Source organism: Vipera ursinii, assembly GCF_947247035.1.
Source record: "Vipera ursinii genome assembly, chromosome: Z".
Taxonomy (NCBI): Eukaryota; Metazoa; Chordata; class Lepidosauria; order Squamata; family Viperidae; genus Vipera; species Vipera ursinii.
In genome coordinates, this window is record NC_139517.1 from 20,284,096 (window position 1) to 20,572,453 (window position 288,358).

Sequence of the window (288,358 nt, forward strand, 5' to 3'; positions counted from 1 at the left end):
GCAGGGAGTGGGTGAGGGGAAACGGCACGGTGGTGGCGGCACGTTGGGGGGGCCTTACCTGACTGAGCGACGGGCAAAAGGCCTTGTAGGGGAGGGGTGGGGAAGTTATAGAGAGTGGGAGGGCGGAGGCATGTTTGGGTGGAGTTTGGGTGGGGTTTTCAGGAGTGTATATAGCAGCGTTGGATGCAGGTAGCAGCCAACGCTGGCTTTGTTTCTCGTTGCGGTTGTTGCTCTGAAGAATAAAGCGCTTCTAGACTGCAGCAGAAGTCTCTCGTTCCTGTGTTCGGCATCTACCCTGCTTGTTGCAGGACGAGTCTTGACAGTAGGCTGTCTTGGGAACGGTTACGGCAGACCGCTGCGATGTGGCCTGTCTTCCTGCAGGCCCGACATGTGGCCGTCTGGAACTTGCAGGCCGCCCTCATGTGGTTCCTGCTGAAACCTGCACACTTTGGGGAGGTTGCGCCACAGCTGGCACACTTGGGGAAGGTTGCTGGCTTCCGCTGGCCCCCCTGGTTGCTGCGACGTTGCTATGGTTGCTCTGGCTTCCAGTGAACCAAGTCGATTTCGGTCTCCCCGTCTGCTTTGCTGCTCCCGCCATCTGCAGCATTCCCCAGGTGGATGGATCCTTATGGGCTGCTGGGTCAGGGGGAGTTGGACCGCGTGTACTGCACCACCAGCCTAGACCTTGTCCTGAGCGTCTTGGAGGGTCAAGTTGGGCCTTGCAAACAGTCACTGTTGTAGGCGCTTGTCTCGTTGGCTGCACACGAGCTGGTCGTGTAGCCTCTCGTCCAGGTTGCTGAACTTGCACAGGCATGCGGCCTCTCGCAAGGCCGCGATGAATTTTGACGCTGACTCACCCGGCCGTTGAAACCGCATTTCGAACTGACCCCGCTAGGCCAGCTCGGACATTCGTGGCTGAAAGTGAGCATTCAGCTTCTTGGCTAGGTCTCAGTACATGACGGTCTCTATCGATGTTGGTGCGAAAAGGCTGACGGCCAAATCGTAGGTTGCAGGGCCACTCATGCAGAGCAGGGCCACCACTTTCTGGCTGTCTTCTGTGATCCGGTTGACCTGGAGGAACCCCTCGACCTGCCCCAGGTGTGAGGCCCATCGTTCGGGGTGGTGGATGTCGAATTCTCGGATCTGGCCGATCTGTGCCATTCTGCTGTGTCCGGTTTAGGAGTCCTGCTTTGGAGGTGACCCCTAGCGTGATGACTAGCCTGTCGTTGATGGGGGGGGAAAGATGCCTCTTTCCTCCAGCAAGCGATGCCGTCCCTGAGTGAATTCAGCTCTTAGGTGAAGCTGGATCCCACCTTCGTTGCCATTATTGTGTAGTGGGTTCTGGAACGCAGGACAGATGCCAGGCCGATGAGTACAGCATAGGGGTTCTTTATTGCTGGTAGAAACTGTACTGGGGAAATAGGGGTTACCTGTACCTTTATATACCTGGCCAGGTATGCCCTCAGCCAATCAGTTTAAACCTTAGTTTCCCACCGAAAACTAACCAGCCACAGCAGTTTTGGTACAGTGCCACCTGGTGGTATTGGCTATGCTGCAGCTTACTGTATCTCTTAAACCCCCATACATAACAAATATCATTTAGTCCCATGTTTTCAGCCTATGAGGCAGTCCATTGAGGAAGCATACCCAGATGAATTAATTCTACTTTATTTTAAGATTATATTAACAGAATCTTGCAAGTCTGAAAGTACATTTCTCCCCTGTTGCTTTTACAGCCCAAGAAGCTAGGGAGAATTCCTTCTGAGACATTTGCCTTCCCTAATTCCTGCTTTGGGCTAAGCTGCCTCTTAGCTCACCATTCCTCTGGCTGTGGCTGTTTTAACCTGTCTCCCAAAATTATTCCTATACAGTGATGCCTCAGTACTCCACTGCTTCAAAACTAGTTTCCATCAACACATTTTGACATGAAAATATCATCTCAGTACTCAGCATTTCTCTAGTAGTTGACATGCTGCAATAGGAAGAGGGTAGGGGCAGCTGTGAGGTTGCTACAAAAGGCCGGGGACAGCCTCAGAGGGTGAACAGGAAGTTGGCCATGCTGGGAAGGTTGCTGACGTAGGAAAAGGGAGAGACAGAAGTTATTTCCAGCCAAAACAAAGGCTCACATGGTAATTCACGTGGTTTGTTTGGGACTCGTCCTTTTTAATATTCATTGCACTTCCTGGAACCAATTAACGTGTACAGAAGTACCACTGTATACCATTACACATGCAGTTGCACCCTGTCATTGTAGCAATACTCTGTAAATCATGCAGACATAAAACCAACTTGTTATGGCCTGTCTGTAAATTCATGAGTTGGAAGAAATTCCAAATTAATGACAGAAGCTATCTGTAAAAATTTACCATAAGTATTTGGAAATAAGAAGGAGAAATTTATTTTGGAAGAATAATCATGCTAAATGGTGCACTGTAAAACCAAGCATGTTGTTTAAATGCAGTTTTTTTTAAAAATGTTCCTCAAGTCTTGCATTGCTTCTCAGTAACTTATAAGCACTATTTTAGTTGATTGATGGCTCTGAAGATCACCAGATAGGACTGTATTCTTTTCTCCCCTTCCCCCTTTAATACGATCTGGGAAATAAATAAGTTTTAGTTCTGCATAGTTCATATTGCAACAATAATAAAGAACAAATATATTCTTTCCCCTAAGTGAACATTAGTTCCAATGCAGGCTGGCAGAATCCCAGAATTATTCCACTGAATGCCCCAAAGGCATTGCAGTGAAAGGATCCTCAAACTAGGTGAACTAGGGCTGTGAAAAGTTTTGCTTCACTGATACTTTTAGCAGAGTACTTTTGTGAAGTTGTTTATAAAGAAAAGGAATGAGTAAATCATTGTGTTGTTGGATATGCAACCAAAGTAACACTGTGGTAAATTATATGTCTTTGCAATATTCTAAAGTTATGATGTTCTAGGAAATAGTCATATGATGTTGACTAGATGTATAGAATGTTAAGAGCTAAGGTGTTCTCCCAGTTGAATAGGCTACTCCAATGTGGAATTGTAACATAAGAGAAAGCAAAGGTAAGCTCATAGTTGGCCACACTTACACTTTTTAGAAATAACAATAAAATAAAACTCAAATTTATCTTAATCTTGCTTCACCCAAACAGGTCTGTTAGGAAAGTTTAACAAGATGAGAACTTTTACTGGTGGACTGCTCATGTCAATGTTAGAATGCCCATCACTCCGGTCCCTCCAGTTTTCTTTATATATGGAACTGATATACATCTCTATAGCTCTATATTTCTACATGTCTATAATTTATATCTCTATACTTCTATCGCACTTGCGTGTGAGACAGAGACAGAAAGAGGCTGAAACTTTGTCAAACTAGATCATCCACTGAAATTTGTCAGAACCTTAATGATAAACATATATGTCTAAAATCAGGGAGATGTAGGTTTATGTCTATTATCAACTACAGAATATGTCTGTTACTTTGGGCCAGTTGTTTAGCTCAATATCTTACAGAGGTTTTGTGACCCAGAGATTGGGGACAGGTCCTGTTTGAAAGAAATGTCATGACTTTAAATTAATAGTTCAAGAGGTCATTTTTTATTATGTGGACAGAGAGCAGCATACAATGAACTTGTTATATCCAAGTTTGTTCTGGATAAAGACAGTTTATTGCTGCTGCTTGTCTTTAGATGAGGTTGTGCTATCACATACATGTTCAAATAATTAGGCTTTCTTTGTCAACAGTAATGCAACTTGAAGAATTCAATGCCAAAAATTAAAAGAACAGTAGCATATGAGATTTATTAAGAGGTTCTTAAAATAAGCAGGGGAAAAAAATCCTTTCTTGTTTTTCTTTTGGCAAATCTTTATTCAGTTTTTTTGACTAGGGAAGATTTTGAGGCTTCCAGAAAGTCTACTTGAGAATATCTTAAGAAACTGTTGAGACAGTTCAAGATTAAAAAGAAGGGTAGCTTCTGATAAGGAATAGGATTAAATTCTTCAACATTTTTTTCTCATTATTTGCACCTTGTTCAATTTAGGCCTTAAGACAATGATATAACATTTTGGAAAAAAGATACAACCTAGCAGTCCAGCACTGGAGGCTAAGATAGAAAAGATCTCCACAGCAACTGTATATTTTCCCTTGGAACTCAGGTAGGTTGGAACAAAAGAGAGCCAAACACTACAAAAGACCAACATACTGAAAGTGATGAACTTGGCTTCATTAAAAGTATCTGGTAACTTCCTGGCAAGAAAAGCCACAGCAAAACTGACAATGGCCAGGAAACCCAGATAGCCCAACACAGAGTAAAACATAACCATAGAACCTGCACTGCATTGCAGTACAATTTCTTCAGCTGCTGAATGCATATCCATGTCTGGAAATGGGGGAGAAATTGTCAACCATCCAGTGAAGAGGCTTGCTTGAATAAGGAAGCAGGAAAGAACAATGGAGCTGGCCAGTCTTTTCCCCAGCCACTTCCTCATCCTGGATCCTGGTTTGGTGGCCATGAAAGCCAGAACCACTGTGATGGTTTTGGCCAGCACACAAGAAACAGCCACTGAAAAGATGATGCCCAAGGCTGTTTGTTGGAGAAGGCAGACCACTTTTCCTGGTTTCCCAATGAATAGCAATGTGCAAAGGAAGCTGAGCAGGAGGGAGATGAGGAGAGTGTAGGTAAGGCTCTGGTTATTGGCTCTGACAATGGGAGTGTGGTGATGTGTCATAAATATGCCGAGCACCAGAGCTGTCATCGAAAAAAAGAGAAAAGCCAGGAAGGTAAAAGTGATTCCCAAAGGTTCTTTGTAAGATAAAAATGTTATAATCTTAGGGTAACAGAAATCTTGATTCTCATTTGCATAATCTTTGTCTGAACATTTCTTACACTCATTCATATCTGGAAAAAAAAAAGAAAAGACAGCTTTTAACTCCTGCAGTTGTCATAATTCTCTGCCTTAATTACAGGTAGTCCTCCAGTTATGACCACAATGAGCCTAACATTTATGTTTCTAAAGATGTTGAGACTCTAGAAAGGGTACAGAGAAGAGCAACAAAGATGATTGGGGGACTGGAGGCTAAAACATATAGGGAACGGTTGCTGGAATTGGGAATGTGTAGTTTAATGAAGAGAAGAGTGAGGGGTGACTTGATAGCAGTGTTCCAATATCTCAGGGGCTGCCACAAAGAAGAGGGAGAAAAGCTATTCTCCAAAGCACCTGAAAGCAGGACAAGAAGCAACAGATGGAAACTAGTCAAGGAGAGAAGCAACCTAGAAGTAAGGAGAAACTTCCTGACAGTTAGAACAACTAACCAGTGGAACAACCTGCCTCCAGAAGTGGTGAATGCTCCAACACTGGAAGTTTTTAAGAGGAGACTGGCCAGCCATTTGTCTGAAATGGTATAAGGTTTCCTGCCTTAGCAGGGGGTTGGACTAGGTGACCTCCAAGGTCCCTTCCAAATTATTATTATTATTATTATTATTATTATTATTATTATTATTATTATTATTATTATTATTATTATTATTATTATTAAATGAAACATTTGTTAAGTGAGTTTTTCCCCATGTTAGGACCTTTCTTGCCACAGTTGTTAAGAGAATCATTGCAGTTGTTAAGTTAGGAACACCAGTGGTGGGATTCAAATATGTGAACAACTGGTTCTCCACTTCCAGAAGTCCATTCTGGGCCTGGGGAAAAAAAAGCTACCGGTTCTGCTGAAGTGGTGTGAACCGGCTGAATCCCACCACTGAGTAACATGATTGTCAGGTGAATGTGGCTTCCCCACTGACTTTGCTTGTCAGAAGTTTACAAAAGGTGATCACATGACCCTGGGACCCTGTAACGGTCATAAATATGAACCAGTTGCCAAGCATCTGAATTTTGATCATCTGACCATGAGGATGCTGCAAAGGTTGTAACTGTGAGAAACCGTCATAAGTCACTTTTTTCAGTGCCGTTGTAACTTTGAACGGTCACTAAATGAACTGTTGTGTCAAGGATTACCTGTATTCCTCTCAGACAGCTAAGATCAGTGCTTTTTTTGTAAAAGAAAAAGGTGCCGGAACTCACACATGTCATACAACCCGCCTTGCCTACCCTACAAGGTTCCATCCAAAAAAGGTGCCGGAACTCCGTTCTGAGCGTTCTATGAGGAAAAAAAGCCCTGGCTAAGATTATTAACCCCACTAAGTCTTGATGTATTTCTTTTCATTTTGGATTAAGCACATTACCTAGCTACTTTGGTTGAATATAGCATATATACTATACCACACATATACTTCCACCATAGTTTCATCAGTCTGCTAATATATTTCTGAAAGAGGCATTTAGTTATCCTTTTGCAGAAATCTTTCTCTGCAAATTCCTTTGACATTTGGCAGAAGGATAAATTGCACTGAATATTTCATTTGATCTACTTGAAAAAGTGACCACACTTTTTAAGAAAAATGAAAAGTTTTCTGTTTTCTGAAGCAAGGCTGGAAGCAATTCTGTGACAGTGGCCTTTGTGTCCTTAGAAAGCTATAGCGTACTTTGCAAACTTCATTCATTTGAGCTGAAAATATAAATGTTAAAGCAGTTTGGATTTTTTTCCATAAGAGAGCAACTCTTTTTTTATGAATCATATCCCAGATCTCTCCATGAAGTCCTGCTGTACTGCCTTGTCATAGCAAGGGCAGGACAGGCAGATGTTTCTGGAAGGGATGAGTGCGGAAAGTTGGGAGTATGTGCCAGAAGTATATACTCCCAGAAGGCTCACCCAAGGTGTGAAGGTCATCCCAGCTGCTCAGCCAAAGTATTCAGGGACCTACATTGGGCAACAGCAATAAAGAAAAATGCTGGAGGTGGCAAACAGATCATTTCATACTGTATTGGAGAAGAAAATGGTAAACCACTCCAAGAAAACTGCATGGACAGAAAATCATCTTGGAGAAAATGTACCTATGAGATTGCTAAGGGTCAACACAGTACAGCAGTGTTCCAATACTTGAGGGGCTACCACAAAGATGAGGGGGTCACCCTACTGCATTTTACCAAGCAAAGGTTTTAAAGGATTAGGAATAAGAAATTTTCTAATGGTGAGAACAATTAGCCTTGCCATAAGTGCTCCATCGCTGGAAGCTTTTAAGAAGACACTGGACAGTCACTTGTCAGAAATGGTATAGAGCAGTGATGGCGAAACTTTTAGAGACCGAGTGCCCAAACTGCAACCCAAAGCCCACTTATTTATCGCTAAGTGCCAGGGCTTCATCAGCATTGTGGTGCCCTCAGGGTGGGTAGGGAGGCGTGACCCACTGGGTGGGCATGGCTGCAGTGGTTACAGCAGACTGGGTGAGCATGGCTGGGGCCAGTCCCTCGCCATCTCCGGGGCATCCCTGGGGAGCCAACGCCACTTACTCACTCACTTCCTGCCCTGTTGCTTCCAAATGCCACGTGGCTACTCTGGCAAACTCTGCTGGGGCAATGGCATGCATGCCTCTGGCACACATGCCATAAGTTCACCACTACTGGTATAGGTTCTCCTGCTTGAGCAGGGGGTTGTACTAGAAGACATCCAAGATCCCTTCCAACTCTGTTATTCTATGTTCTAAAATTAACTTGTTGGCACATAACCATGGATCCCAGATCTAGTCCTCACGTTTCTATCGTAATAAAGCCTGCCCATCATGGTCATGATGGTTGTAAAATGGATCATTCCATGACCAGATCAATTTCAATTACTTTTTTTTTGCAGTGGTCATTAAGCGAACATCTCAGTTGTTAAGCAAACCAATGGTTTGCTATGGGACATTTTTGTGGAAAACCAGAAGTAAATGCCAGTTTTCAGCAAAAAAAGAAACCCATTGTAAAATGTGGTCATGTGAATGTGGGATGTCCTAAACAGCCATAAATGTTGGCCAGTTTCTGAGCATCTCAAATGTGGTCATGTGACCATGGGGTGGTGGTGGGGAACGCTGTCTATTGGAAGTTCAGAACTGAGTCATAAGTACCACAGGGAGGTCCTTCAGAATTTTGTAACTGGATTGTAAGTACCCTCAGGGGAGTCCAGCATAACTCTGAACAGTTGCTAAGTGACTGGTGATATGTTGAGAACTAACTGTTAAGTTCAAATAGTCCAAGGGAAGCTTGGAGCATATGTGACCATTTCATGCAATCTAACTTGGCTCTCCAAATGAAGTCACCTTTCTCCTATCTGTAAACTACTGTTGTTGTGTTTTTACCTTCCTTGTCTGAAATCTTCCCTTCAGGACACCGGACACAGTCATAACAGCAAAATTGCTCCCCTTCCCTCACTTTTTTGCTAGAGCCAGGATGGCAGTGTTCACTACATAGTGATAAGGGTCGAGTCTAAAATAAAAGAGGAGATTAATATAGAAAATGAGATAAAAAAGCTTAGTTCTTGGGCTTTTTTGGACAGGTGAAACTTGAAAAATTAGAATATCGTGCAAAAGTTCATTTATTTCAGTAATGCAACTTAAATGGGGAACTAATATATGAGATAGACTCATTACATGCAAAGCAAGATAGTTCAAGCTGTGATTTGTCATAATTGTGATGATTATGGCGTACAGCTCATGAAAACGCCAAATCCACAATCTCAGAAAATTAGAATATTACATGCAATCAATAAAACAAGGAGTGTACATAGAACAATATCGGACCTCTGAAAAGTATAAGCATGCATATGTACTCAGTACTTGGTTTGGGCCCCTTTTGCAGCAATTACTGCCTCAATGCGGCCTGGCATAGAAGCTATCAGCCTGTGGCACTGCTGAGGTGTTATGGAAGACCAGGATGCTTCAATAGCAGCCTTCAGCTCTTCTGCATTGTTCGGTCTCATGTCTCTCATCTTTCTCTTCGTAATGCCCCATTGATTCTCTATGGGGTTCAGGTCAGGCGAGTTTGCTGGCCAATCAAGCACAGTAATCCCATGGTCATTGAACCAGGTTTTAGTGCTTTTGGCAGTGTGAGCAGGTGCCAAGTCGTGCTGGAAAATGAAGTCAGCATCCCCATAAAGCTCATCTGCAGTGTTCTGTACCAGCCTGCTACCGGCCCTGCAGCAAAAGCAGGGACAACCCCTTTACAAACAGCAAGAGGCTGGAATAAAGCCTGCCAAATTTATTAACATAAAACAGAGCAAGACAAGACACCAACCATGAAACAGGAGCTATGAAACAGGAACTATCCAAGTGGTTGCCTTCAGCAAACCAGCCCTCCCACACATTCCCCTTAAATACAGTTCAGGGCGTGGCCTCTCTCTGCCTCCTTCCGAGGTGCCCCATTGCCTTCCTCTTGTTTACTCCTGATTGACTGCCTCCTGCGTCGGGCGTCCTTGAACAGGGCCAGCTGTGGGTCATCTTCATCCACGCTGTCAGGCTCACACAGCTGGGTCTCCGTCGTGACCAGGTGGGAGGGGCCCAGCTGAGGGCTCTGCGGAGCCTCAAGACCATCATCAGCAAGCTCTTCAACACCCCCCTTCCTCCTCTGAGTCGTCCGACCCAACTGCCGAACCCACAGGCTGACCCTGAATCACAACATGCGGAAGGAAGCATGAAGTGCTCCAAAATCTCTTGGTAGATGGCTGCATTGACCCTGAACTTAATGAAGCACAGTGGACCAACACCAGCAGATGACATGGCTCCCCAAATCAACACAGACTGTGGAAACTTCACACTAGACTTCAAACATCTTGCAGTGTGTGCCTCTCCATTCTTCCTCCAGACTCTGGGTCCCTGGTTTCCAAATGAGATACAAAAGTTGCTCTCATCAGAAAAGAGGACTTTGGACCACTGAGCAACAGACCAGGTTTGTTTTTCTTTAGCCCAGGTAAGACGCTTCTGATGTTGTTTGTTGTTCAGGAGCGGCTTGACAAGAGGAAAACGACATTTGAAGCCCATGTCCAGGATCCGTCTGTGTGTGGTGGCTCTTGATGCACTGACTCCAGCCTCAGTCCACTCCTTGTGAAAGTCCCCAAAACTTTGGAATGGCCTTTTCCTGACAATCCTCTTCAGGCTGCGGTCATCCCTGCTGCTTGTGCACTTTTTTCTTCCACACTTTTCCCTTCCACATAACTTTCTATTAATGTGCTTTGATACAGCACTTGGAGAACATCCAACTTCTTTTGCAATTACCTTTTGAGGCTTTCCCTCCTTATTTCTTACTAAAGAAATTTGCTGGCAAGATTACTAGGGTAGAAACCTCTGTGCTGTCACATATCTCTACCTGAACTCATATATGTACCTGTATCTGTACAGGTAGCCCTCTACTTAAAACAGTTTATTTAGTGACCATTCGAAGTTACAACAGCAGTGAAAAAAGTGACCTATGACCATTTTTCACTGTTATGTCTGTTGCAGTGTCCCCATGGTCATGCGATCAAAATTTAGATGCTTGAAAACTGATTCATATTTATGATGGTTGCAATGTCCCAGTGCCATGTGATTACCTTTTACAACCTTCTGACAAGCAAAGTTAGTGGGAAAGCCAGATTCACTTAACATTGTTTCTAACTTAACAACTGCAGTGATTCCCTTGACAACTGTGGCAAGAAAGAGTGTAAAATGGAACAAAATTCACTTATGTCTCACTTAGCAACATAAATTTTGGGTTCAATTGTGGTCGTAAGTCGATCTGTATCTGTATCCATATATATATATATATATATATATATATATATATATATATATATATATATATATATATGTGTGTGTGTGTGTGTGTGTGTGTGTGTGTGTGTGTGTGTGCGTTTGTGTGTGCGTGTGTGTGTGCGTGTGTGTGTAAATTACTAACAAAGAATTAAGGGAGACTAAGATGCATTTCTGACTCTTTAGTCTTCATTTAATTTTAATTTTAATTTAATTTAATAACATTTATATACCGCCCTTCTCCCTGAGGACTCAGGGCGGTTCACAGGGCAGAATAAAATAACCAATACAAACATTAAAAACAGATTAAACAATTGCCCTAGTTAAAAACAATATGATACAACGCTAAAAACCCCCAGAAAAATTAAAAAACAAAAAATAAAACAACCCCAACACTCCCCCTCAGGCTAGGCCGGCTTGTACAAACAAGGAACAAACAGTCAGTCATACCCTTCTGAGATTCGAACCTGGGCTGATTGCATATTAGGCAGTGTTTTAACCTCTTGAGCCACAGGATCTCTCTCGCTCTCTGTTAGTTTTCTGCAAGTGGAGATATGAGTCAAATGTTAATATATATATTGTTAGCTGCGAAGTCGTGTCCGACTCATCACGACCCTATGGACAACGTTCGTCCAGGCCTTCCTGTCCTCTACCATCTTCTGGAGTCCATTTAAGCTCACGCCTACTGCTTCAGTGACTCCATCCAGCCACCTCATTCTCTGTCGTCCCCTTCTTCTATTGCCCTCAATCTTTCCCAGCATTAGGCTCTTCTCCAGTGAGTCCTTCCTTCTCATTAGGTGGCCAAAGTATTTGAGCTTTAGCTTCAGGATCTGGCCTTCTAAAGAGCAGTCAGGGTTGATCTCCTCTAGGACTGACCGGTTTGATCGCCTTGCAGTCCAAGGGACTCGCAGAAGTCTTCTCCAGCACCATAGTTCAAAGGCCTCAATTCTTTGGCGCTCAGCCTTTTTTATGGTCTAGCTTTCACTGCCATACATTGCAGCTGGGAAGACCATATCCTTGACTATACGCACTTTTGTTGACAGGGTGATGTCTCTGCTTTTTAGTGTGCTGTCTAGATTTGCCATTGCTTTCCACCCCAGGAGTAAGCGTCTTTTAATTTCTTGGCTGCAATCCCCATCTCCAGTGATCTTGGAGCCCAGGAAAATAAAATCTGTCACTACCTCCATTTCTTCCCCATCTATTTGCCAGGAATTGAGAGGGCCGGATGCCATGATCTTGGTTTTCTTAATGTTAAGTTTCAACCCAAGTTTTGTACTCTCCTTCACCTGCAAGAAGAGGCTCTTTAGTTCTTCTTCACTTTCTGCCATTAGAGTGGTATCATCTGCATATCTTAGGTTCTTGATATTTCTTCTGGCAATCTTAACTCCAACTTTTGATTCCTCTAACCCTGCCTTTCTCATGATGTGCTCTGCATATAAGTTAAATAGACAGGGCGACAGTATACAGCCTTGCCGGACTCCTTTCCCAATTTTGAACCAATCAGTGGTTCCGTGTCAGTTCTCACTGTTGCTTCTTGGCCCACATATAGGTTTCTCAAGAGACAAATAAGATGGTCTGGTACACCCATCTATTTAAGAACTTGCCACAGTTTGATATGATCCACACAATCAAAGGCTTTAGCATAGTCAATGAAGCAGAAGTAGATGTTTTTCTGGAACTCCCTAGCTTTCTCCATGATCCAACATATGTTGGCAATTTGATCTCTAGTTCCTCTGCCTCTTCGAAATCCTGTCTGTACTTCTGGTAGTTCTCAGTCCACATACTGCTGGAGTCTAGCTTGTAGGATTTTAAGCATAACTTTACTAGCATGAGAAATGAGTGAAATGGTGTGGTAGTTTGAACATTCTTTGGCACTGCCTTTCTTTGGAATTGGAATGTAAACTGATCTATACACACACACACACACACATACATACATACACACACACATTCATATATAAGTATGTACTTTAAACATTTTTTTAAAAAAATGTACAATTCTCCAGTGGAATTCACTCTAGAATTCGGTGTTAATCACTGCACTCATCTGCTGTCTTTCCTACCTGGTTAAACCAGCTGTGCCAGGTAATGGCATCATCATTAATGGTGAACATTTGATCTGGAGATGCCAGGGGATCTACATTCCCAACTTTCACTCTCTGTAAAGAGAGGTTGGAAAAAATAATCCAGTTGAAGACATCAAATCCAGTCACCAGCTCTCCTTTCTGGTTGAAGGTGATCCTGTCTTGAGCAGTATTGTTAAATGAGACACATCTTAGAAAGTGGTGGAGCTACATTAGAAAGAGAAATAGGACATTTTAGAGAAGAGTGAAATTTTACATTCTAACTGATGGTTGGAGCAAAATAATGGTATTTGATGTTCTTCAACAGGGAGAAGCATATTGGAAGAAATTATTTAAATATAACAAGAGGGGAATCAACCCACATTACAGTAATCAATTCTGTTCTTCTAGAAGTAATTTTATTAGTCAGAAACATGTTAAAGTATTCTCTGTTCCTGGCTGTGAGGAACATATAGCTGTGAGGCTTGGCTATATTCCTAAGACTGGGGCACTGAATGTGTCAAGGATCCCATTTCCTGGCTATATTACTAACAGGCCAAGTATCATTGTTCCTATGTATATTTAATTTGGATGTTTTTAGTGTTTTTATTGGTTTTAAAATGTTTTCAATATTTTTAATTCTAATTTTTTAAATTGTAAGTTGCTAAGAATCATGACTGAGATGGGTAATAGAAATTGATTGAATGAAAGAATAAAAAGTTGCTTCTACCATACAACAGTCAGTCCTAGAGGAGATCAACCCTAACTGCTCTTTAGAAGGACAGATCCTGAAGCTAAAACTCAAATACTTTGGCCACCTAATGAGAAGGAAGGACTCACTGGAGAAGAGCCTAATGCTGGGAAAGATTGAGGGCAAGAGAAGAAGGGGACGACAGAGAATGAGGTGGCTGGATGGAGTCACTGAAGCAGTAGGCGTGAGCTTAAATGGACTCCAGAAGATGGTAGAGGACAGGAAGGCCTGGAGGAACATTGTCCATAGGGTCGTGATGGGTCGGACACGACTTCGCAACTAACAACAACAAACCATACAACAAAAGACTGTAGTATTTTTTGATGTTTGCCATAGGCACTGAGCATATGTCTGAACCCCATTTTGCCTTTCAAATCCAGATTAACTGCCCATTCCTAACAGTTACTCATTGTATAGTCCTGTGCTTTGGAAATGATCTCATGGTCAGTATAATTGGATCATAGGAATATTAGGAACATGGTGGTTTGTGTGGTTAGGACTCTGGGTTGGAGTTAGCAAGCCTATGTTTGAAACCCAAGTGCTGCTGTGGGGCAGGGAGAGCTCTTGTCCTTAGCTCCAGCTCCTGCTGGGGACATGAAAGGAGCCCTCAACTGGGTGTTCCCTGGGCAACAGTGATGTCACAGTCTAATCTGAAATTCAATGGTGAAAAAAGTAAGGCAGGAAAAATCAGATGCACAGGTATAGTATAGGTGGTACCTTGCTCAATAGTAGTAACTGTGAGAGGGATCTCGGAGTCCTAGTAGACAATCAGTTCAATATGAGCCAGCAGTGTGCTGCAGCTGCCAAAAAAGCCAATACAGTGCTAGGCTGCATTAACAGAGGGATAGAATCAAGATCACATGAAGTACTAATACCACTTTACAATGCCTTGGTAAGGCCACACCTGGAATACTGCATCCAGTTTTGGTCACCACAATATAAAAAAGATGTTGAGACTCTGGAAAGGATACAGAGAAGGGCAACAAAGATGATTGGGGGACTGGAGGCTAAAACATATAGGGAACGGTTGCTGGAATTGGGTATGTGTAGTTTAACGAAGAGAAGGGTGAGGGGTGACATGATAGCAGTGTTTCAATATCTCAGGGGCTGTCACCAAGAAGAGGGAGCCAAGCTATTCTCCAAAGCACCTGAAAGCAGGACAAGAAGCAACTGATGGAAACTAGTCAAGGAGAGAAGCAACCTAGAACTAAGGAGAAACTTCCTGACAGTTAGAACAATTAACCAGTGGAACAACCTGCCTCCAGAAGCGGTGAATGCTCCAACACTGGAAGTTTTTAAGAGGAGACTGGACAGCCATTTGTCTGAAATGGTATAGGAATTCCTGCCTGAGCAGGGGGTTGGATTAGATGACCTCCAAGGTCCCTTCCAACAACAACTTCTTCTTCTTCTTCTTCTTCTTCTTCTTCTTCTTCTTCTTCTTCTTCTTCTTCTTCTTCTTCTTCTTCTTCTTCTTCTTCTTCTTCTTCTTCTTCTTCTTCTTCTTCTTCTTCTTCTTCTTAATTCTTAATTATTAATTATTAATCCTTTCACACAGAAAGTGTCTCGGTGCTTCTGACATGAGTGCAATGCAATAGGAATATTCATGGTCACCAAGAATGTAACAATAGAGCAATAGAAGCTCTGCATACTGAAACCAGTAATCTGACCTTTTTCATATTACAACATACTACTTAGAGCTGAAAACAACAGAAACGTTTTATAAATTATGACACAACAGAAGAAATCTTTAATATCCTCTGATCTTTTAAATTACATGCTACTTTGCTTTATTCTTTTTTCCTTTCTTTTCTCTTTTTTGTTGTTTGGCTTTGTGTATTTCTAGTGCTCTGTAAAAATTAATAGAGGTATAAGTGATAAAACCCCCACCATTTTGTGTAAATGATGGTCACAGATATCCAAAAGAGAGCAGGGAAACAAATGAAATACAGGCTGTTGCATTTAACTGGTAGAGAGAAGAAAGTAAACAACTGTGAGGTAATGAAAAAGTTGTAATAGTTGTATGTACATGTTTTGTAGGATATAAGTTATAGTTCATAGTTCTGTAAAGACTTTTGGAACATTACCTGCCAGTGTTCTTGACTTTGCAGCTTGTGTCCTTGAGCATCCCTCTTTGCTCTGAGTTTGATGTTAGAGAAAGTCATGTCATGGATAGCATGGGCCACAGCTTGGACAGCATTGTAGATGCTATAACTGGGGGTAGTCATGACCATTTCAAAAAATGCCCCAGGGAGGCTCTCCAACTTCTCTTTCCCAGTGCAAATACTCCCAACATTGTCTTCCATGGAGTTTGGGAATACACAAGTGAAAACCTGTTGCCAAAAGTCACCAATGAAGCCATCTTTTGAGTCATAAGGACTTATGCTTTCAAGAAACCACCTGAATTCTGGTATGTCATTGGAGTGAGTTTTGAAAGATAGGGCCCCGTAGAACATGTCTGCTTCCCAATTCCTTTGCAAAGCAAGTGATAGAAACTCTAGCTGAGTTGTTGCTATCCATACTTTACCTTTCAGCCTTTCTGTCTGTATTTCATAAAAATATAGAAGCCAACCATAAAGTGCCATAGAATATGATTCTCCATGAGCTAGTATTACATTAGCTGTGCTGCTTATCAATTTATAATATATTTTTGTCCCCTGTTCCAGCACGTAACTGATGTGAAGGAAATAAACGAATACCCTTTCTACGAAGGCCAAGCAGATACCATTCTTGGAAAAAATCAATGAGATGGCTTGCAAAAATCTTTCTCCATTATCATTATCAATAGCAATGACTCCAACCCAAAACCACTTGAAATGCAGAAACAAAGAGAGAATTCCTGGGTATTGGAGAGATTCCGGAGGAGTGGTTTGGTAAAAGAAAAGGCCTGGAGTTTTGTCATTCATGACTGGAGCAGAGCCATAGGTGAACTAAGGAGAGATAACAGGTGATGATGATGAAAACAATAAGTCTATGTATCTTTTATCTTTTAACTTCCAGTGTAATTATTATATTTAGGTGGCACAAAACTGGCAAACTGAAATATTGCTTTAATTTCTGGAAATAAAGTGGTGAACTAAAATTTTGGACTTGTGTAGAGGTTCTGGATGCACGAGAAGTCCTGGATGTAACAGATATGATAAGAATTAACCACAGTAGAAAAAAATGGTACTTTCAACTCAGAAAGCAGCTTCTAACAAGTTATAGGTAAACAGTGGAGGGTCCTAGTCTCAGAAATTGTAATAAACAAAAGGAGAAATTGTAACAGAGATGTACTGGTTAGTGGAATAAATATTAATTTAGATCCAGGCTGAATCAGAATGAAGCCAGTGGGATCATTCTAGTGGATGCACTTAGAAATCAGGGATCTAATAGTTTCTGATTTTATTATTTAAAATAGAAAATAACAATGCTAACAGTAATAATTGCCTCATCAATAGAATAATGGTACAGGAAGCTTAAGCAAACTCATTTTACTGATAGAAAAGAACATTTGTAGCTCAGAATTGAAATGAGGGGTCTTTGGTGCTCTCTGAGCTTGTTTGTTTTCCTATAGTGATGCTGTTACTTATTTTGGGTAATGAAAGGTCTGCAAGAAAACAGCTCAAACCAAGCTCAAAAAGCACCAAGGACCCCTCAAACTCTTTTTAAGACTCTTCATAGCAAGTTTAAAAAATATCACTGGGAAAGTTTTAATATTTTCTGCATAACACAGTATTAGATTTCCCTACAGTTTAATATTATTCTCTAACATTAGATTATTTCTAGCTTCCTAAATTTCTAAAGTAATTTTTAAATATCGATTTCAGATCCTTTATATTGGTTTTTTAGGGTCAGGAAAATGGTATGCCTAACCATCTAACACTAAATCAATTGGAACCTAGTCAATATTATTTAAATTCCTAGCATATCAATCGACTGAGCCAATTTACATGCTTTTTTGCTTCTGTTCTATGGTTTGTATATTCTAAATTTTCTAATTATGTATAAATGAAATTATTTTCTCTGTAAAACAGAAATTCAGAAGCAATAACATTGGGAAATTTGAAACAAAAATAAAATTTGTGGAAGAACAGTAATTTTGAGTGCATCTGATAATTACGGCATCCTTGTTAAACTTGACCAAAAGAAGGCAATAGTTCTATTTCTTTAATTGACTAGATCACAGGTCTGCAACCCGCGGCTCCGGAGCCGCATGCGGCTCTTTCAGCCATCTCCTGCGGCTCCCAGTCCTCTGCCATGTGCAGTCCAAAAAAAAAAGTGGGACTAAAAAAGTTCAACCAATCAATTAAAATATGCAGGGTAGGTGCATATCTCGCCTTGGCTCCACTCTTCAGGCAAACCTTGTTCTGCGCATGCGCGCATGTACGTGCAAGTGCACACATTTTTTTGCGGCTCCCAGTTTTTACTTTTGTGAGGGAACCGGTTCCGAGTGGCTCTTTCACTGTTTCAGGTTGCTGACCCCTGGACTAGATGACCTCCAAGGTCCCTTCCAACTTTATTATTATTATTATTATTATTATTATTATTATTATTATTATTATTATCCAATCTTTTGCAATAATTATTGCTAGTTCTACCTATCTGGACTTATATGGATTAGTAACTTGAAGTCATCAGGAATTTGTTTTGTTAATGATAATTAACAGTACAGAGAACTTGTCAAGTGTAACTTCTCCTGAATTAGATGTATTTAATTTCAATTGCTATAATTTTACAATTCTATATTTGTTATTTTTCTATTGTTTTGCTGCAAGCACAGTTCCATTTTCCCCCAAACAAACTGAATTGGGTTGCAACAGGAACTGAACCACAGGCTTAATTACCTGAGCCTGATGCTATGGGCTGGAGAGAGAGATACTGGCCCAAAGTCATCCAGGTGGATTTCATGGCTAAGGCAGGACAAGAACTCATACTCTTCTGGTTTCTAGCCTGATGCTTTCACCACTAGATCAAACTGGTTCTCCATTTTGATATTTTGACATTTTTATAAAGATATACTTTTAACTTTATTATAATGACATCATTCTAAATATCCTATCAAAAACAGAATGATGGAATGTGAAAAGCAGTTTTTAAATTATGAAAGAAAACAGCACCAGGTAATATTAAGATTTTGAATATAAGCTGGATAAAGGTAAGCTTGGCTGGATGTGTAAATAGAGTATACCTGGCTGAAAACGATCAGTTTAATGAAGAAAACAACAAAATAGAAAACCTGGATTACACTTTCCTGTTTCTGAAAAAGTAGGGTATAAATGGGCTTTACCAAATTATTTGGTAGAGAAGAAAAAATTGCTGATACAATATTCATCTAGAAATAGACACAGTTTTAAATTTAAATGCCTTAATTCTCTTGAATATTCAGTGTGGGAAAATGAGTTCTTTTCACAGACAGGGTTTTGAGGTAGATACTAAATAGAGCATATGAAGTTTATCTACAATAATAAGCCACAAAATAATCAATTGTTGCAACTGATGAAAGACTTAAATGCAGTATCCTACTAATTGTGGTTCACATGTATGATCATTAAAACTATTGATCTTGGTTCTGGAAAATTATACAGAAGGAGCACTTTCTAACAGGAACCAGAGCTATGTCAACTGGCAGCCAAGCCATGCTACATGTGGAGCCAAGCTCTTGGCTCAGCCGGTACTTTATCATGAAATAAAATGGATTGAAAAGGATCTTTCTGAATACTGAGCACTATTCAGAAAGTGGTTCATGGAAAGAAGTAGAGATTTATCTAGAAATATAGCATAAATCCCAGAAAAAACTATAGGTAAGAATTAACTATAGGTAAGACCACAATGAATCCTGTTGAATTTCTTAAAGCAAATTCTAGAGAACACAAAATATGTAGAATTCTTGACAACCAAAAAATGCAATGGATACAAATTCCATTGGATAAAAACTTTAAAATACTTACATATTCTGTGTTTTGCCTTGGATAGGTTAGAATTGGATGATAGGCTTTATGTACAGCAAAAAGCAGAAGGCTTAAAAAAAAGCCCCTCAAATATATTCTTTGTGATTCTGTTGATGCCATGAACTCTGACATCAGTTAAGAGGTAATCATGCATTTTTGCTTAATACAAATAAACAAAAAATGTGTAAATATATATCCCCAGCTTTCTCATGGATAATTATCCTACCTGTGGAATTTTATAGATATCCAAAACAGCTGCTATTGGACGAGAAACAATGGAGTCAAGACCCCCAATAACTGCTATCAGGTTGTGTTGGTGGTCACATATATAGTTGGGAATCAACCTCTCTTCTGATGATAGAAGGAGCAGGGTGGCTTGATAGGTCCTCTGGGCATTGTCATAGCTGTCATAGATATGGAAGCCCAAGGTGAAATTGGGTAAAATCTGTGGGTTTTCATTGATCTCCTTTACTGCAAATACCAAGGCCAGGATGTGCTGGTAATTCTTAGGTATCAGGCTATAACAGGAGTTACATTTGATATCAGAAAGATGGCTAGCATTTACAGAAAAATCTTCTATGTACCATGTATATTCAGTTGTTTGTATTGCTTGTTTCCATGATTGTCAGTGTGATTTGGATATTACTACAACATTGTTATCTTTCCTGAGGCAGCAAGGAAAGAAACCATATTACAATTGTAGCCACCATCTCCTCATAATCAAAAGAAAGCATATTGTGCATAAGCATGGTTAAGATAAGTGATCTTTAGGTAGAGCCTTGGGATCTGGAGAACTGCTCCCATGAGCAATAGATCTTTACAGCTTGTAGTAATTCCATATAAAAACTATAACATATTTTCATTAAAGAAAATTTCTTACAAAATTATGTGGTTTTATTTTTTTTTATTTTATTTTTTTCTATTTTTTTATTTTTTTTAAATGCCTATTTGCTTGCTGGGAAAAATATTGCTCTTCAAAGGGGACGAAAACTAGGAAGATTTTGCCATGGCTGTGTTAGATACAATGGCACTAAGGGGTATTTATGTGCAGAACATCTTTTTTCTTCTCTCCTGAGGATCTGCCTTATTCTTGACTTTCTATAATTTCATTCAATCCCAAGGGAAGATATGAAGAAACTCTTCACTTCAAGGTGTCTTTAGATAAGAAAACATGAGCAGCCCAGAAGTTCTAAATGGAAAAATAGGCAGCTAAAAAAAGACTATTAGCAACTTTGCTGTCTGGCATTAATAAACTCAAAATTATCACCAGAGGACTTGCCTCCAGAAGTTGTGGATGCTCCAACACTGGAAGCTTTTAAGAAGAGATTTGACAACCTTTTGCCTAAAATGGTATAGGGTTTCCTGCCTAAGCACAAGGTTGGACTAGAAGACCTCCAGGTCCCTTCCAACTCTGTTATTCTTTTAAAAAATTCTAAAATATCCAGAAAATTAAGTAGACTTAATTTTATAGATTTAACAGAGGATGTCAATAGATTATATTTCTGTATGACAGTACTTAACAGCTATGTTCATAGGGAACACTCCTATGACTCTGAAGAGAAAATAATGCTTGTGCAATACTATTTATAGTAGAAATAGCTGATATATGAATTGTTCAATGCAATAAAAAAAATGAGTCACTAGAGTCACAAGGTGAGCAGAACAGACAAAATGGGAATCTGTGGTGTAACAGAATGAAGTGAGGAAAGGAGCAAACTGAAGAATATTCAGTTACAAGTTACACAAATGTCCTAAAATATGTTCCCTTTAGTGTTTCATTTCCCCCCTCTTTAATATTACTTTAACACTAAAAACATGCTTTGCAGACTGAGTTAAAATAGTCAGATTTGATGAATAAATCTTTTAGCGACACATCTTGCATGGGATGGTACTCAGTACCCCAGACTTTATTTGGAGCTCTACAGTGGATTCCTCTAAGGACATAAGAAAGCCAAATAAACACATCCAAAAATTTAAATCCTTACAGAATGTCTTCAGTCAATCGCACAGGAGGTTGTTTTCTGAAGGCTATTGACATTGGGACCAAGCCAGAAAGAGTAGGTACACCACCAAGGATAAGATCTCCTTGCTTATTATATTTATGAAGTGGAGGATGAAGATCACGGATAATGCATTTTACTGTGCGAGCTTTGCCTACCATATTTGGAAAAAAACTCACCAGCAAAATCACTAAAATTAACATCCTCAGTACAAATACAAATCCTCTTTCAATACACAGATCCATCTATTTTCATCTGCAGTGCTCTTAGTTTTGTTTGCAGGCTTATATGAGTCAAATCTGTATTTCTCAGGGGACTGAAAAATGCAATTAATCCTAGTAAGTGCAATATACAAGTACACATTCCCACTCACTCTCTTTAAGTGTAAACTGTGTGGGTTATATTTATAACATCCTTATTTTTATTTTTAACTTTGATATTGTTCACTGAAATTCAACAGAGGTTTGGAGAAGAAGGAAAATTACTTTACATAATTATAGAGCAAGATAGTCAGCAATCCATAGTAGCAATTTCTCTATAGGACAATTGAAAAATAACAGGGTTTTGCCATATATGAAATGACATTGCCTCTAATCATCAAGCAAAAGTATTGGTCAGTTTAATGTTTGAAACATTAAATCTGACTAATAGTGCCTAAATATTTACATGCAACTGCATGGTTAAATATGTACAGAAGGTTCATTTCTGGATTTTGGCAGAGGATACTAATGTATCTTCAAATGTGATAGGCTTTGATCTCAAAATTTGGAAGAAAACATTGTCCAAAGAGATGAGAATTGAGAGAATCCCATTTCAGTTACTAGTTCTCCCTTTTCTAATAGTGATTTTTTAAAAATAGAATGTGTTAACTTGATGCACTGATGGAGCTCCAGCCCTAACACAAGATGAATTGGTTTTGGGTTATTCAGTATGAAAGTAAGGCCTAATCTCAGGCTGAGACAAATTATCTTCCATGCAGAGCAAATTTAGAAAAAAAGGAGGCAGCCATTTTGAGCAGGAGAATAGAATGAAAGACAAATTTGGGGTCAATCATTTTAACTCTTCCAATCTTCGAACAGCTGCTTTATTGGGCACAAGTTGTTCAAATTTCTCGACAACCTATATGCGTTACTGTGAAAAGATCTTTGGAATGGCATTCATAAGGCAGTCAGGTTTATGTCCACTCTCAAAATGTGTTGCTAGAGGACTTTTCGAAGCACTTGAATCTATAGCAGCCAGCCTGCTGGTGGATTAATGGATGAATGGAAGTCCAAGATATATGCAGGAATGAGCAGCAGAGGGAGAGGTAACTCTTGGTAGCTTGAAGATGGCCTAGCCTGTTCCTCCACAGTTTACAGCTGGAGTCCTTGAGGGCACAAATTTAAATTACAGATACTTCTTACTTAATGACCACCTTGTTTAGTGACCATTTGCAGTTATAATGGGAATGAAAAAATAACTCTCTGATCAATCCTCATATTTATGATCTTCACATGTTTGTACAGGTGGTCCCCAACTTATGATTAGTTGCATACTGCAGCAGACCCCTTGAATGTTACTTATGACCTAGTTGCACAGTCATTCATCTTATGACCAACCACAGGAATACTGCAGTGGGCTCACCCACCTATCTCCCCCTCCAATTCCCCCAGGTACCTGGTAGATTCTGCTGTTTCAGAAGGGAAATATAAAATATCTTATAATGATGGGCTCTTATAATGATGGATCAATTTGGAATTGGTCAGTTGAAACAATTCCTTATTTTTTCTGTAAAAAGGTAAAGGTAAAGGTTCCCCCGCACATGTGTGCTAGTCATTTCCAACTCTAGGGGCCGGTGCTCATCTCCGTTTCAAAGCCGAAGAGCCGGCGTTTGTCCAAGGACGTCTCCGTGGTCATGTGGCCGGCATGACTAGATGCCAAAGGTGCACGGAACGCTGTTACCTTCCCACTGTAGTGGTCCCTATTTTTCTACTTGCATTTTTACGTGCTTTCAAACTGCTAGGTTGGCAGAAGCTGGGACGAGTAACAGGCGCTCACTCTGTTAGCATCCTAACCCACTGACCCTTTAATCATGCATATTGTCTAAATACCATTAAGAATAAATTACTCAGGCCATTGATGTAGTGTGGTCTTTTTCATCTGATAGAAATGGACTCTTGTGAAATATTGCTATATTGTCCATAGATTTTGAAAGGGAATAGCTGTTTGACTAATTGTATGGTACAATATCTGTACTTTGTATGTTTTAGATATAATTTGAGTAGGTTTTGCAAATTGTACAGTATACTATTTTTATTGTTTTATAGCATAAATGTACGTAAGTCCAAAATTTTTAGAATAATCAAAACTTTTAATACATTTTACAGATTCAGCCCCTTTGGTGTAGTGGTTGATATCAAGCCAAAAACCAGGAGAATGTGAGTTCTAGTTCTAGTTTCTAGAAACAAACAATCAAATAAATAAGCAAGCTTACAGGCATAATTTTATAGCTCAGTGTAAACAGATCTTAGGTTCTGTTAATTTATACATTATTAGGGTTTTATAGGACTATACACTTAGTGATTCAGCTTGCTTTTATAGATTTTAGTCATATTTTATTTATATTATCTTGACTGTTTTATTTTACTGTATTATATTCTAGTTGTTGACCAAATTGTTTCTTCTTTCTCTCCTGGTAGTTTCTTCTATTGACTTACCAATATACATTTTAAAGCAGATTTATATAGTCAGGAAATCCCAAAATGAAAGTATTGTTAATTTATATTGATTGGGATCTAAGAGTTAGTTAATATTCACCACACCACAAAGAAATCAAGATGCACATTTGATAAAGAAAGTACAGACTGTTTTTAATCACTCTTTTCTTCTCATTAGTTGTTCCTTGTTGTTCATATCTGGCCGAAACACAATTATATAACATTTGGGGAAAAAAGATGCATCCCAGAAGCCCAGCACCCGAAGCAAAGATAGAAAAGATCTCCACAGCCACTATGTATTTCCCTTTGGAACTCAAGTATGCTGGCACAAAGGACAACCAAACACTGCAAAAGTTCAACATGCTGAAAGTGATGAACTTGGCTTCATTGAAAGTGTCAGGTAATTTCCTGGCAAGAAAAGCTGTGATGAAGCTGATAAGAGCCAAGAAACTCACATAGCCAAGGACACAATAAAACATGGTCACAGAGCCTTCATTACATTGCAGGATAATTTCTTCAGTCACTGAGATCATATCAACATCTGGAAAGGGGGGACCTATTACCAGCCCGAGAGCACAAATGCCTGCTTGAATCAGGGAACAGGAAATAACAATGGAATTAGTCAATTTTTTCCCCACCCATTTTCTCATTCTGGATCCTGGTTTGGTGGCCATAAAAGCCAGAACTACTGTGATGGTCTTTGCCAAGACAGAAGAAACAGCCATCGAAAAAACCATTCCAAACATTTTTTGTCTGAGAAGACAACTTAATTTTCTTGGTTGACCAATGAAGAGCAATGCCGAAAGGAAACAGAGCAGCAGAGCAATGAGGAGTGTATAGGTTAGGTCCCGGTTGTTGGCTATGACAATGGGAGTATTGTGGTACCTCATAAATGCTCCAAGAACAAGAACAGTGGATAAAGAAAAAGAAAGAGCAACACAAGCTAAACTGACCCCTAAAGGTTCTTCATAAGTCAAGAAACTAATAGTTTTGGAAATACAAAACTCACATTTCTTGTTTGGATAGAATTTGTCTTTGCATCTAAAACAGACATGTCAAGCTCATGATGTCACGTGATGTCACGAGACGTATCGGGACACTTTTGCCATTGCTGGCAATGGGGTGGGCACGGCTTCCGGATGATGTGTCTGGCCTGCGGGCCGGCAGTTTGACACCCCTGATCTAGAACATTCATTTCCATCTGGAAAAAAAAAGAAATGATATGATGGTATTTTCATGCAGGTTATGTAAAACTGTTCAGCATTGCCTCTTCATCATAGTATAATCATAAAGCTAATTTATGATTATAAAGTTATAAACATTAGATTTTTTATAATCTTTATAACATATTTTAATTAGCAAGATTCCTGCTAAATTTAATTGGCATGCAAAATTTATTTTATTTAACAATACTTAATTTGTTTCAATTGACAATATTAACCTGACCTCTTCTGAAACCAAGCAGTAGATTCATAGGGTACGGGTAATTAGTGCTTTATATTTTCAAAATATAGAAAAAACACGTATAATCATCCACATGCACAGGAATACTTATAGTAGTTGTTTTGTCTAGATGCACAGATGAACCTTGTAGTTTGTATATTGATAAAAAGTTAAATTGTTAAATTTCTATTTCAGTTGAAGATGAAGCAAAACTGTTCAGATATTTATGCACCATTTAGATTTACAGATGTTTGTGAGGTTTATTTTATTGCAACATCTTTGTTTTCCTAAGAACAAAACATGGCTTTGATTTTTCAACTTACCCAAACATGGCTTTTTGAGCTCTTGTGTCAGGTTCTGTTAAGGTTTCTACCAGGATGACCTTTTTTTTTTATTGAAAAGTTTTAACATACAATTTTTCTTTAAACCCCCCTCCCCCTCCCTTCACCCTCCCCCTACCTCTCCCCCCTCCCCCCCTCCCCCCCCGACTTCCCAGAGCTAAATACAAGGTATATATAAAAAAACCAATCATAAACAATCATATACTAACAACTATAAACTATAAAATCCATCACTCTCTAGCTTATATAGGATAAAACAAACCTTAGTAATATTAAATATATATATATAAAAAAAACTAAAAGAAAAAAAGAAGAAAAAAGAAAGAAGACTTATTCAAATGCTACATAAAACTTCTTAACCCTATACTTATTCTGGATAAACTCAATCCATTTTCTCCATTCCATAATATAGCGTTCTTGCAAATGATCTTTCAAATAGGCCGAAATCTTCGCCATCTCTGCCAGGTCGGAAACCTTTAAAGTCCACTCTTCTATAGACGGCAATTCCTCTTTCTTCCAATACTGACCTATCAAGAGTCTTGCTGCCGTAATTAAATTCAACATCAACTTAGTGTCCACAACTGTAGCATCTGTAATTATTCCCAACAAAAAAAGTTGCGGACAAAACTTTATCCTCTGTTTAAAAAGCTTCTGCATGTTCCACCAAACTTTTATCCAAAAGGCCTTAACCTTTTTACATGTCCACCATATATGAAAATATGTTGCATCTTCATCACCGCACCTCCAACATTTAGGCTGATAATTCGGATACATACTTGCGAGCTTTTTAGGATCTAAATGCCATCTATAAAACATTTTGTAAAAATTCTCTCTTAGATTTTGAGCTTGTGTAAATTTTACGTTCCTCACCCAAATCTTTTCCCACGTGTCCATTGTAAAAACTTCCTGGATGTTTTGGGCCCATTTTATCATACAATCCTTAACAAGTTCTGTTTCTGAATCAATCTCTATCAACGCAAGATATATCCGTTTAATATATGCTGGTCCCTGGTTTCTAATTTGCTTTATCAAATTTTCATCAGTCATTGTAAAACCATTTTTCTGATCTTCTTTCCACCTGGCCCGTAACTGAGTATATTGAAACCAGTTTTGAACAACCTTCCCTTCTCGCAAGAGGCTATATGATTTCAAACACCAGACATTTCTTTCCAAACTTAGGATCTCCTTGTACGTAGTCACATCATGTTTGAAACCAGCATGTATATTTTCTATTGCGTGTTTTGGAATTGCCCACAGTGGTATCTTGCAATCTAACTTATGTCTGTACTTCTTCCAAACTCTCAGCAATGCCTGTCTTAAAATATGCACTCTAAACACATTGTCTACCTTCTTGTCATACAACAAATATGCATGCCAGCCAAACAACAAATCATGGCCCTCAAGATTTAATAATCTCTCTTGTGTCAAATTAATCCAATCACTTATTCCTACTAATGCAGCAGCTTCATAATATAGTTTAAGATTGGGCATTTTAAGCCCACCTCTCTCACGAGTATCCTGCATAATCTTAAGTTTAACTCGTGGCTTTTTCCCTGCCCACACAAATTTATTGATACCTCGCTGCCATTCCTCCAAATTAGAATCTTTCTTAAGAATCGGTATCATTTGAAATAGAAATAAAAATTTAGGCAGGACATTCATTTTCACTGCTGCAATCCGTCCCAACAAAGACAATTGCAATTTTTCCGAATTCTCCAATTCCTTTTGAATTTTCCCCCATAGTTTTTCATAATTATTTTTATATAACTTTGTATTAGAGGGCGACAAAAACACCCCCAAATATTTAACCCTTTTAACAATCTCAAATCCAGTTAGTCCTTCTAAAAGAGCCTTTTGCAAAACTGTCATATTTCTGACCAAAATTTTGGTTTTCTGTGTATTAACTTTAAATCCAGAAACCTTCCCATATTGTGTTATTATCTCCATCAGGTCCACAACAGAGTTCTCTGGCTGGGTCACTGTAACAACCAGATCATCTGCGAATGCTCTCAATCTATAATCCTGATCTCTAATTTGTATCCCCTTAATTTTTTCCGAATTCCGTATTTTAACCAATAATATCTCTAATGTTAACACAAATAACAAGGGCGATAACGGACACCCTTGCCTTGTGCCCTTCTCAATATTACATGCTTCTGTCAAGCTATTATTAACTATAATTCGGGCAGTTTGTTTTTGATATAATGCCCTAATCGGTTGCAAAAAATTTTCCCCAAAATCCATTTTGTCTAAAACTTTCAACAAAAATTGCCAATTCAATTGATCAAAAGCTTTTTCAGCATCTAAGAAAATTAGCGCCGCAGAGATCTGGTTGTTCCTTTCCAAAAACTCTAACACATCAACTATATGCCTCACATTATTTTTCATTTGCCTACCACTAATAAACCCCGTTTGGTCCCCATGAATCACCTGTTGCAGAACCCTCATCAGTCTATTAGCCAAAACCTTAGCAAATATCTTGTAATCTGTATTTAAAAGCGATATCGGTCTGTAATTTTTAACTTGAGTAGCATCTTGGTCTTCCTTCGGAATCAAGGAAATAAAAGCTGTTCTCCAAGACGGTGGCACCTTTCCCCCCCTCTGGATTGTCTGGAACAGTTCCTTTAACGGTTTTATCATCTCTATTTGTAGATTTTTGTAATAGGCCGCAGTCAAACCATCCGTACCTGGTGCTTTATCCACCTTCAATTCCTTAATTGCTGTAACAATTTCTTCTTCTGTAATCAATTGATTAATCCCTTCTTTTTGTACTTGCGTAAGAACCGGGATGCTAGCATTCTCCAAATATATATTAATGTCTTTTTCATTAATTTTCTCCTTAGCATATAATTTAGAATAAAAATCCACAAAAGCGTCCTTGATAAGGTCCTGTTGAAACACAACCCTTCCTTTATACTCAATCTTGTCTATATTAGAAGCCCTTTGTTTTTTCCTCAATCTATAAGCTAACCATCTACCTGGTTTATTAGCGTTGCAAAAAGTATTATGCCTGGCAAACCGCAGATTGGTTGCCACTTGGTCAGCCATTAATTTATCAAATTGTCCTCTTAACAATTTAATAGCCTCCTTAGTCTTCACATCCTCTGAGTTCAAAATCAAAGCCTTTTCTTTTTCCTTTATTTCATTCTCCAGTTCTTTCCTCCTAGCTTCCACAGCACGTCTATGTTTATTATTCATATATATCAACACCCCTCTCATGTAGGCCTTGCTAGCATCCCACACCATATCCATAGAGGTACCTTTGTTCATATTAGTTTCAAAAAAATCCTTCATCCGCTGTTTGCATTCTTCCACATTTCTCTGATTTCTAAACAAATTCTCATTTACGCGCCACGAGCGCCTGTCTCTTTTCTCCTTATCAATCTCTAACCAAACTGGACTATGATCAGAGATAGTTCTTGCACAAATCTTCACCTTTTTAGTCCTCAAAAAAAAGTCATTAGTCACCAAAATAAAATCAATCCTCGAAAAAGATTGATGTCTATCAGAATAAAAAGTATAATCCTTTTCCTGCAAGTGTCTCTCACGCCAAATATCTCGCAGTTCCAAGTCATCCTTCATTTCAAAAAAAGATTTAGGCAGTCTAGCATGACTTGGAATGCGCTTAAAAGCTCCAGCCTTATCCATCTGTACATCCAAAACACCATTCCAGTCCCCCATAAAAATAAAAGATTTATAATCCAACTGGGTAAGCTTTGTATGAAGTAAACTAAAAAAGTCAGCCTGTTGTTGTTGTTGATTAGGGGCATACAGTCCAACTAAAAGCGTCTTTTTGCCTTCTAGCAACAAGTCTATCAGTACGTATCTTCCATGCTTGTCTGCTTCAATTAAGTCCGCTGTTATGGCACTTTTAATATAAACAACCACTCCATTTTTCTTATTCATTGCAGAGGCAACAAAGTGCGTACCCAGTCTTGAGTTCAATAAAAGCTTTTGGTCCATAGCCCTAATATGCGTTTCTTGCAAACATATAACATCTATCTTGAATTGTTTTAAATATTGAAAAACTTTCTTTCTCTTCTGTGGTGAATTTAGTCCATTAACGTTCCAAGTCAAAAATTTAGTTGCCATGCATATCCTCCCAAAGCTCTTGAAGCACTGCTTTGATAGGACTATCTTCTTTAGGCCGTGCTCCTCCCACTGCTTGGCTATGAGTACGTTGTGAAGATTCCGAAGACTTTTGCTGGTCTTGTTCTTTTATTTTCTTTGCTCGTTTTAAAGCAGCACGCGTTACCCTTTGCTCTCTAGGATCATCCAAAGAAGTTATAGCTTGATCTCCTCCAGCACCGTTTTCCTCTACTTCAACCTCTTGATGTTCTCCTTCTCCAGATCCCTTTACAGCTTCCAGAAGTGTTAATGGGGTTGCTTTTAAAACGTTATTATAGAAATCACGCGCTTGCTTCACAGTAATCAGCCGGTACCTTTTGCCTTCATACATCACCATCAACCCATCTGGAATCTCCCATCTGAACCTTATATCTCGTTGCTTAAGCTCTTGCACAAGAAATGTGAAGTCTTTCCTTTTCCTTAAAATCTTTGGAGGAATTTCTTTTAAAACCAAGACTTCTTGATCAGCAATCACAACTTTAGCATCATAGGCAGCTTGTATAACTTCATCTCTAATTTCTCTTTTTGCAAAGTAGACCACCACATCTCTAGGTAGCTTTCTCTGTCTAGCAATCCATGAATTCACACGGAACACTTTATCCATAGCTTCTCTTATTTCAGATGCTGGCTGATTCAATACCACTTCGAGAGCCTCAGAAACCAGCTGCTTTAAATCTTCCTTAATATTCTCTTTTAAGCCTCTGATTCTAACAGCAAACTGCATCTGGTAATATTGAGCAAGACTTAATTCCCTTTCCATTTTGTCTCTTAAATCTTCATTCTCCCGTACTTTTGCTTCTAATATGGCATTCTTTTGAGTCAAGTCATCCACTTTTTCATCCAAATCATCCACACATTCCGCCACTTTATGCACTGAAGACAAAATGTCTACCTTCATCACGCTGAACTTCTGTTCCATCCTCTCTTCTATTCTCTCCTCCAGTTTCTCCAATTTCTCCTCCATCTGTGCAAATTTATCACCCATTGATTGATTGATTGATTCCAAAAGTACCTGGGCATGTTTATCCAGAGCATCTCGTAAGTCCTTCGGTGTCAATACATCAGGAGGGTGCAACGCCTGTAATGATGATTGTTGCACCGGAGAAGATCCACCACTCCGAAGAGTTTTAGGGGGAGGTTTAGCCGCCATCTTTCACTTTCAATTGTGACGCACTTTCACTTAAAGTTTAAAAAATCCATCAAGCTCGAGAGTAAAATAAAATAATCCTCTTCACCTTTTCCTCTTGTACCGCTCTGCCTGCTCCTTTTAATCCATAGTCGTTTCCTCAGGCAGGGGTGGTCGCAGACGCCTGGCTCTGCTCCAAGAAATCCGGAGCAAAGACGCCGGCCAGCTGGGAGCAACCCAGGCTTCGGGGGAGTTCAATCCTTCAGCCGCCCAAGCTCCAAGCTCAGGCGGCCCCGGAGAACTCTACCCCTACCTGGGGCCTCACCCCCTCCTCTTCTCCCGAGGAGGGGGCTTCAAATTCGCCCGAACAGCTGATTGGCGCTGTTTCGGGCGAAAAAACACACAGCTAAGCCGCGGGCAGCCCGAGAAGGCTGTACCAGGATGACCTTTATTTCTACATACATTCATGCCTTGACACTAGAAGCAACTGAGACTTGTACTTGAATTCTATCCTTGAATTCAAGATATCAAACTGAGCCTGTTTCATGCTTTACAAAGATCCAAAGGAGAACCAGTACAGTTTTTAGCTTTTCAGTTTCTCTGAATTATTGCAGCTTTCCTTTAATACTTCTGAGAAATTCTCCTCTTCTTTTCCAAAATCTGATTGGTGTTTTCTTGGAAGATGGTTTGTTTATCCCAGTCCATATACTTTTTTCCTCATCTTTCTTGAAAAATGTTTAATGACTTGTAGGATAAGTTTACTGGTCTAATTTCTTTCTTGTCTCCTATTTATTCCTTTTCCATTCTTGTCATTCAAATACTAAACCTGTTCTTCTTGTTTCTCTGTCCTTTTATAATGAATTAAGAGACATTTCATGCTATTAGATTATTACCTATTTACAGTATATCTTTCTATCATATCCTTTTATCTATGGAATGGGAATAATAGTGTAAACATTTTTTGCTATAAGAAGATTTTATTCCAAAAACTATCTGTTTTTTCTAACTAGCTGTTCTAATAAGGGCTCAGCCTAGGAAACCTGAACAGAGTGCATGATGGACTCTCAAATCTTTAGAAAATGAATTTACTTTTCAAAGAATTCTTGAAAGATTTTATATTTTAGTTGGGGAAGAACAACTTTCGCATTATAATTTCTGTGTAAATTATAAAATTGTGCTGCCCTTTCCTCTCCCCTTTCCTTACTGCTTTAAAGGGATATATCCAAAATGTATTACAGAGAAATCTTTGAAGGTATTTGATTGAAAAATTACAAGATTAATTATGCTTTCAAAGATTCACTGCTCTTTTTATCTTATTCCACCAAATAATGTAAGAGTTGTAAGGATCTTGATTTTACTGCATTATAATCAAGTCTTCCATAGAAATTAATCTTATATCTGAAATCCCAGGTGAAAAATGCTATTTTGACCTTCAATCTGTAATGAATATTGTTAGATCTGCCTTCCTCCCCTAGATCCTGTATGAAGGGAAATTTGGAAATCAGTTCCACCAAACAGTTGTTAACATTATTCTGTAAATTTCATATGTAATTGGGGATTACATGTGCAGAAAAAAATGTACTTTGTATATCTAAAAATTTTAATTACATATTAATATGTAATTAAAATTTATATATACAAAGTACATTTTTTTCTGCAACAGTTTCTCATAATAGGTAAAAGGTAAAGGTAAAGGTTCCCCCGCACTTGCGTGCTAGTTGTTTCCAACTCTAGGGGCTGGTGCTCATCTCCGTTTCAAAGCCGAAGAGCCAGCGCTTGTCCGAGGACGTCTCCGTGGTCATGTGGCCGGCATGACTAGATGCCAAAGGCACACGGAACGCTGTTACCTTCCCACTGTAGTGGTCCCTATTTTTCTACTTGCATTTTTACGTGCTTTCGAACTGCTAGGTTGGCAAAAGCTGGGACGAGTAACAGGCACTCACTCTGTTACACGGTACTCGGGATTTGACCCACCAAGCTGCCGACCATCTGATCGACAAGCTAAGCATCCTAACCCACTGAGCCACCGCATCCCAAAAAAATTTAGCAAAATTATTTCTACATTCAGAGCTTTGATTCACCTAGATTAAAGGAAACAGAATACTGTATGTGGTTGAGTTCACCATGGAATTTATTACTGTGAAGGATTTAAAATCATGCTAATGTCAATGCACATTAATTTGCTGAATGGTTTCTTTGGTATCAGTGAATCATAAATTAATGAGTGTTATATCTTATACTGATTTCAGATGCATCTCATTCCTTAGCTTAAACTACACACTTAATGATAAAGTTAGGTTAACAAATCCCAGTTGTAATATTTATGAACATGTTACATCCATAAAAATGAACCATATTGTTACTGAATATGATGGTATGATTTAGGCCAGGGGTGTCAAACTCAATTTCACTGAGGGCCACATCAGCATTGTGGTTGCCCTTGGGGGGCCGGGTGGGTCTGGCCAGGGTGGGTGTGGCCTACTGGGTGGGCGTGGCTGGAGTGCGTATGGCCTACTGGGTGGGCGTGGCCAGCTCTACATCGTTCGCATCAAGGGTGCCTATGGGGGCCTGGGCAGGAGTGGGACAGATCTGAGGGTCTCTGGCAGAAGGAGGGTCTCTGGGCCAGGGCCAAGGCAGTGGGGGCCGTTCCCTCACTGTTTCCAGGATGGCTTCACGGGCTGCATGAAACCACTTCGTGGGCCGGATCCGGCCCCCGGGCCTTGTGTTTGACACGTCTGATTTAGGCTATTTTTTAAACTTAAAATAGAGTCAGACTTTTGAACAAATAACTAAACTATAAACTTTAAATACCATTTTTGTCCCATCAAGATTGTTGTTTAGTGCCAGCCTACAACTTTAGATTCACTTCATGAAGATATCAGTAAGGAAACAACTAATTCCCGCCCCACCATGTTTTACATTTAATAAATGAAAGAAGTGAGATTTATAAGCCCTATTTATTATAAAAGAAATCATACAAAGGTTAAAGAGTTAATAAGAAAACTCTTATTTATCTTTAGTGATACATATTCTGCTAGGTTCAAGGGATTTAGTTTCATATAAATGGATGTAGCATTGCATGCTAAATGGATCATTTCTCAATATTTGATTCTAGGAATTTTACAAGAGCTTTTTTTTACCGATGCTACTGTGAAACTATTTAAAATTGCAATATGAAATTGCTTTGTGAAAGTAGGACAGTAAAAATAGCACAGAATTTACATGGAAACAATGTCTTACTTGTGGAATATTGTAGATATCTAAGATAGTTGCCACAGGAAGGGAGATTTGGGTATCCAGTCCTCCAATAACAGCAATGACAGTATTCTTGATGCTGCATAGGTAGTTGGGGACCAGTCTCTCAGTTGCTGATAGACGTAGCATGGCGATATGGTAAGTCTTTCGAGCATTGCTATAGTTATCATAGATATGGAAGCCCAGGGTGAGATTGGGTAGGATTTGTGAGTTTTCATTGATTTCCTTTACTGCAAATGCCAGGATGTGCTGGTAATTCTTAGGAAGACCAGTACAATGAGAGTTGCACATGAGAAGGATATTCTACCAGTTCATACGTTCTAACCAGTAGTTATGCAAATAAGTAAATTCAGCAGGCTGGTTTCATTGAGTTATCTTATATCTCTGCTAGTATAAGTGATGTCCCTTCTGTATGTGAATTAATATGTACATAACACAGACATTTCAAAAGGAAACTTGTGCATGTTTTGATGTTTTGGCTTGCTGATAATAGAAATTGGATGATCAAAGAAATCAGCATGGACAGACCTGAATTTTATGTAAATAAGGGATCATTTTTTTAAAAAAAATGTTTTGTTGATTTTTAACACAATCACCTTAATATTTGGTAAACAGCATGTTGTCTGGGTTAGTATTTAAAAACAATCAATAACAATTAATTTCTATAATTCTATAGTCCATGCACTGACTTTGCTTGATTTTCTCTTCTTCCAATAATATTTTCTTTTGCCAACCTTAAATTAATACATTTCTTATTATCTGAATAAATGACAATTAAATATAGACATTTTCTACAAATAATAACCACATCAATATAAAGCTTCTTTTCTAATTGATCATCTTGATTGCCTTGTTATAGATCCTGTTTACAAAATTCTTATTTAAATTTGTTTTCCCCACAATATTCAAAGCATTCTTACTGGTTAAAAGTTTCTCAAAATTAGTTACACTTGAGATATTTACCGGTAAGTCTTTTTTTTCATATAAGCCATCCCAACACTTTTATATTTCTCATATCTTAAAAAAAACACAAAAAAACAAAGAAAACATTTCTTTTATAAAAACCATCCCAACATTTTTATATTTATCATGTCAAAAAACAAAACACAAAAGAAAAAAGAAAGAAAAAATACTGTATTACTTTACTTGAGGGGTTCATCCCTCTTAAATTAATCTTCATTTATATCCAAAATCTTTCTATTCCTTTAACCGTATTCGAACAGATGTTTATTTTTCAAATATTCCCTCTGGTAAATCCCATCATCTAATTTCTTAAGGGATCATTTTATTGTAGTGCAAATAGGAAGATTATTTTTCATTAAACAGGAATAAAATGTATGGAGTCATAAACAATTCAGTCTAGATGACTAGTTGATTTCTTCAAAAGTAACTGCAAACACATAGAGACCCAAAGGAAGAAGATATCTGAATGTATTCAGATAGGGGTTTTTATGCTGAATGTTAAATTTTACCAGCAGAAATTAATCATTTTCTTGACATAATCAGGGGTTTTGGGTGACCCTGCTGTAATACTACTTTATATATGAAAAGTGGGCTTCTTCTAGGGCCTTTTTCAGTTGAGATACATCACTTTCTCCATAAGGAGAAAGGAAATAAATGTTAGAGACAGTTCCATAGATGTCCAAAACAGTCAGATAGCTTGACTAGAAGACCTCTTGATCATAGGGCATACTACAATTCCATCAGAGGTGATAGAAATAATCCCTCAGTCAGAGTCTATGTTCTACTGCTACTTTATGGGAAGACTTCTCTTTCTTTAGAAGAAAATGAACCACCTTTAAAAATCAACTGGGTGGTATTTATACAGCTTTATAAGGGTGACAATATTTATTTATTTGATGTTGTAGTTATCACTATTTAGACATACATACACTTGTATCAGTGAGATGAGTCTTCTTCAAGTGGCACTATAGCATGTTTTATCTTTCGAGTTCTTGAGCAAATGAAAGGGTCATAGTGGATCTGAGATAACTGTGATTCAATCCAGTTAAGCACTTTCAATGTCCCTTTATTCCACAAGAAGATTAGAATCTTGAATGAACTGCCCACCAAAGATGCAGGAAAATCCCCAAGACTCCTCTGAATACTCACAGAATCCATCACGGTCCACTGTTTTAACAGATCCTCTCCCACTAGCGAGAGAGGTCATAGCTCAAAACTGTCAAGAAGGCAGAGAATGATTTGCAGATCAAGGGGCAAAATTCATGGAGCATTGGTGCTGAGGATACAGTTAAGCAGTTACCAGTTTAAAGGCTAAGACAGAACATCTAGGCTACAGTAACCAGTGTGCCATATTGTAGTTGCCATAGCTGCAAGTGACATTTTCTCTACTACTGAGAAAGTAAGGGGGGGGAGTACAGGGAGATAATTCTGACCCATCTGTAATGCTAGGTGATGCAGACTTGTAGCCAAAAGATCCATTTGCATTTACATTTCTTTTTGAAGTTGAAAGTAGAGATGTAGCTAACTGGCTGATAACGATCAATGGTCTATTTTCTGACCATACCCTAATTACATCTCACAAGGTCTTTCACTCGTACCATTACAGGTGGAACTGTAGTTACCTGACTGATTATAATGACTGTCAGTCTCTTTGAATCTGGGAGCAAGATGATAGATCCTCCATATGGAAGAAAGGCATTGCTAAGCAGTTGCCCAACTGTCAGGTTGTCACGCAGACAAGGACAAACATTATTGATAATATAGGATTGTCCATCCTGACTATATTCTAGCATGCTAGTTGTGTTTCATAGCTGATACAGAATTAGTGAAAAAGATAGGTTAGAATTTAAATCTAAATCTTTTGCATTCCTTTGAGAGCCATTTAGCACTAAACATCCTATAGTTTATTGTTGACAAATACTTCTTCACAATTCTCCTGCTCAAGTAAGCTCACCAATCTGTGGTGTAATCATCCAGCCACTAATTGATCCCTGAAAATATTAGAACTTTTATACACTGGCTTCCTTCAAAATTTACTTATTCATGTTTCTATCCCACCAACTGATTTCTGAACAATTCCAAAAAAGTGGTACATGATTGTATATTATAGGGGTGTCAAACTGCCGGCCCACAGGCCAGATGTGTCATGCCGAAACCATGCCCACCCCAGCTCCAGCAATGCTGAAAAAGTCACAATACATCACGACACGTCACATGATGTTGTGAGTTTGACACCCCTGGTATATTAGTAATGCAGCTGTTGTTATCAAGTAAATAATAATAGAACAGAAAGTGAATGTGCTTCAGAAAAGATGCTGAAAAAAACGGATAATGTCTCAAGAACTGATATAAAGAAGGAGGCTGCATACTTTCCTTTTAGTTAAATCATTGATTGTTTGGAAAATGGAGAAAAGTTATATAACTGATGTGAGATGGATATTTCTATGAATATTCTATATTATTTACAAATGCAAAAATCTAGATAAAAAACTTTTGACTGAGGGTGAAACAGAGTGATTATTAATCACTTTTTTCTTCTCATTAGTTGTTCCTTGTTGTTCAGGTCTGGCCGGAAAACAATGATATAACATTTGGGGAAAAAGATGCATCCCAGAAGACTAGCACCCGAAGCAAAGATAGAAAAGATCTCCACAGCCACTATGTATTTCCCTTTGGAACTCAAGTATGCTGGCACAAAGGACAACCAAACACTACAAAAGACTAACATGCTGAAGGTGATGAACTTGGCTTCATTGAAAGTGTCAGGTAATTTCCTGGCAAGAAAAGCTGTGATGAAGCTGATAAGAGCCAGGAAACTCATATAGCCAAGGACACAATAAAACATGGTCACAGAGCCTTCATTACATTGCAGGATAATTTCTTCAGTCACTGAGATCATATCAACATCTGGGAAGGGGGGACCTATTACCAGCCAGATAGCACAAATGCCTGCTTGGATCAGGGTGCAGAAAATAACAATGGAATTAGTCAATTTTTTCCCCATCCATTTTCTCATTCTGGATCCTGGTTTGGTGGCCATAAAAGCCAGAACTACTGTGATGGTCTTTGCCAAGACAGAAGAAACAGCCATCGAAAAAACCATTCCAAACATTTTTTGTCTGAGAAGACAATTTAATTTTCTTGGTTGACCAATGAAGAGCAATGCCGAAAGGAAACAGAGCAGCAGAGCAATGAGGAGTGTATAGGTTAGGTCCCGGTTGTTGGCTATGACAATGGGAGTGTTGTGGTACCTCATAAATCCTCCAAGTACAAGAACAGTGGATAAAGAAAAAGAAAGAGCAACACAAGCTAAACTGACCCCTAAAGGTTCTTCATAAGTCAAGAAACTAATAGTTTTGGGAATACAAAAATCATGTTTTTTGTTTGGATAGTATTTATCTTTGCATCTAGTACATTCATTTTTGTCTGAAAAAAATAAGAAATGAGATTGAATTCTCATTAATATTCTGTATAACTCTACAGCATGACATTGTAATATATAGAACAATTTGAGTTTTTAAAAGTGTCTGGAAACCCGATGACCCAAATTTTGTTTTCTGCATTTAATGTTTGATATGTTATTAATTTTTTTATTTTTTATTTTATCATTAAAATCCATATGTGGGTTTCCATCTCCAGAGATGGAAAGGACAAATAATAGTAAAGCATTAGAATAACAAATCTGTTCCTTTTATTTTTGAGTGTATTAGTACACAGTATATGTATCCAACAGGTAGTCATTGACTTACAACCATTCATTTAGCAACTGTTCAGAGTTAAATCAGCTCTGAAAAAAGTGACTTCTGATCAGTCCTCAAATGTACCAAAGTTGCAGCATTTTGAATTTATTTAAAATATAATATTTATTTAAAATATATATTTTATTTAAAATATAATATTAATTGGGTAGATTGATTCAGAAAAAGGTGGTTCTGAGCAAATACACATTTCATTCCATCCATTATATTTATTGACATTACAGAACTCTCAGCTAAATATAGTGGAGTTCTCTTTACTAGTTTATTAGAACTTTGTTTATTAATCACTGTTCTACAATAGCTAAGGAAAGTGCAGGTGGCCTGGGTATTAATCTTCCTCAGACCTTGCAGATACTATTACTAAGGAATGAAACAATATTAAAAATACGTGGTTTTGCAGTTATTTCATAATTTTCCAGATCGTTAAATTCAATAGAAAAATGTTCTCTGTTTGGTTTTAAAAAATAATCAGGAAACTCTTATTTTTTAATTAACAAACTGCTTGAATACTGCACTGTCTAAAGCAACAATTACCAGCTATTGGAAATGTTTTCTCAAAATATCAGAGCCTCCTATTACTTTGAATAACTCAAAATGTAGTAAAGGTTGTTTAGATGGGAGCAGAGCAATGTTTTCATACCTTTTTCAGTTGAAATCCTCCCTTTTGGGCACGGAATGCAATCATAGCAACAAAACAGCTCCCCTTCCTTCACCTGCTTGCTGAAACCAGGATAACAACTCTCACTGCAGACAGAAATCGGCTGGACCTGGGAATAAAGGAAAAAAATTTTTTTTTTAAATTCCTTTTTCTATCCCGCCCTTCTCCGAAGACTCAGGGCGGCTTACAAGCTTAGCAGTAGCCTTCATTCTATGTATATGCCTGCTTATTAGGGCTTTCACACACACCCACCCAAGCGGCATTATTACAAAGTCAGCTTAATTGCCCCCAACAATCTGGGTCCTCATTTTACCTACCTCAGAAGGATGGAAGGCTGAGTCAACCTTGAGCCTGGTGGGATGCGAACCTGCACTAATTGCAGGCAGCTGGTGTTACTTAAGGAGGCATTAGCCCACTGCTCCACCAAGGCTCCTGGAGAAGAAATCAAATGATTTTTTTTGTCCAAAGAGCAAATGTTTGCTTATTTCCAAATGTGCTTAATTCCAAATTTTGTAGCCTAAGGAGAATTATATTCTGGAGTAGGTATATTCAAGTTTTTTGACTCAACAGGTACATAAATATGAAAATATGAGAATTTGTCACAGGCACCTTCTGAGTTTAGTAACAGAAATAATAACTTGAAACTCATTTTTCAACTAGAATGGTCATAATACGAGAGCAATTCAGAAATAAACCTCCATTTGGTTATCAATGACAGATACTCGCAGATACAGAACGTTTTGTTATGCACATTAGAAAACTACAACATTACATTACTTTTTTACATAATCGCCATTCAAATTGAGGCACTTGTTATAACTTCCTACAAAGTTTGAAGTTCCTTAGTAATGGTCGCTAAGTGCAAAATCTGGGCTATGGGGGGTGGTGATCAAAAACATCCCAATGGAACTGCTTCAAAAGTTCTTGGGTGTGTCTAGCAGTGTACAGGTGAGCATTATCGTGAACTAACACCACACTGGAAATCAGCATGCCCCAGCGCTTGTTATGGATGGCTCATCTGAGTTTTCGTAACATTTCACAGTAGACATCTGAACTGATGGTCGAATCACGCTCCATGAACTTTACTAGCAGTACTCCTTTGGCATCTTCACATTTGGTGGGATTTTCTATGGCACCACTTCCGGTGTGGTGTTGGTTCACGATAATGCCCGCCCGCACACTGCTAAATATACCCAAGAACTTTTGAAGCAGTTCCGTTAGGATGTTTTTGATCACTCCCCCAACCCAGATTTGGTGCCAACCGACTACTACTAAGGAGTTTCAAACCTTGTAAGATGTTATGACAAGTGCCTTAATTTGAATGGAGATTATGTCAAAAAGTAATGTAATGTTGTAGTTTTCTAATGTGTATAATAAAAGTTCTGTATCTGTGAGTGTTTGTCATTTATAACCAAATAGAGGTTGATTTCCGAATTACCCACATATAAAACTCAGTCAAATCTCATTGTTTTTAAATTAAATATTTTGAATTTAATAGCGCTTCCAATTAGTAGCTTTATCTATTAATAATGTCCATCTCTTAGTACTTGAAAAAAACCCTGCAAGCACTGCTTAAAAATCAGAATAACTAAGGATGGGTGTAAACTCAATTCACAGTGGCTTGGGGCTGAGCCAGATTGCATCAAGAGGACATGTCGGCTCACTATTTCCCCCCAAATACTATTAAAGGGTCATCTTTATGCCACAGTTAATTGGGCCTGATGATGGGCTCTAAAATTGCTTATGGGGGAATAACTTGATGTATGAATTTACTAATGCCCAATATAAAACAATGATATCAGACTAGAGAAACTAGTCCTAGTTCAGATTCAGGAATAGTAATTCAGGTTTACCTGGTTAAACCCACTATGCCATGTAATCATCTCATCACTGATAGTTAATATTTTATCTGGGGGAGCTGAATGATCCACACTTCCAACCTTCACATGAAGAAAAGATTTGTTTGGGAAAGCAATCAAGTTGAGAATATCAAATCCAGCTGCTAGAATCCTGTTCTGGTCAAAGAAAATCTGTTCCCCAGCACTATTGTTAAAAGCAACACTTCTCAAAAAGTAGTGGAGCTAAATTTAAAAAAAAAGCAAGATATTGGAAAGACTAAATTGCCAGTCTCCATGCTGGTAATTTTCAAAACAAAAAAATACACATTTGAATTGTCTTCTAGGCACTTTCATTTTTGTTATATCTACACTACAAAAACTCTTGTGTTTGTTCATTTATAACTTTCAACTGAGCAAAATTTGATAGTACAGGGTAACAATTATTGAACTGAGGTAGCTCAAATGGGTTAACTTACAAAATGATGGGACCCTTAACTCTTTAGGAATACTAGTGAGGTAGGATTGGCTGGGAGTCACCAAGGGTTATTAGGTGAGTCCTCTTTCTCCCTAGGGAAAGGGGCCTCTGGAGATATATTTAACTGGGAATGGAGATATAGTTTTCCACATGAGTCGTAGCTCCCTTGGCTACTAGCAAAATGGCAGGTAGTTCCATGGGTAAGCTGAGGAGGGGGGGGGGAAAGGAGAAATCTGCACTGGGGATGTTTTGAAGGTTGAGGGGGGTAGGAAATGGTAGAAGGCTATATAGTATGTGGGGAAAAAATGACCCAATGGACCATAGGTTGTCCTGTGAAATTAAAGAGAACATGAGTCAAAGGATTAGTAGATTTATTCATTTGGATTTATATGCCCTTTCCCGAAGTAGATGAAACCAAAATATTGTTGGTTCAAAAAGAGATAAATAGAATGAATGTGAACCATTTCCCTAATAGTTTGAATTATACTTCCAAAAAAATGATTGGACATTTTTTGTCTTTTGGAGTCAGACAATCATACAACCATACATGGACAGATATATTTCCATGGGGGATTCAGGAGGAAAGGAAGTAAAGCTATAGATACAATATAACAGAATCATAGAGTTGGAAGGGACCTTGGAGGTCTTCTAGTCCAATCCCCTGCTCAGGCAGGAAAGCCAATAATATTTCAGACAAATGGTTGACCAATCTCTTTTTAATAATTTCAGTGTTGGAGTACCTACAGCTTCTGAAGACAAGCTGTTCCACTGATTAATTGTTCTCACTGACAGGAAATTTCTCCGTAGTTCTAGGTTAGTTCCCTCCTTGATTAGCTTCTACCCATTGCTTCTTGTCCTGCCTTCAGGTGCATTGGAGAATAGGTTGATCTACTTATTTTTGTGGCAGCCCCTTAGATATTAGAATACTGCTATCATCTTACCCCTAATCCTTCTTTTCACTAAACGATATGCAATGCACATACACATACAAAATATATGTACATTATGATATATTAAAGGAATGGAGTCAAGAAAAATGAAAAATTAGATCTATTACCTGCCAGACATCTTGATTATGAATTTTCCTTCCTGTTCTATTAATCACTGACTTGTCAGCATTTCTAGAAGAAAACAGAGCATGTAAGGCATCAGCTATGGCATAAATAGCATTGTAGACACTGTAGCTATGGCCAGTCATGTCCATTTCAAAAAAGGTCCCAGGAAGACTCTCCAAATTTTCTTTTCCATTGCAAATATTCTCATGCTCATAACTCAAAATTGTATATGGGAATATACAGTCAAAGGCTTCTTGCCAGAACTGTCTGATAAATCCATCTTCCTTTGCGCTGAAGGGGTTTTGTTTCTCAGCAAATGATTTGAACTCTGGCAGAGAAGGGGAATGAACTGTGAAGGAAAGGGCACCATCAATTATTTTGATACTCCAAGCACGTTGAAAAGGGATTAAATTGAATTCCATCTGTGCAGTCATTATCCACACAATACCTTTTGGTTTACTTCTCACCTCCTCTATATTTGGAATATATTGTAGCCATAGGAAATAGCCCATAGAAAAGGATTCTCCATTGAATATCAATACATTAGCTTTACCACCCATTACATAATCATAGATTTTTGCCCCCTGTTCAAGCATGCCATCAAGTCTATTGAAATCAGTTAATTTGTGAACTCGTTGAACGAAAGAAACACAAACCCCTTTTTTGGAAAAAAGAGGAATCACTGTTTCTACAAATTTTTCTCCCAGCTCATTATCCATAATGAGGATTCCAATCCATGTCCAATTAAAATGTAGGAGCAGAGAGACAATCCCGTTATGCTGAAGAGGTTCTGGGGGAACCATCTGATAAAATGAAAGGCCTGGGGTTTTATCATTCATTATTGGAGCAGAGCCACAAATAAGCTAGACAGGAACAGGAAAAGAAGATAAGAGCAGCATCTAGAGAACACTTTCAAGTCTTCGTAGTGATCATCATGTACTAATTCTTCATTTTATCCCAACCTTTAAGAGAGCTTTGCCTGCCTTGCTGAGATGAGAATTCCCTGAATTTCTATTCCTGGATTTTGTAGTTCTAAAAGGCATAACAACAAAAATAGTATTAGAGGTCTGTTGAATTAAATTTCAGTGTTGCTATGGATGAGGAGTAATTTCTAATAGAATATTATGGAACCTGACCTCATCTAAAACCAAGCAGTACATTCATAAGGTATGGGTAATTGGTGCTTCATATTTTCAAAACAAAAGCATTTTATTTTCCAGACAAAAGTAAATTTGCCCTCATGTACAGGTATATCTAGTCATATCTAGATGGATAGATGAACATCCTGAATTTTTAAATTGTTCAATTTATGCTTCTGTTGAAGGTGAAACAAAAGTTAGTTCAGAGATACTTATGAACCATTTAGATTTGCACTGGTCAATGAAGTTTTATTTTTGCAACATCTTTTGTTTCGTAAGAACAAAGGGGAGATATGATTTTTTTTTCTAATTCCCAGAGATGGCTTTTTGAAGTCTTGTATCGGGTTGTACTAAGTTTATTTCTAGATAAACTCTTGAGACTGCATTAGCATTGGAAGCAACTGGATACTTGGATTATATTCTGGAATTCACCATGTCAAATGAAACCTTTTTAATGCTGAAAGAGATTGACTTGGAGAGCTAGTGTGCCTTTTAGTTTTTCCAGTTTCTCTGAATTATTGCAGTTTTCCTTCAACACTTCTGAGCAGTGCTCCTTGTCTTCTCTAAAGCCTGATTGGTGTTTTCTTGTACTATGATGGTTTTTTCCCCCAGTCTATATCCTTTCCCCCCTCATCTCTCTTTGTTGACTTGTAGCATAGGTCTACTGAATCAATTAGCTTCTTGTCTCCTTTTTATTCCTCTTCCATTCTCTGTACTCAAACAATAATGCTGTTTACCTTCTGCCACTTCTCTCTTCCTTTATAATGTGTTTGAGATACTATTCTTGCCATTAATGCCCATGAATTATTAGCATACCCTACCATCTATGTAATTGGAATAAATCTTGTAAAATCAAAATAACTAGGTTTTATTCCCAGAATTGTCTGTTCTTCCAGCTAGCTTTTTAATAGGTGAGTTAAAACATTAAAATTCTTAAAAATAAGAGCTCACTTTTTAAAGAATTCCTCAGAGGGTTTTGCAAGCTCAATGGATGATTTCTGACTATTCAACTCTAGAAATTTCAGGGGGATATTTTTTTCACCCATTCTGCCTCAATATATTTAACATTTCAATATGACGTTGCCTTGTGAAACTGAACGTAGCATGAAATTTACATTGAAATGATGTCTTACCTGTGGAATCTTATAGATATCCAAGATAGTTGCCACAGGAAAAGAGATTTGGGCATCCAGTCCTCCAATAACAGCTATGACAGTATTCTTGATGCTGCATAGGTAGTTGGGGACCAGTCTCTCAGTTGCTGATAGAAGTAGCATGGTGGCCTGATAGGTGCTTCTAGCATTGTTGTAGCTATCATAAATATGGAAGCCCAAGGTGAGATTGGGCAGGATTTGTGGGTTTTCATTGATTTCCTTTACTGCAAATGCCAAAGCCAGGATGTGCTGGTAATTCTTAGGAATGCCACTACAACGAGATTTGGACATCAGAAAGATATTCTACCATTCTTACATTCTCATCAATAGTTATATATATATATATATATATATATAAGGGGAATTCAGCAAGCTAGTTTCACCAACTTGTCCCATATATCTGCTGCTATAAGTGATCTCCCTTCTGTATATGAATTAATAAGAACATATTTACAATTGAATATGCTTCAGTAATATTCATTATCAGACAACTTTGAAGGACAATTGTGCAAGAAAAAAGTAAAAGAGCTTTAAATCAGCCCTCCTCAAGCTGTGGGTATGTCACCAAGGAGTCCTTCCCAATCACCACAGCAATAGTGGAGAATTGGAAACTTGGAAGCCCATTCAGGTGGCAATGCTCTGATTTGGTAAGCGTGCTTTAAACATAGAATATCACCACATAGATGGGCTTCCCCATTCCCTATAAGTCCATGCATAATGTTCTCTGAGAAAATAATGCTTTTCTTAGCATCTACTTATATTGACCCCAGTCAATCATCTATTATTCTTTGATGGATTATTTCAGCAATCAGAAATATCTGAAAATATAAACCAATAATAATAATAATTCCATTCCTTACACATGTTGTTCAGGTAATATTGGAGGGGGGTGTTCTTCGAAAGTGACTTCATCTGAGACCGGAGCAATTTGAGATGGAATGCCTCCCACCATAAGGTCTCCTGGCTGATGATACTTGTGATATGGAGGATATGGGTGAAGGATGCTGCACCTGTGAGTTTTGCATGCCACATGAGGGAGCAGCACTAGCAGCCAGACCAGTAGAGCTGCCATCCCTATTACAAGGGCAGATTTCAAAGATGCTCTGTTTGTTCTTACAGCATGACCATTAGCATTTTTGTGATTAACATTTTATAATATGAGCGGTAGTTTGTCTAGGATTGGACTTGGGGATCCTTACTCATCCCTAAGCCTACCATGTTTCTCTCTAGCTCTAAACTGTACTGATATTTTAAGAGAAAGAGAAGTAACATCTTACATTAACCCTTTTTTATTAATCTTTCTAATGAACACTGAAATTCAGTGAGATGTTGAGAAAAAGAAGAATTAAAAATAGTAATTTACATGCACAAACAAGAAGATGATTATTAAATCAGAGTTCAGTTTCCCTTAGGGAAGTCCTACAGAAATCATCTGGGTTTTTTTCTCTCTCTCCTATTCTCATAGGAACTAGGATTTTTTTTTTGTAAGAATCATGAATGGGGAATATGAGAGTGATTGAAAGCTATGTTCAGGTTCTGGGAACAATTTGATGGTGATAGTGGGCAAAGAAATGATGCCCAGAGATGAGGTGTTCATGGGTTTGTTTGAGACGATATTCTGCAACTGACTGGCTGATAAGAAGTTAGCATGGCCAGACCAAACTTTACTTAAATTAGGAACAGCAAATGATTTATTGTAGTATAAATAGGAAATTACTTTTTAAAAAGGAATAAATGGGATGGGGCTTTAAACTATTTAGTCAAAATCAGTGCTTAATTTCTTCAAAAGTGAGAAGAATATAAAAATGGGATAGCTATTTTATAACTTTGCATTTTAGATATTCAAAATGAAAAAAAAACAAAAAACAAAACCCCACTTACTTCAATTGAACAGAAGAAATTAATAATATCTTTTTATCTAGTTCTCTGACAAAGGAAATTTCCTGCTAATACAGTTTAGGAGAAATAATCTGCAGAAAACATCTATAATGCTATCAGAATGGACTTTGAGAAGCTCAGAAAGAATCTCAAGTCTCTGGGCACTTAGTATTTTTATGAAAGCTGAGAGAGTAAGGAAATCCCTGATCCTGGTCTCTCCAAGGTTGATATAGTTCTTTTATTGTATCCTCACCTAAACCTAAAGGTCTTCTAGAGACCTTTGAAGTTGAAGTACCATCACTTTCTCCCTAACTTTTCAAAGAAAAGAAATGTTGGTGATAGATCTGTAGTTGTCCAAAACAGTCAGATCAGATGAAGGCCTCTTGATCATAGGACATACTACACCTCATTTTGAGGTAACAGAAATATTCTGTCAGTCAGAGATTGATAACGTTCAGATTCAATCTCCTACTACTTCATTTGAAGCTTTAATCAAGCATAAGCATAATCCAACTGAAAAGCACTACAGCTAATTTTGGTCATGGTCCTCACCCTCTAGAATTCCAACCCTATTGAGATTGGTACCAATCCTGCCAGCCTTTAATAAACATGGGCAATCTACATGTGTTCCAAGGCATAGTAGTCAGGAGTCTAGATGGTCCATGAGATGTCATTGTTTTGTTGTGTGTTTTTTGAGTTTGTTTCAGGGAACTATAATAGCTTTCAATGCTTTGTTGATATTGCTCTATTTATTTAATGTGTTGTTGGCTGCCTAGAGTTGCATCTATGAGCTGGTGGAGAAATGAATCAATTCAATTAAACAGTATATAAATAATTTTTTTTCAAGAGGTTGCTATCCATTTCCTTGGAACTTGAAGACTTAAAATATTCTAAATTCATTTTATTAGATGAGATCCCAATCTTATCTATTGATGCTGTCCATCTGAAGTTCACATTTTCACAAATCTGAATCGTTTTTGTCCACCAAATGCACAGTGGTGGAATTCAGCCAGTTTGCACTGGTTCAGTAGAACCGGTAGCTATTTTTTTGTTGACTTTGGTGAACAGGCTGATGCCCTAGCCCTTTTTCGCAAGGCCCAGTATGGCTCACTGGAAGTGTGTGAACACCACTTCTGGAAGTCCATTCTGAGCCAGGGAGACTCCCAGGCCCACCGGGAGTACGTGAATGCATCCCAGTCCCAGAATGGCCCACTGAATATGCATGGACACTACTTTAGGAAGTCTGTTCTGAGCTGGGGAGGAGTCCTAGGCCCAGAATGGTCCACCAGAAGTGCATGGACACCAGGTCACCATGTTCATGTATTTAAATCTCACCACTGCCTCAAGGGAATGAATCATCTTAAGAAAGATAGCTGGATGGCATTCTGTCAATGCAATAAGAGTGCAAAATATTTCTTTTTGCTAGTGTAATTACCACTGTGTATTCATACATGTACTTATACTTGTGCAAGTCTTCAAATGGTTGCTTTATCTAGATTGCTTTATCTCCCTGGCCTCTTGAATAAACCAAAGGATTGCAGTGAATTAGAGAGGCCACTCTGATTTAATCTATTTAGGCATTCTGTCTCTTTATTCCAGGTGGTGACTAGAGTCTTGAATGAACTGCCCACTAGAGGTGCAGGAATGGACTCTTCAATAGATCCTTTTCTACATGGGAGAGGGGTCATATCTCAACACTCTATGGCAGTCAGATCTGCATGTCAAGGGGTAAAGTTCATTGCCATGATCTGAAGATAGACTAGATGTTGTGTGTGTCCTCTGATATGTGTAGGTGTCCTGTTCCAGTCCACACACATGGAGAGCTTTAAAGACTTCATTGAGAACCACAAGCCCCGGTTAGTATTTCCCACTCATACCAACTGCAAAGTTCTACTGAGTCCAGGTCTGCTCAGCATAGGCAGAGTTACAAAGTCCACAGGCAAAGGCACAAGTCCACAAGTCCACACATGCATAGTCCAAAATCCAGGCACAGATCAGAGTCCATACATGGTAAATCCAAGCCAAGTACAGGTCCAAAGTCCGAGAAGCAGGTCTAAAGTCCAAACATGAGCTCACACAAAGCATGGTTCAAAGTCATGAGAACCAGAGTCATGGAGTTGGAGCACACTCATGGCAGAGAAAATGGGCAGTTGTTTCTAACATTGTGTTGCTCCATGTGTTGGACTAAGTAGGCATGCACTGGTGAAACTCATTAGGAGGGGCAAGACTACCCTTGCTGAGCTCCATTGAGCCTCCCTCTCTTCAACTCTACATCCTGACATCCAGTGAAGGATGCAGTTCTTTATCAGCCCTATTCATGGGTTGCAGCTGTGATTCTTCACCATGTGCTTCTAACCAAATCCTCTAGCTGCAGCTACATCTTTCCCTTTTCCTCTCCAGCCAAACTCTCATCTGATTGTTCCCCTGAGGGCTCCTTTGGGACTTCCAGCCTCACTTCTTCCTCTATCCCTTTCACTTCTGTCTTGGAGGCCTTGGTATCTTCCTGATGCTCCTCCTTGCCTCCCTCTGAAGTCCCTGGAGCCAGCCCTTCCTTGTCCTACAAGCATCCAGGGAAGCCATCACAGTAGAGCCCTTGATTAGTTGGGTAAGTTTGTGGTTGGCTGTGATCATAGAATCCTGGACCAATCAGACTCATTAACCAGGGAAAAGTGTGATGAACTCCTTCAACCTCCTATAACCCCCCTTCCCCCCCTCTGGTGATCACAGAAAATGATGTGCAAGTCTATTTCACAGATAAAAGCCTGGAAAAGCACCAGACCCAGACAAGGTAACTCCTTCTTGCTTCAAAGCTTGTGTTGTCCAACCCATCTTAAGTCACTAGAGATGTATTATGTTCCTTCTTGCTTCAAATGCTCTACTATCATCCCAATGCCAAAGAAATTCTCCATCAAGGAACTGAATGACTACAGACTGGTTGCTCTGACATCTGTAATTATGAAAACCTTTGAAAGGTTAGCGCTGGCCCACCTGAAAATCATCACGGATCTGCTGTTAGACCCCTTCCAATTTGCCTACAGAGGAAATAGATTGGCAGATGATGCTGTTTATATGGCTCTGCACTACTTCCTACATCTTAAATTTTCAAGGACCTATACAAGGGTCCTTTTTGTAGACTTCAGCTCAGCATTCAATACCACCATTCCAGATATTCTTCTAACTGAATTGATTCAGCTAGCCGTGCCTGACCATACTTGTAAATGGACCATAAGCTTTCTAATACACAGGAAGCAGCAGGTGAAGCTAGACAAAATCTCATCAGATACTTGCACAATTAGCACCCCCCCCAGAGGACTGTGTGCTCTTTCTACTTCTCTCTCTATACCAATGACTGCATCTCAAAGGATCCCTCTGTTAAAGTACTAACATTTGCAGATGATACAAAAGTGATTGGTCTCATTTGAGAAAAGACAAATCTGCATTCAGATGGGAAGTTGAACAACTAGCCTTGTGGTGCAGCCAGAACAATCTTGAATTGAACACACTCAAAACTGTTGAAATAATAGTAGATTTTAGGTGAAACTCTCCTATTCTACCACCTCTTTTGACACTAGACAACACAGTATCAACAGTAAAGACTTTCAGGTTTCTAGGTTCTATAATATCTCAAGACTTAAAATGAACACCTAACATCAAAAATTGCATCAAAAAAGCACAACAAAGAATGTTCTTCCTGCGCCAACTCAGAAAGCTCAGACTGCCCCAAAAGCTACTGATACAGTTCTACAAAAGAATTACTGAGTCTGTCATTTGGCACTGCAACCATACAAGATAGACACAGACTTCAACAGATAGTTAGACCTACAGAAAAACAATTGCTACCAGCCTCCCTTCCATTGAGGACCTGTATATTGCACGAGCCAGGAACAGGGCTGTAAAAATATCTACAGACCTCTCACATCCTGGACGTAAACTGTTTCAACTTCTTCCCTCAAGATGACACTATAGGGCATTGCACATCAGAGCAGCTAGACACAAGGACAGTTTTTCCTCCATGCCATCACTCTGCTAAAAAACTAATTCCCACAACACCGTCAAACTACCTAGTAGGGCTGTATTACTATGATTTTTCTCATCTTCCCTATTACCTATCTCCTTATCTTCTTATGACTATAACTTTGTTGCTTGTATCTTATGATTTATATTAGTTGTTTTATTTAGTATCTTATTATGATTTATGTTGATTGCTTATTTAGTATCCTATGACTATCACAAAGTGTTGTATCTTATGATTTATGATGAATATATTTTTATTATAATTATGATCATTATTTTTGCTTGTATGTATACTGAGAGATTATGCACTGGATACAAATCCCTTGTCTGTCCAATCACATTTGGGTAATAAAGAATAATACCTTGCTATTATTTTATCAACTAACATGAATACCTTAAGTTGTTGCCAGTCTATAGGCTAGTCTAATGGCTAATACTGAGCTCCTAGGATATAATAGCCAATGTCTCACATTGCATTCCCATAGATGCAAGTGCAGCTTGAGTTCCTTCTGAGAGGTGGAGTGGAGCATAAATTGTACAGATGGATGATTCTGATCTATCTGTAGAGATAGACAAAGCTGAATTGTAAAGAAGATATCTGTTTGAAATTGTAGCAATGGTGGAGCTATAACTAACTGACTGATAATGATTGGCAGCCTTTTTGAACTGAGAGCAAGATGCCTAGTCCTCTTAACTACTGTATAAGGAATGGAGATAAAGTGTTGCTGCTGAGAAATTGTACAGCTATCTAGCTGTCACTGAGACAAAGAGAAGCACTACAATATGATATTGCCTATGTTGATTATATTTTAGGAATGCTAGCCATACTTTATAGTTGATGGTTACAGAATTAGTAGAAATGATAGAGTAGACTTTAAATCTAAATCTTAAACCTTTTGAGCTCTTTTGAAGGCCACTTCTCACTAAAAATCCTGGAGTCTATTGAAGGCAGTTACTTCTTCACAATACTCATCAAATTCAGACTCCTGAAAATATTAGAACATTTATTCACTAGCCTCCTTTGGCATTTACTTATTCTTTTTTCTATCTCACTAACTGATTTTTGGCCAATTCCAGAAAGGTGGTAGATGATTGTACACTAGTAATTTAGTTACTGAGATTCCTTTTAATCAGCACGTAATAATGGAACAAAGTGAGAATGTTTTTTCAGAAAACATGCTGAAAAAACAGGACAATATCTCAAGAACTGATATAAAGAAGTAGGATGCATACTTTCCCCTTAATTAAATCTTAGACCAGGGGTAGGCAAACTTAGCTCTTTAATGACTCCTGGACTTCAACTCCCAGAATTCCTGAGCTAACCATGGTGGCTCAGAAATTCTGGGAGTTAAAGTCCATGAGTCATAAAAGAGCCAAGGTTGCCTACTCCTGTCTTAGATGTTAAGAAAATGAAGAAAAAATATATAAATCAAGATCTGAGGTGGATATTTCTATGAATATTATATATTATTTAGAAATGCAAAAATCTAGACAAAAACTTTTGACTGAGGATGAAACAAAGTGATTATTAATCACTCTTTTCTTCTCATTAGTTGTTCTTTGTTGTTTAGATTTGGCCGAAACACAATGATATAACATTTGGGAAAAAAGATGCATCCCAGAAGCCCAGCACCCGAAGCAAAGATAGAAAAGATCTCCACAGCCACTGTGTATTTCCCTTTGGAACTCAGGTATGCTGGCACAAAGGACAACCAAACACTGCAAAAGACCAACATGCTGAAGGTGATGAACTTGGCTTCATTGAAAGTGTCAGGTAATTTCCTGGCAAGAAAAGCTGTGATGAAGCTGATAAGAGCCAGGAAACCCATGTAGCCAAGGACACAATAAAACATGGTCACAGAGCCTTCATTACATTGCAGGATAATTTCTTCAGTCACTGAGATCATATCAACATCTGGGAATGGAGGGTTCATTGATAGCCAAAGAGTACAAATGCCTGCTTGGATCAGGGAGCAGGAAACAACAATAAAATTAGTTAATTTTTTCCCCACCCATTTTCTCATCTGGGATCCAGGTCTGGTAGCCATAAAAGCCAGAACCACTGTGATGGTTTTTGCCAAGATAGAAGAAACAGCCACTGAGAAGACCATGCCAAAAGTTGTTTGTCGGAGAAGACAGGTAAATCTTCCTGGTTGACCAATGAAGAGCAGTGCCGAAAGGAAGCAGAGGAAGAGGGATATGAGGAGAGTATAGGTCAGGTCCCGGTTGTTGGCTACCACAATGGGAGTGTTGTGGTGCCTCATAAATGCTCCAAGCACAAGTACAGTAGACAAAGAAAAAGAATGTGCAAGACAGGCTAAACTGATCCCTAATGGTTCTTCATAAGTCAAGAAACTAACAGTTTTGGGGATGCAAAAATCATGTTTCTTATTTGGATAGAATGTTTTGTTGCATCTAGAACATTTGTTTCTGTCTGAAAAAAGAAGAAATGATGAGATGTTATTTTCATACAGCTTGTATATTTGTTCAGAATGACATCAATTATCATATAACAATCATAAAGTTAATTTATTATTATAAATGTATAATCATTAATTTTATAGTTTTATAAAATATTTTGTTTACCAAGATTCCTGCTAAATTTAATTGGCACATGACTGTCTTCATTTACTGGGGAGAAATAGGGAATAATTTTTCCTCAGTGTATTTCATAGTGGAAAGGGAAAGTGAGTCTAATGAGCGAGGAAGTCTTGGCCTCACAGGATAAACTAGGTAGGAACCACAACCAGATGAGCTATTTCCACTTTATTGTAAATCTACATTCGCAAAATCTTGCAAGTATGGAAGTAAAATTCTTTCCTGCTCCCTCAACTCCCTCACACTCTGAAAGACTAGGGAGGGTCTCTTTCGAGCTTCTTGCCCTGCCTACTATTTGGCTCCAGGCTATGCTGTCTCTTACTTTACCATTTCCTTTGCAGTATCTCTTTGCCCAGTATGGCAAGATCTTGTTTTACATACTATTATAGGTAGCATGGTGGAATATCTAATAGACCTTGAAACAAGGAGGGAAGGAAAAAGTCCATTATAGAAGAGATTCTGTGGTCCAAATAAGAAAAAGAGCTTAGAGTAACTTTGCTTTAATTTTTGTAGGTACAGTATATGCTGATATGGAGAATTATGTTGACAGGCTTTCAAGATTCTATTCCTTTAAGTAGTAGTGGTAAATATCATTCCGGAAGTTCATGTGGTTTTCAATTGGCCTCTCACATTCTCAACTGACAGAATGTGAACAAGAGAGATTATCTTAAGTTTGTTCATTTATAGGAAGTATATGATAAAAGGTTGAAGAATTACACAAATTTGGAGTTGAGGGTTGGTTGCTAAATGTGATAATAGCATTGTATGATTGAAGTGATGTTTGTATGAGAATAAACAGAATGCTCAGCAAAACATTTAGCATAACTGAGGGAGTAAGATGTATGTGGCTGATATAATTTGGATGTTTAGTATGAATAAATATATGAACTGTTTGTAGCAATGTTAGAGGAATATTAGTTTAGGACCATAATTTTATTTACTTAAGGACAACTATAAATATTTTAAAAAGTGGTCATATTACAACACATCACATTGGAAACAAAAATTATAGCTTAAACAAAAAAGGCTGAAGCAATTAATATTGCAAAGAAAACGTCAGAAGATTTCTACAAGCTATGGTTATTGCTAAAATTTAAAAAGATTATTGGAAAGATGAAGCGCTTTAATTCTTATTTTAACTATAAACATTTTATTTTTATGTTTAAAATTAATATAAGAATTAAAGTCTATCTGCTGAAGCTTGATTATCAAGAAGAAAAATGAGAACCTCCTACTCAGAGAAGCAATGAGGAAATCTAAAAATTGGTGTTTTGAAGTCTGTTTTCCATTTGTTTTCAAGAGAGCATTCTAGTAGTACATTTATTTAATAGATTTTTATCCTGTCTCTATTACTTCACAAGGATTTCAAGAAGGTAAACATACCTAATATTCCTTCCTCCTCCTATTTTCTCAACAACAATGACAACCCTGTGAGATGCATTGGACTGAGAGAGTGTGTCTAGCTTAAAGTCACTTTGCTGGCTTTCAAACCTAAGGCAGTACTTGGATTCACTATATCCTGGTTTCTAGGCCAGTAACTTAACCAGTATACCAAACTGAAACATATTTTCATGTGAAACAGAAACAAAGTATAAGAAGTGGAAAGAGGGGCACATAACTAAGGCAGAATATCAGCAAACAGCCCGTGCCTGCAAAAATGAAGTGAGGGAAGCTAAGGCTCAAAATGAACTAAGGCTTGTGACCAAAGTCAAAAATAACAAAAAAAGCTTCTTTCAACATATAAGAAACAAGAAAAAAGTTAAGGAAATGATTGGTCCATTAGTGGGGGAAAGTGGCAAGAAGGTGACAAGCAACAGGGAGAAAGCAGAACTATTTAACTCGTTTTTTGCATCTGTCTTTACACAAAGGGAAAAAACAGTCCAACCTACCAAAACCAGTGCCATAAAAAACAGAATAGAAACACAAGTTAAGATAGGCAAGAAAATGGTAAGTGAGCACCTGTCCAGCCTAGATGAGTTTAAATCACCAGGACCAGATGGATTACACCCCAAGGTTCTCAAGGAACTGGCAGACGTGATCTCAGAACCACTGAACTATATTTTTCAAAGATCCTGGAACACTGGGGAACTACCAGAGGACTGGAAGAGAGCTGATGTAGTTCCCATGTTCAAAAAAGGGGAAAAATAGATCCAGGAAACTACAGACCTATCAGCCTGACCTCAATACCTGGGAAGATTCTGGAAAAGATAATCAAACAACAAATCAGTGAACACCTTGATGCGAACAAAGTCATCACTAAAAGCCAACATGGGTTTGTCAAAAACAGATCATGCCAGACAAACCTTATTGCATTCTTTGACCAAGTGACAAAACTAGTGGACCAGAGGAATGCTGTAGATATAATTTACTTGGACTTCAGTAAGGCATTTTATAAAGTAGATCACAACCTACTACTTGATAAGATAGAAAAATGTGGGTTAGATAGCATCACCACCAGATGGATTCGTAGCTGGCTGACAGGCCGTACTCAGCGTGTGGTCCTCAATGGAACTGCATCTACATGGAAGAAAGTGTGTAGTGGGGTGCCCCAGGGCTCTGTTCTGGGCCCAGTGCTCTTCAACATCTTCATCAATGATTTGGATGAGGGGATAGATGGGGAACTCATCAAATTTGCAGTTGCAATGTATGGCAGTGAAAGCTGGACCATAAGAAAGGCTGAGCGCCAAAGAATTGAGGCCTTTGAACTATGGTGCTGGAGAAGACTCCTGCGAGTCCCTTGGACTGCAAGGCGATCAAACCGGTCAGTCCTAGAGGAGATCAACCCTGACTGCTCTTTAGAAGGCCAGATCCTGAAGCTAAAACTCAAATACTTTGGCCACCTAATGAGAAGGAAGGACTCACTGGAGAAGAGCCTAATGCTGGGAAAGATTGAGGGCAATAGAAGAAGGGGACAACAGAGAATGAGGTGGCTGGATGGAGTCACTGAAGCAGTAGGCGTGAGCTTAAATGGACTCCAGCAGATGGTAGAAGACAGGAAGGCCTGGAGGAACGTTGTCCATACGGTCGCGATGGGTCGGACACGACTTCGCAGCTAACCACAACAAAAAGTTGCTTGATGATGCTGAGTTTTGAATTTTAAAGTCAGAAAATTCCATTTGTAAATTTGTCAACACAGGAGGGGACTCTTTTTAGAAGAAGTGGCATATAAAAAGTAGTGGATCCAACCTCCATGCTTCTGTTGATGCTTCAAAATACACAAGCCTAACATATCTCTTCCTCTAAATGTATCGCTACCAGGGAGCTCAACATATAACATAGATAAAGAGCTTACAAAAATATGTTTGTGGTAAACAAAAGTGACATAAACATTGTTCACCAATACATATATAGAGTAATTACAATGAAACTTCATAAATGATTGGATGATAGCCCTTAGTATGTAAATGAAGATCAGATAACTTAATTTCATCATCATTACTATCATCACTGAAAATTAAGGATCAAATTATGCTAGAATATTCCTGAGAGTAGAAATGATTCATCTCATGGTTTAGAAAACATCTTGTCCATATTCGAGATCCCACACTATGTTGAATTTAATGAAAATACATTAATTAATAGATGCACATCTCTTACCATTCTCAGTTGAAACCCTCCCTTCTGGGCATGGGATACAGTCATAGCAGCAAAATGGCTCTCCCTCCTTCACTTTTTTGCTGAAACCAGGATAACAGCTCTCACTGCAGACAGAGATGGGTATAACCTGGAAATTAAAGAAGAAAATTATACATATGGAAGCTTTTTAGTTTCTCATTTGAAATGATGACAGTATGTCATGGGCATCTTCCCAGTCTAGGGCTAGGAATAATAGTTTGGAAAAGATGTTTACATTGTAAAAGCATAAAGCTAGTATACAGCTCAGTTAAATATACTTCTTTTTAGATTAAACAAGTGCTATCATGAGTTCTTGAGAGAGAGAGAGAGAAAATAGGACTTCTAAGGATAAATGTGGCATGGACCCATAATGGGCTGGGAATGAGACAAATTTGATTACAAGGAAATAACACCCCACTTAGTTTCACCTAAAAACTGTTAGCATGTCATATTTATGCTACAGATAATCAGATATATTGTTGATTTCTATAAGTTGCTCATCTGTACATCACCTTATATAAGAATTTACTATTGTCCAACATGATGAATTTACGTATGACATTATTTGTTGTTGTTGTTGTTGTTGATAATAATAATAATAATAATAATAATAATAATAATAATAATAATAATAATAATAATAATAATAATAATAATAATAATAATTGCACAGTCAGCCAGATGTTCAGACTGGATTTGGCATTTTTGTCTACCTATCAAGTCCTTACCAAGGACCTGGGATAAGCAGATGTGGATGTTTGATGGTATTATAGAAGCAGTTCCTAGTAAGGCCACCTTTTGCAATTGACTAATGGTGAATTTGTCAATGTCAATGGTGTTCAAGTGGTGTTCCAGTTGTTTTGGGATTGCACCCAAGGCACCTATGACTATTGGTACTACCCTTGCTTGCCTTTGCCACAGTCTTTCTATTTCTACTTGTAGCTCTTTGTATTTTATTATCTTCTCCAGTTCTTTCTCGTCTATTCTGCTGTCTACAGGCACTGCCACGTCCACTATCCAGACTTTTTTTACTTTCTTATCGACAATTGTTAAGTCCGAGAGCAGTTGAACATTATCATTTTCTATGACTTTCTCTATTTTATGATCCCACCAGTTCTTGCTTACAGGGAAATGATATTTCTTGCAGATCTTCCAATGCACCATTGTTGCTACTTTGTCATGCTGCTGCTTGTAGTCAGTCTGTGCGATCTTCTTGCAGCAACTTACCAGATGGTCCACTGTTTCTTCAGCTTCTTTGCATAGGCGGCACTTACTGTCTGTTGCTGTCTTCTCAATTTTGACTTTGTATGCATTTGTCCTTAAGGCTTGGTCTTGTGCAGCCAGAATTAGTCCCTCAGTCTCTTTCTTCAACTTTTCTGCTCTTAGCCATTGCCAGGTCTTGTTATTATCTGCTTTCCCAGCTATTTTTTTTAATGTACTGGCCATGCAGTGCTTTGTCTTCCCATGTCTCTATTCTGTTTTTCATTTCGTCTTTCTTGTAGTCCAGTTTGGTCTCTCCAGTAGGTCAGTAAGCCTTCCTGATATACTAACTTCAGTGCATCTTCATCATTGTCCTTCAGATATTCTTCTAAAGCCATGTTTTCTTCTTCAACCATCTGATGTACTTGCAGCATTCCACACCCACCTATTTGCCTTGGGAGATAGAATCTGTCAATGTCACTGTGTGGATGAAGGGCATGATTCATTGTCATTATTTTTATGGTCTTCCTATCCCTTGCTTTTAGTTGTGCTTGAGTCCAGTCCACTATTCCAGCTGTGTATCTAATGACTGGAATTGCCCAGGTGTTGATTGCCTTGATGCACTGAGGAGTTGGTCTTTTGTTCCTCTGCTATTAGGGTGGTTTCCTTTCTGCTCAGGTGGAAAGAGATTGTTTTTAACTACATGCTGTTGGACTGCATAAGCTACCACACCAGTTAGCAATTTGAAAGTTGTTGGTAAGCAGGTAATTGGCCGGTAGTTGCCTGGTGCTGCCACTTTTGCTGTATCTTTCATTATCAGGTAGATTTTCCCAGTTGTTAGCCACTTTTCAATTTCTCCTCCTTGTAGTATATTGTTGAACTGTTTGACAATGAGTGGGTATAGAACAGTTACATGTTTTAACCAAAAACCATGCAGTTCATCTTTACCTGGTACTGACCAATTGTTGAACTTCCTTGCTCTTTTCTCTACCATTTCTGCTATTGTTACTAATTCTTTCATTTCAACTTCTGTTTTATTTGCACCCACCTCTTTTAACCAAGTTGTATTTCTTTGGGTTATCCCATATCTGCATCCAGAACTGCACTGTTTCTTCCTTGTCAGGTACTGACTGATTCATTGCAGTTTCTCCATTGATGGATTGGTAGAAATGTTTCAGATTGGATTGAAATGGGAGATTCTGCCTATAATTTGCAATTTGAGCTTAGTGTTTGCTGATTTTCCTGACTATAGCTGTTATTTGCTGCTTTATTATTTCCAGTGCTTCTTTGCTCTTTCTTGTTTCTAAGTAGTATTTCTTGATTAGTATTCTTTGGTCTTCTTTTTCTTCAGCTTCTTTTCATTCATCTTTTCTAGCTTGCTTGTATCTGATCTTAACTTGCTGATCTTATTTTCTAGTCTAGCCTTCCATTTTTGTGGTGTACTTTTTGGTTTTCTTTCTTCTTTGTTGACTTTGCATCCCAGGTATTTAGTTATGCAGTTATACAGCTGTGCCGTACATTAGTTGGTTTGTCTCTTACAATGAATTGATACTTATACTTGATACTGCAGTATTTGCATCTTTTAATGCTTCTGCTAGCTGTTTCTTTGGAAAAAGCTTCAATGCAGGCAGCCTTATTCTGTTGGTTTTGTGCTGTTCTAGATACTCGGTTATTCTTTGTTTCAATTCTTTTATTTCTTTAGTTAGAGGGCTTTGTTCTTCCTGAGGAAGAGATGCCTGGTTTCCAAAATAATTGTATATCTCTGCTGGATTCCTTCACTGCCAACTCCCCCTGGTTACATTCTGAGTTACTTCTGGCAAGGCTTTGATTTCTTTGCCCTGGGTAAACCTTTGTAGTTTGTCCAATTCTGTTTCTGTGAATACTTTATTTCATATTATAAATTGATATTGATCCGCTAGTCTCTGTTCTGTTATTTCTGATTCTAGATGTTGTTCTTTCCAGAACTGGTGCATTCATTTCAGATATCCTCTTCTTGTTGGACTTGATCTGTAATAACAGATCATTATTTCTTTGTTTTCAATCACTGTGTATTTGCGACAGGTAAACACTGTGAGAGGGACCTCAGAGTCTTAGTAGACAATCACTTCAATATGAGCCAGCAGTGTGCTGCAGCTGCCAAAAAAGCCAACACAGTGCTAGGCTGCATTAACAGAGGGATAGAATCAAGATCAAGTGAAGTACTAATTCCACTTTACAATGCTTTGGTAAGGCCACACCTGGAATACTGCATCCAGTTTTGGTCACCACAATGTAAAAAAGATGTCGAGACTCTAGAAAGGGTACAGAGAAGAGCAACCAAGATGATTAGGGGGCTGGAGGCTAAAACATATAGGGAACGGTTGCTGGAATTGGGTATGTGTAGTTTAATGAAGAGAAGGGTGAGGGGTGACATGATAGCAGTGTTCCAATATCTCAGTGGCTACCACAAAGAAGAGGGAGTCAAGCTATTCTCCAAAGTACCTGAAAGCAGGACAAGAAGCAATGGATGGAAACTAGTCAAGGAGAGAAGCAACCTAGAACTAAGGAGAAACTTCCTGACAGTTAGAACAATTAACCAGTGGAACAACCTGCCTCCAGAGGTGGTGAATGCTCCAACACTGGAGGTTTTTAAAAAGAGACTGGACAGCCATTTGCCTGAAATGGTATAGGGTTTCCTGCCTGAGCAGGGGGTTGGACTAGATGACCTCCAAGGTCCCTTCCAACTTTTTATTATTATTATTATTTATTATTATTTATTATTATTATTATTATTATTATTATTATTATTATTATTATTATTATTATTATTATTATTATTATTATTACACCTTTTCTTCCCGTAGTTGTGCAGCTGCTGGCCCTAGTTGCTCAGCCAACAGTTCTGAATCCTGTAGCCCATTTTTCACCAGATATCCGGGAACTACCATATCTAGCATGAATCTTGTTAACCTGAGCGACATCTGAGAAGGTATGGCTTTCTGAAATTTATGTCTTATCATATTTTTAGGGAGAGACATTCTTTGTCTGACTCCTCCGATGAGACCTGTTCAGTATGGTTGAACATCTGGCATAACTCTCATCTTCCTCAGAATACACAAGCCCCACAACCACATCAAAGTAGTACCTCACTGGGGTACTATTATTATTACTATTACTACTACTGCTACTATATTATTATTATTATTATTATTATTATTATTATTATTATTATTATTATTATTATTATTATTATTATTATAAAACTTTTATTCATAAAACATAAAACTCAGTCATCTGAACACTCAAATTGACTGGCACTAATGGTTGACACGGGTTGCTGCCAGCATCCTAGGTATCAACCAGGTATCTCCTTAAAATGTAAGATGTTCTGAGTAGTGCAGTTTTTTGTAGCTTTGCTGTAGTTATTGCAGGAAGCTGCAATTTCTTGATGTGTTTTGCAAAGCTTTTGGACATAGTTCCCAGTGCCCCGATGACAATGGGTATCACTGTTACATGTTTCATCCATAATCACACAGTTTCGATGGCCAGGTTGCGGTATTTTGTAATTTTTTCCAGTTCTTTTTCTTCGACTCTGGCATCTCCTGGTACAGCGATATCAATCAACTGTACACTTCGGTTCTCTACAACTGTGATATCTGGCATATTGTGTTCCAAATGGCGATCTGTCTGTATTCAGAAGTCCCACAAGATCTTCACCCTCTCATTCTCGACAACTATTTCCACCCTATGTTCCCACGACTTTTCGGACACAGGCAAGTCATATTTTTACACAATGCGTAGTGGATTAGTTTAGCAACTCGGTCATGTCTTTGTAATCAGTTTGCGCGATTTTGCTGCACTCACATATTAAATGTGAAACAGTTTCAACTTTGTTGTTGCAAATTCGGCAATTTGGATTGTCAGTAGATTTTTGTATCTTTGCTTTCATGGCATTAGTTTGTAGTGCTTGTTCTGAGCAGCCAGTATTAAGCCTTCCGTTTCTTTCTTGATGGTTCCCATCTTAAGCCATGCCCATGTCAAGTTGTTATCACATTTTCCTTCAATGTTTTTCAAATGTTGTCCATGCAAAGCTTTGGTTTTCCATCTATTTAATCTATCATCCAGCCATTTTTCCTTATATTCTGCCTTTGTTTCTGTTATTTTGATAATGCTCTCTTTTTTCACAGCCTGCAGCAATTTTTCTGTACTTTGATTCACATAGTCATTCAAACTTCGTTTTTCTTCTTCTACAGTTTGGTGGATTTGCAGTAGCTCTCTGCCCCCTATTCTTCTTGGCAGGTACAATCTGTCAATGTCACTTCGTGGATGTAGAGCATGGTGCATGTTCAAAGGTTTACGCATTTTCTGGTCTAGGTGTTCCAATTTGGCCAATGTCCAGTTGATAATTCAAGCTGGGTAGCGTATCACTGGGACTGCCCATGTATTAATGCCTTTAATTATATTTCCAGCATTCAGCTTTGATTTTAGTATTTTGCGGACTCTTCTGATGTATTCCTTTTGTGTTGACTCTTTGACTTTTCCATTCAAGATGTTATCTACTTCCAATATGCCTAGGTATTTGTAACTGTCATCCTTTGCTAATGCTTTCATAATACTTCCATTACCCAGTTCTATTCCTTCTATTTTTCCCATTTTTCCTCATTGCATGGATAATATAGCACATTTTCCAAGTTCAAAGTCCATTCTGGTGTCGCTGCTAAACAGTTGAACTGCATTGAGTATTGATTCAAGTTCAGTGTGGCTTTTCGCATACAGTTTTAAGTCATCCATGTATAGTAGATGGTTTATCTTGCCATGCTGGCTTGAGATGTGGTATCCCAGTTTTGTGTTTCGTAATATTATTGTCAGTGGAATTAATGCGATGTTGAACAGTAGTGGTGAAATTGAGTCCACTTGGAAGATTCCTTGTCTGATGTTGATTTCACCAATGTTCTCCCCGTTTGCTGTTAGAACTGATTTCCATTTCTGCATATTTGCTTTCAAAAATGTACAGATGTTTTTGCTGATTCCAAAGTTTTCCAAACACGCATTAATCCAACTGTGGGGTAATGAGTCAAATGCTTTCTTGTAATTAATCCACGCCATATTTAAATTTGTTTTTCGTCATTTTGCATTTTTAAGTACCATTTTGTCAATGAGCAGCTGATCTTTTGTTCCTCTTGATTTTTTATAGTATCCTTTTTGTTCTGCTGTATACAAATTGTTTTCCCTCAGATGATTGAATACTGAATTTGCCAGTATTCTTGTAAAAAGTTTGAACATTGTTGGCAGACAAGTAATTGGGCGGTAGTTGCTTGGTTCTGTGTTCTTTTCAGGGTCTTTCATTATCAAGTATGTTCGACCAGCTGTTAACCATTCTTCACTTGTGGCATTTTGAAGCATTTCATCAAACTGAGTGGCCATGTGGTGATGGAGGCTGGTGAGGTATTTCAACCAGTATCCATGTAGCTCGTCCAGGCCAGGTGCACTCCAGTTCTTGACCTTCTTTACCGTATTTTCCAGCGTACAAGAAGACTTTTTAACCCATGAAAATCTTCTCAAAAGTTGGGGGTCATCTTATACGCCGAGTTGTCTTATACGCCGGAAAATACTATTCACCTCTCTGATCTTTTCTGTTGGACGGCGGGATCGCTGGGTGAATGGAGGTAGGCGATGGCGAACCGTGGTTAAGCGGCCAACAGCGAACGGGTGATGGAGGGCAAACTCTCGTCAGATCATGGGGCGGCTGCTGCAGCCACTGCCATTGCTCTCTCTAGGACTGGCCATGCTGGTGCTTCCAATGCTGGCTGTCAGGTCCCCAACGAGAGGACGGGCAGGCGGTCCCCAGAGGTGCACCGCTCAACAGTAGGAAGGGAGCACCTTTGCTCCTGCCGAGGCACCGCCTGACCCGCGCCAACCAGAAGAATTGCTTGCCCGGTCACGGAGTGCGGAACTGAGAGCAGCAGCGCACCAAGCGAGAAAGCTCAGAGGAAAGAAGGCCCATTTGGCAGGGAAGGAGCAAAGCTGGGCAAATCACAGAGCAGGCAGAGCAAGGAAATGTTACAGGGGAAAAGGGGGCGGGATTTAAAAGGCGAGGTGGGCGGGACATGGAGACATTCGGTTAGAAGTAACGAAGGAGCCTCCAGGCGCTTTCTGGATCAGATTGTGCGAACTGAGGGTGCCGCTGCAGTCCTCGTGTTTCCCAGGGTTGCCTGTCATGCCAGAGATTTTCCCTGTAGCCCCAGATTCTTTAGCTCCCCACTTTCCTTAATTCAGGTGAATTTTGTGCTCCGTGGAGAATTTATTTATTTATTTATTATTTATTTATTAATTTAATTTGTATACCGCCCTTCTCCTGAAGGACTCAGGGCGGTGCACAGGGCAATACATATTAAAAACAAGATACAAAAATTAAAAACGATTAAACAACAATGCCCATAAATAAGTTAGAACACATTAAAAAAGGTTAAAACAAATTTATAAAACCCAACCCCATCCCATCAGGCCAGGCCAGCTTGTTCAAAAAGGTAGGTTTTGAGATTGCGCCGGAAGGAGCGGAGGTCAGGCGCCATCCGGAGCTCGACTAGAAGATGGTTCCATAAATCTGGCATGCCCACAGAGAATGCCCTCCCCCTGGGGGCCACCAGTCGACATTCTTTGACCGGTGGCACCCTGAGGAGGCCCTCTCTGTGGGAGCGTACTGGGTGAAGGGAAGTTGACGCCGGCCGCAGGTGCTCCTCAAGGTATTCCGGACCCATGCCATATAGGGCTTTGTAGGTCATTACCAACACCTTGAATCTCACCCAGAAGACAACTGGAAGCCAATGCAGCTCGCGGAGCAGAGGTGTAACATGGGAGTTAATACACAAATGCCATTTGTTTAACCGCGCAAAACTCGGGGGAAACCTTGGTATTTGGGAACGGAAAGGCTTAAGACTTTTCATTTCTGTTTTATGCATGGGCTGGGAGGGTCACGAAGTTTACCTCTTTTATTTTAGCAACATCGTGGCACTTATAAAAAAAAGGGTACTAACGCTAAACGAGTTGTTAATATGCAGATTGTGTGTCAGGAAGTGAAATATTGAGTTATTAGCCCAAACCCTATAATTTAACAGAAAAAGTAGGGGGTCGTCTTATGCGCTGGGTCATCTTATACGCAGGAAAATACGGTACTTGTTTTGCAACCATATCAGTGATTATTACAATATTCTCCATTTTGTTTTGTGTTGCTTGTTTTTGGATATCTTTGATCCAGGAGGCAGTTTTATTATGTTCCACTGGGTTTTCCCACAGTTCTTTCCAAAAGTTTAAGGTTTTTTCTTTACATGGTAGAACAGCAGTTTGGACTTTATTTTCATCAAGTGACTGATAGAAGAGGTGTTGGTTTCTTCTGAACTGGACGTTTTCATGATATTGTTTTATTCATCCTTCATACCTTTCAATTTTCTTTGCTGTTGCTATTACACACTGTTTTAGGTTTTCCATAACTTCTGTTATTGTTTTTTCCTCCAAGTTATATTTTTTGTATAAACTATTTTTCAGCTTTTCGTTCTTTAGTTTTCCTTCTTTCAGGTATTTCAATTTGCTGACATCTCCTCATAGTTTTTTTGTTTTATTTTCAAGCCAAATTTTCCACTTTGGTGTTCCAGTGGGTTTCTTTTTTGGCATTTTATAACCCAATTCTGCAGTTATAACGGCGGCTGTAATGTACATTAGTTGATTTGTTTCATACAGTGTGCTGGATGGGATGGAAGTTAAAATGTTGTTCACAACATTTAGTAAATCTTTCACTCGTTTGCTATGCACTTCACGGATGGCAGGCAATCTTTTTCTTTCTGTGTTTTCTTTGATGTGGTTTTCAATCTTTCAGCATTTTCACTAGATTACTTAGCTCTACACTTTCGAGTTGTTGCACAGGGGAGTCTTCATCCTGTATGGCAGCTTCTGCTGCTGGTTGGTCAGTTTGTTGGTCAGTTTGTTCAGGTATTGGAACAATTTCTTCAGCCTGTTCATCATCATTGCTTGTTATTTTCTTTTTAGCCAATGTTCCTAGATGTTGAATTTCCACATCTGTAAAAACTTTATTATGGATGATGAAACGTCTTTGATCCATTAATCGTTGTTCAGTTACATCACTTTCTGGGTGCTTTTCCTTCCACAGTTGCATCATTCTTTTTTGAAATCCCCTGGCTGTTGGTTCTGCCTGGTAGTAGCATTGGATGATTTCTCGATTTTCTTCGGTTGTCCAGGTTTTGTGCTTTTGTTCCAGTTGCTTTACAGTTGTACGCTCTGGTTCCCCAGCAGTAGCAACTGAGCCCTGTGGCCCATTTTTTGACAGATGTCCAGGAGCCATAGCATCTGACGTGGTCCTTGTTGACCCGGACAATGACCAATCCAGTATGGGAGGTGCCTGGGTTGGTTTATGGTGGCTAAGCCACTACCAATCTGAAGACCAGTAATCCCATAACCATAGGGACCACACCCGATAGCCATCCAGGCCCAGCCATGGGATTATTATTATATTTATTTATTTATTTATTTATTTATTTATTTATTTATTTATTTATTTATTTATTTAATATTGTGATGCCCTATTTCAGGGCTTTTCAACCTTTCACCCATTATACCACTTTTAGGATATGGCAGCATCCGAGTACCACCAGTTGCATAGCAAGGTGTCAAAAACTTGCTGACAAAAAAAGGAAAAAAGTGATGTAGTTCTCAACTTACAACAGTTCACTTAATGACTGTTTGAAGTTACAATGGTACTGAAAAAAGTGCCTGCCAAGCCACAGCCAAGCAAGACACCTGCCTGCCTGCCCAGTGGCGCTCTTTCTCCTGTTCGAGGTTTTCATTGTTGTGAGCATTTCTGTTGAGGATTGGCAGCAGGGGTGGGGTGAGGGGTGTTTGGTTTTTATTCCCCCTATTTGCTGGGTGGTTGCAGCAGGTTTTGGTCACTTCACATGACCATGGGACACTGTGACCATCATAAATATGAATCAGTTGTCAAGCATCTGAAGGCAAATCACAAGACCCTGGAGATGCTGCAACATTCCAGCTGATCGGCATTTCTTGTGTGCTCAGAAGTGCCAGGAACAGTGCCGAGCTCCATCTGGAGCCTGGTGCTGATCCTGGCGCTTCCGCTGAGCCCTGACAGCCCTGCAGCTCCAGCCATCTCTCACTCAGGCTTGTTTGGTGCTGCCACCAGTTCAGCTCATTCCCCTCCCCCACTACCACTTATCTAGGATGGTCGCATACCACCTGCCAGGTGCCAATATACCACAGGTGGTACCCATACCACTGGTTGAAAAGCCCTGCCCTATGTTGATCCAGAATCAAGGACAATAATTAAATCCTACCTGGTTAAACCAGCTGTGCCATGTAATCATCTCATCATTGATGGTTAATATTTTATCTGGGGGAGCTGAATGGTCCACATTTCCAACTTTCACACGAAAAAATGAATTGTTTGGGAAAGCAATCAAGTTGAGTATATCAAATCCAGCTGCTAGAATCCTATTCTGATCAAAGGAGACCTGTTCCCCAGCACCATTGTTAAAAGCAACATTTCTCAGAAAGTAGTGGAGCTAAATTGAAAAGAAAAATGCAACTGGTTGAAAGACTAAACTTCCAATCTGCTTGCTGATAATTTTCAGAATAGAAAAGTAGATATTTTGTCGCATTCTAGGCATATTTTTCTCACTGTGTTGTAATTAAAGGGAAGATGGAGTCAAAGGTAGAAATTAAAAGGACCAATAGGAGAACCCTGGTTATTTTTGGGGACAAATGGTATAGAACTAAGGGAATTAATATTCCCCTATTTTACCTCCAATAGCTTGCTTTATAGAAAAACTTGTTTACCAACTTAGAAATATTCTAACTTCTGGAGCCAGGCAATCATAAAGACATAGAGAAACAGATAAATTCCCATGTGAGGAACAGACCCAGCAAAAAACAATGGATAATAATAATAACATAATAATAAGACTTAGATTATCAATAATTAAAGAACCACAGCTTTCTGACTCAAGCATGATTTTTTTTCCAGTCTAGGACATGGGAAGATAGTCAAAATACAAATTCATGGTTCCTATCAAACTTTCATAGTGTTTTTACTAACAAGGGTGTTACCTGCCAGAAATCTTCTCTATGAAGCTTCCTTCCTATTCTATCCAAAATTGATATTGCAGTATTTCTTGAGGAGGAGAGAGCATGTAAAGCATGAGCTATGGCATGAATAGCATTGTAGATACTGTAGCTGTGGCCAGTCATGTCTATTTCAAAAAAGGGTCCAGGAAGATCCCCCAGTTTCTCTTTACTATTGCAAATGTTCTCAACCACATCACTCATAACAACATTTGGGAATACACAGTCAAAAGCTTCTTGCCAGAACTGTTTGATAAATCCATCTTTCTTTTCACTGAAGGGATTTTGTTTCTGAGCAAATAATCTGAACTTTGGTAGAGCAGTAGAATGTACTGTGAAGGAAAGGGCACCATCTATTATTTTGATAGCCCAAATTCGTTGAAAAGGGATTAAACTGAACTCCATCTGTGCTGTCATTATCCAAACAATGCCTTTTGGTTTACTTCTCACCTCTTCTATGTTTGGAATATACTGCAGCCATAACAAATAACCCATAGCAAAGGATTCTCCATTGAACACCAGTGCATTAACTTTACTACCCATGACATGATTATAGATTTTTGCCCCCTGTTGAAGCATGCCATCAAGTTTAGTGAAATCAGTTAGTTTGCGAAACCGTTGAATGAAAGAAACACAAACCCCTTTTTTGGAAAAAAGAGGAATCACTGTTTCTACAAATTTTTCTCCCTGATCATTGTCCATAATAAGGATGCCAGTCCATGTCCAGTTAAAATGCAGGAGCAGAGAGACAATCCCGTTATGCTGAAGTTCTTCGGTGGGAACCATCTGATAAAAGGAAAGACCTGGGGTTTTGTCATTCATTACTGGAGCACAGCCATAAATGAGCTAGAGAAAAATACAAAAAAAAAACCCATAAAGAGAAACATCTAGATAACATTTGCATGGCAGTAAATGTATTTTTTAAAAATAATCTTATAGGTAGCCTCAATTTGCAACCATAATTAAGACCGGAATTTCCACTGTAAATCATTTTAACCATAGGTTTTGTTGGTCTTGATTTTACAATATTTTTTGCTTGTTGTTAAGCAAATCTTCACAGTTATTAGGTGACTTCAGCTTCCCAATAGGTTTTTTTAAACTGTTTTTTTTAAAATAGAAATTGGCAATAAAAGGTTGCAAATTGTGAGCATGTGACCACAGGATGCTGTAAACAATTGTAAATGTGAGCCAGTTGCCAAGCGCCTAAATTGAAATCACTTGTTAGTGATCATATGTTAGGGTACTGGTTGCAAGTCATTTTTTTAAGCCATTGTAATTTGAACAATTATTAAATGAATGGGTATTAAATGAACAGCTTTTAAAAACATCTTTGCCTGCCTCACTGAGATGAGAATTCCTTGAATTTTTATTCCTGGAATTTCTAGTTCTGGAAGGCATAACAGTCTGGAAGGTGTTGGAAGTTTGTTGAATTACATTTCATTGATGCTCCATCTCTGGAGGAATTACTTACATGAATTAATCTAAAATCAAGCAGCAGATTCATAGGTGATGAGTAATTGCTGTTTCCAGGGCTTTTTTTCTAAAAATAAGGTGCCGGAACTATCATCTTGGTGGGCGCAGGAGGTGGGGGGCAGCGCTGCTGCGGTCATGGGTGCGAGGGGTGTTGGTGGTGGGCTGCCCCCCGGGGCTGGAGCTGGCATGGCTGGTGCTGTGGGAGCAGCAGGGCCCACTCTATATGGCGGGGCGGGCGGTGGAGGCGGTGCGGGCCAGGCGATGCACGGAGGCCACTTAGGTGCGCAGGGCAAGGCGACGGTGGCACAGGTCCAGCACTGGGTAGGCCACCAGCCTGGCTGACACCGGTGAGCACAAGGAAGGAGTGCACATGGACTCTGCAGAACCCACCTCCCACTCCTTGTCCTCTCTTACTTACCTAGTTGAGATGGTGTAGTTGGGCAGCAGGGAGGGATGCAAAGTTCCTGCCAACTCACCTTTGCTGCAGACAACTTGCCGGTGCAACGTTTGCCGGCCGGGTCTTTTGGCGTCCTCAGCAGCAATTCCTATTGGCTTTTGAAAGCCAATAGAGGGAGTAGCATAGCTTGTGCAAAAGTTTTTTTTTGTGCAAAAAAAAAGGTGCTGGAACGCCATTCTGAGCATTCTATGAGAAAAAAAAGCCCTGCTTTTATGTTTTAATCTTATGATTTTAAAAATATATTTTTTTCTATTGTAAGTTGCCCCAAACCTCGCCATGTGGATTGCATAGAAATATTATATAATTGGTAAATAAAGGTAGAACATATGTTAAATATACATTAAATGATAATATGCTTCCCTACAAAGTCAATTCTTGCACAATGACAGACCAAGGAGTTAACTTGGAAAGGCAAGAGGAAAATCTAGAAGAGGTCTGTGCAACTTGTAGAAGGGAAAGGCCCACACTGATAAATTAAAAATCTTTGTGGTCTGCAAAGGAATGCTGGTGGGCTAATCAATGATTTGGTGACTAGAGGAGCATCTACAGCAGACATGTCAAACACAAGGCCTGGGGGCCGGATACGGCCCGCAAAGTGGTTTCATGTGGCCCGCAAAGCCATCCTGGAAACAGTGAGAGAACAGCCCCCACTTCCTTGGCTCTGGCCCAGAGACCCTCCTTCTGCCAGAGACCCTCAGATCTGTCCCTCTTCTGCCCAGGCCCCCATAGGCACCCTTGATGCGAACGATGTAGAGCTGGCCATGCCCACCCAGTAGGCCATATGCACTCTAGCCATGCCCACCCTGGCCATACCCACCCGGCCCCTTGAGGGCAACCGCAATGCTGATGCGGCCCTCAGTGAAATTGAGTTTGACACCCCTGATCTACAGTGTTGGAGCTCGTGGTCATGGTAAGCCATGGAGGCACTAGGCAACATGACTTTCAGGGCAGTGGTGGTGATTTTATTACTTTTTTTTTTAAAAAAAGTCTGTGCTCTGTCCAAGGGTGCTTGGTAGGCTGCATGGACAGACCTGGTCTAGAATTTATTTACTCAACTATCTAGAGCAGGCATGTCAAACTTGCGATGTCCTGTGACATCGCACGATGTATCACACATTTTCCCCATTGCCGGCAATGGGGTGGGTGTGGTTTCGTTGTGACGCATCTGGCCCACAGGCCAACAGTTTGACATGCCTGATCTAGAGACATCCATTTTTTGCATTGCAAAGGGCCTTTCATCTGTTGTATATATGGTTTTACTTTTGTGTGCAAAAAGGATTCTAAATTAATTGAGTCATATCCTGGTGTGAAGTCTGATAGCTTGAGTTAAAGAGCCTATAAAATCTCAAATGACTCCAGTTGTTTTGTTCAAGTATGCTAATGTTCTAAGGTAAATATTATTCATACTATATAATATCCAGATGAGCACCTCAGTAGCATATTGTAGTTCTATGAGGTGTGGTGGGCGTCATAATTTGTTGACTGAAGAAACCACCATGCCATATGTATATATGCAACTGCCATTATTTTTCAAGCTACATTACTTGAACACATGGCACACATCACAAATCAGATTCCTCTGTAATGCACTATTCCTTTGCATGACCGTAGGACATTTAGAAAAGCAATTATGTTCTTATGCTTCCAAAGCATTCTTCCTTATCTTCCTGTTACATTGATAACAATAAAAATACTCAAGGTCTCTTGGGATAAGATAGAATAAGTATGGTATTTAAGGAATGCAATAGAAAGCATTCACAATGCACAATGTATTTATATTTCATTTTGTTTGAGGCAACTTCTTATAAAAGAATTGCCATAAATTAATTGTATTGGTTGACTGAGATTTTTTAGTACAATTGCCAAATGCAATAAACTGGTTTTAGCTATATATGTGCACTAATTATTTCAACACCAATACATTTTAACAACATATTTTATTTGTAAATGAATGCAAATGCAAATTATACAATTTTTGTGCAAAAATAAAACAAAATAACAGATTTAAGAGCTGTTATCATTAGTTATCCTTAGATAAAAAATAATTCCATCATCCAAAACTTTGTTATACTGTATTTAACGAACAGATGCTTTGGGATTAAAAAAAAAAGACTGACTACATTTGATTGTACATCACCATGGCATTAAAACAAAAGTTGAACAGTGTATGAAAAATAAAGGTTCCCTAAACGTCTGCAGGCTATATCTAAACATTTTCCTTGATAGCACTCTATTGCCTTCTTTTTAGCATTTTTTTCATCTTCCCAGCTTAAAAAAGGCAAGGCGTCCCGCACCAGGAGCTGAAAGTTTGTTTAAGCAGGTTGCTAGGCAACCTGTTCACACTCGGCCCTTCTTACCCTCCCACTTTTGAATTAGCCTGTACGGATTGCATTTCCTTCAATTTGAGCCATCTGAAGGTCCGTCGCTGTGATGCATTCTGATGCTCTGCAACCTGGCTGCCTGAGGAGAATTTGGTTCTCCGGAACAGTTTCCTTCAGTTTTTTTTGTGTGTGTGTGCAAAAAAAGGTGCCAGAAAGCTGTTCTGAGCATTCTATGGGAAAAAAAAAGCCCTGGCTGTTTCATATTTTCAAAATATTGAATGAGTAGATATAATCCTTGTTTGTCTACATGCATGGTTATATCTAGTAGTTTTGCCTATATACACAAATGGACAATACGATTTGCACATTAATCTAAAATTTAAATTTTTACAGTTGTAGGTTAAACAAAAGAGTTACTTCAGGGAGAGTCACAGAGTATTATCAGCAGACTTCAATAAATTTTGTTTTTTTTAAACATCTTTTGCTATATAAGAATGCAAAATGTTACTTTATGAAGAAATGTTTAGCCACATAACCAATCACAATGCATTTGAAAGGATGAAAATTTGTCACGGGTCGGGCACCTTCCCAATTTAGTTATGGCAATAATAATTTAGAATATCGTTTTATGCTATAAGAGCAGCAGTGTAAAGGCTTAGTTAAATATAATTGTTTGAAGGTTAAACACATGCAGTCATGAATTGGAAAAAGAGAAAGTAATCTTGGCAGGTCTGTCACTCTCCCTTAGTTGTTACATGAAAGAAAATTTCGGGAGTCAAGTCCACCAACACTTTGACAGTATTCTGGATATTTTGTATCTAGTTGGAGATAATTATTTATTATTGTGCAATTAAATTTTACAGATATTGAAAATGATTTTTATCAAAGTAGTTATTCTCTTACAATATCAATATGCCCTACAAAAAATGACAAAAACCTTCCTATATGCAGAACTAGATTCACCTAGGTGAAAGGAAACAAGATGTATGCATGGATGAATTTCTGTTGGAATTTAACATAGAAAAACATTGCAGATTACACTAATCACTTGTAGATTGGTTCCTTTAGCAACAGTGTATCTTAATTTATCAAGGATTAAGTTTTGAGATTGATTTAAATTGGATCACGTTCCAATCCATTGGCTATTTGTACAACATGCTTAACACTAAGCCCAGGTTAACAAATTCCAGGTATCCTTTTTGAATAATGATAATGCATCCAAATAAATGAAACAACTAATAATGTAATATGATGGTATGATTCATGCAATTACTAAGAAAATGGTTATGGGTTTTTTTTAAAAGAAATCACTGAACAATAAAAAATTGCATGTCATTTTGCTCTAATCCATAAGGATTAATCACTGAGCTACTATACATAACACTAAAAAACAAAGCTCCATTGTAAAAAAGGGACACTAAAAGCAGAATGATCTTTGCATGCAACCTACCTGTGGAATCTTATAGATATCCAAGAGAGTTGCCACATGAAGGGAGATTTCAGCATCCAGTCCTCCAATAACAGCTACGACTTTATTCTGGATGTTACATAGGTAGTTGGGGACCAGTCTCTCAGTTGCTGATAGAAGCAGAATTGTGGCCTGATAAGTCCTTGGAGCATTATCATAGCTATCGTAAATATGGAAGCCCAAGGTGAGATTGGGTAAGATTTGTGGGTTTTCATTTATTTCTTTTACTGCAAATGCCAAAGCCAGGATGTGTTGGTAATTCTTGGGAACTCCACTACAATGAGAGTTGCATTACACATCAGAATGATATTCTATCAGCTTTTACATTCTAATTAATAGTTATAGCATAATAGCCCAGCCCCATCAATTAATTCGATTTTTCCAGTACAGAAAACTAACAGCTATTGGGTTGCAGAATTAATATGCAAATACGTATCAGAATTCAATATTCATTGTCAGAACACGTTCATTTCTGTAGGAAAACTGCAAATAATTTCAGACCTAAAACACAGGGAATGTCTGGAATCCACATACATAATGTGCCTTTCAAAAAGAAAGACACTCAATCATCTGGCACAGAACCAGGTTTGCAGAGATTCTTGAATTGTTAATTGGAAAAGAAGATTCTGCAGTGTGTTTGAAGGAGTTGCGTTTTGATATGATACAAAGCAAGGTAATGTATCTATGTAGAACAGGCATGTCAAACTCGTGATGTCATGACATCGTGCGACGTATCGTGACCTTTCCCCCATTGCCGGCAATGGGTTGGGCGTGGTTTTGGCATGATGCATCCGACCTGTGGGCTGGCAGTTTGACATGCCTGATGTAGAACAATGCAAAAGAGCTTTAAACCAGCATTCCCCAAGCTTTCTGCCCCACAGTATTGCCCAGGCTGTGTAGCAATAGCTAGAATTATAGATGTGGAAGCCACACCTTTAATTTTGAGAACTTTGAGAACTTTGCTTTAAATAGTTAATTCTGTTCCACACTATATGTTGCCTGAGAAAAAGAATTCTGTACTTAGCATCTCCTTAATTTCACCTAGTCAATCATCTATTATTTTCTGATGGAAATGTCATCATTAATTATTTTAGCAATTGAAAAGACAGGAAAATATAAACAAATAATAATTACATTCCTTACACAAACTGTCCAGGCAATACTGGTGGGGGATGAACTTCAAAGGTGACTTTTTCAAAGACTTGACCAACTTGAGATGAAATTCCACCAACCATAAGGTCTCCTGGTTGATGGTACTTGTGATATGGAAGATATGGATGAAAGATGCTGCACCTGTGAGTCATGCACACCACATGGGGACTTATCACTAGCATTAAGACCAATAAAATTGCCCTCTCCATTACAAGGGCAAATGTCAAAGAACCCCCTTATTACATTTCTAAATCTCAAAGAACCTTCTTATTCCTAGAATAAAGCTATAAAGCGTTTCTGCAATTAGCACATCCTGACTCTAAGTCTTATTCCTGGTGTATCCTAGCTCAGACTTGGTACTCCTTACCTATCCACAAGCCTGTTGATTTTCTTTGCAGCCCTAAATGGTATTAATAGTTTAAGAGAAAGAGAGAAGGAACATCCTACATTTGTCTTTTTATTATTCTTTCTAATGAGCACTGAAATTCAGTGGGATTTTGAGAAGCAGCAGAATTAATAATAGTAATTTAGTGCACAGATCAGAAGGTAACTATTAAGTCTGAGTTCAGTTCTCTAGGGAAGACCTGAAGAAATCATGTTTTCAGAGTTGAATTATTGTTTGATGGTTATTGTAGACAAGTGATGATACCAAGGTTTGTGGTTAAGATATTTATGAGTTTTTTTGATGTGGCGTTTGAAGCTGGCTTGCTGATAATATGAGTAAACCTTGGAATATCAAAGAGGTTAGCATGGCTAGACTTAAACTTTACATAAATGAGGGGGGTACCAAATTATTGATTTAATATAAATATGAATAATGTCTGCTTAAAAACAAATGAAAGGCACAGATTCATAAACTGTTCAGTCCAAATGACTGCTTATTTTTTTAAAATGTGACCTCCAAACATTCATGGAGATACAGATGGACCCAAGGAAAGTAGATATTTTTAGTTGAGACGTGTTTGAATACTAGTAGCTCAGGTTGGTAGTTGGGTTGTTAGCTTGATCTCCAAATCTGGCAATTTGGCTGCAAATGTTTCATTCCATTTGGGGGACTTCTTCAGTGTGCTTTGAGTTGTGCTCGTCTGTCAGAGCACTGGCCTTTAAATACCTTTTTGTGTGATGTAAATTGGTGTGGCTGTTATTTGTCTGGATGTTTATGAGTCATGGTCTGCTTTCAAGTTGTTTGATTGGCTGGTTGTTTCTGCTGGGCAATAGTCTTTGCTGTTTAAGTATTGTCCGTGTGATTCAAATGGTGTTTGTTTGTTGGGTTGCCTCCAAGTCATGATCTGGTTTCAGGTTCTTTGGTTGGCTGGTTGTTGTTAAGATGTGGTCTGATTTCTTGTGAGTGGTTGTGATTTTTGTTGCTGTGTGGTGGGGTGCCTGTTTGTTCATTTTAAATGACTTCAACCAGGATTGTGGTTGAAGTAGTTCTTTTGTTCTCAGTGGTTGGTAGATTGGGTTGATGTCAATGTGTCTGTTTATTGACTTATTGGTGGAGAACCAGGCTTCAAGGAATTTTCTTTCTCTCCTTGATTTCACTTGGGTTACAACTGGGGTCCCAGTTAGATCAAACTTGTGTCCTTCTGAGTCTTCATGGACAGACATGAGGGATAGTGGGTCATGTCTTTTGATAGCCAGGAAGCATTCATGCAGTCTGGTGAACGCTTCCTGGCTATCAAAAGACATGACTCACTATCCCTCATGTCTGTCCATGAAGACTCAGAAGGACATAAGTTTGATTTAACCGGGACCCCAGTTGTAACCCAAGTGAAATCAAGGGGAGAAAGAGAAGGGGGACTAATGGATAAACAGCTGTAAAAAGTAATAGAACTTTGTTTTTATATAAGACAAAAATAGGAAGCTCAAGAAACAAACTAACAGAAAGGCACAAGTCTCTTAATCTCTAAATCCTTTGACTATACATATAATCCCCATTTAGTGATTCAATTGGGACAGGAAACTTTGTCACTAAGTGGAAAATCATATGATTGGAGCAGACATATGATCTTACTTCCCATTCAATTGTTAAACAAAGTGACACAGATGCTAAGGAAAAAAAGGAGAAAAAAATACTGCTGGGTTCTCCATTAATTTTGTTTGTTGCAAGCTAGTTGCAAAATGCCTAACTGGCACGCCTGTGCCAGTTCTCCAACGTCAAAGAGAGACTACGGGACCGGCTTGTCTGCGGCCTTCGCAACCGAGAGTTACAGCAGAAGCTTTTCACCTGAGAGGTCCTATCGTTTTCGGATGCACAGAAGGAAGTCATGGCAGACAAAGCTGCTGGTGAGGCTGTACGAGCTATTCGGCCCACCAAAACTACACAACGTGAAGAAGCCGTCCACCACGAGGATGCCGAACACACAGAAGACCCTGAAGAAGACACAGAAGTCAACAAATTACACAGACAACCCAACCATCAGCGCTGCAGCAACAAGCAGCAAGAGACTACTTACAAGGCAGATCCCTTACCTAGATGTCCAGGTTGTGGTGGCCACCACCAGTGTTTGGACTGTAGGTTCCAGACAGCCACATGCCAGGCCTGCAGGAAGACCAGCCACATCGCATCCTTCTGCAGAGGTTGCCAGAGGGACCGGCCAGCGAATCACGAGTCGGATGATCTGACCAGGAGAGGTACCGGGCCCCCGGGACCATACAGGATGGGGTTTTGCTCCAGCCACAGAAGTGTTCGCCGTACCGGGGCCCTCTGCCCAATTAAGCCCAAGTATAGACTTCAGGTGGAGCTGCAAGGGGTCCCCTGTAAGATGGAGCTGGACACAGGCTCCGCCATTTCTATTATTTCCCTTGAAACATTTAATTTTGTTTGTAGTCACAGTAAGAGATGGGCTAAGCTCAGGCCCCCTGACATCATTCTAACTGATTTTCAGAATGCCAGAGTCACAGTCAAGAGTGAAGCCTCTCTAGGCATTAAATTTAAGGGGTTTTCAGGGCACCTGGATGTTGTCGTAGTAGGGGGACAGAGAATGAGCCTAATGGGGATCAATTGGTTTAATGCGCTAGGCATCCAAGTAACCGGAATCAACCGAACACAAGTCGTGAGTCTACCGACAGTATGCGAGGAATTTGCAGATGTATTTGATTCAGCTCGGGGAACATACACAGGCCCGCCAATAGCATTCAAATTAGACCCAAATGTAGCGCCAGTCAGGATCAAGCCTTGTAGGGTCCCATTTGCCCTCAAGCACAAAATAGAGACTGAATTAGATAAACTTGTTGAACAGGGCATGTTGCAACGTAGATGGTGGGGAGTGGGAAACTCCTATTGTAACACCACTAAAAGCCAAAGGGGAAATCAGAATCTGTGCAGATTATAAATGCACAATTAACCGGGCCCTCAAACAACATGCATACCCAGTCCTGGTAGTAAGCCACATCCTGGTATCCTTGCAGGGTGGCACCATTTTTGTGAAATTAGATTTGGCTCAGGCCTATCAGCAACTGCCTGTTGATGAGGCCACCACTGTAGCACAGACAATTGTGACCCACGGGGGGGCGTTTAAAGTAAAGTGCCTGCAATTTGGGGTCAGTGTAGCCCCAGGCATTTTTCATGGAACGTACACTCAAGGGCATTCCAGGGGTTTGCCCCTATTTTGGTGATATGTTTATTGCCAGAGAATCCACTGAGGTGCTAGCCAGGAGGCTCAGAGCTCTCCTGCAAAGGCTGCGAGAAGCAGGCCTCAAACTTAAAAAGAATAAGTGCAGTATTGGAGTCCCTTCAACTGAATTCTTGGGGTTTTGCATTGATGCTGATGGCATCCACCCTGCTGAGTCTAAAGTAAAAGCCATTCAGATGGCACGTAGCCCTAAAACAAAAGGAGAACTGCAGGCATTCCTGGGCCTCCTCAATTTTTACCACGCGTTCCTTCCTAACAAGGACGCAGTGATGGAGCTGCTTCACAGGCTCTTAGATAAAAATGCTTCTTGGAAGTGGACTAGCATTCACGAAAAAAGTTTTCAGGAATTGAAGGCACTTCTGTCGGTCAGTTCCACTATCACTCATTTCAAGGAGTCTAAACCAGTTTGCTTAGCATGTGACGCATCCCCATACGGGGTGTGTGCAGTCTTGAGTCACTTAGAGAAAGATGTAACTCAAGCCCCAATTGCTTTTTATTCAAGGACACTGTCCTCAGCTGAGCGTAATTACACTCAAATTGACAAAGAGGCATTGGCCATTGTAGCTGGAATTAAAAAATCCCATGACTACTTATATGGCAGGGATTTCACGGTCTTCACAGACCACAAACTGCTATTGAGGTTATTCACTACAGACAGACCGACACTCCACATATTATCCCCTAGAATGCTGAGATGGTCTATTTTTTATCAGCTTATACGTTTAAGCTGATTCACAAACCCAGCAAAGAAATGGGCCATGCAGATGGCCTGAGCAGGCTTCCACTGCCACAAGTTGAACCGGATCTGGCCCCAGTGGCCCACATTTTGTCCATTCAGGACTTGCCAGAGTTTCCCCTCCATGCAGGGGACATAGCTACAGAAACGGCAGCAGACAAGACACCAATGGGAATCCAGCTTTCTCTGTTTGGGGTGGCCTTTTGCCTCTGGTCATGGGCATGTTCTATCACCTCTATGTGGGGCTTCCTAGCTGACCACTTCATCTCCTTCATGCTGGGCAGGTCTGTAGCTCTGGGTGGTAGCCTAATGGACCTGCATGAGCAGCTGGCAGCCATGGTAGGTAGGGGAGGGGAATGAGCTCCACCTGCAGTCCAAGGGCAAGAACCTTGAGTGGCCGTGTGTGCCAACAGATAGGGCTCTGAGTGTTACCTCTGGCACGTGTGCCATAGGTTTGACACCACTGAACTAGGACATTTGACAAGGATCTTGAATAGAGAATATTTGAATGATTGAAAGTCACAATCATATTTTGTGAAAAAGGTTGATGGTGACATTGGGCACAATGATGAAGCCAAGAGATGTACTTGAGATTTTAATCAGTTTATTTGTGGTAGTATCCTGAAATTAGTTTGCTGATAATATGAATCTACCTTGGAATAGCAAGACTCAAAATTTACATAAATGGAGGAACCACCACACAATTTATTATAGGATAAATAGGAAGCATTTCTGTTAAAACAGTAATAAAAGGTACAAAGTCATAAAACACAGTAAGGTCTAAACATACTATACACAGAGACACAGAGAAGGACCCAAAAGAAATAGATTTCTGAAGGTATTCTAATAGGCCTTTTTTACTGAGGTTTTGTCATAAATTCTACCAGCAGCAAATTAATTTCTTGATATAGCCACTGAAATGTCAGTCAGTTTCTCTCCTCTCAGGAACTGCTTCAGTAGTTTAACACATCCCTTTGTAAATCCAAGATAAAACATTTTTCTAAATCACTCTTCCTATTTTTTTTGAGTGTCTCTTTTAATTAAGACATCAATTGGTTTCATTTGTAAATCTGTTGTGGAAACATATTACTTGTGTAGTCTGGCATTTTTAAATCCATTTTCAAACCTACCTCAGCCCCAGTCTCTATTTTGTCTGGGGTTTTTTTTCTTGCATAACATGAGTGGGGAACCATGGCATTTTTATGACTTGTGAACTTCAACTCCCTGAATTCCTGAGTCAGCCAATTCCTGAGACAGATAATATTAAAAGTAATTTGTGAGTACATTGTTCCTAAATAGCCTTAATATCTTCTATTGTCAAAGAACATAGTTCCACCGTATTAATGGGTCTCTTCTCCTTTAATTGTAATCTTTCTTTCTTTCTGCTTTCCTTCAGTCAATCAGCTATATTTTTCAATTTACAAAAGTTACCCATGGGAATATTTCTTAAAATTCAAAATCTTCATATATGCTTTTAACAAAATTTTAAACAACCCAAACCATAGGAAGTAATGTTTCAAATCCATTTGGCCCTTTAATTTTCCAAAATGAATGTTCATTTCCCCTTTTTGTTGTTTTGCAAAAATTAAAATTTGACCAAGTAATCCCTAAAATTACATGAAACGTCTTTGATCCTGGAAACAAGGACACTCCTAGTTTTATAAAAGTTGTCCTTCATAACACCCTTAAAACATAATAAGCATTTCCCCAAGTTTATTATAAAAGGAAATAAGCAAAGGCACTGTCCAAATATAGGCATCGAACTCAGACCCCTCCCAGCTCTGAGAGCTCTAAACTCCACTAGAGATTGCTATTTTATGATCTCTTTCCAGGGACCTGTGTATGAAGCAATCTTGTGAGGGATCCTAGTTCTCTACTTCATATGGAAAAGAGTTCAAAAGCTGACCATTTCCCCCAGCTTCTCTTTCTGCTGTAACCATCATTCTCATGGGGTCTTCTTCAGCCCACCTTTGCTTCTCCCATATTTCCTTCAAACATATCCTTAATTTCAGCATACCTTTTGTTTTTCGTTTTTACAAATTCTTCCAATGAAAGTTAGACAAAGTGCAGCTGGCTCTCCTAATAGGGGTGGGGGTAGGAACTGTACAGCTAGGTGATAAACATTTATAGGCAAGAGATCCATTTGTATTTCTTTCTGAAATGGTAGGAAGTAACCAAGTAAATGATAATGATTGGCAGCCTCCTTGAATGATAGAACATGCCAGGTGCTCCCGATTACTGCAAATGTAAGGAGGATATTCTATTGGTACTGAGCAATTGTCAAACTGCTAAGCTTCCACAGAGACAAGGACTAACATGATGAGATCATCTATGTTGATTATATTCTAGGCATTCTATCTGTATTTCATAGTTGACCATTACAGAACTAGTAAAATTACTAATTTAGAATTTAAATCCAGATATTAAATCTTTTGCACTCCTTCAAGGCCCACTTCTCACTAAGAATCTATTGATGACAGATATTTCTTCATATTCTTAAATATTTACATTCCTGTTCAAATAATGATCTTCCAGTCACAAACTGAAAATATTAGAGTATTTATCCATTACTCTCATTCAAGATTTGCTTACTTGTGTTTGTTTCTCATCAGTTAGTTTCTGACAATCTCCAGAAAGGTGGTACACAATCCTTGGTTAATACATTTAAGATAGGTGGCTGTAAAGTCTTGTTTAAAAAAAGCTCCAGCACTTACAACATCTGAAGGCAAGCTGTTCCACTGGTTAATTGTTTTCACTGTTTCTCCTTAATTAATTAAGTTTCTCCTTAATTAATCCTTAATTAATTTCCATCTATTGTTTCTTATCTTGCCTTCTGGTGCTTTGGAAAATAAGTTGACCCCCTCTTCTTTGTGGCAGCTCCTCAAATATTGGAATACTACTATCATGTCACTCGTATTCCTTCTTTTATGTAGACTGGCCATACCCAATTTCTGCAACTGTTATTTATATGTTTTAGTCTCCAGGCCCTTAGTTGCTCTTCTCTGCAGTTTTTCCAAAGTCTCAACATCTTTTTTGTAATGTGATGACCAAAACTGGTTGCAGTATTACAGGTGTGGTCTTACTAAGGCTTTATGAAGGGTATTCTTCATGTGATTTTGATTCTATTCCTCTGTTTATACAACCCAGGATTGTATTAGCTTTTTTGGCTGCTGCGGCACAGTGCTGGCTCATGTTTAAATGATTGTCCAGTAGGATTCTCTCACAGTTACTGTTTTTCAGCCAGGTTTTGCCTAATCTGTACTTGTACCTCTGGTTTTTCCTGCTTAAGTGAAAAACCTTGCTTTTTTTCCACATTAAATTTCATGTTGTTGGATAGGGCCCATTGTTCAAGTCTGTTAAGATCTTTTTGGATCCTGAGGTTGTCTTCTGAGCTGTTGGCAATTCCTGCCAGCTTAGTGTCATCTGCAAATTTGACTAGTTCCCCTTCTATTCCCTTATCCAAGTCATTTATGAAGATATTGAAGAGTACAAGGCCTAATATATAGAAAACATCACATCACATCACTACATCACATCACATCACAACATCATGATGGAAATCATCACAGAACAGCATACAGATCACCCAGAAGAAAAAGGTGGGGGGGGGGGGAGAAGGAAAACTACCCCTTCTCACCCAACAACCAATCATAACACAGATTGCCTCATGCAGAAGCCAACACTCTTCAACTAATAAACTATAACTGTGTGTTCTGGCCCATTATACACTACTGTTCCAGCTATTAAATTAAATATTTAATATAGATAGATATAGATATGTAGATATTTAATAGCTGGAATAGTAGAGTGTATAATGGGCCAGAACACACAGTTATAATTTATTAGTTGGAAAGTGTGGACTCCTAAATGAGGTAATCTGTGTTATGATTGGTTGCTGGGTGAGAAGGGGAGTTTTCCTTTTTCCCCATCTTATTCTTCTAGGTGCTTTGCATGTTTTTCTGTGATGATTTACCTCATAATATAGTGATGTGCCTGACTATCTTGCTTGCTATAAATATAGATATTAAATATATTTATTTATATACAGTAAAACTAAAAGTTAATGTCAACATCTTTGACTTCATTGGGACACCTGCACAATTTGCTAACTAAATATAAATATAAAAATCAGGCTCTGAGATATTTTCACAAATATTCTACATTGCATAGAAATAAAAATGTAAATGTATTTATTTATTGAATTTATTTACCACCCATATCATAATGAAATGACTCTGGTTGGCTTTCAGCATTAAAAAATTAAAATCCTAATAAATAAATATCTCAAAAACAATAAAAAATAGAAATTCCAATCAGGATAAAATTATAGTTAAAAGATGGGGACATAAGGAATAGAATATGTGAGGCACTGGGATTGAATTTTAATTCAATAAATACCTCGAGCGTGATGCTGCCCTGTTAGAGCCCAAAGCTATCTGGCAGAGCCAGGTCTTCAAACACCTATGGAAGGTCAAAAGAATGGAAGCCAATCTCTCCTCAGGGGGTACAATGTTACAAAGAGCAGGAGCCATGGCAAAGAAAGCCACTCTCCTGGACCCCAAGAGCCAGAATTAGTTGAGCAATGGGAATTGCAGCATGCCTTCTCTGCTGGTGTGAATAGGCTGGGCCAGTCTCAGTGGGGTGAGACAGTTCCTCAAGTAACCTGGACCATGCTATGCAGAGCTTTAAAGGTAATAACCAACACTTTGAAGTTAAAAATTTTGACAGAGGAAGAATGAAATAGATAATTAATCAACCCTTTTTCTCATTAGTTGTTCCCTTTTGTTCAGCTCAGGCCGAAAAATAATGATATAACATTTGGGGAAAAAGATACAACCCAAAAGCCCAGCGCCTGAAGCTAAAATGGAGAAAATCTCCACAGCCACCATATATTTTCCCTTGGAACTCAGGTATGCTGGGACAAAGGTCAACCAAACACTACAAAAGACCAACATGCTGAAGGTGATGAACTTGGCTTCATTGAAACTGTCAGGTAATTTCCTGGCAAGAAAAGCTGTGATGAAGCTGATAAGAGCCAGGAAACCCATGTAGCCAAGGACACAATAAAACATGATCACAGAGCCTTCATTACACTGCAGAATAATTTCTTCAGTCACTGAGATCATATCAACATCTGGGAATGGAGGGTTCATTGACAGCCAGAGAGTACAAATGCCTGCTTGGATCAGGGAGCAGGAAATAACAATAGAATTAGTTAATTTTTTCCCCACCCATTTTCTCATCCTGGATCCTGGTTTGGTGGCCATAAAAGCCAGAACCACTGTGATGGTTTTTGCCAAGACTGAAGAAACAGCCACTGAGAAGACCATGCCAAAAGTTGTTTGTCGGAGAAGACAGGTAATTTTTCCTGGTTGACCAATAAATAGCAAGGCTGAAAGGAAGCAGAGTAGGAGGGCAATGAGGAGAGTATAGGTCAGGTCCCGGTTGTTGGCTACCACAATGGGTGTCTTGCTGTGCCTCAGAAATGCTCCAAACACAAGAACAGTAGTCATAGAAAAAGAAAGTGTAGTACAGGCTAAACTGATCCCTAAAGGTTGTTCATAAGTCAAGACACTAATACTTTTGGGAATACATAAATCATGTTTCTTGTTTGGATAGTATTTTTCTTTGCATTTAGAACATTCATTTCTATCTGAAAAAGAAGAAATGATGCATTGCTATGATGTCATAAATATTCTGTATATCTCTCCTTCATAGAACAATCATTTTAGACATAAAGCTAATTTATGATTATAGATATCTAATCTTTTTTAATAAAATGCTATGATTATCAAAATTCCTGCTAAATTTAATTGGTACACAATTTTCATTTGTTTTCATCAACATTCTCTCTTTCTCCAGTTCTCATCTCTCAGCTGCCAAAAGAAATTAAACAACTATAGTCCTGGTAAATCATGGGATGAATGATTGAGAAAATTAGTAAAGATAGAAGAGAATATTTGTATCTCAGAGTTGAACTGTGGGTTCCTTAGTGCTCTTTGAGCTTGGTTGTTTTCTTGCTGATATTTGATTTCTAAACTAGGTAACATCATCAGTGCTATAGGGATTCAAGTTTGTTTCAAAATTAGTGAAAGGTATTGAGTGTAGGATTATGTTTTGGGAATATGAGGTAGATGTTAGAGAAAAATGGATCTGGTTGAAAAAGAGAAAAAAGAAAAGTAAAATTAGAATAATTACAGAATGGTTTATACAATTACTATATGCAAAACTGTTACCAGAGAGATTGTTCACCAAGAGAATTAATGGAAAGTGAAAGAAAGTTATTTCACAGAGTGCCACAGAAATGTGTGGACTTTCCCTTGGAAAATAGGACAAAGGATATTTGAGATAATAATACGTGAAAGAAATGTTAGATAGAAGAGAGTGCTGAAAAAAATAATTGAGATGAAGTTACTTTTTATTGTGTAGGTAAGGAATATAGTTGCAAAGAATGTAATGAAGGGAGGAAAAAAAAGCAGATCCACTCTGATGGAAGTAAAACATGCTGTGGATAGTGGGAAAGAGATCAAAACAAGGAATTTCTAGCAGCGTAAATGGAGTTAAAAATCAGTGTGAAATGATTTCAGATAAATCTGAGTTGGGGGAATGTTTGGAAGAGTATTTCCTAGATTTTTATGGGAATAAGTGTGATATTTTGAAGTCTCAGAGGTGCTTTTTCAAAAGGCAAACTCTGCTTTTCCTTGAAGATGTTTCACTTCTCATCCAAGAAGCTTCTTCAGTTCTGACTGAATGGTGGAAAATGGAAGGATTTATATTCCTTGCAGTAATCCGGTCAATGAAATCTTTCCATCATTCACCATTCAGTTAGTACTGAAGAAGCTTCTTGGATGAGAAACAAAGTCCAGTTGCCTTTTGAAAAAGCACCTTTGGGACAACCAGGACATGAATGACTAAAAATTTCCATAATCGATATGTTGAAGAATAGACTTGAAATGAATCTAATAAAATGGAAGTAAAATAAATTTTGTGGGAATTTAAAAAAAGGCAAGGATGTAAATGTTAATGTTAACATTGCTACTAAATGTTAAAATACAGATGCAGATTGCATGTGGAATGGTTACACAGCTTGTTTCTCTTTGTGTAAGGTTGTATATATGAATAATAATGGGAAGAACATCATTATTGTTCAGCTACATGGGGAAAAAATAAAAGTGAAAGAAAAATTACTGGATGTAATGGTATGTGGGAATGACTTTGGGAGACTGAACCCAGAGTCTGTACCTAGGGTCAGATAAAAGTCAGCATAGTCCACAGCTGTATAGTTGGCAGGGCAGTAGGGTCAGAAGGGAATTTCCCTAATTCCTTGGTCTATAAAGGTAAAGGAGGAAGAACTCTACTTTCAGAGTTATGAGATTCTGTTAATTAAGCCTTGCAATAAAAAAAACCGTCAAATAAAGCTCTGGATTATTTGTGTTTGTCCTGAGCAGGATACTTCTCTAAAAACTCAATAAAATGAGAATCATTTTAGTCTGGAAAGAGAAGTTATGAAAAAGAAGAAGGGACTGGATTAGGCTGGGGGATACAGAGAGAGGTGTTTGTCCAAATTCATCCATTGCATCCCTAAGGGAGACACATAGGGGCAACAAGTCATAATGTGAGTGAATCCTCCATTATAAGTCCCTCCCTTCTTGTGAACTATTTTTAAAGGATTAGAAAGAATTATGGAAGCCATGCTCTGTACACTTTCAGTATTCTGTTTTATTGAATAATAGACCTCAAAATTATGAAAACAAAATGAATAATATTCTGCTGAAGTTCCTATTGAAAGTTCCAAGACTCCAAATCCATTGGACTGCAGAAATTTTCATTATATTAGTTGTGTCCATTAGATCAGGATAGTAGAAGATACGAAAAGATTATCTAAACAGTGTTCAAAGATAGATACACAATTATAATGATGGTTCATAGATGGCAGGATGAGTGGTCTAGAGTGTAAATGAAGATCTAGTGACTTAATTTAGTCCTCATTATCATTCATCATCATCATCATCATCATCATCATCATCATCATCATCTTTTTCTTCATCATCATCATCATCATCCTCATCATCCTCGAATGACTAATTTATATTTGACTCTTCCAGACAGCAGAAATAATTAATCCTCAGGTTTGGAAAACATATTATTCGTATTTTAGAGCCCATATCATGTTGAATTTAGTAAAAATATATCAACTGTTGTATGTACTTATTTGTAATTGGTAAGGAGGTGATGAACATCTCTTACCATTCTTGGTTGAAACCCTTCCTTCTGGGCATGGGATGCAGTCATAGCAGCAAAATGGCTCTCCCTCCTTCACTTTTTTGCTGAAACCAGGATAGCAACTGTCAGTACAGACAGAAACAGGTATCACCTGGAAATTAAAGAGGAAACTTATACATCTGGAAGCTTTTTAGTACTCATTTGAAATGATGAGAATATGTCATGGACATCTTCCTAGTTTAGGTATAGAAATAATAGTTTGAAAAATTTTGTAAAAACAGTATAAATCTCAATTAATTATACTTGTTAAACAATTAAACAATTGCTATCATAACTTCAGAGAAGAAAGAAATTCTGGACTACTATGCTTAAGTGTAGCATAGGCCCACAGTGGACTGAAACCAATTATTGTTTCTTTATTATATTATATAATTATATTGTATCATGAGGTCATTATGCTCCACTTTAACCTAAAAACTGTTAATGGTTAGTGGATAATGGATAATCAAATATTATAATTGTGCTCTACAAGTTGGTTTTAATGAGATAACTTTACATTAGAATTTCCTTTTGTCCAATAATATGAATTTATTTATTTATTTATTTATTTAGTTTTTTATACCGCCCTTTCCCGAAGGACTCAGGGCGGTTTACAGGATATTTAAAAGAAAATCAATACAAAAGTTAAAACAAATTTAAAAAGATTAAATGAAACCCTGAGAAAAAAATAAAAACCCCAGTTAAAATTAAAAATAAAAATTAAAAATTCTCAGCCTGGGCCAGAGAGCTTGAAGAGCCAGGTCTTCAGGTCCCGGCGGAATGAACGGAGGTCGGGGGCAGTCCTAAGCTCCACGGGCAGCTGGTTCCAAAGGGCAGGGAGGCCCTACCCCTGGGTGTTACCCACCGGCAATCTTTAACCGGCGGCACCCTGAGAAGGCCCTCTCTGTGGGAGCGCACTGGACGAAGGGAGCTTGATGCTGGCAGCAGGTGTTCCCTCAGATATCCCGGACCCTCGCCATTTAGGGCTTTATAGGTCATCACCAGCACCTTGAATCTCACCCGAAGGGCAACCGGAAGCCAATGCAGCTCGCGGAGTAGAGGTATTACATGGGAGTATTGGGAGACCCTCATCACGACTCGCGCGGCCGCGTTCTGCACCAGCTGAAGCCTCCGGGTGGTCCTCAAGGGCAGCTCCATGTAGAGAGCGTTGCAGTAGGTCACGAGCGCATGATATGTCAAATTAAAAAAGGATGTTTGTTCAGAATCAAGGACAATAATTAACCTACCTCATTAAACCAGCTGTGCCATGTAATCATTTCATCATTGATGGTTAATAGTTTATGTGGAGGAGCTGAATGGTCCACATTTCCAACCTTTGCATGAAGAAATGAATTGTTTGGGAAAGCAATCAAATTGATAATGTCAAATCCAGCTGTTACAATCCCATTCTGATCAAAGGAGACCAGTTCTCCTGCAGTGTTGTTAAAAGCAACTTTTCTCAGGAAATAGTGGAACTAAATTGAAAAGAAAAATGAAAGAATTTGGGATTACCAGACTCCATGCCGATAGAGAACTGAGACACAGATATTTAGTTGCATTCCATGCACTTTTTTCTCATTGTATTGAAATTATATAGAAGATAGAATAAAGGATATAAATTAAAAGAATTTTTTATTGATATAAAACATTTCTGTAGCCACCCATCTCATAATGAACTCTGGGCAGCTTCCAATGTAAATTAAAACAGCATGCAAAATAATATTAAAAGTATAAAAACACATTAAAAACATTTAAAATAACAAAAACATAGTGCCAAGTCAAACCTCTCATGTACAGTCATCTAATCTTGTCCTAATGTTTGTGGGGGAAGCTTTATTGAAGCTAGGATGGCAGTGGTGGGATTCAAATACCTGAACATCTGATTCTCTGAGTGGATGCAGGCCTGGGACTCCGAGGCCGAGGACAGACTTCCGTAAGTGACATCAATGCACTTCCTGTGGGCTGTTCTAGGCCTGGGAGGTCTTCTCCAGGCCTCTGAGGCCTAGAACAGACTTCTGGAAGTGACATCAATGCAATTCCAGCAGGCTGTTCTATGCCTGGGAGGCATCCTCCAGGCCTTTGAGGCCTAGAATAGACTTCCAGAAGTGAAATCAATGCACTTCCAGTGGGCCATTCTAGGCCTAGGAGACCTCCCCCATACCTCTGAGGCCTAGAATGGTTGTCCAGAAGCAGCATGGGTTCAGCCAGTTCTCCAAACTCAACAAAATTTAGCTACCAGTTCTACTGAATTGGTGCAAACCAGCTGAATCCCACCACTGTTCTATAGGCCAGGTGCTGGCATGGAAAAGGCATGCTGTCTAGCTTTCATCTGAAGGCAATATTTAGGGGAAGGAACTAGGAGTGTTTCCACCCTATGTGACCTGGTAGAATGGATAGAGGTCCTTAAGGAAAGGCAGTCCTGTAGAGAACTTTGCCCTGTGTCACATCATGCTTCAAAGTGATGACCAGCATTTGAATTGCAACCGGAAGGAAACTGGAAGCTAGTACTGGTCGTGCAATAAAGATGTTACATGACCAAAGTTATGGGTCACTGTTATGGAGGGTTCTGCTGCATTCTGGACTAATTGAAATCTGGGCATACCCATGTAGTGTATATTGCAGTAAATTAAAAGGGAATGAGTGTCCATGAGCAAGGTCTTCCAGGCTAGGAAAGTTCATAACTGATGAACTTCACAAATGTTTGCAATGGTCCCCTTAGCCATGGTGCCATCTCCTCCTCAAACCGGTGCTGTGAATTCAGGAAGACCCCAAATTGTGTACCAACTAAGTCCAAGGAAGTGCTACCTTGTCCAGAGTCAAAGATGAAGTGTTATCTGGGCAGAGGGTGGGGGAAAACCAATAGCCATTTCATACAGAGAGGGTTAAGTTAAAATTGCTTCTCCCCACCCATATTGTTACAGTTTCCAAGCACTCAGCAGGCACTGCTACAGCATCAGTTTTCTGATTACAAGTGGAGATATCAATAGTAGAGCCAAGATTATTTTTTGTCACGTGACCTCCCGTTTAGACTACTGCAACGCTCTCTACATGGGGCTGCCCTTGAGGACCACTCGGAGGCTTCCGCTGGTGCAGAATGCGGCCGTGCGAGTTGTGATGGGGGTTTTCCGACACTCCCATGTAACACCTCTACTCCGCGAGCTGCATTGGCTTCCGGTTGCCCTCCAGGTGAGATTCAAGGTGCTGGTGATGACCTATAAAGCCCTTAATGGCTTGGGTCCGGGATATCTGAGGGAACACCTGCTGCTGACATCAAGTTCCCTTCATCCAGTGCGCTCCCACAGGGAGGGCCTTCTCAGTGTGCCACCGGTTAAGGATTGCCAGCAGGTAACACCCAGGGGGAGGGCCTTCTCTGTGGGTGCGCCTGCCCTCTGGAACCAGCTGCCCGTGGAGCTTAGGACTGCCCCCGACCCTCGTTCATTTCGCCGGGACCTGAAGACCTGGATCTTTGAGCTCTCCGGCCCAGGCTGAGAGTTTTTAATTGGGGTTTTTATATTTTTTAGGGATTAAATGTAATTCTTTTTAATTTTTCTATCAGTGTTTTAAGTAACCTGTAAACCGCCCTGAGTCCTTCGGGAAAGGGCGGTATATAAATCCAATAAAATAAATAACTAAATAAATAAATAACTAAATAAATAAATAACTAAATAAATAAATAAATAAATGGTGATAGAACTAAGAGAATTAATAATTGGTCCCCTAACTTTTTCCCCAACATTCCATTTAGTAGAATAAACTAGAAACATTCAAACTAGAGTGATTCTGACTTCTAAAGTCAAACAATCATAAAATCTAGAAAAACAGATATATTTTCAAATGAAATTCATGCAGGCTGTTAAATAAGCTTTCTGAAGTTATAATTATGAATTAAGTAACATTAGAAAGGTCCCAAGAGAAATCCATGGGCCATAATATAGTAATCAATATCGGTGGAAATTCCAAATAGGAGAGCACAGATTAGTTTTGGTGAAAAATTAGATGGAGTTAAGGGAATTGTTTTGTAACTTTACCACAATCTCTTGGTTCATATAAAGAAAAAGAAAAAACAAAACAAAAACAAAGTAGAGCAATTATGACTTCTAGAGCCAGACAATCATAAAGATATAGAAAAACAGATATATTTCCATATGAGATTCACGTGGGATGGAAAATAAGCTTTCTAAAGTTATGGGTTGGTTAATATACTGTAGGAACAATAGACATGTAGTAATGAATAACTAAGATAGAGGAAAAAAATGAAGAAGCACAGCATTCTGACTGAGGCATGATATTTTTTTTTCCAATTCTAGGACATCAGAAGTCAGTCAAAATAGAGATTCAGGGTTCCCTTTAAGCTCACGCTCAAAGTATTTTGCCTAATGAGGATATTACCTTGCAGAAGACTTGACTATGAATCTTCCTTCCTACTCTACCCATTACTGATCTCTTAGTATCTCTAGAAGAGGACAAAGCATGTAAAACATGAGCTATGGCATGAACAGCATTGTAAACACTGTAACTGTGGCCAGTCATCTCCATTTGAAAAAGAGTCTCAGGAAGGCTTTCCAGATCCTCTGTACCACTGCAAATATTCTCAGGGACATCACTCATAAGAACATTTGGGAATACACAGTCAAAGGCTTCTTGCCAGAACTGTCTGATAAATCCATCTCCTTTTGCGGTGAAGGGGTTTTGTTTTTCAGCAAATGATCTGAACTCTGGTAGAGCAGTAGAATGCATTGTGAAGGAAAGGGCACCATTGATTACTTTTACATCCCAAGTACGTTGAAAGGGCATTAAACTGAATGCCACTTGTGCTGTTATTATCCACACTATGCCTTTTGGTTTACTTCTCACCTCTTCTATGTTTGGAATATACTGCAGCCATAATAAATAGCTTATAGCAAGAAATTCTCCATTGTACACCACTGCATTAACCTTACTACCCATGACATGATCATAGATTTTTGCTCCCTGCTGAAGCATGCCATCAAATCTAGTGAAAACAGTAAATTTGGGTAATCGGAGAATGAAAGAAACACAAACCCCATTTTTGGAAAAAAGAGAAATTACTGTTTCTACAAATTGTTCTCCCTGGTCATTGTCCATGATAAGAATCCCAGTCCATGTCCAATTAAAATGCAGGAGCAGTGAGAGAATCCCTTTATGCTGAAGAGGTTGTGGGGGAACCATCTGATAAAATGAAAGCCCTGGGGTTTTATCATTCATTATTGGTGCAGAGCCATAAATGAGCTAGAGAGAAACAGGAAAAGGAGATAAGAGCAGCATCTAGAGAATATTTTTAAGTGTTCAAAATAATCAACCTACTGTATGTTGAATTAATAATCCTTACACCAACCCTTCAAAACTGTGTTGGCTGGCTCAGTGAGATGGGAATTCCAGAAAGGAATTTGTTGCCTTGTTGATATGGGAATTCCATTGAGAGAGTAGTTCTGGAAAAAATAACTGCAAGAAGTTGGAAGTCTGTTGTTTGTCATTTTGTGATGCTCCAGATCTGGAGGAAATACTGATATAAATTTATCTAAAACCAAGCAGTAGATGTGTAGGTGATGGATAACTGCTCTTTCATATCTTCTAAATATCAAAAGAGTATATATCATCTATCCTTGTCTTCATGCATGGCTACAACTGGTGGTTTTGATTACACACACAGGTAGACAAAAGGATTTGTATGTTGAATATCAATTTTTAAATGATTACATTTCTACAGTTGAAGGTGAAATGAAACAGTTACTTCAGCAATAGTCACAGACCAATTTGCAGATTTTACCTAAATTAATTTTCTTGCAACACCTTTTGCTATATAAAAAGACAAAATTTTATAAAGAAATGTCTAGCCACACAACTAATCATAATCTCTGTAATCACAACCATGGGGGAAACATCTCTGCCATATATCAAAACTCTAGCACTGAGGATGTTACCTAATTTGGATAATGAAACATCTGCAAAAATAACCAAGCAAGCTCAGAGAGCACCAAGGACATCACATATCAAAAATGTTTAGGAAACAACTTGAAGCTTAGTATAACTGCCAGCTCAATAATGTATAAGGCAACAAACTGAACACATTCAAAGGTTCATAAAGATATGCAGAGACTCTTTAAGTTCAGAAGACAAGGCTTTCATGTACAACACATAGCTTAAGGACTGATCTATGACAGTAATAAAGTTTTTATTTGACTTGATGTAGGACAAAGAGATGTAAGATTTATAGAAAATATCCAGTGTCAATTGGTAGTCATGAAATTACCTTAATTTTGCAACAGAGATGATTTCACCAGGGAAGTGGTACACATTTTACATTATGCCAGGTTTAATAAACTAAGAGAATTTCTAGAAGACTGACACTGACAAATTAGCCATGCTAAAGACATATACAATACAGTTCAAAGCGTTTGTGAAATATGATGCATTCAGATTAATGGACCACCTAATTATGGCATGGTTCATGCAATATTTATTAATATGGAAAAAATAGGACCCAGAAAGGAGGAAACCCAGCTCCTTTCAATAATTGGCAATAAATTTAATAGTTGGGCATAGTAAGCTCAAGGCACAGCACAACAAAACTGCATTGCAAAAATAGAACTCTCCAGGTAGCATAACATTTGAATGCAAGGATGTCCAACCTACCTGTGGAATCTTATAGATATCCAAGAGAGTTGCCACATGGAGGGAGATTTCAGCGTCCAGTCCTCCAATAACAGCTACGACTTTATTCTGGATGTTACATAGGTAGTTGGGGACCAGTTTCTCCGTTGCTGATAGAAGCAGAATTGTGGCCTGATAAGTCCTTGGAGCATTGTCATAGCTATCGTAAATATGGAAGCCCAGGGTGAGATTGGGTAAGATTTGTGGGTTTTCATTGATCTCCTTTACTGCAAATGCCAAAGCCAAGATGTGCTGGTAATTCTTAGGAACGCCACTACAATGAGAATTGCATTGCACATCAGAAGTATATTCTATTAGTTCTTACATTATAAGGTAAAAGTAAAGGTAAAGTTTTCCCCTGCAGATGCGTGCTAGTCATTTCCAACTCTAGGGGCCAGTGCTCATCTCCGTTTCAAAGCCGAAGAGCCAGTGCTTGTCCAAGGACATCTCCGTGGTCATGTGGCCAGCATGACTAGATGCCAAAGGTGCACAGAACGCTGTTACCTTCCCACCGTAGTGGTCCCTATTTTTCTACTTGCATTTTTATGTGCTTTTGAAGTGCTAGGTTGGCAGAAGCTGGGACGAGTAACAGGCGCTCACTCTGTTACGTTGCATTCGGGATTAGACCTGCCAAACTGCCGGCCATTTGATCGACAAGCTCAGCATCCTAACCCACTGAGCCACCGCATCCCTTCTCTTACATTATTGTCAGTAGTTATAATATGATATGCCATCTCCATCAAGTAATCCTACCTTTCTGATATGATAAATTAACAGTCATCAGGATGCATAAGTATATGTGAACCAAGAATTCAATGTAAAACAGGGGATGCCTGGAATCCATGTATATAATATGACTTCCAAAAAAGAAAAAAGAAAAGAAAAGAAAAATTAAAAAAGGAAGACAGTCCTCTGGCACAGAGCCAGGAATCAGATACTCTTGTATTGTTAATTGAAGTGGAAGATGTAGTTTTTTTGAAGGGATAATTTTATTAGATACAAAGCGAGTTAATTTATCTTATGTAGGAGGACTATGTAGAAAAATTGAAGAGAGCACTAAATCAGACTTCCCAAAGCTACCTGCCCATTGTAGTGCCCAGGCAGAGTAGCAATAGGTGAGACTTATAAGCATGGAAACAAGCTATTTGGAGGTGCTCAGTTTTGGAAGTTTGCTTTAAACATTTCATTATACCCCACACTATATTTTGCCTGACTGAGAAAAGAACGCTGTTCTTAAAATCTAATTTCAACCCATTCAGTTAACCATTGTTTTGTGATGGAAACACTATAATTAATTATTTGGGCAATCATAAATGCAGGAAAGTACAAGCAAATATAAGTACATTCCTTACAAGAACTGTCCAGGCAATACTGGTGGAGGATGAACTTGAAAGGTGACTTTTTCAGAGACTGGACCAACTTGAGATGAAATTCCACCAACCATAAAGTCTCCTGAATGATGGTACTTGTGATATGGAGGATATGGATGAAAGATGCTGCACCTGTGAGTTATGCACACCACATGCGGACTAAGCACTAGCATTAAGATTAGTAAAAATGCTCTCCCCATTACAAGGACAAGTTGCAAAGAACCCCCTTTATCCCTAGGATAAAGCCATTAGCAGTTCTGCAGTTAACACTCCTGATGTGTTGTAGCTGAATCTTGGTCTATCTAGAATCAGACTTGGGGATGTTTATCCATCAATAAACTTGCCCTGTTTCTCTTGAGCTCTAAGAGGAGTTGATATTTTAGGAGAAAGAAGGAGAAGCAACATCCTACGTCAGTACATTTTTTAGTCTTTCTAACAGACACTGAAATTCAGTGGGATTTGAGGAAACAACAAAATTAATAATAGTAATTTAGATGTAGAAAGAAGGTAATTATTAAGTCTGAGTTTAATTCCCTAGGAAAGACCGGAAGAAACTGTTTTTCAGAACTGAACTATTGTTTTCTCTCCTATTATTATATGGACTAGGATATTGGGCAAGATTAGGAATAGGAATATCTGAGTGACTGAAAGCCACATACATATTTTGGGAAATAATGATGATAATGGGCAATTGATGAAACCAAGAGCATGCTTGAGATTTTCATCAATTTGTTTGAGGTGTTATTTTGAAGCTCGCTTGCTAATAATATGAGTTAATCTTGGATGATCAAAAAATTAGCATGGCCACATTTTATGTAAATAGGGGTCACCAAATAATTTTTTGAAATGTAAATGGGAAGTATTTCTATTTAAACTTAAATGTACAGTTTGAGAATACTCTTCTTGCTCTTAACAAATAGCCAAAATACCTAGGGGTTATTCTCTACAGAATATTGGCCTTCAAAGAACATTCCGTCCAGTATGAACTGCCTGCAGAGTCACAGAGTCCTCTGAAAAACTCAGGATCCATCAAGATGAACTTTTTAAATAGATGCTTTGCCACTAGGCAGAGAAGTCATGTCTCTAAATTCCTCAGAAGTCAGAAAAGATCTGCATGCCAATAAGTTCCTAAAATATAGGCCCAATAAAAACCAGGGTATTGTATGTGCATTCTCATATGTGTTGTTGTTAGTTGCAAAGTCATGTCCGACCCATCGTGACCCCATGGACAATGTTCCTCCAGGCCTTCCTGTCCTCTACCATCTTCTGGAGTCCATTTAAGCTTACACCTAGTGCTTCAGTGACTCCATCCAGCCACCACATTCTCTGTCGTCCTCTTCTTCTCTTGCCCTCAATCTTTCCCAGCATTAGGCTCTTCTCCAGTGAGTCCTTCCTTCTCATTAGGTGGCCAAAATATTTGAGTTTCAACTTCAGCATCTGGCCTTCTAAAGAGCAGTCAGGGTTGATCTCCTCTAGGACTGACCGGTTTGATTGCCTTGCTGTCCAAGGGACTCTCAGGAGTCTTCTTCAGCACCATAGTTCAAAGGGCTCAATTCTTTGGCGCTCAGCCTTTTTTATGGTCCAACTTTTACTGCCATACATTGCAACTGGGAAGACCATAGCCTTGACTATACGCACTTTTGTTGACAGGGTGATGTCTCTGTTTTTTAGTGTGCTGTCTAGATTTGCCATAGCTTTCCTCCCGAGGAGCAAGCATCTTTTAATTTCTTGGCTGCAATCCCCATCTGCAGTGATCTTGGAGCCCAGGAAAATAAAATCTGTCACTACCTCCATTTCTTCTCCTTCTATTTGCCAGGAATTGAGAGGGCCGGATGCCATGATCTTCACTTTCTTAATGTTGTACTGTATGTAGGGCCCTTAATAAGTTCCATCTATCCATGGTTGCGTGGGGGCCATAGAATCCTGGACCAATCCAAACCACTTACCAAGGGAATGTAAGTTGAAGTCTTCCAACTTAACAAAATGGTAGAATATCACCAGCAGCCAGCAAATGGGTATGGTAAAAGTAGGGTAATGACAGAAGCAGCAAAAAAATGGCCCTTTTGACTTGGCTGTACAATGAAGGTCTGTATCTATTTGCCTGTGGACTAGTAACACAGCTGATGCTAGCAGATTGAACATCTAATACAGGGGTGTCAAACTGATGGCCCACAGGCCAGATGCATCATCCAGAAGCCACACCCATCCCATTGCCGGTAATGGCAAAACCGTCCCGATATGTTGCGTGATGTCACGTGATATTGCGAGTTTGACATGTCTGATCTAATAGACCCTGGGAATATGGATAAGAGAGAAAGAATTACTGAAGAAATTCCTTAGTCCAGGGAGTAGGGAAGATGAGAAGGAGGTTCAGCCTACTTTGTGGCTCTTGCTTTTAAATGATTACCTCAATAAAAACTTGGATATTGTATGTGCATTCTTATATGTGTAGGGCCCTTAATAAGCTTCATCAATCCATGGTTCCATGGGGACTTTAGAATCCTGGACCAATCCAAACCACTTACCAGGGGAATGTAAGATGAAGTCTTCCAACTTAACAAAATGGCGGAATATTACCAGCAGCCAACAAATGGGTATGGTAAAAGGAGGGTAATGATACAGAAGCAGCAAAACTGATGGCCCTTTTGACTCGGCTGTACAATGAAGGTCTGTATCTATTTGCTTGTGGACTAGCAGCACAGCCCATGCTAGCAGATTGAACGTCTAATAGACCCTGGGAATATATATAAGAGAGAAAGAATTACTGAAGAAATTCCTTAGTCCAGGGAGTAGGGAAGATGAGAAAGAGGTTAAGCCTACTTTTTGGCTCTTGCTTGTAAACAATTACCTCAATTTTATGAGTGTTCACAGCAAAAGAAAGTATGGAATTCCCTAGAGCAGCTTGCAGAACCTAAGTGCATGACATAAGATGGGTCTTGCTTCAGCTGCAATACTGGAGAGTGTCCTCCTCTGAATTTGCCAAGTTTTTGGCAAGTAGTTTTAGGCAAGAAATACATCGAATTTGTGTTTATTTCTGAAGTTGCAACAAGAGTGAGGTCAGCTTTACCAGTAGGTCAGAGAGGAAAACACAGCTAGATAAACTAATTCTATTTTATTATAAGACTGCATTAACAGAACTTTGCAAGTCTGAAAATACCATTCTTTCACCATCATTTAGGGAAGGTCCCTTCCTAGCCTCTTGCTCTGCCCACTGTGCAGCTTATCTGACCATTCCCTAGGCAGCATTTCTTTGCCATATCTTTCAAGATCTTTTTATATTCCAAATACAGCTGTAACTAAGTAACTAATAATGATTGCCAATCTCTTTGAATCTGAGAGCAAGATGCCAGGTCCTTCCAACTACTCCATATAGAGAGAAGACACTCTGTTGTTTCTGAGAAATTATCCAGCTGTCAAGATGTCACTGATACAAGGACAATCTTATATCATATTATATTGATTATACTCTAGGCATGCTTGCTGTGCTTCATAGTTGATACTTATAGAATTACTAAAAATGATAGGTTAGACTTTAGATCCAGAACTTAAACCATTTCTAACTCCTTCGCACTTCTCACTAAACCTCCTGGCATCTATTGTCAGATACTTCTTCTCAGTTCTCCTGTTCAAATAGCCCCACCAAATTTAGGTATGATCGTCCAGTTACCGACTGACCCCTGAATATATTAGACCATTTACCCACCAGTCTCATTCAAGGTTTACTAAGTCATGTATCCATCTCAGAAATTGGTTTCCGGCAAATTCCAGAAAGGTGATACATGATCCCACACTAACAACACCATTATTGAATTTCCTTCTCATCAGTAAATAATGGAACAAAAAAATGTTTGTTGTTCAAAAAAGATGCTGAAAAACAAGAACTGATAAAGGGTTAGATGCATCATTCTCCTTTAATTAAATGTTGAAATATTTGGAAAATGCAGACAAATTATATAAATCATTATCTGAAAGGCACAGTTCATGAATATTCTACAGTATATCATATAGGAATGAAACATCTATATTAAAATTTGAAAGAGAATAAAAGTGATTATATTAGCAGTCCTTTTTTCTCATTATTTGTTCTCTGTTGTTCAGGTCTGGCCGAAACACAATGATATAACATTTTGGGGAAAATATGCAACCCAAAAGCCCAGCACTAGAGGCTAAGATGGAAAAGATCTCCACAGCTACCATGTATTTTCCCTTAGAGCTCAGGTATGCTGGGACAAAGGACAACCAAACACTGCAAAAAACTAACATGCTAAAGGTGATGAACTTGGCTTCATTGAAACTGTCAGGCAATTTCCTGGCAAGAAAAGCTGTAGTGAAGCTGATAAGAGCCAGGAAACCCATGTAACCAAGGACACAATAAAATATGGTCACAGAGCCTTCATTACATTGCAGGATAATTTCTTCAGTCACTGAGAACATATCAACTTCTGGGAATGGGGGAGCAAAAATCAGCCACAGAGTACAAATGCCTGCTTGGATCAGGGAGCAGGAAACAATAATGCAATTAGTTATTTTTTTCCCCATCCATTTCCTCAACCTGGATCCTGGTTTGGTGGCCATAAAAGCCAGAACCACTGTGATGGTTTTTGCCAGAATAGAAGAAATAGCCACTGAGAAGACCATGCTAAAAGTTGTTTGTCTTAGAAGACAGGTAAATTTTCCTGGTTTACCAATGAATAGCAGGGCTGAAAGGAAGCAGAGCAGGAGGGCAATGAGGAGAGTATAGGTCAGGTCTCGGTTGTTGGCTACCACAATGGGAGTGTTGTGGTGCCTTATAAATGCTCCAAGCACAAGAACGGTAGTCAAAGAAAAAGAATGTGATAGACAGGCTAAACTGATTCCTAATGGTTCTGTGTAGGTCAAGAAACTAATACTTTTGGGAATACAAAAACTGTGTTTCTTGTTTGGATAGTATTTGTCTTCACATCTGGAACATTCTTTTTTATCTGAAAAAGAACAAATGATGTGATGCTTTTCTCATACATAGTCTGTATATCTATCCAGAATGGCATAATAATTAAATCAATTTATGATTTTAAACATATAATCTTTATATCTGGTAATCTGTATAATATTATCAAGATACCTGTTTAATGTAATTGGCATACTAATTTCATTGATTTTATTTAAAAGTATTTGATATTTATCATTGTTTTTATCTACCTATCATTTGCCAAATAAAATAATTGCAGAATGAGAAATACAAATTCGGTATGCAAAAGTGATAGAAGAGAGTTTAATGGAAAATAGAAGAAAATTAATGGAAAATGAAGGAAAATGCTGGAAAGAGCAGTAATATAGTTATGTCACAAATTGCCACAGAAATGTGTTGCCTCACTATTGAAAAATTTGAAAAAGGAATGTTAAGTGAAAAAGTATAGTTGGGAACAAACACATCCAAGAGATGGCTGAACAAATGAGCTTGACAGAAAGTTAATGTATATCATAGAATGCAGTATGAAAAATGTGTTGAAAAAGGGTAAGGAATAATTAAGATTAATGTTGCAGGTCCTGTATCACTAAGGAGATGCATCTGGTGGGATGAAGAAAAAGGGCCTTCTCTTTTATGGCTCCCTCTCTTTGGAATATCCTTCCTTCAGAAATTAGACTGGCCCCTATTTTTATACTCTTTCATAAGGCCCTGAAGACTTTTGCCAGCCATCCAGGGGAAGCCAGAGTGAAATGGCTCATTTGACTGTGTGTTGTTGCTGGGGGTGGGGGTTATTGTTTTTTATGTTTTATTATTATTTTTTATTTTTTTTATTTTATGTGTTGTGATTTTATTGCTTGTAAGCTGCCTAAAGTCACTGTGAGTAGTGTTTATTTTAACAAACTAACTAACTAAGAATAAATAAATAAATGAAAGTGCAAACTAATTCTGTAATAAAACAGAAGTAAAATACATTTTGTGAAAAAGTTAAAAAGTGATAAGGATGCAGATGTTGATATTCATGTTAACATTATTATTAAATTAAGTTACAGGTGTGGGTTGCTTGTTTCTGAACTGTGTAATATTGCATCTGTTACTGGCAATTTGAAAAACACCATTATTATTTAGCTATAAAAGGGAAAAATAATAAAAGTGAAAGGAAAAATACAGGGAGATGGGAGATGTGCCTGGGAAGGTATTTTGCAGAATTCTCATAAATTGGGGACTCTACTCATTCTGGTCCAAAATTGGAGATAAGCCAGATCTTTAAGGCCTGCACTGTCCTGTGCCTCTCATATGGTGAGGAAAGATTGTTCCAAACTTCCATCTGTAATTTCCACCCAAGCCTCATTCTCCTTAAGTGCCTGTTGCCTTGCCAGATTTTGATCACCAGGGAGAAGTGGTTACTTTACTCCCTGCCCTGTACATCTTATAAGTTGCTGTTTCAGATCAGATTATAATAGCATCTTTCCTTTCAGTCTTGTCTGCTGTCATTCAGGACATATACTGTATGTACCTCTCCCTGTGCTATGGAGAACAGGGAATCATAAAATTCTTAGTGGAAATTGAGTAATGAGAGAGGAAGTATGGTAGAACGTTTAACAGACACTTGAGTACAAGGGAGAGGGAACAGTCCGTTACAGAAGAGACTCCATAGTCCAAGGGGGCGGGGAGAAACACGACCAAGAAGCATAGAGTAATTACAGTAGGTATAAACTGATGTGGAGAATCATGTTGGTAGGCTTTCAAGATTTTATTTCTTTAACCTATTAATGATAAACATCAATTCAGAAATTCAAGTGGTTTTAGTCTTCCGATTCACATGGCCTCTAAGGGCTTGACAGTATGTGAACAAGAGGGTTTATCATAAGTTTGTTGATTGAAAAGAAGTATATCGTGAAAAGGGTGAAGAATGAAACACAATTGGAATTAAAGTTTGGTCACTAAATGTGGCAACAGCAGTGTGTGATTGAAGTGAAAATAAAGGGTGAAAATAAATGGCTGTTTAGTGAAAGGTTTAGCAAAATCCAGGGATTAAAACTGGTGTGGTTTATGTCTGTTTGGCTGTTTAAAAAAATAGTCTATTAGGAATGTTTGCACTGTTGGTTTTTTTCAGGATACAAATTTATTTATTTAGGGTCCAAGATAAATATCTTTTAACATGGCTATTCTACTGTAATTTTGTTTCAAAGTTATACTTTTTTATTTTTTATTTTTATTTTAATCCCGTTTATATCCCACCCTTCTCTGAAGACTCAGAGCGGCTTACAATCTAAGCACAAATCAATGTGCTTAGCAATAGCCTTCATTCTATGTATATGCCTGCTTATTAGGGCTTTCACTCCCCCCCCACATGGCATTATTACAAAGTCAGCTTATTGCCCCCAACAATCTGGGTCCTCATTTTACCTACCTCGGAAGGATGGAAGGCTGAGTTAACCTTGAGTCTGGTGGGATGCAAACCTGCACTAATTGCAGGCAGCTGGTGTTACTTAAGGAGGCATTAGCCCACTGCTCCACCAAGGCTCTTACTTCAGATCTACTGGATTTCAGTTATTTTCATAACATTAATTGGGTATGATTTGAATTACAGTCCAACAGATCAAGACCCTAGACGATGGGAAAAATGATATAAAGAGGGGTCAGGTATCAATACACAATTGCGGTGATACTTCATAGATGGCTGGATGATAGCTCAGTGTATAAATGAAGAGCTGGCAACTTAATTTAGTCATGATTATGATCATCACTGAAAATTAATGATCAATGTATAATTGAATATTCCTAAGAGGAGAAATGATTAATCTCCAGTTTCAGAAATATATTCTGCATATTACAGAGCTCATGCCATGTTGAATTTAATCAGAATTTATTCCTTTTTTTAGAAAAAAAAATCAGGAGGGGATGAAAATCTCTTACCATTCTCCGTTGAAACCCTCCCTTCTGGGCATAGGACACAGTCATAGCAGCAAAATGGCTCTCCCTCCTTCACTTTTTTGCTGAAACCAGGATAACAGCTCTCACTGCAGATAGAGATGGGTATCACCTGGAAATTAAAGAGTAAAAGTGTATATCCGTAAGTTTTTTATTCCACTGATCACATTTGAAATGATGAGAACATGCTGTGGACATCATACCAGATTAGGGATAGGAGTAAGCATTTGAAAAACATTTTTACAATGCATAAATTCAGTGGAATATACTTGTTTTTAAATTAAACAACTACAATCATGAGTTGGGAAAAGTGAAAAAAAACCTGGATTCCTAAGAATAAGTTTAGCATGGGCACAAGTGGGCTGGGAATGAGACAGGATTGTCTTATTATTATATCGTGAAACATGATGCCCCACAAACTAACACCTAATTAATCTTTATGTCACATATAATCATATCTGATAATGAGACTTTGAAGTTGCTTATATGAAAAAAACTTTATATAAGAATTTACTATTGCTCAATAATATGAATTTACATATCAAACTGGAAAAACATGTTAATTCAGAACTAGGAACAATAAATAAATCCTACCTTTTTAAACCAGCTGTGCCATGTAATCATCTCATCATTAATGGTTAATATTTTATCTGGAGGAGCTGAATAATCCACACTTCCAACTTTCATATGAAGAAATGAAATGTTTGGGAAAGCAATCAAGTTGAGAATATCAAGTCCAGCTGCTATAATTCCATTCTGATCAAAGGAGACTGGTTCCCCAGCACCATTATTAAAAGCAACATTTCTCAGAAAATAGTGGAACTAAATTGAAAGGAAAAATGCAAGTATTTGGAAAGACTAAATTGCCAGTCTCCATGCTGATATATTTTACAACAGAAAAGATTTAATAGATTTGAGATCCTTTTCCACCTCATTGTATTGCAACTGAAGAGAAAATAGAATCAAATAGAATTAAAAGGATCAATTACTTTTGTTCAAAAATGAGGTTGAGCTAAGGGTTATGATTAACACTCCCCTAACTTTCCCCTAAAATTTGGCTTAACAGGAAAAAAAAACCACGATTCTGACTTCTGGAGTTGGAGAATCATAAAGACATAGAAAAACAGATATATTTCTAAGCAAGAATCATGGGAGTTGAAAAATAAACTTTCTAAAGTTATAATTATGAGTTAACTAACATAGGAAGAGTCCTAAAATAAATCAGTAGGCAATAGTCATATAGTAATCAATACTTAAAATAGAGAAAATATATAAAGAAGTTCAGCATTTTGATAGAAGCATAATTTTATTTTTCAATTCTAAAGCAGGGACATCAGTCCAAATAGAATATGGCTCTCATCACTCATAATATTATGCCTAATGTGGATGTTACCTGCCAAAAATCTTGATTATGAATCTTCCTTCCTACTCTACCTATCATTGATCTCGCGGTATTTCTAGAGGACGACAGAGCATGTAAAGCATGAGCTATGGCATGAATAGCATTGTAGATGCTGTAGCTGTGGCCAGTCATATCCATTTCAAAAAGAGTTCCAGGAAGGCTTTCCAAATTCTCTTTACCATTGCAAATATTCTCTTCTACATCACTGACAGTGATATCTGGGAACACGCAGTCAAAGGCTTCTTGCCAGAACTGTCTGATAAACGTATCTTTATTTGTGCTGAAGGGATTTTGTTTCTCAGCAAATGATCTAAAGTCGGAAAGAGCAGTGGAATGAATTGTGAAGGAAAGGGCACCATCGATTATTTTAAGATCCCAAGCACGTTGAACAGGAATTAGACTGAACTCCATCTGTGCTGTCATTATCCAAACAATGCCTTTTGGTTTACTTTTCACCTCTTCTACATTTGGAATATATTGAAGCCATAACAAATTTCCCATTGCAAAAGATTCTCCATTATACACCACTGCATTTGCCTTATTCTCCATGATAATATCATAGATTTTTGCTGCCTGCTGAAGCATGCCATCAATTCTACTGATATCAGTTACTTTTGGGAATCGGCGAACGAAAGAAACACAAACCCCATTTTTGGAAAAAAGAGGAATTATCGTTTCTACAAATTTTTCTCCCTGGTCATTGTCCATGATAAGCATCCCAATCCATGTCCAATTAAAATGCAGGAGCAGTGAGAGAATCCCTTTATGCTGAAGAGGTTCTGGGGGAACCATCTGATAAAATGAAAGCCCTGGGGTTTTATCATTCATTATTGGAGCAGAGCCATAAATGAGCTAGAGAGAAACAGCAAAAGGAGATAAGAGCAGCATCTAGAGAACATATTCAAGTGTTCAAAACTATCAACATACAGTATATTGAATTAATAATCCATAAGGCCAACCCTTTTAAAGAGCCTTGCCTGCCTTGTTGAGATGAAAATTCCCTGAATTCCTATTCCTGGAATTTGTAGTGGTAGAAGGCATGACTGCATGGAAGGTGTTAGAAGGCTGTTGCTTGCCACTCAGTGATGCTCCAGATCTGGAGGAATTATTGATAAGAATATATCTAAAACCAAGCAGTAGATTCATAGTTGATGGGTAATTCCTGTTTCATATTTTCAAAATATAAGAGGATATATAATTTTATTTGTACACATGCACAGGTATACCTGGGAGGTTTGTCTACATGCAGAGATGGACAAAGGGATTTGTATGTTGATGTAAATTTTTAAAAGGGTATATTTCTATAGTTGAAGGTGAATCAAAACAGTTACTTCAGATTAGAGAAGTTCTGTTTCTTGTGATATCTTTTGCTATACAAGAACAAAAATTTTAATTTCATAAGGAATTGTGAAATTAAACCCATAAAAAAATCTCTGCCATACATTAAAACCATTTAAGAATTAATAAAAAGTTTACTAAAATCTTCTGGCATCTCTGTAGTGCACAAAATAACAACATATTTTCAAAACCTTCTATGCATTCCCAAAGATTCTTTAGCTGAGTAAACAAAGTGTTTATTTACAACATATAATTTAAGGATTGGCTTATGAAGGTAATAAAGATTTGATCTGATTGATTTGACTTGACCATGCATGACAAATATGATAAAGTATAAGATTTCTAGAAGTATAAAGATTTCAGCTGGTAGTCAAAAGATGTGAAATTCTTTTAATTTCACAACAGAGATAGTTTCATTTGGGAAGTGGTACACCTTTTATATTATGCTAAGTGTAAGAAAGCAAGAAAACTTCTAGAAGAAATTAGTGATAAATAGACGTAGAAACAAATTCTACTTATATACTATTAAAAGCAGCAATTGAAAATTCAAAAAAAGAAAAAGAAAATCAGCCTTAAGAATATATTTTCTTCTCTTGTTCCTGTTAAGTAACATTCAGATAAGTAACAACTAGCAAAGATGAGCAAGGACAATCTACTAAAAATTGATAGGACAAACTGCTATATATAAAAATCCACTAACTCTCCCTTCATAACTATACCTTAATTGCTGTCACTGTATGTTCATGTATGTGTGTGCTTGAATTACTGAAATGAGGATGATAGCTCTTGCTACACCTAGAAACAGGTATCATCTGGAAATTAAAGAGGAAAATGCTTTTTCAAAAATGTTTTGAAAAATGTGATTCCTTAAAAAAAGGCTTTTTGATCTAAGAATCACATTTAAAAGGATGAGAGCATGTCATAGGGATTTTCCAAATTTAGGAAGAAGAAGAATAGTTTAGAAAATGCTTTCACATTCTAACAATTTAGCTAAATATGTTTATAGATTAAACAATGCAATCATCAGTTGGAAAAAGAGGAAAACAAAACCTGAATTGAATCATGGCAGATCTGTTATTTGGGAATCATGTCCACCAACAAAAACGTTGACATTATACTGGATATTTTGTATTTAACTGGAGATAATAATTATTTATTAATGTGCAATTAAATTTTACAGATATTGAAAAAACTGATAGTTTTCCAAAATAATTGTCTTTAACCATATTAATAACAAAAATATTAATGAACATTGCATAAATCTTTCTATATGCAGAGCTTGATTCATCTTGTTTAAAGGGAATAAGATGAATTTCTCTTTAAATTATCACTGGAAAACATTACGGATTATACTAATCACTTGAATGTTGGTCCCTTTGGTAACAATAGATACTAATTCATTAAAGATTAATTTCTTTAATGATACTAATTCATTAAAGATTAATTAATTGATTTTGATGAAATATTATTGAAACTCAAAACCTTAACACAAAGACCAGGCTAAAAAGATTGTTGTACTGTTTGTGAAATATGGTGCATCAAACTAAATCAATCAACTATTTATGGTATGGTTCATGCACTTTGCTAAGAACATAGCAAATACTGAACCACAAAAATTTGCATATTATTGTAGTCTAAGCCATGAGGTTGTTTAGAGACAGAAAACCAACCTTTCCCCAATAATTTCAAATAAATAAAATAGTCCAATCTCTGTAACATACTGAAGAAACACCTAACAGCTAAACCTGCTACAAAAAGAGCCCTAGTAGGTAGACCTCACTGGTTTGATCCTGATTGCCAGCGACTGCAAAAGAAATTGAAGGCAGCCATGAGGCTTGCCCAGAGGAATCCTACTGCCCATATACAAGCTAACATGCTGCACACAAGAAGGGAATTTAAAAAAACTATAACATTAAAGAAAAAAAGTTTTGCCATTTCAATCTGGTCAGAACTCGAGTTGGCTGCCAGAAGCCATAAATCAGTATTATTTTGGCACTCTGTAGCAGGTATCCTGAAGGAACAGAGATTTGCATTCGACATACCAATCTCTGCTGAGGACTGGGAGAGTTATTATCAGTGCTTGTTTGCTCCCACCAAACTGGTAAAGAAACTATTTTTAAACAGTGATTTAATAAACCTTAGAACTCCTCCCCCCACCCTTGGCCACCAGTCTCAGAAAAGGAGATACAGTTCATCATTAAAAGCTTAAAGAGCAATAAAGCCCCAAGTGAGCATTTTTTACCAGCAGAATTATTTAAGAAATTTCCCAACTGGTGGGGCCCTGTATTAGCAGGTCTTTTTACACACATGAATAACACCTGCCATATACCAGATGGGTGGAAGATGGCAATAGTTGTCCCCATATATATAAAAAAGGGAATAAAAAGGATCCTAGTAATTACAGGTCCATCAGCCTGATTGACATTGTAGCAAAAATATATGCTAGGTACCTTTTGAACAGAATTGAAATCTGGGTAGAGGAAAACAACATCCTCAAAGAAGAACAAGCAGGTTTCAGACAAAACAGATCTACCATTGATAACTGCTTTGTCTTGAACCATCTAATTGCCAAATACGCCTATAAGAGGAGATCCCTGTTTGCTGCTTTCATAGACCTTACAGCAGCATTTTATATGGTAAATAGAGAAGTACTATGGAGTAAACTCACATCTCTTAAAATAGAACCCAGACTCCTGGCTTTGATTAAAGCCCTTTACACAAGTACCTGTTTGAGGGTGCGGTATGGGGTTAATGGGGCCCTGACTAACAGGATTCACACAAATAAAGGGATAAGGCAAGGGTGTATCCTGGCCCCATTATTATTTAATTTATACATTAATGACTTCATTAACCCTGGCAAGTCATTGGTACATACGCCGAAGATCCTAAATACTTACTGTAACAGCTTGTTTTATGCTGCTGATGATATGATTTTATTATCGTACTCACAGGTAGGATTATGCAGGCTATTAAGAAGATTCAGCTCTTATTGCCAGGATAACTCCCTAATCATTAGCAAATTTAAATAAAAAATAATGGCGTTTGGAAGAAACCATCAGAGACATAAGTGGCAATTAAATGGTGAACCAATTGGGCAGTTAACACCTTTGTATATTTGGGCATAACTTTTTCCAAGACTGGATCTTGGGCCTGCCATCATCAATGGAGTACATTTAGAGCAAAAGCCCATTTGAATTTACTGCTCAAACTAAAGAACCATAGTTACCCAGGGTCCCTAGCCCCATTAATTAAGGTTTATAAGGCTAAGGTTACCACAATGCTCTTGTAGGGAGCAGAAATTTGGGGTCTTAACCACAGTCCTAGAACAAACACAGTCTCAGCATTTGAGATCTATTTTGGGTGTAGATCCAAGAACATCTGCTGCAGCAGTTAGAGCTGAATTGGGAATTCATACAATTCAGGTATTATCTAAAATTAGAGCTTATAACTACTGGTGCAAAGTTAATGAAATGGAGACTGATAGACTCCCCAAGTTATGCCTACTAGAGCGAATAAAACTACAAACACAAATCTCCTGGATCACCAAACTAACAAATTTTGTAAGAAGCTGTGGCCTTCCTGTCTCTTGCGTAACAGAACAATCCAAAAAAAGAGTTGCCCAAAGAATTAAGGATATAGAAGCACAAACTGATATAGCTATCCTTAGTAAGGTGGGTAACTTGAAATGGCTGAGTAAATATAAATGTACTTTTCAAGTAGACAATTATTTGAAGTTACAACTCCCAAAACATCTTAGGGAGATATTTATGCAAGTGAGATTCGAACAGCTTGACACAATGGTCAGATATGGGAGATTTCATGCTATACCCTACAATGAGCATCTCTACATTTGCGGAGCGGCAGAGGTAGAAGACCTGGCTCACATCATATTTGACTGTTGCCTGTATAAGAGGGTGAGAGACAGGTATCTTGGTCTATATACCAAACAAATGACCCATTGGTACCCCCATATCAAAATAACCTACCTTATGTCCAGCCAGAACCTGAAAATAACATTTAACGTAGCACAGTACTTAAACAAAATGGTTCAGTTGAGATCTGCATTTGGGACTGATTGGGGTAGATTGCAAGGGCGACTTCGAAATGTAATTTTATCATATTTTATCTATATCTTAAATTATTGTTCACTATTACAATTTCATTTTAGATTGTATTTTATTACCATTTCATTTTAAATTGTATTTTATCAAATTCCATTTTAAATTTTAGTAACAATTTGTTGCTGGAACTTTGCACTTTGATATGGCCCAAGGGCTAATCAATAAAGACTTTATTAAATAAATGAAATAAATGGGCAATGTGAACCTAAGTCCAGCACAAAAACAAATAAATTTGTTTTAAGGCATTTTTTTTCAACTTCTGAACTATTTAAAGTAAAGGTAAAGGTTCTCCCGCACATGCGTGCTAGTCGTTTCCAACTCTAGGGGCCGGTGCTCATCTCCATTTCAAAGCCGAAGAGCCAGCGCTAGTCCGAGGTCGTCTCCATGGTCATGTGGCCGGCATGACTAGATGCCAAAGGTGCACGGAATGCTGTTACCTTCCCACCGTAGTGGTCCCTATTTTTCTACTTGCATTTTTATGTGCTTTCAAACTGCTAGGTTGGCAAAAACTGGGATGAGTAACAGGCGCTCACTCTGTTACGTGGCACTCGGGATTCGACCCGCCAAACTGCCGACCATCTGATTGACAAGCTCAGCGTCCTAACCCACTGAGGCACTATTTGCCTGTTGCAAAACAAGACTGCATTGCGAAAGTAGGTCAGTATAAGTAGCATGACATTTGCCTGCAAGGATATCCAACCTACCTGTGGAATCTTATAGATATCCAAGATAGTTGCCATGTGAAGGGAGATTTCAGCATCCAGTCCTCCAATAACTGCTATGACTTTATTCTGGATGTTACATAGGTAGTTGGGAACCAGTCTCTCAGTTGCTGATAGAAGCAGCATGGTAGCTTGATAAGTCCTTTTAGCAATGTCATAACTGTCATAAATATGGAAGCCCAGGGTGAGATTGGGTAGGATTTGTGGGTTTTCATTGATCTCCTTTACTGCAAATGCCAAAGCCAGGATGTGTTGGTAATTCTTAGGAACTCCACTACAATTAGAATAGTATTGCACATCAGAAGGATATTCTACCTGTTCTTATATTATAATCAGTAATTATACTATAGCAGGCAAACCCCATCAAGTAATTCTTTCTGATACAGTAAATTAAAAGCCCCCAGGATGTAGATTAATATAAGTACAAGTGTACATTGATAAAGAAGTCAATATTTATTGTTGGAACTCAGATATTTCTGCAGAAAAAATGTGCAAATGATTTTAGACATAAACACATGGAATGTCTGGAATCCACATATATAATGTCACTTTGTAAAAGAAAGATACTCAGTTCTCTGGCAGAGAACCAGGCTTCCAGACACTCTTGTATTGTTAGTTGAAGATCTTGTAGTGTGTTTGAAGGAGTTATTAGGTGCAAGACTAATTAATGTATATTATTTAAGAGGAGTATGTAGAAAAATGCAAAAGCGTTCTAAATCAGACTTCCCCAAGCTATCTGCCCCACAGTAGTGCTCAGGCAGAGTAGCAATAATTGAGACTTATATGCATGGAATCCCAGCTATTTGGAGGTGCTCAGTTTTGGAAGCTTGCTTTAAACATCTCATTATATTCCACACTATATTTTGTCTGGTTGAGAAAAGAATGCTTTTCTGAGGATCTCCTTAACTTCCACCCAGTCAATTAACATTTTGGAATGTCAATGCTATAATCTATTATTTCAAGAGATACAAATGTAGAAAAATAAAAATAAAAAACAATAAAATCCCTTACATAAACTGTCCAAACAATACTGGTGAGGGATGATCTTTAAAGGTAATGTCTTCAGAGACTGGACCAACCTGAGATGAAATTCCACCAACCATAAGGTCTCCTGTATGATGGTACTTGTGATATGGAGGATATGGATGAAAGATGCTGCACCTATAAGTCATGCACACCACATGGGGATTCAACACTAGCATTAAGATCAGTAAAATTGCCATTCCCATTAAAAGGGCAAAAGAACCCCTTTTATTCCTAGAACAAAGCCATTAACATTTCTGCAATTTACACATCTTGAGTCTTTAAATCTGAATCTTGATCTATTGAGGATCAAACCTGGGGATCCTTATCCATGCAGAAGCCAGCAATGTTTCTCTTGATCTCTAAATAGTATCCATATTTTAAGAAAAAGAGAGAGAAGCAACATCTTACGTCAGTCTTTTTTTGTTAGTGTTGGGCATTGAATTTCCATGGGATTTGGATTGACGGTAGAATTAATAATAGTAATTTAGATGCACAACAAGAAGGTAATTTTTAAGTCAGAGTGCAGTTCCCTAGGGAAAACCTGAAGAAATCATGCTTTTTAAAGTTCAACTATTGTTTTCACTTAAATTCTTAAAGGAACTAGGGCATTTCGCAAGGATGAATGATGAGGAATATTTGAGTGATTGAAAGCCACATTCATATTTTTGGAACTTTGATAGTGATATTGGGCCAAGTGATCACACCAAGAGATATGCTTGAGATTTTCATGGTTTTGTTTGAGATGGTATTGTGAAGGTGGCTTGCTGATAATATAAGCCAACTTTGGATGATCAAAGAAATTAGCAGGCCAGACCTAAACTTTATAAATGAAGAGCCATCAAATGATTGATTGTAATATAAATATGAATCATTTCTGCCTAAACAGGAATAAGTGGAGTATAGTTATAGACTGTTCAGTCCAAATCACTGAGCACCAAACACATTCAGAGACACAGAGAAGGACTCAAAAGAAGTAGACTGCGGATATTATAATAAACCTTTTTATACTGAACATTTGTTTTAAATTTTGCCACCAGAAATTTTCTTGACATAGTCAGCAGTATTTGGTGTCCCTACTTTGACACTGATTTACATATGAAAAGTGGGCTATTTATTTTATAACTCAGCCTTTTAGCCATTAAAAATTTTAAAAAGCAAAATAAAAATAACCCCTCATCTACTTCAATGTTTCTTTTCTTTTTAAATGAGAAGTAGTTCATTTATTGTTTCTTTCACAAAATCAGGTAGCAGCATTAACATAAAGTCCTCGACTTACAACAGTTCATTTAATGACAGTTCAAAGTTACAATGGCACTGAAAAATGTGACTTATGACCATTTTTCATACTTACAACCGTTGCCGCATCCTCATGGTCATGTTATCTAAATTTGGACAATTGGCAATTGACTTATATTTATGATGGTTGCAATATCCAGAAGTCATGTGATCACCTTTAGCGACCTTATGACAAGCAAAGTCATAAGGAAGCCGGATTCACTTAACAACCGCATTGCTAACTTAACAATTGCAATTAATCACTGGCAAGAAAGGTCTAAAATGGAGAAAAACCAATTTAGCAATGGTCTTGCTTAGCAAAAGAAATTTTGGGCTCAGTTGTGATCATAAATCAAGGATTACATGTATACAGGAAAAATATAAAAAAAATACAGAAAGATATCTCCTAGCACATAAATAAAAAGTCACATATTTTATATGTGAAAATTTTATCCTATATAAGAAACACACCAGATTATAATTTATTGCTATTAAAATAAATGATAAAATGCAACCATGTTTGATAAAGCTGTTTCTGTTTCTGAAATCTTCAATTCTTTAACTTTCTCTGTGATTTTTTTTTCTAATGTGGCAATTGAAGATGCTAATTGCTAATCCCTAATTTAGCTGTTGTATCATCTAAAGTTTTCCAGGGTTGCAAATTATTGTTTTGGCTGCTATAATTAAATAAATAATTTTATTTTTAAGCTTTTGGATTGGGTCTGTAAATAAGTGTAGTAAGCCTAACCCTGGTCAGTTCTTTCTTTAATGATGATACTGATCTCTCCAAAACTTTATGACAAAGCCATAAATGAGCTACAGAGAAGAAAAGATAGTAAAAGCCATATCTGTATTGTGTTTTCAAGTATTGATAGGAATGTGCATACATAGTATTAATAAGCCTTATATACTGTAAATCTTGTAAAACACATAACCATCTATCAGAAATTTAACAGAAGACTAAAGTTAAGCATTGATGAGGAGTTCTATTATGTCCTTAAATTCCTTTACCTTAAAGATGTTTTTCCCCTTTACTGACAAAGCTAATTAAAATTATGTTTGAGATGTTACTAAATTTCTATGTCCTTTATTCCTACAAAAAATCTATGAGGTATTGCTGCTTTGAACAGAATCTTTGAATTTAATCAGAGAGGTCAGAAGCTGGATGGAATTGGGTCCCTTTTAAAATACCTTGGAAATTTGAAAGAGCTGGAGATTCAGTGGAATTTCTAGCTTTGAAGAGAATGAAATATGTTTGCAATTTTCCTGCATGCATTAGAGACCAAAGAAGAAATGTGGCTCTGGTGTTTATAGCTTACTCTTTTGCTGGAACCTATTTAGGCAGGTTTATTTCAAAGATTTGTCTATATTTCTCTTTCTTAACTGATAATTTCACTTTTGGCATTCTCAGATCATTTAATTTGCTAAAAATTTAAGTGTATGTATCTTTAAAGATCTAAATTCCACTGAGTTCAAATGTCTTAACCTCTAGTAATGGGAAAAGGATTATAATCTCAAAATGAAAGTGACATTATGTGTTAAACAATATCCCACATTTAACTGCTCTTGTGTTTTTAATCAGGAATAATAGAAGTAAACTCAGCAGGCTAGCTATACTAGATATGCCCATATTTCTTAAATTGGCAGCCAATCTTATAGTACATTTGACATTGCATACATGGCCATGTGACAATGGGATGCTGCAACCAGTTATAAATGCAAACTGGTTGCCAAATGCCTAAAATGAAATCACATAACTACAGGGTTTGTATGCAGAAGTTGGAACTTCAAGGACAGGTTATAGGTAGCTTTTTTGAAGTCTGTAGTAAATTTGAATGATCATTAAGTGAGGTCTATCTCACTTGGTACCACATTGGCCCCAGAATGGAGAATAAAAACAAAGTTCCAGTTTAGTTACATTACAGGATATTTCTTTTGGTTTTGTTTTTAGGTTTACCCTTTCATATTGGTAGTTTTCTAACTGACTTATGATTACTTAATTATGATTAATTCTAAACAAGTGCCCTACTGCCCTAACCCCCCCTCATGACTGTTAGATTGTTAGTGCCATTTGTTTCCTTCTATCCACTAATAGGAAGTGAAGCAGTTTAAAAAATAAATGTGCTTTGGGAAAAGATTCTGAAAAAAAGACTAGTTTCAAGAAATGATTAGAAGAGATGACATACATGCAGGTTCATTTCACTTTGCCAAAATCTGATAACTTTCCATAAATATCTTAGATTGCATGCAGAGAAAGAAGTCTAAATTAAGAACATTGAGAATAGAGGGAGAGACTTATTTTTGTCTTATTAGTTGTTTTCTGATATTTAGGCCAGGCCTGAATACAATGATATAACATTTGGGAAAAAAGATGCAACCCAAAAGCCCAGCACCAGAGGCTAAGATGGAAAAGATCTCCACAGCCACCATGTATTTCCCTTTGGAACTCAGGTATGCTGGGACAAAGGACAACCAAACACTGCAAAAGACCAACATACTGAAGGTTATGAACTTGGCTTCATTGAAAGTGTCAGGTAATTTCCTGGCAAGAAAAGCTGTGATGAAGCTGATAAGAGCCAGAAAACCCATATAGCCAAGGACACAATAAAACATGGTCACAGAGCCTTCATTACACTGCAGGATAATTTCTTCAGTCACTGAAAACATATCAATATCTGGGAATGGGGGAGCCATTGCCAGCCACAAAATGCATATACTTGCTTGGATCAGAGAACAAAAAGCAACAATGGAATTGGCTAATTGTTTCCCCACCCACTTCCTCATTATGGATCCTGGTTTGGTGGCCATGAAAGCCAGAACTACCATGATGGTTTTTGCCAAGACAGAAGAAACAGCCATTGAAAAGATAATGCCAAAAGTTGTTTGTCGGAGAAGACAAGCCACTTTTCTTGGTTTACCGATGAATAGCAGTGCTAAAGTGAAGCAGAGCAGGAGGGAGATGAGGAGTGTGTAGGTCAGGCTCTGGTTGTTAGCTTTGACAATGGGAGTATTGTGGTTCCTCATAAATATTCCTAATATAAGGATTGTAGATAAAGAAAAGGTAAGTGCAAGAGATGCTAAACTGATCCCTAAAGGTTCTTCATAAGACAAGAAACTTATAACCTTGGGAATACAGAAATCCTTTTTCTTGTTTGGATAGTATTTGTCTTGGCATCTGAAACATTCATTTTTGTCTGAAATAGAAGAAATTGTATAACATTAGTATTTCATGCATATCATAAATCTGGCCAGAGTGTTATCATATGATTGCCTATACTATTAGGCAGCCATTTTGATTAATGCATATATAGGAAGGCCTACAGATATCATATAATCATGCTTGGTCTGATACTCAATATGATCTTCTACTCTTGCAGATTGCATTTAATATTAAGATTAGAAGCTTTGTATGTGATTAGACAAAAGGTGTAATAAAGATAAATTGCTTTAGTAAATGTAATCATTTTTTCACTTTAAAACTATTAACAGTATTTGGATTTTTGAAGTTACAACAGTCCCCCCACAAAAGGTAGTACATACGACCCAGTTTCAAAGTTGCATCCGCTACAGCACCCCTGCAGTTAGTCATCCTTATGACCAAAAACAGAGATGTTGCAGTGTGTCCCCCCTCCCCATCCTGCCTGGCCAGAGTCCTGCAGGTGCTGGGCCTGCTTTGTCACTTCAATGGGTTTTTCACACTTCTGTCTACCTTGGTCATCAATCACTCAGTTACTTTTTGAAGATTTCCTGTGTCCAGGAGGTCAGGGTATGGAAGAAGGACAAGCTGCTCTATTGTTGGGCCACACAGCACAATCCCACACGTGACCATCTTTTTTTCTTACAGCCACAAACCGCTTCAACCCAGCAATCCATGCAACCTGGCAGATAATCAGTTTGTGGATATGTGGCATGATTGTAGAAGCACAAACTTGGAAAATGATAGCTGCATATAGGACCCAAGCAATGGAGCAGTTTGTTTTTCTTACTAAACCTAGTGTTAACTTCACCAGCATTAATGAGGAAAAGAAAACCACCCATGGTCTTTCCCACTCTTGAACCTCCCACTCCCCCATCTTCCACTTAATAATTCGTACATGTGTTTAACAATTGTATTGGGGACAGCAGGGATGGGGTTTATTAATTGAGTCAGTTCACTTAATGGCATCTCAATTACTGATATAATGGGGAAGCTCCATTGTGACTATAACTTGAGGACTACTTATATTATCCAGTATATATCTATCTGCCCACCAAGATTGGAAGGCAAGATATATTGCAGGTTCCATCTGTTAAGGAAGTACATCTAGTGCTATATAAATATGTTTCATAAATTAATTAATAAAATATTTCTTATCATGTTGGGTATTAAAAGATGCTGCATCCTATTATTTTACATATCTAAAAACTTCTATTCACTTATGTTAATATACTTGTAATTTTATAATTTTGAGATTCAAATTTAATATAGAAAAAGTGAATCATAATGTAAAATGAAGCTATATGAAGTATAGCAATTCCCAATGGATAGCTTCATATATAAATGAGGACTTTATTTGATTATTTATCAGGAAGCTGTTTTATTAAATAAAATATGAACTGTTTTTCAGGAATTTTTTAAGGGTGAAATGTGAATTAAAACCTGAATAAAATCAGTAATTATGTTCTGATCTTGCCATTTTGTAATCTGTTTGTAATCTGTTTCCTAGATGCCATTTTTGGTCTAAAGGATCTTCTGTTCCCTTCAAAATTACTTCAGTGGTGTTAAAGACTCCAGATGAGAAAAAGTTGGAGAAAACTGATGAAAAAAGTGTTTAGAGACAAGTTAGTAATAATATTTGATAGATACTTTAATGGCAGTTGTTAGATCTATAAGAAAGGTGTCAACTTCTCTCTCTCTCTCTCTCTCTCTCTCTCTCTCTCTCTCTCTCTCTCTCTGTGTGTGTGTGTGTGTATACATACATACATACATGGATACAAAATTAGGTAATCTCTGTTGTTAATGCATTGAGACAGCTTGACATTCTGGTAAATAGAAGTTTTTAATCCTCACATCTTAAAAATGCTTTCTAAAAAATCTACTTGTTACATTACAATATTCTTTTATTGCCTGAATTTATTTTGAACAAATGGGAGAGGATTACCATTCTCAGTTGAAATTGTCCCTTCTGGGCAGGGAATGCAGTCATAGCAGCAAAATGGCTCTCCTTCCTTCACTTTTTTGCTGAAACCAGGATAGCAACTATCACTGCACACAGAAAGAGGTCTCACCTAAAATGAAAGAGGAATGTTTTACATTGGAGAATGATACAAGAAAAGCTACAATTTGACACCAATTTAAGTTCAAAGGGCCTACTCAAGATGACTTAGTTGATACACTAGAAATTATTGTTACAGATGGATAAACTGCTCTATTTCGTAGCCATTTCACTTTTGCATATCTTCACTCTGTGTACTAAGGTGACAAGTTGCCTTGAAATTGTGAGTTGTGAATTATTTTCTCCCAAATGTTCACATCTAAATGTATTTTCATCTACAATAAAGTATGTCTTTGTCTAAAAATATATAGGTTTTTGTTCCTTTGGAAATGTAAGTTTGAATAACTGCAATCCATAACTAATAGGTAAGCTTCTCAGCTTTTCCATATATCCATTTGGGGAAGATTATAAGAATCATAGAATTGAAAGAGGCAATGTAAGCCCTCAACAAAAAAGCAATGCTTTATGAATCAACAGCAAGATGTTTACTTGACCTGTTCAAAATGTCTCTCTGAGACAATAAGTCTATTTCTGATCCTTATCAATTTGCATATATGCATTCAAAATACCATTCTGTTTTTTTCCTGGACTTCAAAGAACCCTGTTAAATTGTATGCATCCATTCACAGAAACTAGGAAAATTGTATTCAACTACAGAAATATTTACCCTTGCATGATTTGATATTCTACATTTCATTTTAAATTGGGATTTTAATTCATTATGTGTATTAATAAAAGAAGATAGTGGCCACTGGATGTAATGAATAAATTTATGCAAAAACTTCTCTCTAGAAATTAAATCAAATATACTTTTTAGATTAAGAAATGCAGCACATTGCTTTCTAAATTTTGTAGCATATTAATGCTGTTGCATTAATAATATTTGCAGTCTTCTATGAATTTCCCATCATCAATTCCTTACTTAAAATTTTAGCATAATGATTAATTGCACTTTTTAGCAGATTAAAAAGAAGTAGTTTACAGGCATATCTGATTTATAAGAGAACTATCAATGCTATATCTCTCTACTTTGCCCCAACGGGTGATGGTATCATTTGCAAAGAGTAGAGGGTTAAGCACAAGTACCACATAATTCCTAATTTATCCGATCAATGGAGTCATCAAGATTATGACAAGCTAGACTTTTTGAGATTAAATAAAAAAAATCATTAATTTGATTATTTCTTGGGGTTCACAATACCTATCCATTTTATGTTTTATATTATATAACCACCCATTTCACATACGGGTATGTGACCTTTTGATTTGATGACCAATTTCTGATGTTAGAGGTGACCATTTTCAACAACTCTGAATTTTTCAATCCCAATTGTCAACAGTCCTGGATTGTTTAACCCCACTAAATTGCTACCAGACTTGACTAGAAAGAAACAAAACCCATTCCTTATGAAAGGGAATTTCCTGATTCTAGCAAGTACAGTAAATATGTTCTAAGAAATGTGAAATAGCAGCAACTTCCCTGATAAGTAAATGTGCCTCTCCAAATATATTTCTATAAAATTTAAAAGGAGAATAACTAATACAGTGAACAATTTAGTTATATCCTTTTTCTTTACCATCTAATTCTACCGGAACTGGAGTTATCAAGAAACCATGGTACAGAAATTACATCTCAGCAAAACATAAATATTAAGGACAGTTTTCACAATAAATGAAATAAGAGAGAAAACAGAAATGATAGTTAACATGTATACAAACAACAAGTAGTATCCACTAATGTGAATTCTCTTTCATGAGGGAAGTTCACTTTTCCCTAAAGTTTAATTTAGGAAATGTAAAAGTATCTGAATTTTTAATTTTCCACATGACCTAAATATTTTCCTTTCCAGCAAAGAATCCTAGGAAGCAAGCATTCTCAATATCGTAGAATTGTAGAATAGACAGTAAGTGACCTGATGGCTTTCTGTGAACTGTCAGAAATGGTTTTTGGCATTGGATCAGGACTTTAATATAAATCCATCTTTACAAAATTATGGATATTGACAGATGTGCTACCCTTGTCTGTGATGTGTTATGTTTCTTGTTCTTTTTATGATTAATTTTAATTGTTGTTCATCATCTAGAGTCATAGTCTTCCAACACTTTTTACATAATAAAGAGAAAACCCTGGCAATTAGAGTAGACATTTGTAGATCAGAGGAGCAATTATTCTATAAATTCATATACTAAAATTAATTTACCTACTTTTTCAAGAGACTGTTGAACATGACGAATTTCCATATCATAATAGAGACACATAATTCAAAATCATGATAATTAGATCTGATTATTAGGCTGATAATTAGATCCTACCTGGTTAAACCAACTGTGCCACGTAATGACCTTTTCATCAATGGTTAAAAGTTCATCTGGAGGAGCCAAGTGATTCACCTTCCCAACTTTCACACGAAAAAATGATTTGTTTGGGAAGGCAAGCCAGTTGATGATATCAAATCCAGCTGCTACTATTCCATTCTGATCAAAAAATACCAGATCTCCAGCGCTGTTGTTAAAAGAAACGCCCCTCAGAAAATAATTGATCTAGAGCAAAAAATTAAATGCCAGTTTTGAGAACATTTTCCTCTTCATGATGGTATTTTCTTTTGAAGTTAACCAAAAAAGAACTTTCTAGACTTCTCTCTCTCTCTGACTGGAAATCATTTATAAGGCTCAGTGGGAGAAGCCAGATTGGTGTGCATTAGGGAAGAAACAAAAGAATGAATTACTACTATTCCCTTAAGTTTACCACAAACTCAGAATGGTGGTTAATAGAAAAGTAATCTGATTCTATTACACCCCAAAATATCTAAATTCTAGAGTTAAACATGTGTTTATTATAATCATATTAATAGATACACTATTAAAATCCTAAACACGGAAAAGTGCCCAGCACAAATCAGTGTACAGTATTGTATTTATATCGTCTTTTCAATAATAATTAAAAGGAATTCTGATAAAATTCTGAGCTTTTGTTACATTGCTAAGAGATGGGAAAACTACTGAAATTCAGACCTATTGTAGTTTTGCCATCACACCTGCGTACATGATGCTCTATCAGATGAGGGTGGTGCCATTACCTGCCAGAAGCCTTGATTATGTATCCTCCCTCCTTTTCTCTCTGCCATAACTTTGTGTTTATGTTTAAAAGAGGACAGAGCATGTAAGGCATTAGCTATAGCATACAGAGCATTGTAACTGCTGTAACTATGACCAGTCATTTTCATTTCAAAAAGAGATCCAGGAAGGCTCTTCAGATCCTCTGTTCCATTGCAAATATTGTCAGACACATCACTCATTGCCATATTAGGAAAAACACAGCTGAAGGCTTCTTGCCAGAAGAGACTGATAAACCCATCTTCCTTTGCACTGTAGGGATTTTTTTCCTGAATAAATGATTTGAATTCTGGTAGCTCAGCAGAGTGCATTGACAAGGAGAGGGCACCATGGATTATATCTGTATCCCAATGGAGTTGAAAAGCTGATGAAGTGAATTCCATCTGGGCTGTCATTATCCACACAATACCTTTTGGTTTACTTTTCACTGGTTCCAGCTTTGGCATATATTGTAACCACCTCAAGAACATCATAGAGAAAGATTCTCCATAAATCACAAATGCATTAGCTTTACTACTCATGATATGTTCATATACTTTTACCCCCTGCTGAAGCATACCATCAAGTTTAGTAATATCACTAAATTTTGGGATTCTTTCAATAAAAGAATAACAAAAACCCTTTTTCGAAAGAAGTGGAATCATAGTTTGTGCCATTTTTTCTCCATGATCATTGTCCATGATAAGAAACCCAATCCAGATCCATCTGAAATGCAGGAGCAGTGAGACAATTCCTGCATATTGAAGTGGTTCTGGGGGAACCATCTGGTAGAAAGGAAGGCCTGGAGTTTTATCATTCATAAGGGGAGGGAATCCATAAATCAGCTAGATAGAAGTGGATAAAAATAATGGACACATGTATATAGTACTTTCAACTATTATCACAATCTGCATAGATTATATTAGCAAACTCATACTATTTATTTCTTTGGTGTATGGCCATTTCCTAGCTGGAGTCATGTTGGTGTTCATGTTGGTATATATAACAATTTCAACATTGCTACTTGAAATGATGTTTGTCGTTTTACTAAATTTACTATATGCTTCATTTCTGCATAAATCCTATGGGTCATTTGAACCATTCCTTTAAACTGAATTGAATCACTGAAGTGATTTAATGTATAAAATTCACTTATGTTCCTTTGGAGTAATTTGAAGAGATTTCAAATGTGGGATTCTCTCTCTCTCTCTCTCTCTCTCTCTCTCTCTCTCTCTCTCTCTCTCTCTCTCTCTCTCTCTCTCTCTCTCTCTGTGTGTGTGTGTGTGTGTGTATTCCTTGGATTTTCTGACTTTGTTGTATCTTAAACATTTTACATATAAGAACACTTGAAGAAATAACCTCCACTATAAGTAATATACTTTTTTTGTAAAAATATCCCAGGGATACATTACCTGTTGACCATCCCCTAACTCTGATGCATGACACAGATACATTATCACACCTTATACTTCTTTTCTGACAATTAAAACATCAAAACACAAAAAGGTAAAAGTAATTCCAATTGTGTAGTCTCCTGGCAATTACTATAGAAGAATTCTATGTAGAGAATTCAGCCCTTCTCTCCCTTTTTGGAAGATAACAAATGTCACAAGTGAAAATAAAATAAAACTTTATTTAAAAAAGCTGAATTCTAAACTCTTGTTAATTATAGTATGCACAAAAAAGAATAATTACAATTACAGTTAACAATTGTTCAAATCATGGGTCAGAGAAGCTGCAAAGGAATTAGACAAGAAAAATCTACAAATGTCTGTTCCATGAAAATATATTGGAAAGGTTTTAAAAATATTATTATAGGACAGTTTTTCAAATAATGAATTTTATGAACAAGTCTGAGGTTTGAATAAAAAGTTGAAATTATACTGAGCTTGAACAAAGAATTTAAAATCCCTCCCCAAGACATAAAGGTAAAGGTTCCCCTGCACATGCGTGCTAGTCATTTCCAACTCTAGGGGCCGGTGCTCATCTCCATTTCAAAGCCGAAGAGCCAGCGCTTGACCGAGGACATCTCCGTGGTCATGTGGCCAGCATGACTAGATGCCAAAGGTGCACGGAACGCTGTTACCTTTCCACCATAGTGGTCCCTATTTTTCTACTTGCATTTTTACATGCTTTCTAATTGCTAGGTTGGCAGAAGCTGGGACGAGTAACAGGCGCTCACTCTGTTACGCGGCACTCGGAATTCGACCCGCCAAACTGCCGACCTTCTGATTGTCAAGCTCAGCGTCCTAACCCACTGAGCCACCACGTCCCCCTCCCCAAGACATACATTGCCCTAATTCCTTTTCCTGAACTTTTTTTGTGATGGATGGTTGGTGGGTAGGAGGGACTCAAAATAGTATTCAGAAGCCCAATTCTTTCCCAAACTCAGTTCATACATGTTTCCCAATAGTATAAGAGATGCAACATATATCTCTTATTAATCTTGCAAATTTAAATTGATACTGGCAATCACTAAATCTTGAACCTAAGATTAAATCTGGCAAATTTGCACTTTAGTGCTAATTAATATTAATGCTATTAGTGCTAATTAATAATATTGAAAAGCTTGGCACCTTGACTAAAAAAAACCACCAAAAAATGTTCAGCAGAGCTATATATTATTTATTTATCATGCTCTCCCAATCAATAGATTTGCCTTGATGAAATGATAATTAAGATCAAACTTAAACACAGAATATAACTGTCAGATGCAATGCATTATCTTTGATGCAACAAGCCATGGTTGACTTCTTTAATTAACTAGAAGTACAATAAACCAATCTGACTGTATAAGAGGTAGAATACAAAAACAAAAAAAAATGGTTATGAAATATCTAAAAGTACATAACACCATTTCTAGGATATCTTCAAAGATATGCATTCCACTTACAAAATGCACTGTAAATGGATGGAGGATTGAAACTAAGTAGTGATATTTACAAGAATGTGACTCTTGGATTTGCAGGGATAAATCCTTTTTTTCCATTCCAGGACTTTGTAGTGCAGTGTAGGACTGGAATGCAATACAATATTCAAAATATTTTTTTAAAAATAAAAATTATGTTAACTTGGCATGCAGATAGATAAATATATCTCACCTGTGGTTTCTTATAGGTATCCAAAATAGTTGCCACATGAAGAGAAATTTGTGCATCCAGTCCTCCAATAACAGCTACTATATCATTCTGGATGTTACATACATAGTTGGGGACCAATTCCTCCATTGATGATAGAAGTTGCAGGGTGGCCTGGTACGTTTTTTGGGCATTATCACAACTGTCATAGATGCAGACACCTAAGGTGAGATTGGGTAAGATCTGTGGGTTTTCATTGATCTCCTTAACTGCAAATGCCATAGCCAGGATGTGCTGGTAATTCTTAGGAATTAAGCTACAATGAAAGTTGCATTCCATATATCAGAAGGCCATTCCACGTTGACCAGCTTTTGTATTTTAAAGAGGAATTCAGCAGGCTGGCTGCACCATTTTTCTGACCTTGTCAACTCATAGCTACCTGCATTTACTGTTAAAATGCATGGAGATGATTTACATTTTTGCACAAACCTTGCCTACTATATTTGGATTTTTTTTCCACCATGCACATTAGGGAAGGGAAATATGTGAATTTTAGATTCTTCAAAAAGTTTCTTTTTTTGTAGGTCATGGTATCCAATTCCAAACTATTCTCAGATTCTAAATTAAAAATAACCTTAGAATTCTGTATAGTATTTTTATATGCATTTGTCCAAATATTTTTTTACTTGCAAATTTGCCCAATGTACATAATTTTGAAAAGACTATGCAAATTCACATTCATGTTTACTTTAGTATTCAGACAAATACAGATATCCTTAATACAAATGTCTGGATTATTCTTGATTTACAAAATGATAGAGATGAGATTATATAATGGCAAGTTTACTTATTTTGTAAAGTAATAGATTTGTGATAGAACTGAAATCAATTTTAAACATTGTTACTTAGATGAAAGCTATACAAATAAAACAGTGACTATTTTTAACATTTAAAGGATGAAGGAGATAAATTTATTGATCATTCTTTGAAAGAACAGGAAAATTACAATGTTTTAATGTTTAATGTTTCATTGAAGAAGAAATTACCACAAAAACTGCAAAATAAAAGCGTAACAGACCAAACATGATCAAGACCATGCATGAAGTGGAAGGAAGGTTGTCAAGGATAAAACTGGCTTAATAAAGTGATTTGGCAGGTGAAAAACACTGAAAGGAAGATAGTGAAAGTGAAATAGAAAGAAGTTACAGTAGTCTTGAAACCAGCTTTCCCCAATGTGGGTTCTCTGCAGGAATGGATTCAATTCCCAGGGTTTCTCAGCTGGCTAGATATTTCAAAGAATTATGACAGTCAAAGGCTACACTTTGGAGGAGGGAGGTGGTGGTGGTTTCCTGAATTTCAGGAATGCTGCTTTAAAATTCTGAATATCTGCCATAATATATTCTTCCTCAGATGATCTTTCCTCAGCATCTTACTATCACCCAGGCAAAGTATTGTATTAAGACAACATTGCTCATTTTGCTTAAAGAAGTGCCCAAACTGATTGAAAAATGAAGCAATTATCCAGTTTCTTACACAAACTCTCCTGGCAATACTGGTGAGGGTGTTTTAGTGAAGATGACTTCTTTTGGGATGATGCCAGTCTGCGAAGCAATGCCACCAACAATGAAATCTCCTAGTTGTTGGTACTTATGATATGAAGAGTATGGATGGGTGATGCTGCACCTACGAGACTTGCAGACTATGTGAGGAAGCAGCACTAGCAGCAAGATCAGTAAAATGATATCCATGCTCTGGATATCAAAAAACTCTTTTGCTTCTATAGCACATTAGCATTTCTGCAATTAATAGTATCTGGTCTTGAATGGTGGTTTCTGAAGTCTGAATCGTGGACTTTGGGAATAGTATGGGAAAATAACACTCTTCATCAGTCTTAATTATAAGGTTCACTGAAATCCACAGGGATTCGGAAAAGCAGCAGAATTAAACACAATCATTAAGATAGACAAACAAGAATTTAAGTTATCAAAGTTTGATTCCTTATGGAACTGCTGGAGAAGCAATGTTTTCCTGAGTTGAAAAGTTTTTTCCCCTCTTACTCAGGTAAAAGATGATACAGAAGGATCTTGACAGACTTGAACATTGGGTGCTATCTAACAAAATGAAATTCAATGGTGAAAAAATATGGTTCTGCACTCAGGCAAGAAAAACCAAATGCACAGGTAGAATATAGGTGGTTTCCTAGCTCAATAGTGGTAGCTGTGAGAGGGATAATAATAATAAAGTTGGAAGGGATAGGAGCTCATCTAGTCCAATCCCCTGCTCAGGCAGGAAACTCTATACCATTTTGGACAAATGGCTGTCCAGTCTCTTCTTAAAAACTTCCAGTGTTGGAGAATTCACCGCTTCTGGAGGCAGGTTGTTTCACTGGTTAATTGTTCTAACTGTCAGGAAGTTTCTCCTTAGTTCTAGGTTGCTTCTCTCCTTGATTAGTTTCCATCCATTGCTTCTTGTCCTGCCTTCAGGTGCTTTGGAGAATAGCTTGGCTCCCTCTTCTTTGTGGCAGCCCACGAGACATTGGAACACTCTGCTTGTCCTTCTCTTCATTAAACTAGACATACACAATTCCAGCAGCCGTTCCTTATATGTTTTAGCCTCCAGTCTCCTAATCATCTTTGTTACTCTTCTCTGTACTCTGTACTCCTTCTAGAGTCCTAGTGGACTCTTGGGGTCCTAGTGGACAATCACCTATATATAAGCCAGCAGTATCCTACAGCTGCCAAAAAACCCAACACAGTTCTAGGCTGCTTTAACAGAGGGATAGAATCAAGATCGTGAAATTATAAGGTTAATATCACTTTATAAAGACTTGGTAAGATCCAGTTTTAGTCACCATGATGTGAAAAAGAGTACAGAGTACAGAAAAAGAGTACAGAGTACAGAGAAAAGCAATGAAGATGATCAGTGGACTGGAATGTAAAACATATTAATTATGGTTGCTGGAATTGGGTATGTCTAGTTTAATGAAGAGGACAAGCAGTGTTCCAATATCTCAGGGGTTGCCACAAAGAAGAGGGAGTCAAGATATTCTCCAAAGCACCTGAAAGCAAGACAAGAAGCAATGGATGGAAACTAATCAAGGAGAGAAGCAACCTAGAACTAAGGAGAAATTTCCTGACAGAACAATTAATCAGTGGAATTACTTGCATGTTCTGGCTGTCTGCTAATAATTGGCCTTAGTTATGTGTCCATCTTTCCATTTTTTGTATTTTTCCTTTTTGTCTTTCAGTTTTTCAAAGAGATCTTTGTGCAGCTATTCTGGTTTCTTCTTGAATTTCTTGTCTTTCTTTTTCAGTGGTATTGTGCTGGTATGGGCTTTTATGATCACATTTTTCAGAGTTTCCCACACTTCTTTTCCCCTTTAGGATTTTCATCCATGTGCGAATCTGGTGTGCATCACGGAGACTTGGTTGGGCTCGGAGGGAGGGGTTCCTCTGACCGAGTTATGCCCTCCAGGTTTCCGTGTGCTACACCAGCCACGGGCTCAGGGTAGGGGTGGTGGGGTGGTGGTGGTTGTCCGGGAGACTTTATGCCCGCGGGAGACCACCATTGTCCAGATGGCCGGGAGTGAGTCCCTCCTCCTGAGATGTGGCCCTAGGGCTCAGTTGGGCTTGTTGCTCACATACCTGGCACCCAGCTGTGTGGCAACAGCCCTGCTCGAGCTGCTTGACACCCTCTCAGGGTTGGCGGTGCAGTTCCCCAGGCTTATAGTTCTGGGGGACTTCAACTTGCCTTCACTGGGAGGGCCATCTGAGTTAGCTCGGGAGTTCATGGCTTCCATGACGGCCATGGGCTTGATCCAAGTGATTCAGGGCCTGACTCATGTGGGGGCTCACACTCTCGACCTGGTGTTCCTGTCTGGACAGTGGTTGGATGATCTGGGAGGGGGTTCACCAACCATTGTTCCCCTGTCATGGTCAGATCACCATCTCCTGTGGCTGGTCTTCCGTTATGCCACCCCCCGCTGCTGGGCTGTGGAACCGACCAGGTGGTTCCGCCCCAGGCACCTAATGGACCCGGAACGGTTCCAGATGGTGCTTGGGTCTATACCCATCGCCCTCACCCACAGCCCAGTCGATGCCTTGGTGGATGCCTGGGAAAGGGCGGCCGCCGGGGCACTTGACTGTGTGTACCCTTGCAACCTCTGACCTGGCGCAGATCCCGTTGGGCTCCATGGTTCTCTGCGGAGCTCCGGGAGATGAAGCGTCAGAGACGGGGTCTAGAGAGCAGTTGGAGGTCCAGCCGATCCGAATCTGATCGATTGCAGTTAAGAACCTTTATAAGGTCTTATCTTGTGGCGATGAGGATGGCGAAGTCTAATTACTGCTGCCCTGTTTAGGGTGACTTGCTCCCTCCTTAATCAGGAGGTGAGGGAGGATCCCTTACAGGGACAAGCCGAGGAGTTTAGTCATCATCTGGTGGACAAAATCGCTCAGATCCGGGCCGGTCTGGACTCTGACTGGGCAGAGTCTGACATGGAGGAATCGGATGGTCTTGAGCATGTTATCTGGACTGAGTTCGATCCTGTTTCCCCTGATGATGTGGACAGGATCATGGGGAGGCTGAGCACCACCACTTGTTTGTTGGATCCGTGCCCCTCCTGGCTAGTTTATGCGGCCCGGGAGGAGACACGAGGCTGGTTCCAGGCATTAATAACTGCTTCTTTGAAGGAGTGTGTCTTTCCTGCCGCCTTGAAGGAGGCGGTGGTGAGACCCCTCCTCAAAAAGCCTGTCCTGGACCCAGCTGTTTTAAATAACTATCGTCCAGTCTCCAACCTTCGCTTTTTGGCGAAGGTTGTTGAGAGTGTGGTGGCGCATCAGCTTCCTCTGTTCCTGGAGGAAACTGATTATCTGGACCTGTACCAATCGGGTTTCAGGCCCGGATACAGCACGGAGACGGCATTGGTCGTGCTGGTGAATGATCTCTGGCGGGCCCAGGACAGGGGTTATTTCTCTATCCTGCTCCTATTAGATCTCTCAGCGGCTTTTGATACCATCGACCATGGTATCCTACTGCAGCGTCTCAGGGGGTTGGGAGTGGGAGGCACCATTTTACGGTGGTTCTCCTCCTATCTCCTGGGCCGCTCGCAGTCGGTGTTGATGAGAGGGCAGAGATCTACCCCGAGGCCTCTTATTTGTGGAGTTCCTCAGGGGTCGGTTCTCTCTCCCCTCCTGTTCAACATCTATATGAAGCCGCTGGGTGAGATCATTTGTGGTTTTGGGGTGGGGTATCATCAGTACACTGATGATACCCAACTTTTTCTTTCCACCCTGAACCAACCCAGCGATGCCCTTGCAGTGATGTCCCGTTGCCTGGAGGCAGTCCAGGTCTGGATGGGGAGAAACAGGCTTCGTCTCAATCCTGCCAAGACTGAGTGGCTGTGCATATCGGCATCTCGGGTTAACCAGACTATTCCACCTTTAACAATGGGGGGTAAGATGTTACCCCCCGTTGATAGGGTTCAGATCTTGGGCATCCTCTTGGATTCACGGCTCAATTTTGAAGACCATATAGGAGCCGTGACCAGGGGGGCTTTTGCCCAGGTTCGCCTGGTGCACCAGTTGCGACCCTACCTGGACCAAGATGCCCTACGCACAGTCACTCATGCGCTCGTGACCTCCCGTTTAGACTACTGCAACGCTCTCTACATGGGGCTGCCCTTCAGGACCACTTGGAGGCTTCAGCTGGTGCAGAATGCGGCCACGCAAGTTGTGATGGGGGTTTCCCAATACTCCCATGTAACACCTCTACTCCACGAGCTGCATTGGCTTCTGGTTGCCCTCCGTGTGAGATTCAAGGTGCTGGTGATGACCTATAAAGCCCTAAATGGCGAGGGTCCGGGATATCTGAGGGAACACCTGCTGCCGGCATCGAGCTCCCTTCGTCCAGTGTACTCCCAAAGGGAGGGTCTTCTCAGGGTGCCGCCGGTAAAAGATTGCCGGCGGATAACACCCAGGGGGAGGGCCTTCTCAGTGGGTGCGCCTGCCCTCTGGAACCAGCTGCCAGTGGAGCTTAGGACTGCCCCCGACCTCCATTCATTCCGCCGGGACCTGAAGACCTGGCTCTTTGAGCTCTCTGGCCCAGGCTGAGAATCTTAATTTTAATTTTAATTGGGGTTTTTATTTGTTCAGGGATTGATATAATTTTTTAAAATTGTTTTTAACTCTTGTATTTTTTGTTTTTAATCACCCTGTAAACCGCCCTGAGTCCTTCGGGAAAGGGCGGTATATAAATACAATAAAATAAATAAATAAATAAATAAATAAATAAATAAACTTTCCTAGGTTCTCTCTGAGTTTGATAAAGTCAGCTCTTTTGTAGTTCGAGACATTGATTGGATTGTTTTCTGTTGCTAGTGTTTGCATTATATTAAATTCCAGTATGATGTGGTCACTTTTGCCCAAGGTTCTGGGAACTTCAACTCCCTCTATACGTCTTCTCTATTAGTTAGAATTAAGTCCAGTATGGCTTTAAATCTAGTTCCCTCCTCCACCTTTTGGATGACAAAGTTGTCAGCTAGATTGGTTAGGAATCTGTTTGATCTCTCGCTTGTTGCAGAGTTTGTCACCCAGTTGATATCTGGATAGTTGAAGTCTCCATTACTACTGCGGTATGCTTCCTACATACATTTTTTCTCTTACATGTAGTGTTCTCTTACATATAGTGCAACTCCCCCACCTCTTTTTGTAGACCTGTTTCTTTTGAGCAATTTGTATCCATCCATCAGTTCATTCCATTCATGGGTTTTGTCCCACCAGGTTTGTTATTTCAATTGTGTCATGCCCTCCCTTGTGTACTTTTGCTTCTAGTTCACCCTGTTTGTTCCACAAGGTTTGAGTATTTGTATATAAGCATTTACGACTTTTATGCTCAACAGTATACTGTAAGAACTAGTTTGATATATAAAAAAATCAAGATAAGAATTAAGGGAATTAAGTCACACATCATTCATTTAGAATCACTGCTTAGAGTTTGACTAAAAATACACTCACACACTCCACAAACTCCTTTTATTCTGAGTAGTCATTTTTATTCTCTGTTAGAAATTAATTCTTTTCCCTACATTGGCACTGCTTTCTCAATGAAAGGTGGACTACATTTTTTATAAATAATCACCATCTTTTCAAATCACCAATGTCTTATAAAAACTCAGATATATGCTCATTTCTTATTCAATTCTGCCCAAACAAGTTGAACTGTCTTACCTGCCACAAAAATCATAGAATACCTACTACCATTAGAATTAAGTATTTGCTAGGATCTCCAGTTGCAGTTATTTTCCTGGGCTCCAAGATCCAGTTATTTTCCTGGGCTCCAAGATCACCGCAGATGGGGACTGCAGCCAAGAAATTAAAAGACGCTTGCTCCTGGGGTGGAAAGCTATGGCAAATCTAGACAGCACACTAAAAAACAGAGACATCACCCTGTCAACAAAAGTGCGTATAGTCAAGGCTATGGTCTTCCCAGTTGCAATGTATGGCAGTGAAAGTTGAACCATAAGAAAGGCTGAGCGCCAAAGAATTGAGCCCTTTGAACTATGGTGCTGAAGAAGACTCCCGTGAGTCCCTTGGACAGCAAGGCTATCAAACCGGTCAGTCCTAGAGGAGATCAACCCTGACTGCTCTTTAGAAGGCCAGATCCTGAAGCTAAAACTCAAATACTTTGGCCACCTAATGAGAAAGAAGGACTCACTGGAGAAGAGCCTAATGCTGGGAAAGATCGAGGGCAATAGAAGAAAGGGACGACAGAGAATGAGGTGGCTGGATAGAGTCACTGAAGCAGTAGGCATGAGCTTAAATGCACTCCAGAAGATGGTAGAGGACAGGAAGGCCTGGAGGAATGTTGTCCATGGGGTCATGATGGGTCAGACATGACTTTTAATCTAATAAAAATATTATTAGGGCACTTTTAATGTTGATATAATATTAGACCTTTATGACCTTTATTGGCTTTGTTGATAAGTGAATTACTGTAGTTGTTAAGTTAGTAACATGGTTATTAAGTGAATCTGGCTTCCCCCTTGACTTTGTTTGTCAGAAGGTTGCAAAAGGAGATCACATTTATATAAATTTATATAAATCAGAAGCTAAGAGAGACATTTTTGTAAATATTTTACAGTGCCTAGAAAGAAATCTAGATTTTAAACTTTGACAAAGGACAAAGCACTTATTTCCATCAGTCTTTCCTTCTTATTAGTTGGTCCCTGTTGTTCAGTTCAGCTCTGAACACAACGATATAACATTTTGGGGAAAAAATGCAAAATAGAAGCCCAGCACCAGATGCTAAAATAGAGAAAATCTCCACAGCCACCATGTATTTCCCTTTGGAACTCAGGTATGCTGGGACAAAGGACAACCAAACACTGCAAAAGACCAACATGCTAAAGGTGATGAACTTGGCTTCATTGAAACTGTCAGGTAACTTCCTGGCAAGAAAAGCTGTTGTGAAACTGACAAGAGCCAGGAAACCCATATAGCCAAGGACACAATAAAACATAGTCACAGAGCCTTCATTACACTGCAGGATAATTTCTTCAGTGACTGAGATCATATCAACATCTGGGAAAGGGGGAGCCATTGCCAGCCACAAAATACAGATGCTTGCTTGGATCAGGGAGCAGGAAACAACAATGGAATTGGTTAACTTTTTCCCCACCCATTTTCTCATGCTAGATCCTGGCTGGGTGGCCATGAAAGCCAGAACCACTGTGATGGTTTTTGCTAAAATAGAAGAAACAGCCACTGAGAAGACCATTCCAAAAGTTGTTTGCCGGAGAAGACAGGTCACTTTTCCAGGCTGGCCAATAAATAGTAGCGCTGAAAGGAAGCAGAGCAGGAGGGAGATGAGGAGAGTGTAGGTCAAGTCCCGGTTGTTAGCTTTGACTATGGGAGTGTTGTGGTTTCTCATAAATACACTTAGCACAAGAATTGTGGTCAAAGAAAAGGAAAGTGCAAAAGAGGCTAAACTGAACCCTAAAGGTTCTTCATAAGACAAAAAACTAATTATTTTGGGTAAACAGAAGTCCTTTTTCTTGTTGGGATAGGTTTTCTCTTTGCATTTAGAACATTCACTGCTGTCTGAAAGAAACAGAGATGTAATATTAATTTAACATGCAAATCATAAATTCATCAGTGTGCTATTATTATAATTCTAAGGGAAACTTAAACTTTTAAGATTTTGATATGGAAAGCCTTCAGTGCTCACAGGAGCCACCTTCATTTGGCTGATTTCAAAATACACACATTTTTTAGATTTTATTAAGAATTAAATTTAGATTTTATGTAAGCAAATAAATAAGAGAGAAAATATGAAACCAAAGTCAGGCTAAATCTATAGTAATATGTCCCTTTGCTTTATTAAAGTAAAAATATCTTGTTTTAAAACAAATATTACCATATATATTCTGACTATTAAAATTTATATTTCTTATTTTTCCTTCAAGGTTGCCTCAAATAAATAATGCTATGTCTTATTTGATGTTTCCAATATGAATCTCCTTTATTCCTCTTCATTTAGATGTATGTAATTGTGGAATGGGTTAGGTTAATGTATATGGTGAATTAAATCTATTAGTTTACCTCATAAAATTTGTAATTTCTATATACCATATTTAAATACCACTTAGACTTATATACCACTTCACAGTGCTTTACAGCCCTCTCCAAGCAGTTTACAGAGTCAGCATATTGCCCCCAACAATCTGGGTCCTCATTTACCGACCTTGGAAGAATGGAAGGCTGAGTCAACCTTGAGTTGGTCAGGATTGAAGAAATCAAACTCCTGGCAATGTGAGCAGAATTAGGCTGCAGTACTGCATTCTAACCACTATGCCACCAAGACTCAGATAAACCACAGTTCAGATGAAAGTAGATTTATATAAATTTAGGTTATAATAATGAAGAACTTAGATTACCAATCTCAGTTGAAACTCTCCCTTCTGGACAAGGGATGCAATCATAGCAGCAAAATGGTTTCCCTTCCTTCACTTTTTTGCTAAAACCAAGAAAACAACTCTGACTGCATGCAGAAATAGGTTGCACCTAAAAATAAAAGAGGAAAAGAATGTCTGGAGGAGGGATTTTGAAACTGCTTGTCCAATTAGAAAATTTAATAACCAATTGTAGGCATTTTCAAAACAAGTATAGAACTTTTAAAGTTAAGCAGTCAATTCAACATCTGATGATAAAGTAGTAAAGGCATATCAGAATAGCCTACCTGAGGACATTGCTGCAAGATGGGCCCTGGGGAATGAAGCTCCCTTCCCCAGGCCCGAGAGAGTCCAATAGGACCCAAAGTTGCCCCCTAGAGGCGACTGGTCAAAGGGTGAAACTTTGCAGATCGCAGGCCAGTGGTAGCTGGCCTGCTTGATCTAAAGGAGCCCTCGGGACCAGCAGGAAGAAAGGCTGACTGCACCCATGTGATCTGCCAGAAGCAGCTGATTGTTGGAGATAACAAATTTTAAAAGCAGAAGGCAAAACAGCTGATCCGGGGGAGACTACTATCCTTTTCTCTCTACAAGTGAAAATACAGGTTCTGGGAAAAAGCATTCCAAAGCAAGAAATCCCCAAGCTTTGGGGGGGGGGGGCTTTTTTTCTTTACCCCTCCCTCCTGAACTATAAGCTGTGGTTTAAGCTTTGGGGGAATTAAAACTGACTTATAATAATACTGTGAAGATAACTGGGGCATAAAAGAAGCCTAAATTGGGGAAACCTTTGGATTTATAAAACTTTTTTTAAATTTTTGTTTGTTTGGAAACCATTTGTTTTAACTTTTTAAACTTTTTAAAAGTATAGTGGAAATGGACATCTAATGACACCTACTGGCAAAACTGAGAACTACATTTAATTTTGTATTTTTTTTCTCTTTTCTTTATCTTAAGTAGTTGTTTTGACTGGAGTCTTAAAACTTGGCTGTATGCCCAGACATAGCTTATAGTTTAAACATTTTGCTGTCCTTGGAATTTATAGTCCTGAAGATTGTGGCTGAAAAAGAAAAGACTCTTTTTGGATTGCCCTGTCCTACAGAATGAATTACAATTATAAATAAAAACTGTGTTTGAAGTCATTGGACTTCCCTGGATTACAAATACAGCTTGACCTAGAATTTTTACAAGCTGTTTTGAAAGAGTTAATAATAAGAAATCACTTCAAACAGAATACTTTGGATTACAAATTTTGGTATATTTTCTTTTTCTTTTTTCCCTTTTGCTCTTTTTTTTACCATTTACTATTTTTATTATTTACCTCTCCTATTTGTTAGGAGCCTATTGGATTATAAATTTTGATTTACTTGGTGGATTACAAAGTATGATTTAAAGATAAAGATGAGTGCCTCCAACCTATCTAAAGTTGGAAACAAAGGATCTTTTGCTCCCTCTTCAGCTTCAGCAAGTCCAGTTTATCAGAGATCAATTGATACAATGCTTCAAAAGGCTAATAACTTCCAAAAGGAAACTCAGGTAATCCTTTAAGCAATTCAAAAGGCAATCGCTATTCACATGGAGGTCACAATGAGAAACCATGAGGAGTTAAAAAGTGATTTTGATAAAATGAATAAAAGAATTAACAATATGGACTCTCAATTTGAACATTTTAAACAGATGGTTACAGAACATCAACAAAGAATCCAAAAAATAGAAGATAAATCAACCAAGGTTGACCAGAAACTAGAAGTTTTAAAAGATGAAAATCAGAAGTTGACATTATGCTGTTTGCTAAATATTGAGAATGTTATTTGGAAAAACCCCAAACCCAACCCTAATCCTAACCCTAACCCAAATCCTAACCCCAACCCCAACCCCACCTTATTCCTAACCCTACAAAAACTATTGAAATTTATACAAAAAAATAGCCTACTTGTTATGATAAAGCTTATAGGTAGACAAATTAGTTTATTTCTCAGCTATATTATTACAACATATATTGTGTCATAAACTCATTGTGTCCTCTTTCAGTACTTAAAAGACCCTGGAGAATATTATTGCTTCACACATAATGGAATTAGTTGAGATTATTGAATAACAACAGCAACAAATTTCAATGAGTTTTGTTGTAGTATTTCCTGAGATGTCGGTAATAATGTTCAGTTTGACATGCAATGCATCAGAGTAGGCCAATGAAAGTGATCTGTTGTATTTCTTTTCAAGACATTCTGCTGGTTTTAAAAAATAGATTTGACTTCTCAAAAAGGGGGGAAAGTTTAGTTAAGAGATATCTATTTGTCAATCCATACTTAGGCACTTATTTATCGTTACCTATTCCATTAAAACAATGAACTGACCATAGTAATGTAGTTACTTCTGCAATTAGCATTTACTTCTAGATGGAAAATTATCCAATAATACACGAATTTCTAAATTTCTCAGAGAATATATTGTCCATGATTGATCTATAGTGAGAAAATAAATGAGGATTGAATTTCATTTCAAACACCTAAAGAAATAATGAATTGAAAGCATCTGGATGATGGAAAACTTGTATTGGATAGAATTGATGAGATCCTCAGAAACAGGGAGTTGAGAAATTTAAAGAAGAAAAGGCAGTATATGAATTGGTCTATGGATGTGGTAGAAGCAAATACAAAATGCAAAAAAGAAAGAAACAGAAAAATAAAGTGAATGGTATAGATGAAAACTAGATTTAGCTACAGAGAATTATGTTTTCGCTTAAGTCATGCCTTTAATTTATTTTGCTTATTGATTGTCAACCCTTTTGTTGTGCTTTAATCTGAAAGAAATAATCTGATGGCTATACTCTTCAGGTATGAAACCTATAGAATTACATGCAAATTAAAGCATAGTGACATAAAAGTGTAACCTTGTCTGATTTTTCTATTGATTGAGATTTCTGTTGTCACAAGATCTGATCTAGGACAATTCACTTTAATATGGAATTATTATTAATTAAAAGTCACCCAACTGCAAGTTGTAAGAAAAAAATCACATACAAAGCTTGCTTAACTCTCCTAATATTTACTAAATGAAATCAAATTTTTGAATAGAGAAAAATATAATTCATATTATGAATTAGAAATCAAATAAATATATAAACAACATCTGTACATAATATTTTTACTGGAAGTAAATAAAATCAACGAATTATTCAACCAATAAATAAAATTCAGTATTACCTGATTAAACCATTTGTGCCACATAATGTTTTCATCATTGATGGGTAATAATTCATCTGAAGGACTTAAGTGATCTATATTTCCAACTTTCACTCGAATAAATGATTGGTTTGGGAAAAAAATCCAGTTGATAACATCAAATCCACCTTTTACTATCCCATTCTGATCAAATGAAATAAGCTTTCCAGCACTGTTGTTAAAAGATACACTTCTCAGAAAGTAATGGAGCTAAATCAAAAGGAAAACGCAAGAGTTTTGGAAGAGTTAAAATATTGCTTTTCATGATGGTAATTTTCAGAAGACACAACTGGATATATAGTTGCATTCTATGTATGTTACTTCTCTTTTTACTAGAATTAAAAGAAGAAGAGTTGAGAGTATAATTTATAAGGATTATTTGAAGAAAATTAGTATGACAGGAGAGATGGAAGATAATGGATCCCACTAAGATTTTGCTAACCACTCTTTTATCATTTGAATGCTACTTAAAATAAAAACAACAAGATCCAATAAATTAAAATCTGCATGATATTCAGAGTCAAACAGTTACACATACAAATACAGATCCATGTGAGATTTGTGAGGGACAGGAATTAAGGAAATGGGGATCAACTCTGCCATTATACAAGTACTCTTGCTATGCAACCAAATAAGGACATTGGGTCCATTACCTGCCAAAAGTCTTTTTTATGGATCTCCCCTCCTATTCTGTCTGTCATACCTCTTCTTTGATATTTTGAGGAGGACATGGCATGTAAAGCATAAGCTAAAGAGTGAATAGCATTATAGATGCTGTAGCTGTGACCAGTCATTTTCATTTCAAAAAGAGGTCCAGCAAGGGTCTCTAAATTCTCTGTCCCATTACAAATATCCTCAGGCACATCACTCGTAACTATATCAGGCAAAACACAGGAAAAAACATCTTGCCAGAATAGATCGATAAATCCATCTTCCTTGGAGTTGAAGGGATTTTTTTTCTTGAGAAATGATTTAAACTCTGGTAGGTCAACTGTTTGCATTGTGAAAGAAAGAGCACCATTGATTATTTCTGTGTCCCAATTGCGTTGAAATGCTGATGAAGTAAACTCAATCTGGGCATTCAGTATCCATACAATTCCTTTTGGTTTACTTGTCACCTTTTCAAAAGTTGGTAGATATGTGAACCATCTCAAAGTCCCCGTGGTGGTAGATTCTCCAAAGACAATTGTCACGTTATTTTTATTGTCCATGATAAGCTCGTATACTTTTACTGCCTGATCAACCATACCAGGCAATCCACTTACATCATTATATTTTGGGAGCTTTTCAATAAAAGAATAACATATTCCTTTTTTGGAAAAAAGTGGAACCACATTTCGAAAAATCTCTTCTCCATGTTCACTATCCACTGCAAGGAGCCCAACCCAGGTCCAGTTAAAATGCAGGAGCAGTGAGACCATCCCTGCATGTTGAAGGGCTTCTGGTGGAACCATCTGGTAAAAAGAAAGGCCTGGAGTTTTATCATTCATCAGTGGAGTGGAGCCATAAATGAGCTGATGAGACATGGAAGAGAAAATAATAGTCAAAGCTGTACAGCTTTTTCAGATTGTCATAACAAGCTACATACTGTAGATGATAACAGTGACAATTGCATCAGTCATATAAAACAATCTTAAACACTATTAATGCAAATAATGTTTGAAGATCCTCTACATTTTCAATCCCCTTCATAGATTACTGCCTTGTCGTGGCGAAGGGGCTTGCATAGTTCAATGAAGCTATGAGCTATGCCGTGCAGGGCCACCCAAGACAGACAGGTCATAGCAGAGAGTTCTGACAAAACGTGATCCACTGGAGAAGGAAATGGCAACCCACTCCAGTATCTTTGCCATGAAAACCCTATGGACAGTACCAAAAGGCAAAATGATATGATGCTGGAAGATGAGCCCCTCAGGTCGGAAGGCATCCAATATGCTACTGGGGAAGAGCAGAGGGCTAATACTAGTAGCGCCAGAAAGAATGAAGCGACTGGGCCAAAGCCAAAAGGACGCTTAGCTGTAGATGTATCTGGTGGTGAAAGGAAAGTCCGATGCTGTAAAGATTTTTTCTCCATAGGAACCTGGAATGTGAGATCCATGAATCAAGGAAAGCTGGATGTGGTCAAACAAGAGATGACAAGACTGAACATCGACATCTTAGGAATCAGCGAACTAAAATGGATAGGAATGGGTGAATTTAATTCAGATGACCATCAGGTATACTACTGCAGGCAAGAATCCCTCAGAAGAAATGGAGTAGCCTTCATAGTCAATAAAAAAATAGGAAAAGCAATAGTGGGATACAATCCCCAAAATGACAGAATGATCTCAGATCAAATCCAAGGCAAACCATTCAATATCACAGTAGTCCAAGTCTATACCCCAACCACTGGTGCTGAAGAGGATGAAATTGACCAGTTCTATGAAGCCCTACACCACCTTATAGAACTAACACCAAAAAATGATGTCCTTATCATGATGGGGGATTGGAATGCTAAAGTAGGAAGCTAAAAGATAACCAGAATAACTGGCAAGTTTGGCCTTGGAGTACAAAATGAAGCAGGGCACAGGCTGATAGAATTTTGTCAAGAGAATATGATGGTCATAGCAAACACTCTTTTCCAACAACTCAAGAGACAGCTCTACACATGGACATCACCAGACGGTCAACACAGAAATCAGATTGACTATGTGCTCTGCAGCCAAAGAAGGAGAAGCTCTATACAGTCAGTAAAAACAAGACCAGGAGCTGACTGTGGCAAAGACCATGAGCTTCTTGTTGCAAAGTTTAGGCTTAAACTGAAGAAAGTAGGGAAAAGCACTAGGCCACTCAGATATGAACTGAATCATATCCCTGTTGAATATACAGTAGAGGTGACAAATAGATTTAAGGAATTAGATCTGATAGACAGAGTGCCTGAAGAACTATGGACAGAGGTTCACAACATTGTACAAATTGTTGTTGTTGTTAGCTGCGAAGTCGTGTCCAACCCATCGCGACCCTATGGACAATGTTCCTCCAGGCCTTCCTGTCTTCTACCATCTTCTGGAGTCCATTTAAGCTCACGCCTACTGATTCAGTGACTCCATCCAGCCACCTCATTCTCTGTCGTCCCCTTCTTCTATTGTCCTCCATCTTTCCCAGCATTAGGCTCTTCTCCAGTGAGTCTTTCCTTCTCATTAGGTGGCCAAAGTATTTGAGTTTTAGCTTCAGGATCTGGCCTTCTAAAGAGCAGTCAGGGTTGATCACTGGTTTGGTTGCCTTGCAGTCCAAGGGACTCGCAGGAGTCTTTTCCAGCACCACAGTTCAAAGGCCTCAATTTTTTGGTGTTCAGCCTTTTTTATGGTCCAACTTTCACTGCCATACATTGCAACTGGGAAGACCATAGCCTTGACTATACGCACTTTTGTTGGCAGGGTGATATCTCTGCTGTTTAGTGTGCTGTCTAGATTTGCCATGGCTTTCCTTCCCAGGAGCAAGCGTCTTTTAATTTCTTGGCTACAGTCTCCATCTGCAATGATCTTGGAGCCCAGGAAAATAAAATCTGTCACTACCCCCATTCCTTCCCCATCTATTTGCCAGGAATTGAGAGGGCGGGATGCCATGATCTTGGTTTTCTTAATGTTAAGTTTCAACCCAACTTTTGCACTCTCCTTCTTCACCTGCAACAAGAGGCTCTTTAGTTCTTCTTCACTTTTTGCCATTAGAGTGGTATCATCTGCATATCCTAGGTTGTTGATATTTCTTCCAGCAATCTTAATTCCAATTTTTGATTCATCTAGCCCTGCCTTTCTCATGATGTGCTCTGCATATACTTTAAATAGGCAGGGTGACAGTATACAGCCTTGCCGGACACCTTTCCCAATTTGGAACCAATCAGTGGTTCCGTGTCCAGTTCTTACTGTTGCTTCTTGGTCCACATATAGGTTTCTCAAGAGACAAATAAGATGGTCTGGTACACCCATCTCTTTAAGAAGTTGCCACAGTTTGTTGTGATCCACACAATCAATGGCTTTAGCATAGTCAATGAAGCAGAAGTAGATGTTTTTCTGGAACTCTCTAGCTTTCTCCATGATCCAGCATATGTTGGCAATTTGATCTCTAGTTCCTCTGCCTCTTCGAAATCCTGCCTGTACTTCTGGTAGTTCTCAATCCACATGCTGCTGGAGTCTAGCTTGTAGGATTTTAAGCATAACTTTACTAGCATGAGAAATGAGTGCAATGGTGCAATAGTTTGAACATTCTTTGGCACTGCCTTTCTATGGAATTGGAATGTAAACTGATCTTTTCCAATCCTGTGGCCACTGTTGAGTTTTCCAGATTTGCTGGCAAATTGAGTCTAGCATTTTTGCTGCATCGTCTTTTAAGATTTTTTTTTTTATTGAAAAGTTTTAAAATACAATTTTCCTTTGAAAAACCCCCCTTCCCCCTCCCTCCTCCCCTCCCTACCTCCCCCCTATCTCCCCCCCTCCCCCTCTCCCTCCTCCCTCCCCTGCCTCCCACCCCTCTACTTCCCCTCCTCCCCCCCTCCCCCCCCCGACTTCCCAGAGCAAAATACAAGGTATATATCTAAAAAGCAATCATAAACAATCATATACTAACAATTATAAACTCTAAAATCCATCACTCTCTAGCTTATATAGAGTAAACCAATCCTTAACAATACTAAATATGTATAAAGAACTAAAATAAAAGAAAACTAGCATCATTCCCATCTATGTTCTTCCACAATTCACTATTACCTAGACATATTCTCACTTACACATCACAAGCACCTATCCCTATTAAACTCTCTAGCCAAAATAGGCTATAATAGATAGTTCTTACACAAATTAACCCGCATTAACCCACAAAACTTTCTTCCTCTTCCTCTGTAGTAAATTGTCCATTAATTCCAAATTGAACATTCTGTTACCATACATATCATCCCAAAACTCTTAAAAACACAACTACCACTTGACTATAAGTATATTGTGGAAGTTCCATAGATTTCTACTGGTCTTATTTTTTAATCTTTTTTGAGCGTTTTAAGGCAGCACGCGTCACCCTCTGTTCTCTAGGATCATCCAAAAGAGTTGCAGCTTGATCTCCTCCTGTACCCTTCTCGTCTATCTGTCCATCTTCATCCTCTTGATGTTCTCCTTCTCCAGATCCCTCTGCAGCTTCCAGAAGTGTTGATGGGGTTGCTTTTAAAACATTGTTGTAAAAATCATGCGCTTGCTTCACAGTACCCAAACAGTACCTTTTGCCATCATACATGAAGCTCAACCCAGCTGGGATCTCCCATCTGAACCTTATATCTCTTTGCTTGAGCTCTTGCACAAGAAATATAAAGTCCTTCCTTCTCTTTAAAATCTTTGGAGGAATTTCTTTTAGAACCAAAACTTCTTGACCATTCTCCAATTTCTCCTCCATCTGTGCAAATTTAACACCCATTGACTCCAAAATTAACTGGGTATGTTTTTCAAGATCCTTCGATGTCAATACATCAGGAGAATGCAACGCCTGCAGTAATGATTGTTGTTGCACCGGAGAATTTCCAGCACTCCGAAAAGTTCTAGGGGGAGGTTTAGCCGCCATCTTTTACTTACAATTGTGACGCACTTTCACTTTAAGTTTTAAGCATAGTCCATCAAGCTTGAGAGTAAAATAAAATAATCCTCTTCATCTCTTCACCTTTTCCTCTTGTACCGCTCTGCCTGCTCCTTTAAATCATAGTCCTTTCTTCAGGCAGGGATGGTTCGCAGACGCCTGGCTCTGCTCCAGGAAGTTCGGAGCAGAGACGACGGCCAGCTGGGAGCAACCCAGGCTTCGGGGGAGTTCGATCCTTCAGCCGCCCAAGCTCAAAGCTCAGGCGGCCTCGGAGAACTCTACCCCTACCTGGGGCCTCACCCCCTCCTCTTCTCCCGAGGAGGGGGCTTCAATTTCGCCCGAACAGCTGATCAACGCTGTTTCGGGCGAAAAAACAAACAGCTGAGCCGCGGGCAGCCAGGGGAGGCTGTCTTCGGCGCCGCGCCGCCAGCGGAAGTCTCGTCTTTTAAGATTTTGAATAGCTCAGCTGGAATATTGTCACCTCCACTAGCTTTGTTGTTGCTCAGCTTTTCTAAGGCCCACTTCACTTCACATTCTAGGATGTCTGGCTCGAGGTCAGTGACCACCTCATTGTGATTATCAGGGATGTTAAGCTCATTCTTGTATAGTTCTTCTGTGTAATTTTGCCACCTCTTCTTAATCTCTTCTGCCTGTGGTAGGTCCCTGCCATTTTGGTCCTTTATCATGCCCATTTTTGCATTGAACATTCCCTTCATCTCTCCAATTTTCTTGAAGAGATCTCTGGTCCTCCCTATTCTATTGTTTTCTCCTATTTCTTTGCACTGTTCATTTAATAAGACATTCTTATCTCTTCTAGCTATTCTCTGGAATTCTGCATTCAATTGGGCGTATCTTTCTTTTTCTCCTTTGCCTTTTGCTTCCCTCCTTTCCTCAGCTATTTGCAAAGCTTCCTCAGACAGCCATTTTGCTTTCTTGCATTTCTTTTTCTTTGGGATGGCTTTGGTTGCTACCTGTTCTACAGTGTTGCGAACCTCTGTGCATAGTTCTTCAGGCACTCTGTCTATCAGATCTAATTCCTTAAATCTATTTGTCACCTCTACTGTACAAAATGGCAGAAAGTGAAGAAGAAATAAAGATCCTCTTGTTGCGGGTGAAGAAGGAGAGTGCAAAAGTTGAGATGAAACTTAACATTAAGAAAACCAAGATCATGGCATCCGGCCCTCTCAATTCCTGGCAAATAGATGGGGAAGAAATGGAGGTAGTGACAGATTTTATTTTCCTGGGCTCCAAGATCACCTCAGACGAGGAGTACAGCCAAGTAATTAAAAGATGCTTGCTCCTGGGGAGGAAAGCCATGGCAAATCTAGACAGCACACTAAAAAGCAGACACATCACCCTGTCAACAAAAGTGTGTATAGTCAAGGCTATGGTCTTCCCAGTTGCAATGTATGGCAGTGAAAGCTGGACCATAAGAAAGGCTGAGCACCAAAGAATTGAAGCCTATGAACTATGGTGCTGGAGAAGACTCCTGTGAGTCCTTGGGACTGCAAGGCGACCAAACCAGTGAGTCCTAGAGGGGATCAACCCTGACTGCTCTTTAGAAGGGCAGATCTTGAAGGGGAAACTCAAATACTTTGGCCACCTAATGAGAAGGAAGGACTCACTGGAGAAGAGCCTAATGCTGGGAAAGATGGAGGGCAATAGAAGAAGGGGACGACAGAGAATGAGGTGGCTGGATGCAGTCACTGAAGCAGTAGGCGTGAGCTTAAATGCACTCCAGAAGATGGTAGAGGACAGGAAGGCCTGGAGGAACATTGTCCATGTGGTCGCGATGGGTTGGACACAACTTCGCAGCTAACAACAACAACATTTTCTATATTACTCTTTCTATGTGAAAACAGGAGGATTGCTTTAGATTTAATAATTGCTTAAAATTAAATACTGGGCATTCAGTCAAAACTGGGCATGGCTAGTCTAGTGCAAAGAAGGACCAGAGGCAAATTGATAGCAGTATTTCAAATATGAGGGTTTGTCACAAAGTGGAGGAGGACAACTTATTTCCAAAGAACCTGAAGGCCAGGCAAGGAACAATGGAGGGAAAATGATCAAGGAGAGATTCAACCTAGAAATAAGGAGAAATTTTCTGATAGCAAGAACAATCTATCAACGGAACAGCTTGCCTTCAGAAATTGTGGGTGTTCCATCACTGGAGGTTTTCAAGAAGAGACTTGACAGCCACTTGTCAGAAATTGTATACGGTCTCCTGATTGAGCAGGGGATTGGACTAGATGACCTCCAGGGCCTGATCCCCACTCTGTTATTCTATCATCTGAATGTTTGGGTAATTCAAGATGATGTATTGAATCAAGTGCCTTGAAAATGGTTATGATTTGAAGCTTCAGTGAGTTTCCAGGTTCCTAATGTCTTAAGCATTATTTCCAATGTCTTTCTATAAATTGGAATGTACGGCAAAAGACTTTTTTGTGTCACTAATTTATCCTGTAACTTTTTTTAAAAAAAATGTGCTGTCAAAGCAGGCACTTTTATAAGTAAGTAAGTAAGTAAATAAAGTTGATATTTTTTATGTGGATGGTCTCTTCATCTTTAAATCCACACCCTTTTATTTCTTCTCTTTCTTTATTTCTCAATCTATTGTTTGGTCCTTAGCTTGTCCTGTTGGCTCTGTCCAATCTGTAGACTCATTACTCCCCAGTTTCATTTTCTGTGCTCCCCTCTCAAACTAAAAAAAAATGTTTTCTTTCTATTATTTGTCTGTTTCTGACTTGTCTTATTGTGGCCCAAGTGAGCCTTCATCATTGTGTGGGTAAATGTGAAGTTATGGACTTGCTGCAATTGCATATAACACAGGCTGCTTCTTTACATACTGTATTATACAAATGATAGCGCATACTATTTCCAAATATAGTAACACCAGAATATAAAAAAAAAACACCTGTTTCAGGACATCACAGGACAAGATCTGCCATTTCTTAATTGTATTACAATATCACATCCACATTTGTATGTGATGGATGGAGCTTGTGTGGTGATGTTTCAATCCATATTCCACTACTTGCCAACTTTATACCTCCATTATTGCTTATATGCAATAATGATTGGGATAAGCTTCCAGACTTTTTAAAACTGATACAGAAGCACAAAAAGAAAAGAAAAGAAAAGAACAGTTTTTCCATACTGATGTCACGAAGTGATTGGACAATAGCAGATTGTTCAATCTCTAATAAGAATTTTCAGTTTAAGAAGATTTTTTGCTGTGCTTCCTTTCCTTATCTGTGCTATTTCTGTTTTAAAATGGGAAAATAGTTCCAAAAATGTTTTGACATATACCCATTGAGAATACTTGATTAATAATTTGCAGGTTTATTGTTTTCTAAAGGATCTATTATCCTTGCCATTTCCCCCCATTCTGCTACAAAATAAAACAAATGTAGTTGCAGGGCTTTTTTTCTCATAGAATGCTCAGAACGGAGTTCCGGCACCTTTTTTGGATGGAACCTTGTAGGGTAGGCAAGGCGGGTTGTATGACATGTGTGAGTTCCGGCACTTTTTTCTTTTTACAAAAAAAAGCACTGTGTAGTTGTATCTACACCAAATCTTTTATTGAATTGAATCTCAACTTGAATCTTGGCAGATTTGTATCTCTGCTAATCAGTGGTTTTTTTGTAAAAGAAAAAGGTGCCGGAACTCACACATGTTATACAACCTGCCTTGCCTACCCTACAAGGTTCCATCCAAAAAAGGAGTTTAATTAATTTAAACTCCTAATGTATCATGGGGAAAAAACATAAAACAACCTAATATTATACAAATGTTATATAAGCAAGAAAGACTGTGTGCACATATTATTAATATACACAGACTATGCATATTTTGCACAGCATGTAGTTTATAAAGGATAAGATAATATCAGCAACACAGATTTTTGGTATACAGCCTAAATCAAAAAAGACATTTAATTTAATGCATCTCAAATTGTTCAGTATGAAAGTGCATTTATTTGCTTAGTTCATTTATATGTACTCTTAAGCAACAGCCAGTTAATAAAATGCAAGCAAACCATTCATTCAAGTAGAAGAGATCTGAACAGTTTTTGACTGCTGGTGACTGTTTAAACCAGTCCCTGCAATTTTCTTGGCAAGGTTTTTTTGGAAGTAGTTTGCCATAGCCTCCTTTCTAGGTAGCGGAAGAGAGTGGCTAAAAGAGAGTGGCTACATCAAGGTCACACAGTTGGCTTTGTGCCCAAGATGATAGTAGAAATCATAGTCTCCTGGTTTCTAGCCCAGTGCCTTGCTTTAACCACTACACTATACCAACTGGCTCTACCCAAGCCATACCCCTTAAATTTGGAATGGCGAACAAGTGAAATCCAGAGCAGGATTTTTCTTAAATTGTAAACCTGATTTATGGAGGAAAAATACTTCCATTTGGGACAGATGTACTTATTGATTGAGAATAACCTTGTGATCTGCACACTATTAGGCTTGTCTAGATTCATTTTCAATCTAGCCTACCAATCCAGACCACAATCCAATGCAAAAAGGACCAAAACACAAAGTTTAGCATTCCTGATGATCTGTTATTATGAAAAGAGGACCAGGGATAATATGATAGTAGTTTTCCAACATCTAAGGGGCTGATACAAAGAAGAGAGGGTCAACCTATTCTCCAAAGCACTGAAGGCAGAACAAGAAGCAATGGATGGAAACTAATCAAGGAAAGAACCAACTTAGAACTAAAGAGAAATTTCCTGACAGAACAATTAATCAGTGGAACAACTTGCCTCCAAAAGTTGTGGGTGCTCCAACACTGGAGGCTTTTAAGAAGATATTGGATAACCATTTGCCTGAAGTGGTTGGACTAGAAGCCCTCCAAGGTCCCTTCCAAGTATGTTATTCTGGTACCTACACTGAGACACCTGCCCCACAGTACTTGATTATCATACCAGTGGCTTCCTAAATAGTATAGGGAGCAAAATTGATTCCTATAGCCTTCTATATATAATCAATGTGGAATAGAACAGAAATCTCCCACTAGTACTTTCTGAAACCCATCCTTGAGATAGGAGTAACATCATGAGAGAGCCATACAGACTATTTTGCATTCTCTAAGGCATTCCAGAAAAAACCTTAGTTGGTGGTACTAATCACCACTGAGATATCCACAAGTCTGATCTGGGACAAGTTGTCCATCTTCTGCTTCTTTCAGTGTACCAAAGCTATCTGTACACCATTCTCAAGTCTGAATCTGAACTGAAATATATTTAAACAATTACCTTCAGAATCACTTGTAGTTGTGGGTAGATAACATTATATGTAGACTTATTTGGAATTTTGTTTATTCTTGCACTGATTTCCTACGGCTCTCATTGAAACTAAAGGACTAGGTTAACACAGTTAAGCAATTGTTAGTGTGGGCAAAATTGCTCTGCTCATGAAACATGCTTTATCCAACTAAATAAACCATATTATTGCTTAATGTAATGGTTTGGCTCACACAGTATGCTAAGCTAATGTTTGGCTTTTCCATTACACACTGAACCATGAACTACCCAGCTGGTTTTAGTTTAAGCTGGCAGGTTATGTGAAAATAGCTAACTAGTTTGTATCCAGTGCATAAAATATACCTTCTGAGCCTGCACTCATAATAAGAGGAAGAATAGGAATCAGAATAATTCTTATTGAATAATTCTGTTCATTAAATAGAACAGGCCTGTTATATAGAAATTAAATGCAACAAAAAGCAATTAATGTCATGCAGTAATTAAAAGTCCAGTTTGACATCTCTTAATGTCTTTACAAGTACATATGTCATGAATTCAGTGGGCATAACTCCAAGTAAATACATGAAAGATTGCAGTTCATATGGATTACATATGATATTATGACTGTTGGAAATACAGAAATACTCAAGTATAGTTTGGAGTGCAATACAACATTGAGAATACTCAAGGAATTGAAAACATTATTAAATTGGTATATAGATAAAAGTATCTTACCTGTGGAATCTTGTAGATATCCAAGATAGTGGCCACATGAAGGGAGATATGGGCATCTAGTCCCCCAACAACAGCTATTGCGCTATTCTGCATGTTACATATGTAGTTGGGGATCAACCTTTCCATGGATGATAGAAGCAGCATGGTGGCATGATAGGTACTGTGAGCCTTGTCATAGCTGTCATAGATGCGGAAGCCCAAGGTGAGATTGGGTAAGATCTGTGGGTTTTCATTGATCTCCTTCACGGCAAATTCCAAAGCCAGGATGTGCTGGTAATTCTTAGAAATTAAGCTACAATGAGATTTGTGCTTCATATGAGAGTGCTATTCTATATTGAATTACTTATGGTTTCTAGACAAGAATTATTAAGATAGAAACAAGCACCATTTCTCTGACATTGTAAACAAATAGCCACATGCATATGTTGTTAGAGGGACGCGGTGGCTCAGTGGGTTAGGATGCTGAGCTTGTTGATCAGAAGATCGTCAATTTGGTGGGTCGAATCCTGAGTGCCGCATAGCAGAGTGAGTGCCTGTTACTTGTCCCAGTTTCTGCCAACCTAGCAGTTCGAAAGCACATAAAAATGCAAGTAGAAAAATAGGGACCACTACGGTGGGAAGGTAACAGCGTTCTGTGCGCCTTTGGCATCTAGTCATGCTAGCCACATGACCACGGAGACGTCCTCAGACAAGCGCTGGCTCTTCGGCTTTGAAACAGAGATGAGCACCGGCCCCTAGAGTTGGAAACGACTAGTACGCATGTGTGGGGGAACCTTTACCTTTACCTTTATATGTTGTTAAGATGCAGTGGAGTGGCTTTCATGTGAGTGAAAACAGTATTTTGACTTTCAAGTCCAAAAATATATAGTATATAATGACAGAGCCTCTTCCATATAAATTAGTAATGGACAAATATTAATTTGGGATTCTCTGAAATTTTTGTATATAAAGTTTGGTTATTCATTACCATATTACTTAGAAGTTACTTTTTAAAAATATACACACATTCTCTGCATGTTTGTAAAAAAAATACATATTTAAAATATATTCATCAAAAATGCATTTTGTGCTTTTCTTAGCAATTTTGCCTAGTGTGCATACATTTGTAAAGAATTTAAAATTAATTTTGCATTGAAGTTCACATTTCAATAATACAAGTATACATTATTTAAATGTATATACTGTATAGGTTCTTCTTTTAATCTAACATATCACTAATAAGTGGATAAATATGAAGTTATAAATTTGCTTACTTAAAAAAGTTGAGTATTGCTAAACAAAATATTTGTTCAAATTCTTGGTACAAGACACTCCCCTGTTCTGGTAGTAGCTCTTTTTGAAATATGGCAACTCAAAATTAACACTGTGATCCAGCATAGTTCTTACATATGCATTTAACATAGACATACACATAGTTGTGCACACAAGCATGTAACACTGAGAACCTTCATGAAACTTGATTACCAAGTAATTTATATTTCAATATTGTAATATTGGAAAAAAGGCACAGTTCAGGATAACAAACATCAACTTATCTTTTAAAATATAAAAAATGTAAGCAATAAATGTTCTCATATAGAAAGTATTCTTTCAAAATATGTTAAATCAGAAGAATAAACAGGACAACACTGACAGTACTATAAGAAGTTTCTGAAGGAAAAAAATATGAGACAGAGAGAGATAGACAAGTCTGAAAAGAGCTCAAAATTCAACAATAGTGGCATTTGCAGGGTTAAATATTCAAACTGCTGTCTTTTAACTCTACAAAGATACCTGATATCTCTCTCTCTCTCTCTCTCTCTCTCTCTCTCTCTCTCTCTCTCTCTGTGTGTGTGTGTGTGTGTGTGTGTGTGTGTGTGTGTTATTTTATTATGAAAGAGGATTAAATCTCTAAGTTATCACCCAGTATTTTCCAAAAGGAAAACAATGATGAAGCACAATATTTTGCAAATAATTCTAATTAGTAATACAAATTCTAGATCAACCTTTCCCAGACAGATACTAAAGTGATGAATATCAGCTCTGGGTTTCGACTCACCAAATAGCAGAGTGCTGCAGGAAGGAAATGGTACAAGTTGAAGTCCACATAAGAGTGCATTCCATTAGAAAAGGACTACTGTAAATTCAGTTTCTGGAAACACCCATGACATTATAGAAAGAAAAAAAACTTGCAATGATCTAAGTGGGGGTGTCTCTGAGGAGTGGTAAAGCAAGGTCCCCTATCTGGCAAGTTCAAAGACAGTGTTATATCAAAATAATAAAATGTACAGTCTTTTTATTAAGGATTATACAGGATATGAGAAATGGATTTCTTTATCCTTCCTTCAAGGTATAAGTGAAATTTCAAGTTCACATTTTTTAAAATTAGAAATGAGGGGAAATTTTATGGACTATTGTAACTGGAAGACATATGTGAGTAGACAAAGTCCAAAGCATGAAGAGGAGAGAAACTATCATGATGAGAGAGTTGGTAAGACAAAGCAGTGGTGGAACAGTGGGCTAATGCCTCCTTAAGTAACACCAGCTGCCTGCAATTAGTGCAGGTTTGCATCCCACCAGGCTCAAGGTTGACTCAGCCTTCCATCCTTCTGAGGTAGGTAAAATGAGGACCCAAATTGTTGGGGGCAATAAGCTGACTTTGTAATAATGCCGCTTGGTGTGTGTGTGAAAGCCCTAACAAGCAGGCATATACATAGAATGAAGGCTACTGCTAAGCTTGTAAGCGGAGTAGGGCGGGATATAAATGTAATAAAAATAAAAAAATAAAATAAAGCATCGAAAAAGGAACAGAACAGTACAAGAACTTTAAACTAATTCTCCTCAATCTCAGAATCTTCAAGCTGCATATATTGCATTTCCTAGCATTCCCCAACCAGAATAGGTGTTTTTTTTTTTTAGAATTCTGGTAATGACACTTTAGGTGGCCCTTGTTTGGGTAATGCTGCTTTCCATATTGGAATATATACCATCCTATTTTCTTTCTGTTTTCTTGTATTCATAAAAACAGCTTTCCTAAGCATCTCTTTTATGATGCTCAAGCTAATCAGGGATTATTCTATATGGCAGTGCTTCATTTGATTATTCCAGGGATCAAAAGCCTGGAAGTATTAGCAAGCAGTGATTTAATTCCTTACACAAAGTCTCCTTGCAATGCTGGTGGGGGGAATTCAGTGAAGGTGACTTTCTTGCTGAAGATGCTAGCTTGAAAAACAATGCCTCCAATCATAAGGTCTCCTAGCTGATGGTATTTGTGATATGGCGAGTGTGGATTACTGATGCTGCATCTGTGAGTCTTGCACACCATATGAGGAAGCAATGCTAGTAGTAAGACCAATAAAATTGCCATTCTCAGGACAAGACATTAGTCAAGAATCTTGTGGGGTTTTTTCTTCTTAAGGCATAGCTATTAACATTTCGATGATTTTCGCTGCTTCACTTGAAAGACTTTCATCTGCTAGAAAAAAACTGAACTTTAGACTCTCCTGCATAGATACAGTTGATCTTACCTGCCCATACTCCCACCCTCTCCACCTCTAAATCGTATTATTTGTATATATATATATATATCTCCATATATATCAAAGGTGAAGAAGCAATTATCTCACAATTAAAAGTTTTGCTATTGGGGATATCCACAGGGATTTGGAAAAAGAGGAGAATTAGTTATTTAGACTCCTGAATAGGAAGTTAATTATTAAGACCCAGCTTGATTCTCTATGGAATTGCTAGAGAAATTGTTTTTTCTTACAGTACAGCAAGTATTTTCTCTTTCACTCAGTTAGGAAAGGCTATTTTGGCCTAATTCAAAATGAACATTTTTTTTATTTTTTTGCCAGTTGAAGGACCACAAAGCATCTGTGAGAAGGTTGAAGTTGGTAGACAGATACCGTAGTTTGGATTGGGGTTTGTGTTGATGTGTTTCCTTTTATTTGGAGAAGAAATTTACGGATGTTTATATCAAAGTGCCAGCAGAACTTGTTTTGGGTTGTTTTAAAATTGTTTTCTTATGATTGACTTTGCTTTACTTTCTGAATTGCAAAGTATTGTATAGCAAGAGGACATTTAAATGTAACAACAAAACAAATAAAATTGAAATATATTATTCTTGGTCACAATAGAAACATAGAGCATAAAATAACAGAATTGGAAGGGACCTTGGAGGTCATCTAGTCCAAACTTAGGAGAGTGGGTTATCATTCTATCCTGCAGCTATTTTTTTTTTTAAAAATCTCAGTGTGCTATCAGACGTAATCTTCCTTAGGGTACTTCTTTGAAATATTAAGAAAACCTGAACATGCATAATTAAGTGACACAGGCAAATCTGAGAAAGTACTGCTATTTACACAGACTTTCTGATATGAACATTTTTGATAAAGGATAAATAATTTATTTCCATGAATCTATTCCTCCTTATTCAATTCATGTCATATTATAATACATAATTGAGAAGGGCAATCTATTATCCCTGCACTTGAAGTTGAGATGGACAAAATATCTCTAGCAATCATGTGTTTTCCACTTGCTAGAACAAAGCATAGCTAAGCTTTGCAAAGTATCAAAATATTGGCTTCATTGAAAGTGTCAGGTAGTTTTCTGATAGAGAAAGGTAGATGAAAGAAATGAAAGAAAAATTGCCAAACATAAAATAGAATTACTTGATTCATAAGAAAATAGGAAAGAACAAAATAAATTGACAATTTTTTTCTTATCCACAACCTCATTATGGACTCTGGTTTGATGCCCATGAAAGCTAGGATCACCATGATAATTTTTGCTACAAAGGAACCAGGAGAGAGTGATGATGCAAAGGCTTTCATTCAGAGGAACTAATTTTCAGAAGAAGCAGAGGAGGAGGAAAAACAAGAATTCAAGTGAAGTCCTGGTTATTAGGTAAAATGTTAAAAGAGTGTGTGTTTCATAAATGTATCCAGAACTAAAGCAGCAGTCAAACAGAAACAAAAAAAGAAAGCTAAACTGTTCACTAAACATTTCTCATGAAAATAAGAATCTTATCACCTTGGCAATACAGAAATCCTGCTTGGATTTCTCTTTGGGTAGTTTCTTCTAGAACATTCATGACAATCATTTTTATTTGTCATCTACTGGATTTTTGAGAATTCCAGAATTTGATAGTGGTTATTATACTGAGGCACTGCATCTTTCAATTGAAGATTGCATTGTGCAGTTGTCCTTAGCTGTTGATTCCTGAAGAGCCTTTCCTAACCTACCAAGCCATTATATCCTCTTGGTATACTGAGGAACTACAGTTACTGTAAGCTAGTAGAAAAGTAGAGCAAAAGAAACCGATGAGTTTCAGTACAGTTTAGGGTCTGTGGGGACACTTTATTGATATATTTCATTGGCCAAATAATCAATACTTTTTTCATGCACAAGGAAAAGGGCATTTGAGTAATCTGGCTAAATGTTCTGTACCAGCCTGCTACCGGCCCTGCAGAAAAGGCAGGGACAACCCCTTTACAAACGGCAAGAGGCTGGAATTAAGCCTGCCAAATTTATTAAGATAAAACAGAGCAAAACAAGACACCAACCATGAAACAGGAGCTATGAAACAGGAACTAATCAAGCAGTTGCCTTCAGCAAACCAGCCCTCCCACACATTCCCCTTTCATACAGTTCAGGGCGTGGCTTCTCTCTGCCTCCTTCCGAGGTGCCCCATTGCCTTCCTCTGTTTACTCCTGATTGACTGCCTCCTGCGTCGACCGTCCTTGAACAGGGCCAGCTGTGGGTCATCTTCATCCACGCTGTCAGGCTCACACAGCTGGGTCTCCGTGGTGACCAGGTGGGAGGGGCCTGGCTGAGGGCTCTCATCAGCAAGATCTTCAACCCCCTCAGCAAGCTCTTCAACACCCCCCTCCTCCTCTGAGTTATCCGACCCAACTGCCGAACCCACAGGCTGACCCTGAATCACAACACATACATGAGATAGGACAGAAAAGGAGGAAACTTTCTGACCATGTTAATACTAAGAATACTACAATAGGTACCAGGAAATGCATTACAATTTACAGATATTACAGCACTTATCAATCTTTTTTCTCTAATCTTGGTCTGTTCATAGATCATTTTAGAGAGCTGGTCCACAGCTTAGGTTTAATAACATAGACATAGAAATTTATTTATTTATTTATTTATTTATTATTAATTTAATTTCTATACCGCCCTTCTCCCAAAGGACTCAGGGCGGTGAACAGGGCAATACATAAAAAGAAGATACAAAAATTAAAAAATATTAAAAAGTAATTAAACAGTGCCCATAATAAATTAATACAGATTAACAGTTAAAATCCATTTATAAAATCCAACCCCATCCCATCAGGCCAGGCCAGCTTGTTCAAAGAGATGGGTTTTAAGATCGCACCGGAAGGAGCGGAGATCGGGCGCCATCCGGAGCTTGACCGGAAGATGGTTCCATAGATCCGGTGCACCCACAGAGAACGCCCTCCCCCTGGGGGCCACCAGTCGGCATTCTTTGACCGGTGGCACCCTGAGGAGGCCCTCTCTGTGGGAGCGTACTGGGCGGAGGGAAGTTGACGCCAGCCGCAGGTGCTCCCCAAGGTATTCCGGACCCATGCCATGTAGGGCTTTGGAGGTCATTACTAACACCTTGAACCTCACCCGGAAGACAACTGGGAGCCAATGCAGCTCGCGGAGCAAAGGTGTGACATGGGAGTGTCGGGAAACTCCCAACAGAACTCTCGCGGCTGCATTCTGTACCAGTTGGAGCCTCCGAGTGGACTTCAAGGGTAGCCCCATGTAGAGAGCGTTGCAGTAGTCGAGACGAGAGGTCACGAGCGCATGAGTGACCGTACGTAAGGCATCCCGGTCTAGATAGGGCTGCAACTGGCGCACTAGGTGAACCTGGGCAAAGGCCCCCCTAGTCACAGCTACTATATGGTCTTCTAAGGAAAGCTGTGAATCTAGGAGGACTCCCAAGTTGCGAGCCCTATCTACAGGGGGTAATGACTCACCCCCCATAGTGAGGGGTGGGATATCCTGAATATCCCGAGATGCCGGTACGCACAGCCACTCAGTCTTTTCAGGGTTGAGACGAAGCCTGTTCCTCCCCATCCAGACCCGGACCACCTCCAGGCATCGGGACATCACGTCGAGGGCATCACTGGGGTGGTTTGGGGTCGAAATGAAAAGCTGGGTATCATCAGCATACTGATGATACCCAACTCCAAAACCACGAATGATCTCACCCAGCAGTTTCATGTAGATGTTGAACAGGAGAGGCGAGAGGACCGACCCCTGAGGAACTCCACAAATGAGAGGCCTCGCGGTCGACCTCTGCCCCCCTGCCAACACTGACTATGAGCGTCCCAGGAGATAGGAGGAGAACCACTGAAGAACCGTGCCTCCCACTCCCAATCCCCTGAGGCGCCGCAGCAGGATACCATGGTCGATGGTATCGAAAGCCGCTGAGAGGTCTAATAGGACTAGGACAGAGGAATATCCCCTGTCCCGAGCCCTCCAGAGATCATTCACCAGCGCGACCAATGCCGTCTCCGTGCTGTACCCGGGCCTGAAGCCCAATTGGTATGGGTCTAGATAATCCGCTTCATCCAGGGCCAGAGGGAGCTGATGCGCCACCACACTCTCAACAACCTTCGCAAGGAAGCGAAGGTTGGAGACCGGATGAAAGTTATTTAGCACAGCTGGGTCCAAGGCAGGCTTCTTGAGGAGAGGTCTTACCACCGCCTCTTTCAAGGCGGCGCGAAAACTACCCTCACTCAAAGAGGCAGATATAACCGCCTGGAACCAGCCTCGTGTCCCCTCCCGGGCTGCATAAACCAGCCAGGAAGGGCACGGGTCCAATAAACATGTGGTGGAGCTCAGCCTCCCCATAATCCTGTCCACTTCCTCCAGAGTTACAGGATCGAACTCCTCCCAGGTAACATGGACAAGACCGCTCGTGTCCTGATCGTCCGACGCTGCCCAGTCGGAGTCCAAACCGGTCCGAATCCGAGCGATTTTGTCTGACAGATGTTGACTAAACTCCTCGGCACGCCCCTGCAAGGGTTCCTCCCTCACCTCCTGATTAAGAAGGGAGCAGGTCACCCTAAACAGGGCGGCCGGGCGATTATCTGCGGACGCGATGAGGGCAGCGAAGTAGTTAGACCTTGCCACCCTTATCACTGCGAGATAAGACCTAGTATGGGTTCTTAGTCGCAATCGGTCGGATTCAGATCGGCTGGACCTCCAACCGCTCTCTAGGCCCCGTCTCTGACGCTTCATCTCCCGGAGCTCCGCGGAGAACCATGGAGCCCATTGGGATCTGCACCGGGTCAGGGGCCACAAGGGTACAACTCAGTCAAGTGCCTCCATGGCCGTCCTTTCCCAGGCTTCCACTAAGGCATCTGCCGAGCTATGAGCAAAGGAGGCAGGTGGGGACCCCAGTGCTGCCTGGAACCTCTCAGGGTCCATTAAGCACCTGGGGCGGAACCATCTAGTTGGCTCAACACCCCCACGGTGGGGAGTGGCAAAACGGAAGACCAGCCGCAGGAGATGATGATCGGTCCATGACAGGGGCATAACAATTGGGGAGCCCCCACCAAGATCATCTAACCACCATCCAGATAAGAAAACCAAGTCAAGGGTGTGGCCTCCCTCATGAGTCGGTCCATGAATTACTTGCGTCAGGTCCATGGCCGTCATGGAAGCCATGAACTCCCGAGCTAACTCAGATGCTCCTCCCAGGGATGGTAGATTGAAGTCTCCCAAAACCATAATTTTGGGGAACTCAATCACCAGCTCTGAGAGGATATCGAGGAGCTCAGGCAGGGCTGCTGCTGCGCGACTAGGCGAAAGGTACACCAGCAGCAAGCCCAACTGCGCCCTAGGACCAAACCTCAATAAGAGAAAGTTTCAATGAAGGAATAGGGGTAGAGTTGGCAAAATGTATACAGACAATTAAGTAAAGATACTATTTTTTAAAAAACTTCTATTATGAATACAGAAACAGAATTCTACCCTTAGAAAAATTGATCAAGAGTATAAAAATAATTTTTATCATTCTTTTCTTCTAATTAGTTGTTCCCTGTTATTCAGCTCTGGTCGCAACACAATGACATAGCATTTAGGGAAAAAAATGCAACTTAGAAGCCCAGCACCAGAGGTTAAGATGGAAAAGATCTTCACAGCCACCATGTATTTCCCTTTGGAGCTCAAGTATGCTGGGACAAAAGACAACCAAACACTGCAAAAGACCAACATGCTGAAGGTGATGAACTTAGCTTCATTGAAACTGTCTGGTAACTTTCTAGCAAGAAAAGCTGTTGTGAAGCTGATAAGAGCCAGGAAACCCATATAGCCAAGGACACAATAAAACATGATCACAGAACCTTCATTACATTGTAGTACAATTTCTTCAGGCACCGAGACCATATCAACATCTGGGAAAGGGGGAGTCATTGCCAGCCACAAAGTACATATGTTTGCTTGGATCAGGGAGCAGGAAACAACAATAGAACTGGTTAATTTCTTTCCCACCCACTTCCTCATTCTGGAACCTGGTTTGGTAGCCATAAATGCTAGAATCACCGTGATGGTTTTTGCCAAGATAGAAGAAATAGCCACTGTGAAGACCATTCCAAAAGTTGTTTGTTGCAAAAGACAAGTCACTTTTCTAGGCTGGCCAATGAATAGGAGTCCAGAAAGGAAGCAGAGCAGGAGAGAGATGAGGAGGATGTAGGTCAGATCCCGGTTGTTGGCTATGACGATGGGAGTGTTGTGGTTCTTCACAAATATTCCTAGCACCAGAACTGTGACTAGGGAAAAAGAGTGTGCAAGACAGGCTAAACCCAACCCTAAAGGTTCTTTGTAAGTTAAGAAACTGACAATTTTGGGAACACAGAAGTCTTTTCTTGTGTTGGGATAATAGTCATCTTTGCATCTAACGCATTCATTTTTGTCTAAAAAAGAAGAAAATATTTTATGTTTATCTTGCAAGCATGTCATTAATATGAACAGTGTCCTATAACAGTAATAAAACAACTTTTTAAACAAAAAAGTTGGTTTATAGAAAGTCTCTGAGCTCACTGATTATTGATAAATTTTGCATATAATTATCTTTTTATCTTTTGAAGTTTATTTTAAATTAAGAATTTGTCTACATGAAGAGTAGAAGCATAGGCATACTATAACAACAACATTGGAAGAGTGAAACAATGTTCAAACTCAGTGAAAGAAAATAATCAAGGCAATTAACACCTAACAATTCCAGATATTAGATACACAGCTGGACTGGTGGACTAGATTAAAATTGAACTAGAAGCCCTGGACAGGGAGTCCAGAAAAATAATGATACTGACAGAAGAGAATATTTGAAGCCCAGGGTTGAACTGTGGGGTTCTTGGTGCTCTCTGAACTGTCAGAGTTGATAATTCCTTGTTTGGGTATTGTTTCCTGCTTAATTGTTGGTATAGTATTAATGTTGGTGTTAATCTCTTCTGGGTGTTGATTGATGGCATGGAGATGTACCTTTTGAAATGGTATATAGATGTTGTTTATCTCTATGTGCCTGTTGATGGCTGATTTGTCTGGGTGCCAGGTTTCCAGGAATTCTCTATCATTTTTGGACTTAGCTTGCTCTGGGATGTTCATGGTTTCCCAGTTAAAACTATGATGAAGTCTGTCCATGTGTTATGCAATTAAGGAGTTTTCATTATGTCTTTTGATTTCTAATTGGTGTTCATGGATATGCTAGTCTTCTACCTGTCTGTCCTACATAGGATTGCATTACAATCCTTACACTGTATGTTGTAGGTATCTCCTGTTTTCTTTTCTTAGGCTATGGGTCTTTTGGTTTACTTAAGATGTTTTGGAGGGCTTTAGTTTGTTTGTGTACTATTATGGTGCCATGTGGTTCTAATAGTCTACTGGTTGTTTCTGAACTGTTTTCATGTACCCTGTTCACAGATTGTATTGGTTGTGCTATAGTGGGTTAAATGTCAGACAGTTTTTGATAAAGTTGCATGGGTCTACGTTTTGTTGGAAGATGTAGAGATGATCTGTTTCTTTTTCCTGATGTTCAGGGTTGCTGCAGTGTATTCATGCTCATTTAATAGTGTTCTTACAGAACTTTTCTTGTGGTAATTTGGGTTGCTACTTTAGTAGTGGAGCATTTGATCAATGAAGGTGGTTTTATGATAGACTTGTGTTTCTAATTTGCTGACATTGCCTCTGCTGATGACAATATACAGGAAGGGGAATGCATTGCTGCTTTCTTCTTCCCTTTGAAGATGTTGTTGATAGTTTCATGTGTCCAAATATACCAAATACACTAAGATGTAAATACCCAGAATCATGGATTTCATCAACCTTTGCCTTAACACCTACTTTCAGTTTGATGGACATATATACTAACAAATTGCAGGAACACCCATGAGATCAGCTCTCAGGACTCATAGCAGAGATCATAATGCAATGCATAGAAATTCCCATGCAAACAACCCAAAATACGGATCCAGTATGTAGATAATACCTGTATCATGATGGAAAAGGAACAACTTGAAAAAACACATGAAAGTATCAACAACACCTTCAAAGGAATATTTCTAAGAAATATCATTTGCCTGCAAGCAAGAACTGGTGGGAACAACAACATAAACAAAGTATTAGAAAATAAAGTCTGGGACTTTAGAATACAAACAGACAAGCACCTGCCACAAAACACCACACACTTAACTGTCAAGAATAGGGGTCTTCAAACTTGGTCCTTTTATGACTTGGGGACTTCAACTCCCAGAATTTCTCAGCCAGCATGCAAGTCATAAAAGGGCCAAGTTTGAAGACCCCTGGTCAAGAAGAAACACAAAAAATAATGATCTAAATAGTGTTCACAGAGAGGACCATATATGCAAGTACATTTCATAAATTCCTCAATGACAGATGTTAATTAAAAAAGATTGATTCTTGAAAGTAGGAAATAGTTACTCATGATTCATGAGCAAACTATGTCTAAACTTCTATTGAACAGAATCTATTAATCCATTGGTTTGAGAAGTGACTTATTAACATATCACAGCTTCCTACTATCTGGATTAACTCAAAACACAGTATACAGGTAGTCCTAGACTTACAAACATTTTTGGTGACCATTCAAATTTACAACAGCATTGAAAAAACTATTTTTCACACTTACAACTATTGCAGCATCCCTGTGGTCACATGATCAAAATTCAAATGCTTGGCAATTGGCATGCATTTATGATGGTTGCAGTATCCTGAGGCCATGTGATCCCTTTTGTGACCTTCTGACAAGCAAAGTCAATGGAGAAGGCAGATTTACTTAACAACCTTGTTACTAACTTAACTGCAGTGATTCATTTAACAACTGTCACAAGAAAGGTTGTAAAATTGGACAAAACTCATTTAATAGCTGTCTTGCTTAGCAATGGAAATTTTGGGCTCATAAGTTGAGGATTTTTAAATTGTGTTCATAAGTTGAAGACTACATGTACTTTATTTTTATGCAAATTCATTTCAGATAACCCAGATCAAATGATTTTTTTTACCTTTCTCAGTTGAAATGCTCCCATCTGGGCATGGGATGCAATCATAGCAGCAAAACGGCTGTCCTTCCTTGACTTTCTTGCTGGAACCTGGATAACAACTCTCAGTACAGACAGAAATAGGCTGCACCTAGGAATGAAAGAAAATAACAATAGTCTGAAGAAGGCATACATTTTTTGTCATCATTTAATGTACACATTAATTTCTTTCTGTTCCATAACACTTTTGCTTGTGTTTATCCATCAATGTACTTTGAAGAAAGGCTCCCCCATTAATTCCTTTAAAGGCAATAAACAAATATAGTAAACCAGGTCTCTAACAAAATTATTGTCTTGCAACAAAAGAGTTAACTTCCATTTCTCAAATGGCAACTAAGTAAGGCAGTTGCTAAGATTGAGTCATGTCAATTTGTTTTTGCTACAGTTTTTAAGTGAATCACTTTAGTTGTTAAGTAAATCAAGTGGTTGTTACATTAATCCAGCTTCCCCATTTGACTTTGGTTGGAAGCTGGCTGGGAAGATCACAAATGGTGATCATGTAACCTCAAGATCCTGTAATCATTATAAATACCATATCACATACTGTAACCATCATGAATACAATATCGGATCCTGTAACCATCATAAATACCATATCAGATCTGGTAACCATCATAAATACCATATCAGATCCTGTAACCATTATACATACCAGAAAATCAAATAAAAAAAGAAATCAAATAAACAAAAAAAAATACCAACTGCCAAGTGCCCAAATTTTGCTCATGTGATCATGGGGGAATGCAGCAGTGATTGTTAGTGTGAGGACCGATTGGCACTGTATCTTTGAACAGTTACTAAACAAAGTTGAGGACTACCTGTACCTGCCAGTATAGATGAAATCACAGATTTCAAATTTAAAAGAGCAAAGGTCCCAATATTAAGAAAGTTTAAACCAACATTTACAAGTGTAGAACAACCCAATTGCATTTCATACCAATTTTCAGTAATAGATATAATAATATACTTTTGTTTCAGACATAATTAGCAGAGGTAGCCATCTAAGCAGATATGAGTAAGATCTCACCATATGAACTGACATAAAACTTATCAATATCAATGTTTCATGTACATCAAGCATCGTCTAGAAAATGAACATCAGAATACAAGTCAGAATTAATTCAGAACCACGTGGGATAACTGGACCTTACCTGGTTGAACAAAACATGCCATGTAATTAGGTCATCATTGATAGTTAAACCTTGATCTGGAGGAGCTAGGTGATCCACCTTTCCAACTTTTGCCCGAAGAAATGATTTGTTTGGGAAAGCAATCCAGTTGATAATATCAAATCCAGCTCTTATTATGCCATTTTGGTCAAAGGAGATTTGGTCCCCAGCACTATTGTTAAAAGACACTCCTCTTAGAAAGTAATGAAGCTAAACAAACAAACAAACAAACAAAATGCAAGAGTTTTTGCAAAGTTAAACTACTCATCCCTATGATGGTAGTTTTCATAGCAGAAAAAAAAGATATACAACTGTATTCTTTGTTGATATCTTTTACATTTATTGTCACTGAATCACACACACATAGACCATGGAACAATAGAGTTGGAAGGGACTTTGCAGGTCTTCTAGTCGAGCAGAAGACCCTATACCAGGGGTGTCAAACTGCCGGCCCCCGGGCCAGATGCGTCATGCTGAAACTGCACCCACCCTATTGCTGGCAATGGAAAAAAAAGTTGTGATGCATTGCGACATGTCACATGATGTTGCGAGTTTGACACCCCTGCCCTATACCTTTTCAGATAAATGATTTTACAGTCTCTTTTTGAAAGCCTCCAGTGATGGAGCACCTACAACTTCTGAAGGCAAGTTGTTCCACTGTTGATTGCTCTCACCATTAGGAAATTTCTCCTTAGTTCTATGTTGCTTCTCTCCTTGGTTAGTTTCCATTGATTGTTTCTCATCTTGTCTTTTGGTGCTTTGGAAAATAGTTTGATCTTTTATAAGAGTTAAAGTGCGATAGATTTAATAGCTTATTGTTGTTTGCATAAGGTAGATTATGATTGTTTGTACTTTTATACCTTGTATTTAGCTCTGGGAAGTCGGGGAGGGGGGAGGGGGGAGGGAGGTGTTTGGGAGGGTCGGGGAGAGGGGAGGGGGTTGGGAGGGGTTTTGTTTTGTTAAAAAATGTATTGTAAAACTTTTCAATTAAAAAAAAGAAAATAGTTTGATCCTGTCATCTTGGCAGGAGCCCCTCAAATATTGGAACACTGCTGCCATGTCTCTCTCTCACACAGAGTGAGACACACACGCACAAACATACAGAGACAGACAGACAGATACAGACACAGGCATAGACAGACAAACACAGTTCAATGAGACATTCAGTAGAGTGAGTTTTCTAATGTTATTCTCACAAACATAACTTTAACATCCTAAACTTCATAGAGAGGGACTCAGTAGAATTCAAAATAAAACATTCAGATAGTAACAATGGAAAGGAACTATTGTGAGAAAGCTATGAGCTGTTATTTCATATTCAGGAGATGGGAAAGCAGATGAAATGCAGATGCAGGCTTACCAACATACTTAGATGGATGGTGCTCTGGCAAATGAGGATATTGATCACCTGTAACACCTGTATTACCTGTATGATATCTTGTTTATGATTTTTTTCTCCTCTTCTGACCCTCATTGCTCTGTGTTTATATCTAGATGTGGATATGGCATGGAAAGCATGAGCTATTGCATAAATACCATTGTAGATACTGTAACTATGGCCGGTCATGTCTATTTCGAAAATAGGGGCAGGAAGGCTCTTCAGGTTCTCTGTCCCAGTACAAATGTCTTCAGGCACATCACTCACAACCTCATCTGAGAACACACAATTGAAAGCGTCTTGCCAAAACTGACTGATAAACCCATTTTCCTTTCTACTGACGATGGGGTTTTGTTTTGCAACAAACGACCGAAACTCTGGTAGGTAAGCAGAGGGAATTGAGAAGGAGAGAGCACCATGGACTATTTCTGTACTCCAGGAGCGTTGAAATGCTGAGGAAGTCAGTGCTATCTGGGCTGTCATTATCCACACAATACCTTTTGGTCTAGTTCTTGTCTTTTCTATAGTTGGTATATATTGCAACCATCTCAAAAATATCATGGTGAAGGATTCCCCATAGATCACAAACGCATTGGCTTTACTACCCATGACTTGATCATATATTTTTACTCCTTTATGAAGCATATCATAAAGTCCACCTATATCACTAAATTTACCAATTTTTTCAATGAAAGAGTAGCAAATCCCTCTTTTGGAAAAAACTGGAATCACAGTTTGTAGAAATTTTTCACTTTGGTCATCATCCATGGCAAGGATCCCAATCCATGTCCACTTAAAATGTAGGAGTAGTGAGACAATTCCTGCATACTGAAGTGGATCTGGGGGAACCATCTGGTAAAATGTGAGCTCTGGAGATTTTTCATTCATCAATGGAGCCGAGCCATAAATAAGCTAGAGAAAAGTTGGGAAAAATAAGAACAGCATGTATAGAATATAAAATATAATAAATGTAAAATATATTAAGAATCCTACCAATACTTATATAAACCGACCTTCAACATGCTTAGTTGAAATCCTATTTCAGTTCCTGCTGTATTTAGTTATGCATTGTTTGCTCATAAATCTTAGGATGGTGCCTTAAATTTAGAACTCATTGAAACATCCTTTTAAACTCATCCTGATGATGTTAAATTGTGTAGGACAATTCTGAAATGTTTTACTGAGAGTCAAAATGATTTAGAGATGCAGTATATTTTTGATCCCCTGATCCATGAAAGAACTTGGATCCTTCTTCCTTATTTCAGTAGAATTTGGAGATATTCACTGAGAGGCAAGGAAAGATGCATTCTGCTTCCATTTTTTTAATCTGATTTTCAGCAATATTTTGGCTGTTACCTCATTTTAAGTCTTAGTTGCTTTATCTGACTTGTAGGATATTCCTTTCAGCCTTCCTGTTCTGAGTATTTATAGATCTGTTCCTGTTGATTCCCAATTTCCTGTATCTTTGTTCCTAAGAAAGCCATTGTTTCCTTTCTGTCACCTCCAGTTTCTGCTTGCCTTGCGCTCCACAAATGTAAAGTGTAGTCTGGAATCAATATGTCATGTAAGCATGTAATTTAGACTATTTATTGATATAATATATGCCCAAAGAAAATGGTCAGATTTTTTAAATAATATTGTAGAAATGGAATGTAAGTTCATTTTCAGAAGGATCAAACCTTAACAATGAAACTCTGTGAATGAGACATTAGAGGGTGAAAGGTGTTTCTATCTTTAATAAGAGCAAACTTTTAAAACCTTTTTTTAGTTTGAGGAGAGCACTGCCAGTCATTGGTCCCTCCTTTTATAAGCACTGCCTTGAAAGGGATATTTAAATTTAATAATATTTTGTTCTGTAGCAATTGAAACTACCTAACTAAAAGTTTGCAGGATTTATGTATGTTAAATTTCATATATGTTGTAAAAAAATCCTACCTGTGGAATTTTATAGATATCCAACATGGTGGACACATGAAGAGAGATTTCAGCATCTAATCCCCCAAGAACAGATACTAAATTATTATGGCTGTTGCAGCTGTAATTGGGAATCAGTCTCTCCATTGATGAAAGAAACAGCATTGTAGCCTGGTATGTCCTTTGAGCATTGTCATAGCTGTCATAAATATGGAAACCCAAGGTGAGATTGGGTAAGATTTGAAGGTTTTCATTTATCTCCTTTATAGCAAATGCCATAGCCAGGATGTGTTGGAAATTCTTAGCAACGGGGCTACAATGAGAGAATATGAACAGAGGTAAATAATACCAGACTTCTTTCTCTGCATCTCTTGAAGTAACAATATTGAATTAGTACAAATTGACAGCAATATATAACTTTTTCCCAGATACCATATTCAGGTATATATATATACACACATATGGACAGCATCCATGGAACTTTATTAGGCAACATACAAAAGGATGGGGATAAAAACATTCATATATGTAAATGTTTTTACAATTATTTGTACTGATTATATAAATGAACTGAATTACATTTAAAATAAGGAACTGAAGGAATCTGAAAAGTACTTAAAACTCAGAATAAATGGTTTTCAAAGGTACAGCTATTTAAGCTCCTGCAAATAGCTAGGATTACGCATATTAGCATTTCTATAAAAGTTTCTGGATTACTTGTGTTTCTGTGAGAAAGAAGATTGCTTTTCCAGGGGATTTTTTAAATTATCAATAAATATTTCCCAGACAGAAAACCATATTGAAACTGGAAGGGCATTTTTTTTAAATATATATATGTAAGAAGGTAGCATCATGAGAGACCAGGCAGGACAAAGCAAGGAAGACAATGGAAATATTACAGGAAGAAATAGGTTTAAATTAGACTTCTATTATCTAAGCATCCTCTTATTTAATTCCTACCCATCTTCAAAAAACTGGGAATCAAAGTCACAAATATGGAGGGCCTTAAGATTTTGGAATGTTGCTTTAAATGTGTGAATACTTCCCAAACTATATTTCTCAGTATCTCCTTAGTGGTAGCCAATAATTAGGGCCAGATATTACTATTTCAGTGACTGAAATCTCTGAAAGACAATTAAATGGACAATTCCTTACATAAAATCTCCAGGCATTGCTGATGGGGGAGGTTTGGTTAAGCTGATTTCTTTGAAGACAATTGCAGCCTGTGAAACAATGCCACCAACCATAAGGTCTCCCAGATGATGGTATTTGTGATATGGAGTGTGTGGATTATGCATGCTGCATCTGTCACTCTTGCACACCATGGGAGGAAGTAGTACTAGTAGGAACACTAATAAAAATGCCATCCTCAGTGCAAAGGGAAATGATAAAATTCTCTTTTCTTCTAGGTCCCAGCCATTACTGTATCTGTGGTTAATACTGCCTGACTTGAATGGTGCCTCAATCTCCTGATAGAGTCTGAACCTTGGACTGCCTAGTATTAGTGTTATGGATCCTTACCTGTCCATAATCTTGTCTCTTCTCTGTAGCTCTAAATGGCATTAGTGTTTATGCATATATATCTCAAGAGAGAAAAAGTAGCAACAATCTTAGTTGTAAGCTTTGTTTTGTGAGCAGTGAACTCCATAGTGAAGAAGCAGAATAAAATGCAAAACTTTAGATTCAAAACAGAAAAGCTATTATTAAGTCGTACTTCCATTCCCAAATGATTTGCGGATGAAGTAGCATTCCCCTTAGGTTAGCAAAGAGAAGTATGTTAACAGTATACAGGTTCACAGTACATTTGAAAGATTCCCCCCTCCCAATTTATTAATTTGGGAATAGAAAAATACTGCCTTACCTGGACAATTTCCATATACATGATTGTGCCAGTCATTCATGTCTGCAATAAATAAATAAATAAATGTTTTTATCTCAGAAAGATGATGAAATAGAATTCAGAACTTTGGTAATATTTGGTTTTTCTAATTCTAGGACATTGCTGATATAATCTAGACTGTACAGCTTGCACGGTATGGGATGCTCAAAGATTTACCAATGTTATGCCTTGGTTGCACAAGCTGTATTGACTCCCAGTTTCCTTCTCAATTTGATACAAGATGCTGGTTATCAGCTCTAAAAACCTACATGACATGGGACCTGGTTATTTGCAGAATTAGCTCTCCCTAAGAATATCTGCCTGTGCCACTAGATCTGATGGAGTATGCATGCACCAAATCACTTTCCTGAAATCCTGCTACCTGGTGGGATTTTGGAAATTGGCCTTTTCAGGGACTGCCTTAGCTTATAGAAAAACTTCATTTGGGTCCACATCCTTTAAGCCTTTTGGAAAGCCATTAGAACCTGGCTTTTTAGCAAAATGCTGGGGAAAGTTTTTATAGATCAAGAGTCCCCAACCTTTTTTGGTTCTGCAGACTGGCGGCAGTGGCTTCAGCGGCACCCACACCTAAATCCCGCACATGAGCATATGAAGCTTCGTGTGCTTGCCTGCCACTTTGGCAACCCAGTTCCCAATGGGCCGTGGCCAGGTAGCAGGCCAGAGCTGGGAGGGTTGGAGATCCCTGCTATAAATGGAAAGTAAAAATTCTATAAAAATAAAATATGGATTTTATATAGAAAGTATGGAATGAGGGCAACTGGAGCTTGCTGCAGTGCCTCTCAAGGGGACATTTAAGGTGCAAGGTTTTTGTTTTATTGTTTTTACTGTTTTATGGTTGTTTGATTCTATTTATTTATTTGTTTGTTTATTTATTGGTTGTCCATCTTACCACAGGGTAATGCTGGACAGTTTCATTGTTGCTACTGTTTTATAGTTGTTGATTTATTTATTTATTTATTTATTTATTTATTTATTTATTTATTTATTTATTTATTTATTTATTTATTTGCTGTCCATCTTACCACAGGGTAACTCTGGACAGTTTTATTGTTACTGTAAGCTGTCCAGGGTAGCTTTAGATGGGCAGCTATACAAATTTTATGAATAAATAAATGGTCTTTGGGCGGATTGATCTCAGTGCATATGATGCTAAGGATTAGGTGAAGACAGAGTCATGCATACCATCCCATGTCTTATTTTTTATCATCTTAATGTGTTAAGGAAAGATGACTAAAGATGATTGAGGACAGACACTAGCTTTCCTCCCCTGAATGGAAGTCATGTTCTTCATATGAACTTGGATCTTACTTTATTAGTGCCCAAATCATGTATATAGCTTGCATTCAAGTATTATGAATTCAGCTAACCCATAGAATCCTTAGTAGAATGAATAAAAAAGGAACAAAGTCATTATATATACCTCCTTTGCCCAGCTGCTTCAGTGTCTTGCTTTATGCAAATTTACTTTTTGTGAGGCTTTGGGAGAACTTAACTCTAGCATATAATAATAGAAACCGACATTTGAATATAGTTTAATTCAGTGGTGGGATTCAACACTGAGTCTTCTTTTTCTTTTATCTTTAAAGTCAATCTATCCATTTCTCCACACTCTAAAATTTTCTTAATTAATTCTTCTTCAGTTGGTAAATTTTCATTTTTCTAATGTTGGGCAAATACAATTCTTGCTGCAGTTAGTACATGTAAAATTAAATATATACAGTCTTTCTCATAATTTGCTCCTATTATTCCTAACAAAAATAATTCTGGCTTAAAGTCTATTTGTTCAATTTTTTCCAACCATAAGTGTATTTTTAACCAAAATCTTTTTGCTTTAGGGCATGTCCACCAGATATGATAATAAGTACCTGGTCTTTGTTTGCATTTCCAACACTTGTTTGAAGTATTTTTAAACATTTTTGCTAATCTCACTGGTGTCAGATGCCATCTGTAAAACATTTTATATATTTAACATTTCTTTCCCATAACTTTTGCCAGTCTTCTAATTCTATATTATATCCAAAGTTCTTTGCCCATATTATCATTGTTTCTTCTACTTGTTTTTCCTCCATCTTTAAGCTTAACAGATATTTATAGAATTTCTTAATCAACTTTTCATCTGTTTTTAACAGTATCTGGTCAAATTGTGTCTGTTCTTTATAAAATCCCAGTGTTTTAACATCTTTTTCATATTTCATTTGGATTTACAAATATGGCCACCATGCTAGATCAATACCTTGTTCTTGTAAATCTCGTCTGTCTTTCAATTTTCCTTCATTGTCCAAGTTATCTTTGTGATTAATTAAATTTGGGTAAGCAAAAGCTTCCAATGTTGAAAGCCATCCAGGTATCTTGATATAAATTTTCACTTTTATTTTTTCCTGCTTTTATAAGAAAGTGTATTTCTTATAAAATGGTTTTAAAAGTATCTATGCATTTTATTCTTTCCATATCACAGAAAGGCATGCCAACCAATTTGTAGGTCATGCCCCTCTAGGTATAATAATTACACTACATTTAATTCATTATTTAAGCCATGTTAAAATAGTTGCTTGGTAGTATAACATCCAGTCCAGCAGTCCAAATCCTCCACTTTATTTTGCTTCTTGTAGCATTTTCAGTCTAATTCTAGATTTTTTCCCCTTGCCAGATAAATTTCAGTATTGTTGTATTCAGTTCATCAAAAAAGACTTTTCCCAGTCTTACAGTTTGAAATAGAAAGAGTGTTTTTGGTAAGATATTCATTTTCACTGTTGCTATTCTCCCCAGCATTGAAAGTTGTAACTTTTTCCACTTTTCCACATCCAATTTTATTTCTTTTAGCAATATTACATAACTATCTTCTTTTATTGTTACACATCTTGCTGTTAGATAAATTCCCAAGTATTTAACTTTTTTTAATTATTTGAAGATTTGGGGTTTTTTGCTAGTTGGTTTTTTTTGTTTTTTTGTTAATTTTTTTGTTAGCACTTTAGTCTTTTCTGTTTATTTTCAACCCTGCCACTTCTCCAATTTTTTCTATTTTCTCCATAAGTTCAGTGTTTGTTTCAAGTGGATCTTCCAATATAAAAACCAAGTCATCTGCAAATGTTTATAGTTTATACCTTTTGAATCTTGCAGCTTATTCATCAGTTTTTGTCTTTTTTTCAATTTTTATTCTAACCTTCTCTCCAATTTTTTGGCATTTTCAAAAGAAGTTCTGTTTAGCCCTTTTAATCTGTTGAGCTATTATTTCTATCTCAGCTAGATTTAATTTTTGTTTTATTATCTCCATTTGTTTCTGAAGTATTTTCTTTTGTGGGGCATTGTGTTGTTTATTATTTATTAATCTGAAAGATTTCTTTCTGTCATTTATTCTTAGAGTTCTAAACATGCTATAATATCAACAAAGTACAAATGGATTTTTTTAAAAAAGGGTGACATGAAAATGTTGTTAAAAAGTGGAACTATTTAATATTAAAATTATAGCATCTGAAAGAAGCAAGGAACTTCAGCAACTTTTGGATAGTTGTCAATGAGGAAATGGAACTGATCCCCTCAAAAGAGTTTTTTAGGATTTTGAGAAACCATCATGTCAGACTGGAATGGGGATTAATCTGTTTTTAAGGGATGATGTAGGTTTTTTGATTTGGAGTATTGGGTTTTGTGAGGTGAACGAAGATCTTGTTGATAAGATCAGGATCTACTTTCAATTATTATTATTTTTTAATTTTATTTATATACCGCCCTTCTCCCGAAGGACTCAGGGCGGTGAACAGGGCAAATGTATAAAATACAAAAAATACAAAAGTTAAAAGGGATTAAACATAATGCCCAGGGTAAAAAACAATAAATACAAATATTAAGAACAATAAAAAACCCAACCCACCCCCCATCAGGCCAAGCCGGCTTGTTCAAACAAATGCGTTTTCAGATCGCGTCGGAAGGAGCAGAGGTCGGGCGCCATCCGGAGCTCAACCGGCAACCGATTCCATAGCTCCGGGGCGCCCACAGAGAAGGACCTATTCTTCATCTCTCACATAAGCTGGTTGTTTCAGGATTGTAGATGGCTGGCTATACCTGTTATGTATTGGGATAAGTTGCTTGTAAACTGTGTGTGCAATGGTTAACAGCCATTACGGTTAAGCTCCAGACAGCTTGTCTCCAGAGTTGTTACTTGCATTTCAGGTGGGAAGTTACTGTTTAAACTCATTGGCTGCCGACTAGTGGCAGACCAGATAAATAGAAGCCGAGCACCATTTGGGGCTACTTCTGTCTTTACTGAATAAATGTGTTGCTCTTTCACCATTCTGCCTCATTAATGCCTCACCAAACTGAGAACATAACAGTGGCAATGAAGGTGAGATGTTATGCTTAAGAGAAGACAGAAGTCACTAGGGGGTGAGACCAGCACCTGAGCCTGGCTGAAACTACGGACCCTCCCCTCGGTCTGCCAGAAAGTCATGCTGGAGACCACCATGCCCTGAGGATCCATCCTAGGGCTAGCACAGCAGCACAAGGCATTGCCAGAGTGAAGAAAAACTCACCATGGCCAAGGTCGGAAAATTGGCAGAATTCCATGTGACACATCCCAAGAGGTAGAGTTCTTACATCTCCTGTATCAAGAATTATCTGCGTGCTAACCAGGTTAGCGAAGATGGCTTGAAGGCTGCAACACTCCTATGCATGTGTGGCCTGGCTACATTTGACATAGCTGAGAAACTGGTAGCCCTAGCTGCACTCGAGTCAGTCACCTATGCAGATCTTAAGAAGAAGCTCAAAGACCATTTTGAGCCAAAACTCTCTGTAATCACATGACGGCATGCCTTTGAGCAGTGGGAGCAGCAGCCAGGAGGGTCTGCCACCGAGTTCATAGCCATCCTACGTCAGGCATCCCGGCTATGCAACTTTGCAGATCTTGAAGAAAGACTGCAAGACCGATTAGTCTGTGGATTGTGGAATCGAGATCTCCAACAGAAATTATCTGCTAAAGAGACTCTTACATTCCAAGGTGTCCTGAAGGAGGTGATGGCTGATGAAGCTGCCGGAGGAGCTGTCAAGTCTTTACAGCCCTCCAAGATTGCTCCCAGCCCAGAAACTGTCCACCACGAGGACGCCGAAAGAACAGAAGACACCGACACAGATCTTGAGGTTCACCAGCTTCAGAAGAAGCCAGAGAGGAACCAGCAGCTGTTTGAGAAGGCAGTTCCCTTCACTTGATGTGCGGGCTGTGGAGGCCATTATAGATGCTCGGAGTGCAGGTTTCACACAGCAAGCAAGGCCACATTGCCGGCATCTGCAGAAATTTCCAGGGGGACATACCACATGAAGAAGTATTCAGGAAAGGTACTGGGGCCCCTGAGCAACACAGAGTCAGCTATTGCTCCAGCCGAAGGAGCGTGTTCAGAACTGGCACCCATCGCCCCCTTAAAGAGAAGCTTAGGCTAAAAATCAAGCTTCAGGGAGTTCCATGTAACATGGAACTGGATTCTGGGTCAGCCCTATCTATAGTTTCCCAAGGTACCTTTAACCACATATGTAGTCACAGCGGCAAATGAGTAAACCTCAGACCATCTAACCTGTTGCTGATGGATTTCCAAAACTCCCGCATAGCTGTTAAAGGAGAAGCTATGCTCAATGTGCAGTTCAAGGGGTTTGATAGTCCATTGGATGTTGTGGTTGTTGAGGGTCATTGCACAAGCCCCATCGGCCTAGACTGGTTTGATGCCTCTGGCATCCAAGTAACTGGCATTCACAAAATGCAAGCTGTGGACCTGTCGGCAGTTTGCCAAGAGTTTGCTGATATGTTCAGCCCAAATGTAGGAAAATACAAAGGACCTCCAATTGCCCTCCACCTTGATTCTACCGTAATCCCAATACAGATCAGGCCTCATAGAGTGCCTTTTGCCCTCAAGCCCAAAATTGATGCAGAGCTGGAAAAGCTGGTGCAACAGGAGGTATTGCAGCCAGTAGATAGTGGGGTGTGGGAGACCCCCATAGACACATCACTTAAGGCCAATGGAGAGGTGCACATATGTACAGATTTTAAGTGCACTATTAACAGAGCAGTTCAACAACATGCATAACGGGAGCCTGTAGTCAGCCACATTTTGGCATCACTACAGGGAGGTCACGTATTTGCCAAATTAGACTTGGCACAGGCCTACCAGCAACTGCCTGTGGATGAGGCCATGGCAGAAGCTCAAACCATTGCCACCCACAGGGGAGTTTTCAAGATTAGGCGTTTACAGTTTGGGGTCAGTGTAGCCCCAGGGCTGTTTCAGGGAGTGATGGAGCATACATTTAAGAACATTCCAGGTCTGTGCCCCTACCTCGATGATGTCCTCATAGGGGAGTCAGAGGAGATTTTGGCTGAACAGCTCAAAGCTGTCCTTCAGCATTTCTGCAAAGCGGGGCTGAAGCTAAAAAGAGAAAAGTGCAAGATTGGGGTAAATTCAACAGAATTCCTCAGGTTCCGCATAGATGCCACAGGCATTCATCTGGCAGATTCCAAGCTTAAAGCAATCCAGCAGCCTCCCAGTCCTAAGTCTAAGGGGGAGCTTCAGGTCTTTCTTGGACTTCTGAATTTTTATCATGCATTTCTTCCACACAAGGCCACAGAGGCAAAGCCATTACACCATCTCTTGGGCAAAAAGGCAAAGTGGCAGTGGACGAATGTCCATGAGAAAAGCTTCACGGCAGTCAAACCACTGCTGTCTTTGAACTCAGTACTCACCCATTTTCAGGAAAAGCTGCCTCTTTGCATCGCTTGTGATACATCTCCGTATGGGGTAGGGGCTGTGTTAAGTCTCTTGATGGCAGACGGGAGACAGGCTCCCATCACTTATTATTCTAGGACACTGTCTTCAGCGGAATGCAATTACATGCAAATAGACAAGGAGGCACTGGCCATAGTGGCCTGTATTAAGAAGTTTCATGATTACTTGTATGGCCCCCACTTCACGGTCTTCATGGACCACAAGCCATTTGTGGGGTTATTCACCATGAACAAACAGACACCTCAGATCTTATCCCCATGAACGTTGAGGTGGTCTATTTTCCTCTCAGCTTATAGTTACAGCCTGATTCACAAACCAGGCAAAGAAATAGACCATGCAGACGGCCTCAGCAGGCTTCCCCTGCCATAATTAGAGCCAGATCCTACTATGGCTGCTTGCATCCTGGCTATCCAGGATTTTCCAGAGTCTCCCCTTCATGCTGGGGGTGTAGCTGTGGAAACAGCCACTGACAAGATGCTTAGCCACGTCTTGAACTGGGTGTAAACAGGAAAGCTTGAAAAATGTCAGGAGCCAAACTGCCAGAGTTTTTTCATGAGGAAGGATGAGCTTTCTGCCCATAAGGGGTGCATCCTTTGGGGCAGTAGAGTCATAATCTCAAGCTATTTGAGACCCAGGGTTTTAGAGTCTTTGGACGAGGGCCATCCAGGAATAGTCTGGATGAAGGCTCTCACGAGGAGCTACCTTTGGTGGCCTGGGCTGGATAAAGATATTGAGGCTCAAGTTCATATCTGTTTCACATGTCAGCAATCAAGGCCAGAAATGCCACAAGCTCCTGTCCACACACGCTCCATGGTCAAGAATCCACATTGACTTTGCCGGGCCCTTTCAGGGACAACTGTTGCTAGTGGTGGTGCACAGCCACTCTAAGCAGTTAGAGGTCACACCAGTCCCAAATATGACTACTGCCAGGACCATGCAGGAACCGCTCAGGATCTTTGCAACACACGGGCTACCCAACATGCTAGTCTCAGACAAAGGGGCTCAGTTTACCGCTACAGAATTCCAGTCTTTCCTGAGGGCTAATCTGATAAGGCCTCCTTAAAGAGAATTGTAACCAGCGACTGGCAGCACAGACTAGCAGATTTCTTACTTTGCCAATGCACAGTGCCCTGCACATCAACAGGAAGAAGCCCAGCTGAACATAGATGGGGTCAGCACTTAATTACTAAGCTGTTTTGGCTGCATCCAGAGTTGTCTCCGACACTGCACAGCTAAAAGCACCGCGACGCTTGCAAGTTGACGACTGGGTTTTGGCATAGAACTATGGTCTTGGGGAACTTTGGTCTTGTTCTGAACCAGCCCTCTTCTGGCCTTGTAAAGGCAAACCCCTATTTAAGAAGAAGAGACTGGAGAGCTTCCAAGGCTAAAAGGCATCTGCCAAGATTTAATTACGCAGTTAACAAAAACACAAGAGCTTGTCTTCTCAAGCGGAAAAGTTGCTTTCAGCAACCAGCCCCTCCCCAAACACTCCTTTTATAGAGAGCTCAGGGCGTGGTCTCCCTGTGCCTCCTCCCGAGGAGTCCCATAGCCTTTCTTTTTTTGTTCCTGCTCGACTGCCTCCTGCGTCGGGCGTCCTTGAACAGGGCCAGCTGTGGGTCATCATCCTCCGCACTCTCGGGCTCACGCAGCTGAGAAGAGGTCCCCGGCTGAGGACTCTGCAAAGCCTCCAAACCATCATCAGCCGGTTCGTCTCCCTCCTCCCCCTCATCTGAGTCCTCCGATACATCGGACCCGGCTGTCGGACCCACAGGCTGGCCCTGAGTCACAACAGGTCCATCAGAAAAGGCCAGCCAAAGGGACTTGGGTCGATCCAAAGCAATCGGGTCTCAAGCCCCTAGTCTACCCAGCCCGGCAGGTGAGCGGGTAGACCAGGAACTTCCAGCTGCTCCGAGACACTCGGAGTGACAGCGAAGACCACCAACTCATTTAAGGGACTATGTACATCTAGGGGTAAGGGGTGTTATGTACTGGAATAGGTTGCTTGTAAACTCTTTGTGCAATGGTTAACAGCCATTACAGTTAAACTCCAGACAGCTTGTCTCCGGAGTTACTTGCATTTAAGGTGGGAAGTTTAATCCCATTGGCTGCTGACTAGCGGTGGACCAGATAAATACTGTAGAAGCGGAGCAGCATTTGGGGCTGCTTCTGTCTTTACTGAATAAATGTGTTGCTGTTTCACCCTTCTGCCTCATTGATGCCTCACCGAACTGAGAATTAGCTAATTAGTAGAGAAAAACATGGCAACATATCAACACAGATAGCTTTAAGACTACTTTGCTGAGAGCTGAGGAATACAGTTTCACACACAAACAGAACAGAAATAGAACAAATTAGATACAAAAGAGACACAAAGGCATAGCTCAAATCAAAGAAAGAAGTCATTCCGTATTTTCTTAAATTATTTGAAGTATATTACTATATCTCAACTTTCATTGACAGAAACATCCTTTGAGACTTTCATAGCATAAAGTAACATTTAGGAAAATTAAGATTTCAGTCTTATCATTCAACATTTACTTTAACCATCACATCCCTTTGAGAAAGGAATTCCAGATTGCATCACCAGCCTTTGCTCACCTTGTCAGCTGATACATTAACCCACTAAATTCTGGCAAATTTTGGAATCCTGGTTTTTAGGATTCAGTTTCTTTAATATTTCTAAGTGAATTTCATGAACATTGAGCTACAGATATATATGTAGCCCTTTCAGGCATACAAAATCAAATATCAACAGATACCAAATTAAACATTGCAGATAAATCTAGATGGGGGATAATTTTTATGCAATATCATTATTCACATTAACTTAGTTTTGATATAACTTGTTGTCATTTTCAGGATATCTAGATCCATAAACTACTGAGACATCCCAAACTTCTGAGGACTTTCACATTATGTTTGTGCAAGAATACTCATTTTGCTCTGCATTTTGCAAATCAAGATGATGGTCCTAATCATGAACAAGCAAACACAAAATAAGGTGTAGGTGTTTTCCAAAGCAAGTATGTGACCCTAATGATAGAAGAGCTTTCATATGTGCTGCTCAGTGTTGAAAGAGCCTGTCTGAAGGTTCTCTTAAAAGCCATACATCAACTGCTTCATCACAAAGTACGAGAAATTCACTTGTTAACATCTTAATTTCTTTCTCTTCATTAGGGTGTTCCCTGTTGTTCATGCTGGGCTTCAAGATAATGACATAACATTTGGGGAGAAAAATTCAATCAGCAAACCAGCCCATGTCCACTGCCACCTTTTAGTTCTGATTTATGGGAGAAACAGTGTTAATAATCCCTGTTCTTAATACAATATGACATGTATAGAAAGTATTGGGCTGCAGATAATGTTGACATTTTATTGATTAAAATCTTAAGTATGCATCCATTTAAAAGACTTATATAGCTCTCCATATTATGAACCACAACCATTAGTGGCTCACAAAATAATAAAACAGAAAACAAACAAAGAACTAAACAAGCACGAGAAAAATTCCTGGTGACTAGGGCAATTGTTAGAAGGGCCAGATTTTCAAGGCAATGAATATATCCAACAAACCTTCCATCTCCTATTTTCCCCACAACAACATTCCTGTGAGGCAGGTTTGACCAAGAAGGAGTGACTGACTCATGTCACCAAACTGGCTAAGTTGGGACTTGAACTCATTGAAATGGATATTTGCATGGCATGGCTAACCAATAAAAGAACAGGAAATGGCAATCAATTCTTATTCAGTATTCTTATATAGTTACCCAACAGACTTATACATTTGCCCATATTATGAACCAGAACCCCAGGTGGCTCACAAAACATTAAAATATCTCTACAGCTTGGGCTAAGAGAGAATGACTGGCTCCAAATCACCATCACCATGGCTAAGGTGGGATTTGAACTCATGATAACCTGCTTTCTTGTCTAGTTCCTCAACCACTAGACCAAATATCAATTATAGTAATTCAACAAAAGCAGTGTAATATTTATTATTCAAATCATGTAAAAATGTTGTTGCAATTTAAGTTCTGAATAAGAATTGGTTGCAGTTTCTTGCTGTAAAAGTGAAATATACTGTAGGATTGATAAAATTATGTTCTAATGTTATGACTCCATTGGTACATATGGGGCTAAAAGCCATATAATTGCTAATATATGTTGAGGATGATGATTATTAGTCAAGACAGCATAAGTTCTTTTGGTTGTAATCCCAGGAATAAGAATTAATCAAGACGTTAAGAACTTCGTGATGCTGATAAAAATGAATAGATCTCAATGGAATAATAAATCTGCACTTGATAAAGAAAACAGATGAATTGCCAATTTGTATACCAATTTTTTAAATTTATTTTTTCCCCCAAGAAAGAGTGAGCAAAAGAAAAGGTTTTGGTCAATATTTTGGTCAACATTTTTGAAAAATATTTGTTTTATAATTTATAAAATTCTTGAGAATTTCCATATCCACTTTTCTTATCCTTTTTATGTTATACCAGATTCTTTATAGCACTGTATGAGTAAAAAAATTTCCTATCTCTTTAATTTCATAAAGAAATATTTTAAAAATGACATTTCATTGCATGCAGATAGCTGTATCTATGCACGTCCTATGGGGGAAATGTTTTAAACAATGGAACATAAATGGGAGAGACTTCTTTTTTTATTATTAAGCCTATCTTTAGCCTTGCATGACTCTTTCATGGGCTGCCTATTCTTTCCCCTTATGTGTGAGCACAGCCACTGTGCTGCACATTTCTCATAGTGAACTGATGAAGCAATACCTGCACATGGAAACCAGGACTGCAGTGGTTGATAAAGAGCCTTATTTATTTATTTTATTTAATTTAATTTGTATACCGCCCTTCTCCCGAAGGACTCAGGGCGGTGAACAGGGCCATAAATACCAAAATAACCAAAATACAAAAATTAAAACAAATTAAACCCTAGTGCCCAAATGCAAAAAATAAATTACATTAAAACAATAATTAAAACCCAAACCCATCAGACCAGGCCGGCTTGTTCAAACAAATAGGTTTTTAGATCATGTCGGAAGGAGTGAAGGTCGGGAGCCATCCGGAGCTCAACCGGTAAATGGTTCCAAAGGTCAGGCGCACCCACAGAGAACGCCCTCCCCCTGGGGGCCACCAGACGGCATTCTCTGACCGGTGGCACCCTGATGAGGCCCTCTCTGTGGGAGCGCACTGGGTGGAGGGAAGTTGATGCCGGCCGCAGGTGCTCCCTAAGGTATTCCGGACCCATGCCATGTAGGGCTTTGTAGGTCATTACCAGTACCTTGAATCTCACCCGGAAGGCAACCGGAAGCCAATGCAGCTCACGGAGCAGAGGTGTAATATGGGAGTATCGGGAGACCCCCAACACAACTCGCGCAGCTGCATTCTGCACTAGTTGGAGCCTCCGAGTGGTCCTCAAGGGCAGCCCCATGTAGAGAGCATTGCAGTAGTCTAACCGAGAGGTCACGAGCGCATGAGTGACTGTACGCAAGGCATCCCGCTCTAGATAGGGCCGCAACTGGCGCACCAGGCGAACCTGGGCAAAGGCCCCCCTAGTCACAGCTCCTATATGGTCTTCTAAGGAAAGCTGTGAATCTAGGAGGACCCCCAAGTTGCGAGCCCTATCTATGGGGGGTAATAACTCACCCCCCATAGTGAGAGATGGAATGATCTGAATTTCCTGAGATTCTGGCGCGTACAGCCACTCAGTCTTGTCAGGGTTGAGCCGAAGCCTGTTCCTCCCCATCCAGACCTGGACCGCCTCCAGGCAATGGGACAATCACGTCGAGGGCATCACTGGGGTGGTTTGGGGTCAAAATGAAAAGCTGGGTATCATCAGCATACTGATGATACCCAACTCCAAAGCCACGAATGATCTCACCCAGAGGCTTCATATAGATAAATGACTCTGTAGATAGATGATATTGTTTTCATAATTAGAAACCACAGAAAGGACATTACAAATCAAAATCAGAATTGTTTTCTCTTCATTAAATTTCCCCTGTTGTTTAAATCAGGCCTTAAAACAATTATATAACATTTAGGAAGAAAGATGCAGCCCAGCAAACCAGCACTAGAGTCCAAGATGGAAAATATCTCCACCGCCACCATGTATTTCCCCTTGGTGCTCAGGTAGGTTGGAACAAAGGATATCCAAACACTGCAGAAGACCAACATGCTGAAGGTGATGAACTTGGCTTCATTGAAAGTATCCGGTAATTTCCTGGCCACGAAGGCAACTATGAAACTAATAACAGCCAAGAAGCCCAAATAGCTTAAGACACCGTAGAACATAGTCACAGAGCCTTGATTGCACTGCAGAATAATTTCTTCAACTACCAAATCCATGTCAGCGTCTGGGAATGGGGGAGAAGTTATTAGCCATGTCACGCAAATACCTATTTGAATAAGAGAACAGGAAATGACAATGGAGTTAGACAATCTCTTTCCCACAAACATTCTCATCTTGGATCCTGGCTTGATGGCCTGGAAAGCCAGAACCACTGTGACGGTTTTTGCCAACACAGAAGAAACAGCCACTGCAAAGACAACCCCAAAAGTCGTTTGTTGCAGGAGACATAGCAACTTCTCAGGATGACCAATGAATAGGAATGCAGAAAGGAAGCAGAGCAGGAGGGAGATGAGGAGAATGTAAGTGAGGTCTCGGTTATTGGCAATGATGATAGGAGTGTTGTGGTTCTTCGCAAATATTGCAAGCACCACCACTGACAGCAATGAAAAGAAAAGAACAAAGGAGACTAAACTGATTCCCAAAGGTTCCTCATAAGACAAAAATGTCAGCGTTTTAGGAATACAGGAATCCTGATTCTTGTTTGGATAGCTTCCTTCTGGACACATGTAACAATCGTTTGTATCTGAAAAATAAAATGATCCGAGGACATTTTTGAGAATGTAGAGTAAGATATATCTTAATAATATACTTTACATTTTTAAGAATACTTAGAATGTTTTTATTCCCTGTTTATTAAACACTTGAATATTAGTCTGTACATTTCAAGAATGCTGTAACTGTTTAAACCACCTGTTTATTGACAATGATATTATATTTTAATTTCAAAATGTTGATATGTAAAAGATCTTTAGAATTTTAATTCTTTAATTAAATTCTTTAATTCTTTATATTGTTATATAAACTACTAATCTATTCTTTTGAAATAGATAGGAATGCTGGTCAAAAAGATTCTTCAGGTATACAAGGTTGCATTTGGAAACTGCTACCATTGTGTGAGATAAATGCCATCATAACATCTCTTACCCTCTTTCTCTGAAATCTTCCCATCTGGGCATGGAATGCAGTCATAGCAACAAAAGGGCTCCCCTTCCTTGATTTTCTTGCTGGAGCCAGGATAGCAACTCTCGGTGCATACTGAAACAGGCTGGGACTGAAGCAGAAACAAACAAACAATAATTCTAAGTTATCACATCAGTCTGAGTTAGGATGTAATTAATAATAAGCTATTAAATTTGTATGCAATCCAACTAAACTGCTCTTAACAATCAAACAAAGGAATTACAATAAAGGTAACATGCATTTCATTTGATTGATGATGATGATGATATGCATTCAGTTGTGTCCAACTCTTGGTCATATTATGAACCAGGTCTCTCCACACCTTCTGATCTTGCACTACTTCTTTGAGTTGTTCAATGCTATGGTGGGTGTTAGCTGTGATGGTGTATAGCCATCATGTTCTTTGGCATCCTGATATTCTTTGGATGCTAATTCTTCCAAGCATAATTGCTTTCTATAAATTTGTTTAAATGTTGTCTTCTATTTATGTAGTCACTAGCGTACTACCACAGTATTGTCTATAGAAAGATGCCTCAGATTTCTAGTCTTTCCAAATATATATAACTGTTACTGTGACAATCTCTTGTATTCAACTTTGCAGCTATTTTTAAATAGGAAATTGACCATTTTGGGTTGCATAAAAATAATGTTTAACCAATAGTATACAATATACAAAAGTGACTATTACAATGAGACCACTAACCACTACAGATAATCCTTGACCCACAACCATTAGTTTAATGACTGTTTGAAGTTATGACAATGCTGACAAAGTGACTTATGCCTAGTGCTTGCACTTTCAGTGTCACAACATCTCAACGGTCATGTGATCTAAATTTAGACACTTAGAAATGTATTAATGATGATTGCAGTGTCTCGCAATCATATGACCTCTAATTTTGACCAGCCAGCAAGATTCCAACAGGCAAAGTCAATGTGGGAAGCTGTATTTGCTTAATTTTATTTTATTTTATTTTATTTTAATTCCATTTATATCCCGCCCTTCTCCGAAGACTCAGGGCGGCTTTACAAACTTAGCAGTAGCCTTCATTCTATGTATATGCCTGCTTATTAGGGCTTTCACACATCCCAAGCGGCATTATTACAAAGTCAGCTTATTGCCCCCAACAATCTGTGTCCTCATTTTACATACCTCGGAAGGATGGAAGGCTGAGTCAACCTTGAGCCTGGTGGGATGCGAACCTGCACTAATTGCAGGCAGCTGGTGTTACTTAAGGAGGCATTAGCCCACTGCTCCACCAAGGCATAATGACTATGTGTTTCATTTAATCACCATGGCAGAAAAATCATCACATCAGGTGCAACTCACTTAACAACTGCCTCCCTTAGCAGTGAAGTTCCAGTCCTAATTTTGGTCTTACATTGAATACTTATCTGTAGTCAATTTACCTCTAGCTAGGTCACATGATCAGTCCTTTGTCAGGATGTCACACAATGCCTTTTAAATTTTCTTGCTGGGACCAGGATAGCAACTCTTCACTGTGTACTGAAACAGACTGAGACCAAATTTGAGTAGCAGTTTGATCTTGGTTGATGTGGTTTGGCTTTTTGCAAAGACCAGTGATTGAATGCTGATGAGTTTTTAAATCTGAGAGATCTTATACCTACTTTAAGGATTGCTGATGGAAGCATATGAAAGTAATGATGGGTGAAAATTTTCCAGAACTTTTGAGAAAGTGAGATTTTTAAAATATTGGGCTTTTGGGAGGACATAACAGTACACCTAATCACTTAACTAGCTAGGATTCTTGCAGAAATTCTGCATTGATGTACCTAATTATATATATGAAAGACTCTCCATTTCAAGATATCTTTTATTATGTAATCATTATTGTTGCACCATATTTTGCTGAGACCAAATTCCCAAGCACTGAGGTAGGAAATTCGAATTTATTCACATTAAAAAATTTCATACATTAAATGTTTAGGTTTGGGTAGACCTGTTTCCAAGTAAAGTGCTACATTAGAAATATAGCATTTTCCTTTTAGGCTTTTCTGAGATCGTGATTAGATAATTTTAAACAGAGATGGACTGCTTATTTCAGCCTTTTGGGTGGCATGTGACAAATGAGCCATCCAATTCCCATTTGAATTAATATCCATTCCAAAGATAGTCAAAGCAGGCTGTATTGATCAATTTCTGTCTAGTTCAGAAACTGGGATAAGAACATCATGAGTTTTGTAGAGTTGAAATTTAATTGTGTTGATCCAAAAAGAATTTTTTTTGCATGTGTGTTACTGAAATAGCCAAAGAACAGATTCAAATAAGATTAACAAATCACTATGTTCATTTATTCTATAATTTATACATTAAAATTTGAAGAAAAGGTGATATCACAGACCCACACTAATGCAGTAGAAAATTTAAGAAGCAAAATTTCAACTGATTAGCTTTTATTTTAAATAAATGGTCAGACTATGATGAATTGTTTTAAGTCACCCTGAACAATGCAATTGAAATTTATATCTCTAGAAAATTGGGTTCTAGGATTTTTAAAAAGAATATGAAATATCAATCTTTCTGTCTGTTTGTCTATTTGTCAACTCTGAGTGGCTTGCAACAAGAAAACACACAAATACAATTTATTTGTATAATTATATTATTTGAAAATTATAAATTTAAATAAAAACAGATTAAAGTTATGGAAATAAAAACAAACTAAAAAGGGGGTTCAAGGGGAGAGATGGGGGTACCTTCTCTGTTAGTATACCAACCCACCTCCAGCCAACAACATCTTCAGAACCCCCTGCCAGCCAGCACAAGTAGATTTTAAGACTTTTCCTGAAGGCTAAAAGAGAGGGGATGGATCTTATCTTCCATTGAAAGATGTTCTAAAGGGTAGGAGCTTTGGCACAAAAGATCATTTTTATGGGGCCCACCAGCTGAAATTCCTTGGCTTATGAGATCTGCAGGAGGCTCCTTCTGCCAGCACAAATGTGATAGGCCAGTCCCATTCCACAGATATCATATCAAATATATTATTTCATCATAGTAAATAATGAATTCATGAAAAGCCCAGCTGAAGCAACAACTTTGTAGACATTATTGGTTGAATTCTAGTACATGTTCTTATTTGATCAGCTCTGAATTAATCATTTTATGCATCTAAGCTACAAAGTAAAATCCCTAGAAGAAGGGTCTTACCTGGTTAAACCAACTGTGCCAGGTTATGATAGTTTCATTTATGGTGAATATTTGGTCTGAAAAAACAGTAGGGGTTACACTCCCAACTTTAATTCTAATGAAGGACTCGTTAGAAGAAACAATCCAGTTCAGTATATCATATCCAGCTAGTAATTCTCCATTGTAGTCAATAGAAACCAGATCTCCAGCATTGTTATTAAACGAGAGACCTTTTAAAAAAGAGTGCAGCTAGATGAAAAAAAGAAAAGATCAAAGATTAGAAAATGACGTTTAATTTGGGCAGGGGGAGTTGAAGAAGAATTCAATGCAGTGGAAGTCATAGAATAGAATGGAACTGAACAGAATATTTTATTTGGCCAAGAATGATTAGACACACAAAGAACCTGTCTCCGGTGCAGAAGCTCTGAGTATACATGCAACAACAACAACAACAACAACAACAACAACAACAATATCGAGAAGAAAAAGTAGTTGAAAATGGGAGACTAATAATAATACAGCTACATAATGTAGATAATTTTTTTTAGATATAAGACAGTAGTACTGTGGGAATCAGGTATTCAGCAGAGTAATGGCATGGATGAAAAAAATGTGTCTGTGTCTAGTTGTTTTGGGATGTCCTATAGGAGCATCCCAATAATTTATGTCCAGGACGTGAGGAGTTAATCAATCAGGATGTGAAGTGGCTAATCAAGATAGAGAAACTTGTGTTCTTTCCAGAGGTGGGAACAGAGATCAAAATGAATTTCTGTAATTCAGCCATGTCAAACTCATGATGTCACGTGACCTCGCGCAACGTATCGTGACTTTTTCCCCATTGATGGCAATGGGGAGGGCGCAGTTTCGTCCTGATGCATCCGGCCCATGGGCTGGCAGTTTGACATGGCTGCTGTAATTGATGTTACAGAGATAATTTTTCTTTATATAAATAATGTTTTCGTTCAAGATGATGCTCAGTACATTACCTGCCATGAATCTTGATTTAGAAACATCAACCTCCCTTTATTCACCACTGACCACTGGGCAGATCTGGTTGACATCATGGCATGCAATGCATGGGCTACTGCATAGACAGAATTATAAATACTGTAGCTGTGACCAGTCATTCTTTTTTCAAAAAAAGTTACAGGAAGATCTTCCAATTTTTCTTCTCCTATGCAAAGATCACCAGCTACCTCATCTACATTTAAGCTTTTAAATGCACAAACAAAGGATTGCTGCCAAAAATCCTTGATAAATCCATCTTCTGTCATGGAAGGATTTCTACTTTCAGTAAATGACTGGAAGCCTGGTGGGTCATTGGTATGAATTGTGAAGGACAGAGCACCATTCATTATGTCAGTATCCCAATCTCTCTGATACACATGTGAGTTGAGCTCCATTTGTGCTGTAAATATCCACACTCTACCTTTGACAATATCTGTTATGTTTTTTCCTGATAAATATGCTAGCCATCTTAACCTTACCATAGTATCAGATTCTCCATAAAATATCAGAACATTAGCATTGCTATCCATAATTTTATCATGTATTTCTGCACCATGGTTGAACAAGTCACCAATTTCATTAACATTTGTTAATTCACCGATTCTTTCTATATACGAAAAACAGATGTTGTGCTGGGACAATAATGGAACAATCATTTCTATAACCCTTTCTCCATTGTCATTGGCCATCACAAGTATCCCAATCCATGTCCACCCAAAATGGAGAAGTAAAGAAAGAATTCCATCATATTGAAGTCTTTCCAGTGGGCTCATCTGGAAGAAACATAGGCCTGGTGTTTTGTAATTCATAATGGGACTAGCACCATAGATGAGCTGAATAATGATTGAGAACAAAGGAAAAAAATGGAGAGAGTCATATTTAATTGTCATATTCAAGTTTTTTAAAAACATGCCATATATTCATACTTCTTTATAAAAGATATGCTTAAGTGAATGAGCAAAAGGTAGCATTGCTGAAGTTGGAACGAAAAGACAAAAAAGAGAGATAAAGCAAGGACCACTGCTAGAGAGATAGTTTTGAAGAGAAAAAATGGAGAAAATTGGCCAACTTCAGAGAAAATTCTGACTGCCTCTTTGAAGAGATTGTGTACACCCAAGCTAAACTCTTCATTCACAAGTAAGCATGTCTTGAGCAATTTCCAATGCAGTGTAGTGCTATCAATTGAATGAATGAATGAATGAATTACAGGTGAAACTCGAAAAATTAGAATATCGTGCAAAAGTTCATTTATTTCAGTAATGCAACTTAAAAGGGGAAACTAATATATGTGATAGACTCATTACATGCAAAGCAAGATAGTTCAATAATTGTGAAGATTATGGCTTATAGCTTATGAAAACCCCAAATCCAGAATCTCAGTAAATTAGAATATTGTGAAAAGGTGCAATATTCTAGGCTCAAAGTGTCCCACTCTAATCAGCTAATTAAGCCATAACACCTGCAAAGGGTTCCTGAGCCTTTAAATGGTCTCTCAGTCTGGTTCAGTAGGAATCACAATCATGGGGAAGACTGCTGACCTGACAGTTGTGCAGAAAACCATCATTGACATCCTCCATAAGGAGGGAAAGCCTCAAAAGGTAATTGCAAAAAGAAGTTGGATGCTCCCAAAGTGTTATATCAAAGCACATTAATAGAAAGTTATGTGAAAGGGAAAAGTGTGGAAGAAAAAGGTGCACAAGCAGCAGGGATGACCGCAGCCTGGAGAGGATTGTCAGGAAAAGGCCATTCCAAAGTGTTGGGGACTTTCACAAGGAGTGGACTGAGGCTGGAGTCAGTGCATCAAGAGCCACCACACACAGACGGTTCCTGGACATGGGCTTCAAATGTCATATTCCTCTTGTTAAGCCACTCCTGAACAACAAACAACATCAGAAGCATCTTACCTGGGCTAAAGAAAAACAGACCTGGTCTGTTGCTCAGTGGTCCAAAGTCCTCTTTTCTGATGAGAGCAACTTTTGCATCTCATTTGGAAACCAAGGACCCAGAGTCTGGAGGAAGAATGGAGAGGCACACACTGCAAGATGCTTGAAGTCCAGTGTGAAGTTTTCATAGTCTGTGTTGATTTGGGGAGCCATGTCATCTGCTGGTGTTGGTCCACTGTGCTTCATTAAGTCCAGGGTCAACGCAGCCATCTACCAGGAGATTTTGGAGCACTTCATGCTTCCTTCTGCAGACGAGCTTTACAGGGATGCTGACTTCATTTTCCAGTAGGACGTGGCACCTGCCCACACTGCCAAAAGCACCAAAACCTGGTTCAATGACCGTGGGATTACTGTGCTTGATTGGCCAGCAAACTCGCCTGACCTGAACCCCATAGAGAATCTATGGGGCATTGCCAAGAGAAAGATGAGAGACATGAGACCAAACAATGCAGAAGAGCTGAAGGCCGCTATTGAAGCATCCTGGTCTTCCATAACACCTCAGCAGTGCCACAGGCTGATAGCTTCCGTGCCACGCCACATTGAGGCAGTAATTGTTGCAAAAGGGGCCCAAACCAACTACTGAGTACATATGCATGCTTATACATTTCAGAGGTCCGATTTTGTTCTATTTACACTCCTTGTTTTATTGATTGCATGTAATATTCTAATTTTCTGAGATTGTGGATTTGGGGTTTTCATGAGCTGTACACCATAATCATCACAATTATGACAAATCACGGCTTGAACTATCTTGTTTTGCATGTAATGAGTCTATCTCATATATTAGTTTTCCCTTTTAAGTTGCATTACTGAAATAAATGAACTTTTGCACGATATTCTATTTTTTCAAGTTTCACCTGTATATTTTATGATAAGTAGCTACAGTATGTCTGTTAGATTTAGGCTTTAAGAAAAATACTGCAGGAAATGTTAGTTTGAAGATATTCTGACTGTTGTATTTTTTGTACGTGAGACAGTTTTGAGTGCAACAATGGGTAATTGTAAGAATTACCATTGTCCAGAACAGCCGCTTTCCCTTTTTGTTATTGTGAATTTGGTTTGCACATTGACTTCCATGAAGGACTCTGAATAGGGGAAATCCTGAATCAAATTGAATGTTAAAGTGGCTCTTATTCCTGCATAAAGTCTTTGCAGGATCTTTTCAAAAGCTCTTTGGCTTTGAACTGTTTTGGACAGTCTTTCCCCTGATTTGTTTTATATGTCCATTTTCCGTTATTCTTTTTTTCTTTGCACTGTTAAATTCCCTGTGGTTTTATATATATTGTGCATAGTTTGTTTTGCATATTTTCTACATAAGCCGCCAAGAGTAATTTTGATTGTGGTTGCCTGCAAATACATTTAATCAATCAATAAGTAATTGATATATGTTATACTTTTTTCCTCATTGACCTTTTCTGTAACCTCTTCTGTATCTAAATTGTTTACTCATGTAATGTACTTAACCAAAGTTTATGTGACAGTATCTTTGAGAGATTGAACAATGCTAGAACTACAGTTGTAATATGACTATGGAAATATTTCCAGGTTGTTTAATCAGGGTGAATATTTTTATTTATACTATAATAGTTCCTTTTCTTCTGTTAAATTATCTAGCTTGTCATAGTCCTTTTTTAAAGAAGAAGTTGGGTAAGAAGATTTTAACAAAGAAGAAGCACACAAGATACAACAAAATCTAGAAATTCTAAAAAGCCAGGTATGTTCTGAATTTTACCTGTGGGATCTTATAGATATCCAAGAGATTTGCAATGTGAATGGAAGTTTTGGTGTCTAGTCCCCCAATCACTGAAATCAGATGATTCTGAATACCACAGATATAGTTGGGGAAAAATCTTTTCATGTTGTAAATCAGTAATGTTGTGGCATGATATGTTTTCTGTGTGCTGAAATGACTGTCATAGATGTGGAAGCCAGGGGTGACATTGGATAAGATGTGTGGGTTTTTATTGATTTCCTTGACTGCAAATGTCAGGGCCACAATATTTTGGTAATATTTAGGTATTAATCTGAAACAGAAGATAAGTTCAATGTCAGATAAATATTTTTTAAAAAAATAAAAGAAAAAAAGTTCTAATTATTGCAGCTCATGTCATAAGTCTCATAATATTTATTTTTATTAGCATGTATATAAAACTAATGCAGTGAAGGTTTCATAAAGCAGTTATTTCATAAGATATAATATATGGAAAACCTAGGAACTAGTATTTTGTATGTGTATACTTATTCATGCAAAATATCAACTTTACAATTTTGATACTATATTTAAAATACCCAATAAGTATGTCATCCATACATTTGTATTTTTTCTTTATGTTTTGAAATCACTCTGTTTCATAAAGTAACTTAATAACAATTATTGACATCACTGAAAACATGAACAAATGCTCATTTTATTACAATTATCTCAATGATGTATCAATCAAATGAAGAAAACCATAAGGAAAAATGTGTGAAATTCTCAGAGAAGATGCAGGCTATTAAACTTTGCCATTTAGAACAGTAAAGATTTCACTGAAGTTTTCTCCTTAATCTTATGGTCCAGAGTTATCATTAAACATTGGATGGTTGACTGAGTAAAATAATAAATATTGTGCAAATCTCAAATGCTTTGATACAAGTTTAAACAGAGTGGACTAATTGAATTATGATCTAGTAGCAGTTTATACCATCAGAATATGTGGAAGTAAGCATGAAATCCTTACACAAGATCTTCAAGCAATGGTGGTGGTGGGACTTTGCTGAACTCTAAGCCGGAATGCAGGAAAGCAGCTAGAGTGACAATGCCACCCACGATGACATCACCTGACTGATAGTACATGTGATATGGATCATGAAGACTCTGAAGTCTACATTTGATATTATGTGATTTAGAAAGTGAGAGATAAAATAATGCTAGTGAGAACATGATTAAAGCCAAATCTTTCCCTGACATCTAAATTCTTCTTGCTTCTTTGATGACAATGATATTAGTATTCTGATAACAAGACATGCTGATATTGCAAACCTTAGAAAACAGTAAGAAGCTTCCACAAAGTGTGCTGTATAATTGTAGTGCTTTTATTCTACCTAACATAAAAAAGTTGAGACATTTATAATATTCTTTATGTTTTGTACTTGAACACTGAAATTCTGTTTCTGGTTGAACATAAACAAACTAACTACCATCCTTTCAAAATTAAATAGGTATCCAATTACTTTATGTATCTCAAGAGAATTGTAGGAAACATGTTTTGACTGATAGAAAAAAAATGTTTCTATTTCATTCAAAATGAAGACAATTAAAATGAACAAGATTAAAAAAAATGCCCAAGACAATGCTCCCTCAAGCTTGTACTCTAGAGAGAGGTTGGGTACTACTTTTAGCTGTTCTGTTAAACATGCTGTATTAGAATGATGTTACTGTAACACTCCTGTCCTGCATGACCATGAATGTGACTCTAAAATTTGGACAGTAGCATAGCTGATACACCACATGACTGAACTATGGACATTCCTAAACTGATAGTCTTAAGCACAGCACACTTCAGACAGAGCCACAAAGCATTATTCCCTAAAATTCATGCAAATACTCTGGTCAACTTTGAATGGAGTGTTGTGTTGCTTTTAATACTGCTCAACTTTTTAATTGCATGGGCATTGTTTATTAATCTGAAAGTTTTCTTTCTGTCATGTAGTCTTAGATTTCTGGACATACTGTAATATCAATATAGCATAGAAGATTTTTTTAAAGGAGATGTAATTATTGATAAAATGTAGGATTATTTAATATTGAAGTAATAGCATCTGAAATACATAAGCAAGGAACACCAGCAACATCTGGATAGTTGTCAATGAGAAAATGGAACTGATACCCTCAGAAAAGTTTATTTAAGATTTTGAGAAACCATCAGTCTTGGAATGGGAATTAATGTATTTTTAAGGGATGATGTAGGTTTTCTAATTTGGATTACTGGGTTTTGTGAGGTGAAAGATCTTGTTGATTAGATCAGGCTCTACTTTCAACAACTCTTCATCTACCACATGAGCTGGTTGTTTCAGGATTGTAGATGGCTGACAATGCCATGTAAATTTTTGCTGGCAATTTTATGTAAATTATTTACAATTAGCTAAGTAGAAGACAAAAAAACCAAAAAGATTGCCATAGGACTGCTTTGCTGAGAATTGAGAAATACAGTTTCACACACACATATAATAGACATAGCACAAATTAGATACAAGATATACACAAAAGCACAGCTCAGATCAGAGTATTTTCTTAAATTATTTCAAATATATTAATATATCTCATCTTCAACCATTACTTTTCCATCACATTGTTTTAATGGTGTGGCTGCCATTGCTCGCCTTGTCAGACAATATATTAACCCACTAAATTCTGGCAAATTTTGGAATTCTAGTTTTTAGGATTCAGTTTCTTTAATACCATAAAGTGAATATGTTTGATATTGGTCTACAAATATATATGTAATCCATTCAGCCATAAAAATCTGACATAATCAAATAATACTGAAGGAAAGTTTGCAGATAAATCTGGATGGGGGAAAGTAAATGGTTTTTCACACAATATTATTATTCCCATTAACTTAATTTTGATAAGAGATTTTTTTTTATCATTTTAGTATATGTAGATCCATAAACCACTGAAATTCCCAAAACTTCTGAACATTTTCATATTATGTTTGTGCAGGAACACACACTTTGTGCTCTATTTTGCAAAGCAAGATGAAGTTCCTATTAATGCACAATGAAACAAAGTAATGTGAAAGTATTTTCCAAAGCAACTATGCGACCCTAATGTTAGAAGAGATGACTTTCACATGTGTTGCTAAGTGTTGAAAGAACCCTTCTGAAGATTCTCTTAGTAGCCATACAACAACTGCTTCATCACAAAGTACAAGAAAATCATTTGTACACATTGTAATTTCTTTCTCTTCATTATGTGTTCCCTGTTAGCATTGGGCTTCAAGACAATGACATAACATTTGGGGAGAGAAATGCAACCATCAAACCAGCCCTAGAGGCTAGGATGGAAAATATCTCCACTGCCACCATGTATTTCTGGTTTATGGGAGAATTGGTTTTAATCTTTGTTCTTAATACAATATGACACATATAGAAAATATTGGGCTGCAGATGTAATGTTGACATTTTACTGTTTAAAATATTATATATGCATCTATTTAAAAGACTGATATAACTACCCATATTATGAACTACAACCCTGAGTGCCTCATTAAACAATAAAAACAGAAACAAACAATTTAAACAACCATAATAAAAACTCCTGGTGCCTAGGGCAACACTTTCTCACACATCAGCTACAAAGTTGTTCTAGCCTGAGTCCACCCCAGTAATTAAAAGACCCAGATGTTCAAGATGGCAAACATATCCAATCTTTCTCCTCCTGTTTCCTCCAAAACAGCAACACTGTGAGGCGGGTTGGGCTAACAGAGAGCAACTGGGCCAAAGTCACCAAACTTGCTTTCATGGTTAAAGTGAAACTTGAACTCATGGTCTCCCAATTTCTAGCCTAGTGTTTTAACTACTAGACCAAACTGGCTCAGTTCAATTATATGAATTCAACAAAAACTATTTAATAATTTTTATCATAAAGAATGCTATGATGACTCTTCCAGATGCTTCTCTGGACAGTAATTGAGATGAAGAAGAATTGCCTCCTCCTCCTGATCTGAGAGTATGTAGGGTTGAGTTGAGGCAGGCACAACGAAGGTTAGCTAGGCTACTTGTGAGGAGGCAGCTTCACCCCTTGTGATGGGCTGTACCAGGAAGCAACTATTTAGTCAGCAAGGAGACTGAAATGACACTGGGAACAAGGTGTGAGGTTCCTTGCTGTGAGTTATCTTGACTGTTGCCTTGATTCTCAGATTCTGGATTCTGTACCTTGAACTTTAGATCATGCCTCTTAAACTTGGACTTGCCTTTGCCTTGTGGGACTAGCTTTTGCCTTGTGGACATGCCATTGTCATGTGGACTTTTCTTTGCCATGTGGGCTGGCCTTTGCTTATGGGACTTGCCTGCTTTCTGCACTGTGAACTAGTGTTGGCTTCTCTTGAGTAGCTTGTTGAACTCATTGGAGGGGTGCTGGTTTTGGAAAACAAATTGCTGGGGAATACTAATTCAGGTTTGGAAACCTAAATAAAGACTCCTAACACCTGTGATGTGTGTGAGAGTTGAATAGGACAGCACAAATGTTGAATAAGAATTGGTTGAAATTTCTTGCTCTAAGAAAATATAGGTGAGAAAATTGTGGTCTAAACTTATCATTCCATTGCTATACATAGGCTAAAAGCCATATGATTGCTAATATAAATTGAGGGTCATCATTAGTAAAGATAGCATATGTCCCTTTACTTTAATGACAGGAATAAGAATTAATCAAAAACTTAAAAACTTCTAGATGCTCATAAGAAAGAATAACCCTCAATGGAATAATAAATCTAAACTTGATGAAGAAAGCAAATGGATTGCCAATATGTGTTACTTATAAAAATTGTAATTTATTCTTTTATTTCCCAGTAGAGAACCAGAAAAAGAAGAGTTTTCAGCAACCTGGTCAACATATTTAAAAATTCTTTGTTTTTATAATTTATACAATTGCTGAGAATTTCCATACCCATTTTCCTCTATATTTTTATGTTATAATAAATTCTTAATAGTATGGCATGAATACAAAAAATTGCATCTCTTTAATTTAATAAAGACATATTGATGAAGCAGGCTTATAAATCTGGAGAAAGATGATATTTCCTAATTTCCTAAGTACCAAACTACAGCAGAAGACATTATGAATCAAAATCAGAATTGTTTTCTCTTCATTAAATTTTCCCTGCTGTTCAAATCAGGCCTTAAAACAATCACATAACATTTAGGAAGAAAGATGCAGCCCAGCAAACCAACACTAGAGGCCAAGATGGAAAATATCTCCACTGCCACCATGTACTTCCCCTTGGTGCTCAGGTAGGTTGGAACAAAGGATATCCAAACACTGCAGAAGACCAACATGCTGAAGGTGATGAACTTGGCTTCATTGAAAGTATCCGGTAATTTCCTGGCCATGAAGGCAACTATGAAACTAATAACAGCCAGGAAGCCCAAATAGCTTAGGACACCGTAGAACATAGTCACAGAGCCTTGATTGCACTGTACAATAATTTCTTCAGCTACTGAATCCACGTCAGTGTCTGGGAATGGGGGAGAGGTTGTTAGCCATGTCATGCAAATACCTATTTGAATAAAAGAACAGGAAATGACAATGGAGTTGGACAGTCTCTTTCCCACAAACATCCGCATCTTGGATCCTGGCTTGGTGGCCTGGAAAGCCAGAACCACTGTGACGGTTTTTGCCAACACAGAAGAAACAGCCACTGCAAAGACAACCCCAAAAGTCGTTTGTTGCAGGAGACATAGCAACTTCTCAGGATGACCAATGAATAGGAATGCAGAAAGGAAGCAGAGCAGGAGGGAGATGAGGAGAATGTAAGTGAGGTCTCAGTTGTTGGCAATGATGATAGGAGTGTTGTGGTTCTTCGCAAATATTGCAAGCACCACCACCGAGATCAAAGAAAAGAAAAGAACAAAGGAGACTAAAATGATCCCCAAAAGTTCCTCATAAGACAAAAATGTCAACGTTTTAGGAATACAGGAATCCTGATTCTTGTTTGGATACCTTCCTTCTGGACACAAGTAACAATCGTTTGTATCTGAAAAATAAAATCATTTCAAGACCATTTGTAGAATATAAAGTATATCAATAATATTATTTACATATTTTAAAAATATGCCCAATTCATTCAACAATTATTGTCTGTACACTTCAATTATTCTCTAGCCCAAAGATGTCAAACACACCACGTCATGTGATGTGTCACGATGTATTGTGACTTTTTTTGCATTGCCAGAACTGGGGTGGGTGGACCCTCTGTGTGATGCAGCCGGCCCACCGGTCGGCAGTTTGACACCCCTGCTCTAACCCTTTAAGCAATCTGTTTAACGTCTGTGATATGTTTTAATTTGAAAACTTTGAATAGGTAAATTATCTTTAGAATTCTAATTCTTTATATAATTATCCATATAATCTATGCATTTGAACTGGATAGGATAATAATAATCACCTGATTTCTCTTTAGCACGCCCTAACACTAAAATACTGTATCAGTCCTATTTAGAATACTGGTAAAAAAAGAGTCTTCAGGTACATAAGGCTGCATTTGGAAACTGCTACCATTTTGTGAGATAAATCCCAACATAACATTTCTTACCCTCCTTCTCTGAAATTTTCCCATCTGGGCATGGAATGCAATCATAGCAACAAAATGGCTGCCCTTCCTTGATTTTCTTGCTGGTACCAGGACAACAACTCTCAGTACATATAGAAACAGGCTGGGACTGAAGGAGAAACAACAAACAAACAAAGATAGAGCAATTCTGAGCTATCCTGTCAGTTTAAGTTAGGATATAATTAATATTTTTTAATCTGTATGCTTCTCAACTCAGTGGCTCATAACCACCAAACAAAGAAATTACAATGAAATTAATATGCATTTTATTTGTAAAATTGTTTAAATGCTGTCGTTTACTTATGTAGACACTGGCCTACTATGTACAGTATTGTCTAATACTAACCCTAACCCTAACCCTAACCCTAACCCTAACCCTAACTCTAACCCTAGCCCTAGCCCTAGCCCTAGCCCTAATCCTTTCCAAATATACAGTACATAACTGTTACTGTGACAATCTATTGTATTCAACTTTGCAGCTGTTTTGAAAAAACTGTACCAGCCATTCATGAAATTGTTCCATTGATCATTTTCAGTTACATAAAAATAATGTTTAACCCCGTCTTCTGGTTGATTCATCAAATATATGCCAGTCTCAAGCCTGGACAAATGGGGAAGGCTAGGGAAGATAATGGTGAACTACCTGTAAAAAATCTCAACAGATTTTTTATGACAATAATATGACTCAGATATGGATACCCACAGTGAACCCTCCAGACTGGAGGGGAACCTGCAAGGTATAGAGAAGAGCAACGGCTACCTTTTGGTAGTCAGGGATTTTATGACATTGTTGAAGGAAAGGCTTCAGAAAGCCCAACAATTGATGGAAGCTACCAGGAAGGGACATTCTAAGTTCATGTTTGCTTGAGTGAAAATGATGCGATCCAGTTTTACAGCAAGCCAAGGAACTTTTAAAGATGGCAATGGGAATGTACTAAGTGATCAGCAGAAGATCAAGAACAGATAGAAAAGATACACAAAAGGTCTCTGTAGCAATTTGACTTACTATCAAGATGACAATGATGACAGCCCAATTAATCATGAAAGAAGTAGAATGGGACATGGTGAAATTGCTGAACTGAAAGATCCAGGTATTGATGGGGCTGCCCTGTGTCAAGAGATATGGTCTATCTGCTAATGGCATCAGGACTGCAAAAGATCTGCTTTTAGCCCACTGGTAAACAAACGTGAGGCCAGAGACTGCTCCAACTATTCATGATTGCATTGATTTCTCATTCAAGTAAGATTCTGCTAAAGATTATTAAACAGAGGCTACAGAATGTCATTGATCAAGAATTACTTGATGTACAAGCTGGCTTTAGAAAGGGCTGCAGCACTCAAGATCAAACTGCCAATATTAGATGGCTCATGGAAAAGGCACGTGAATATCAAAAGGATCTATATATGTGTTTTATTGCTTACAGAAAAGTTTTTGACTGTGTAGAATGCCATAGGCAATTGGCGGCTTTGCATGATCAAGTGCAACCCACTTGATCAGACTCATCAGATCACTGTAGACTTATCATGAGGCAACAATGAGAACATTCTATGGTGACACAGATTGGTTCAGGATCTGGAAGAGAGTTAGACAGAGATGTATTTTATCACCATTTTTGTTCAATTTTGTATGCTGAAGTGATCATGTGGAAATTTGATTTGGAACTGCCTGATGTTGGAATGAAGACTAAGGAAAGAACCACAAATAATTTGAAATACTCAAATGATACAACACTATTGGCTGGAAATAAGGAAGACCAGGAAAAAGGACCTGGAAAATCAAGGACAAAAGTGAAAAAGTAGAACTGAATCTTAACATCAGGAGATCTCATATCTATGTCATATCTAAGAATTTTTTTATGAAAGGATATTAAAGTGATAAAGGGTGAAAATTTTCCATAACTTTGAGAAAGTGAGATATTTAAAATATTGGGCTGCTTAGGGAATGTACAGTATACCAAGTCTCTTAACAAGCAAGGATACTTGCAGAAATTGTGCATTGATTTACCTACTTATGTATATCAATCAGGCTGCATTTCAAGATATCTTTTATGGAAACATACCACATGTGCAAAGGCTTCTTGGGGATAAGACCTTGTTCCACCATGTTTCGCTGGGACCTAATTTCCTGGGTGAAAAAGGAATCAACCAGAATAAATGGGACCAAGAACTGAGGTAGAAAATTTAATGTTAGAGACTTTAAACAATCTCATACATCCAATGTTTAAGTTTGGGCACATTTGTCTCCAGGCAGAGTGCTGGAGATGTATAGTATTTTCCTTTTAGACTTTTCTTAGATCAGGATTAGATAGTCTCAAACAAAAATGGGCTGCTTGTTTCAGCTGTCTGGGTTACATATAAAAAATGAGCCATCCAATTCCCATTTGAATTAATATCCATCCAAAGATAGTTAAAGCAGGCTTCCTTGCTCAATTTCTGTCTAACGATTTCTGTCTAACTGAATCTTAACATCAGGAGATCTCATATCTATGTCATATCTAAGAATTTTTTATGAAAGGATATTAAAGTGATAAAGGGTGAAAATTTTCCATAACTTTGAGAAAGTGAGATATTTAAAATATTGGGCTGCTTAGGGAATGTACAGTATACCAAGTCTCTTAACAAGCAAGGATACTTGCAGAAATTGTGCATTGATTTACCTACTTATGTATATCAATCAGGCTGCATTTCAAGATATCTTTTATGGAAACATACCACATGTGCAAAGGCTTCTTGGGGATAAGACCTTGTTCCACCATGTTTCGCTGGGACCTAATTTCCTGGGTGAAAAAGGAATCAACCAGAATAAATGGGACCAAGAACTGAGGTAGAAAATTTAATGTTAGAGACTTTAAACAATCTCATACATCCAATGTTTAAGTTTGGGCACATTTGTCTCCAGGCAGAGTGCTGGAGATGTATAGTATTTTCCTTTTAGACTTTTCTTAGATCAGGATTAGATAGTCTCAAACAAAAATGGGCTGCTTGTTTCAGCTGTCTGGGTTACATATAAAAAATGAGCCATCCAATTCCCATTTGAATTAATATCCATCCAAAGATAGTTAAAGCAGGCTTCCTTGCTCAATTTCTGTCTAACGATTTAGTTCAGAAATTGGGGTAAAAACATCATAAATTTTGTACAGTTGCAATTTAATTGTAAACATTGATTCAAAAAGCACTTTTTGTATGTGTGTTACTGAAATAGCCAAAGAACAGATTCAAATAAGATTAACCAAATCACTCTGTTCATTCATTCTATAATTTATACATTAAAATTTGAAGAAAAGAATGTATGAGAAACCCACAATTATGGAATACAATATTTAAAAAGCAAAATTTCAACTATTTGGTTTTTTTAAAAAATAAAATGCTATTTGACATTAGACAGGATCTGCACTAAAAGTCATCCCGGAAGGAAGACCCTTACTGGGGGACTTAGCAAATGATGTCGGACATTGGAATGGAGAGGGAGGAACCTGCAATGGGTGGGGAGCCTCCCACCAAGCAGATCCCTTGAAATACTCCAGCTCCAAATCCTCAAGGTCATCAGAAGAGGAAGTGGTTGAAGAATGCTGCCACAGGCCCAGGTGGTCGATGGTTGTTGGGAAGCAAGAGGATTGTGAGAAGAAGCCAGGAAGGTGATGCTCAGACAAGGCAGTCATCAACCAGGTTGGAAAGCCGAGATGGAGAAGTCTCTCCACCTTAGCAAAGGTGAGGAGGACCGGTCCAGCTGAATGCTGGAATGGGCAATCGACATGATGAAAATAGCACTCGACTCCATGAGAGGAGAGAAAGCCGACCCATGCCGGGGCACCCTTAGCCTAAGCTCCACAGAAGGGACAGATGAAGGAGGGTCTTAGCCAACAGACCCAGGGCCTTCCAAAAGCAATATTGAGACTGCAGCCACCGCAGACAGAGATGGGAGATGACACAAGTCGAAGAAGAGGTATTGATCCATTGAGAAGTTCCTACCACTGAAAGTGAAGTACCAGGGGGAGCCATGACACTTGGGATTTTTCCTGACCCAAGTGATGAACTACAACATTCCAAGTGACCGAGCCAGGATTCGCATTGTGCAAGCAGCCCTAGATTGCAGCACGGCAGATTGGGTAATGGACCTACATGATGCGGATGCCCCAGAGGTGCAAAACTTCAATAAATTCATGGCAGCTTGTAGGTATCAATTTGAAGACCCCATAGCTGACTGGAAAGCACAGGAACATATACAGTAAATACAGTGAAATGAGGCAGGCTACCCTAGGTGTAGTGGAATACACCTAGCAGTTCTGAGCTGAATTGGCTGGAAGGCATCCTGATCAGCCATTTCTAGGATGGGTTAAACTACAATCTCTATGATGCTTGCATCCCCAGAGAGGACCCCTACTGGCTGCAGTTACATCCTGGTTGAGGAAGCAGAGATCGACCTAGCAAGGAGGCAATGACAAGGGGAGAGATCATGGGGAAGATCGCCATCAGAGCCAACTCGTGACTCGTCGAAGCAACAAAAAGAACCTCAGGATGCGGGAAAGAGGGACACCATACAGCTGAATGCTGCTCACACACCCCTGTCTGGAAAACTGATCGAGCTCCAGCCAGAAAACCCTGGAAGACTCCAGTGAAGCTGAAAGAGACTGCCATGAAGAGCACAGACGTCGTCAAGTTCCCTGCTTCGGCCCAACAAGGGAAGGAAACTCTGACCAATCCAAGAGGAATGTTCAACTCGTTGGACAACAACTCAGAGAATGAATCCCTCTTAAGTGAACCCATTGCATCCCTCACCCAGACAGTAGAATTATTAGCCTCTGCCATGCCCAAGAAAGTGAAAATCAGGGCATTAATTGACTCTGGCTGCACTCACTGCCTCAAAAGCCCAACATTAGTGGGGAATTCAGGAAATCGGGTGAGGAGGCTGAAGGAACTGATTTCTTTTGTTCAATTAGATGGGTCCATAGCAGGAGGGATGCCCACTACACCAGCCCAGCCCCGAAACAGTGGAACCCCAGCTGAGAAAACTGTGTGTGTGTGGGAGAAGGAACTACCAGAGATACTGGAGGAATATAAAGACCTGGCTGAAGTATTCAGTGAGGAAAGATCCAATGAACTGCCCCCTCACCAGGCCATGGACTGTTCCATAGAAATCCGCCCAAGTGCGAAACTCCCCAAACCCAAATTGTATTCCATGAGCCCGCAAGAATTGGAGAAGATGCCGAAATTCATAGTCAAAAATTTAGAAAGGGGTTTCATTCAGCAGGCAAAGCCAAAAACAGCTGCTCCTGTGCTGTTCTGAGAAAAGAAAGATAGGACTCTTCACCTCTGTGTGGACTATAGAACTTTGAATGCAGTGAGCAAAAGCAATCTACACCCTTTTCCTCTCATGAAAGACATGATGTCCCACCTATCGAAGGGGAAAATTTTCTCAAAGCTAGATTTGAGAGAAGCCTATTGCCAGATCAGAATAAAAGAGGGGGATGAATGGAAGACAGCTTTCAATTGCCTCTTAGGATGTTACCAGTTTTGGGTTCTACCTTTTGGGTTACAAAGAGCATACGCAGTATTTATGCAATTGATAAAGCACCTGTAGAAAGGGGTGCTTGTTTATTTGGATGACATCTGGATATTTACTGAGAAATTCCCACAGGTGGATCTCTCTTTCTTTTAAAGGGGGCAGGATTTCAGAACCCATATTATTTAGGGGACTCCTAATTCTATTTCTTCTATTACTTTGGGTTCTGTCATACTCATGGAGGGAAGGGGGGATGACACTGCAGGCTGTCTCTTTGTTTTCTCTATATCGATACAATGTATCCCTTTTGCTGTCTCTGCATACTTGCTCTTTGAACTGTCTCTGCTTGATGTCACCTTGGGGGGGGGAGAGAAAGGAATGTGCCTCCAGCAATATGGCTTATCTCCCATTTCAGAAGGGAAGGTGCAAAGCCTCAACAACACCGCTGCGAGCCTGGGAAAGACTAGTGTTATCAGCTCTTTCCCACAATGTACTTAACATGTGAGGATTTCCCATTAGAAATGACTGGATAAACTATTGGGGTGGGGTTTGATGGAGACTTGTTTAACCTATTGATCTAAGTGGGAAATCCTTAGATCCTGTTTATTGTGTCTGCTATCTACTTCTCCAAATAAAAGTTCCTTTTGGAAGAAACTGCTTCCATGAGTTTTTTACGTTGAGGTATTGAAGTGGGCCCTGACAATGCCATAATAATGATGAATTGTTGTAAGTCATAATAAACAATACAATTGAAATTTATACTATAGAAAAGCAAGTTCTAGTTTTTAGAAGAATATGAAATATCTGTCTATCTATCTATCCATCAAATTTATTTGTCAACTTTATTTGTCAATTTTATTTGGCTTACAAGAAGAACAAAAAGGCAACAAAACATCTGACAATTATAAATATAAAAACAGATTAAAATGAGAGAAATGAATACTAGAGAAAAATACAAGTGGTTGCAGGGGAGAGGTAGTGGTATCTTCTCTGTTGATGCACCAAACACCTCCAGCCAATAGCTTCTCCTTCGGGAGCCCATGCCAACTCCCACAACTAGATTTTAAGGCTTTTCTAAAGGCTAAAGGAAAGAGGGGAGATCTCATGTCCTGTGTTAAGATGTTCTAAAGCAGAGGTGTCAAACTCACATTACATGACATGTCACGATGTATTGTGACTTTTTTTCCATTGCCGGTAATGGGGTGGGTGTGGTTTCACCATGAGGCATCCAGTCCGTGGGCTGGTAGGTTGCCACCCCTGTTCTAAATGGTGGGACCTATAACAGAAAGGTTCTTCTGATGAGTCTCACCACCTGAAATTCCTTGGCTAATGGGTTAGCAATAGGCCCCTTCTACCAGTAGAAATGGGGCAGCCCAATCTCATTGAGAAAAGGTGGCTCCACAGATATTATATCAAGTATTTTCTTTCATTATAGTAAATAATTCCTAAGAAATTCAGCTGAAGCAACAACTTGGAGACATTATTGGTTGCATAATAGTACCTGTTCTTATTTGATCAGATCTGAATTAATCATTTTATCCATCTAGCTAAAAAGTAAATTTGCTATAAATTTTCCAAAGTATCCCACCTGGTTAAACCAACTGTGCCAGGTTATGACATCTTCATTTATGGTGAATATTTGGTCTGAAAAAATTGCAGGGTTTACCGTCCCAACTTTAACTCTAATGAAGGATTCATTAGAAGAAACAATCCAGTTCAGTATATCATATCCAGCTAGTAATTCTCCATTGTTGTCAATAGAAACCAGATCCCCAGCACTGTTATTAAATGAGAGACCTTTTAAAAAGGAGTGCAGCTAGATGGGAAAGAAACAAAAAATAAAGATTAGAAAAAGGTGTTTAATTTTGGGGGGGAAGTCTAAGAACAATTTGGTGCAGTGGAAGGAATAGAATAGAATAGAATAGAATAGAATAGAATAGAATAGAATAGAATAGAATAGAATAGAATAGAATAGAATAGAATAGAATACTTTATCTATGTAGGTAAATATACCTATATATAAGACAGTAAATTATGTTTTAGGTGTTCAACTGATTGGTATCGTGAGGGAAAACACTGTTTCTGTGTCTAGTTGTTTTGGCCTGCAATGCCCTGTAGCTGCATCCTGAGAAGAATCGAAACAGTTTATGTCTAGAATGTGAAGGGTTAATCCATCAGGATATGATGTGGCTAACCAAATGAGAGAAACTTGTGTCTTTTCCAGAGATGGGAATGGAGATCAAAATGAATTCCTATAATTGAAACTATGGGGCTCATTTTCCTTTATACAAATAATGTTTTTCTTCAACATGATGCTCAGTCCATTACCTGCCATGAATCTTGATTTTGAAGCTTCAGCCTCCCTTTATTTGCCACTGACCGCTGGGCAGATCTGGATGAAATCATGGCTTGCAAAGCATGGGCTATTGCATAGACAGAGTTATAAATACTGTAGCTGTGACCAGTCATTCTTTTTTCAAAAAAGGTTATAGGAAGATCTTCCAGTTTCTCTTCTCCTGTGCAAACATCACCAGCTACCTCACCTACATTTAACGTTTTAAATGCACAAACAAAGGATTGCTGCCAAAAATCCTTGATAAATCCATCTTCTGTCATGGAAGGATTTCTACTTTCAGTAAATGACTGGAATCCTGGTGGGTCATTGGCATGAATTGTGAAGGACAGAGCACCATTCATTATGTCAGTATCCCAATTTCTCTGATATACATGTGAGTTGAGCTCCACTTGTGCTGTAAGTATCCATACTTTACCTTTGACAATATTTGTTATGTTTTTTCTTGATAAATATGCTATCCATCTCAGCCTTACCATAGTATAAGATTCTCCATAAAATATCAGAACATTAGTATTGCTATCCATAACTTTATCATGTATTTCTGCACCATGGTTCAACAAGTCATAAATTTCATGAACAGTTGTTATTTCACCAAATCTCTCTATAAATGAAAAACAGATGTTGTGCTGGGACAATAATGGAACAATCATTTCTATAACCCTTTCTCCATTGTCATTGGCTATTACAGCTACACCAATCCATGTCCATCTGAAATGGAGAAGCAAAGACAGAATCCCTTCATATTGAAGTCTTTCCAGTGGGCTCATCTGGAAGAAAATAAGGGCTGGGGTTTTATAATTCATAATAGGACTTGAGCCATAGATAAGCTGCATAAGGATAGAGAACAAAGGAATGGGATAGAAAAAGAGTCAATTTAATTGTTATTTTCAAGCTTTTTTAAAACATGTCATATGTTTGTATAGCAATACAAGAAATGCTTATGTGAATGAGCAAAACATAGCATTGCTGAAGTTAGAATGAAAGGACAAAAAACAGAGATAAAGCAAGGTCTATTGCTAGAGTGGATGAAATATGGCATAATTTAGAGAAAATTCTGACAGTCCCTCTGAAGAGATTATATACACCCAAGATAATCTCTTCATTCACAAATAAGCATGTTTTGAGCAATTTTAAATGCAGTATAGTATTATCAATTGAATGAATGAGTGAATGGTATTTTATCACAAATAGCTATGTCTGTTACATTTAGTCTTTAATATTAATAGTAATGGTTATTAATATTTGCTTAATATTTAATAAGCAAATCCTATCTACATCTAGAAGGGACGTGGTGGCTCAGTGGGTTAGGACGCTGAGCTTGTCGATCAGAAGGTCAGCAGTTTGGCGGGTCGAATCCCGAGTGCCGTGTAGCAGAGTGAGCACCTGTTACTTGTCCCAGCTTCTGCCAACCTAGCAGTTCGAAAGCACGTAAAAATGCAAGTAGAAAAATAGGGACCACTGCGGTGGGAAGGTAACAGTGTTCCGTGCGCCTTTGGCGTCTAGTCATGCCGGCCACATGACCACGGAGACGTCCTCAGACAAGCGCTGGCTCTTTGGCTTTGAAACGGAGATGAGCACCGGCCCCTAGAGTCGGAAACGACTATCATGCATGTGCGGGGGAACCTTTACCTTTTATCTACATCTAACTAATCTTCACTCACTTATAAATAAGATAGATTAATTGCTATTTTTAAATAGAGACTGCTAAGTATTTGGTTCTTGCAAGCATTCAGTGAGACAAGGTGTTCAAACAGCAACAAGTTTATTCAGAGTTAGAATATAACAGAAGCAAGCTAATAGCTGCTGCACAGCTATTTATATGGTTGGCCTCTAGGCAGCGACCAATAGATTTAAAGCAGCAGTTTTCCGCCCCAAACCTACTTAACAGACTGGAGACAGCAAGTCTAGCTCAGCCCAGCAACTTACATAAGATACAAAAGTAGGTCAGCCATTAAGCAAACAGTCATGTATAAAGCAAGTGAAAACAACATACAAGGCCAATACATTACAGTGACAGTTCAGACTTTTTAACTTGGCAGCCCTCTACTTCACTGAAACCTGGATGAACTACTTGGTTAATGATAATTGTTTGCAAATTCCAGGATTTCAGATTCAAAGAGCAGATAGAATTGCAGAAATGTGCAATAAAAAGAAGTGAGGGTGGGTCTCTGCTTTTATATCAGCAACTGATGATGTAAAAATGTAACCACATGAAAGAAATTTTGTGATATGGACTTAGAAACATTATCTATCAATTGCAAGCTGTTTTATTGTCCATGAAATTTTCCACATCTATTCTACCTGCTACGTACATTTCATTATAAGCTTGCATAAACAATGCATTACAAACTCTAGCTGATGAGATTCTGTGCGATCAACAAAAATATCCAGAGTCATTTCTCATTTTGTTAGGAGATTTCAACAGTGCTAATATAAGCCAAGAGCTACCAAACAACATCTAGCATGCCAACTGTCTTACTAGAGGCAAACCTATTTTAGACCATTGTTATACTACATAAAAAGATGCTTATCAGTCTTTACCATGAGCAGCTGTGGGACACTCTGATCACTGTATGATTCACCTTGTACCTATTTATAGACAAAAGCTTAAAACCATAAAACCAGCAATTAAATCAGTGAAGTTTTGGACTGAGGAGGCAGTGTTAAAGCTACAGGTTTGCCTTGACTGCACAGACTGGAACATTTTTAAAGCTACTTCTGCAGACTTGGATGAACTCACAGATATTGTGACATCATATCTTAGTTTTTGTGAAGACCTATATGTGCCAATCAGAAGCTTGTGAATACACAGCAATAATGAACCTTGGTTCACAGCTAAACGTAAGCAGCTACATCATGCCAAAGACGAAGCATACAAAAAAGGAGATAGAATGATGTACAATCAGATCAGGAATGTATTAACAAGGGAGATCAGAGCAGCAAAAAGAAGCTACTCTGAAAAGCTGAAGAATCAGTTCTCAACAAATGAACGAGCAAATGTGTGGAAAACCCTTAAAGATATCACTGGTTACAGCAAACTTCCTTCCCAGGCTGAAGAGAATCAACAATTGGCAGATGACCTGAATGAGTTTTACTGTAGGTCTGAGAGGAAACCACTGTGAACTATAGCCATCCTCTCCATCTCAGATACACAAACAACAGACAAGTTTCCTACAACTGACCCCATCCCTGTAGGCCCCCCATTTCTGGTGATCACAGAAAAATATGTGTGAGGTTTATTTCACAGACAAAAGCTTGGAAAAGTGACAGGCCAGAAAAGACAGCACCTTCTTGCTTGAAAGCTTGTGCTGACCAACTGGTCCCCATCTACACCCACATCTTTAACAAATCATTAGAAATGTGTTATGTTCCTTTTTCACCGATTTCAGCTTGGCATTCAATACAATCATTTCAGATATTCTTCTCACTAACTGACCCAGCTAGCTGTGTCTGATCACATTTATAATTGGACCATAAGGTTTCTAACCGATAAGAAGCTGCAAGTGAAGGTAGGCAAAATCAAATCAGAAACCTGCACAATTAGCACAGGTTTCCCCCAGGGCTGTGTGCTGTCTCCATTATTTTTTCTCTATATATCTCTATATTTTTTCTCTCTGTATCTCAAAGGGTCTCCCTGTTAAAGTACTGAAGATTACAGATGATACTACAGTGATTGGTCTCATTCAAGACAATAATGAATCTGCATACAGATGGGAAGTTGAACAACTGGCCCTGTGGTGCAGCTGGAACAATCTTGAACTGAACATGCTCAAAACTGTAGAGATATTAGATTTTAGGAGAAGCCCTAAAGCCCTCTTCTGCTACAGTTGTGGTGAGGTTACACTGGCATCTCAAAGGTGCAGTGGTAAAAAATGCATACCATCTATATCTTTGATGGAAAATAGGGAATCAGGACAAGAGTTGGGCCCCTCATTTTTCCATGCCCAGCAATGGAAAAAAAACTCGTGATACATCATGACACGTCACATGATGTTGCAAGTTTGATACCCCTGGTCTAGACTCAGATGATGATAAAGATGATTAGCAGGATGCAACTGATCCGGAGCCATCTGTGTCAGAGGACCCAAACTTTAGCTCATTGTATGCTCCTACTGAACCACATCTAATTTCACAGAGTGAACTAAATGACCTGGTCAGGAATTTGGAATTGCCTAAGAGTAAGGCAGAAAAGATGGAAAAGCATGAAAAAGTTACATGAAAAACCAATAAATGAATGGAAAGTTATGTTATTGGTATCAACAAAAAGATAAATTTAAAATGTTTGGTGTGGCACTATTCTCATTGCTATATCATATTTTGTAGAAAAGTTATAGAGCATAATCGCACATTCCCCTGATAATTTTGAATTATTTTGATGCAATTTTGACCTGAAGCTGTATCTTGGGAACTGGAGCCATTTAATACCCAGGACTTAATTTTCCTTTATTAGTGACCCAATTCTGGTAAAATTTAGTTACTTTAATTTCTGAGGCTTTCTCCTCGTGGACCAATGTAACTAGGACTGCAGAGAAAAATAATTGCAACCAGCCTACCTTCCATTGAGGACCTGTATACTGCACAAGCCAGAATGAGGGCTGTGAAAATATCTACAGATGCCTCACATTCTGGACATAAACTGTTTCAACTTCTTCCCTCAAGATGACACTACAGGGCATTGCACGCCAAAACAACCAAATACAAAAACAGTTTCCCCCCACATGCTATCACTCTGCTAAACAACTATTTTCCACAACACTGCCTATGCCCTGGGATGTCAAACCACCTAGTAGGATTGTATTATCTAATATCCTTCTCATCTTTCCTATTACCTATTTCCTTAGCTTCTTATGATTATAACTTTGCTGTTTGTATCTCATGATTTATGCTGATTGTCTTTATTTAGTATTCTAATTTTGCTTATCCTATGGCCATCACTCAATTTGTATCTTATGATTTATGATGATTGTATTTTATGATTATGATCATGAGTGTCAGTTGTTGCTTTTATGTACATTAAGAGCTTATGTACCAGAGACAAATTCCTTGTGTGTCCAATCACACTTGGTCAATAAAGAATTCTATAATATAAGTACTTCAGGAAATGTTAGATAGATTGGTATTCTGACTGTTATAGTTTTTGTATGTCAGAAATATGTGATAGTGTTTTGCGTACAATTCAGGACAGTTGTAAGAATTACCGTTGCCCAGAAAATCCCCCTTCCCTTTTCTTTATTGTGAATTTGGTTTCCAGATTCATTTCCATGAAGAACTCTAAGTAGGGAAAATCCTGAATTGAATTGAATTGTTAAAGAGACCCTTGATTCTGCAGAAAGTTTTTAAGCTCCTGGCCTTTGAAATGTTTTGGACAGTCTTTCCCCAGTCTTCTTTTCATATTTCCATTTTTCATTATCCTTTTTTTCTTTGCATTGTAGTATGATTCGTGTATTTATTATTTACAGTGTATTGTCAATGGTTTATGTTGTATAGTTTCTACATAAGACTTCAAGAATAATTTATTGTGGCTGCAAAAAATACATTTAATGAATAAATAAAATATTCATTTTACAGGAGCTATAGATGGTGTACACTGTACTTGCTTCCTTATTCACCTTTTGTGTAACCGCTTTTGTATATAATCTGTGTACTCATCTCTAGAATAATATCATTGTGACCAAAGATTATGTAACTATATCTTTGTAAAATTAATTATACTAGAAGATATTTTTGTTATTTGGGTTACACAGTTCTAACATGACTGTGCAAATATTTCAAGGCCATTTATTCAGAAAAAATTCATATTTTTCATTCATACCAAAGTAGTTTTTTTTCATAGGTTAAAATTCTTTAGATTGTCATTGTCCTTCTTTAAAAAAAAGTAATAAAAAGTAATGGGATGTTAACAGAAAAGAAGCACATAAGGTACAATGTTATTTATAAGAATCTGAATTTCTACCAAATGAATTTGAGAAATTCTAAAAAGTCAGGTATGCTCTGTTTCTTACCTGTGGGATCTTATAGATGTCCAAGAGAATTGCAATGTGAATGGAAGTTTTGGCATCTAGTCCCCCAATCACTGAAATCAGATGATTCTGGGTACCACAGATATAGTTGGGAAAAAGGGTTTTCTTGTTGTAAATCAGTAACATTGTGGCATGGTATGTTTTCTGGGCGTTGAAGTAACTGTCATAGATGTTGAAGCCAAGAGTGAGATTGGATAAGATCTGTGGGTTTTTATTGATATCCTTGACTGCAAATGCCAGGGCCACAATATTTTGATAAAATTTAGGAACTAATCTGAAATAGAAGATAAATTGAAAGTCAGGTAAATATTTAAAACATTTTTTAAAGAAAAAAATATTGTATCACATGTTATAAGTCTCAGAATATTTATTCTTATTAACATGTATATGAAACTGTTTCATAAAACAGTTATTTCATACAATATAATATATGGAAACTTAGAAAATAGTATTTTGCAGGTCTACTTATGCAAAGTGTCAACTTTATTGCAAATATCTACATAATCCATTTGTATTTTTTTCTCTTTTGGAAATTCTGTTGTTTTTTATATGGTATAATCATAATTTATATTAATAACAGCTATTCACATCATTAAAAGTGTGAAGAAATGCCACATTTTATTAGAAGTATTTCAATGATGTATAAATCAAGAGGAAGATAATCACAAGGAAGAATGTGTAAAATTTTCAGAGAAGAATTAAACTTTGCCAGATCTATCTATATAGAACAGTAACAATTTCAGTGAATTTTTCCCTTAATAGTCTGGCCCATACTTATTGGATAACATTGGATAACTGTCTGGGGAAAATAACAACAACAAATACAAATCTCCAACACTTTGATACAATTTTAAACAGAGTAGAATAATTTAATTATGATCTATTAGCAGTTCGTACTGTTAGACATGTAGAACTAAGCATAAAATACTAACTGCAGTTTCTGCAGTTAGAAGACATGGAAATGAGCATAAAATTCTTACACAAGATCTTCAAGCAATGGTGGTGGTGGGACTTTGCTGAAATCTAGGACACCATGCACGAAAGCAGCTAAAGTGACAATGCCACCCACTATGACATCACCTGATTGATAGTACATATGATATGGATCGTGAGGACTTTGAACTCTACATTTGCCATTATGTGATTTAGAGAGTGAGAGATAAAATAAGGCTAGTGAGAAGGTGATTAAAGCTAACATTCTTGGAGAAAAGCCAGATTTTCCCCTAACATGTAAATTCTTCTTGCTTCTTTGATGACAGTGACATTACGATTCTGGTAACAAAAGGTGGTTATAAAGTAAACCTTAGAAAAGAGTAAGAAGCCTCCACAAATGATGCTGTATCATTGTAGTGACTTATATATAACATGAAAAAAGTTGAGATATTTATAATATTCTTCATGCTTTGTTCTTCGACACTGAAATTCTGTCTCTGGTTGAAACTAACTACCATCCTTTCAAAACTAAATACGTATGCAATAACTTTATGTATCCCAAGAGACTTGTGCTCCATAGAGGGGTCAGGTGCAGCTTTTAGCTGTTCTGACAAACACATTGTACTAGAATGATGTTGTTGTAACACTGCTGTCTTACATGATCATGAATGTGACTCTAATATTTGGACAATAGTATAGCTGATAGACGATATGAATGAACTGTAGAATAGAAGGTGATAGTTTTAAGCACAGCTCACTAACATCTCCTTACATAGGGCCTATGTTCTCTTGATTTCAGACAGACCCCAAAGCCTTGTTCCCCAAAATTTATTCAAGTACTCTGGTCATTTTTGAATGAGGTGTTGTGCTGCTTTCAATACTGCTCAACTTTCTCATTGCACAGGCCATTGTTTATTATTTATTAATCTGAAAGATTTCTTTCTGTCATATATTCTTAGAGTTCTGAACATACTGTAATATCAATAAAGCTCAGAAGGATTTCTTTTGTAAAAAAAAGGAGATTAAATTATTTATTAAAAATTAGGACTTTTTATTATTAAAGATAATATCTGAGAGACATAACTAAAGAACTTCAGCAACTTCTGGATAGTTGTCAATGAAGAAATGAAAGTAATCCAATCAGAAGAGTTTTTAAGATCTTTAGAAACCATCATGTCAGTCTATGAATGGGCATTAATATATTTTTAAGAGATGATGTATGTTTTGTGGCTTTAATCATTGGGCTTTGTGAGGTTAACGAAGAGCTTGGTTACAAGATCAACAACTACTCTTCATCTCTCACATGAGCTGGATGTTTCAGGATTGTAGATTGCTGGCAATATCCATGTAAATTATTTACAATGATCTAATTAGAAGACAAAAAAGCCAAATTATCAACATAAATAGCTAAAAGACTGCTTTGCCGAGAGCTCAGAAATACATTTTTGCATACACATATAATAGATATTGAATAAATTGGATACAAAAAATACACAAAAGCATAGCTCAAAATAAAGAAAGAAATAACTCAGTATTTGCTTAAATTATTTCAACTATATTAATATATCTCAACTTTCATTGACAGAAACATTCTTTGAGACTTTCACAGCAGGAATTAAATTTGGGAAAATTAGGATTTCAATCTTATCATTCAACATTTACTTTAACCATCACATCCCTTTGAAAAGGAATTCCAGATTGCACTACCCACCTTTGCTTCACTTGTCAGCTGATATATTAGCCTACTAAATTCTGGCAAATTTTGGGATCCTGGTTTATAAGATTCAGTTTCTTTAACACTTCCAAATGAATATTATGAATATTGGGCTAACTCTTTCAGCCATAAAAATCTGACATCATCAGTTAATACCAAATTAAATATTGCAAATAAATCTGAGTGTTTTTACACAATATTATTCTTATTAACTTAATTTTGATAGAGCCTTTTTATCACCTTTTATCAGCCTTTTATGTAGGTACATAAACTACTGACATTTCCAAAGCTTCTGAAGACTTTCACATTATGTTTGTTCAGAAAAACTCACTTTGCTCTGCATTTTGCAAAGCAAGATGAAGATCCTAATCATGCACAAACAAACACAAAGTAATGTGCAGGCATTTTCCAAAGCAACTATGTGACCCTAATGATAGAAAAGTTTGCTTTCATCTCTGCTGCTAAGAGTTGAAAGAACCCTTCTGAAGTTTCTCTTAGTAGCCATACAACAAATGCTTCATCACAAAGTACAAGAAAGTCATTTGTTCACATTGTAATTTCTTTCTCTTCATTATGTGTTCTCTGTTGTTCATATCGTCTTCAAGACAATGACATAACATTTGGGGAGAAAAATGCAACCAGCAAACCTGCGCTATAGGCTAGGATGGAAAATATCTCCACTGCAACCATGTATTTCTAGTTTATGGAAGAACTGGTTTTAATCCTTGTTCTTAACACTGTATGACATGTATATTGGGCTACGAATATAATACTGATGTTTTACTGATTAAAATCTTATATATGCATCCATTGAAAAGACTGATATAACTGCCCATATTACGAACCACAACCCTGGGTGTGTCACAAAACAATAAAAACAGAAAAAACCAAACAAGTTAAGCAACCAAAATAAAAACTCCTGGTGCTTAGGACAACACTTTCTCACACATCAGCTATGAAGTTGTTCTAGCCTCAATCCACCCCAGTAATTATTAGAAGAGCCAGATCTTCAAGGTGGCAAGCATATCTAAAAAACCTTCCTCCTCCTGTTTTCCTCACAACAACAATCTTGTGATGTGGGTTGGGCTCAGAGATATTGATTGGTCCAAAGTCACCAAACTGGCTTTCATGCCTAAAGTGGGACTTGAACTCATGGTTTCCTGCTTTCTGGCCTTAATGACTAGACCAAACTGTCTTGGTTCAATTCAACAAAAACTATTTATTTTTATATCATAAAGGATGTGGTGATGACTTCCCCAGATGCTTCCCTGTACAGTAGTCGAGATGAAGAAGAATTGCCTTCTCCTCCTGATCTGAGAGCATGTAGGGCTGAGAGGAGACAGGTACAATGAAGGCTACTTATGAGGAGGTAGCCTTGCCCCTCTTGATGGGCTGCACTGGGAAGCAATTATTTAGGTCAGCAAGGTGAGTGAAAGTATGCTGGGAACAACGTGTCAGTTTCCTTGCTGTTTGTTCTTAAGCTATTGTGATACTTGCCTTGACTCTCAGACTGAATTCTGTACCTTGAACTTTGGATCATGTCTCTTGAATTCTGGACTTGCCTTTGCCCTGTGGACCTGCCTTTACCTCATGGACTTATTTATTTATTTATTTTATTGCATTTATATACCGCCCTTTCCCTGAGGACTTGCCTTTACCTTGTGGGGTGACCTTGGTTTATGGGACTTGCCTTGTCTCTGCACTATGGACTGGGGCTGGCTTCTCTTGAGTAGCTTGTTGAACTCATTGGAGCTGTGCTGATTTTGACAAAGGGAAATTGCTGAGGAATATTCAGGCTTGAAAGATTCAATGAAGACTCCTAACTTGTGGTGTATCTGTGAGTGTGAGTGGGGTAGCACAGATGTTGAATAAGAATTGGTTGCAACTTCTTGCTGTAATTAAGATTGCTAATAAACGTTGAGGATAATCATTGTTAGCTAAGGCAGCATATGTCCCTTTGGCTTTAATGACAGGAAAAAGATTTAATCAAAAACTTAAAAACTTCTAGATGCTCATAAGAATGAATAACCCTCAACAGAATAATGAATCTATACTTGATAAAGAAAACAATTAGATTGCCAATATGTGTTGCTTATAAAGGTTTTAATTTATTCTTTTATTTCCCAGTAGAGAGCCAGAAAAAGAAGAGTTTTCAGCAACTTGGTCAACATTTTTGAATTTTTTTTATAATTTATACAATTCTTGAGAATTTCCATACCCACTTTTCTCTATATTTTTATGTTATAGTAAATTCTTAATAGTGTTTTATAAATAAAAAAAAATCCTATAAAGAAATATTTTAAAAATGATATTCCACTGCATGCAAATAGCTATGTCTATGCATGTTCTTTGGGTGAAGTGTTTTGGACAATGGAGCATAAGTGGGGAAAACTTCTTTTTCCAATTATAAGCATAGCTGTGTCAGGGGCTATCTCTTCTCTCCCCCTATGCATGTGCACAGCCATTTTGCTGCATATCTCTCATAGTGAACTGAAGTAGCGATACCGGCATGAAAACCAGTGGTTGATAAAGCAGCCTAATAACTCTTGAAAAAGCTGGTGTTGTTTTCCTAATTATAAACTACACAAAGGACATTCTGAAGCAAGATCAGTATTTTTTCCTCTTTATTAAATTTTCCCTGTTGTTTAAATCAGGCCTTAAAACAATTACATAACATTTAGGAAGAAAGATGCAGCCCAGCAAACCAACACTAGAGGCCAAGATGGAAAATACCTCCACTGCCACCGTGTACTTCCCCTTGGTGCTCAGGTAGGTTGGAACAAAGGATATCCAAACACTGCAGAAGACCAACATGCTGAAGGTGATGAACTTGGCTTCATTGAAAGTATCCGGTAATTTCCTGGCCATGAAGGCAACTATGAAACTGATAACAGCCAGGAAGCCCAAATAGCTTAGGACACCGTAGAACATAGTCACAGAACCTTGATTGCACTGCAGAATAATTTCTTCAGCTACTGAATCCACGTCAGTGTCTGGGAATGGGGGAGAGGTTGTTAGCCATGTCATGCAAATACCTATTTGAATAAAAGAACAGGAAATGACAATGGAGTTGGACAGTTTCTTTCCCACAAACTTCCGCATCTTGGATCCTGGCTTGATGGCCTGGAAAGCCAGAACCACTGTGACGGTTTTTGCCAACACAGAAGAAACAGCCACTGCAAAGACAACCCCAAAAGTCGTTTGTTGCAGGAGACATACCATCTTCTCAGGATGACCAATGAATAGGAATGCAGAAAGGAAGCAGAGCAGGAGGGAGATGAGGAGAATGTAAGTGAGGTCTCGGTTGTTGGCAATGATGATAGGAGTGTTGTGATTCTTCGCAAATATTGCAAGCACCACCACCGAGATCAAAGAAAAGAAAAGAACAAAGGAGACTAAAATGATCCCCAAAAGTTCTTCATAAGATAAAAATGTCAACGTTTTAGGAATACAGGAATCCTGATTCTTGTTTGGATAGCTTCCTTCTGGACACAAGTAACAATCGTTTGTATCTGAAAAATAAAATCATTTCAAGACCATCTGTAGAATATAAAGTATATCAATAATATTATTTACATAGTTTTAAAATATTTAGAATGTTTTATGCCCAATTCATTAAACAAGTATTAGTCTGTAGATTTCAACAATGCTCTAACCCTTTAAACAATTTGTTTAACGTCTGTGATATTATATTTTAATTTCAAAACTTTGAATAAGTAAATTATCTTTAGAATTCTAATTATTTATATAATTCTCCATATAATCTATGCATTTGAACTGATTTGTCTTTAGCAAGCCCTAATACTACAATATATCAATCCAATCATTTGAATCTGAAAAATAAAATTATTTCAAGACCACCTCTAGAATATAAAGTAATTGCTTTACTTTATAATAATATTCTTTACATACAGTGCATTCAGAAAGTATTCAGACCACCCCTGTCACTTTTGTCAATTTTGTTATGCTGCAGTCAGATTCTACAGTTGTTGAAATTCATTTTTTCTCATTAATCTACACTCAAAACCCCATAACGACAAAGTGAAAACAGAATTTTAGAAATGTCTGTAAATTTGTTAGAAAGAAAAAAATGAAATATCAAATTGGCATAAGTATTTAGACCCATTGCAACAACACTTGAATTTTAGCTCAGGTACCTCCCAGTTGTCTTGATTGTTGCTGACATGTTTCTATACCCTTATTGGTAAATTTACCTGTAATAAATTAAACTGATTGGACATGATTTGGCAAGGCACACAGCTCTCTATAGAAGGGCTCATTGCTGACAATGCATGCTGTAGCAGAGCAAAAGCCATGAGGTCAAAAGACGTGCCTGCAGAGCTCAGAGACAGGATTATTGCAAGGCATAGCTCTGGGGAGGGCCAGAATAAAATTTATGCTGCACTGAATGTTCCTAAGAGCACAGTGGGCTCCATAATTCTCAAATGGAAGAAGTTTGGCACAATCATGACTCTTCCAAGAGCCAGTTGCCCGGTCAAACTGAGCAATTGGGGAGAGAAGGGCCTTAGTAAGAGATGTGACCAAGAACCCGATGGTCATTCTGACTGAGCTCCACAGATTCTGTTTGGAGATAGGACAGAGTTCCAGAAGGACAACTATCACTGCAGTCCTCCATTTATCTGGGCTTTATATCAGAGTGGCTAGATGGAAACCTGTCCTCAGTGCCAAACACATGAAAGCCTGCTTGGAGTTTGCAAAAAGGACTCTCAGATTGTGAGGAACAAGATTCTTTGGCATGATGAAACCAAGATTGAACTGTTTGGCCTCAATTCTAAACATTATTTTTGCCGGAAACCAGGCACCACTCATCACCTGCCCAATATCATTCCAACAGTGAAGCATCATGGTGTGCAAGTGTTTTTCAGCAGCTGGAACTGGGAGACTGGTCAGGGTTGAGGGAAAACTGAATGGAGCAAAGTACAGGGATATCCTTAATGAAAACATGTTCCACAGCACGCAGGACCTCAGACTGAGCCCAAGGTTCACTTTCCATTATGACAACAATCCTAAGCACAAAGCCAAGACAACGCAGGAATGGCAACTCTGTGAATATCCTAGAGTGGTGCAGCCAGAGCCCTGATTTGAACACTATTGAACATCTTTGGAGGGACCTGAAAATGGCTGTCCATCAACAATCACCATCCAACCTGACTGAGCTTGAGAGGATTTGCAAGGAAGAAGGGCAGAAAATCCTGCAATCCAGGTGTGCAAATCTTGTCGCATCATACCCAAGAAGATTCAAGAATGTAATTGCTGCTAAAGGTGCTTCAATGAAGTATTGAGTGAAGGGTCTGAATACTTATGTCAGTGTAATATTTCAGGTTCTTTTAAAAATAAATTTATAGACATTTCTAAAATTCTGTTTTCACATTGTCATATACTGAGCATAGATTAATGAGGGGAAAAATTCAACAACGGTAGAAGCAGGTTGCAACATAACAAAATTGACAAAAGTGAAGGGGGTATGAACACTTTCTTAATGCACTGTATTTTAAGAATAGGTCATTCTTATTTCCAGTTCATTAAACACTTGAATATTAATCTGAATATTTCAAGAATGCTCTAACTCTTTAAACAATCTGTTTACTGGTAGTGATGTTGTATTTTAATTTCAAAACTTTTGTATGCAAAAAAGTCTTTAGAATTCTAATACTTTATATAATTCGCCATATAATCTCTGCATTTGAACTAGATAGGATAATAATGGTTATCTGATGTGTCTTCAGCAAGACCTAATGCTACAGTATCTCAATCCGGTTTAAAATATTGCACAAAATACTGGGCAAAAAGAGCCTTCGCATGTACAAGGTTGCATTTGGAAACTGTTACCATCAGATGAGATAAACCCCAACCTAACATTTCTTACCCTCCTTCTCTGAAATCTTTCCATCTGGGCATGGAATGCAGTCATAGCAACAAAAGGGCTCCCCTTCCTTGATTTTCTTGCTGGAACCAGGACGGCAACTCCTAGTGCATACTGAAACAGGCTGGGACTGAAGTTCAAACAGACAAAGAACAATTCTATGTTATCAAATTAATCTGAGTTAGGGTATAATTAATAATAAGTTGTTAAATTGGTATGCTGCCCAACTCAACAGCTCATAAGCATCAAACAAAGAAATTACAATGAAGTTAGTATGCATTTAACTTATAAAGTTGTTTAAATGCAATAATCTACTTATGTAGGCACTGGCCTGCTATGCACAGTATTGTCTATTGAAAGGTGCATCAGATTTTCAGCCTTTCCAAATATGCATAACTGTTACTATGACAATCTATTCCACTTTGCAGCTATTATTAAAGAGGAACTGCAGCAGCCATTCATGAAGTTGCTTCACTGATTATTTTTGGTTACATAAAAATGATGTTTAACCCAGCCTTATAGTTGATTCATCAATCAAATGCTGGTCCCAAGCCTGGATAAATGGGGAGAGTTAGGGAAATAATGGTATACTATCTTTAAAATATCTCACCAGAACATTTTATGACAATATTTCACCAGGACACTCATGACTCAGATATGGATACCAATGGTGGACCCTCCAGGCTAGATGCAATCTACTGGAGAAGAGCAAGGTCTAGCTTTTAGTAGTCAGAGATTTTATGATGTTGGAGGAAAGCCTTGTGAGAAGATATGTGTCACACCAAAAGCCAAAGAGAATGGACAAGTGGCTATCTGATGACACCAAAAATATAGCTGATTAGCAAAGGGCTGCCAAATCCAAAGGTAATAAGGAAGAAGTTAAAGAACTGAATACAATTTTCCAGCATGAAGTCAGGAAAGGAAAGTTGCCAGGAGTAAGACATGGCTGAATGGTTAAAACAACAACAAAAATAATCTTTAACCCATTTTATGCAATGTATCCAAGTTCAGCAGTATACATGCTCTACTATAATGAAAAAACTGTAAGTACAACAGGCAGTCCTTGACCTACAGCCACTTGTTTTAATGAGTGTTTGAAGTTATGACAATGCTGACAAAAGTGACTTATACCCAGCCCTTGCACTTCCAGTGTGACAGCAATCCCAGGCTCATGTGATCAAAACCTAGGCACTTAGAAACCAGTATGTATTTATGATTATTGCAGTGTCCCACAATCACATGACCTCCAATAGTGAACACCCAGCAAGATTCCAACAGGCAAAGTCCAATGTGGGAAGCTGTATTTGCTTAATGACTGTGTGTTTCATGTAATCACCGTGGAAAAAACGGTAATCACATCAGGTGCAACTCACTTAACAACTGCCTCCCTTAGCAGGGGACATTTCAAACCCAGTTTGGTCCTATACTGAATTCTACCTGTAATCAATTAACCTCTAGCTAGGTCACATGATCAGTCCTTTGTCAGGATGTCACACAATGCCTTTTTTATTTTCTTGCTGGCACCAGGATAGCAACTTTTCTCTACTTACTGAAACAGTCTGGAACCAAATGCAGAAGCAAAAAAAGAACAATTTGAGTCTAAAGAGTAACAAACTAGAAGATTCTGGGAAGCCCTTTGAACACGAAAAAAAAGCATTCAATTAGCAAATTGTTAATTGCTGACTTCCGGTTATATTGATACTTGTTGATTATTCACAGAAATGGGCATTAAATTTCCTGCACTATCATATGTATAAAATTCTTACAACAGGATCTGTTAAGTTCTACTTTTCAGCTATTATTTAAAGGTAAACTGGAACATGATATTCATGAAGCTGCCACACTGGCCATATTCAGTTGTGTTAAAAATTATTTCCTATTCTATAAATTGATTACATACAATGTACACCGTTTCACTGATTTCACAATAAAGGATTGGTATCATGAGATGAGTAGAAAAAAATCAGAATTTATTTTTGGTACTCTTCTGACCACTCTAAAAAACATTGTTCCATTAGTTCTGTTAAGCTTAACCTATTCTCCAAAACATCTGAGGGCAGGATAAGAAGTAACGGATGAAAGATTATCAAAAAGAGATCCAACCTAAAATTAAGGAGAAATTTGTGGAGATGGAATGGCTTACCTCCAGAAGGTGTGGGGGCTTGTCACTGGAGATTTTTAAGAAGAGTTTGGACAGGCATTTGTCTGGAATTGGATAGGGTCTTACGGTCAAGCAGGGGGGTTGAACTAGAAGACCTCCAAGGTCCCTTCCAATTCATATCAAATATCTTCTTTCATCATATTAAATAATGAATTCCTAAGAAACCCAACTAAAGCAATAACTTAGTAGACATTATTGGTTGCATTTGTAGTACATGTTCTTATTTGTTCAGGTCTCAGTTATTCATCTAGCCAAAAAAGTAGTGAGCTAAAAAGTAGATTTGGTATAAATTCCAAGAAGTAGTATCCCACCTGGTTAAACCAATTGTGCCAGGTGATGACATCTTCATTTATGGTGAAAATTTGGTCTGAAAAAACTGCAGGGTTTACCCTCCCAACTTCAACTGTATTGAAAGACCGGTTAGAAGAAACAATCCAGTTCAGTATATCATATCCAGCTAGTAACTCTCCTTTGTAGTCAATAGAAACCAGATCCCCAGCACTGTTATTAAATGAGAGACCTTTTAAAAACAAGTGCAGCTAGATGGAAAAGAAAAGATCAAAGATTAGAAAGTGCTGTTTAATTCTGAAAGGAAAAGTCTAAGAAGAATTTGGTGCAGTAGAAATCATGGCTGATCAAAAGAGAGAACCTGGTGTCCTTTACAGAAATGGGAAAGGAGATCAGAATTAATTCCTCTAATTGATGTTACTGGGATCATTTTCCTTTATACAAATAATGTTTTTCTTCAATATGATACTCGGTTTGTTACCTGCCAGGAATCTTGCTTTTGAAGCTTCAATCTTCTTTTATTTGCCATTGGTTGCTGGGCAGATCTGGATGAAATCATGGCATGCAAGGCATGGGCTACTGCATAGACAGAATTATAAACACTGTAGCTATGACCAGTCATTCTGCTTTCAAAAAAAGTTACAGGAAGATGTTCCAGTTTCTCTTCTCCTGTGCAAATATCACCAGCTATCTCACCTATATTTGAAGTTTTGAATACACAAGCAAAGGACTGTTGCCAGTAATCCTTGATAAATCCATCTTCTGTCATAGAAGGATTTCTATTTTTAATAAATTTCTGGAATCCTGGTGGGTCATTGGCATGAATTGTGAAGGACAGAGCACCATTCATCATGTCAGTATCCCAATCTCTCTGATACACAAGTGAATTTATTTCCATCTGGGCTGTTAATATCCACACTTTACCTTTGGCAACATTTCTTATGTTTTCTTTGTTTGATAAATATGGTAGCCATTTCAGCCTTACCATAGTATCAGCTTCTCCATAAAATATTAGAACATTAACATTGCTATCCATAATTTTATCATGTATTTCTGCACCATACTTGAACATGTCATACATTTCATTAATATGTGTTAATTCTGATAATCTCTCTATAAATGAAAAACAGATGTTGTGCTGGGAAAATAATGGAACAATAATGTCTATAACCCTTTCTCCATTATCATTATCCATGACAATAACCCCAATCCATGTCCACCTGAAATGGAGAAGCAAAGACAGAATCCCTTCATGTTGAAGTCTTTGCAGTGGGCTCATTTGGAAGAAAGAAAGTCCTTGTGTTTTATAATTCATGATGGGATTAGAGCCATAGATGAGCTGCATAAGGATTGAGAGCAAAGGATGGAGAGAATCGCATTTAATTTTTATTTTCCAGTTTTTGAAACTGCTCATACATTTGTATAGCAAAACAAGAATGTGAATGAGCAAAACATAGCATTGCTAAAGTTAGAATGAAAGGACAAAAAAGAGAAACAAGGCAAGGTCCAGTGTTAGAGAAATAGGAGGAGTCCAAACAAGTTTTCTCTTTAATAAGAAAAAAGAGAAGAAAAATATGGTATCATTCAAAAAAATTCTGACTGTCTTTTCAAAAAAATTACATTCATGCTAATCTCTTCATTCACACACACACACACACACACACACACACACACACAGCATGTTTTCAGCAATTTTAAATACAATGTAGTGCTATCAATTGAATCAATGAATGGATGGATGTTTGATAATTATGCCTTTTAGAGTTATGCTTTAAGAGAAATACTTCAAGAAATGTTAGCTAGCTGATATTCTGACTACTCTATTTTTTGTATGCCAGAAATATGTGGCAGTTTTGTACACAACTCTGGTTAATTGTAAGAATTACCGTTGTACAGAGCAGCCCCCTTTCTTTTTTGATATTATGAATTTGGTTTACAGATTCACCTCCATGAATACCTCAAAATAGGGAAAATCCTGAATTGAATTGAATCTTAAAGTGGCCCTTGTTCCTGCAGAAATCTTTCAAAAGCTCTTGCACTATTTTCAACAGCCTTTTCTCCGACATGATTTCATATTTCCATTTTTCCTAATCCTTTCTTCTTTTTATTTTTGCATTACTTGTGTTTTTATTATTTATATTATGCAGGGTTTATATTGTATATTTTCTACATAAACCTCCAAAAATATTTTTATTGTGGTGGCATAGAAATACATTTAATCCATAGATAAAATATTTATTCATATTTTTTACAGGAACTGTAGTTGATGTACACCATACTTTCTTCCTTATTTTTTATTATCTAGTTTGTGTACTCATCTCTAGAATAATGGCATGTACATCACGAAAGTTTATTTAATAATATCTTTGTGAGACTAAATTATGCTGCTATTTGGTCTGCAGAGTTCTCACATGGCTGTGGAAATATTTCCAGGTCATTTAATCTGAGTGCAAATTTTTCATTCATACTGTAGTAGCTTTTTTCCTTGGATTAAAAATCACTAACTGAGCCTTCTTTTAAAGAAAGTGGGATAAGAGGATTTTAACAGAGAAGAAGGTACAATACTATTTAGAAGAATCCCAATTTTTGCCTTTGAAATCTAGAAGTTCTAAAAAGTCAGGTGTGCTTTCAATTTGATGTACTTTACCTGTGGGATTTTATAGATATCCAAGAGATTTGCAATGTCAATGGAGGTTTTGGCATCTAGTCCCCCAATTATTGAAGTCAGATGATTCTGGATACCACAGATGTAATTGGGGGAAAAGCTCTTCATGTTGTAAATCAGTAACATTGTGGCATGGTATGTTTTCTGTGCATTGAAGTAACTGTCATAGATGTTGAAACCAAGAGTGACATTGGATAAGATCTCTGAGTTTTTATTGATCTCCTTGACTGTAAATGCTAGAGCCACAATATTTTGGTAATATTTAGGTATTAATCTGAAATAGAAGATAAATTCAATGTCATATAAATGTTTAAAAGTTTTTTTTCCAGAAAAAAGTAATTATTTCATCTCATCTTATAAGCCTCACAATATTTATTTTTATTAGTGTGTATATGAAACTAATGCAGCCAAGATTTCATAAAGCAATTACTTCATACAATGAAATTACATGTGTACATATTTATGCAAAACATCAATTTTACTGCAACTAACTACATCATCCATGCATTAGTGTTTTATTTTTGGAAATCATTTTTGGCTCTTTGATATGGAATAATATATTCCTATGATGTGACTTCCTTCTTCACCTGCATTTCAGCAACTGAAGCTGTAATGAAGAAATGACTGTTACTTTAGTAACAGAACCAACCTCAGCCCAGACCACATATGTGCCATGCTGGACCTCTACCTGACACTACCTATTTAAAATACAATGAACGTTTGTACAGACAAAAATGTGGCTGCGCCATGGATTTACCTATGTCCCCCATTGTGGCGAATCTCTAGATGGAAGAGGTAGAAACCAAAGCCCTAAACTCCTTCACAGGAATTCCACCCACTCACTGGTATAGGTATGTGGACAATACTTGGGTGAACATCAAAACACAAGAATTGGAAGTGTTCACCAAACATATCAAATCTGTGGACAGATACATCAAATTCACATGGGAAGATGTTAAAGAAAATAGCCTAGCCTTCCTGGACTGTGCAGCACACATTAAGGAAGACAGAAGCCTTAACATTGAAGTTTACAGAACCCCCCCCCCCACACACACACACAAATCAATATTTACATTTTGATTCTCACCACCCACTGGAGCACTAAATGGAAGTTATCAGAACCCTACACCACTGAGCTGAAAGCCTGCCTACCAGCAAAGATGGGAAAGAAAAACAATTAAAACACATCAGGGAAGCCCTCAGAATGTGTGGCTATCCCAAGTGGGCCTTCATCAAATTCCAAAAAAGACCAAGCAGGAGCTCCTCCATAACAAACAAAGGAGAGAACAATAAACAAAGCAATGTTGTAATTCCATATATTGCAGGGATATCTGAAAAGCTCAGGAGGTTCTTCAGCTAATACAACACATAAGCGCACTTTAAACCCAAGAATATTAAGGCAGAAGCTTGTCCATCCCATGGAAAAAAACACCCAGACACAAACGGAGCAATGTGGTATATGGAGTACAGTGCAGTGAGACATGTGCAAAACTGTACATTGGCAAAACAAAACAACCACTTCATAAATGCATGGCACAACATAGGAGAACAAACCCATCAGGACAAGATTTAGCAGTCCATCTGCATTTAAAAGACAAAGGCCACTCTTTTGAAGACAGCAAAGTCCACATTTTGGAAAGAGAGGACAACTGGTTCGAAAGAGGGGTCAAAGAGGCCATCTATGTCAAAACTAAGCAGCCTTTTCTTAACAGAGGGAGAGGTACATCATCTGTCTCCAGCCTACAACACAGTCTTTTCAGCAGTTCCAAGAAGGCTCCATACCCATTTGCACTGTGACCCTGATGACAGAGATAAACCTCCAAGTGGCCTCATTGATTCTCTAAAACAATGCAAATGACCAGCTGCCTTTCCATCCCCCATCATCCCGTCAGAGCTGAAGAAGCTTCTTACATGAGAAGCAAAAAGTCTTCAAAGAGAAACAAGGAACTTCAGTTGCCTCCTGAAAAAGCACCTTTGGGACAACCATGATCTGGATGACTGAGAATCTCCATAGACAAATATATTCATCATACATCTTAATAATAGCTATTTACATCTTAAAAAGTATGAACAAATGCCACATTTTATTACAATTATCTCAATGGTCTATAAATCAAGAGGAAGATAACCAAAAGGAAAAATGTGTAAAAATCTCAGGGAAGATGCAGACTATTAATATTTGCCAAACCTATCTACATAAAACACTAAATATTTCAATGACATTTTCCCATTAATATTCTGACGCAGATTTATCATTAAACATTGGTTAACTGGCCGAGGAAAGAAGTAAAAATTATACAAATCTCCATTGCTTTGATACATTTTTAAGCAGAGAGACTAGTTGAATTATGATCTGTAGGAGTTTATACAGTTAGAATACATGAAATTAAGCACAAAATCCTTACATAAGGTCTTCAAGCAACGGAGGTGGTGGGAGTTTGCTGAACTCAATGGTAGCATGCAAGAAAGCAGCTAGAGTGACAATCCCACCCACAATGACATCACCTGACTGATAGTACATATGATATGGATTATGAGGACTTTGAACTCTACATCTGATGTCATGAGACTTAGGAAGTGGGAGATTAAATAATACTTGTGAGACAATTATTAAAGCTAACATTATTGAAGAAAAGCCATGTCTTTCCTTGACACCTAAATTCTTCTTGCTTCTTTGATGACAGTGATATTAGTATTTGGGTAAAAGGTGGTTATAAAGCAAACCTTAGAAAAGAGAAAGAAGCTTCTGCAGACTCTGCTGTATAATTGTAGTGTTTTTATTTTACCTAACATGAAAAAAGTTGAGATATTTATAATATTCTTCATGCTTTGTTCTTGGACACTAAAATTCTTTCTCTGGTTAAAATAAACAAATTAATAACCATCCTTTCAAAATTAAATAGGTTTGCAATTACCTGGATCCCAGGAGAATTGCACAAAATTTGTTTTGACTGATAGAAAAAATGTTTCTATCTCATTTGAAAAGAAAAGAAAAACACAATGAACAAGATTTTTTTTAAAAAAAAAAACAGCAACATCCAAGACAATCCTCCCTCAAGCTTGTGCTCTGTAGAGAGGCCAGGTGCAACATCATCCTAGTACATGTTGTACTAGGATGATGTTGCTGTAACACTGCTGTCCTGCATGATCATGTGACTCTAATATTTGGACAATAGCATAGCTGATAGAAATGAATGAACTGTAGAATGGAAGCTGATAGTCCTAATTGCAGCCCACTTCCATCTCCTTTCATAGGTCTAATGATCTGCCAATTGCAGACAGTACCCACAAAGCCTTGTTTCCCCCAAATTCATGCAAGTATTCTGGTCATTCTTGAATGGGGCATTGTGCTGCTTTCAGTTCTGCCCAACTTTCTCATTGCACATGGCATGGCTTATTATTTATTAATTTGAAAGGTTTATCTCACCAGCTCAAGGTTGTCTCAGCCTTTCATCCTTCTGAGGTTGGCAAAATGAGGTCCCATATTGTTGGGAGCAATATGCTGACTCTGTAAATCTGCTTAGAGAGAGCTGTAAAGCACTGTGAAACAATATATAAGTCTAAACACTATTGCTATCTATGACGTGAGCTGGCTGTTTCAGGATTGTAGATTGCTGGCAATCCCATGTACTGTTAATTAGAAGACAAAAACAAGCCAACATATCAAGATACTTAACCATAACTGCTTTGCTGAGACCTGAGAAATACAGTTACACACACGCGCACACACACACACACACACACACTAGAAATAGAACAAATTAGGTTCAAAATACACACAAAAGAGCTGCTCCAATCAAAAAAAGAAGTAACTCAGTAGTTGCTTAAAATTATTTCAAATATATTAATATATCTCAAATTTCATTGACAGAAACTTCTTTTGAGACTTTCACAGCAGAAATTACATTTAGGAAAATTAGGATTTCAGTCTTATCATTGAAAATTTACTTTAACCATCACATACCTTTGAGAAATGAATTGCATTCTCCTCCTTTACTCACCTTGTCAGATAATATATTAATCCACTAAATTCTGGCAAATTCTCGAATCCTGGTTTTTAGGATTCAGGTATTTTTTATATTTCCAAGTGAATATCATGAATACAAGCATGTATATGTAATTCTACAGTATATGTAACCCTTTCAGCCATAAAAATCTGACATCATCAGCTTATCATATATGGGACTGAATGCCATATGATTGCTAATATATGTTGAGGATGATTATTGTTAGTCAAGACAACATATATCCCTTTGGCTATATGGCCAGGAATAAGAACTAAACAAAACTTTAAGAATGTGGGCATGCTGATAAGAATGAATAGCTTCAATAGAATAATAAATCTACACTTAATAAAGAAAACAGATAGATTGCCAATATGTGTTACTTATAAAAAAAATAATTTATTCTTTTTTCCCCTAAGACAGAGCCAGAAAAAGAAGTTTTCAGCAACTTGGTCAACATTTTTGAAAATGTTGTTTGTTTTTAATTTACACCATTTTTGAGAATTTCCATACCCACTTTTTTCTTAATAGTATTGTATGAATATGAAAATTACTAACTTTACTTTAATAAAAGAAATATTTTAAACATTATACTCACTGGTGGGATTCAAATATGTGAACAGCCACTTCTCTACATGGATGCCATTTCCAGAAGTCCATTCTGGGACTCGGCAACAAAAAATTACCTACTGGTTCTGCCGAACTGGTGCAAACTAGCTGAATCCCACCACTGATTATAACCCCCCCCCCCCACTGCATGCAAATGGCTATGTCTATGCAAGTCCTTTGGGTGTAGTGCTTTGGACAATGGAGCATAAGTGGGAGAAATTTTTTTTCCAATTATTAAGTCTATCTTTGTTATTAAGTCTATCATTTAGAAAGAACATTTATTATTGAAATAATCAGTAACAAAAAATTATGCTTTACATCTTCTTTCCCCAACCTTTTGACCTACACATGAAAGACACCTAAAATATACAGCCCAACATATTTTACCAGAATAAAGAAACAATTCTACTTTGATCATCTTCACATTGTGCATTTGAGAATGTCTCATTTCTCTCCCAGGCCTGGTTTCCATTACAAAAATATGATTTTGGTTTGTTGTACATTAGCCAATTCTCCTATTTGCACAGTAGCAGACAGCCTAATACCATATTAATTCCCCCAAATATCTGCATTGACTCCGCAGATAGATGATCAAATGTAACTATCTTCAGTTTTCTTAAGATAGGCCTGAAAGTCTAATTGATAGATAGATAGATAGATAGATAGATAGATAGATAGATAGATAGATAGATAGATAGATAGATAGATAGATAGATAGATAGACGGAGAGACAAACAGACAGATAGTATGCTTTGAATTAGAAGTGCTAGTTTGGTGAAAGGGAAATACTGTATTTCAGCATAAGAATTTTATCCCATATGTGAAAGATCGTGGTGGCAATAACGTAGTTTGTGTCTGCTTTCCTGGATCAGATCAGGACACCTTACCAATATTGATGGAATTACAAGTTCTTAATTTTATTGTACCAGTAAAAGAGAGGGGGGGAGAGGCTTCTCCACCTGACCATGCACGAAAAAGGTGAGAATTTGCTTCTTTTCTTTTTCTTATTTGTTCCCCAACTTAGGTGTGTGTCACTGTGTGTGTGTGTTTGTGAGGGAGATGGCTTTCAGGCCTGAAAAAAAAGGTGAGAATTTACCTGTTTTGTTTTCTGTTTCTTATTTTCCCCTCAGGAATATGTGAAGGAGGGAGGGAGAGGGCAAAGGTTTCTCTGTGATCAGGCCTGAAAAAAAAGTGTTTTGTTTTGTTTTTATTTGCTCCCCTACTCAAGAATGTGTATGTTGGAGGTGGTGGGGGGGGGGTCACATGAGAGCTGGAATCAGCCCAAAAGTGTTTTATTATTCAACAACATTGTGACACTGCGAAACAAGAGTTGTTTAGCAAGATTTATCTTCACTGAGAACAGATGACAACTGCTTTTTGAAAGAGCTTCTCTTCAAACTGCAGGTTCATCATATACCCAGTCAGTATTTTGTAAGGATCTCTATATGATGATGGTTACTTCAAATATTCCCTTAAGTAAATTAGGTAGTGGTAGCCTCAGGCTTGTATTGGGAAAGTACACCAGTCACCTGATTCCAAATGAATCAATTGTAAGGAAAAGTTACATCTCTGACTGCTATGAAGATGTGTTAGGAAAGATAAGATCTGCTGTTGGCAACAATAAGATATAGATTTCAATTGATGAAATAAGTGATGTTAATGGAAGACATGTAGCCAGTGTTACTGGCATTCTGAAATGCGACAAGCCTGATGAAATATTTCTTCTAAGATGTGAAACTCTGCAAAAAGTAAATAATTATAGGTAGTCCTTGATTTACAACAGATCATTTAGTGACCGTTCAAAATTATAACGGCATTAAAAAAGGGACTTATGACTTTTTCACTCTTACAATCGTTGTAGCATTCCCATGGTCACAATTGATGCTTGGCAATTGACTAATATTTATGACGGTTTCAGTGTCCCGGGATCATGTGACCAACTTTTGTGAAAGTCTGATGAGCACAGTCAATGAGGAAGCCAGATTCACTTAACAAACTTGCTGGTAACTTAACAACTGCAGTAATTCATTTAACAACAGTGGCAAGAAAGGTCATAAAATTGGGCAAAATTCACTTAACAGATGTCTTGCTTAGCAACAGAAATTTTGGGCTCAATTGTGGTCATAAGTTGAGTTTTGCACTATTGCTATGCTCTTTGATGATTCTTTGAAACTACTCTGGCCAGATGCTATAAAAAGGGGCAATATCTTTCTTTTTATAACAGATGCCTCTCCATACATGACTAGAGCAGCCAAGGGACTTAAAACTTATTTATCCAAAAAGGATTCATATTGCATTCCTTGCACATGGTTTACACAGAGTGGCCAAAGAGATTCAAGGCAACTATCCTGATGTAGATAAGATAATTTTGAATGGGGGAAAATGTTCATTAAAACTCCACTTTGAGTACAAAAGTTCAAAGAAATTGCTCCTACTTTGGCTCTTCCTCCCCAGCCTTTGGTGACATGTTGGGGGACTTGTCTGAATTCAGGCTATGTATTATTTCACAAATTATGCTTCCTTGCAGCGGATAGTATTTCCTCCATCAAGATTGGGCAAGATTCCTTTTCTGAAACTTTGGCTGGAAATAGGATTATAGAGGAGAATGAAGAGGTGCACCCATGGGCATAAAAATTTACATTTCATTACAAAGACAGCAAAAGCCCCTGACTCTGTACTGGCAATAAGGTAATCAATCAGACCTATCTTGGAGAATGGGTCTCAGTCTTGATGTCAACGCTATTTGATTTTTTAGTAACTTTTTATTTTATTCAAAAAATTAAAATACAGACTCCCAAAAAATTATATAAAAGCAAAACAAAAAATAAATAGAACATTAAAAATTGTGCATTAAAGAGAACAAAAACCACAAAACTGTACTGTACATATATTATCCCCATATATTATCACTGATCAGTATATATTTATAATGATAAATATATTGCAACAATGTATCTATATATCATCTCTCTCTCTCTCTCTCTCTCTCTCTCTCTCTCTCTCTCTCTCTCTCTTTCTGACTGTTGGTCTTATGGATGAAATATAGATTCAGCTCCCTTTTTAAGTTCTCAGAGAAGTGAGGCACAAGACTGAAACAGGTTAGATTTTCTGTATATCTCTGAGGATTGGTAACTTATGCTTATGGTGGAAAGATACAATCCCCCCACCAATCTTTAATGGAAGCAAAAAATGCAGTATTGGATTTGAACACACACAGACAAGTAATATTATGATAATCTTCTCCAATTATTTATAAATGACTGGAAATTCTGCAAGCTGTGGAGTCTATATACCTGGAGGGTGCCATGTTGGGCAACGACGGCCTAGATATTTCCAGCATCTTTTTTTGTTTTTTGGCTGTTGGATATTTCTAATATACAGTTCTTTTTGACAAAGCTGGAGTACATTAAATGTTGAAAACAACATGTTTTCCTCACATACTGTCTGTTGTGTCCGTAGTTAAAGGGGAGTGGTTTTCCTTAGGCGGGAAACCCTGGTGCAGGGATTGGACATTGTATTCGCGGCGGGAGATTCATGGCCGGGGATTGGTTATAGTTTAAGTTGATTTGATATATAATTCGGGGTTTAACGGCAACTCGGCAGTTGACCTATGTGCATTCAATAAAACGTTCTTTTGCAACAACATCACTGTGAATGCTCGTCATTCCGGACTTAACAGTGGTGACAAGGATGGGATTATCGACGGAACAGTGAAGGAGCGGCGGAAAGCCAGCAGCGCGCGAAGCTGGAAAATTTGAATCACAGTCAACCGAAACCCGATCACAACAACAACGAACAGAATGGCGCAAGTCAGTTCCCTGAAGGAATTCGACCCCAACTACCCTGAAGATTGGGAAGAGTATGTCGGTCAAGTTGAGGGGTTTATGCTGGTTAATGGCATAACCGATGACCGGAAGAAAGCGGCTTCACTTCTCACCATCAGCGGCACACCGGTTTACCGGGTCGCCGTCGGTCTGTGCCAACCGTTGCCGGTCTCCAGTGTGTCGTACGCCGACCTACTGGCCAAGCTAAAAGTCCATTTTACACCGAAGCGGTTGGAATTATATTGGAGAAGAATATTCGAAAAACGAAATCAAAGACCCGGCGAGTCGATAACACAGTTCGTGGCTGCAGTCAGAGAAGCGGCCCTGCGCTGCAAATATGACAATCTTGAAATTCGAATCCGCGACAGAGTGGTTTTGGGGCTGCGAGACGAACATTTACAAAACAGGATAATCGCAAAGCCCACAGGAGACCTACAAGAAGTCTTAGACGAATCACTAACATACGAGTCAACTGGGAGACGAGACCCCCCCACAACAGCATGGGCACCTCGGCAGAAATCAACCTTGAGAGCCATGTGAACAGTGGGAAGGTGGATTACCAGTGGGAAGCCGACGTTGATGAAATAGCCCGAAGGTTCGGGAAGATGGAGGCGAGACCCTCACGCACAGATGGTTCCAACCATGGAAGACGACAACAACCTCCAGTACAACAAAGACCCCAGAGGGACAGCCAGACCATACCATGTGACCCAGAAGCAAGATGCGGTAGCTGTGGTGGCAACCACCCCTGAGCGACCTGCCGATTCTGTACTGTTAAATGCAGGCAGTGTGGAAAAACGGGCCATATCCAGGCCATTTGCCGAAGCCAACTGCGCGACAACCGCCTCCACGAAATCGACGCATGGCCCGAAGGTAAGGTAACCCCCAATTGTAGTGGCAGAGAGACCCCCAGACCAAAGGCACGCACTTCCAACCGCGGGGAGGGGGTGGGAGTCAACCATGTAGAGAACCCCAGGATCAACCATATACTGAGACCTAAATTAAAAATAGAAGTCCAACTGCAGGGCATTCCCTGCAAGATGGAAGTAGATTTGGGGGCCTCAGTATCAATAATATCGAGTAATACACTTAAGTACATAGAAATAAAAAATGGTCGTAGGATTCCCCTAAAACCGACCCAAATTCAATTAGCAGATTTCCAAAAAAACCCCATAAAAATAAAAGGCAAGGCCACAGTCATTGTTAAGTACAAGGGATTCAGAGGCTCCTTAGATCTTTTAGTTACCGAAGGCCAGAGAACCAGCTTAGTAGGCCTCAATTGGTTCTCGGCCCTTGGAATCTGGGTGGGGGGAATTAATACATTACACAGTAAGACCCTCAAATCTGTTTGTGATGATTTCGCAGACATATTTGATGGGTCGTTAGGTAGATACAAGGGCCCCCCATTAATTTTAATTTAGATCCAGCAGTTAAGCCCATTAGGCTTAAGGCCCGGAGGGTGCCTTTCACCCTTAAACAAAAAAACGAGGCCGAACTAGACAAGCTAGTAGGCCAGGGCGTGCTGGAACCGGTAGAAGGAGGCCTCTGGGAGACACCAATCGTCACACCCCTGAAACCGAACAGGGATGTGAGGTTTTGTGCTGACTATAAAGCAACTCTAAATTTGGCAATGAAAAAGCACGCTTACCCGGTCCCAACGGTGAAGCAGGTCCTCGCGACGATCCAGGATGGCGCCATCTTTGCCAAGCTCGACTTGGCGCAGGCGTATTTGCAACTTACTGTGTCTAAGGAAGCCGCCGAGGCTCAAATGATAGTTACCCACAAGGGGGCGTTCCGAGTTCACAGACTTCAATTCGGCATTGCTGCAGCTCCAGGCATCTTTCAAGAGGTGATGGAGAGGACCCTAAAGGGCATACCAGGTGTATGCCCTTACTTCGATGATGTCCTGATAGCTGGAAAAACTGAAGAAATCTTAGCTGACTGGCTGGAACAGGTACTGGGAAAATTTAGAGATGCAGGGCTTAAGTTAAAAAAGGAAAAATGTTTTATTGGGGTTAAATCTACTGAATTTTTAGGATTCAGAATTGATGCACGGGGTATACATCCCACAGAGGGGAAAATTAAAGCAATTAAGTCAGCACCTGAACCCAAAAATAAGGCGGAACTGCAAGCTTTCTTAGGATTAATAAACTTTTATCACACCTTTTTGCCTCATAAAGCAGCTATTGCTGAACCCTTACACAGGCTGTTAGACAGAAAGACCCCTTGGCAGTGGCAAGAAAAGCACAAAATCAGCTTCCAAACTTTGAAGGACATATTGTCTAGCCAGTCCATGGTTACCCATTTTATTGAAAACAAGCCAATCTTTCTAGCATGTGACGCCTCACCTTATGGAGTGGGGGCAGTCATTAGCCACATGGATGACCAGGGACAACAGAGGCCAATCGCATATTATTCCAGAACCCTAACTAAAGCTGAACGGAATTATGCGCAAATTGACAGAGAAGCATTAGCCATAGTGGCTGGTGTTAAAAAGTTCCATGATTTGTTGTTTGGCTGGCATGCATATTTGTTGTATGACAAGAAGGTAGACAATGTGTTTAGAGTGCATATTTTAAGACAGGCATTGTTGAGAGTTTGGAAGAAGTACAGACATAAGTTAGATTGCAAGATACCATTGTGGGCAATTCCAAAACACGCTATAGAAAATATACATGCTGGCTTCAAACATGATGTGACTACGTACAAGGAGATCCTAAGCTTGGAAATAAATGTTTGGTGTTTGAAATCATATAGCCTCTTGCGAGAAGAGAAGGTTGTTCAAAATTGGTTTCAATATACTCAGTTACGGGCCAGGTGGAAAGAAGACCAGAAAAATGGATTTACAATGACTGATGAGAACTTGATAAAGCAAATCAGAAATCAGGGACCAGCACATATTAAACGGATATATCTTGCGTTGATAGAGATTGACTCAGAAACAGAACTGGTTAAGGATTGTATGATAAAATGGGCCCAAAACATCCAGGAAGTTATTACAATGGACACGTGGGAAAAGATTTGGGTGAGGAATGTAAAATTTACACAAGCTCAAAATCTAAGAGAGAATTTTTACAAAATGTTTTATAGATGGCATTTAGATCCTAAAAAGCTTGCAAGTATGTATCCGAATTATCAGCCTAAATGTTGGAGATGCGGTGATGAAGACGCAACATATTTTCACATATGGTGGACTTGTAAAAAGGTTAAGGCTTTTTGGATAAAAGTCTGGTGGAATATGCAGAAGATTTTTAAACAGAGGATAAAGTTTTGTCCGCAACTTTTTTTGTTGGGAATAATTATAGATGCTACAGTTGTGGACACTAAGTTGATGTTGAATTTAATTACGGCAGCGAGACTTTTGATAGGCCAGTATTGGAAGAAAGAGGAACTGCCGACCATAGAAGAGTGGACTTTAAAGGTTTCCGACCTGGCTGAGATGGCGAAGATTTCGGCCTATTTGAAAGATCATTCGCAAGAACGCTATATTATGGAATGGAGAAAATGGATTGAGTTTATCCAGAACAAGTATAGGGTTAAGAAGTTTCATGTAGCATTTGAATAAGTCTTCTTTCTTTTCTTCTTTTTCTATTTTTGTTTTTCTATATATACTTAATATATATATATATTATCCTATATAAGCTAGAGAGTGATGGATTTTAGAGTTTATGGTTGTTAGTATATGGTTGTTTATGATTGGTTTTTTTTATATACCTTGTATTTAGCTCTGGGAAGTCGGGGGGGAGGGGGGAGAGGTGGGGGGGAGGGAGAAGGGAGGGGGAGGGGGATTTTTAAAGGAAAAATTGTATGTTAAAACCTTTTAATAAATAAAAAAAAGTTCCATGATTACCTTTACGGTAGGGACTTCACTATATACACAGACCATAAACCTCTGCTTGGCTTGTTCACTACTGACAAACAGACACCCCAAATCATGTCCCCTAGAATGCTAAGATGGTCTATTTTCCTATCAGCATACACATTTTCCATTAAACACAGACCTGGGAAGGAGATGGGGCATGCTGATGCCCTCAGCAGATTACCTCTAGCAGATACAGGGCCTGACCCAGCTCCTGTGGGGCAAATCCTCTCTTTACACGAACTTCCTGAATGTCCATTGACAGCTAAGGATATTGCATCAGCCACTAATAAAGACTACATCCTCAGCAGAATTGCAGCATGGGTACAGGGTGGTTGGCCCAATAAAAATCCTGACCCCAAATTCACGCCTTATTTTCGGAGGAAGGATGAATTGTCATCACATCAGGGATGCATATTGTGGGGCAATAGGGTTATCATTCCTGAAGGTCATAGGAACGCAGTCATTGAGGAACTACATGAGGGGCACCTTGGGATTGTTCGCATGAAAGCCCTTGCTAGGAGTCATTTATGGTGGCCTGGGTTAGACACGGCAATTGAGGAAAGAATAGCTGGGTGTTATCAGTGTCAGAGGTCTAGGCCTGAACAATCACACAAACCGGTACACAAGTGGGAGGTAGCTAGAAACCCATGGTCCCGCATTCATATTGATTTTGCAGGTGGATTGGTTATAGTTTAAGTTGATTTGATATATAATTCGGGGTTTAACGGCCCCTCAGCAGTTGACCTATGTGCATTCAATAAAACATTCTTTTGCAACAACATCACTGTCAATGCTCGTCATTCCAGACTTAACACTGTTGGGACTGAAGTAGTCAATATGTTACTCTTTAATTATCCCAAGACTGATAATGTTTCTATTGGTTACATCTCTCTTGGATTTTCAGTTTCCAAGTACAAAAGAAGGAGAAAATACATGTATCTATTTGAAGTGAAGAAAGAATAAAAACAGATTTAGATTTTTTAACTTGATCTGGGATAGATTTTTCTTTTTTTTTGAATGCTCACTCCTAAAGAGGGATCTTTTAAAAATCACAAGAGGTTAATCACATTATCTGTGAATTAAATTTCTGTCAAATGAATAAGAATCCCAAAGAAGAAGGAAGATTTAACCTGCACTGAAAATGGAGCTGGTAATATTTTTGCTGGTAGCGCTCTTCTCTTTTAAAGCATGCAACGCTTATAATATGAAATGTAAAATTCATACTCCTGATAAACCACAGCACACATATTGTGAATCAGGAGTGTTATAATTGGTGGCATAGCAACTCTAGCAACTTTCTTGAACAATGGTTTAAGTTTCAGGGAAGACCCTCCACCATCATTGATTGAAGATCTCATGTAAGAACTTTTACTTTCATTTATTTTCTGGGAAGATTTAGAAGTCTTAAACCAGCAATGTAATAAGTTTAATTAGCTTATTATAGAATATACTTATGGAATCTTAAATATTGAATCCTTCTTAAAATGTTTATTATATTGTTGTAAATCTTAATATGATATATTATTTCAATGCATAATATTTTTAGTGTTGAGAATTATTAATACTCTAATATTTAGATAACTTTGAATGTGGATAATAAAATCAACAAAAATGTACTATAAGTACTAATTAAACTTTAGAACATCAATGTTATTAAGTGAAATATGTTTTTCATATAGAATCAATATTTATTTATTTTATTATATATTTATTTATTTAATTTTCATGTCATCCGTCTCACCAGAGATAACTCTAGGCATCTTACAGACATACTGTTAAAATACATTGTAAAATATTAAAACAATAAATAGGGTTGTTAAATTTAAAACTCAATTAAATAGAACATTAAAGGAAAGAATATATTAATTTTAGTGAATGTTAAATATAATACTGAAAAACTCAGTACACATGCATGAAAGCATATGTTGTAAAATAAAATTTTAAATCTTAAGCTGATTATTTAGTATTAAGGTCTCTTTGATACTGTTACTTATAGTTTTTTTTAAACATATTGATAAAAAAGTAGAAAAAGAAAACAAGTTTCAGAACAATTAAAATACCAAACAAAATAAGACAGAAAAAACTAGATCTCTGACTTATCTCTTCCTATTAATTCTGAAGGTTTTTCCCTTTTCCAATTATATGAACAATTTTCTTTATGAGGATAAAATTTGAGTATGCTGGTAAAGAAAATATGTAGCTAGTCATGAGTTATGGTCCTATGACCTACAATCCATCTTTGATTTAATGTTTCTTAAGCAATATTGAGAAGCATCTTTAAAATATGAATTCAGCACCTAAGTTGATTTGTTCAATCTTTATAAATAGATTTAATGGAAACAATAAAAATGTGTGGCTTAAATGTTTCTAAAATTCTTCTCTAAGTGTATTATTAAATTCACCTATGATGTGCTATTTCTATTCATGAGTGACATATATCTATCTGCATGTTTAATTTTGAATGTAAGACAAACATGTTCTGATTCTTTCTTTTAAGAATTAATTTTGTTGTACATTCATGTTTATTTCTTAGAAGCTGCATGTTGATTTCTTAAAATACTAAATAAAAAAGTACTTTCAGAAAATAAAGAGTTAAAAAAAACAAGAAACTTACTTCACTAAACTCATATTATAGAAGATGTTTTGTAAAAGACCAGAGCAATATAAAGGCAGCATATTGTACAGCAATATATTATTTATTTATTTATAGTTACATTTATATACCGCCCTATTCCCTGAGGACTCAGGGCGGTTTACAGGGAATTAAAAATCCACCATACAAAAGTTAAAAAAGCAATTAAAAAATATTAAATTACCCTGTATACATTAAAACCCCCAATTAAAATTTCTCCTCAGCCTGGGCCTGAGAGCTCAAAGAGCCAGGTCTTCAGGCCCCGGCGGAATGATCGGAGGTCGGGGGCAGTCCTCAGCTCCACCGGCAGCTGGTTCCAGAGGGCAGGCGCTCCCACCGAGAAGGCCCTATCCCTGGGTGTCACCCGCCGGCAATCTCTCACCGGCGGCACCCTGAGCAGACCCTCCCTGTGGGAGCGCACTGGGCGAAGGGCGTTTGATGCCGGCAGCAGGTGTTCCCTCAAATAGCCCGGACCCAGGCCATTAATGTAAAGCTTGCAAATTTACCTGGTAAATAGATCATCAAGAAAGAGAATACTGAAGATTGGAAAAAATCTACTGTCTGTCTGTCTGTCTGTCTGTTTATTTTTATTTATTTATTTATTTATTTATTTATTTATTTATTTATTTATTTATTTATTTATTTATTTATTTATTTATTTATATTTGGGACTTATATGCCGCCCTATCTCCTGAAGGACTCAGGGCGGCTAACAACAATAAAACACAATAATACTGTCTATACAGTCTGTGAGTCACCTTTTCCACTTCAGCAATATACTGTAGTTGTTTTCTCCTGAAGGATTTCTGTATATTCAGACATAGTATTAGAATCATACATTTCCAATTCTAGATTGCTGGATGGGACAAAACTTGCTTCTCTTCTTTAGAGATTCTTTTCTTCTAAACTTATATTCTTCAGAGATATCATTTTACCTCCTAAAGTTCTATGTTTTATATAAGTATATTATTTAATAAAATTTTCTATAATACTCCTTTATTATATTGATGTCTACTACTGATTTATTGTATTTAGAATCTATGTTGAGAATTGTAGAGGTCTTTGCAGAATTAAAAAATGGGGCATAAGAAAGTGTTAAACCATCAAAACCGTCAAAAAATAAGAAATGGATCACATTTATTTAATATTAAAAAGCTATGTTCTGGAATCTGCAAAGTTTCTAATTGATACTTTCTGTCAAGAAAAGAGAAGTAATGCAGATTTTTATATTGATATAACTTTCTGAGTAAGTAAGCCAATAATCATAAAGGAGAAATGAGGAATATAAAAATGAATTATAAAAATGTTGCAAACCTCCATCCATAATTCTTAAGGCATTCTGTCTATCAGATCTACCTTGTCACCTCTACTGTGTATTCATCAAGGATATGATTTAGTTCATATCTGAGTGGCCTAGTGCTTTCCCTTACTTTCTTCAATTTAAGCCTAAATTTTGCAACGAGAAGTTCATGATCTGATCCACAGTCAGCTCCTAGTCTTGTTTTTACTGACTGTATAGAGCTTCTTCATCTTAGGTGGCAGAGCACATAGTCAATCTGATTTCTGTGTTGGCCATCTGGTGATGTCCATGTGTAAAGCTATCTCTTGGGTTGTTGGAAAAGAGTGTTTGCTATGACCATCGTATTCTCTTGACAAAATTCTATCAGCCTGTGCCCTGCTTCATTTTGTACACCAAGGGCAAGCTAGCCTGTTATTCTGGTTATCTTTTGGCTTCCTACTTTAGCATTCCAATCCCCCATGATGATAAGGACATCATTTTGGTGTTAATTCTATAAGGTGCTGTACAGCTTCATAGAACCAATTTCATCCTCTTCAGCACCAGTGATTGGGGCATAGACTTGGTCTACTGTGATATTGAATGGTTTGCCTTCGATTTGCTCTGAGATCATTCTGTCATTTGGTGGGGTTGTATTCCAGTATTGCTTTTCCTACTCTTTTATTGACTATGAAGGCTACTCCATTTCTTCTGAGGGATTCTTGCCCACAGTAGTATACCTGATGGTCATCTGAATTAAATTCACCCATTCTTGTCCATTTTAGTTTGCTGATTCCTAAGATGTCAATGTTCAGTCTTGTCATCTCTTGTTTGACCACATCCAGCTTGCCTTGATTCATGGATCTTAGATTCCAGGTTCCTATGGAGAATAAATCTTTACAGCATCGGACTTTCATTTCACCACCACATGCATCCACAGCTGAGCATCATTTTGGCTTTTGTCCAGTCGCTTCATTCTTTCTGGCACTAGTAGTACTAGCCCTCTGCTCTTCCCTAGTAGCATATTGGACACCTTCCAACCTGAGGGACTCATCTTCCAGCATCATATCTTTTTGCCTTTTGGTACTGTCCATGGGGTTTTCATGGCAAAGATACTGAAGTGGGTTGCCATTTCCTTCTCCAGTGGATCACATTTTATCAGAACTTTCTGGTATGACCTGTCTGACTTGGGTGGCCCTGCACGGCATAGCTCATAGCTTCATTGAGTTACACAAGGTCCTTCACCGCAACAAGGCAGTAATCCATAAAGGGGATCTAAAATATACAACCCAATATATTTTTCCAGAATAAAGAAATGATTCTACTTTGCTCATCTTCACATTGTATAAGTGAGAATGTCTTATTTCTCTCCCAGGTCTGGTTTCCATTGCAGAAATAGAATTTTGGTTTGTTGTACATCATGTGATTCTCCTATTTGCAAAGTAACAGAAAGCCTAATTACATACTGATTCTCCCAATCTTCTCCATTGACCCCCCAGATAGAAGATGACCAAATCTATCTTCAATTTTCTTAAGATATGCCTGAATGTCTAATAGTTAAGTCCAATATTTGTACATACAGATTTATGTCAGGCCAATGTGAGTTTGAAAACTGAAATATGTTTAATTTATATTAATCTAAATATTGATTAATATTTATATGTTGAAGAGAGTTTACAATAACAATACTGTAGTGCTTAAATGTTTGCAAGACCTTTTAAATTTTCAGCATAAATATGTTCTAAAACAGGATCTGTTGTCTATACATTTCCCAAACCTAGATTAATGGCATCGTAATTAAACAAATGTTACAAGCATTACACTTGTTGATTTATTTATTGAAGATAATGATCTAAAGCTACATATTTTATCAGTTTGATTAAAGAGGACATTTGAATCAGGCATTTCAATCATTGCCATGAGAATCAGATATGAATGTTGAGGTCCTGCTTTATTGGAAGAACAAAATTCTGGGTATTCATTATCAAAGTTTGGCCTTTGCAACAAAGGATGTGTAAAGGTATTGACTTGAACAAATAAGACCTCCAGAAACAGTTGTTTTTTTAATAAGAGTTTTTATTGAATTTTATAGAGTTAGGAAGGGATATAACCAGGGTAAGGATCAGGATTTGGGATGGGGTTAGGATCTGGATTGGGGTAGGAACAGGGTTGGGAATAACATTGGGGTTGCCCCCCAATAACATTTTCAAGCTTTAGCAAACAGACTATTGTCCAGGTACATATGTTCAATTAACGCTAATTAATATAACAGTAAATAGCTATAATATATATGCTAAACAATAATCATAAATGGTATAAATTAGTCAATACATATCATTCTTCTTACTAATATATATTCAAAATAACATATCACATTTATTTCTCGCTAGTTCATTTTCCTAACCATTGGTAAAATTTATCCCATGTTTTAAAATAAATTGAATCCTCTTTCTCTTTAATCTCTAAGGTTAATCTGTCCATTTCTGCACACTTTAAAGTTTTCTTGATTAAAACCTCCTCAGTTGGTAGGTTTTCATTTTTCCAGTATTGGGCAAATGCTATTCTCACTGCTGTCAATACATGCAATATTAGATACTTATTCTCCTTCTCATACTTAGCTCCTAATATTCCTAACAGAAACAGTTCAACCTATATTTTAGTCATCTTTTCCAACCATGTATGTATCTTAAGCCAGAACATTTTTGCTTTAGGACATACCCACCAGATATGGTAGTAAGTACCTGGCCTTTATTTACATTTCCAGCAATTATTTGAAGTATTGTTAAACATTTTAGCTAATCTTACTGGTGTGATATACCATCTATAAAATATTTTATACAAATTTTCTTTATATGAAACTGCTTTAGTCAATTTAATATATCTATCCCATAATTTTTGCCAGTCTTCCAAATCTATAGAATATCCAAAGTTTTGCCAATGTTATCATTGTATCTTTTACTTGTTCTTCTTCCATCTTCAAGTTTAACAGAAATTTGTAAAGTTTCTTAATCAGGTTTTCATCTGTTTTTAATAATATTTGATCAAATTCTGTCTGTTCTTTATAAAATCCCATTGTCTTTGCATCTTTTCTATAACTTTGTTTGAATTTGCAAATATGGCCACCATGCTAAGTCAATACCTTGTCGATGTAAGTCTTGTCTCTTTCAATTTTCCGTCCTTATCTAGAATATCTTTGTAGGTAATGACTTTGTCATAGTTAATTAAGTTTGCATAAGCAAAAGCTTCCATTGTTGAAAGCCACTCAGGTAGTTTAATATATATTTTCTGCTTTATTTCCCATTCTGAAAGAAGTACATTCCTTATAAAGTGATTTTGAAAGTATCTATGTATTTTACTTTTCTCGTACCATAGAAAGGCATGTCAACCAATTTGTAGGTCATGCCCCTCTAGGTACAATAGTCTTTTATTTCTCAATATAATCCATTCTTTAAGCCATGGTAAAATGGCTGCTTGATAATATAGTCTCCAGTCTGGGAATCCAAATCCTCCACTATTTTTAGTTTCTTGTAACATTTTCACTTTAATTCATGCTTTCTTCCCTTGCCAGATAAATCTCAATATTGTTGCATTTAGGTCATCAAGGAAAACCTTTCCCAATTTTACATGAATCGTTTGAAATAGGAAGAGTACTTTCAGTAAAATATTCATTTTAACTGTAGCTATTCTTCCTAACAGTGACAGTTGAAGATTTTTCCACTTTTCCAAGTCCAGTTTTATTCGTTTCAACAATCTTTCATAGTTATCTTCTTTTGATGTTATACATCTTGCTGTTAGGTGGATTCCTAGATACTTAACTTTTTTAGTTATTTGTAGGTTTGTCTTTTTTGTAAGTTGAGTTTTTTTTGTCTGTTAGGTTTTTTGTTAATACATTAGTCTTATCTCTGTTTATTTTCAAACCTGCCAGTTCTCCAAACTTTTCTATTTTCTCCAACAGTTTAGTAGCTGTTTCAAGTGGCTCCTCCAAAATAAAAACCAAGTCATCCGCAAAGGCTTGTAATTTATATTTTTGTTCTTTTATCTCTAATCCTTTAATTTCTATGTCTTGTCTAATATTTCTGGTCAATACTTCCAATGTTAATATAAATAACAGTGGGGACAATGGACATCCCTGCCTTGTACCTTTTTTGATATCAAAGTTTTCTGTATAGTCTTTGTTTAGGATTATTCTAGCCGTTTGTTTATGGTAAATTGCTTGAATTGCATTTATAAAGTTTTTCCTGAAATCCGTTTCCATCAACTGCTGAAACATAAATTGCCAGTTTAAATTGTCAAAAGCTTTTTGTGCATCAAGAAATATTAATGCCATCTGTTTCCCTGGATGATTTTCATTGTACTCTAAGACATCCAAAATCATTCTTAAGTTGTTTTTTATCTGTCTTTTAGGTAAAAAGCCATTTTGATCTGTATGCATGAATTCAGTCAGAAATTTATTAATTCTTTCTGTGATTATCGAAGCAAAAATTGTATAGTCCCCATTTAATAACGATATTGGTCTATATTTTTTTCTGTGTGTCAGATCAGTATCTTCTTTAGGTATCAAAGTAATATTAGCTTCAGTCCATGACTTTGATATTTTAGTCTCCAAAAAGATTTCATTAAACAGTTCTTTCAACCTCGGACCTAATACATCTTGTAATGCTACGTAAAATTCTGAAGGAAGTCCATCTGGTCCTAGAGTCTTTCTTTTGTCTTTTTATGGCTTCAGTAATCTCCATCATTGATACTTTCCCATTTAATATATTTCTGATACTCTCCAGGATTTTTGGCAAGTCTGATTCTTTTAAGTATGACTGTATTTTCTCTTTGGGAACTTCCTCTGCTTTATAGAGTGCCTTATAGTAGTCTTTAATGATTTTTCTCATTGCAACATTGTGGAACTGTAATTCTCCTTTTGAATCTTGTAGCTTATTTATCAATCTTTTTTTTTTCTTTTTCTTTCTTCAGTCTATATGCTAGCCATCTCCCCGGCTTATTGGCATTTTCAAAAAAGTTCTGTTTAGACTGTTTAATCTGTTGTGCCATTATGTCCATCTCAGCCAGGTTTAGTTTATGCTTTATTATCTCCATTTGTTTCTTGAGGATTTTCTTTTGTGGGTCTATTTGTAACTCTAATTCTAATTTTTTAAGTTCTTCTGTCAGCTTCAATTGTAATAGTTTCTTTTCCTTATTCTTTTTAGAGGTGTAAGTTATGACCAACCCTCTAAAATATGCTTTAGCCATATCCCATACAATTTGGAGTGATGTTTCTTCTTTCTTATTTATTTTTTTAAAAAATTCCATTTCTTTTGTTGCTAGTTGTGAAAATTCTTTTTCTTTCAATATAGATTTATTCAGAGACTATCTCAGTTTTTTCTTAGTTCCTTTCCAAGTCATTTTTATTGGGTTGTGATCTGCCCAAACATTAGTTTCTATCTCCACCTCTTGTATTATCATTTTCAAGTCAAAAGATGTCCATATCATATCAATTCTAGACCATAATTTAATTTTAATTTAATTTAATTTATTAATATTTCTATACCGCCCTTCTCCCTGAGGACTCAGGGCGGTGTACAGGGCAAGAATAAAACACAGAAATGTACAAAAATTAAAAGATAATTAAATGCATGCCCGATTAAAATACAATTAATACATAGTAAAAACCCCAATAAAAATGATAAAGAACCCCACCAATCCCCCTCATGCCAGGCCGGCTTGCTCGAACAAGTATGTTTTCAGATCGCGGCGAAAGGAGCACAGATCGGGCGCCGTCCGGAGCTCAACCGGTAACTGGTTCCATAGCTCCGGGGCGCCCACAGAGAAAGATCTTCCCCTGGGGGCCACGAGACGGCATTCTCTGACCGGTGGCACCCTGAGGAAGCCCTCTCTGTGGGAACGCACAGGGCGCAGGGAGCTTGATGCCGGCAGCAGATGTTCCCTGAGGTACTCCGGCCCCATGCCATGGAGGGCTTTGAACACCATTACTAGCACCTTGAAATCTCACCCGGAAGACAACTGGCAACCAATGCAGCTCACGGAGCAGAGGTGTCACATGGGAGTATCGGGAGACTCCCAACACAACTCTCGCGGCTGCATTCTGTACCAGCTGGAGCCTCCGGGTGGTCCTCAAGGGAAGCCCCATGTAGAGAGCGTTGCAGTAGTCTATACGAGAGGTCACGAGCGCGTGAGTGACCGTGCATAAATCATCCCGGCTTAGATAGGGCCGCAACTGGCGCACCAGGCGAACCTGGGCGAAAGCCCCCCTAGTCACGGCCACCATGTGATCTTCCAAGGTAAGCCGCGAATCTAGGAGGACTCCCAAGTTGCGAGCCCTATCTACGGGGGGTAATAATTCACCCCCCATAGAAAGAGATGGAATATCCGAATGGACCCGGGATGAAGGTATGCAAAGCCACTCGGTCTTGTCGGGGTTGAGTTGAAGTCTGTTCCTCCCCATCCAGACCCGAACCGCCTCCAGGCAACGGGACATCACAGTGAGGGCATCACTGGGGTGGTTTGGGGTAGAAAGAAAAAGCTGGGTATCATCAGCATACTGATGATACCCAACTCCAAAGCCACGAATGATCTCACCCAGCGGTTTCATATAGATGTTGAACAGGAGAGGCGAGAGGACCGACCCCTGAGGAACTCCACAAACGAGAGACCTCGCGGTCGACCTCTGCCCTCCTGTCAACACCGACTGCGAGCGTCCCTGGAGATAGGAGGAGAACCACTGTAATACCGTGGCTCCCACTCCCAATCCCCTGAGACGCCGCAGCAGGATACCATGGTCGATGGTATCGAAAGCCACTGAGAGGTCTAATAGGACTAGAACAGAGGAATGACCCCTGTCCCGAGCCCTCCAGAGATCATTCACCAGCGCGACCAATGCCGTCTCCGTGCTGTGCCCGGGCCTGAAACCCGATTGGTACAGGTATAGATAATCCGCTTCATCCAGGACCAAAGGGAGCTGATGCGCCACCACACTCTCAACAACCTTCGCAAGAAAGCGAAGGTTGGAGACCGGACGAAAGTTGTTCAATACATCTGGGTCCAAGGCAGGCTTCTTGAGGAGGGGCCTCACCACCGCCTCTTTCAAGACGTCAGGGAAGCTACCCTCACTCAAAGAAGCTGATATAACTGCCTGGAACCAGGTGCGTGTCCTCTCCCGGGCTGCATAGACCAGCCAGGAAGGGCACGGGTCCAATAAACATGTGGTGGAGCTCAGTCTCCCCATAATCCTGTCCACTTCCTCCGGAGTCACAGAATCAAACTCCTCCCAAATGATATCGACAAGACCACCCGCGTCCTGATCGCCAGACTCTGCCCAGTCGGAGTCCAAACCGGTCCGAATCCGAGTGATTTTGTCCGACAGATAATTGTTAAACTCCTCGGCACGACCCTGCAAGGGTTCCTCCCTCACCTCCTGATTAAGGAGGGAGCGAGTCACCCTAAACAGAGCGGCCGGGCGATTATCTGCGGACGCGATAAGGGTAGCGAAGTGATTGGACCTCGCCACCCTTATCGCAGCGAGATAAGACCTAATATGGGTTCTTAATCGCAATCGGTCGGATTCGGATCGGCTGGACCTCCAACCGCTCTCTAGGCCCCGTCTCCAGCGCTTCATCTCCCGGAGCTCCGCTGAGAACCATGGAGCTCGACGGGATCTGCATCGGGTCAGGGGCCGCAAAGGTACAACTCGGTCAAGAGCCTCAGTGGCTGCCCTTTCCCAAGCTTCCACTAAGGCATCTGCCGAGCTGTGAGTGGGGGAGGCAGGTGGGGACCCCAGCGCTGCCTGGAATCTCGCGGAATCCATTAAGCATCTGGGGCGGTACCATCTAACTGGTTCCACACACCCACGGCGGGGGGTGGCAAAACGGAAGACCAGCCGCAGGAGATGATGATTGGTCCATGACAGGGGCATAATAATTGGAGAGCCCCCACCAAGATCATCTAACCACCGACCAGATAAGAAAACTAGGTCAAGGGTGTGGCCTCCCTCATGAGTCGGTCCTGAAATTACTTGCGTCAGGTCCATGGCCATCATGGAAGCCATGAACTCCCGAGCCAACTCAGATGATCCTCCCAGAGATGGTAGATTGAAGTCCCCCAAAACTATAAGTTTCGGGAACTCAACCACCAACCCAGAGAGGACATCGAGAAGCTCAGGCAGGGCTGCTGCTGCGTGACTAGGCGAAAGGTACACCAGCAGCAAGCCCAACTGCGCACCAGGGCCGCATCTCAAGAAGAGAGACTCACACCCGACTATCTGCGGAACGGTGGCCTCCCGCGGAGCTAAGGTCTCCCTCATAACAACCGCCACTCCCCCACCCCTACCCTGAGCCCTAGGCCAGTGTAGCACCCGGAAACCTGGTGGGCAGAGATCAGCCAGAGGAATACCGCCCTCTGGGCCCAACCAAGTCTCCGTGATGCAAGCCAGGTCTGTCTGCTCACCCTCGACCAAGTCACGGACGAGAGGAGCTTTATTAACGACAGACCTGGCATTCAGGTACACCAGCCGGAGCTCAGGAGGCTGCACATCCTCACTCCCGGGACCTCGGGGTAGAACAAGAGGGTCGGAACGCCTCAACGCTTGCAAGTAGCAGAGAGGCCTTCCCTGAGATCGATATGGCCCTCTGTTCCGACACCTGCTGCCATTCCCTAACGTTGTGGGAATAGGCATTCCCACGACTTGCCCTGGAGCCCCAGGGGCGACCGACCCCCGCTCCTCCCCTCCGCGATCAATCCCGGCCCTGGCCTGAACAGTGGTTGCTGGACTGCCCCCCATATCCGAACAACCAAAAGAAATTCCCACCCCCCTCCCTAACCTCCTAAAAAATTTAACCAAAAAACTAACCAGGGGCCTCCTATTTGGCTTATATCGGAGGTCCCTACCCATGCCCAGCCATCTCTCAGGGTCCCAACACTCAGGCCCTTCATCAAGAGGAGATGTAAACAATAAGGCGGGTCGCTCCCAGGATGGGGGGGCCCCCCTGAGAGCGTATAAGGTCGTGCTAGAATAAGTCAGACGCATGATCTTAACAAGTCCGACAAAAAAACAGCAAGGCAGACCAGATCACATGGGAGGATCTCAAAATAAATAAATCGAAGGCAAATGACCAGAGAGCCAGCCCAGCTCCACTGCCACTAGAGCTGGGAAATCCCGGGACAGATCGAATCCCGCCCTCTCACGGCGGTCAAAGCCAGGGGGCAACCTGGTACATACAAACCGGGGGAGCAATACCCCCCAGAGCTCTCACCTCTGGAAGGCAGCAGATGTAAAAAAACTTAACCACTCTCCCACAGTGGTTACAACCCGGGCCTTCTATTATAGGGGAGGGGGGAGAAGGGGAGGGAGTTAGAGCAAAGAATCTATGAAATACATCAGGATTAATAAGCCGGCATGGTCACAAAATGGTAGGAGAGATTCTGGTTATATAAGTCACTTCCATGTTGCAAAAAAGACTGGATGATAGTCAGTCAAGAAGGGAAACCACAACATGGTCCAATGATTTATGTCTATTTGAATAGAATGTATATTGTGGTTTTTCTGGATTTCTGTCTCTCCATATGACTTGAATACACAATTCTTCTTTCATTTTTGAAAAGGCTTTTGGTAGTATATTACCTCCTTTTCTTCTTTGTTTATGGCTTTTGTATTCCAGAGTCTCATCTACTATTGCATTAAAGTCTCCCATTATACAAAGATTTGGGTAATTTAGCTCCAGTATTTTCTTGTGCAGTTGTTGGTAGAATTGCTCTTGCTTATCATTAGGCGCATATATTGCTACCAACAATATCTCTTTTTGATCCATCATGATTTCCACCATTAATATTCTCCCCTCTTTATCTGCATAAATTTGTTTGGGATTCATGTTTTCTTTAATATAAAGGGCTATTCCCTTTTTCTTTTGAGATGTGAGTGTAAAGTAAAGTTTACCCATTTTCAGTTGTTCTAGGATTTTAAAGTGTTGTCTCTTAATATGTGTCTCTTGGAGGCAAATTATATCCATTTTTAATTTCTGTAGTCTTGTAAAAAAATTTCTCCTTTTTAAAGGAGAGTTCATGTTATGTTCGAATTGACGAGCATTGACAGCGAGGTTTAAACAAGAACGTTTATTGAATGCACAATGGTCAACTGCCTCAGTGGCCGTTAAACCCCATATTTATATGCCAATACAACTTAAACAGTAACCAATCGCCGGGCTGGAATCTCCCGCCGAGAATACAACATCCAATCCCGGTGCCAGGTTTTCCCGCCTAAGGAAAACCACTCCCCTTTAACTACTGACACAACAGTTCAGTCTATTTATATTTATTGATAAAATTCCAATCTTCTCCATAATTTTCAATCATATCTAGGTCTCAGTCTTCTAGTCAATCTAATCTGTCTCTGGTCTCTTGGTCTTGCACCTTCTTCTAAGCATGTGTTTTTATCTTCTTTCTCCTCAGTTTGTTTGGCCGCTCCTTCAGCTACCATTTCCTCTTGTTTCTTGGGTTCAGAATCACCTTTTTCGAAGAATGTTCTGTGAGTGTCAAAAAATTCCATTGCTTTAAGTGGGGTGTCCAGTCTATATCTTTTCGTATCCCAATAGATTAGGATCCCTTCTGGGATCAACCATCTAAAATTGACTCCTTTTTCAACCAATTTCCTGGTTAAGAACTGATAATCTCTTCGAGCCTCTCTTACCTTTCTAGGAATTTGTTTGAGCACAATTACTTCTTTGTCTTTGTATTTTAATGGTTGATCTCTTACTTTTCTCAAAATCTCATCTCTTATGGATCTTTTAAGAAATCTAACATGGACTTCTCTAGGCATTTTATTTCTTCTAGCATAGTTTGAGTTAACTCTGTAGACCTGATCCAATTCTCTTTCCATTTAGGTCTTCCCCATTCCTAGAACATCTGCAAGTAATTCAGTTATCAGGTCTAGGAGGTCCTCTTCCTTGTCTTCTATTAAATTTTGAAATCTTAAAAAAATATGATGCTCGCTCCATCTCTATCACTACAAGAGAATCTTCCAATTCTCCATTTATTTGGACCAATTTTTCATTTTCATCTTTTAAGGATTCTAATTTTGGTCAACTTTGACTGAGTTATCTTCCATTTTTTGGATCCTTTGCTGATTATCTGTAATTGTTTGTTTAAAATTTTCAATTTGAGTATATATGTTAATAATTTTTGGATTCATTTTATCAAGATCATTTTTCAAGTCTTCATAATTTTTTTGTCAAGGATGCCGTCTGGGCTGCAATTGCCTGCAAAATGGTCTAAGTGTCTTTTTGTTGGGCATCCATTTTTTCTTGCTGCAGCACTGTTGTAATTGATTTTTGATGTACTGGACTTGCAGAGGTCAAGGCAGGTGTGGAAGATCCTTTTCTCCCAAGTTTTGATAGGTTTGAAGTGCTCATCTTGTTCCCTATTTCTTATATTGTAATCCACAGGGTGGCTGAACAGCCAGCTTTTATAATCCAATAAGTTCCTATTGGTAGGAGGAAAAAATCCACAAGAATAGGTAAAAATAAAAAGAAAAGAAAAAGGTAAAAAATAGCAGCAGGAGAAAAAGGGGGGGAGGATAATGAAAAAAGAAAAAGAAAAAGAAAAAAAAAAGAAAAAAGAAAAAAGAAAGAAAAAAACCTCCCAGAATAAAAAGGATAAATAGAAAAAGGGGGGAAATATCAGGTTTATAGTCCACGAAATTCTATTCAAAAAAAGAAGAAAAGAAATTTTTTTTCTTAATTTCCAGTTCTTCTAAGACAGCTTGTTATAGTTCCAAAACACAATAGTTATAATCCAAGGGAGCAGTTGGCTATAGGTACCCTTTATTTATTAATATAGTCTGTTTTGTGAGGCTAGATAAAGTAAAATCAAGACTTTTCTCAGAAAAGTTTCAAGGTCTTAGATAAGGAATGTCTGGGCACACAGCCAAACCTCTAGGCTAAATCAACACCAGACAGGTGAGAGTGAAAAAAGATTCTCATTGTAGCCACCAGGCGACACAAAATGTCCATTCCTGATACATTTGAAAGGGAAAAAGAAAAAGGAAAAAAAAAAAGCCAAAAGAGAAAATGAGCCTAAGAGATAAAAAATACAAACTGACATGGCTTCCAGCAAGAAATCAAAAAACAAAAATCCTCTATAAGAACAATAGCTTCCCAAAAGTTCTCTTAAAGCTCAAACAGGTTTACTATATGAGAAGTTCTTAAGTTGCACAAAAGCTTAAACTGCCACTAGAGTTCAGAAGGGAAAAAAAAGGATTTCCACCCCCTCCCTAAAGATGAAAGGCTTCGCTCTGAGCTGTAAAAGAGCTAATTGCCAATAAATCCACCTCTACTGAGAAAGAAGATGGCATTCTCACCCAATTCAGCTGTTTGCTGTCATTCTGAGCTCCTTCTCTGTCTCCGACAATCAGCTGGTAATGGAGAATCGCATGAATGCAGTCCTCCTTTCTTCTGCCAATTCCAGGGGCTCCTTTGGCTCCAACAAGCTGGCTACCACTGGCCCGTGGTCCCCAAAGCTTCACCCCTTAGTGGCCACCTCTCCAGGGTGGCTTTCAGTCCAAACAAACCCACTGGCAATGAAAAATCGGACCCAGGGAAAGGAGAATCTCTCTCCCAGGTCTATTCTCAGTGACATCACCAAAGACACTCCTGAAACAATTGTTGATGCTCAGCAGGCTTGAAAAATTCAGTCAGCAGATCATGTACAAATGAAAGCAATTCAACATGACTGTTATCCCCCCCCTCTCCCAAATGGTTGAACAACCATGATCACACCAAGATCAAAGCATATAATACTTTAGGCGGGTGGACCTCTCTTACATTGGTGACAGTCAGTGTTCACGAGAGCACCTCAGGAGAACCTGAACAACAGTGGTATGCAAGATGTATGTACTGTAGGTTGCAAAATCGCAAATGGATAAGCTAAAAGGCTATTGGAAAAGAGCAAACTATAACTTTTGGCTTGAATTAGACATCCTAGTTTGGTGAAAGGGAAACACTGTGAAAGACCTGGATGACAGTAACATGGTTTGGGTCTGCTTGCTGGGCAAGACAAGGACAATTTACCATTATTGTTGGAACTACAAATTCTGAATTTAACCAACAAATTCAAACTATCAAGATATCCAAACATGAATTAAAGTTCAAGAGAAAATGGGTCACGCAGCAAGGACACAAGCCATATAGAATGCTTAAAGCAAAAGAAAGTTAAGCTGCTGTGATATCCAAATAAAATCCTGACCTTAATTCCTTAGAATTCTTGTGAAAGGACCTAAAGTGGGAAGTTCCTGCAAGGAAGCTCACCAAAATATTAATTTCTATTTATTTGTTTAATTGTGTTTTTTTATCTAGTTTTAAGGATTGTTAATAGAACAAGACACATTTCAAGTCACATGTATCCAAAAATATTGAAAATTCAAGATTTCATAAGTTGTAGTATATATTTATTTTACTTCTATCCCACTTCAGTCCAGAGAATTTAAGCAGATGGAAGTGCTTTAACATAATAGAATAAACCAGCTATTTCTATAACAACAAACCTATCTAATTACTAAAATCCAAAATCAAAGTTTCATTTTTTTCCACCTCAAGCACAAAGTCCAGAACTGTTTTCCATTTAGAGACAAAACTAATAGTGTTTTTGTCTTTAATCTAAACAGTCAGTTTGGCCATCTCTGCTAACTCCATCACCTTCTGCAGCCATTCCTCCATTGTGGGAATTGAAATGTCCTTCCATTTTTGTTCATAAAGTAATCTTGCTGCCATACACATATATAAGATCAAAGTTCCATTTTTCCCCAAGTCTTTTTCCATTAAACCCAAAACAAAGTTTTCTGGTTTTATCCTTATATCATAGCCCCAGAAGGTCATATTCTTAATAAGCATTGTTGTTTTCTGTTAGTTTATTTTAAAACCCACTAAAACCCCAAACTCATTTAATTTTCTCATCAAACATTCTATATTATTTTTAGGATCTTGCAAAAATATAACCAGGTCATCAGCAAATGCCCCAATTTGTAAACTTCCTTGTTGATATTTATACCTGCTATTTTCTCATCTTGCCTAATATCTCTGTTGAAGACTTCCAGCATCAATATAAACAACAAGGGAGATAAGGGGCATCCTTGTCTTGTACCCTTTTGAAATTCCCATGAATTGGTTGAATCTCCATTAATAATAATCTTTGTTTGCTGTGATGTATAAACCTCTTTAACCCCTTGAATACAATTCTCCCCAAAATTTGTATCTTTCAAAACTCTAAACTCAGAAGCTCAATTTAAATTGTCCAAAGTCTTTTCTGCATGTAAAAATATTAAAGTTGCCTGGTTCTCATTATGATATTGTAAATATTCAATAATATTCAAAACAGTCATCAGGTTATCCCTTAACTATCTTTTTGGCAGAAAGCCGGATTGATCTTCATGAATATATGCCTGTAAAATATTCTTTTATCTTTCTGCCAAAATTGCAGCAAAAATTATATAGTCGTTATTTAGTAATGAAATTGGTCTATAATTCATTATCCTTGTGACATCTTGGTCTTCCTTTGGTAATAACACAATATTAGCATCTTTTCAAGTTTGAGACATTTCCCCCCCTCCCTGTAATATATCATTCATTATATCCTTTAGTGGCTGAAGAAGTTCATCTTCAAAGCATTTATAATATTGGCTTGTAAGACCATATGGACCTGGAGCTTTGCCCCATTTCATTTTTAATAGTTTCTGATATTTCAAAGGTAGTTATTAAATCATTCATAAATTGCCTCTGAGTTTGTGAAATAGATATTCATCTATTTTAGACACATACTGTATAGCTCCTTTTTTATAAAGATTAGAATAACAATTACGGAAATACTTTTTGATAGAGTCATTATTTGTTATTACATTATTACCTTCACAATTCTTTTCAATCATTCTCTTTTCCTTTTCCTTTCTTAGTTTATACACCAACCATCTTCCTGGTTTATTTGCAGACTCAAAATGTCTTTGCTTTACATAATTCAGTTTTGTTTCTATTTCTTGAACTGCTAATATAGACAATTGTTGATGTAACAATTTAATTTGATGTAACATTTTGGAATAACAACAACAACAATAACAACAACAACAACAACAGAGTTGGAAGGGACCTTGGAGGTCTTCTAGTCCAACTCCCTGCTCAGGCAGTAAACCCTACACCATTTCAGACAAATGGTCCTCCAGTCTCTTTTTAAAAACTTCCAGTGTTGGAGAATTCACAACTTCTGGAGTCAGGTTGTTCCACTGACTAATTGTTCTGTCAGGAAATTTGTCCTTAGTTCTAGGTTGCTTCTCTCTTTCATTAATTTCCATCCATTGCTTCTTGTCTTGCCTTCAGGTGCTTTGGAGAATAGCTTGACTCCCTCTTCTTTGTTGCAACCCCTGAGATATTGGAACACTGCTATCATGTCATCCCTAGTCCTTTTCTTCATTAAACTAGACATACCTAATTCTAGCAACTGTTCTTTATATATTTTAGCCTCCAGTCCCCTAATCATCTTTGTTGCTCTTCTCTGACCTCTTTTTAGAGTCTCAACATCTTATTTATATCGTGATGACCAAAACTGGATGCAGTATTCCTAGTTTGGCCTTACCAAGGGCATTATAAAGTGGTACTAACACTTTACGTGATCTTGATTCTTTCCCTCTGTTAATGCAGCCTAGCACTGTGTTGGCTCTTTTGGCAGCTGCAGCACACTGCTAGCTCATATTTGTCCACTTGGACTCTGAGATCCCTCTCACAGTTACTACTATTGAGCAAATTACCATCTATAATGTACCTGTGCGTTTGTTGTTGTTTTTTCTTGCCTAAATGTAGAACCTTACTTTTTTCACCACTGAATTTCATTTTGTCAGATAGCACCCAATGTTCAAGTCTGTCAAGATCCTTCTGTATCTTAAGCCTATCTTCTGGAGTGTTGGCTATTCCTGCCAGCTTGCTATTGTCTGCAAATTTGATAAGTTCCCCATCTATCCCCTCATCCAAATAATTGATAAAGATGTTGGAGAGCCCTAGGCCCAAAACAGCCCTGGGGGACCTCATTGATGTCTAAAAATTTTAATTATTTAAAACTAGAGTTTTTTAATTAAGGTTTTGATTTCTGTGCTTAGATGCATTGCAAATAAAAATCACAATTAGATAGAAATAAGAAGACTTGGAATTTATTATTATTATTATTATTATTATTATTATTATTATTATTATTATTATTATTATTATTTCGGTTTATATACCACCCTACTCCCGAAGGACTCAGCGCGGTTTACAAGGCAAAATTTAAAAACAATACAATATAAAATTAAAATAAAATTAAACTTAGTCTAGCCCCAAAAAATTAAAATCACAATTTAAAAACATTAAAACCCCTCAGTCCAGACCAGATAGCTCAAAGAGCCAGGTTTTTAGGTCCCAGCGAACTGAACGAAGGTCGGGGGCAGTCCGGAGTTCCGTTGGCAGTTGATTCCATAGGTCAGACACGCCCACAGAGAATGCCCTCCCCCTGGGGATCGCCCGTCGGCAATCCTTGACCGGCGCTACCCTGAGGAGGCCCTCCCTGTGGGAGTGCACAGGACGATGGGAAATTGATCCTGGCAGCAGGTGCTCCCTCAGATAATCCGGGCCCATGCCATTTAGGGCTTTATAGGTCATCACCAGCACCTTGAATCTCACCCGGAGGGCAACTGGAAGCCAATGCAGCTCACGGAGAAGAGGTGTTACATGGGAGTATCGGGAGACTCCCATCACAACTCGCACGGCTGCATTCTGCACCAGCTGAAGCCTCCAAGTGGTCCTCAGGGGCAGCCCCATGTAGAGAGCATTGCAGTAGTCTAGCCAGGAGGTCATGAGCGCATGGGTGACTGTGCGTAGGGCATCTCGGTCTAGATAGGGCTGTAACTGGCACACCAAGTGAACCTGGGCAAAAGCCCCTCTGGCCACGGCTCCTATATGATCTTCCAAACTGAGACGTGAATCCAGGAGGACGCCCAAGTTGCAGGCCCTATCAACAAGCGGTAACACCTCACCCCCCCATAGTTAATGATGGAAAAGCTTGGTTACTCTGAGATGCCGGTATGCACAGCCACTCAGTCTTGGCAGGATTGAGACAAAGCCTGTTTCTCCCCATCCAAACCCAAACCGCCTCCAGGCAACGGGACATCACATCGAGGGCATCATTGGGTTGGTTCGGGGTGGAAAGAAAAAGCTGGGTATCATCAGCATACTGATGATACCCCACCCCAAAACCACGAATGAGCTCACCCAGCGGCTTCATATAGATGTTGAACAAGAGGGGAGAGAGGACCGACCCCTGAGGAACTCCACAAATGAGAGGCCTCAGGGCAGACCTCTGCCCTCCCATCAACACCGACTGCAATTATCCCAGGAGGTAGAAGGAGAACCACTGTAAAACAGTGCCCCCCACTCCCAACCCCCTGAGATGCCGCAGTAGGATACCATGGTCAATGGTATCAAAAGCCACTGAGAGGTCTAATAGGACTAGGACAGAGGAACAACCCCTGTCTCGAGCCCGTCAGAGATCATTCACCAGCGCAAGCAATGCCGTCTCCGTGCTGTACCCAGGCCTAAAACCCGATTGGTACGGGTCCAGATAGTCAGTTTCCTCCAGGAACAGAGGGAGCTGATGTGCCACCACACTCTCAACAACCTTCGCAAGAAAGCAAAGGTTGGAGACTGGAGGATAGTTGTTCAAAATGGCTGGATCCAGGGCAAGCTTCTTGAGGAGGGGCCTCACCACCGCCTCCTTCAAGGTGGCGGTTGTGATTCAGGGTCAGCCTGTGGGTTTGGCAGTTGGGTCGGACGACTCAGAGGAGGAGGAGGGGGTGTTGAAGAGCTTGCTGATGATGGCCTTGAGGCTCCGCAGAGCCCTCAGCCGGGCCCCTCCCACCTGGTCACGACGGAGACCCAGCTGTGTGAGCCTGACAGCGTGGATGAAGATGACCCACAGCTGGCCCTGTTCAAGGACGCCCAGAGCAGGAGGCAGTCAATCAGGAGTAAACAGAGGAAGGCAATGGGGCACCTCGGAGGGAGGCAGAGAGAGGCCACGCCCTGAACTGTATTTAAGGGGAATGTGTGGGAGGGCTGGTTTGCTGAAGGCAACTGCTTGGATAGTTCCTGTTTCATAGCTCCTGTTTCTTGGTTGGTGTCTTGTCTTGCTCTGTTTTATGTTAATAAATTTGGCAGGCTTTATTCCAGCTTCTTGCCATTTGTAAAGGGGTTGTCCCTGCTTTTGCTGCAGGGCCAGTAGCAGGCTGGTACAGAACAGTTTGCCTTCAGCCCCCCACCCCTTACTATTATTATGGAGCAGCTACATGCTGAGAATGCCCAGCTCACCCAGCAACTCACTTTGCTGGCAGCTCAGGTGGCTCAACTGCAAGCTCAGGTCCATGTTGCACCCCCACCATCACCCCCACCCAGGAGAAAATGCCAAGTTGCGATGCCGGATAAATTTACTGGCAATCCAGAACTGTTTCCTGCTTTCCTGGGACAATGCCAGCTCTTTATCAGCGTGAGAGCAGCTGATTTCCCCACTGACCGGGATAAGGTGGGGTTTGTGTTAAGCCTTCTTTCGGGTGATGCAGCTCGTTGGGGCACACCTCTGCTGGCTCAACCTAGCCCATTGTTGGACAACTTTGTGAGGTTTTGTGATCATATGCGTCTGATGTATTAAGACGCAGACTGCTACTCGACGCCTGAAAGCTCTGAGGCAGGGTCAATGCCCCCTACAGGGCTATATCAGCGATTTTCAGCTGCTTAGCCAGGATTCTGCCTGGAATGAGGCTGCACTTGTGGATGCCTTCCAGGATGGATTGTCGGAGGAGATGTTGGATGAGCTGGCCCGTGTGGTATTCCTCAGACGTGAATGGGCTGATCCATCTCTGCCTGCGGATCGATGCTTGGTTGCAGCAGCGAAGGAGTCGCTGTGCCACCCCACAGACCCCTGCAGCCCCTGTTGTGCGTAAGCCCCCAGTTCAAAGGGAGGAGCCAATGGAGCTGGGTGCCACCAGGTCTCGTCTATCGGTGACTGAAATGAACAGACGACAATTGGGGGGGTTGTGTTTTTACTGTGGGGACCCTGGGCATTTGGCTGCTTTTTGCCCAAAGAAGCGACAGCGGGCATCAGTGACCGAGTGTGCCCCGAGAAAGTCCACTACTTTTCTGTCGGGAAACACCCTGAGCCCGATCTAGACGGTGTGATAGATCAGGCGTCCCACAACAACACTGAGCAATGTCTTTCCGATGCTGCCTGTGGACCTCCACGGCATCTGATAATGGAGGCACGTCTGATCCTTCCTGGCAAGCCAGAGGGGATTCCAGTCCATGCCTTAATTGACTCTGGGGCCACCACAAATTTTATGGACTCAGCATTTGCAGCCAAATGGGCTGTTCCCCAGTGCCCGGTGGATCCGCCCATGTTAGTGGAGACTATCGATGGTCGAGTGCTACTGTCTGGGCCAATTACGGCCGCCACGCAACCATTATGTATGGCCATCAGTTCCCATGTGGAGGCCATCCAGTTCTATATCACCTCAGATCTGCACTTCCCCGTAGTCTTGGGACTGGCGTGGCTCCGGGCGTATGACCCACAGATCTATTGGTCACAGAACTTGGTCACCTTTCCAAGCTTGCAGTGCGTGGACCACACCCGCCATATCTGTGCCGGCCAGGTGGAGGGTTCCCCAGGGGTTTCCTTTCCTCCCAAACTGTCCGACTTTGCTGATGTGTTCAGTGAGACAGAGGTGGATCAATTACCCCCGCACAGGCCCTATGACTGCCCCATTGATTTAGTCCCTGATGCGCAACTCCCAGTGGGGCGTTTGTACTCCATGTCGGACCCTGAGTTGGCTGCATTGCGGGACTTTCTGGAGAAGAATTTGGCTCGCGGTTTCATCCGGCCCTCATCCTCGCCCGCGTCTGCACCCGTGCTCTTCATCAAAAAGAAGTTGGGTGAATTGCGGCTTTGCTGCGATTATAGGAAACTCAACGCCATCACGGTGCGCAATCGTTACCCGCTGCCCCTCATCCCCGAACTCTTGGACCAACTCTGGGAGGCTAAGATCTTCACAAAACTGGACCTGCGTGGAGCTTACAACCTCGTCAGGGTTCAGTCGGGTGATGAGTGGAAGACGGCGTTTGGTACTCGCTATGGACATTTTGAGTACACGGTGATGCCATTTGGCCTGACCAATGCCCCCGCCATGTTTCAACATTTCATGAACGACATTTTCCGGGATTTGTTGGATCGGTTTGTCGTGATCTTCTTGGACGACATCCTGATCTACTCCCCGTCGTGTGAGGTGCACCATCAGCATCTCCATCAGGTCCTGCAGCGACTCCGAGAACATCGGCTGTTTACCAAGTTGGAGAAGTGCCAGTTCTACCAGGTGACCATCGATTTCCTGGGTCACTGCATTTCTCCTGAGGGCATCACCATGTACCCGAGTAAGGTTGAGTCTTTGCAGAGTTGGCAACCCCAGCGTCGCATGAAGGATGTTCAGCGACTTCTTGGGTTCGCCAACTATTACCGAACTTTCATCCCTGGGTTTGCTGCCTTGACAGCCCCCCTCACCCGGCTCCTGCAGAAGAAGACTCGGTTCGAGTGGAATGCTCCAGAACAACAGGCTTTCCAGACTTTGAAGGAAGCCTTCATGAAGGAGCCCATCTTGAAGCATCCTGACCCGCAATGGCCGTTTGTTGTGGAGGCGTAAGCCTCCGACATTGCCATTGGGGTGGTGTTACTCCAGGCAATGATGCCCAACAGTACCCTCTTCCCTTGCACGTACCATTCACAAAAACTGAACCCTTCGGAGCACAATTATATAATCTGGGAGAAGGTGCTGCTGGCCATCAAAGTGGCGTTCGAGGCCTGGAGGCATCATCTGGAGGGAGCGCGGCATCAAATCAAGGTCCAGACGGACCATAAGAATTTGGAAAGCCTGCAGACCACTAGGAATTTGAACCAACGCCAGATCCGGTGGTCTCTTTTCTTTGCGAGGTTTGACTTCCGGGTTCGGTACATACCTAGCGGGCACAATCAAAGAGCGGATGCTCTGTCCAGGAAGCCCGAATATTCCCGAGTGGAAGACAAGCTTCTGCCCAGGACAGTGATCCCCGTCGAGTCTTTTGCTGCGGTGCGGGAGCCGGTTGATATACAGGCTCGGATCTGGGAGGCACAGCAGCAGGAGGTGTGGGTGGCTCAGCGGAAGGAGGAGGTGGGGCCAGATTCTTCTTGGACGGTCACGGATGGACTCTTGTATTATCGTGACCGGCTCTACGTTCCGGGAGGGCCACTCAGGGGACTCATCCTCAGCCAGTGTCACGATAACCCGGCGGTGGGGCATTTTGGCCTGTTCAAGACCCTGAACCTGGTCTCCCATACCTTCTGGTGGCCCCGAGTCCGACACGACGTCCAGTCCTATGTTACCTCCTGCATCCCATGCAGGCAGGCCAAGTCAGTGACAGGGGCCCCGCCTGGATTACTGCAGCCTTTGCTGACACCCAAAAGACCCTGGGGGGCTGTGTCCATGGACTTTCTGATGGATTTACCCCCATCCTCTGGTTTTATGACAGTGTATGTGGTGGTAGACATGCTGACCAAGATGGCGCACTTCATCCCCTGTCGCGGCTTACCGTCAGCCCGCACCACTAGTCGTATGTTCATTCAGCAGGTGTTTCGGCTGCACGGCCTCCCTGATATAGTCGTCTCTCATAGGGGGGCCCAGTTTACAGCCCACTTCTGGCAGGAGTTGATGCATGCGTTGGATATCAAAATTTGCCTCTCGTCCGCGCATCATCCTCAAACTGACGGGGGAACCGAGAAGGTCATTGGTATCCTGGAACAATATCTGCACTGCTACGTCAATCTGCAGCAAAACAATTGGGTGGACTATCTGGCCATAGCTGAGTTTGCATTTAACAATTCGCAGCACACCTCCACACAGATGACACCGTTCTTGGCCAATGTGGGATACCACCCCTGGTTTTTCCCCCTTTCTCCCGTGGACTCACCTAGCCGGCAGTGAACAACTTCATGGCAGAGTTACAGGCGATCCATCGATTGGTGCGACATCAGTTAGAGAAGGCCAAGGCCGATAACAAAAGGTTTGCTGATCGGTCAAGACGGGATACGCCTCTACTATCGGTGGGAGATCGGGTCTGGTTGTCCACCAGGAACCTACCATCAACACAGCCGGTGAGAAAATTAGATCACCGATATTTAGGACCGTTCCCAGTCGAGGCTGTCATCAATCCGGTTGCCTATCGCTTAACTCTGCCACGTTCCCTGCGTGTGCACCCAGTCTTTCATCGGTCTCTGTTGGTCCCCGAGCAACCGGCCTGTCCACTCCGCCGAGCGGAACCTCCCCCATAAGGACCTCATGATGGAGGCAGCACCCCCGAGTACGAGGTCGCCAGCATCAGGGACTTCCGTTGGCTGAAAGGTCGTTTCCAGTACCTGATTGAATGGAAAGGTTACGGACCAGAGGACTTCACCTGGGAAGATGCGACCTCCGTTCATGCCCCTGCGTTGGTGACTGCATTTCATGAACAATTTCCATCCCGACCACATCCGGATTGGCAGACCCGGGGGAAGGGCCCTGCGGTGCGGGATAGTGTTGTGATTCAGTGTCAGCCTGTGGGTTTGGCAGTTGGGTCGGACGACTCAGAGGAGGAGGAGGGGGGTGTTGAAGAGCTTGCTGATGATGGCCTTGAGGCTCCGCAGAGCCCTCAGCCAGCCCCTCCCACCTGGTCACAACGGAGACCCAGCTGTGTGAGCCTGACAGCGTGGATGAAGATGACCCACAGCTGGCCCTGTTCAAGGACGCCCAGAGCAGGAGGCAGTCAATCAGGAGTAAACAGAGGAAGGCAATGGGGCACCTCGGAAGGAGGCAGAGAGAGGCCACACCCTGAACTGTATTTAAGGGGAATGTGTGGGAGAGCTGGTTTGCTGAAGGCAACCGCTTGGATAGTTCCTGTTTCATAGTTCCTGTTTCATGGTTGGTGTCTTGTCTTGCTCTGTTTTATGTTAATAAATTTGGCAGGCTTTATTCCAGCCTCTTGCCATTTGTAAAGGGGTTGTCCCTGCTTTTGCTGCAGGGCCGGCTGGTACAGAACAGTGGCAGGGAAGCTGCCCTCCCTCAAAGAAGCAGTTATTACTGCCTGGAGCCAGCCTTGTGTCTTCTCCCGGGCTGCATATACCAGCCAGGAGGGGCATGGGTCCAATAAACACATGGTGGAACTCAGTCTCCTCATGATCCTGTCCACCTCATCTGGGTCTCAGGATCGAATTCACTCCAGGTAACATTCTCTAGACTGCTCGATTCCTCCCCATCAGTCTCTGCCCAGTCAGAATCGAAACCGGCTCGAATCTGAGCGATTTTGTCCGTCAGATGATAGCTAAACTCCTTGGCCCGCCCCTGCAAGGGCTCCTCCCTCACCTCCTGATTAAGGAGGGAGCGAGTCACCTTAAACAGGGCGGCCCGGCGATTATCTGCGGATGCGATGATTTAGCATACCACTTAGTTGTATATTTCATTTTAAATAGACTGAAGAAAAAAGTAGAAGGGAGATAACAAATGGTAGACTTGCATTCACCATTTACTCACTCACTCACTCACTCATTCATTCATTCATTCATGACTGCTGACCTTATGGTTGAAATACAGATTGATTTCCCTTTTTAAGTTGTTAGTGATCAAAAAGATGAAGGTGGAAGAATGAAAACAGGGAAGGCCCAATACACTCAAGTATAATCACAAGTTAGCTTTTTTTTGTATATCTGTGAGGATTGGTCACTTCTGCTTATGGTGGAAAGATACACCAACACAATTCCCTCCCAAATCTTTAATGGAATAAAAAAAATGCAGCATTGGATTTGGCAACATCCAGGCCACTAATATCAGAATAATTTTCTCTTTTTCCCCCCTATATGACAGGAAATTTGCAAGCTGTAGTTTTATATATCTGGAGGATGCCATGTTCGGCAAGGGCGGCTTAGATATTTTCAGCATCTATCTGTCTGTCTGTCTATCTATCTATCTATCTATCTATCTATCTATCTATCTATCTATCTATCTATCTATCTATCTATCATCTGTTGGATATTTAGTATATAGTTGTTCTTTTTGATAAAGCTGAAGTTTATTAAACGTGGAAGGCAACAAGTTTTCCTCATATGCCATGGGGACTGCAGTGGCCAATATCTTACTCTTTAATTATCTTAATTATCCCAAGACTGATAATTAATGTTTCTCTTGGTTTCATTTGCCTTGGATTTTCCATTTGCAAGTACAAAAGAAGGTGAAAATACATGCACGTATTTTAACTGAAGATAGAATAAAAATAGATTTAGATTTTTTAACTTGATGTGGGGTAGGTTTTTCTTTTTTTAATCACAAGAGTTCTAACTGTAATGGTAATCTTATAGTAAGTTATCACATTAATCTGTGAATTAAGTTTCTGCCAATTAAAATTCTGTGAATTAAATGTCTGTCAAATAAATATTAAATGCCAGTGCAGAAAAAAATATTTGACTTGCACTGAAGATGCTGCTTGTAGTACATTTGCTGGTAGCATTGTTGTCTCTTAAAGCATGCAATGCTTATAATATAAAATGTAAAATTCAAACTCTTAATAAGCCACAGCATACTTATCCTGAATCAGGAGACATAATAATTGGCAGCATAGCAACTCTAGCATATTTCATGAACAATGCTTTAAATTTCAAGGAAGTTCCCCCACCATCTTTGCATGAAGACCTTATGTAAGAATTTTTACTTTTATATATTTTCTTAGAAGACTTAGCAGTCCAAAAGAATATCTGCAGCCCAAAGAAAGTTTAATTAGCTTGATATAGAAAATACTCATAGAATATTAAATAAATGGAGCTCCTCCTTGAAGTTTTTATTTTGTTGCTGTAAATCATAATACATTCTATTATTTTGATGCAGTAATATTTTAGTATTGATTGAGGATTATTAATATGCTAATATTTAAATAACTTAAAGAATAAAATAAACAGATATATTATTTAACTATTAATTAAACTTTAGAATATCAATGTTATTAAGTGTAATATTATTTTTTAAACAAGAATGAATATAGCATTAAAGAAATGAATAAATTTGCTTTAGTGAATATTAATGAATACAACACAAAAAATCCCACTACAGATTGCACTAAAGTATTTGTACCATAAAGTGTTCATTCTTTATTAGTATTTATTATTAAGGTCTCAATTGTATTGTTACTTAAATTGTATTGTTACTTACTGATAAAAGAAAAATGGACAAACAAAATATTATTTGACAACAATTAAAGTACCAAAGAAAATAAGAGAGAAAAAAGAAATAAATGAGAAAACATAAGGGTTTCATTTCAGAAACCAGATCTCTGATTTTCCTCTTCTTACTACAATTAATTGCTTAGGAATTTTCTTTTTCCAGCTAGTCAGTTTTTCATATGAGGGTAAAATTTGATAAATGAAACATGTATTTAGCCATGAGTTATGGCCATTTGACCTATAATCATTCTTGGATTTAATTTCTCTTAAGTAATATTGAGAAGCAAATTTAAAGTATGACTACATCAATTTGCTTTTTTCAATCTTTATAAATAAATTTAATGCAAACAATAAAAAATGTATGCTTAATTGTCAAAAACAGTTACATCTGAATATATCATTAAACTCATCTTTGATGTGCTATTTCTATTAATGAGTGATATATATATATATATGTGTGTGTGTGTGTGTGTGTGGTGTTGTTGTTGTTGTTGTTGTTAGTTGCAAAGTCGTGTCCGACCCATTGCGACCCTATGGACAATGTTCCTCCAGGCCTTCCTGTCCTCTACCATCTTCTGGAGTCCATCTAGGCTCACGCCTACTGCTTCAGTGACTCCATCCAGCCACCTCATTCTCTGTCGTCCCCTTCTTCTATTTCCCTCAATCTTTCCCAGCATTAAGCTCTTCTCCAGTGAGTCCTTCCTTCTCATTAGGTGGCCAAAGTATTTGAGTTTTAGCTTCAGGATCTGGCCTTCTAAAGAGCAGTCAGGGTTGATCTCCTCTAGGACTGACCAAGGGACTCACAGGAGTCTTCTCCAGCACCATAGTTCAAAGGCTTCAATTCTTTGGCACTCAGCCTTTCTTATGGTCCAGCTTTCACTGCCCTACATTGCAACTGGGAAGACCATAGCCTTAACTATACGCACTTTTGTTGACAGGGTGATGTCTCTGCTTTTTAGTGTGCTGTCTAGATTTGCCATGGTTTTCCTCCCCAGGAGCAAGCGTCTTTTAATTTCTTGGTTACAGTCCCCATCTGCAGTGATCTTGGAGCCCAGGAAAATAAAATCTGTCACTACCTCCATTTCTTCCCCATCTATTTGCCAGGAATTGAGAGGGCCAAATGCCATGATCTTGGTTTTCTTAATGTTTAGTTTCAACCCAAGTTTTCCACTCTCCTTCTTCACCTGCAACAAGAGGCTCTTTAGTTCCTCTTCACTTTCTACCATTAGAGTGGTATCATCTGCATATCTTAGGTTGTTGATGTTTCTTCCGGCAATCTTAATTCCAACTTTTGATTCATCTAGCCCTGCCTTTCTCATGATGTGCTCTGCATACAAGTTAAATAGGCAAGGCGACAGTATACAGCCTTGCCGGACTCCTTTCCCAATTTGGAACCAATCAGTGGTTCCGTGTCAGTTCTCACTGTTGCTTCTTGGCCCACATATAGGTTTCTCAAGAGACAAATAAGATGGTCTGGTACACCCATCTATTTAAGAACTTGCCAGAGTTTGTTATGATCCACACAATCAAAGACTTTAGCATAGTCAATGAAGCAGAAGTAGATTTTTTCTGGAACTCTCTAGCTTTCTCCATGATCCAGCATGTTAGCAATTTGATCTCTAGTTCCTCTGCCTCTTCGAAATCCTGCCTGTACTTCTGGTAGTTCTCGATCCACATACTGCTGGAGTCTAGCTTGTAGAATTTTAAGCATAACTTTACTAGCATGAGAAATGAGTGCAATGGTGCGATAGTTTGAACATTCTTTGTCACTGCCTTTCTTTGGAATTGTAATGTAAACTGATCTTTTCCAATCCTGTGGCCCCTGTTGAGTTTTCCAAATTTGCTAGCAAATTGAATGTAGCACTCTTACTGCATCGTCTTTTAAGATTTTGAATAGCTCAGCTGGAATACTGTCACCTCCACTAGCTTTGTTGTTGCTCAGCTTTTCTAAGGCCCACTTCACTTCACATTCTAGGATGTCTGGCTCGAGGTCAGTGACCACCTCATTGTGATTATCAGGGACGTTAAGCTCATTCTTGTATAGTTCCTCTGTGTAATTTTGCCACCTCTTTTTAATCTCTTCTGCCTCTGTTAGGTCCCTGCCATTTTGGTCCTTTATCATGCCCATTTTTGCATGAAACGTTCCTTTCATCTCTCCAATTTTCTTGAAAAGATCTCTGGTCCTCCCTATTCTATTGTTTTCTTCTATTTCTTTGCATTGTTCATTTAAGAAGGAATTCTTATCTCTTCTAGCTATTCTTTGGAATTCTGCATTTAATTGGGCATATCTTTCTTTTTCTCCCTTGCCTTTCGCTTCCCTCCTTTCCTCAGCTATTTGCAAAGCTTCCTCAGACAGCCATTTTGCTTTCTTGCATTTCTTTTTCTTTGGGATGGTTTTGGTTGCTACCTGTTGTACAATGTTGCGAACCTCTGTCCATAGTTCTTCAGGCACTCTGTCTATCAGATCTAATTCCTTAAATCTATTTGTCACCTCTGCTGTATATTCAACAGGGATATGATTTAATTCATACCTGACTGGCCTAGCGCTTTTCCGTACTTTCTTTAATTTAAGCCTAAACTTTGCAACAAGAAGCTCATGGTCTGAGCCACAGTCAGCTCCTGGTCTTGTTTTTACTGACTGTATAGAGCTTCTCCATCTTTGGCTGCAGAGCATATAGTCAATCTGATTTCTGTGTTGACCGTCTGGTGTTGTCCATGTGTAAAGCCGTCTCTTGGGTTGTTGGAAAAGAGTGTTTGCTATGACCATCGTATTCTCTTGACAAAATTCTATCAGCCTGTGCCCTGCTTCATTTTGTACTCCAAGGCCAAACTTGCCTGTTATTCCAGTTATCTTTTGGCTTCCTACTTTAGCATTCCAATCCCCCATGATGATAAGGACATCATTTTTGGGTGTTAGTTCTATAAGGTGCTGTAGGGCTTCATAGAACCGGTCAATTTCATCCTCTTCAGCACCGGTGGTTGGGGCAGAGACTTTGACTACTGTGATATTGAATGGTTTGCCTTGGATTTGAACTGAGATCATTCTGTCATTTTGAGGATTGTATCCCAGTATTGCTTTTCCTATTTTTTTATTGACTATGAAGGCTACTCCATTTCTTCTGAGGGATTTTTGCCCGCAGTAGTATACCTGATGTTCATCTGAATTAAATTCACCCATTCCTGTCCATTTTAGTTCGCTGATACCTAGTTCGAAGAACTCTCTGCTATGACCTTTCCGTCTTGGGTGGCCCTGCACGGCATAGCTCATAGCTTCATTGAATTACGCAAGCCCCTTCACCACGACAAGGCAGTAATCCATGAAGGGGATTCCGTTGGCCAACTGCGAACGTCGTCTGGATGGAGATGCTGGGGTGGGGAGATTCCGTTTATACTGTTGGTGTCTGCACTCTGCTCAGACCTGTTTGTTGAGGTCTGCCTTATTTCTTTGAGTTGTCACGCATCTGTTTTTGGGATGTATTTGTCTCTGGGTATCTGCTGTTAAAAGTGAATTGTTTATAGCTCCATGTGTTGTAGCCATAACTCTGGTCATTGTCCGTGTTCTCATGCCAGGGATCTTAAATGGTTGTTGCTCTTCTTCCTTGTGTTCGACATTGCAGAGTGGTTGTGTGCTGGTGCAATCTTGGATTTGATGCAATGAGGTAATTTGTGAATTCTTGCGCTGTTTGTCTTCATGTCGTGCACGTCATATATATATATATATATATATATATATATATATATATTTCTCCATGTTTAATTTTGAATGTAAGAAAAACCATGTTTTGATTCTTTCATTTGATAATGAATTTTGTTGTACATTCATGTCTATTTCTTAGAAGATACTTATTAATTTCCCCAAATACCAGGTTGTAAAGTAGAAAATTCTACATTAGAAAATAAGAATGTATTGGAATGAAGTTATATTTGTCTTTTAAAAAATCTTTCATTCCTAGTTTTGCTTTATTTTGTCAACATACTATCTTTTGAAGGATATATATTTTGTGAAAATAAATTAAGAAAACATGAAACTCACTATAGGAAACTCATATCATAGAAGATGTTTTGTGGAAACCCGAAGCAATAAAAGGCAGCACATTGTACAACTATAAGTTATTGTAAAGTTTGCAAATTTACCTGGGAAAAAAAACATCAGGAAAGAATACTGAAGACTGAGAAAATTCTACTATGTCTTTATAGACCGTCCATCAACTTTTCCACTTTAGTATATGGTTCTATTCTCTCCTCAAGGATTTCTGTATATTCAGACACATTACTAGATCATCCCTTCCCAATTCTAGACTTTGAGATGGGACAAAACTTGCTTTTCTTCTTTAGAGAGTCTTTTCTTCTACACTTATATCCATTCTTCAGAGATACTATATTACCTCCTGAAATATTAGGTTCTAATACAATAAATTATTTAATGGTAAATTATGTATAAGACTACTTTATTATATCGATTTATTTAATTCAGAAACCATCTTAGTAAATTGTAGAGATCTTTGAAGTATTAAAACAATGGGACATAAGAAAGTGGGCTAAATCATGAAAATCCTCAATAAATAAGAAAAGGATCTCATTTATCTAATATAAAAAAGTATGCTCTGGAATCTGCAATCTTTTCTAAATGATTCTTTCTGTCAAGAAAACAAAATTAATAAAGATTTTTATATGATATAAATTTCTGAAAATGATTAAATTACCAGAATCAGCCAGAATGAGCCAATAAAAGAGAAATGAGAAATATAAAAAGGCAATTATAAGGAAGAGACAGGACTGGGTTGGTTTGGTGCTTTTGATCTCCTTTAAAGAAAGCTCTATATATTTTCACATAGAGTCTGTTTTCTATTGTAGTTTAGTGACAAAGAATTACCAACACATCCTAGCCTTGGTATTTGCAGTGAAAGAGATCAATGAAAACCCTCATCTCTTACCGAATGTCACCTTGGGTTTCCACATTTATGACAGTCACTTCAGTTCACAGAAGACTTACTATGCCGTAATGTTACTGCTTTACAACTTGAAAAGTTTTGTTCCTAACTACATCTGTGGCATCCACAACAATCTGACAGCAGTGATTGGGGGACTAGACTCTAAAACCTCAATTGACATTGCAAATATCTTGGACATCTACAAGGTTCCACAGGTAAAGTATATCAGCTTCAGTATATACCGTGTTTTCCCGAAAATAAGACTCAGCCTGATAGTAAACCCTAGCTTGATTTTTGAGGGTGGGCCTAATATAAGCCCTACCCCAAAACTAAGCCCTAGTATTGGTGAGTGGTGCACCCCTAAAAATCAAGCTAGGGCAGGGGTAGGGGGGTGACGCTGTCCCACACGTCCCACACCCACTTACTTACTGGTCTTATATATACTGCTCAAAAAAATAAAGGGAACACAAGATAAGACATCCTACTATTAAATACAGTACATTGTGTTGTTTAAGTGTTCCCTTTATTTTTTTGAGCAGTATATTTTTTTCCTCCAAAAGAGGCACCAGGTCTTATTTTCAGAGAGTATCTTACCTTAGGACACCATAGCCAGACCTCCCACACCCTGCCACCTGTTGTGGCGCTGCTTGACTTCTGTGGTTGCTTGATGCCACTTGCAGCTGAAGCACCATGCAGCATTCTGCTGTGAGCAGTGACAATGGCGCAATGCACTACATGGCATTTGGCCACAAGTGGTGGCAAGCGGCCACAGAAGAAGTCAAGCAGTGGCGCAACAGGTGTCGGGGCATGGGATGCGTGACAGTTGTGGTCCTAAGGTAAGATACCCTCTGTAAATAAGACCTGGTGCCTCTTTTGGAGGCAAAATAAATATAAGACCAGGTCTTATTTTCAGGGAAATACAGTATATATAAAAATTGAAGCATACTATCATTTTTATGTCTCTGGATCTACAAGATTTTTTAAATCTGTAAAACAGATTTCCTTTTCCTTCTCTCTCTCTCTCTCTCTCTCTCTTTCATTCTGCCCCCTCCAAACTTCTTTCAGCTCATCTATGGCTCTGCTCCAATCATGAATTATAAAACCCCAGGCCTTTCCTTCTTCCAAATGAGCCCTATGGAAAGACTTCAGTATGATGGGATTCTATCTTTGCTCCTCCATTTCAAATGGACATGGATTGGAATTACTGTGATGGATAATGATAATGGAGAACGAGTTCTAGATATGATCATTCCACTATTTTCTAAGCATGGCATTTGCTTTACGTTCATAAAAAGAATTGCCTATCTATACTCAGTTAATGGATTATCTTCTGTGTTTGAACAAGGTACAAAATTATATGATAAAATCATGAGAACCAAAAGCAATGTTATGATTATGTATGGTGACTCCAATGCCTTGGTTCTCCTGAGATGGTTACCGTATCTTTCAAACAAAGAACATGATAGAGATGCAACAAAAGGAAAAGTATGGATATTGAATTCTCAAGCAGAACTTGCATCAACTGTCTATCAAAAGGACTGGGATACTCAAATAATCCATGGTGCTCTGTCCTTCACAATTCATAGCAACAACCCCCCTGGATTTCAGTCTTTTCTTGAAAGTGGAAATCCTCTGAAGCCAAAAGCAGATGGCTTTATCGTAGACTTCTGGCAACATGCCTTCAATTGTATATTTCAAACTTCACTGGTTGACAAGGTGGTTGGAGATCTCTGCACTGGGAGAGAGAATATGGAAAACCTTCCTAAAATTGTTTTTGAAACAAGCATGATTGGTCACAGTTACAGCATCTATAATTCCGTCTATGCAGTGGCCTATGCTTTACGTGCCATGTGGTCATCTAGATTTAGACATAGGAAAACAATAGTTGAAGGGAGTTTGAACCTTCTTAATCAAGTTGCCTGGCAGGTAAATGGCAAGAATGTCCTCAGGTAATCAGGTAAATTATAATGGTCTTGTAAATAGCAAGAGCATCCTCAAGTAACATATTCTAAAGGAAGTTGTAAACTATCTTTAATTCCATTTCCACTCCTCTTTTCTATTAACAGGAAATTTTATTTCAGTTGAGTTATGACTTCCATATTCCTCCTCACACTACTAGATGTTTTCCCCAAACATACAACTATATTTTTCTAAAACTCTGCCTTTCCCTTTTTATTCTAGGTGCATCACTTCTTGAAAGGTCTTTCATTTAATAATAGTGTTGGGGATGAGGTTTCTCTTGATTCCAATGGAGAACTACTAGCTGGTCTGGATGTAATGAACTGGATTCTTTTTTCGAACAAATCCTTTGTTAGGGTGAAAGTTGGGAAGGTGGATTCTGGAGTTCCCACAAATCAAAGTTTCACAATTAATAATGATGACATAACATGGCACAGCTGGTTTAACCAGGTAAGATTCAAAAATTCTATTCTATTCTATTCTATTCTATTCTATTCTATTCTATTCTATTCTATTCTATTCTATTCTATTCTATTCTATTCTATTCTACTCTACTCTACTCTACTCTACTCTACTCTACTCTACTCTACTGTATTCTATTCTATTCTATTCTATTCTATTCTATTCTATTCTATTCTATTCTATTCTATTTAAAAGATCAACGATGATAGACTGAGAGAGGTTAATATTAAGAGAAGAAGCTTTCAAAGACATTAACAACCACCACTACTATTTGTCATTGCATTGATCCCTCCACCAACGATATTGAACTAGTCAAGCCATAGCTAACAAACATGAAAAACATCTGCCAGGCTATCCCGTCTCCTTTATATCAGTCATCTGAAGCTTTAGAAAAAAACACCACGTGAAACGGAATCACTGCTAAACTCTATCCATATTCAGACAAGTTAATGCAGTATGGTTTGGACTGGAAAGCATGCCACCCTCATCATCAACAGGTAAATATTAAAAACTAAAGGAATCAAGATGCCCTGTGTGTGGGAACGGCCAGAATTTGGTCTCTCAAGAATTTGGTTTCTCACCCTTCAGCTTTTCCAGACCCCCCAATGAGCCTCCCTGTTGGTTTCAGTGAGAGCACACTCTCCTGGCTCACAGGAGGGCTGGCATGTGGGAGGTTTGGGAAACGCTGTGATAAAGCCTTCACATACATCTGTTGGTACCTTGTTTTTGTGTGATCTCATAGGCACCTGAGTAATCCTTATTATTTCTATGTACCCTATTTCGTATGAGACTGATGAAGTTTTTGTAATGTTAGAGGTGAATAAAAGTTCAGCGGGCAGTGCTCAAGGAGTTCTTTTTCGAAGACGAGGCTGCCTGGCTGGTTCAGGACAACTCTATCGACCCGAGTCTGATTTTCTTTTCCCTTCACCTGTGGAAATAACATCAAGAATCTGGATGAAGACAATTACTACAAATACCTAAACATACTTCAAGTTGACAATATAAAGCATGCATATTAAGGCCAATACCACCTTAAGAATTGGTAACAGTGAATTCACATTGTTGTGAACAAATAGTAATTATAGTAAGATAAGGCTCCTAAAGTTTCTTCCTCACTTCCTGTACTTATGAACTTATAATTTTAAAACGGTATTGTAAAATTTTATTTTGGTTTTATTTACTATCAGAATAAAAATATAGTTTCCAGAGTATAAATCATAATGACATAATACTTTTATCTAAGTGTAACAGATTGTTAATCAGGACAAGGAACAATTATACAGATGGTAAAGTCTGCCACTTCAAGGGACGCGGTGGCTCAGTGGGTTAGGACGCTGAGCTTGTCGATCAGAAGGTCGGCAGTTTGGCGGGTCGAATCCCGAGTGCCGTGTAACAGAGTGAGCACCTGTTACTCGTCCCAGCTTCTGCCAACCTAGCAGTTTGAAAGCACATAAAAATGCAAGTAGAAAAATAGGGACCACTATGGTGGGAAGGTAACAGCATTCCGTGCACCTTTGGTGTCTAGTCATGCCGGCCACATGACCACGGAGATGTCCTTGGACAAGTGCTGGCTCTTCGGCTTTGAAACGGAGATGAGCACCGGCCCCTAGAGTTGGAAACGACTAGCACGTATGTGCGGGGGAACCTTTACCTTTTAAAGTCTGCCACTAGGTTTTAGCTAGTAGGATTTTAACACCTACTCTCACCCTGTGTTAAGCAATGAATTGACCACTGCATTTCCTAAATAAAAAAAGTTTTCTAAAATCATATGCACAATATTAATTCTTGTAATAAATATAAATACTAGCACCTATTAAAGTGCATGTAATTGAGTCCATTAATAATAAAGATATCTGAAATGATATCTCAAACACTGAAGATTGCCATTGTTTTTTCCTTATTGATATATTAGTCTCAGCCTCTTTCAGTATGCAGTGACAGTTGCCATGCTGGTTCCAGCAAAAAGGTGAAGGAAGGGGAACCCTTTTGCTGCTATGATTGCATCCCTTGCCCAGAGGGGAAGATTTCAGAGAAGGAAGGTAAGAAATGTGCTGCTTGGATTCAGCAAGGAAAATGGTGACAATCTAATCTAGAGGACAATTCTAAATAAACTTAAATTTTGTTTTTCAATTGCCTCAATTCAGTAATAAAACCTGTATTTCAAAATTATGCACCTTGGACTATCAGTCTCTGCTCATTAATCTCTAAATCTGGATGTATTTCTTTCCAAAGCTGGTACATTTAATTCTGAAACCCTCATTTCAATGGTTTTGATTGATGGAAAGGATTCCATAGTGAAATATTTTTGTTCCTTTGACCAAATTTATTCTTTTGATTGCCTTCCAGTAGCCTCCATGCTCCATGCCCTGGTTGCCTTACAGAAGGAACTGAGCCCTGTAGCACATTTTTCCATGAATTCCCAGAAGATTTAGTATCAAATGGGACTCTTGTTAATCTGAGCAACATTCAATCTGGCATGGAATTTGAATCACATATTGTTGCCACATTAAAAGGGTGTTTGAGAATAGTTTTAGGCTGACTCTTCAATTAAATCTCTTTAATAAGGTAGCATCAGTGCTGGGATTCAGCCAGTTCACACCAGTTCAGTAGAACTGGTAGCTAATTTTTTGTTGCCCAGGCCCAGAATAGACTTCCAGAAGTGGCATCCACACAGAGAACCAGTGATTCACATATCTGAATCCCACCACTGGGTAGCATCTGTTCAGTTTAGCCCTTAGCATCATTAGAACATGCAGGGCCTTCATCACAATGAGATATACTGTTCCTTTAGAGGGGCTACAATACTGTTACTACTATTCATATGGATATATCTATGTAACTGTTTTCTATATACAAATGTGCACAGACAAGTGTATAATTTCTACATACATTATTTATAATATATGTAAATGCATAAGGAATATACACTACATTTTATAGATGCTCCTTCCTGCCACATACAGTATCGAGCAGCATATTTGTGAAATGTACAGTGTGTCATGGAAAGGTTCCTAAGATGAAAACCTCATTGTCTGCCTCTTCATTTTTTTCAGATAGTAATGAATGCTATGCTTGTAAAGATGGAAGCTATCCAAACAGAAATCAGGATACTTGCAATCCTAAAATTATCATATTTTTGTCTTATGGAGAACCTTTGGGAATCAGTTTAGCCTTCTTTGCTTTTTTCTTTTCCTTGGTATCAGTAATGGTGCTTGTAATCTTTAGAAAAAACCACAACACTCCCATTATTGTAGCCAATAACCGAGACCTCACTTATATTCTCCTCTTCTCCCTCCTGCTCTGCTTCCTTTCTACGTTCTTATTCATTGGTCGGCCCAAGAAAGTGATATGTCTTCTCCAACAAGCTGTTTTTGGCATCTCCTTCTCCATGGCTGTTTCTTCAGTGTTGGCAAAAACTGTCACAGTGGTTCTGGCTTTCCTGGCCACCAAGCCAGTTTCCAGAATGAGAATGTTTGTGGGAAAGAGACTTGCCAACTCCATGGTCATTTCCTGCTCTCTAATTCAAGCAGTCATTTGTATGTTGTGGCTGGCAATATCTCCCCCATTCCCAGATTTAGACATGCATTCGATGGTTGAAAAAAGCATTCTGCAGTGTAATCAAGGATCTGAGATTATGTTCTATTGTGTCCTAATTTATATGAGCTTCTTGGCCTTTATTAGTTTCATAGTTGCTTTCTTGGCTAGGAAGTTACCCGATACTTTCAATGAGGCCAAGTTCATTACTTTCAGCATGTTGCTCTTCTGCAGTGTTTGGATATCCTTTGTTCCAACTTACCTGAGCACTAAAGGAAAGTACATGGTGGCTGTGGAGATCTTCTCCATCTTAACCTCTAGTGCTGGTTTGCTGGGCTGCATCTTTTTTCCCAAATGTTATATTATTGTGTTCAAGCCCAACCTTAACAACAGGGAACAATTAATGAATAGAAAAAAGGAATGTGTTTAACTGAGAGTGTCCTTTGCTATTATTTAAAATGTAGCAATTTTGGGTTGTTAATATAATAATAAAAAGTTTATTTTTTTGTTTTTCCCTTCCATTGTGGATGGTTATTTCAATAATCTTCCTCCTAGCAATATCTTTTTCTGCAAAATATGTATGGCTGATGAAATGTAATATGAAGTCATCCAACCCTGAGGTTTTATTGCTGATGGTAGAGTTCTGCTTTATCTCTTTGATCTTTTTCACTCTTACTAATAACTGTTTACTTTTCCTATTTGAGATCAAGATCAAATATGAAATAATTAAGGGATCAATGGCTCAAACACTTTGTCTAATCTTTGTTTTAATTTAATTTAATAATTTAATTTGTATACCACACTTCTCCCGAAGGACTCAGGGCCGTGAACAGGGCAATACATAATAAAAAATAGAATACAAAAATTATATACTGGAATCAGAAGGGTTGGAAAACAGAATTTCAGTTATAGAATTATTTGATAGCTCTCAGTACTAGAACATTGTGTACACAGTTACAAAATAATGCTCTAGTGATCAAAACAGTGGACCCCAATAAAAAGAATAAACAAGCAAACCTCATGGATCATGGCACATTAAGCTTCTGTTTCCTTTTAAGTTTGTTACTGGCATAAAAACCTTGTCTGAATATGACAGTCAAAGAATATTTTATATACAACAGTATTTTTAACATGATAGGTCCTGGATAAAAATATATTTAGTACAAAGTTGAGGCCTATAAGTGGAATCTAAATGACTCTTTTCAAGTCTCCTTTATAGCCCAAGAAACTAGAGAGGGTGACTTCTGAGATTCTTGCCTGCCAACTATCCAGCTACCAACTAAGTTGTTTCTTAATTGACCATACTTTAGGCAGCATCTCTTCACCTCATCTCTCAAGACATTTCCTACATACCAATACAATTGTTTATTTGAAAACCTGAGATTGCTGTTTTGATCATGCCACAGGTAACACATCTTCTCTTTCAAATTGATCAGAGAGACACAGACAGGCTGAAGGCATGCCCTCACAAGAGACTTCAAGTTTCCTGTTTGAAGCTTTAGTGCAAATTTCAAAACTTGGAATGCAGAACCTGAAAAATAAGATAAGTTGTATGATTGGAAAACTGTTGCCAATTGATCTCTGTCCTTTTGCCTTACACTGAAGGCAAGCCTGCAGTTCCTTACATTATTCAACTTTGGAATTCGTAAGCAAGTGAGATTGAAACTTTTTTAAAAAATAAACCTACCAAGATTACGACTTTCAATGTTATCAATGGGAAAACAGTGGTGTCAAGTGAGATTGACTAGATAGGACAATAAATCTATTGGTTTGCCCTTCCCAGGAATCCCTTGGGTAGCCCACTTTTGTTATCTTAGTTAGGAGGTGATTTGGATATTTTGTTGGTTTGTTTTTACCCCATTTGGGAGGGTATAAGTTGCCAGGAGCTCTTGGAAACTGAGCAGTATTGAAGTCTCAGCAAATAAATAAACAAATGCATAAATAAATGCTGGTCTCAGCAGCCTGCCCATTAGTTAGACTCCCAATGCACATAGAGTGGAAGGCTAGAACAAAAAAATCAGGAGATAACATCTTAGGAAATGAAAGTGAAACTCAGAGATATTTTTGCTCATATCTCTAAAGCAGTGGTGGTGAACCTTTTAGGAACCAAGTGCCCACACTGCAACCCAAAATCCACTTATGTATTGCCAGATTCTGGGTGGGCGTGGCCTGCTGTGTGGGTGTGGCCCACTGGTTAGGCATGGCTACGGTAGTCATGGCAGACTGGGTGGGCGTGGCCAGGATGGGTATGGGCAGATCAATGTTGGGGAGGGATGTCTGTGGGGGCTGGACAGGGTTGGGGGAGATCCAGGGGGTCTCTGGCAGGTGGGGCAGTGGGCAGGAGGGTGTCTTGCTCAGCTGATGGCTTGGGAGGGGAAGAGGGCAGTTACACCCCTCCCAAACACTGCCATCTCACAAAAGCAAGATGAAAACTTCAAAAAGCGACAAGGAAAAAAAAGTTAAAACAGAACAGTGTCTCGCAATGGTTTTCTTCCATGGGGGGGAGCATGGAGATAGGGTCCTGAGCCCTGCAGCTGTTCTGAGGGGAGGAGGAGGAGAGCGGGGAGGGGCTGTACTGGGATTGGGGCTCCTTGTGCCTTCCGCTGCCCGCCTGTGCTCTTCTGCCGTAGATGCCATGGCTCCACTTTCCTGGCAGGGCAGGTATGCACTTGCACTCGGGGATGCACGTGGGGCTGATGCCTCTCTTGCCATGCCAGGGATGAGCTGGAATGGGCTGGGCGTAGAGCCTTCTCACTGCTTCTTCCCCTGCTGACATCAGGAGTGCCCACCACACCTAACGCTCGTCCTGAGGCAGCTGCCACTGTCTGGCACTCTGCAACCTGTGACTGGCCAGCTGGGCATGCTGAGCTCAGGCCTTGGGCAGTTGGAGGCCAAAGGGAACCAAGAGCTGTGGCTGCCTACCTGTGCTCTTCTGCCGCAGATGCCATGCAATATGCGTGGCGGCAAACAGCTGCGCCAATATGCAATATGTGTGATGGCAAATAGCTGTGCCATGCCAAAACTGGCTGTTTGCTACCTCCTGCCCAATGCCATGAGGCCACAGAACAAGCCCGGCAGAGGTAAGGAACCAGGTCTGGGCTCTGCAAGAGTTGGGTTGGAGTGGTGGGAGGCGGGCACTTTGTGAGGGTCGGACACACATGGGGCTGCTGCCTTGCTTGCCATGCCATGCCTTGGCTGGGCTGGGCTGGGCATGGAGCCTCCATGCTGCTTCTTCCCCTGAGGACATTGGGAATGCCCACCCTGCTTACCCCTCATCCTGGGGCAGCTGCCACTGTTCAGTGCTCTCTAGCCTGTTGCCGGCCAGCCGTGCACACTGAGCTCGGGCATCAGGCAGATAGAGGCTGGAGGGGACAGAGAACAGCATATTTGCATCTCTGCAAAAAGTAACAAAAATTGTTTTTTTTTAAAGTTTTTATTGGTTTTCCAGTTTTATATTTAAATATTTAGAAAGCAGCATGGTGATTGGGTAATCAATAGTTCAATAACAAAATCTTTTGTACATATCTCAGGTTGCATCATCAAAAATTCCTTCTCTATTTCCCTTAACATTTACTATATCATATGTAAGCTAATACATTTCTAGTTATAGCACATTCAGTTAAGACATTTATCAATATATTATTACTTATACGTATCAATGTCCTGTTTTTAGAGTTTACCTAATTTCAATTTTCAATTACAGTATTCCAATTTAACCTTAATATCCACAGTATTTAGATTTTGGGTAACCCAAATTTCCTTTATTTCAGCACATAACAGTTGTCATATCAAAAATACACATATTACTTACTTAAATACATTCTTATTTTATTTCATAAACATGTTCTATTTCTCATCCTAGTACCTCACCACTGACTAATAAAATATCCTTTATTGTCTCAGTCCATCTTCTATATTATAATTCAAAGCTATGTTCTAATAGTTAATTTTCATTTCCCTTGTAAATCTAAAACCTAAATATTAAGCCAATTGGTACCTTTTAAAATCTCCCTTTAGCTCATTAAGTGAGATTTTAGGCTCTTCTATCATAAATCAAAAGATCCCATTTTAAAATCAAATTCTGGCTTTCTTTTTATGCCAAGCAGGCTTCCATACCAGTGCCTTTAAATCCTCAGGTGGATCTCCCTTCATTCCTGCACATGTTACTTGAATCAAGGGAGACCATCTAGTTACCAATTTTCTAAAGGAACTGGCCCATTTATAGTTATTAAATTATTGCCCTAGTAGTTCAAATCTCCATGTTTGGTTTCGTATATTTGTCTTCAGTTCAGTCTGGACTTCTTCCTCAGGTTTCATCTGGTTTAAGTAAAAAGTCATGTCCAATGTTGTGATTGTTGTTTGGTTGTCTAGGTTTTCAATATGCTGTACTTGTTGATCTTTAGCACCTTCCATTTTAGTATTGCTTTCTTCCGCTTCTGTTGCTTTTTGGATTGTAAGTTTTTTAGTTGCAGTCAGGTTTGGCTGTCAAAGTTCTCAGTGGATTGTACTTGCTGTTCTTTAAAGTCCTCTGTCTTGACATTAATTTCTTCCTCTTCTGTTGCTTTTTGGATTGTAAGTTCTTCAGTAAGAATCAGGACTTCATTTTGTAGATTTAAGCTGGCTCTTTTATCTTGCAGTCTGGATTTCATTACCTCAGTAACTTCAAGGATTTTTTCAAGTATAAGCTTATAATTAGCCAAAATTTGTTGGCGGTATTCCTCCATTTCTATGATGGTTACAGATAGTCCTTTAGTGGAGGCTATTTTTGAATAAAAGTCAGCGAATGTTCACCTCCACTATTCCTAAGAGTTAATTTCACTGCCCAGCTGTTTCAGATTCTTATCTCTTTTACATAATACCAAGGACAGGTCTAGGCTGTAAGCAGGTCTCTCAGTCAAAGATATTCATTTGCTGTACCAGGGTTCACCATAAGATGATCCCGATAGCATGTTAAGTCTTTTTCCAAACTCAAGTTAGACTTTTATCCAGTTTATTTTTTTTTCAACTTTTAACCAGTAGATAAGGTAGTATGTCCCTGTAGAAATAGGAACTTTTTGGGACCCCAAATATCCAAAAATATCCAAAAAGTGCAAGTCCAATTCTTTAGTTGTTTAGTTGTCCTTTTAGTTATTTTTTTAGTTGTCTTTTTAGTTGTTGTTTTGAAGGCTTTATTTCCCCAAGGTTGTCAAACACCGCCATTTTAAAGGGGGGTGGGGAGAAATTTCAAGAAGCAGATGGCAGAGAGAACGATCTCTCAGAACGTCTGCTGGTGCCACGATCGCAAACCGGAAGCCTCCAAAAAATGATTATTTTTTTTCAATACTTTGGAGATACCAACAAAGCAATCCTCCATCTGGGAATCTTCTTAGAAGAGCATATTCAGAATTGGGATTGGAATTACAAGTTTAGACCAGGGATACCAGTGATTTTGTAATGCACTTCTTAGGTGAAATAGTTAATGCCTTTGTTATACTTTCTGCCGTTCTACACAATGATAATTCTCAATAATAGTAACTGGGAGAGGGATCTCGGAGTCCTAGTGGACAATCACTTAAATATGAACCAGCAGTGTGCTGCAACTGCCAAAAATGCCAACACAATGCTACACTACATTAACAGAGAGATAGAATCAAGATCACACGTAATGTTAATACCACTTTATAATGCCTTGATAAATACTGGAATCTGGTTTTTGTCACCATGATGTAAAAAAGATATTGAGACTCAAGAAAGGGTATAGAGAAGGGCAACAAAGACTATTAGGGGACTAGAGGTTAAAATATATAAAGAACGGTTGGTAGAATTGGGTATGTCTGGTTTTAATGAAGGGAAGGACTAGGAGTGACATGATAGCAGTGTTCCAATATCATAGAGGTTGCCATAAAGAAAAGGGAGTCAAGCTATTCTCCAAAGCTGGATAAGAAGCAATGGATGGAAACTAATCAAGGAGAGAAGCAACCTAGAACTAAGGAGAAATTTCCTGACTGTTAGAATAATTAATCAGTGGAACAACTTGCCTCCAGAAGTTGTGAATGCTCTAACACTGGAAGTTTTAAAGAAGAGACTGGACAACCATTTGTCTGAAATGGTATAGGGTTTCCTACCTGAGCAGGAGGTTGGACTAGAAGACCTCCAAGGTTCCTTCCAAACTGTTGTTGTTGTTGTTGTTGTTGTTGTTGTTGTTGTTGTTGTTGTTGTTGTTGTTCTTCTTCTTCTTCTTCTTCTTCTTCTTCTTCTTCTTCTTCTTCTTATTATTATTATTATTATTATTATTATTATTATTATTATTTATTTTTATTTTTATTTTTATTATTATTGTTATTATTATTATTATTATTATTATTATTATTATTATTATTAATTATTATCCTCCATTCAGTCATGTCTGATTCTCTGTGATTCTATGGACCATCTCTCTCCATATTGTCTGATCTTGACCTAACCACTATGCCAAATTGGTTCTCATTATGTTTGTATTATGTTTTTAATTATTTACTGCAATTGTGTCAGAAAGCAAAAGTGAGTTTAAAGTGAGAAGGTTTTTATGAAACATAACTTAAAATCCAAACCTGGATGTAGGGTAACTGCAGCAAAACCAGGTTATTGAAATTTACATTGAAAGAAAGTAAATAATCATAAAACATAATACAAACATAACGAGAACCAGTTTGGTGTAGTAATTAACTCATTAGTTCAGAAACCAGGAAATTAGGAGGGAGTTTTAATCCCAATTTAGGCAGAAAGCCATCTAGGCAGTGGTGGGATTCAGCTTGTTTGCACTGGTTCGGGAGAACCGATAGCTAAATTTACCTGAATTCAGACAACCATCTGGCTTCCAGAAGTCCAGTCTAGGCCTCAGCGGTCTGGAGAAGGCCTCCCAGGCCTAGAACAGCCCACCGGAAGTGTGTGGATGCCACTTCCAAAAGTCTGTTCTAGGCATCAGGGGCCTAAAGGAGGCCTCGCAGGCCTAGAACAGCCCACCGGAAGTGCATGATGGCACTTCTGGAAGTCCGTTCTAGGCATTGAAGGCCCAGGCCTGCATCAAATATGAGAACTGGTTGTTCAGGTATTTGAATCCCACCACTGCATCTAGGTGACCTTGGGCCAGTCACTATCTCTCAACCATAGAGAGAAGGCAATAGCAAGCCATGTCTGAAATCTTGCCAAGAAAACTGTCCAGGCAATTGTCAAGCATCAAAGAAAGACTGGAAGGCACAAAAACAAATAAAGAAAGAAAACATCATAATAGTTTTTCAAGGGGGGTTATCTATAGCAAGCTAATGCTGTGTTACACTTTTGAACCTCTATTTTCTTGGGATTCTCTCCCAAGCTGTTTGTAATTATCATAATTAATAATAATAATTTGAACAAGAAGTTACACACACACACACATATATAGATAAATCCGGAAACTTTTTTGCGCAGTTTATCTTCCCCTCTCCTAAAAACATGAATAGAAAATTCGTTTTTTTATCTTCAGCTTTATCTCAGGCTTCTCTTTAGACAGAAATGCATAGTGTTTTTTCTTCCTGTGGTAAGACTTCTTCCCCCATGGAATTCATATGGAGCTGCCAATTTATTAGCAAATTATTTCCAATAGTTTAGTTTTTAAAAAAACAACACCAAATTTTAAAATTTGAAAGGCTCAAATCCTATTGCTAAGTTTTGAGTACAGGTTACCTTTTATTAAATCCAACATACTGTCATGTTGGTTTAATAGTTATGCCAAGTTTCTTGTGGTCTTTATTATATTCTCTTACAATACTAACACAAGCTCAAAGCAAATACAATCTTTATTACTAACTGTCAGTGACCAGAACTGATTAACCTTACCCTTTTCCTTTATTTAACAGATCAAGTTGAACCTTTTTCCTTTAACAGATTATTTGTGGAAAGCAGTGTCCATTAAATCTGAAAGTACTTTTGCACAAACAGTACATAGGAAACAGTACATATTTGTTATTTTAGTCACATTCGGTTGCTAGTCATGATTGCAACAGGTTAGCTCTAAAATCAGACTATTGTGTTACTGAGAATAGCCAAGGGAAAAAGCTACTGTATTGTTTTCCCATCTTGCACGTGAACTTTGCAAAATCATCTGGTTGATCACCATAGGAATTAGCATATTAGGCTAAATAAATATTTGCTAACATTTAAAAAAAAACCATGGAAGAAATATTGTTCTCTCATGAATTATAAAATTATGCACATTAATCAGTTGCATCTCTATGTTTACTTGACAGACTTTTCTAATGAGATGACACTTCTCATTTAAATATCTGTGACCTTTTCACCAACCAATTATTGATTATAAAAAGATCTTATTAAATCCTGCTGAACTGTCCAATTGAATATGTTTAGAATTTGTCTGCTTCAGACTGGAGAACAGAATTGGGAAAATGGAATTCTGCCATAAATCTGTTTAATCTTAGTGACTGGATTGAAAGTACAAACTCATGGAATCTGTTGTATTCATACCACAGCAGCACCTAATGAGTAGATAAGATGCTTTTCATGCAAACAGTTTTAGGGTTATGACATAATTTTGCTTTTGAGTTGTTGAAATGTATCTGTCTCACATCCAAGATAGCTAATTCTAGCCTATGCTAGATGGGTTTATGTTTTTGCATATTAAAAGGTGCCTTCCTTTATAGATATATATCTTGTTAGTTTTCGAATAACTTCTACCCTCTCCATAAATTCCTTCTCAACACCAGGTCCAGTTCAGAATGTTTCTGTGAAGATGATTTACAAATATTAACCAGCTGTATTTTGAGAACCACATTACCTCATCCTTCCAAAGTCCAACCAGATGGTTTCAATCTTGAAATCTCAGTCCTGTGTATTTTCTTTGTATTCAAGGGATGAGCTAGTTGTATCAAACTGTTATTTGTTTGCTTTTCTTTCAGTTTTCTATTTTTCCTCTCATTGAGCTGACCTCAATATCGCTTTACTGATAGGTAAACTTTCCTTTGGACATCTAATTTTTTGATGCACTTTAGACTTATTCACCAACACTCTGATTGTGGACTGTAATGTTCCAGGAGATAGATAGATAGATAGATAGATAGATAGATAGATAGATAGATAGATAGATAGATAGATAGATAGATAGATAGTATAAAATCTCTTTTTCACCTTGCAGAAACCATATCATTCAATTACCATGGCTCTTGTCTCTACATATCCTTCAAAACCTCCTCCTCTCCTCCTCCTCCTTGGATATACTTTTTCTTTTTTATTGATTATTTCAACAAAACTGTTGTTCTGTCAAAATTCCAATTAGTGCCCTTGGAAATGTCTACCTGTTTGTGTTCTAATTACAGCTGGCTTTGTTATTGCAAGCAAATGACTGCTCAATCCAAATGATTTTGTATGACTTGATAATTATTTTTAATGATATGGTTTCTTCTTAGTTTACATTTCAGTTCCCATCCTCCTCCAAGGAACTCAGGGTTGTCTACATGATTGTTTCCAAATAGACATTTAGAACAACCTTTGGAAACACATAGGATTATCCCATGCAGAAGAGAAAAGTGCTTCCATTGCAAGGGACACAACCTGAGGAAAGACAAAAATCATACTTGGCCTGTTATGGCATGCAGGAGAAGAAACAATTTTCAAAAAGTGGGTGAAGCAAGATCGACAAATAATTTGATTTAATTCATTTTGAAAATTGCATTAAACTATATACAGTGAACTTGATTATTAAATATAGAGAATGATTTCCTCCATCTATCCCAAGAAAACATTCATCAGCAAGTTTTAGACAAACTCTTAGATCTTCTTGTTTGTAAGATTCTGTTTATAAAGAGAAAATTCAATACTGGAAATTATTCCTTTTGAAAAGTTATTTCTACACAACTTTGCTTCACAAATAGGATGAGCAGTGAATTCTTTTGTCCTTGAACATCTAAAAAGTAGTGTCAGAGAGAGAGCGGCTTTTCCCAGGCAGGCCTACATATTGCATGATTCCAGGCTTTTCTTAAATATGCTGTATTGAACAAATCATTATTTGTTGGATTTTCATATCACATTAAACCATCTGGTTCATTTCCATAATGCATGGATTTTTCCCAATATGTTACATTAAAACCAAAAAAGCACATTATAGTTTAGAGTGAGGTAGGAACTCAAGCAGGAATTTTTCATAGATTGGCTGAGATCTTGGTGACATTCTAATCACTATATCACATAGATTCAGGTAGGTTAATCATTGTTAGAGGTTGGACCAGTTCACACCTGTGATTACAGGTTTAGTTTCTGTACAAGAAGTGAAGGAGAGGATGGCAAAATATGTGACACCATGTGACCTTGAAACCAGTAGTCTTAATTTTTAAATAGTTCTCTGTGTCAACATTTACTGGAAGTAATTTAAACTCTACAAAATGTGGGTGGAACCCTGAAGAATGGCAACTTTAATGCTCAGATAATCAACATTGTCTAAGGCATTTTTCCAGCCATGCATGAAAAATATAGAAACTTGCCAGGGACAATTACCCTAAAACATAAGTTGCTTTGATTTGTTCCAACAATTATTTGAACATAGCCCAAGAACAGGAATTTCAAAATAGGCAGGGCATTATTCTCCTGTTTGACATTATTCTTCTTTAACCCATCTCTGCTTCCACAATGAATTCCAAAAAACTATTTTTTTCTACTACTGGGAACTAGGAGTACTGCTTGGCACTGGATTTTTTGGATG

General features: G+C 38.7%; 7 protein-coding genes and 1 pseudogene across 8 annotated transcripts; all 8 read right to left on the reverse strand.

Annotated features, from left to right (window-relative positions):
- Positions 1-853: 853 nt before the first annotated feature.
- On the reverse strand, positions 854-21,532 carry LOC310650008 (vomeronasal type-2 receptor 26-like; the record flags this gene model as incomplete). The annotated part of the gene is made up of 7 exons (XM_083378843.1): positions 854-1,275; positions 4,187-4,882; positions 8,207-8,333; positions 12,694-12,921; positions 15,529-16,371; positions 19,598-19,889; positions 21,357-21,532. 7 exons carry the CDS (start codon positions 21,530-21,532, stop codon positions 854-856), a joined length of 2,784 nt encoding a protein of 927 aa, XP_083234969.1.
- A 31,292-nt stretch (positions 21,533-52,824) lies between these two features.
- On the reverse strand, positions 52,825-75,853 carry LOC310650009 (vomeronasal type-2 receptor 26-like; the record flags this gene model as incomplete). The annotated part of the gene is made up of 6 exons (XM_083378844.1): positions 52,825-53,726; positions 57,488-57,614; positions 68,044-68,271; positions 68,816-69,676; positions 74,532-74,823; positions 75,693-75,853. 6 exons carry the CDS (start codon positions 75,851-75,853, stop codon positions 52,825-52,827), a joined length of 2,571 nt encoding a protein of 856 aa, XP_083234970.1.
- An 8,925-nt stretch (positions 75,854-84,778) lies between these two features.
- On the reverse strand, positions 84,779-113,010 carry LOC310650010 (vomeronasal type-2 receptor 26-like; the record flags this gene model as incomplete). The annotated part of the gene is made up of 12 exons (XM_083378845.1): positions 84,779-85,725; positions 88,320-88,446; positions 89,582-89,809; positions 92,724-93,584; positions 94,989-95,280; positions 96,359-96,508; positions 100,638-100,818; positions 104,241-104,367; positions 104,850-105,077; positions 105,649-106,509; positions 111,821-112,112; positions 112,850-113,010. The coding sequence occupies 12 exons, from the start codon at positions 113,008-113,010 to the stop codon at positions 84,821-84,823; spliced, it is 4,413 nt and encodes a 1,470-aa protein (XP_083234971.1). The 3' UTR covers positions 84,779-84,820.
- Positions 113,011-116,434: 3,424 nt separating this feature from the next.
- On the reverse strand, positions 116,435-150,612 carry LOC310650011 (vomeronasal type-2 receptor 26-like; the record flags this gene model as incomplete). Its single annotated transcript, XM_083378846.1, has 9 exons — positions 116,435-117,333; positions 119,281-119,407; positions 121,708-121,935; positions 122,472-123,332; positions 125,589-125,880; positions 127,098-127,315; positions 138,711-138,938; positions 139,382-140,242; positions 150,298-150,612. 9 exons carry the CDS (start codon positions 150,610-150,612, stop codon positions 116,435-116,437), a joined length of 4,029 nt encoding a protein of 1,342 aa, XP_083234972.1.
- Positions 150,613-159,330: 8,718 nt separating this feature from the next.
- Positions 159,331-212,697, reverse strand: LOC310650012 (vomeronasal type-2 receptor 26-like; the record flags this gene model as incomplete). Its single annotated transcript, XM_083378847.1, has 6 exons — positions 159,331-160,232; positions 162,837-162,963; positions 204,814-205,041; positions 205,554-206,348; positions 211,584-211,875; positions 212,582-212,697. The coding sequence occupies 6 exons, from the start codon at positions 212,695-212,697 to the stop codon at positions 159,331-159,333; spliced, it is 2,460 nt and encodes an 819-aa protein (XP_083234973.1).
- Positions 181,973-182,882, reverse strand: LOC310649150 (vomeronasal type-2 receptor 26-like; the record flags this gene model as incomplete). Its single annotated transcript, XM_083377443.1, has 1 exon — positions 181,973-182,882. Exon 1 carries the CDS (start codon positions 182,858-182,860, stop codon positions 181,973-181,975), a length of 888 nt encoding a protein of 295 aa, XP_083233569.1. The 5' UTR covers positions 182,861-182,882.
- On the reverse strand, positions 196,245-198,788 carry LOC310649151 (vomeronasal type-2 receptor 26-like; annotated as a pseudogene). Its single transcript has 3 exons — positions 198,732-198,788; positions 197,708-197,834; positions 196,245-197,149 (listed from the first exon to the last, which is right to left on the reverse strand). The product of its transcript is annotated as a vomeronasal type-2 receptor 26-like (transcript).
- Positions 212,698-216,855: 4,158 nt separating the features above from the next.
- On the reverse strand, positions 216,856-227,767 carry LOC310650013 (vomeronasal type-2 receptor 26-like; the record flags this gene model as incomplete). Its single annotated transcript, XM_083378848.1, has 6 exons — positions 216,856-217,760; positions 220,136-220,262; positions 222,683-222,832; positions 223,063-223,920; positions 225,229-225,520; positions 227,652-227,767. 6 exons carry the CDS (start codon positions 227,765-227,767, stop codon positions 216,856-216,858), a joined length of 2,448 nt encoding a protein of 815 aa, XP_083234974.1.
- Positions 227,768-288,358: the final 60,591 nt, after the last annotated feature.